Source organism: Myotis yumanensis, unplaced genomic scaffold, assembly GCF_028538775.1.
Source record: "Myotis yumanensis isolate MYYU_CA2020_CCGP unplaced genomic scaffold, mMyoYum1.0.hap1 SCAF_11, whole genome shotgun sequence".
Classification (NCBI taxonomy): Eukaryota; Metazoa; Chordata; class Mammalia; order Chiroptera; family Vespertilionidae; genus Myotis; species Myotis yumanensis.
The window spans coordinates 5,457,795-5,715,237 of NW_027223762.1; the positions used below are offsets into that span (position 1 = coordinate 5,457,795).

General features: G+C 40.7%; 5 protein-coding genes and 1 pseudogene across 17 annotated transcripts; 4 read left to right on the forward strand and 2 right to left on the reverse strand.

Annotated features, from left to right (window-relative positions):
• Positions 1-32,374: 32,374 nt before the first annotated feature.
• Positions 32,375-32,859, forward strand: LOC139019358 (ubiquitin-ribosomal protein eS31 fusion protein-like; annotated as a pseudogene).
• Positions 32,860-38,029: 5,170 nt separating this feature from the next.
• On the reverse strand, positions 38,030-45,653 carry RAD51AP2 (RAD51 associated protein 2). Its single transcript, XM_070428572.1, has 3 exons — positions 42,431-45,653; positions 42,011-42,094; positions 38,030-38,145 (listed from the first exon to the last, which is right to left on the reverse strand). Exons 1-3 carry the CDS (start codon positions 45,651-45,653, stop codon positions 38,030-38,032), a joined length of 3,423 nt encoding a protein of 1,140 aa, XP_070284673.1.
• A 15,874-nt stretch (positions 45,654-61,527) lies between these two features.
• VSNL1 (visinin like 1) lies at positions 61,528-126,867 on the forward strand. Its single transcript, XM_070428707.1, has 4 exons — positions 61,528-61,822; positions 93,560-93,726; positions 124,287-124,502; positions 125,873-126,867. Exons 2-4 carry the CDS (start codon positions 93,565-93,567, stop codon positions 126,068-126,070), a joined length of 576 nt encoding a protein of 191 aa, XP_070284808.1. The 5' UTR covers positions 61,528-61,822; positions 93,560-93,564; the 3' UTR covers positions 126,071-126,867.
• Positions 126,868-128,371: 1,504 nt separating this feature from the next.
• Positions 128,372-182,575, reverse strand: SMC6 (structural maintenance of chromosomes 6). 2 transcript variants are annotated; one of them, XM_070428709.1, is made up of 27 exons: positions 182,395-182,575; positions 173,922-174,064; positions 173,229-173,346; positions 170,613-170,718; positions 166,528-166,664; positions 165,932-165,993; positions 164,940-165,020; positions 163,788-163,889; positions 161,417-161,536; positions 161,234-161,332; positions 158,224-158,370; positions 157,863-157,951; positions 157,521-157,685; positions 156,720-156,898; positions 155,445-155,649; positions 152,853-152,967; positions 151,516-151,676; positions 149,766-149,901; positions 148,827-148,907; positions 147,120-147,290; positions 142,688-142,825; positions 141,522-141,667; positions 138,405-138,530; positions 136,717-136,822; positions 132,875-133,027; positions 130,285-130,382; positions 128,372-128,881 (listed from the first exon to the last, which is right to left on the reverse strand). In XM_070428709.1, exons 2-27 carry the CDS (start codon positions 174,057-174,059, stop codon positions 128,767-128,769), a joined length of 3,294 nt encoding a protein of 1,097 aa, XP_070284810.1. In that variant the 5' UTR covers positions 174,060-174,064; positions 182,395-182,575; the 3' UTR covers positions 128,372-128,766. The 2 variants fall into 2 exon arrangements, with proteins under 2 accessions (XP_070284810.1, XP_070284811.1); XM_070428710.1 differs by lacking the exon at positions 161,417-161,536.
• A 377-nt stretch (positions 182,576-182,952) lies between these two features.
• On the forward strand, positions 182,953-233,797 carry GEN1 (GEN1 Holliday junction 5' flap endonuclease). Of its 8 annotated transcripts, none has more exons than XR_011473138.1 (18): positions 182,953-183,128; positions 191,350-191,525; positions 192,206-192,392; positions 195,652-195,828; positions 196,949-197,059; positions 199,564-199,637; positions 202,165-202,259; positions 203,806-203,956; positions 204,246-204,282; positions 204,372-204,452; positions 205,320-205,450; positions 207,688-207,749; positions 211,531-211,671; positions 212,734-213,972; positions 220,821-221,053; positions 221,652-221,743; positions 223,947-224,007; positions 226,447-226,490. XR_011473138.1 is itself a non-coding variant. In XM_070428711.1 (16 exons), the coding sequence occupies exons 2-16, from the start codon at positions 191,365-191,367 to the stop codon at positions 233,519-233,521; spliced, it is 2,850 nt and encodes a 949-aa protein (XP_070284812.1). In that variant the 5' UTR covers positions 182,953-183,128; positions 191,350-191,364; the 3' UTR covers positions 233,522-233,797. The 8 variants fall into 8 exon arrangements, 3 of the variants coding, with proteins under 3 accessions (XP_070284812.1, XP_070284813.1, XP_070284814.1); XR_011473137.1 differs by having other exon boundaries at positions 220,821-221,030; XR_011473139.1 differs by lacking the exons at positions 223,947-224,007; positions 226,447-226,490 and adding an exon at positions 227,594-228,105 and having other exon boundaries at positions 220,821-221,030.
• MSGN1 (mesogenin 1) lies at positions 233,795-242,134 on the forward strand. Of its 5 annotated transcripts, none has more exons than XM_070428717.1 (5): positions 233,795-234,190; positions 235,491-235,559; positions 237,227-237,266; positions 237,554-237,650; positions 241,049-242,134. In XM_070428717.1, the coding sequence occupies exon 5, from the start codon at positions 241,289-241,291 to the stop codon at positions 241,868-241,870; it is 582 nt and encodes a 193-aa protein (XP_070284818.1). In that variant the 5' UTR covers positions 233,795-234,190; positions 235,491-235,559; positions 237,227-237,266; positions 237,554-237,650; positions 241,049-241,288; the 3' UTR covers positions 241,871-242,134. The 5 variants fall into 5 exon arrangements, with proteins under 5 accessions (XP_070284818.1, XP_070284817.1, XP_070284815.1 ...); XM_070428716.1 differs by lacking the exon at positions 237,227-237,266 and adding an exon at positions 240,626-240,725; XM_070428714.1 differs by lacking the exon at positions 237,227-237,266.
• Positions 242,135-257,443: the final 15,309 nt, after the last annotated feature.

The window sequence follows — 257,443 nt, forward strand, 5'->3', positions numbered from 1 at the left end:
TGCCCGGGTTACGGGGTCAGTCCCCACTAGGGGGCGTTCAGGAGGCAGCCAATCAATGATTCTCTCTCATCATTGATGTTTCTCTCTCTCCCTCTTACTTTCTCTCTGAAATGAATAAAAATATATTTTTTAAAAACCTCTTAAAAAGTAATAATAACAACCACAATCTCCCTGATTCCCACGTTTATAGTTTTTCCACTAACTAGTCCTTTTTACCATTTGTTAGAGAACATGTCAAGTTCAGAGAGAAATATTCCTCAGGTTATCTAGTTATCTTTGTTCTAAAACCATTCATATTCTGTTCACCACTCTCTGATGCTAGCTGGAATCTGGATATGCAATGTAAAGTTTACTGATTTCCTGTTCTATGAGTCAAGCAAAATGCCAGACACATTTGGCAGCACAGGGATAGATAAAGCCTGATTCCTGCCTTCAAGAGATTTATAGCACTGTAGTAGGAGAGGAAACTGATAAAAATTCTTTCTTGTCTATTATCTTTGATCCTCACAATGATCCAGTGAGACAACATAGAAAATATCTATATGATATAATGGTAACGACCATAGATACAGATATAAATATACTAATAGATGTCGATATCTGACATTTCCCATCATTTTAAAAAACAAGGGGAAAATATTTAGATTCTAATCATTGGAGGGTCATTGAAAGTCTCTCATCAGGGAAGAACAGATTCATCAAATTATAAAAAATACACACCGATCTTGTCTTGCATTTTTCTGGTCCACAAGGAGCCCAAAATTCCTTTCAACCTGACTGAAGCCCAAAGCAAAGGTATCTCCAGAATGAGTGGGTGGCAGACACACTTGCCTTGCAGCTATTTTTTAAGAGAGGAATGAAAGAAAAAAGTCAACATGTAGGTCAGATCTTTATTATTCTCTAATGCTCCAACGGGTCGGCTAGAAAACACTTCTTCAAATAAACTGGTGTTGTATAACTCAAAGACAAGAAAGGTTGTGCAAACTTTGTGCATCTTTTTCTTTTTACCAAAACTTTAGAAGTGAACCAATATAAAGTATCTGATCTGAAAGTTAAAATTACAAATTATTTTTTTCTTCTTTTTGATGGGAATAGTTCTATATTTTCCACTCTTAAGAATCCAAGATACATTAACATGGTCTCTATAAAAACTTGTTTATGATATTAATTTTTTTAAAAGCTCTTTTCAAAAATATAAGCAATAATGTAAGCTTCAGTGTAACTTTAATTCTATTTACTTTAGATTTCACACATGGCATCCAAGTATTTTCAAAGTCCAATTCCTGCCACCCTTCATCTTTGTTTTCCTACCACTGTGCTCTCTCACAGTGGTGGTTACAGCCCAAGGATTTCTGCCCCCTGGTGTTCAAGCTATTGAGTAACCTGCTTCCCTGAGTGCAGGCAAGACATGTGACTTGCTTCTAACCAATATATTGTAGCAAAGGAGATTGGATATCATTCCTGTGACAAGGTTACATTATATGACAAAAGTCTTCTGGTTTTACTATAGCTAACCCAGTATATTTTCTCGATCTTTAGGTTTTAGGTGTGACACTTGCAAAAGCATATAGCCTCTTTCCATATTTGTTTTTCAATCTGATACATTTTGCCTTTCAAATGAAGAAATTGGTTCATTTTCATTAATTTTAATTACTGATGATTTGGATACATTTCTGCTATCTTATTTTGTGCTTTCTATTTGTCCCATTTTCTGTCTCTTTCGTTTATTTCCTCCTTTCTTGAAACCAACATTAAACCCTACAGCATCAGACACTCTGCTAGGTTTCTATATATATAAAATATCTGATATAATTTTTATAACTACTAACCTATTTTTCAGATAAATAGTCTCAGGAAAAGAAAATGATTTACCCAGTAGTACACAGCTAGTTAGTGACAGAGTTGGGAATCAAATTTAAATACAACTTCAAATCAATGTTGTTTTCTTCTCTTGGCGTATGCTTCAGGATTTTCATGTGAAAAATTGCATACACACACACACACAAAGGTAGTTAAGTGGAACTATGATCTCTAAATCCCTCACTGCTCTGAGATTCCATGATTCAAAGCATCTATTGAAAACCAGCAACCATGAGACACTCTAGGGAAAGACTACTGACTCTAATCCCACAGATTCCAAAAAGGAAAGCAATTAACAGCAAACAATAATGGAGTGGCTGATATTTTAATTTAAAACAACATTCAACACTGACTTTGAACAGGATTACTTCATAGAAACTATAATAAACTCTTATGACAAACTTTGCAACTACACTGAAAAAGCACTTTATGTCCTAGCCAGTTTGGCTCAGTGGATAGAACATCAGCCTGCAGACTGAAGGGTCCATCCAGGGTTCCATTCCAGTTAAGGGCATATACCTCAGCCCCCGGCCCTGGTTGGGGCGTGTGTGTGAAGGCAACCAACTGTTGTATCTCTCTCACATCGATGTTTCTTTCTGTGTGTGTCTCTCTCCCTTCCACTCTCTCTAAAAATAAATGGAAAAATATCCTCAAGTGAGGATTAAGAAAAAAAAAAAAAGCACTTTATGGCCGAAACTGGTTTGGCTCAGTGGATAGAGCGTCGGCCTGCAGACTGAAAGGTCCCAGGTTCGATTCCGGTCAAGGGCATGTACCTGGGTTGCAGGCACATCCCCAGTAGGAGATGTGCAGGAGGCAGCTGTTCGATGTTTCTCTCTCATCGATGTTTCTAACTCTCTATCTCTCTCCCTTTCTCTCTGTAAAAAATCAATAAAATATATTTTTTAAAAAAAGCACTTTATGTATAGAAGATATATTTTATTGAAAATCTACTGTGCACTAAGGATTTTACCTATATCATCATTTCTAAACCTCCAGAGAACCTCATTTTATAGATGAGTAAACTGAGACATAAAAAGGTTACATAGGTTCCACAACTAGTGACACCCATGCCTGTTTCCAGCTCAACCCCGCCCCCCCCCCCCCCCCCCACAGATATGCAGTCATGAACTCCCCCCATTAGAAATCCACATTCAGTGTAAAACAATTGCCAAGTGAGGTGCTCTCCTTCCAGCAACTTAGCCTTTTATGATATCATCATAAAACAACCTCATTAGCCGAAACCGGTTTGGCTCAGTGGATGGAGCGTCGGCCTGCGGACTGAAAGGTCCCAGGTTCGATTCCGGTCAAGGGCATGTACCTGGGTTGCGGGCACATCCCCAGTAGGAGATGTGCAGGAGGCAGCTGATCGATGTTTCTCTCTCATCGATGTTTCTGACTATCTGTCTCTCTCCCTTCCTCTCTGTAAAAAATCAATAAAATATATTTAAAAAAATAAATAAATAAAACAACCTCATTAGATCTTCAAGATTCAAGAGCTTTACTGAGTTAGCAAAGGGAAAGAATACATATCAGAGAAAGTTACAGGTCTTTTCCAGAATGGAAAGTCTATCAATAGACTGGCTAAACACTTAAGGAAACTTTTAAACTATATTTATTGCTGGATTTTCAAAATAGAACCTATGTTGAAAATGTAAGACTGACACATACTTGTTGAGCAACTAAAAAATCTCTTTCCTTTAAAAAATGGGCTGGAAAATCCATGTTTCCTACTCTCTATTCAAGTTCCTGAACCTCACTTAATATGAATTCTGAGATTCCATGATTCAAAGCATCTATGGAAAGCCAGTAACCATGAAAAATAGAGGATTGCATATTCAGAACATGGTGTCATTTAAAACTCCCTCATAAAGGACTTATCTCTCCTACGGACTTGTGAGCTATTAAAATAGAGTAGTATATGTTCCAGGAAGTAAAAGGTGAAGGGGGGAGCAATAGGTACACCAAGTTTGTGCACAGCATCAATTCCAGAAGAGATTCCAATGAAGACTTTTAAAATTATTCTTTCACTGTGCTTTCAAGGGTGTGATGTGATTGCTAGCTTGTATTGTTTATACTGCCCTAATTTATCATTATATTATAAGATTTTCCTACAACAGATGACTAGATGATATTCTAGATAAGTACCATTGGCTTTGAACATCCCTCCAGGTGAGGTTAGAACAACTACTGTCCTGGGTTTTGCTGCTGATTGCTCAAGTGAATTCAGAATGGTATTTCTCTTCTATTAGGCTATTTTGGAAACTGTCAGAAAAGCATCCTGATTTTACCCTAGGAATCAGTCATAAAGCTTGAGAAGGTTTTGATCCCTTATGACATTTGGTTTTGTGTGACTTTTTCTAGTTCTACTTTTTTCTTTAAAAAAAAAAAAAGGTCTGTTGTGATTCTCCCAAATGCCAAAAGGGAAAAATACTTAAAATGATGTTGCATAACATTTACCTTCAAATATCAAGCTTAGAATATACACAAGGTTGATAGGACATAACGTATCTTTCTATTATGTGTGTGCATGTGTTTAATAGTCTCATAGAAAATGTCACAAAGTTATTTTAATTGCATAGTCAAATACTATTTCCTAAGAAAACATAAACTTCTAAATATAGAAAAGTTGAGCAGCAACAAAAATTCATCTCCCCGAAATCAAATACCTTTCAAAAGACAAAGGACTCACCTCACCCTCAGTCACCATTGAGTCCTCCCTCTTCCTCCTAACCAATATTCACTCCATCACTAAACCCTTGAATTTGCCTCAAAAATATCCAGTGGCCACACTCTCTCTCAACTTTCATTGGCACTATCTATAGCTTCCTTTCTCATCTCCTAACTGCCTGTTTCTCCCACATGAGTCTATTCTCTCTTTATCTCTCTAGCGCTACCAGAGCTCAATAGTTCCCGAGCCCATCTTATCTGCAGTTTCGCTTTCCAGGGTTTTCAGTTACTTTGGTCAACCAAGGCCCAGAAATATTAAATGGGAAATTCCAGAAATAAACAATTATGTGTTTTAAATTGTATGTACACTGTTTCACGGTTCTGAGTAGATGATGAAATCTCCAGCCACCCCCCTCCGCACCATTCGGGACTGGATATAAACCATCGCTCTGTCCTGTGTCTCCACACTGTTTATGCTTCTGCCCCTTAGTTACTTAGTAGCAGTCTGGGTTATCAAATGGACTGTCACTGCCTTGCACTGGTTGTGTTCAAGTAACCCTTATTCTACTTAATAATGGCTCCAAAGTTCAAGAGTAGCGATGCTGGCAAATTCAGATATGTCAGAGACAAGCCATGAAGTGTTTCCTATAGATGAAAAGGTTAGTAAAGTGCAATAATGATGAATTTACATCTCTGCTTGATAACACTTGCTAATTCCCTATTGCCTATAGGATAAAAAATACAAAATTCTTCCTAGAGTGTCTCAAAAAATGTGATTCTCAGAACAACTGCATCAGAATCTTCTGAGCTCCTTACTGGAATAAAATAAAAGGATACTCCTGGCCTTAGCCCAGGCCTACCATATCAGAATCCTTGGATTTGAGTTCAATAATCCACAATTTAACCTTTTACTCAGAAAGAATAAGTCTCCTAGGAAGAAGAAAAGGTATTTAAAAATACATAAATTTTGAAGAATTTCAGTATATGGAAATATTATGAATGAGAAATCCTGAAAATCATGACTGTAAATTCCTAGATGAATGGATGGACTAATATATAAAAAATTACAAGAAATCAATCAAATCTATGGAGGAGGGAAGAAGAACATGGGTCTAAAGAGGTGATACAGAGTAGGAAATTCAATCACAGAGGTTTCATAAAGTCAAACCCAAGTCTCGGTGAACAGAGAAAGGGTGAAAAGCAACAACAAAAAAGTAAATTCAGAAATAGATAGCAAAAATACTTTGGTATTTTAACCTCAGCTCTGGGAAGGAAGAAAACCATTCTTCCAGAGTATTAGCCACTATCTGGTTCCTTAGGTGAGTTGATAGCTTAAATATACACTATTTTTGTGCAAAATTTAAGGGCAAACTCCTTTATTTTATTGTGGACCCAAATCTGTAGCAGCTGCAAAGGCAAATCTTCTTCACAGAAACATACTGTCAATCTAAGCAACAAAGGAGTCACATATGTAAATTTTCAAATATGAGCTACCAAGGAAAAGCTATAGAACACTCAAGGAGACAAAGCATCATGGTGAGAGTTTTCTTTTTTTTTTGAAAAGTTCAGAAAGACTTCAAATGTAGATATAAAGAGATATAGCATATAAAATAAATTTTTATAATTAGCATAAAAAATTATGATCTGCAAATATTATTTCTCACTAAAAGGTACAAGGATTACTTGGAGAACTGGTTGGGAAAGAAAGCATAAGTGTTAATATTAGAATACCTTGTCATATCAGAAAGGAGTGAAGCTATTAAAGACTACTATAGCTATGTCAAAAAGACTTGGAACAAATGAAGAGGCCCCACATTAGCCAAAAATGAAATAATTTGCACACGCACACAAAAAAATAATGGAAATATCAAATAGTTAAAATCCATCAGCTTATAATAATATTTAAACAAAAACTCATAGGCCACCTATGAAGGATTCCAGACAACCAAAACATTATACTAAACACTTAAATAAAAGAAAGCTATGCCCAGCCAGTGTGACTCAGTGGTTGAACATCGACCTCTGAACCAGGAAGTCAGGGTTCAATTCCTGGTCAGAGCACATGCCCAGGTTGTGGGCTTGATCTCAGTAAGGGGTGTGCAGGAGGCAGCCCATCAATGATTCTCTCTCATCATTGATGTTTCTATCTCTCTCTCTCCCTCTACCTTTCTCTCTGAAATCAATGGGGGGGGGGGGGGGCCTATCCACATTTATTCCAAAATTCAAATTGTACATCAAGATAACCAAATAGTTAATAACTTTTTTAAAAGAAATAGTCCATTTAATAATTGAAGATGGAATGATAGACTTAATTAATCAGCATTTTTGCAACCCCTAATGAAATTATGAATCTTTGTGATGACCATTAATGGTTGTTAAATCATTAGATAAAAAGAACATGGAAACTTTAAAATCCAAGGATCAGGCCACATCACCTAAATAGACTGATTAATTTTATCACAAAAGGAGACAAATAGGCATAATGAGCCTCTTGATGAAAATACACAACACCATCTGTGAAGTATTCCTGTCAAAATATTGAATGTGCATTTAATCAAGCTTCTATATCCAACTATTGGTTTATGGGAAATATAGGGTAACAAAACATACTACCATAGAATGCAATCAGCAAAACCTAGGCTGTGGAAGTCTCTACAGGACAAATGACCGACCTTTTTTTTTTCTTCAAATTATAAGAAAATTAAAAAAATTTTAAAAAAACAGGAAAGAGGAATACATAGAATTTGAAAAATATAGTATTTGTTTGCTAGAGCTGACACAGAAAATACCAAAGACTGGATGACTTAAAAAACAGAAATATATTTTCTCAGTTCTGAAGGCTGGCAGTCCAAGAACAAGGTTTGGTTTCTTCTGAGGCTTCTCTCTATGGCTTGCAGGTGGCCACATTCTCACTGGTTCCTGTACCACTGATGTTTCCCTGAGTGTCCAAATTTCCTCTTATAAGGACGCTAGTCAAATTGGAAGGGGGACCACCCTAATTGTCTCATTTTAACTTAATCACCTTGGCAGAATTCCTTTCCAGCTGTGAATCTGTGAAACCTGACAAGCTAGCTGCTTCCAAAATGCAATGATGGGACAGGCAGACATTCCAATTCCAAAAGAAAACAATTGGGGAGGATAAGGCACACAGATCCCAGCAAGTCTAAAACCAAGTGAGTAAACTCCATTAGATTTTAAAACTCCATAATAATCCTTCTTTGGATCCAGGCTATGTCCTCTGGGCTTACCTAGGTGACAGCCCCATCCCTCTGTCCTATCTTGGCCTTTAGCCGCACCCCTGAGGCCTTACCATTCTGAGGTGATGAGGGTTGGGCCTTTAAAATATAAATTGAGGGGGGGGGGAGGAACAGATACAATTTGGCCTGTAACTGAGACCTACTTTATGTAATATTTGGAGCATGTTTGGATCATGATTAAGCAACCTGTTTAAAATTTATAAAACAATCAAGGATTTAAAGTTGATTAAATATCAGATAAAATTAAGAATCATTTTTAAATAATTATATTTTAAAGTTCTTAATATGATAATCCTCATGAATACTTATGGATGAAATTTATGCTATCTAGAGTTGGCTTCAAAAGAACAAAGCAGGGGGATTTGATAAGCTGAAACTGACTTTGATTTGATAACTGTTGAAGCAGAGTGGTGAGTATACGGGAATTTCACATACCATACTCTTTTTTTTTTAAATATATTTTATTGATTTTTTACAGAGAGGAAGGGAGAGAGATAGAGAGTTAGAAACATCGATGAGAGAAAAACATTGATCAGCCGCCTCCTGCACATCTCCTACTGGGGATGTGCCTGCAACCCAGGTACATGCCCTTGACCGGAATCGAACCTGGGACCTTTCAGTCTGCAGGCCGACGCTCTATCCACTGAGCCAAACCGGTTTCAGCCACATACCATACTCTTTACTTGGGCATATATTAAAAAGGTTTTATAAGTTCAAATATAAATGAGTGTATTTAATGTGTGTAAGGGAGTAAAGAAAAAAATCAAAACATGAGCAAGAAGAAATAAAATATAAAAAAATCTTTGAAAAATAGTCTAAAAGTACTTGTAGAATGGAAAATATTCTTGTTGAGCCCTAGCCAGTTTGGCTCAATGGATAGAGCGTCAACCTATGGACTGAAGGGTCCCGGGGTTTGATTCCGGTCAAGGGCATATGCCTGGGTTGCGGGCTCGATCCCTATTAGGGGGTGTGCAGGAGGCAGCTGATCAGTGATTCTCTCTCATCATTGATGTTTCTCTCTCTCTCCCTCTCCCTTCCTCTTTGAGGTCAATAAAAATATATTAACAAAAAATAGAAAAAAATATTCTTGTTGACATTTTAAATGCTCTATGGTAGAGAGCTCACTTCATAAAATGTCATGCTCCTAAAGTGATCTATATATTTAATAAATTATAATCAAACCTCCAATAGGATATTTTATAAAACTTCATACTCTAATATCTATTTATGTTGATAACTAAATAGATAAGAATAGTTGAGAAAATCTTACCAAAAAAAAAAAAAAAGGAATAGGAAGGAGAAGAGGAGAAACTAAAACTTGATTTATCAGATACAAAAACTTATTACAAAGCAAAAATAGTTAAGACTGTGCTACAGTGGTTTCAGAGAAAGACAATAAATCAATGCATTGAACCAGTGAGCACAGAAGGACACCATGCACACATCAAAAGCTATTTTTAAAAAGCTATATATGCACAGATAACATTGAAATTTGTTAGGTGAAGATAGCTAGTTCATTAAATGATATTGGGTCAATTAATTATCAATAGGGGGAAAATGAAAATAGGTACCTACTTTAAACCACACAAAAATGAAAAAAGAACAGTGCTTTAATGTTTAGAAAAGCATATTTTAGAGTAATATGTTTTATTTTTAATTTTAAGCCCCTCAGGAGACACAAAATACTCATCACAAAACAAGACTGATAAATTTAACCATATTAAGATAATTCCATTATACCCTTTATATGGATTTACTAAAGGCCTGGTGCATAAAATTCATGCACTTAGGGGTGGGGGTGGGGGGGGTGGGAGGGGTCCTTCAGCCCCACCTGTGCCTTCTCGTAGTCCTGGAGCCCTCAGGGGATGTCCAACTAATGACCTTAGGCCATTCCCTGTGGCAGTTGGACATCCTTAGCGCTGCCGCAGATGTGGGAGAGGCTCCTGCCACCACTGCTGTGCTCACCAGCCATGAGCCCGGCTTCTGGCTGAGCGGAGCTCCCCTTGTGGGAGCACACTGACCACCACGGGGCAGCTCCTGCATTGAGCATCTGCCCCCTGGTGTTCGGTGCGCATCATAGTGACCAGTCATTCCACCATTATGTCGATTTGCACATCAGCCTTTTATTATATAAGATTTTGTTCATTGCAAAAAGAACTAGTTGTTATTCAGGTAAAGAGCAAGGTAATGTGATTGGAATTAAGTACACAAGTACAAATTGGGAGCTCTTGTAGGTTCTGGTACCTAATGTGTGTTGGGAGTAGCAAGGCTTAGGGGGTGGAGTTTTACCCCACCATGGGAAAATGAATAAAGAAAACTTAATCTAAAACAAACTCCAGAAGTCCTGAAGGAAGAGTTCTCTCTCACTACTACCACTCACCACACTTCAAATTTTCCAGACTCCAACAGAAAGAAGCATACTGTTACATTTCTGTACAGAAGGAAGCTTATTTTACTACTCCAGGAGGAAGATGATTTTCTCCTTGCCTAGCAACAGACCCAATCAATAGCAAACCACCATGATTCAGCCAATGGAAAGCCACTACACTTTAACTCCTTTTGTCATAAGAGCCCCTTTCAATTCCTCCCTTTTCTCTATACAAGAACATGCCTCCCCTTGGTTCTCTGGACTTGCCTAAGGTTTCTGCCATAGCTTGTTTATCTCAAATTGCAATTCTCTGCTATTCCCAAAACTCATTTTGCTGATAAACAACTGGCTATTTTATTTTGTTAAGCATGACACCAAGAAAAAGCAATTATCTGGACACTATCTGGGTTTCCTACAATCTAACTCAATTCTATCACTATCTCCCCAGAGATAGCATCAGATTTCACAGGTGAAGGATTTATTTCTACAAAACTGCTTGAAAGTGCCAACTCTCCAGTCACATGGTTGGTTCTCCTGGCAACCAGCCCACATTCTCAATTGAGGTCCCAAATTTACCTCATTTGCACAATAAGACGCCTTTATTGCTCTCATTGCTTGGGAAATTCCAAGGGTTTTAATAGCTCTGTGCCAAAAACAGGGATGAAAAACAAATATAGAGTCATTGTGTTAAAGATTAAAAACATCATTTAAATATAGTATTTAATATGCCTGTATTATATATACATGTGTGTGTGTATAAATCAAATTATATTAAAGTTAATTTAAAATATTTTGTGTCATAAGGAAAGAAGCTGTGAGTAACTCTGAGAAAATAAAATTGGTCTCTGGCTATCAGTTAATAAATGATAGCAAATGAGTCAGTAAACGTCCTTTTTTGCCTTCTGTGCATGTTTTCAGAAACTGATTTGACTACTTTCTCACTGAAAAATAGATCCTTCCTTGAAAACTGTCACACAATAAAGAGACTAAACAGGAGGCTTAGTCCATTCTTTTTCATCAGTGTAAAAGGATTTATAAATGCTCATAAAACCAAAAGTACCAATGAGTTTCAGTGACTACTCTAATAACTTTTAACTACTGCACTGTTCCATCTGACCTTCTTGGTTTGGTCATTGAGCATCAAATGTAAGAAGAAACTAATTTATTCTAAAGGACTATGTGGTATTTAAATCACACACAAAAGTATATACCTGCACCTGGTTCCTGCAAATGTATTCTTTTCTATGGCAAAGATACAGCAACAAAATGTTCCTAAATGTTGAGTTTGCTCTCCGTGGCACATAGCACTGAAGAGAAATCCCTATGATAACTATGTCTTTCATCTGAGGTGACAGTCTAACATCTGGAGGGGAATATTTCCTTTCCTAAATATTCTGGGCATGAGACTGGTCTTCAAATTAATTAATACTTACAGAATTAGTACTTTTTTACTTAGCTCCAGAGAAAGATGGGAAAACCTGACCTATATTTAGTGACTGTTCTCTCTGAATTTTTGGCAAAGGAATGATGAAATTGTTTTTTGAAAACCAGCATTAACAACTATATTCAATGTTGCACTAAAAATATGCCCCTTGCAGAGTACATCACAACTCTGTCTCTCTATAAAACTTGAAGTTTTAAAAACTATGCAACACTTTAGCACCCAAAGATCCAAACAGGAAAAGTTTCACTCTCCTTGTGAACAGGCTGAAGCAAATGATTTCAGCGTGCAACATATTCGCCCTATGATGTTATCTGCTCTGTTGGCGAGATCAAGAACCCAGCCAACCTTTTAAAACAAAAGAGTAATGCCAGGGCTGCTTCTCTGCACTTTGTCTCCACTGAGAGTGACTTGGCATTGCACCTTATCCTTTAAAGGAGGGATATGTCCACTCCTTATAAGGAACCCTCCAACTGTATTCCTGTCCATTGCAAATGTATCCATGGTCTGTCAAGCCCATTTCAAGTGTATCCGTGGTCTGTCAAGTGCCATATAGAAGGCAGTTGGCCAGTCACACACATTGAAGATAAGAACCTTATTTATATCAGAACCTACTTGTAAGATATTTAGGGGAGACTACATAGTTCCTAATTTAAGATGGAGTATTCATAGGTGAGTGGATTACAAACTGTGTTTACGTACCAATGGAATACTACACAGCTATAAAAAAAAAGAAGAATCTCTTACCCTTTGAGACCTGGAGGGACCTGGAGAGTATTATGATAAGTGAAATAAGCCAGTCAGAAAAAAACAATGATCATATGACCTCACTTATATGTGGAACCTAACGAACAAAATAAACTGAGGAACAAAATAGAACCAAAGACATTGAAGCATGCAACAGACTGACGTATTTCAGAGGGAAAGGTGGGGTGGGGTGGGATAGGTTAATCAAGGAACTTATATGCGTATATGCATAACTCATGGACACAGACAATAGTAGGGAGATGGAGGGGGTCAATGGGGGTAAAAGGGGCACATCTGTAATACTTTCAACAATAAAGATAATTTTTAGCACTTGGAGTGCGAGTGAATTTCCCGCCCAAATATAAGATGGCTCTGTCTTTTGGTTTTGTTCCATCCACCAAAAGGGTGGATTACAAACAAATATTTGGTAATACGCAGTTACAATCGGCCCGAGTTTACACGTTTCCCGCACTCCACCGCAAATCTATATGAACCAAGTTAAAGACGGCTCCCACGGAGTACGCGCAATTCACGCGAGCCGACTTAACTCGTTTCCCGCACTCCAAGTGTTAAAAGGAAGAAAAGAATTGTGAATGGAAAATATTAGATGTCTCAAGGTTTCCTTTGAAAAAATCTCTGTGCCTTTTCCTTTTCATATTTTAAGTTTCTTAGGTCAGCCCTTTCCCCTCTTGGTGCTAAGTAATGATATTATAGTGATATTACAGTGCTAAGATTTAAAATTGCATGTGTTCCTAAATGATGGTGAAAGAATCTCAGAACTATTGGAAGGATAAAATGTTTCCCTCTTCTTACAGCTGCAATACATATAAATCTGCTTTATACAGTGAATTGAGAACATCTACAAAAGTATCGATCTTATATTCCTATGAAATATATGTGAAAAAAAGTAATCTGTTCTGTGTTAGATTATTAAAACTGTCCTTGAAAGTATCATTTATACAAAGGAGTCTTTTGGGGCACCTGGAACTTTGAGATTATTACTCTGCTGTTAGAAATATTACCTGGTAACCCTCCAAGTTTATGATTCTGATTGTCAATATTTCATTATTATTATTTGCCCTGGTAATCTATAATAATAAGATAATAAAAGTGTAATATGCTAATTAGACCAGATGTCCTTCTGGATGATCTTCCAGACAAAACCAGGGCTGCGAGAGAAGCCCAGGTCCCAGGTGCCAGAGGGAAGCCAGTGCCGGCAGCCAGGGGGAGGAAGGCCTACTCTTGCACGAATTTCGTGCATCGGGCCTCTAGTAATATTATAATAGTCATCCTTGTTTCCTGAAATATAAATAGTGTGAGTTTTCTTTTTCATGCCATAGAAGCACTTTTACAATTCCCTATTCTCTTCCTTTATACATAAATGCCACAAAAATACCATGAAGATGATAAATTCTTTATTTGAGCAAGAGTTCAAGACTCTATTATTTCAATTAAATCTAGTATATCCTAGAGCAGTGATGGCGAACCTATGACACGTGTTTCAGAGGTGACACATGAACTCATTTTTTTGGTGGATTATTCTTTGTTAAATGGCATTTAAATATATCAAATAAATATCAAACATATAAATCTTTGTATTACTATGGTTGCAAATATCAAAAAATTTCTATATGTGACACGGCACCAGAGTTAAGTTAGAGTTTTTCAAAATGCTGACACGCCGAGCTCAAAAGGTTCGCCATCACTGTCCTAGAGCATACTGAAAGACAAAAATCCTGAGACTATATACTTTTTAAAATGCAGATGGAAGATAATCACTTTTAACTAATAATATATTTAGGAAAGACATACTTAGCATCTTTCTTAATGCCTGGAGCTTGACTGAAACACTGACTGTATCTTGAATTTCTGTCTCACTTTTACCTTGAATTCCCAACACCTATTTGCAAAAAATATGTTCAACCATAGCATGCCAGCCCTTCATGAGAATCTTCTGATTTACAGATGGAGCAAATTAGAGACATTGGAATTAAGTAAGAATGTCGGAATCACACATAAAAAGAGGAAAGGACTAAGTTTTTAGGCTGCTAAGTACTAATTTCTGGGTTTGTAACCCAGCAACTGCTTCTGAAGAAATATTATTTATTCCATATGAGATTGTATCTAGTTATTAATGCCTCAATTCTAATCGTAGGGGAAAATTTTCTAATATGTGAAATAAATAGAGTTAAATGGAAGAGGAAGCCTGTCCTATATTACTCACAATGAGTCTTTTTAGATCACTAATAATAGCTATCATTTTACTTTGCTTTTCTTATTTCAAATTGTATAAAGGACAGATGTTTAAGTAAATGTCTATGGTTTCATGTTTACGAGAAGAAAAATTAATAGAGTTTCTTTCATATACATCTTCTCTTTCATCTGATTTTAGATTTTACTCTACTCACAGCCATTATGAGCTCTGCTCCCCTGACTGAATATCTTGATTTTAACTAAGCATACCATTTAAAGCATATTGACTTAAAGTAGATTCTGTCATCTCTGTAGTATTTTTGATTCTTTCATAAAATGACTCTTGTAAGGAGAAAATAAAGGAGTATACTGTGGCCAGGCAGGGATAGAGTAGGAAAAGTACTTCAACTCTTAATGAGAAGAAAACTTTTTAAAAAAAGATGAAGTGATTGTTACTTTAATTTCTTCTTTCTCCTTAACTACACTGAGGAAGAATAAGATATAATTAGCTAAGCCAATCCCATATTTCAAGTAATCCAGGAGAGGAATGAGAAGAATCAATTTTCCAGCCAACTAATAAGAGAAATTATGTTTTCAGATTTAAATTGACCTTATTGAGCCAAATCATCCATTCAATAGGAAGGAACACAAAATAAGAAAAGGACACACCTTGTGGGGTGTGTCCAGGAACTGAGGCAAGAGACATATTCAGAAATAACCATGTTACAACTGCTTGTAATGTATGATTGAAGTCAGTACTATGGAAGCATACACGAGGGAGGCATTATTTTTTGTTAGGGATAAGAAAGCAAGGCTGAAAAAAAGACTTCAAGGTGATAATGTCTTCTACCACCCTGTCCATATTAACCTTTGCTATGGTGAACAGATTAATAAAAAATTATTTATAAACCTGTAATACTGCACAAGTAGTAATCTCTTCTCTCATCAATATTTAATACTAGGGGCCCGGTGCACAAAAATTTGTGCACTGGGGAGGGGGTTCCCTCAGCCCAGCTTGCCCCCTATCACATACTGGGAACCCTAGGGGATGTCCTACTACCTGCTCCCTGCTCCCTTGGGGAGCGGACCTAAGCCACAGTCTGGCCTTCCTTTGTGGGAGTCAACCAGGCTGATCAGGGGAAGGCACCAGCTCCATCACCGCACTGTTGCAGCCACTGCCGGTCACGGCAGCCACCAAGGTGTTTTCATCAACACAGACTTTAGTCCCTTTACCATGAAAAAATGACAACTTTCTTTAGGCATTTTCAAGAAGTGTCTTTCATAGGATATGACATTTCTTTCTTTCTTTATCCTCACCTGTGGATATGTTTCCACTGATTTTTAGAGAATGTGGAAGAGAAAGGGAAAGACAGAGAGAAACATCAAAGTGAGAGGAACACTTTGATTGGTTGCCTCCTGCATGAGCCCTGACCTGGGCCAGAGCCAGGGAGGAACCTGAAACCTAGGTACATGCCCTTGGTCAGAACTGAACCCAGAATCTGCGTTGGGCAGGCCGAGGCATTATCCACTGAGCCAAACTGGCTAGGACAGGATATGACATTTCTTAACCCTCCAGCAGCAGACCTTCATTTTTTTCTCTAGGAGTGTGGTAAAAAAAAAACCCTAGATCACTTTTTGGACTCTTATTACCCAAGTTACTAAGAATATTACCAGTGGCATACAGGGAGCTTAACCAATCAGCAGTCAGAAAAGGTGTTTCCTCTGTAGTTCATACCAATTGCTGGTTTGGCCCCTGCCCAGGCCTAATGCCTCTGGCAAGTCATTAGCCCTGGGCCAGGGCACTCCCAGCTCCCAGCTGCCAGTGGCCATCAACAATCACTGGCTGGCTCCTCCCCGGCCCAGGCCTAAAGCCTCAGGCCGGGGCACCCCCAGCTCCCTGCCACCACAGCCATCAACGATCACTGGCTGGCTCCTCCCTGACCCAGGCCTAAAGCCTCTAGCCGAGGCATTAGGCCTGGACCAGGGACCCCCAGCTCCTGCCGCAGCCGATTGCTGGCTGGTTCTGCCCTGGTTTCCGCCTCCGCCGCCATCAACAAACACTGGCTGGCACTTTCCCGGCCCAAGCCTAAAGCCTCAGGCCGAGGCTTTAGACCTGGGCCGGGGCACCGCCAGCTCCCTGCCACCGCAGCCATCAACGATCGCTGGCTGGCTCCTCCCTGACCCAGGCCTAAAGCCTCAGGCAGAGGTTTTAGGCCTGGGCCTGGGCACCCCCAGCTCCCTGCCGCAGCCATCTACAATTGCTTGCTGGCTCCGCCCTGGTTCCCCACCTCCACCACCATCAACAATCGCTGGCTGGCTCCTCCCCAGCCCAGGCCTAAAGCCTCAGGCCGAAGCATTAGGCCTGGGCCGGGGCACCCCCAGCTCCCTGCCGCCGCTGACATGAAGGATTGCTGGCTGGCTCCACCCCGGTTCCCCCGCCAACGCCACCATCAACCATTGCTGGCTCAATGATCTCTGGCTGGCTCCTCCCTTACCCAGGCCTAAAGCCTCAGTCCATGGCTTGGAGCCGACATATGCAAATTAGCCACCATCTTGGCTGGCGATTAATTTGCATATCTCACTGATTAGCCAATGGGAAGGGTAGTGGTTGTATGGCTAATTACCATGTTTCTCTTTTATTAGATAGGATAGTTGGATGGCTGAACTGTACATTCTCTTACAGTTACTGCCTGCTGATTCAAGTGGAAACTCCTTAGTATAATATTCCAACTACCACTACCTGGCTTTAACCTATATTTCTAGTTTTATGCTTCACCAAGTCACATTCTACTTACTACACTCCAGGAAACTATAATATTCTGGAATTTTCTTTCCCTGTATATAATTTGTTTCCTCTGCTGAAATGTTCACTCTTAATCCTATTTTTATCTGTCATAATTATCAATCTCTCATTCCAAACTTAATTCAAATGCAAATGGGGATAGCTGGGAAGGTTTTATATATGTACTAAGCCTTAGATAATATATGAGAATTGTTGTGAATTTTCTAGATGCAATAATAGTATTTTGGCTATGTGAGAGAATACCCTTATTTTTAGAAGACATATGCAGAACTGTGTAGCTGTGCAATTTTCTCTGAAATAATTCTGCAAAGAGGCTAAAATGTTAACAACTGTTGAATCTACAAAGAGGACATATGGGAGTTCACTGTATTCTTTCAACTTTTCTGTGTGTCGGAGAATTTTTACAGTGGAAGTCAAAGTCTTATTAATGTAGCTCACAAAAACTTTCTATTTAGTGCTAAAACCTCAATACAAACAAAATCTGACAAGGAAGCATAGAAAATAAAGCAGACTGATTGGAGCAGGTTGATGAACTTGGAGTCTATCCCTCTGAGCAACCCCCTTGCCCTTCGAAGGCACCCTTGAAGCATTCAAAGAAACACAGTTAAAACCCTCTTGTTTAGTAAACCATTTCTCCAGGTGACAAGAAGAGCTGGGATGGCAGCAGGAAAAGAAAAGAAATGTGCTCAAAGAAAGAGCATAGAAAAGGAAGATGGCAAAACAAAAGGTAATATATATTTCACATTCTTATTAAGGCCACTCCTTCCTTAGGGAATTTTAGAGCATTTAGGTAAATTTTCACTATCAGCATATACCAGCAGTTCTCAACTTGTGGGTCGCAACCCCTGAAAACACATCCTGCATATCAGATATTTACATTACGATTCATAACAGCAGCAAAATTACAGTTATGAAGTAGCAACGAAAATAATTTTATGGTTGGGGGTCACCACAACATGAGGAACTGTATTAAAGGGTGGTGGCATATACAGTTAGAAGCCCAAACCATAGAAAAAAAAAGACCTCCAGTCACTAGGTGGCATTGTCATTAAATCAGTGGAGGATTCAGCATGAAGCATTAGCCCAAGTGTCCATCCATTCAAAACGTTTCATAAATGGATCCAGAGTGAGGTTTTAGCTTCACAAGGTCTTTTAAAAGAAAAGATAGGTTGTTTTAAAATTCAATTGAATGGCACTTTAATTACTAAAAAATAATTAAATTTGGTGCAGTCTAATTTGTAAAAATTTTTATTTACTTCCTATTTGAAACACATTTCACTTTTAGAAAATAGCCTACTAAATGTATGCATGTTTTAATTATGTACTGTTTAAAGCATAATTGGATAGTATGAGTTTTAATTAGGTGCTGAGCTTTTATTTTCATTCCTTAGCATTCTGTTGGGTATGTGCAGGTGTTTATGATTTTAAAGACCTGACTCTTTTTTAATTAGTTTCCACCCATTCTGAGCTTTCTCTGAAATAATAAGCCACATCATCTGCTGTGTACATCTAAATATGTACAATTTTCTAAGAGACAAAAAATGTTTTAGGGATTGAATTTAGAAACTTAGTAAAATAGCACCTTTTCCTAGTTATTTTTTTTTAACTGTAAATAAGTGTTTGCAGTAAAGTTTCATAGATATTCTAAATTACTATGAATGCCTAAGAATTCTATATTTTAAATCATAACTAGTGGAGTTTCTGGAGAACATATTATAGAAATAATATTTTCAGTCCTCTTGATATTTAATAATAGACATTTCTTCTTGTTTGCTTGTTAATCCTCACCCAAAAATATTTTTCCCATTGATTTTTAGAAAGAGTGGGGGGGAGCGGAAGAGGGAAAGAGAGAGAAGCATGTGTCCAGACCCGACCGGGGCCCAGGTATGTGCCCTCAACTAGGAATCAAACCCACACCCTTCAGTGTGTGGACCAACGCTGTATCCACTGAGCCACACTGGTCAGGACAATAATACACATTTCTTGAAGAAAAATTACATCTTTTCAACACTTTCTAAATTGAATCATAGATTTTTAATGCAAATAATCAAGGTTTCCTTATCTAGGGAGCAAAAAATATTGTTTCTATTGGAAATTCAAATTTAGCTAATGTTATCCATTAGGCTTTGAGAGGTAAATAAAGGGAAGGAAGGTAACTAACGTGTAGTGAATGCAAACTGTGTACCAGGTTCTTGTACCAGTCTCATTTAATTCTCAAGCCAGTCCTACATGGTAGATATGATTTTCTCCTCTAAAATTAAAATATACATAAAACCTGTTTGATTCTAAAATGTGTGCTCTTTCTGAAATATCAACTATCATCATTAGAAATCAAAATTTAGAATGTAAAATGGTAATATATCCCATCTGCAAATATCTGCATGTTTGAGTGGATATCATGTGAAGATATTGCTGGTAAGAAATCACAATGAAACAAATTAAAACATCAAAACATATTTTTCAGCCTGCCTTAAATTTTGAAGGGACCAGATAATGTGAAAATACAGAACCATTCTTTTATTCTCTCAAGCCATGAGAAACATTAAGCAGAAATAAAAAGCAGTTATGAGTAGAAAAGAAACATATTTTTATTTTAAAAATATGCATCAAGACTTCCCACTTTGTGTGGTAGTATAGCTGTTAAAGTGTGTATGCATTTTGGGGGGACACCCTGTATATATAAAAGTAGAGAGAATAGAATTCTTTGTAACAATCATCTAGCATTAACAGTTTTCAATACATGAAAGCTATTTTGGTACCTAATACAAAGTAGGTTCTTGAAATGGGTTGAATGGTGGTCACCAAAAAGACATGTCCATGCCCTAACTCCTAGATTCTGTAAATGTTACCTTATTTGGAAAAAAGTCTTTGCAGATTTATGTTGAAATGAAGAGGTCATCCTGGATCATTTCAGTGAGCCCTAAATCCAATGATAGTGTCCTTAGAAGAGGAAAAGGAAGTTGATAGACAGATGTACAAATGGAGGCAGAGATTAGAGTGATGAGGCTACAAACCCAGAATACCAAGGAACTGCTCAAACCACCAGAAGTTGAAAGAAATAAGAAAGGCTTCTACTCTAGAGCCTCCAGAGGGAATGGGGCCCTGTCTATACCTTCAAAACTATGGGGGGGGGAAGGGGGGGCGGGGGGCTGGATTTTAAACAACCCAATTTGTGGTAATTCCTATCATTTGGTATGGAAGTGATAGGAAACTAATATAGTTCTCACATGGTAGTTATTAGTGATTAAGTCAAAGTCATTGCTATGACTTCCTTTTGGTTTAATTCAATGGATCTCAATTTCAATGCACAATAAAATTACCTGGGAAGCTCCTAAAACAGAAATGCCCATGCCCCATCCCGTGAGATTCTAGTTTAATAGGTAGAGGGGCTGGAGGAGTGGCAATGGTTCTCAGTAGTTTTTAAAATCTCCCAGGTAGCCGAACCGGTTTGGCTCAGTGGATAGAGCGTCGGCCTATGGACTGAAGGGTCCCAGGTTCGATTCCGGTCAAGGGCATGTACCTTGGTTGCAGGCGCATCCCCAATGGGGGGCGTGCAGGAGGCAGCTGATCGATGTTTCTTTCTCATCGATGTTTCTAACTCTCTGTCCCTCTCCCTTCCTCTCTGCAAAAAATCAATAAAATATATTTAAAAAATAAATAAATAAAATAAAATCTCCCAGGTAAATATAATTCACTGTTAATGTTGCTAACTCAGAGTCTGTCTTCCCCACTAGATTTTGAGCTCTATCAGTATAAGCGCTATGTTTGAATTATTCCTACCTAACGTAGTACCTGACATATAGTAGTATATTTGTTGAATAAATGAATAAGTATCTAGCCCTCTAACATGTTTATGCAAATGTGAAAAATGAATAAAACATGGCTCCTTACTTCAAGCTGTTATTCATCATGCTAGGAGGGAGAGGAAGACAGGTTTGGGTAGAGAACAGAGGCTGTCTAGGAATAATAAGAATTATATCAAGTAGATTCAGCTTCAAATATAGAAACCCTAAAATAACAGTGGATTAAATAAACAGAAGTTTTTCTCACCATAAAAAAATCTAGTAGTAGACTAGAACTGGTAAGATAGTTTTAAAGTTACCACAGACCTGACCTTCCTCCTCATTCTTGGCCCAATATGGATATTAAAGATGTCAAACACATTGCAGCCAGCAGGAAGGGATGAAAGATAAGCATCCTCCCATTAAGGGCCCCCTGAATGCATGTGACAGGACATTTCCACTTATATCCCAACTAGAGGCCCAGTGCACAGATTCGTGCACAGGTGGGGTCCCTCTGGGTGACTTGCAGGGATCGGGCTGAAACCCGCAGTCCAACACCGCTTGTAGCTCTACCTGCCACTCCCGCTCATCCCGGCCCCACTGTGCCTGCCCCACTGTGCTCACGCCCAATCAGTCCCAATCAGGAGAGGCTTGCACTGCTGCAGCAGCACTTGGCAGCCATGAGCCCTGCATCTGTCGCGCTCCCAAGGGGAGTGGCCTGCAGGATCAGGCTGAAACCAGCTCTCCGACATCCCAAAGGGGTCCCGGATTGCAAGAGGGTGCAGGCCAGGCTGAGGGACCCTACCAGTGCACAATCGGGCTGGGGAGGGACTGCGGGAGGGCTCCAGGGCATGTCTGGCCCATCTCCCTCAGTCCCAATGGGCCGGACCCCAGCAGCAAACTAACCTACCAGTCGGAGCAATGCTCCCTGGCAATCAGTGCACGTCACAGTGACTGGTCGACCAGTTGACTGTCTGTCCCCTGGTGGTAAGTGCGTGTCATAGCGAGCGGTTGAGCAGCCTTAGCATATTATTAGCATACTAGAGGCCTGGTGCACAATAATTTGTGCACTCGGGGGGGAAGGGGGGCCCCTCAGCCCGGCCTGTGCTCTCTCGCAGTCTGGGACCCCTCGGGAGATAACGACCTGCTGGCTTAGGCCCACTCCCGAGTGGCAGAGGGCAGGCCTAATCCCTAGGTGCAGCCCCTGGTCAGGCTAAGAGCAGGGCTGATTGGGGAGTTGGGGCGCCGCCCCCTGTCATGCACAGAGCAGGGCAGATCGGGATGTTGCGATGCCACCCTCAGTCACTCTCAGGGTAGGGCTGATTGGGGGGTTGGGGCACCGCCCCCTGTCACACTCAAGGCAGGGTCGATGGGGAGGTTGCAGTGCCACCCCCTGTCATGCACAGAGCAGGGCCAATCAGGGGGTTGGGGCGCTGCCCCCTGTCACTCACAGAGCAGGGTTGATCAGGGGGTTGGGGAGCTCCCCCCTGTCACGCACAGAGCAGGGCCCATCAGGGGGTTGGGGAGCTCCCCCCTGTCATGCACAGAATAGGGCCGATAGGGGAGTTGGGGCACCGCCCCCTGTCACACTCAGAGCAGGGCCGATGGGGAAGTTATGGCTCTATCCCGTCACACACAGAGCAGGGCCCATGGGGGGGTTGGGGCGCCATATCCTGTCACACACAGAGCAGGGCCAATCAGGGGGTTGGGGCGCCGCACCCTGTCACGCTGATCCCAGTGCCGGGAGGCCTCGCTGATCCCGGTGCTGGGAGACATATTACCCTTTTACTATATAGGATAGAGGCCTGGTGCACGGGTGGGGGCCGGCTGGTTTGCCTTGAAGGGTGTCTTGAATCAGGGTGGGTGTCCCGCTTGGGTGCCTGGCCAGCCTGGGTGAGGGGCTGAGGGCTGTTTGCAGCTGGTCAGGTCACACCCCCTTCAGGGTGGGGGTCCCCACTGGGGTGCCTGGTCAGTCTGGGTGAGGGGCTGAGGGCTGTTTTCAGGCTGGCAGGTGAGTGAAGCTCCCAACCGCTCCTTTTTTTCTTTTTTTTTTTTTTTTATTCTGGGCCAGCTTTAGCTCTGAGGCTTGGCTCCAGCTCTGAGACCTCAGCTGCTGAAAGCAGGTATCTGGTTTGTTTGGGTTCTATAATCGAAACACTGTTTCAATTCAAGCTCTAAGATCCCGGCTGGCTGAAAGCAGGTTTCTGGGGTTTTGTTTAGCTTCTATATTTGTAACAATGTTTCAAACTGCAAGCTCAGAGGCCGCAGCCACAGGCGGGGAATGTTGGCTTCCTCCGTCACTGAAGCAAGCAAGCCTCATGTTCGCTTCAAGCTGCCTGGCTGCCAGCCGCCATCTTGGCTGGCAGTTAATTTGCATATCACCCTGATTAGCCAATGGGAAGGGTAGCGGAGGTATGGCTAATTACCATGTTTCTCTTTTATAAGATAGGATTACACTCTAGTTCAGTTGTTCTGCCATTTGGTCTATTTGCATATTACCCTTTTATTATATAGGATAACCATAACTTAGTCATATGGCCATTTCTATCTACAAGGGTATCTAAGAATATTGCTTTGTTTCAGGCAGTCATGTGGTCAGATAAAAATTGGGAGTTCTATATATTATTAACTAAAATAAGAGAAACAATTACTGTCTCTGCCATAGTAATTAAATTAAATGTGTCAGTGTAAAGGTACACAGCACTTTGGGAGTACAAGGAAAGGAACTAAAATTCTAACTGGAAGCATCATTGAAAATGTTATCATTTAAGCCACAGAAGATAAATAGAATAATAGGCAAGGGAAAAGGTGCTTAAGGCAAAAGGAATATTGTGAACAAAAGCATAGATATGGGAAAGTACAGAGTATGTATCAAAAAAAGTTCATCTAGTAAGAGCACAATAGGAGAAAGCATTCTGTTGTAGAAAGAGAACAAGAGTTTTGAATCACAGAGACCACATTTGAATCACTGCCCACACTACTTAATAGAGGGGTAATAAGAAGTTAAGAGATTTAGATGAGAATATAAAGTGCAATTGGCAAATAATAAAGTTGAAAAATATATGATAAAGATGAAATAGAAACCTCAATCAATGACAGAAGTATAACAATTTTGATTAGAAACTTTGGTGATTTTAATAATTAAAAAAATGTTTGTTACAGTAGAGAAACCTACATATACCACCTTGGAATTCTTTCACACAATTTTATTCCTCCTTACAGCTTTCAAATCATCTAGTAGACACATGTGGAAAAAATCTGTTTGAAAATGACAAGTGAAAGATGTTTTATAAACTCCAGATGGAATTCGGTCTTTACTCAGATCAAATATGAAAAGACATCCAGGCACCAGGGTATATATATAGAAAGTAAATTCTATCTGACTTTGTGAATCAAATTTTTTGGCATTTTACTAACTGAACTTTAATGTGGAAAACCAGCAGTTATGCTGCTATGCAAAGAGGGAAGAAAAACTGGAAGGAATGGTGGAAGGTTAGCATTATTTATTGGGAATTACATGGTACCAGGCACAGTGCCAGATATTTTATATCCAATATCTCATTAAACCCAATAATCTTTGACCTGAATACAACTAAGGTTCAATAAGGTTAAGTGTCTTGCCCAAGTCATTTAATGACCAAGATTCAAAATCCAAAGTCTGACTAACTGAAAAGTATTTGCTTTTTTTTAAAATACAGGTGATATCCACTTTTTTTGCTCAATCACTCACTCATTAATTCCAAATTTACTGTTAATTCTTTAGTGCCAATTTATTTCACCCAATTTTTTAATTTTTCTTAATTTTGTTTTATTGCTTAAAGTATTACAAAGAGTAGTACATATGTCTCCTTTCTTTCCCCCTTGACCTTCCCCCAGCCTCCACTACCCCCCAGTGTCTTGTGTCCATTGGTTATGCTTAATTAAAATCTATCTCTCTTCTATTTGCCTAGATCAGTGGTTCTCAACCTTCCTAATGCCGTGACCCTTTAATAGAGTTCCTCATGTTGTGGTGACCCCCCAATTTCATTGTTACAAATTGAACATAATTAAAGCATAGTGATTCATCACAAAAACAATATGTAATTATATATGTGTTTTCCGATGGTCTTAGGCGACCCCTGTGAAAGGGTCGTTCGACCCCCAAAGGGGTCGTGACCCACAGGTTGAGAACTGCTGGCCTAGATGTTTCTAATATCATTATTCACTGATTTTCTTCTCCATTTCTTTTTGTTGTTGTTGTTAATCCTTGCTGAGGATATTTTTCCATTGATTTTTAGAGAAAGTGGAAGGGAGAGGGAGAGAGAGAGAAATATCGATGTAAGAGAGACACATTGATTGGTTGCCTACTGCATGCCCCTGGCCAGGGCCATGGATCGAGTCTGCAACCAAGATATGTGCCCTTGACCAGAATGGAACCAGGAACCCAAACTGGCTAGAGCTCCATTTCTAAGTTATCTCACTTCCTGATTTATAATGTAAATTAAAAATCCTTAGAAAAGAAGGGTTAACATGTTATTCTTTTAGTGAATTAAGAGAAATTAATAAAAAAAAACTTTAAAAGAAAAATATGGCTGGCAAACAAAATAAAAATGAAAACTTATCTATGAATGGTGAATTAGTTTACAGAAAACAACATCTAAAGATACTTTGCACAAATTCCTGGTTGGCTCTGCAAGTGTTAACTCTGTATGTTTGCATTTCCTTCACTATTCAAGCAGCCACCTTTATTTAGTACGATGACTTGAAGCTCATGCTCACGGTAGAGCCATCCCCATAGACTACAACCTAACTACTATATCTCAGAACCTTTTTATCCATCTGGGAAAACATGGTGGCCCTCCGGGCATATACGTGATGGATCTGAAGTATTAAAGTCTGAGGCAAAACAGATTAAATCACAATATGAGAAGCACTGAAGGAAATCTCATTCAGAAAATGTGCTGACTCCAGCCATTTTCTTTATCTGCATGTCTTTCAAAGAATATTGGAATCAGAAGCCATCCCCTATTTCTTAGAGCTTATTTCAAACAACTTTACTGAGGTACATTTTACAAATCATAAAATTAACCCATTTGACTCTACAAAGTCACACCCTCCACCCTCCCCAGTAAGATCCCTCATTCCTATTTAAACTCTTACCCTCCCCCTAGGTCCAAGCAACCACTAATCTATTTTCTGTCTTTATAAATTTGCCTTTTTTTTTTTTTGGACATGTCACATAAATGGAATCATACAATATATATAGTCTTTTGTGTCTCAATGCTTTCACTTTGCATAACGTTTTTAGAGGTTCATTCATGAAGTAGCATATGTCAGGAGTTTGTTCCTTTTTATTGCTAAAAGTTTTTAATGATGTAAATCCACCACATTTTGTCTACCCACTGACAGCTTGATAGGCACTGAGGTTGTTTCCAGTTTCTGGCTATGGGAAAAATGCCATAAACTTTCACTCACAAGTCTCTTTGACACATATGCTTTTGCTTCTCTTGAGTGAATACCTAGAGTGGGATGGCTGGATTATATGGTAGTCTTAAGTTTAACTTTTTAAGAACCTGCCAAAGTGACTGTACTATTTTACATTCCCACCAGCAATGTTTGAGGGTTCATATTTTCCACACGCTCACTAACATTTATTATTGTCTGTCTTATTTATTATAGCCATTCTACAGGGTGTGAAATGATATATCTTTGTGGTTTGGATTTGCATTTCCCTGATAACTAATGACATTGAGCAGCTCCTAACATTTTGAAGTTGCAAGTTCATTATTTTACAAATTTGGAAACTAACAGCTGGAAGAGTGACTTATCTAAGAATACTCAGAAATGTTGTGACAAAAATAGAATATACATCTCTTGTCTTTTTATTTAAAGCTTATTTTTTATGAAGCAAAAAAGTAAATTCATCCTATAGAGTTTAGACTCCTCTGATAGATTATAACCACTTCTAAAGCGATAATCAAAATTTGTGCTACCACACTCAGTACAGTTTTCATGCAATCGTTATATTTATTTCCTCTTGCTGTAATAGACTCTAGCACATGTTTGATGCTTCATAAATATCTAAGTGAATGCTGACTGACTGACTCAATGAATGAATGAATGCATGAATGCTAATAAGTGTTAAAAGCATAATATGTATCTGAGGAAAAATGAACAATGCAGAAAAGAACTTTTACAAAATAGGTATGTGAAAGTATGTTATATTCCTTCAATCAACAGGTGAAGAAATTTCCTCTTACTCCCAAATTGAATGTGTGCTCACCACTCTCACTTACACTTAAGTGAAATCTTCCATTATCTTGTTATTGTATTATATCAATAGCATTAAAATAGTCTTTCCTGCCAGCAGTTTTTTCTAACTCCTGCTTGTTGGTAAAATAAATACCTGAAGTCATTCTGGGTTTTATTATTGCCTTTGTCTAGCCAGTATTCTTAAGTCCAAGTTATTTAACAAGACACACAAGCCCAGTCTAGCCGTTGTGGCTCAGCAGTTGAGCATCGACCCAAGAACCAAGAGGTCACCGGTTTGATTCCTAGTCAGGGCACATGCCCGGGTTGCAGGCTCCAGCCTCAGTATGGGCATGCAGGAGGTAGCCAATTGATGATGTTTCTCTCTCATCAATGTTTCTATCTCTCTCCCTTCCTCTCTCTCTAAAAAATGTAAAATAATATAAAATAAAAAGACACACAATCCTTTGTCACATACTAAATGGGCCTTAGAGACAAGTAGACTGGAGATAATTGGTGGGCCAGTCCCACCAAGAAAATCTCTTTTTTGAGGCAAGTTTTCATCCCAGCCAATAGTATTGCTTAAGCTTTCCTGAGATGTAATCTTGGATTTGCAAAACCTTTCTACACCTGTTCAAAAAAGAATTAATTGCTTCTTTCGGCAGGAACTGGTTATCCTATGGTCTGTCTGCAAAACTATCTCCTTTTCTCTCAAAACAGAACCACCACTTTGATTTTTTTAAAAAAAGCCCTGATCCAGCACCACTTGAACAAGTCCAATTTTTTCTGAGGTGGGTAAACTATGGCTTAATGCTATGTTTGAGCTCACAGACGCAGAAACCCTGCTATTTTTGTTCTTGGACAAGGTAATCCAGACTCTAGGATGACTCACTCACTGTGTTCACATGCATTTTCACAAATACTAACATGGATTAATGCATCAACTCCCACTTGGCATGAGTTTACAATTCATTAAGAACAATTGCAAACTAGATTGTGACAGATCTTTCTATGCAGAAGAACACCATGCTCTTTCTATCTTCTGGAATATGTATTACTAGACAGGCCAAGGAAATACCACATAAAGTGGCAGTGTATTTCTGCTTATTGTTAATTTGTCATATTTATTATAGATGCCTTAAGAACTACCTCTAAATTTTCTTTTTATAACATGTTTGACCTACAGTTTTGAGCACTATTAGATGTGAATTCAGTTTTCTCAGAGTCAGTGACTATTTCATGTATTAAAATGATCTGCAGATTTTGTGCAATATTGAATAACAGAAATTTGGTGAAAGTTTTTAACAATACTTTTTGTTATGCAAACGTTATAGAGGTACAATTATATGTATAATTACTAGAGGCCCGATTCATGAAATTTGTGCAAGGGCCTTGGCCATACCCCCCCCCCCACCCCACCCCCACCCCCACCACCACCACCACCACCACTGCTGCAGCCAGGGCCTCTGCTATGGCCCCTGCCCACTGTGGCCTTGTCCGGAAGGAAGAATGTCCAAAAGGACATCCAGTCTAATTAGTATATTACCCTTTTAGTATTATAGATATTTAAGGATCGTGTAACCTTGAGATATAATTTTATACTTTTGTAGACATTCCAGATGGTAGAATACATAAAATACTTTAAATAATTTTTTTAACCATGATATAAACAGTTTTTGCTGGCATTCCAGAAACCCACATATTTTATTAGCATATGCCTCCTTGTCATATTTTAACAGTCCCTAATAATAACCAAAATAGCTATCACATAAATAGCATTCATGAGCTGAGCCAAACTATACTGTGGAGAGAAATTATGGTGTGGTGACAGAGGATTGAAAAATGTCAAGACGTTTTGTTCTAGCCTTGGCTTTCATACTGTGTGGCCTTTTTGAACCTCCATTTTCTCATCTTTCTGAGCCTCTATTTTCCTATTCTCTTGGATGAGATGTGTCACTACCAGAATTTTGAAAGCAGAATCTAGGAAAAATGTCTACATTCGAAGTGTATTTGGGAAATGATCGCAGAGAGCAGAAATGAAGGACAAGAGTAATGAAACAGGAAAAGAGAAGAAGTCAATAGAATGATCTGTATGGTGTCCAGTTGGCCACTATTTTGAGCTACTGGTGCTCAGAACCTTCTGGAAGCTTCATGACATGAGCAATGTTAGAGCAGTCCACTGAGGGACAAAAGGCGGAAGGAAGAATGTATTCATCAACTCAGGGCCCTATCAGTCAGGCATGGTTGTACTATTGCATGCGTTCGGCTCAGGGTCCCACAGATGTCCACCCAGAGATGTCAGAGAAGCCTTGGTCAGGAAATGAGAGGTGTGTATGAAAGCCTGAGACAAAGTGATCTCAGGTTGCAGGTAAGTGAAGGAGTTCAAAGCCTGCACAGAAGTATTCCCCTTAGCACAGTGGTTCTCAACCTTCCTAATGCTGCGACCCTTTAATATAGTTCCTCATGTTGTGACCTCCAACCATAAAATTATTTTTGTTGCTACTTCATAACTGTAATTTTGCTACTGTTATGAATTGTAATATAAATATCTGATATGCAGGATGTATTTAGGTGACCCCTGTGAAAGGGTCGTTCGACCCCCAAAGGGGTCGCGATCCACAGGTTGAGAACCGCTGCTTAGCAGTTACTGGAGTAAAGGGAAAGCCAGGTGCATTTGAAATGGGACAGAACAGGTGCATGATACAAGACAGTGGATCAACATGCTCTCGAAAAACTTCCAGCTCCAATATTATTTAATATTAATAACTACCATATATGTAGTTTCTACTAATGGATCACTCTGTTTGTATTGCTATCTAATTTTGGTTGCACAATAATCTCATAAGTAGACATGGTTATTTCCATTTTGTAGATGAAGAAATTAAGTATAGAAAGGTGAAGTCATTTTCCTAAGTCAGGGTTCCTCAACCTTCATATTTCTGAAACTTAGGGTCAGATTCTCTTTTGGGAATGGGGGAGGCTGTCCCACTGTAGGGTGTGTAGCAGCATCTTTGGCTTTTACTCACTAGGTGAATACAGCTCTAGTCATGAGAGTGGAAGACGTCTGCTAAGTGTTCCCCCTGGTAGGCAAAGTCACCACTGATTAAGAAGTATTGACTTCTAAAGTCACGATTGCAATAAGTAACATAAGTGCAATTTTACTCCAAAAGTCATTAGAAGCACAGAAGTATCCTTTTAATGGTCTCAGATTACCCAGCCATCTGTTTTAAGTGAATCAAAGCTTTATAAAAATCAAATGATTAAGAACTAATTACTTCTTAAAGATTATGTTGCAAAATAAATGCAAAGGTGAAGATACAGAGTTCAGAATAAGAATCCTAAAGACAAACATAGACATCCCAGAATACTCCTGACAACATTAGAAATGAGTGGAGTCCAATACAGTGTATTGTGTTCAGACTAGATCAGAATTACTCCCTAGGAAACCCTAGTAACCAATTCATATCAACTTGATAATCAAAAGGAAACGGAAGCAGATGTCAGACCCATTATTATACATTATATATACACATATGTACAAAATGAGTGTTAAATAAGTAAATAATCAGTAGTTTATGCTTTCTCCTTCCTAGGCCAGTAGCCAACATTATGTTTTTAAGATCTTAGACAATCCTTACTGCCTCACCTATAGCAGAAAGTAAAGTGCATTTCTGTTTCAAAGTCTCTTCTGGGAATGTGCAAAGTGGTCCAGAGAAAAGGAGATGGAGGCTGGTGGTATTGAAAAAAGAGTATAATCATTTATTCAACAAATAAAAAAGCACCTGCTCTTTTTTATGATGTCACTCTTTTTTTTCTTAAAAAAAGAAAAAAAAAGAAAAGAAAAACTGAGTGACTGGAGGGAAATGGCAGTGGATTAAGTGGAAGCTATGCTGACATTTTCCCAGGACCAAACTGGAATTACAACTAAAATACAGAAAAATCATCCTGAAAAACCAACTGAAGACCAGCTAGAGAGAACCCTTATAACCAAGGACATACAGAGGAGACCTCATCGAAGAGGAAGAGCAGAGGAGCCAGGCTCCAAAGGCAGCAGCTGAAGCTCCAGAGGATTATCTCAATTGCGGGAGGTTCCCCCTGAGAAGTCTGTGATCTAAACCCCAAACCTGGAGGGCTCCCCAGCCCAAAGCACCAGAACTTGGAAAGGTGCCTACATCACATTTAGCTGTGAAAAGCACCAGGGGTTCTGTCCAGCAGGGACAGACAGCTAGATATGCAGACACCCTCTTATGGAGCCAACGCACTAGATTTTGTTTGCAGCCACTTACCTTGGGCTCCAGCAGTGGGAGGACAGAGTGGACTAGAGCTGAGTGAGGAGAGTCTGGGGTGGGCAGCTTGGTGGGGAGAGAACACAGAGGACAACCATGTTGATCCATGTGCTGAGTCATTCTTCCCTCCATACACGAGAAACCATCTTTCTCAGGCCCAGCTTCCCCATTCATGCAACTTTTGCCTGGGGGGAAGAAATTGCCCCACCCCTTGGAAACCCTTTTTCCCCACCCTGTGGAGTAAACACTCCACTGAGCTCTACAGCCTGTGGCTCATTAAGTGATTGAGACTAACAATCTGCCTGCAGGCAGAGGCAGATCTCTTATTGTTTTGAGTTTTTGTCTGACCTGCCTCTGGGCCCTGAGCAAGAAAAAACAGACCTTGGTGCACAATTTGGTCCTTCCCATTTGCGTCTAGCCCTAGCAGAGGGAGCTACAAGCTATGGGTTGCTGATAGCTCTAAACAGGGCCAGTCACAAACAGCACCAGACATTGGCCTGTACCAGAGACACTCCAAAGAGGCTCAAAACCAATAAACCCAATGGCCAGCTTTAAACAACAGAGCAGGATCCAATAAGCTCCAGAAGTAGTATATACACAGGCGCCAAAATTTGCAGAGAATTCCACTTTGTGTGATAAGTAACTGCACAGCAGACTGCACACTGTGTTGGGGGTTTCACTGGGATGAGCCCACAAAAGAACGAGCCAATAGCAATTGTCTTACCGATCTGCAATCTGCGGGATGCTGATTTTCATGAAAACCCTCACTCTCAAGGTTGAACCCTCGGATACGATAGAAAATATACTAGTAAAAGCCAAGATCCAGGATAAGGAAGGAATTCCTCCTGATCAGCAAAGACTGATCTTTGCTGGCAAGCAATTGGAAGACGGACATACTTTGTCTGACTACAACATTCAAAAGGAGTCCACTCTTCATCTTGTGTTGAGACTTCATGGTGGTGCTAAGAAAAGATAGAAGAAGTCTTACACCACTCCCAAGAAGAATAAGCATCAGAGAAAGAAGGTTAAGCTGGCTGTCCTGAAATACTACAAAGTGGATGAGAATGGCAAAACCAGTCACCTTTTTCGGGAGTGCTTTCAGATGAATGTGGTACTGGAGTGTTTATGGCCAGCCACTTTGACAGACATTATTGTGGCAAATGTTTCAACAAACCAGAAGACAAGTAATTGTATTTGGGTTAATAAAAGACATGAACTAACATTTAATTCTTTAATTTTATTCCGGTGAACATTTTTTAAGCATCAAAAGTTGATGAATCAAATTGATAAACTATACTTTGGCAGAAGAATTCCATTATATTTAATATCAGCTGTCTAGATAATAAACCAGTTTGTGTTTCTGACAAAAAAAAACAAAAGGACTCAATTGTAACGGGAGGGCACACACGAAGTGCACAAGGATAATTATTAGACCTAGGTCTGGTGATCAGGGAGACTGCACCACTGGATCCCACAGGCCATCCACTGCATGACACCCACCAAGGCTGGGAGTCATAGCAGATCTACCTAATACATAGAAACAAACCCAAAGAGTCAGCCAAAAGAAACAAGCCCCAAGTGAAAGAACTATAATACTTTCAACAATAAAGATAAATTTAAACTAAAATAAAACTTTTAAAAAAGGAAAAACTTTATTTAAAATAACATGTTTAGAGCAAAACATGTTATTTTAAATAAAGTGACATTCAAAAGTGCTATATTCAACAGTGTGAATGTACTTAATGCCACTGAACTGTATACCTAAAAACTGTTAAAATGGTAAATTGGTGTTATGTAATAAAATTTGTATACTGTAATGAAAACAGCTGTATCATTTTTAAAAATTATTTATAATAAAAGAACTGCCATTGGACCTGACATAGTACATTATACATGTGAAAATAGATTGACCCAAACATATAATGTTTGAATTATGAATTAATAAAGTGTTCTGAAAAATAAATATTCAAAACATGTAATAGACTTAAAAACATAAAGGTAAACATTTTTCAGCCCATCCTTTGTAGGTAAGATCCCTTAAACAGGAAACTCTATTAGTATATTTTCATATAACCCTAAAAAGGGTGAAAAAGCTCCTTTTTAAAATATTAATAACAGATATTAGTAATTATATGCTTGCTGTATACCAGGAGCTGAGCTAGACATTTCATGGATATTATCTTTAATTTTAGTCCCATGAAAATAGAATGATCTCTACTCCATTCCTCAAGTCCCCAAATTACAAACCTTAATGCTACTGAAACATCTTTTTTCTTTCCGAGATGGGAAAAATAGGTCACATCCATAGGATTGTGTTCATAAACGACTTTAGAAAGTCCAAATAACCATTGTTATGGTTCATTCTTTTTTTTAAAATATATTTTATTGGTTTTTTACAGAGAGGAAGGGAGAGGGATAGAGAGCCAGAAACATCAATGAGAGAGAAACATCGATCAGCTGCCTCCTGCACACTCCCCACTGGGGATGTGCCCTCAACCAAGGTACATGACCTTGACCTGAATCAAATCTGGGACCCTTGAGTCCACAGGCCGACACTCTATCCACTGAGCCAAACCGGTTAGGGCTGGTTCATTCTTTATTATTGATACAGAATGTGAGTAAATTTAATAGAGTTTCTCATAAGTTAAACAGGTCCAAACCATTCAATGGATAGGTTCCTTTAAAACAGCGGTTCTCAACCTGTGGGTTTTGACCCCTTTGGGGGTCGAACCACCCTTTCACAGGGGTCGCCTAAGACCGTTGGAAAACACATATATAATTACATATTGTTTTTGTGATTAATCACTATGCTTTAATTATGTTCAATTTGTAACAATGAAATTGGGGGTCACCACAACATGAGGAACTGTATTAAAGGGTCGTGGCATTAGGAAGGTTGAGAACCACTGCTTTAAAAGGATGTTTGCTATATAGAAAGAATTATGAGTCACTAGATTTTTTTCCCATTTTGCTTAACTAAATAAGATTAAACAGGTAATATTACCTCAGAGGTCTACATACTTAATGTACTGACTATAATATAACTTTTTATTTAGTGTAATATAAGGTTCTGCTTTTCTTCTCGAGCTTACTGTTACACATTCAAAAGCTTGCTATTTTAAACTGAAGTAACACCAAGATTTATTCTAAGGTTGAATAAAAGCAAGTATTTTTTGAAGTGGCTTTTCATTGTCTGAATATTTTTATTCTGATCTGAACACATTCAACTTTTACATTTTAAGAACAAGGATAAAAAGAACAAAATGGAGAGGAGAATGGGTTTCCATTTAAAATGTATTCCACCACAGCCCCCAATGCAACCTCTGCAAACCTGGCTACGGAGACACAAAAACTTAAAAGCTAAAATGTTACCTTCCTCCTATCCTCCAATTTTCCAATTCCAAAAACAAAAACTCACAGAACTAGGCAGGAAGGGGGAGGTGATGTTTCTGTGTGTGTATGTACGTTAAGGAAGAAGGTCCTGGGGGGAGGGGTACTTGAGTAATGACACTAGCCGGAACAAGTTTTGCATTGGGAGAGGTGTAATATTTCCCAAAATTTTTATAAAGAAAGATCAAAGATCAAAAAGACATAGCTATTATGAGCAGGTACAGAAATTTATTCATTCACTCATTCAAATAATATAGCATGGGTATTATAGTAGGGGCAGGTACTATTCAAGGCACTTGGGATATATTGGGGGTAGGAGTGGGTGGTAAAGAATCCTACCTCCAAGGACTTGCATTCTTATAAGGCATAAATTATATAGTGTGTGAAAAACTGAAGAGTTCTGCGAGAAGAATAAGAAATTAGAGCAGGATAATGAAGTTAGAAACTACATGGAAGAGCATGGAAATTAATAAATAGAGCTGAATTTGAGAGAGTTTTTCGTGTGTCTCAGAATCTTGGCTTGAAATAGGATAATCAGACTTACTTTGTTAATCCATTTAGTCTTCCTTCTGTCATTATACACTTTCTGTTTTTTGTGTTTTCTTGCTGCTTCCTTTTTTCCTTAGTTTTTGCTAAGCAGCCCATTTTATTTCTCTGTCTAGTGTTTTCAAAAATATTATTCTACTGATGGTTGTTCTTAAATTATGTATATCTGACATTTCTTTTCCAATCTCAAGTAAGCTCCTTGAGGCAAGGACTTCTGTATTCTATCACTGAGCCTAACACAACAGTAGGAGTATTAAAATACATTTATTCTATGAGTGAGTAACTTAATAGTAGGTATTAACTAAATGATCACAATTCTGCTCTTGGGCCAAAGATAAACTCTGGAGGTGGAAATAGAAAGTGAATGCAGAGAAAGGTGGGAAAGAATGCTATGGAGGAGATTGCCTCTATCCCAGTCCTGACCAACTTTGTGATTTTGAAAAACTCACCAATCCTCTTTGCACCTCTATTTTTTTTTCACTTGAAAAATAAGGGAAATGAATTAAAACAATGATCCATTACCTTTGTTTTCTAACATTATGGGAGTTTTATTTGGAAGTGAACTTTAAACTATTAATACAAATGTCAAGATACTACACAAAGCATCCACAGAAATTTTTTCATCCTTTTAAAAAAATTTACACAAACATTTCCTACATAATCCAACACACAACAACAAAAATGGTACATCCTTTTTCAATTTGCATACAATGGAAAAACATATATGTGTGAGAAATTATCTAGTAATAAATAATCAGAATTTTTTTTTAGTATCAGTCACTACCATAACCAAATATTATTCTGATCAATAAAAATTGCTATCATCAGACTTCTGGTATATACTTATACCATTACTTAATTTTTAGTACTGCTCCACACCTTGGTTCTTCACAATTACTAACATAGAAAACTATTGCAAAGTAGGTACAAGCATTTGAAAAAACAAACAAAATCCCCAGCTTAAAGCATGAATGAGTATGATGGAATTTCTTCCCAACCAATGGACTTTCAAACCATCAAATACCCAGAACCACCCTGGCCTTTGGCTGTGTGGCTTAGTGGGTTGGGGTTCATCCCATGCATCAAAAGGTTGCTGGTTTGATTCTTGGTCAAGACACCTGCCTGTGTTGCAGGCTTGATCCCTGGCAGGGGTTGTGCAAAAGGCAGCTGATGGATGTTTCTCCATTTCTCTCCCTCTCTCTTTAAAAATCAATTAAAAAAAAAAAAAACTTTTTAAAAAATCGCTAGAACTGAACTAAATTTGCCAAGATGGTTTTGCCTAAGTCAAGGAAGAGATACATTTATTTTCAACAGAGGAGCTGAAATTAAAAGACAGTATTAAGTTTAAGACAGGTTGGGGGATTTAGCCATTTGAAAAATAACCATCTTTTTAAAAAATGACCACTAAAAATAAGTTCACTAAATTTATTTTTTATTTATTTATTTTTAAATATATTTTATTGATTTTTTACAGAGAGGAAGGGAGAGAGATAGAGAGTTAGAAACATCGATGAGAGAGAAACATCGATCAGCTGCCTCCTGCACACCTCCTACTGGGGATGTGCCCGCAACCCAGGTACATTCCCTTGACCGGAATCGAACCTGGGACCTTTCAGTCCGCAGGCTGACGCTCTATCCACTGAGCCAAACCGGTTTCGGCACTAAATTTATTTTTTAAATCATAAAACATTTCTTACAAAAGATCATTAAATTGTTCACACTGCTCTGAAGTGATGCCAGGGACATGTGGACTATTGTTACTTTTCCTCCCTGTCCCAACCCCCAAAAATGTTGAAGTGACCACAAAGCAAAGTGTTAACAATAATTTCATAGGGGAGATTTTCCTTTTTACTCACCAGCAGTGAACAAATATTAAAATTCACTCATTCTGTTGCTGTTTCAAAATTTCAGTGTTAACTTTTGCGCGCGTACACACACACACACACACACACACACACACACCTGTTTGTAAGGAATGAAAACATTACATCTATTAAACAGCAAAGATTCCACTACACTTCAAATGCAGAACACCTATGAAGCAGAGGCATGCTGGCTTTTTAAACAGAAGCAAATAAGGTTTGTTACCTTTTTAAGAGTCACAGATCTTTTAGAGAAACCTATAAAGGCTACCAATCTTCTCCACAAAAGCATTTTATATATATGCATATGTTATGAAAAATAAGTTGACATGTTTTATAAGATCACAAAAACTTTTAATTGTATATCGTTAATGCCATAAAACTATCAATAAAATATTATATAATGTTTAAATATAATTCACTCACACACACACACACACACACACACACACACACCCTCTCCATACTTTATAATAAAGAAAGCCCCCAAACCTCAAGATGAAAGAAAAGCATTTAGCCAAAGAAATAAATAAAAGATTGATAGTTGTCATGAAATTTTAAAGTTCAATATCTTCTTTTAAGTCCTCATAACATATTTACTATAAATAGGGATGAAGTTGTTTAAGTTTGGCTTTTCTTGACAAACCAACTCTGATTGGACGACTGCATGTCTTAAGAGGTAGTACTCTTGAAATTCCATGTGAAAAATTACTACCTAAAAATATAAGACAATAAAAGTATTTAAGGGAAAAAATTACTCATAGTTTCTAAGATTAAAAAATTTTGATAACTTTTAATCATACTAGCAACTTTACTGACTCACTGAGTTAAGTGCTTTAAATGAATTAGCTTACTTAATCCTATCTCCATTTTTAAAATGTAGAAACCTCAGCACAAAAGTTAAGTAACTTGGCCAATATAAAATACAAACTAAATAAAATCATCATTCCAGTCAGACAGTCTGACTTAACAAAAAGACTACATAGATTTTTTTTTTAAGTATTGATTTTCAAGTGAGAGAAACATTGATTTATTGTTCCACTTATTTTTGCATTCATTGGTTGATTCTTGTATGTGCCCTGACTGGGGATGGAACCCACAACCTTGGTGTTTCTTGGTGTATCAGGACAACACTCTCACCAGTTCAGCTACCTGGGCCTATATAGATTTTAAAGTTACACCTGATATAGTGCAGTGATGGCGGACCTATGACACACGTGTCAGAGGTGACACGCGAACTCATTTTTTTGGTTGATTTTTCTTTGTTAAATGGCATTTAAATATATAAAATAAATATCAAAAATATAAGTCTTTGTTTTACTATGGTTGCAAATATCAAAAAATTTCTATATGTGACACGGCACCAGAGTTAAGTTAGGGTTTTTCAAAACGCTGACACGCCGAGCTCGAAAGGTTCGCCATCACTGATAGTGGCTCTAAACACCATGTCACTTTTTCTTATTAGAAGCTAAATAACTAAACTATACTATTAATGATTATATTTGATTTCTAATAGAGATTATTATCAATAATAGAATGTAAATGTCATTTTTAAAACAGCTCAAAACATTTCATGAAGATATATCTGTTATTAAATCAGTTAACCAGATAAACAGAATCAACTACCCTTGATAATAAAATACAATACCTCTAAATTTCAGGTGCTTTATTTTTAAAAATAAACAGTAGGATACATATTTAAAGCTAAAAATGTATCTATCAAGCTTTCATCATGCTTTAATGAATTAGTATGATCTTAATATAAAAGCACATTATACTAAAAATAGTGTAATAAACATAACTTCAAATCTGACAAAAGGTAAACAACATAATTTCTACTAAGTTTAACCAAAAAGAATGTGTGTGTACCTATGTAAACAATAATGAAATAAAATGCAAATTTTAATTATATGTAAAAAGGGAGGAAACAACATAATATAGCTAGTTATTCATAAAAAATTTAAAAAAATATTGCTAAATTATTTTTTAAACAAAAAGGAATTGTTTAAATAAACCAAAATTGATGGATCATATCTGATACACTAGATTTGGTTATAAATTAAGTAATGTCAGCAATTTATGCTAAGTGTACTTCTACATTATGAGATTTTTATTTCAGTAAAAGCTATGATTCGTCTATTTGATTACTTTTTCAAAGTATAGCTTTCCCCTTTCATATGCTAATATGACAGATACTTCTGATAATTTTGCAATGGGTGGGAAATCACTAAACCAATTTGTATCAACAGTAGGCCTTTTGCAAAGCATATGCCCTTAAACAGTGATTAAGTTGTGGTTGCAAGGATGTGCTTTTTTATAACCTTGGACTTCCTACCTTTTTATTAAATAAATTATGACCCTTTTTATTATTGCTATATACTGGATTAATGTATTGCGTTGTATCATTTGACAATTCTAAATATTCAAACGTACTACCAGAAATGGTTCATTTTAAAAATTAGTATTTAGAAAATTTATGAAATTTATTAGTCATCTTTTAAAAATAATACTAACTCGATTGTTTTTCTAAATCCTTGCAACTCAAAGTATAGTCCACAGACTAGCAGCATCTGGGCACTTGTTAAAAATCAGAATCATAATGCCTACCCCACAACAGAACCATAATCATTTAGAAAGATACCCAGGTCATCTATATACATAAAAGGCTAATATACAAAGTGTCCCCTCAGGGACGGGGAGTTCGACCGGGAGACTGGAGTTCGATCACGCACTATGACACCGCTGACCACCAGGGGGCAGTGCGGAACAAAGGAAGGCCCCAGCCAGCCCTGATCACCGGCTAGGCCTAGGGACCCTACCCATGCACGAATTTCATGCACCAGGCCTCTAGTTTGTATAGAATTTAAAATTAGGGGAGAATGGATGCTGAATGATATTTAAAGCACCTGGCACACTGGCTGGCTGGCATATAACACATGCTCAAAATAATCCCAAAATACTTGCCTTCTCCACAGATAGGGAAGAAAGACACAAAGAGTTTACAGGATGTTACTGGAGACTTAAGTGGCACAAATTTTAATTGGAGGCATCATGATGACAAGTGAGTAAGTATCAAAAACATTTCAGCACAATCAGGAGTTTCCTAATGCCTCTAAAACCACTCTGTATAAACAGGTCTTATCCCCACTTCCCAGTGTCTCTCAACTATTTCTTGACACTATCGATTTTTAACAAGTCTCGGGAAGATTATCCCACTTGGGGATAATCTTTGTAAGTAAATCCAAGACAACTATCCTAACACAATATTAAATAATTCTGGCTGACCTCACACATATTTTGTAATAATGAGGCACTTTTTCTTGTAAAGACACAGTACAGTAGTATAGGTTCAAATATTTTCAACAAATGTAACATTTCTTTTTTTAATTTGTGCACATAATTTAATCTTTCATTTCATCCATTTCATTATCACAATTATAATGATGAAGAATATGGATGCATGTTCCCTAATCTTCCTCCATTCTATCTCAAAATTAACCCAAGTTCTTCTTTTCTTTCTGTCCTAGAAGAAACAACGCCTATCCTTTCCAGGCTAATTCTGCCCCTGCTTTTAGTTTCATAGAGTATTGCTACCTCAGTTATTCTCTTTATTCATGGGAGAAGAAACTACCTATGGGCTTTTTATCTTACAGGACTTGGATTAATTTTTAAGATTATTTTATTGCAAGCTTAGAAAAAGGAAAAGATGCATTATGGAAGTGACTGAATAAAGGTTCCACGAGCAGCATCCTACTGATGAGAAGCCAGGAAAATGTTTTGAGAAATGATGAATGTTTTGGTAAATATATTTCACCTACATCATTACTCTTTCTAGCTCTGGTCTTGTGTAATACCAGCAGTTTCTGACCAAATAAAGTTTTAGTCATTTAGAAAACAATTACCCAATGTAAATCCTACCCGTGTCTCATTCCACTGGTACTATTATAAGTTAGACTAGACGTTAGACTTGCTGTGTTTTATTCTGATATTGTAAACCTTTTAGGCAAATGATGAGGCTAGTTTAACTTTTCATTAGTTTTGTTTAATAGTAATTGAAATTTAAATTCCATAGTCATAAATCATGTTCCTATATCTAAATGATACTAAATTTTTAATTACTAAATAAAATGTCTACATAAAGAGCCTCATAATAAATAAAGAATAGAGAACATTGATGATAATTATATAACTGTGAGCAACATCTCATCAGTGGAAATTCAACTTAGTTAGATGCCTTTTTTTGTTTTTCCAATTAATGTTACATATATTAGATTGTATATTAGACATGTATTACATCTATCTTATTATGTAGTTATTTCAATGCATCCCGGCAAATAATTAAACAGTTTTGAAGAGCACATTTCCCAATAATATTCTAAAGCTAATATTCTAAAATGGTATTTTAATCTTTAGCCAATTTTTAACTATTAGAATTTGCTCCAGTACATTATTACTATTTACAAAGGTAAATCTTTATATTTATTTTTCTAACAACTTAAGTATATTTTCCTTATACTGAAAAATATAAGAATGCAATAATTATCTTAGAAGGTTTTCTAGAAAATAACCAAAAATCTTACCTCCTTTCACTATATAATTAATTTTTTCTTCCTTAAATTCATCAGAGGAAAAAGCAGGTCTTTTGGGTGAGGGTTTCTCACAATCTGAAAACAAAGATCAATATATTACTGTAAAAAGTAAGTTTTATATAAAATGTTAATTCTAAACAAGTTACTTTTTCAAAAATATTCCTCCCATTGTATCCTAATATTTAGATAAATGCTTCAAAGCTCCTTGAAAAATTTTTATCACTTGTTAATTTCAAGTTCAACATATTTAATGTTGGAATAGTTCTTTATAGAAAATAATGTGCATCAATAAACATTGCTTATACTTTATCTCCCTTTTGCCAAAATTATATATTTGGCCAACACAGCGGGGGGGGGGGGGCTGCAATTTTTTTTCTATCATAAGAAAAAATTTTAAAACTAATTTTATACCTTCCTCAGAAGTCGAATAGAGTACTTCTTCCTCTGATGTTCTTAAACAGGAATGTACATTAGGAACTTCCTGTTCTCTGTTTCTGGGTACTGTTTCCCAGTTAAATAAACTTTGGTGTCTTTTATGCATATTAGGACCTGCTTTAGCATCACAGAGCAAAGAAGATTCACAGATTTTGTTGACTGTACCTATTTTCAAATCTTTTTTTATCTTTGTTTTTACCGCCTCCACAGCATTATTTTCTCTAAAGTAATTTTCTTGCCCATTGTTTGTTTCCACAGTGCTTAGAATTTCATTTTCCTTACTGATTTTGTGAAACATACGAAGTTCTTCAAGAACTAAATCAAATTTACTTTTCATCTCAAAATCTTTGGCTATTGTCATAACTTCTGTTGGTAAACACTTGGCAGTTAAATCCTGAAAACATTCATTGTTCCCTACACTCAGATCAGCTTCAAATTGATGTTTAACATATTCTATAGAGTCATTCTTTGGATAAAAATGCCTTAAATTAGCTAACTCACTTCCTTGCAAAATACTCTCATATTCCTTTTTGTCAGCTAGATTATGTTGATTAACATATTTAGTCTCTTCCACGTTTACTTTCCTACTCATTAAGGAAACTGGTTGCACAGAAAAAATGCCATCCATTGAATAAAAGCTATTTTTCTCTTCCTTTTCAATCTTAATATCTTTATGAACTTGGTGACAGTATGTTAAACTTTGGGCTATGACATTTTCTTCCTCCTTTAAAATTAACTCATATCTTTTTGCTTCAATTTCACATTTTAGCAAGCTCCCAAAATGTTGAACTTGAGTTACAATCATGGGACTGGTTTGTTCAGTACGTTTTGTGCAGTGGCTTGCTGGTATGGCTTGTTGCCTAACATTGAAGATATCTTCAGCAATGCACTTACAATTAAAGCTACTAATCTTACTATGCTCCTGTTTTCTTTCAGTAGCTACATTTTCATTGTACATATTTATTTCATAAAAGTTTTCATTAATATGTTCATAGTTGTTCTGTATGAATTGAGGAAGAGAATTAACATGTATTTTCACAGTGTTTGTACCACACTGAGCCCAATTTTTCACATTCGTTACTTGTTCAGGACAAGTCTTACTCTTGTAACTAATTTCATCCCTGTCATCAAAGTCCATTAAAACGATATTTTTAGTTGTCATGCCAAAGGAATCGATGGGTTTTTTCTTAAACTCTTCAAAAACTTGTTCAGTTTTAAATAGCTTTTTCTCCTCTAACATAGGTTTCATATTATCTCCTAATGGTATTGAAACAGTTAAAGTCCTTCCTGGATATACAATCTGATTTTCCACCATAATATTTCTTGGATAATTCAAACACATTATCCATTTGAAAATGCACCCCTCTTCTAATTTAGAATCATTTTCAGTTCCAGTTAAAGAGTCAAAGTTATTGAGCAAAGAAGCTATGTTGGTTTTCAATATGATATGTAGAGATTTTGAAACACCCGTTTGTAAATATATGCTTAAAATGTTATTCCTTCTATTGACGTTTATATTCCTAATTATTAGATTATGAACATCAGTTTGCTTTAGACACTTCAAAATTTCATGCCAGGCTAAAATACTATTATCTGCTTCTTTTGCTGAAATACTTTTATGGAAGTAAAACCTCTCTGTAATGAAATTCACCAAAATACTGCTTAAATCACAGTCTTTTTGTGAAGTATAATATTGCAACGGCAACTGTAGCCTATTATCGCTTTCTCCTTTACCACTGAACCAAAAAAAATTTATTAAAGCTTTTTGGCTACCCAGTGTCCCTATCATGAGAAGCTGTGGTTGTTCTTCGTGTGTATGCATGGCTTTTACATTAAAACAATCTTCTTTGCTTAAAAGAGCTGTATCCGATAATTGTAGCAAATTCCACTTTTCCCCAGTTTTCTTCATATTTTCACATTTAGTTTGGTAACTATGCATAACCCAGCTGTTTTCCCTATTTTTTCTCAAAATATGTCTAATGCTATAGCTCTCGCTCTGACGTTTTCCTAACCGGGTGGCTATGTGACAGTCCAGGCGTGCTCCTGCTTCCTTCCGAGCTGCATTCTGCAGCGTTAGAGTGAAATTCGCACCGGGATCCCTTCCATCAGACTCGATGCCCCTGTGGTGACCACACCGGAAGCTGATGGCGTCCTCTCCCCTCACACAGACCCTGTGCTCGCTGGCTGAGCGGGCGCCGCTGTCACCACGTTCCGGAAACAGGGCTTCCGCGCCCACCATTTTTGTGTCGTCCAGTAACTTACGCCTCTTAACAGTCGGTCTATTTTGAGGCCAGTCGATGTTTGTGAAACCGGTAACACAGGTCTCGTTTTTGTCGCCCTTTTTCTTTGCTCTTTGCTTCGAAGGGGACAGCGGGCTCTTGAAGTCCGTTGGACCCTCGGGGAGTGGCCCTGCGCTGCTCTCTCTGCAAAACCTGGGCTCGGGGATGCTCGGGCCAGGCTGGTTCTGAGATCGGGGTGTTTTCAGCATGGACGCCGACATGTTATTTTCCTTTTTATTGGACTGTGCGACGCTGCCAGCTTGGCGTCTGTCCTCCACTTCATGAGATGTGGGTTTCGGTTCCTCGTCAAAGGTAAGGCCCCGCGACAGATTTCCTGTCAGTTTCCTGTCACTACTGTCTTCCTGCCCGTTGCCTCCCCCTGGGACTACATAGCGTTTTCCAGTCTCGTTTGCCAGGCCTTGTATGTCGCGCAGGGACGTGTTGGGCCGAAGCTGCCCCCCCTCAGCTTGGGATCCGTCACCGCGGGGCACACTGACAGCCGCCTCGGCACACAGTCCTGCCTCAGAGAACCTTCTGGAAGCCCTCGAACCAGAATGCAAACTTCGTGAGGGGGCAGACTGCAAGCCAGCATTCATCTCGCAGGGGCTATTTTGGCATTCCCCATGTCCCGTCTGCTTCCCGCCGGCTGAGCTCTCCACACGCGGGTCTGCGGAGTTGGCGAAAATCACGTCAGGGGAAAGGAGCAGCGCCCTGAAGGGTCTGGGCGACAGCGCCCATTTTTTCTCCACCTCCGACAGGCGAGGCACCAGAGGCAGCCTCCACCCCGCCTCAGAGGCCCCGCCGGGCTCCCCGAGGCGGGGCCGCTTAGTGGGGGGGTGGGAATCAGGGTCTGGAGGAGGCGGGGGACCGGCGGGCTCCCGGAGCTCCGCAGCCGGCGGCGTGAGGCGCGTGAGCGACATGACAGAGAACTGAGGGCATCTGTCCCAGGTTCCCGCCAAGCTCCAGTCTTTCAGCCCAAGCGAAGAGGCTCCGCCCCATCCCGGGCCCGCCCCGGCCACGCCCCCAACCCGCCCCTTGAGGCCTGGACTCAGTGTCATGTTTACAGAAAGCCCCGCCCCAAACACGCCCCTCCAACGCCCCATCCTATATGCCCCGCCCCCTCTAAGTGCCGCTCCGCCTAGACCACGCCCCCCGGACGCTCTCCTCCACCCGAAACGAGAGCTCCCAGTGTCGCTGCCAGTGTCTCTCCCTCACACCGAGAGCCGCCCTGGCCGTTATGTGGTCTATTTTTAGCGCCTCTTGCTCCAGCCAGGACCGTCGCTGCTCTAAATCGTTTCTTTCCTCTGTCAGAATCTGCATTATTTTTCTAATTTGTGAACAGAGACGGCTTGACGTTTCAACTTCTCAAATTCCATGTTTTCTTCGGGGGCGGCTTCCCGGCGGAGTACCTTTCCAGTCACACCCTGCAGCTGTGTCAGCGCCGGGCCAAGTCTCTCTGCGCCCGGAAAAGCCGCCTTAAAGCTGCTCATCACCCCGGTGGCGCTTGACATCGAATGTCCACTTCACTAGGAAAGTGTGTTAAACAGTATTTCAGGGCAAAGTGTGTGAAAAGCATTACCCAGAACATGCTTGGTCTTCACTTTCAGGCTGTAGAAAAGGTTTTCCCACCTGCCGTGGGGCTCCTTCCCCCAAGATTGCGGGTCAGGTCACCTAAAGAAACAAATTCCATGCTTCAGCTACGCCACTTCTTGTGAGCAGAAGTAGTAGAGCTCTGGCTCATAAGTTTCATAAAGGTTATTTTTCTTTTCCTTCAATAATTTCCTAAAATATTTTATTATTTCCAGTTCATGGCTGAGTTTTGTCAATTCCGTGGCCACAGAGTGATTTTCAAAATGTGTGTTATTATTACACAGGTGTTTAGACCACGGGTTTAGTGCTAACTCTCTATCCCTCTCCCTTCCAAGAGTTAAGAGACATGTCATTACTGTTCAGCAGTCAAAAACCTCAGTCCCCTGGATGGCTGTTCGGAGTCGGGAGGCCTCAGGGGCCCCGGTAAAACAGGAGTAAGAATTACAGTGATGTGAACAGGAACCCCCATTTCAGGACGGGGGGGGGGGGGTGCATGCAGGATGGAGCTGACACGCTGCGCGGGCAGTGCAGCCTCACCGCCTCCCGTCTGATAAACGCTCCCAGCGCGTCACGGTTCCGACTCTGGGCGTTCCGTGTGACGTCAGCTTCTACATTCCTCCCGAGAAACGTTTGCTCGCGTGTGTAGAAAGCCTTGCGGTAGAAGCACTTCATCAACACTCTGACTACCAAGGTGGCGGAGGCTCAGAGGATCCGTCTTTTCCTTTTCTTTACTTTTTTAAAAATATATTTTATTGAGAGGAGGGGAGAGGGATAGAGAGTTAGAAACATCGATCAGCTGCCTCCTGCACGCCTCCTACTGGGGATGTGCCTGCAACCCAGGTACATGCCCTTGACCGGAATCGAACCCGGGACCTTTCAGTCCGCAGGCCGACGCTCTAGCCACTGAGCCAAACCGGTTAGGGCTGGCCTTTGCCTTTTCACTTATTTGAATTGTTTACATACAAAAAAAGACACAACTAAGGTACATGCCCTTGACCGGAATTAAACCTGGGACCTTTCAGTCTGCAAGCCAATGCTCTAACCACTGAGCGAACCGGTTAGGACAGGATCCGTCTTTTTCTTAAACTGGAGGCCCGGTGCATGAAAATCGTGCACTCAGGGGGGGTCCCTCAGCCCAGCCCGCGCCCTCTCGCAGTCCGGGACCCCTCGGGGTCTGTCTGACTGCCTGGGACCCCGCCACCGCCGCTGCGCTCGCCAGCCGTGAGCTGGCTTCTGGCTGAGCGGCGCCTCCCCTGTGGGATCACACTGACCACTAGGGGGCAGCTCCTGCGTTGAGGGTCTGCCCCCTGGTGGCCAGTGCGCGTCATAGTGACCGGTCATTCCGCTGTTTGGTCGATTTGCATATCAGCCTTTTATTATATAAAGGATTCCGCTGCCTTTTTCACCTCGGAGTCTCCACAATTCCGCATTCCATCCCCATGCAATGCAGCCCGTCCTCTGCATCGCGAAGGCAGATGAAACTGGACATTAGGACCGAGCTTTCTATGTCAGTGATGGCGAACCTTTTGAGCTCGGCGTGCCAGCATTTTGAAAAACCCTCACTTAACTCTGGTGCCGTGTCACATACAGAAATTTTTTGATATTTGCAACCATAGGAAAACAAACTTATGTTTTTGATATTTATTTTATATATTTAAATGCCATTTAACAAAGAAAAATCAACCAAAAAAATGAGTTCGCATGTCACCTCTGACACGCGTGTCATAGGTTCGCCATCACTGTTCTATGTGAACACGCCCCAGCTTTGAGGTCCTGGACTGATTTGTATGTAACTTGGTGTTTGAGTGTTTGGCTACACAGCTATTCACAGTTCAGCTCCCAACCATTCTCCAGCTTCTATTCCCACAGCACAACCTGCCTTCCTGCAGCACCGAAATCCTCTCCGCTCCTTAAATACATAAAGCCCTCTCAGGACTTCAGTCTTTGGGTGTGTGCTGGTGCATTTGCCTAAAGCTGAAAAACAGATCTAGGCAGCCTTAGACGACTCGCTTTAAGTGGGAAATAAAAAGTGACCTAAGACCCTGGAAAGTACAGCCCTGCTTCCTCAGAGACTAAGGACGCGCAGAAATGGCTCTAGAATAGGAAGAGCTAGCCAGTCAGGATGCAGACGGAGCGGGTCTGGGAGAAGCAGGGATGGCGATGGTGGAGGTGGGGGGCGGGCACAGGGCGGACAGAGGGGGATGTGGCGATGGACAGAGACTCTGCTTGGCGTGGTGAACACACACCACAGCGTACAGGTGACGTGCTGTGGAATTGGGCACCTGACATCTGTATAATTTTAACCAGTGTCACCCCAATAATTCTAATAAATAAACAACAACAAAAGTTGTTTTAAAAAGTACCCAGTCACCACCTGCAGGACCATCTCCGAGACCAGCCAACACGCCTTTTTTTCTGCCTTAACTCCTTATTACCGAACAACCATGAGCTCCCAAATCCGTCAGAATCGTTCCCCCAGGTGGAGGCTGCGGTCACCACCTGGCCACCTGCCTCTGCGGGCGCCACACCTACCTCTCCCTGGGCTTCCATCTCCAAGGGATGATGTGGCTCTCAGGGCAGGCGGGGGCCACTCCTTCCCGAGTTGATGGAAAAGAAGTTCGAGGGCGCTGAGCGGCTCTTAAAGTTGCAAAACCAGCGTGGCAGCCGCCTTCTCTCCAGGACGTGCAAGAGCCGCCCAGGGTGAGTGGGCAAAGCTCAGGACGCCATGGAGGCCGCCCTGGCCTTGGAGAGGAGCCTGACCCAGCCCTTGGGGAGCTGCAGGCCCTGGGTTCTACTCTGCAGACCCTCATCTCTGTGACTTCCTGGGAAACCACTTCCGGGGGCGAGGAGGTGAAGCTCATCAAGAAGATGGGCGACACCGGCCTCACCTCCGCCAGCTGGGCCCAGGCTGGGCGGGGGGAGTGTCTCTTCGAAAGGCCCCCCCCTCAGCGCCACCAGGAGCCTGTGGGCCCCTCTGCCTCCCCTGGGGCCTGGCTCTTACCTGAGCTTCTCCCCTAAACTACTGGCCGTTCTTTTAACCTCCTGAAGCCCCCTCCCATGCATTAGACCAAATGAAACAATAAAGCTTTTTGCAGAAAAAAACAAAAACAAAAAAACCTGTGAAAAGGCACAGGTTTTCTTGCTTTTTGCTTATAAAATCTCTGGTGGGTGGAAACACAAACACAGAAAAAACATATTTCAGTTCAAACAATATTTAGTACAGAATATATGTCTCATCACTGTGCTGGATGCCATGCTCTTCTGAAAAGCACTGGGTTTGTAGTCAGAAACACTTAAATACATATGTGTCGCTCTGTTGAATAGACTTCTTACATAGTAATGTAATAGCACTATCTTTTTCCACTTTTACTCTCCAAACTCCTCTCTGGTAGAAGGATTAAAAAAAAAGAAGACAAGTTTTTCAACTTCTGCATGCCATTGAAGAAAAGACCTCTTACGCCCTAACTGGTTTGGCTCAGTTGATAGAGTGTTGGCCTGCAGACTGAAGGGTCCTGGGTTCGATTCCTATCAAGGGCACATGCCGGGGTTGTGGGCTCGATCCCCAGTAGGGGGCGTGCAGGAGGCAATCAATCAATGAGTCTCTCTCATCATGGATGTTTCTATTTCTCTCTCCATCTCCCTTCCTTTCTGAAATCAATAAAAATATATTATTAAAAAAGACCTCTTACATTGGGTTTGATTTACAAATGAATTTCCTCAAATGATAATTACCTGTACTTGAAGTACTGATACAACATGAAACTTTGTCAGGAACTTCAACATGAAAATAAAATATGCCAATTTAAACTCCCAAAGGAATAGCTTGTGTGTCTGCAGTATAGTTGTACTGGGGGCTGACAAATGGAAGGCTAGAATCGTGGCATCATTCACCATTTACCCTTTCGGCAGCCCTTGTTTCCTAGTATAAACCTCCAAGGTCATAGGGTTTGCCTATAGTCTGATTTTGAGAGGATTGCAAGCTAGCAGAATTTTCACTGGGCAGTGTCATCATCAAAATGATCTTAAGTAGTAACTCCTTGAAGATTTTTTTTATTGTTTAATATGATTAAGCTTTTATTTCCTGATTTTGGAACTAATTTCACAAAAATTAATTTGAGTAACAAAAATCTTTAAATCAATAGTATGTGGATTTCAGTGTTACCTGCATATAGACAATCACTCAACGTAAGAAAATATTTTACTTTCCCTTAGAAAGTATAAAAGGGAAAACTATTTAAACTTTTACAACGGCCTTGGAAAGCTATGATCTTGTCCATGGTGGCTACCAAATGAATAGTTAGAGAAAATAAATTAAGTCTAGCACAGCCTTCACTTGTCAGTAGGAAAAAAAAAAAAGGACAACTACATAAAGAAGAATATAAGCAGATTTCTTGGCTTGCAAATGATTACATTGGTTGCCAAAAAATGGTTCAGTTCCAGTGTCTAATGTCAATTGTAAAAACTGTTGCCCAGTCAAATAAGCCTGGAAACTCCCTCTGTCAAGTCTAATTTCCTCTTTCATTCATAAATCTAATCACACAGTGTTCATAAAAATTAACCCAAACACTACATCTCTTCTTGTTTAAATACTTTTATAATATATTCCACCATATCCGGCACAAACCTATAGTGAATAATAACAATATAATCATTAGCTGGAAAATGTCAAAATGCATTTTTAAAATCAATATAAGAACACTGCCACTGTTAGGGGTTTTGTAAATGGAGAATTATCTATCACACCCACTATACCAATTATGAAACGGTATCATTATTAAGTTATAAAAATAATCTTCCCAGTTATCAGAACTCCCAACTGAATTTTAATTCTTCTAGATTGCAAAAGCATCAAAAACTAGTCCACTGAGAATAAAAACTAAAGAGAAAGAGGGAATTGGCCAACCAAATAAATACTGAGCTCTATTATAAATCAGGAACTTGGCATTTTGAATGATACAAAGTAAAAGTATAAGACAGATCCTGTACTAAGTAGCTTTACAATATAGTTGGATATTAAAATCTAAAAGAAGCCCTAAATGGTTTGGCTCAGTGGATAGTGTCGGCCGGCAGACTGAAGGGTCCCAGGTTTGATTCCGGTCAAGGGCATGTACCTTGGTTGCGGGCACATCCCCAGTAGGGGGTGTGCAAGAGGCAGCTGCTGATCGATGTTTCTCTCTCATTGATGTTTCTAACTCTCTATCCCTCTCCTTTCCTCTCTGTAAAAAAATCAATAAAATATATTTTATTTTATTTAAAAAAAATAAAAAAATCTAAAAGGAAAACTGTGTGTCACAGTGATATTTCATTTAATTTTCTGCTCATATTAAGTATCTTAAATCTACTGGCAATTGAAAAGAAGGAAATATCACTCTGGAATAGGTAGTCAGGAAAGTCTTCATGGTATTTGAATAAGACCTTGAGTAAGTAGGAAAGGTTACAGCTATCCAAATTCAGCAATATGCTATAACCTGCCTTTTTGGTAAAAATATACCAATCTGTTGTAAAAGTCTTCATTTGGGTGGAATTCTAGGAATACTTCACATTAGAGGTCTAGAGATCACTTTGATCTGGAGATGCCCCTAGTGAGAACAGGAGATCTCTGAGGAAATCTTGTCCTGCTTAGACTCAGTTAAAGAATTCTCTTCTGCTCTAACTTCAGACCTAGGATCTGGTCAGAAATCAGCACCACAGCCTGTACCTGACCCAGCCCTAGTCCATCCCACAGAAGCAGAGCATAACCATCACCACCAAACGGTACAATGCTGCTCTCTCTGAAGGAAAACTATTTTGTCATTAATCAGAAGAGATTTGTCTCTGGCACCTTTCCACTCATTTGTACCATTTCAATAAAATACACTGCTCACACAAAAAAAGTGTGATCCTTCCTACAGGAAGGACCAAAAAGAAATATTCAGACAAGAAACTGAAAAGTGCACTTACCTGACAGCATCAGCAACATTGTGTTTTAACTACCTTAAGGCTCCTGGACAAGGCTTTCTTAATTAGCTGAAGTGACCCTACAAGTTCTTTTACCAGATGCTGGAGAGATACAAACTCACCAGATAAACACGGGTGTTTTCTAAAGACAAGTATTCTTTCCTTTAGACCAAAGTGACAAATTATTCACACAGTACATGTTTTAAATAACATCATTAATGGTCCATCCTCTTAGATTAATAGCTTTATTAGCTCCTAAAGAGAAAGAGCTTCAATCCCTTTAAAAAATCTTTTAGGAAGACCTATTTTTACAAATGCATGTTGAAGCCATAAAGACCAAAGAGTACATTTTAGCTCTTTCAAAACTGACCTTCATCCACTGCTTTCAAATTGCTTTCAAAATGGCCAGGATCTCAAGTTTCAATTATATATTTTTCAAGTAGTACGATGATGTATGGAAATTTTAATGTTTCCAGATAGCAGGATTTTAATAGAATATGGTTTTTATAGATTTAATCTTGGGGCTGTATCTATTTGTGAATGACCCTGGAGGTTATAACGACAGTAATATGTCATTTTGCTAAAGTACAATTGTGAATCTTATATAACTATGAAGCTGGTGCCTGCAATTGAGAATGAAATTAGTATAAGTCTTAGTCAACTGATCACCTATGTACAGCTCAATGTAGCTTTGTTGTTCTTAATTTATTATCTTACTAGAGGCCCAATGCACGAAATTTGTGCAAGGGTAGGCCCTCATAGCTGCCCCAGCTGCCTTGCAGCCCTGCAGCTCCAGCCCCGCCCACTGGTTGTCCAGGTTGTTATACCGTTTGTTCCAATTAGCATATTAGCACTTTATTATATAGGATTTAATACTATAAGTAGGTAGTTATGGTTACACCAACTAAGCAATTTTATTCTACAGTGATATTCGTGTATTGGAGAGTTAGGAAGGTCTTGGGACATATCCCTCATGAATATTAAGGCTATATAATACATTAAAGAAATAATACAATTAATATGTTATTTAGTTTTATTCATCCAATTCACAATCAGAATCAATAAGGTCTATGGTCAATGAGTGTTTCAAAAACATTATATGTGCTGTTATCCTATTTAAAAAAAAACAAACACATTATATTGGCAAAGTGTTATATAAGTCTAATTTCAAAATATTGTCTAACATTAGGGTTATTAATACTCACTTTTATTAGAACATCTATAAACTAGCCTGGGAAATCTTAAACAGAATTTGTATTACTTCTTGCACTGGCACTGTGATCAATGTACCTAATCTGATTTTCATGAGCAACAATATGAAAAGTCTCTAAGGAAATTATTTTAAATGAACTCAAAACCAAAACCATGAATTTAATTTAGTTTTCGATAGGAAGAAAGTGGCTCAATATCATCTTAGATGCAAATTAGCTCTATTAACTTACTCTGCAGAGTTTTGTAGGTGACTAATATCTTGAATTTTTGAGCTACAGAGCCCTACTTTTAGGTAGAGCTTTAATATTTCTCAGTTTATCAATGAGGAAATTAAGTCATGAAGGTAACTTAATTTGCCCAAGACCACAAGTAGCAGAGTTGGTTCATGAATCTATGTCTCTTAATTCAAAGTCCAATCATTTTCATAGAAAAGAAAGGGGGGGAGGGGTCTATTTGTAGAAAAGAAAAATTTATCTTTCTATTATCTTTCTACCAGCATAGTCTTTATTGAAAACCTAAATGTCAATTGCTGTATTTAAGTGCAATTATTCTCTGTATTAATTTCCTAGGCTGTTGTAACAAGATTTCACAGAATGGGTGGCTTAAAACAATAAAAAATATCTTTTCCTACAGTTCTGGAGGCCAGAAGTCTGAAATCCAGGTATCCCTGGGGCTGATTCCTTTGGGGGCTCTAAGGAAGAATTTGCTCCTGCTGCAGGTGGTTGCTGGAAACCCCGGACATAACGCCAGTCTCTGCCGCCATAGTCACCTGTATGTGTCTCTGTCTTTGTGTCTTTATCTTCTCATAAAAACACCAGTTATTCTGGATGTAGGGCCCATTATGAGCTCATCTTAACCTGCAAAGAATCTATTTCCAAATAAGGTCACATTCTTAGGTTCTGCATGGACATGAATTCTTGAGGGCATGCTATTTAACTCAATACTGTACATCTTCTTACCTAATAGTGATAAAGAACAGTTAAGAAACATTTTTTTCTATCCTGAGTTAACTGACTCTCCTTTGGCTTATAGATTTTTTAAAAAAATATTTTAACATTTGCCCTGGCTGGTGTGGCTAAGTTGGTTGAACACTGCCTTGTGCATAGAAAGGTTGCCCGTTCCATTCCTGGTCAGGGCACACGCCCTGGTTGCAGAATCCATCCCTGGCAGGGAGCGTGCAGGAAGCAGCTGATCCATGTTTCACTCTCACATGGATTTCTTTGTTTCCTCTCTCTCTCTCTCCCTCTCCCCTCTCTCTCTAAAAAATATCAATTAAATATTTTAAAAATATATTTTAACATTTTATGGATCATTAATAAGGATTTTGAATTTGAAGTTATTACTGTTCTCTTAATCATTGGCCAGATTCAAATAATTTCAAAATTATGACATGCTTTCCTATGGACTCCAAGTTTATTGTGTTAGATATGATATTTAATTTTTCTGGTGTTTGATTTCCTCAACAGCAAAATTAAGCTACTAGTAATTAAATTACCTACCTCACAGGACTATTATGAAGATTAGGTGGAGAATATAATGAGTATATTGAATATTATAAGAATATTGAAGAGTAGTATGCACTAAGAAAATCAAAGATGTTATTTTTAATTGTAACAACTTTAGCTGTGCTAAATAAGAGTTGCAAAGTTCTTGGTACATGGCATCAACATTTTCCCAACTGAAGCTGTAGATTGAGCTCAGTCATCATCTCCTTTGGGGTTCCTTTCATAATCTAGGTTCTTTCTCTCACAAATATTCTGCCATACCTTTGTGCTTAGAACAGAATTCAGAATTTATTAAACTGTTTTTTAATTATCTATTTACTAATCCATTTCCTGGAACAGACTGAAAGCCTTTTATAGGCAGGGCTATATCTTTTTTTTTTTTTTTTAAATACATTCTTATTGATTTCAGAGAGGAAAGGAAAGGAAGGGAGAGGGAGGGAGAGAGAGAAAGAAACATCAGTGATGAGAGACAATCATTGATCAGCTGCTTCCTGCACGTCCCACACTGGGGATTGAGCCCACAACTGAGGCATGTGCCCTGACCAGGAGTCGAACCATGACCTCCTGGTTCATAGGTCCAATGCTCAATCACTGAGCCACACCTCTGGGCAGGGCTGTGTCTTATTAACCTTGAAGCTTCATCCTCTAGCTTTAGATAGTCAATAAATATTTGCTGGATAAGGACAGTAGTAATAGCTGTCCTTTGGTTCACTTTTATGGTACATTAAAGGGGAATTATTTACCATTAATTCATTTTTTGGTAGACTACCTCTTCCAGATTCACAATAGACTACCTCTTCCAGATTAACTCAGAAACAGGAGAACTATACTTGATATAATGCCCATCAAAATATTAATGAAAATACAGAAAAAGGCAAAAACAGTCCCTAACAATGTAAACTAAAACTAAGAAAATTCAATAGCTAAGTTTGAGGGTAATTTCAACTTGCACTGTAAAATTAGTTATACCATAATAGTACCTATTTCACAGGTAAATAGGGTTGTACAACATTTATCTTGCATTTATCCACTTTTTGGGTGGATAAAAAGGTACTAATTTATAGAGAAGAAATTATAATATTAATTGTAACGGGGTGAAGAAGGAGGAGAAATTGAGGCTAACTGAAGAGTGGCATCTGGAGATATTACTAATATATACATTGCCTCAATTTCCTCCTCATATGTAAAATGGGTTATAATAGTACCCATTTTACACATAAACAGGATTGAACACTGTTTGGTACAAAGTAGGTGTTCAAAAAGTGCTAAATAAATGAATAATGAATGGACCCAAAGGAATTCAACCTCCTCATCCACTACTGAACACCATCATGAGTTACTTGCACAGGGTTGTTGTTGGTTTTTTTCTCTTTTAAAAAATCATGCAATCCACCCTCCTAGAGGCTATGATAACAGGTACTGAAGATACATTCTGAAAAAAATCAAAGATCCTCAATGGTCACCCTTTCTCTTCTTGAACCCCCTTGAGATGGTATAATGAACTTTAAAGGAGGAATATGATAACACTTAAAATGCGGAAGGCCACTATCTCTTTGCTCCTTCTGGAAGTTAGGTGAACATATAAACTCAATTATAAAAATCTTTTGGTGAAGGATGGAGGTTTTGTTTTTGTTGGTTGTCTCAGAGGAAGTGTAGAATTCATTCTTTTTATTTCATCTTAAATTGTATGCTAAGATTCTCTGTTGAGTTTGAGAGTTTCATTAAAAATTCAAAGGAACAATATTAAGGGAAATAGAGATTGAATGGAGAAACAAGGCAGTAAGGTCTGCTTTAGGCAAAAAGGGCTTTTGAAGATTCTTACGGATCAGATGGTCTCCAAAGTACCTAATTCCGGAATTTGAATGCCTGATTCCATTTGCAGTGGCTAATTGCAACAGAACTAAAAACAACTACAGCCTAAGACAGTGATGGCGAACCTATGACATGCGTGTCAGAGGTGGCATGCGAACTCATTTATTTGGTGGATTTTTCTTTGTTAAATGGCATTTAAATATATAAAATAAATATCAAAAATATGTCTTTGTTTTACTATGGTTGCAAATATCAAAAAATTTCTATATGTGACACGGCACCAGAGTTAAGTTAGGGTTTTTCAAAATGCTGGCACGCCGAGCTCAAAAGGTTCGCCATCACTGTAGGCCCTAGAATATAGGACTACCTAAAAAGTCACTGAAGAAAAGAAATAGGCTCATAGATAGTCTAACTCTGCTATCATTATTTCTTTTGTGTTGCCACTAAAAATAGTGGTAAACATTCCCAACTTCAGAGCACTGCTGTGAATCTATAGGTTAGGCCCAAAAGTGAAGGAAAGAATGGAATAAAATATTTTCTGTTCTTAAGGCTGTAGACCATACATTTGTCATAACCATTTCTGAGACTCCAAGAAACTTCTAGGAAACTCAAAGCTTTGACGATAATTCATTCAGCAGGGACTTAAGAAACTTTTATGGTGAATTGTTCAAACTTTAAAGGAAATTGGTGACAGCGTCAAAAGTTATCTTTCAAACCAAATTTAGGTTCAATCATGGATTGCAGAGATAAATCAGGAGTGGGCTGGGAGAACTGATCAACACAGTCCATTAAAACTGGGCCTTTTAATCCTTCCCTGTCCAGAGAGGCATGGAGCTCTCCCTCTAATTGCATGGAAATTACTCCTTCATGGTTTTGCATCTTTTTAATTATTTTAGGAAAAAAACATGTAGAAGAAATACAAAATTACATGATGAAGCAATTTATGTGTCAGTGAAACTACTACTGTAAGGTTTTATTCCAGGTGATAACGTCCTGTTTGAGTTTAGGAACTTACTTTATTTTGTTGGTCTATCCACATATTTTTTAAATGGGATAAAAAAATGAGGATAAATATAATTATCTTACATAATGCATCTCCTCTGTGAGAATTAATACTCTTAGCCTTTTCAAATAAGGGCACTTTACCCATACAAGAAAATTACTATCATTATTCTTTATGAATTTAAATGAGTATAAATCAGTTTTTCCAATTCCTGTCTCTTTGCATTTTAATGACGACTTTCCAACACTTAATCTTTCTTCCAATTTCCTAAATGCCCTCATGTCTTAAGTTCCACCCTCCTTGGCTCATTTATTTTATACACAGCATGTCTAATATATAATATTACCGTGAGCTCACAAGATGACAAGCTTGGACCTGTTATACCGCTGCCATTTTGCACTTTTACTGTGATTCTCAGTTTTCATCTTGGCCATGCTACCATGAAAGTGAATGGGAAAATTAAATGAAGTTGGGTACACCTAAAAAGTCATTCTTTGATTTTATTTTGTTTATTTTTGAATCTGGGAAGGAGTGAGGTGGAAATAAGGCAACTTCAAATAAGAATATAATTTGCAACCAAGGAAAGGAAAAATGGCTCCTCAGTTGTTTCTGGGCAAATGAAGATTCTACAAGGTACTCCAGGAAAATCAAACACCCCCCTCCCTCCCTATAGCACCTTGCTTCCCGCCCTCTCCCATGTCCGGACTCACCCCCTCCGCCCCTAAAAACTCTCCAGCGTGTGAAAGCTGACACTTCGGGGGTCTGCAGCGTGGGGCACCAGGCTTTAAGTCGTGGGACAGCGGCCACAGCTGGTGGCATTCTTCAGTGAACAGGGGCATTACTGCAGCCCCTCTACCCTAGGGCGGGCAGGCGGGCGGGGCAGCACGCCGCTGCTCTTCTTTGATCACCCGTGACACCTGCATGGAAAGAAAGAAAGGCTCCCCTATTTTTCAGCTTCCCACCACATTCCTGCCTTACAGCTCATTCTACCACCCTAAAAAGGGCAGCTGCTTTCTGTAATTAAAAAGATAACATTCCTTCGCTATCTTTTAGAATTGGCTTCCCTTCTGCGATTCCACTGCACACAAAACTCCACCTAAGGGCCTCTCAAAACATTTTTTTAAACAAAAACCAAAATATTAATGCTTCAAAAGATAAGGTTACGCAATAGCTGGAGATTAAAGATTCAGATTAAGATAGCACGTGACCCCAAACAACTCTTCAGTGCAAATAGAACTAAAGAACAAACAACAAAACAAAAAAACCCTGCCTGCCCCATTACACAAAGCTGCGTTACCAAAACGCATGCATCTAAACTCTCCTTACAACAGAGCACGATTTGAAAGTATCCGTGTTCATTTTTTCCTAAACACGAGTTCAAAGTAAGTTACCTAAAACCTCACATTGCCACAAAAAAGAGACCCCAGAGGCGCAATAATTAGATTCAGCTCTCCGAGGCCGAGAAATGGCACCGTGCCCGCTACAGTCCGCACGGATTGCAGTGCGGAGACTCCTTCGGAGGGAAACCGGAGAGTCCCGCACACAAATGCTTTCAGTGGGCAAATCGACCACAGACGGGGAATTACTTGGAAAGCTTTGGAGGCTGTCTCCGCCGCCCACCAAAGCTGCACAATCAGGACTAACTTCGCCCAGACCCCAAGCAGAGAAACAGGATGAATAGGCTGGGCGAGCCGGCTGCGCAGTGCGCACTGCGGCGCGGGAGCGCGGGGCGGGCGCCGCCACCCTCGGAACCCGCGGGGCTGCCGCAGCGCCAGGACCGCGCGCCCCGCTCCCCGCCGCTCCGCGCTCCGGGTTTCCGCGGTCGCCAGCCCCGCGCGGGAGAGCCCGGCCGGTGGGGAACCTGGGCGAGCTGGGTCCCCGGAGCCCCTAGCGTTCTGCCCCTTTGCGCGGTCTCCCCGAGGCGTCTGGCCCCGGGGAGCGCGTTCCTGGCTCTGGGCCGGCCAGGTTGGCATTTTGCAAGAGGCCAGGACGTCACCGCCCGAGGCCCTCACCTAGCTGGCTTTCCATTGCCACAGACTCATGAGGCAGAGATGTTTTTTTTTTTTCTGGTCGCTTAAGTAGCCTCAAGTTCTTCCAAACCTGACACCCCAGCTTGCAGCTAGGAGCATCTCTCTCCTGGAAAGAGATATGTCAGCCTAGAGCTGCGATTTTCCACGGCTATGCCCCGGCCAGTGTGCTTCCAGAATTTTTAAAGCATGCAATATTTATTTATTTAGTCAGGGGCACTGACCTCTCTTCCCTTTGTCAAATTAAAAAAATAAAATAAAATGACAACAGGCCACACAGTAGCTGTCCAGTGTGAATTAATCAAAATTATACCTTGTCTTTTTTTTGCTCATATCGGCAACAAGATATGTTTTTGTTTGTGCCAGAGTTTTAGTAATTAGTTTATGTACGCCACGAGGTGGGAAAAGTTGAACATCGCTGGACTAGAGCCCATTTGCCATGGGAGATGCTCTTGGTGTCCTCAGAACCAAAGGTTAACCCAGCCGCTTTCCTGCCAGTGGTGAGGTGTGTGAAGGCTCTCGGCAAACTGTAAAGCTCTCTGCTTAAGGAGGACATTGATCTTCATTGTGCCCCCAGAAGTTTCCTCTCTTTAAAATAAAATTCCCACCTGAATGTAAACTTCAGGAGGGGTTTTGTTCACTGCATTACTTCCAAAACATAGAACAGTGCTTAATAGTCAGTAGGAAGGTGGCCAGTGATAATTGTTGAATGAATGAAAGTACAAGCATACACACTTGAGGAAACTGATTAGTTTGGAAACAACAGTGAATTCTCCTTGCTTTTCCTGGTAGGGAAGCAACCAAACATTTACTGGGCAGTGCTCTTTGCCAAGTCTTCTAGGCTTTGGCATGCCAGTGGGGAGCAGAGGAGGCTGGCAAACATACATTGTTCAAGGACAGAAAAGGGGGGGGTATATGATCCCTTAGTTCAAGCCCTCAACCCTGAATTCCAAGGGTGAGTCATCCCCACCTTGGCCCCCCTTCCCCCCCCACCACGTCCCACTAAAAGCATATTCAAAAGCACATTCAATAAGCATTTATGAAGTGCATACAGAAGGCACTTATAAACATTTGTTGATGGTTAGCATGATTTGCTCAAGGTCACACAGGGCAAGCCTCGGACCCAGCTCCTTTGAACACACATTTCTCCATCGCCTTTCTGCGCCTGGACCATCTGGGCACTGGGATACCACAGGGCCTGGCTCCCAGTTCTCTAGGATGAAGTGGCCATGCAAAGTCACCCCCGTGAGGGTTCCTTTGGGGAGCCCAGGTGATGGGCTCTCAGATGGCTGGGAACGCTTCCTTCTGAGAAAGGGATTCCTGTAGTTTGCTCCTTCATCTGCAGCCTGACGAAGGCTGGGCTGGGGGCTCTCTAGGGCTGAGAGCGGTGGGAAAAGCAGGATCCACGGGGCACATCTCCGGCCTCAGCCTTCACCGCCGGACTCGGCAACGCGGGGCGAGGGGAACCCGAGTCCCCCTCCCTCACCCCTCTCCAGGTGCCGCTGCTCGGGGAGCCAGGCACCTTTTTCCTACCTACTTTCCTTCGGAGTTTCTGCTAAAATCTGGAGAATGGAATACACCCGCGGCAACTCCGAGCCCCTCCAACTGAGCATGCGCCAATGCCAGGCAGCTTTTGGTCAGCGCCCTACTCCCGAGCATTCCGAGCCGGGGCTGCGGAGCCGGAGGGGCGGGGGGAGGAGAGCCGGGAGGGGTGCCCGGCGAGGCGGCCGCTCGCGCGCCTGCGCAGCCAGCTCCAGCGACCCCAGGTTTTCTATGGGATTCCCAATCTGCAGCAGCGATTTACCCGAGCGTGTAGCTGCGGCCGCCGGGCTTGGAAGGCGCGATTCGAGAGGGATTTAAGCAGCCTAGAGCTCCGGAGGGGGGAAAAGAGCGCGGCTTCGCCTCAGAGACGGCTTAACCTTTTGCTCGAATTAAATATCTCTATAGAAAGACCTGCCGAGTTTTGCCGTTTTCGTTCAGTCACCGTGCGCAGCGCTATAACTGTAAGTGGAAAACGCAGTCTTCGTTGCATTTCTGCATGGGTAGCGCAGCCAGTTGTCTGGGAGGTGCTTTGGCTGTTGTCACACACTTTTTTTGCACACAGATGCGTCTGCATGCGTGGGGACAGTGGCTTTGGTTGATGCTGGCTATCGGGATGCACTGTTAGTCCAAGGGGGGCTATTTGGAATAATGGGGGGGGGGGGATGATTGTTTATACGCGGCGTGTTTTGGAGGGTTGTCTTAGGCTAGATTTAAGAAAGGTGAAATGGAGGTGCTTTCTTAGTTTAAGTCTATAAATAGTAGGATTTCCTTACAGAGATTTAAGTAACTAACTGACCGATGGTGAAGTTTCCCGGTTGCTGATAAAACTACTGAGCGGTTGCAGTCCAGCAGCAACCTGTCATTCGTGGGGTTGGTGCACCATTTTCCTCGCCGTGGGAGAGCAGGGGAGGTGTTTGCTAAGTCAAACTGAGTGGACGCGATGATGTGGAAATCAGGGTTGGTTTCCCAGCGGGATGTAAGTGTTGAGAACCACACAGCGAGACGCTACATAAGCACATTTCTCTCAGTATTTAGACATGAGTGGCTCATTTTTTCCCTTTTGGTTTTTCGTCACGATGGTGAATGGTCAGAAAAAGGAAAGATATTCCGCCGCACAGTCAGCCCTCTATTTTGAACAGAGTCTGAGACAGAATGAATGGGGGAGCCAGACCCAAACTAGTTACCTGCCTTGGCATCCGGTATTCGCCTTGGGGAATGCGGGCATGGGAAGTGGGAACCCAGACGCGTTGCGTTTGGCAGTGTTTCTTTAAAGGAGGAAAGGTCGTTTTGGGTTTTTTGTTAAAACGGATTGTTCCTTCCCAGACACGGGAGAAGTCTTTGCAAGGTCAACCGCGCTGTGGACATCGGAGGTGCTGGTGAACGGAGGGAGGGGGCGGCGGGAGGAAACGGCGATGCTCCGTCCGAGTGCTCAGCGCTGCACTGCGCGGATCCGCGCCCTGGGAGATGCCAGACTGGGAGTCCATTTTTCAGAGTTGCCCTCCTGCCCATATTTTGGAGACTACAGTGAAATGGAAATGCAGTGGGTGTAGAAAACAAGTGTATACTATCTCTGTGTCACGTCCAACTTCAAGACAAGAGGAGCAAGGGAGTTGTATTTCTACATATTCATTAAAAAAAAATTTAAATAAATTTGAGATTGAGACAAATTAAAAAGGAAACTCTTGTGAAAACACATTTTATCTCCACTGCCATCAAAAGTGCCTGCATGTGTGAGTGATGGTGGTGGTGGTGTGGGTGGTGGTGGTGGTGGTGGTGGTGGTGTGTGTGTGTGGAGGGGGGGGCTTCCACATCACTAATCCTGAGCCCAGGAGTGCACCCCCATGAAGCTCGGGTGTATGATAATCCCAGAAAATGCTGCACTGAAGCCGGCAGGCAGAATGGTATGAGGCAGGCAGACAAGAGCAGAGCATGGCCAGTGTGCTGGATTTCCATGGAAAAAGCAGGTTCAATTTCTGGGAAGAAATGAAATAATTTTTTTTTTCCAAAACGGGGCAGATCATTACAGAGCTCTTTAACCATTTGTCAGTCCAACTATTTAGAACCTACTCAAAGGAATTTATAATTTATTTAAGTGTATGAAATTTGAAATAGAAAATTCGAGAATAACCTCTCCTTGGGAACCCAAAGTATAAATGATACTGCCTTCTCTGTGCCTCTCTTCCTTACTTCAGGGTGGAAGGAGCAATCATCTGTCACAATTAAGCCACACTCCTTGTCATCACTGAGGCTGAACCAGCTCCAGGAGTGGTGCAGGTGTGCACTGCATTGATAAGTGACTGGTGGAGGAAGAGGGAGAATTTGGTATTAAAGTTCAGAGACGTTCTGTCTCAGATACTCTGGTTCACAGGCTGACAGTTATAGAGGATCACATCTGGCCCAGACCTTCAAAAGCATCTAGTCCAAATACCTTGTTTGTACAGATGAGGAATTGAGGTGCAGAGCCATGAGCCAGGGAAAATTCAATTAACTTCTGGCCTATGGAATAAACAATTAAAAAGTAATGTTGAATGGGAATGATCCCTTCTCTCTGCACTTTTAACATGCTCGGTGACATGGCTGACATCGTCAAATAAGTACTTATGTGCTCCCCAAACATCTTTCGAAAAGGTCCCAAGGGTTTCTTTTCACACCATTGCACTTCTCTGCCTCTTCTTACTTGTAAGGTCTCTTTTCTATTGCCCCTCACCTCTACTAGATGCATCTCTTTAGATGTTTAGTCTGGCCTCCTGGCCTCCTCTGCACCACAGTCAATTTTTTTTTTTTTGGCATCTTTGGGGGTTTTAGAGAGAACTGGCAAACCAGTTAGATCCTCAGCTCCTGTTTGAGGACAGCCCAGCCCCATCTCCATCCCTGCCCTGCCATGTTTCCAGAATTCTTCAGAGCATCCTGCCTTCAGAGACACTGCAGGCGCATGCTCCTTCTTCTGCCTTCTTGCCTCTTCCTAAACTGCTGCAGCTTCAAGCACTGAGACTCTGAGGAGTGAGGAAGCTGCAGTGCAAACACACCGTGCCCTGCCAGCTCTCCCCTGCCTCCTAGAAGGCAGAACCCAAATCCAAGATGCCTGTCTCTGGCTTCCTTGGCAATGCTCCAGATGCAGCCACCTTCAGAAAAGATGGAGGGTGGGGCAACAGCAGGTCTGAGAGAAGAATGCCTGACTGCTTGGAGCTGACCAGGCCCATAGAGGCCAGCAGTGCGGCTTCTAAAACCTTTCAAGGGCTTGTGCAGCTCTTCCTGCACAGCTTTCTTCTCTGTCCTGCTGGACAAGGGCTGCGGCACCGGCAATTATACCTGCCTATGTGAGCCTTCTTCTCTTTCCTCCTTTTCTTCTCCTTCTCTCTCACTTGCTTTCTCTGTTTCTCCCTTTCTTCCAAAAAATTTTTCCTGAGTGTCTATATAATAAAGTTCTAGTCAGTTTTAAAATAATCCAGGTCTTCCTGTTCCTTCTCCCAAAATGCAATCACTCAGGCACTCAGAAAGATAACCAAAACTAACCAAAATGTCCCCTTGAAGGAAATGCCAGGAATTCTGACCTAGAAAAGCCAGGCCTTCGGGGAGGCTGGTAGAAGACAGAGTCTGAGTCTCTCATTGGAGAGAGTAGCCAATCCTCTTGGAAGTTGTGGGGGAAGTAAGGTGATGCCTTTCTCAACACATTCACCAATTACCAAGCTAATTCCACCCTCCCATCTTGGCAACGCTTTACTGAATCAGAAGGAGCTCTCTCTTGGGTAGTCTGTTCCTACAAAGGCTTTTGAGTCAGATGACACCTGGTCTTGCTATCCCATTCTGAAAACAGGCAGGCCAGGATTTTTCTCAACACCAGGTAGCCTCTGCAGACAGCAGAGACTTGGAGTTGCGAAGTGCCCTGCTTGGTCTCGCGAGGCTATGAATCCCATTCTGTTACAAGGTAACTTGATTAGAAATGCCGCCCTGGGCAAGCTATAGGTTTTCTGTTTGGGTTGCCCATAGTTATGGATTCCAAACATTGCTGAGGAGCTCCGTGGGGAGTTTCACATCCATATCAAATGCCCAGTTTCCTAATTCACAAGAACAATATATTTTAATGTCATTCTAAAGGTATTTATTTTTCTTTATGTTGAGTGATTTCTATGCTCCTAAGATTCGTCATTATTTAGGAAGATAAAGTTCTTTTAGAAGGAATCACATTCAGTTAATCTAACGTTGAAATTGACAATGCCCATTTCAGTTATATTTATTTATTTGTTTTTTAACATATTTTATTGATTTTTTACAGAGAGGAAGGGAGAGGGATAGAGAGTTAGAAACATCAATGAGAGAGAAACATCGATCAGCTGCCTCCTGCACACCCCCTACTGGGGATGTGCCTGCAACCAAGGTACATGCCCTTGACCAGAATCAAACCTGAGACCCTTCAGTTCGCCGGCCGACGCTCTATCCACTGAGTCAAACCAGTTAGGGCCATTTCAGTTATATTTAGTAGACATAAACATTAAATTTCATAAAATATCAAATGATACAGAGATAAATTAATAAATGATTGATATTTCTACTATTCCAGTGGTTAATTCATATAATTAATATAGTATATGAACTGGAAGGGAACCATATAAATTACCTAATCCATCCTTCCAATACATAAAAATACAGTATATTAAGGAACATTTTTATCTTAAAGACATAGCTGCAATATGAAAGCACTGTCCACAAGGGCAGATATTTTAATGACCTTTTTCATATCTCTATAATGGTTTTTATAGTAGATACTCTATAATATTTGTCAATGAAATATTTGTTATAACAAGAATCAGTTGAATGTACCTTGTTAATTATATCAAGAAATTAAATCTTCTACTAAAAGCCTGTGAACAATGAACAATGCTATAAGTATCTTTATGTTACTTAACAGAAAAGAAAAGCTAGACTAAAGAAGATTTTATAATTTACTTCCAGTAGATATAAAGCACCTTTAAGAGTGCTTTTTAATCTACTCATATGAGTATCCTCCCTTTCATCTCTTACTAAGTAAAATCATAATCATTTTTACCTATATTCAAGAATTGTTATTAATAATTTAAAGTGATGTAAACCTAGCCTATGGTAGCTATGTGTACCACTCATTTAGATGATGGGTCTCTTGAGCTGTGGAATTATTTTAACATGTTCACATTGTGAAGGGACCATAACACTGCATTTCTCATTTACAGTTGGTTTCTAAAGATAACTTGTACTCTCTTAAGTGAATCAAAATAGTTTGAGTTGCTCACAGCCTGAATCATTGAGAACTTCACAAATGGGGATCTTGGGGGTGCTTTAGGAACTACTTAATGAATGAAACAGAAATGGAATAGCAAATTACTGAAGAATCCTCAAAGAGGTTTGACACTTTAATAATAAGGTGCCTGTGAATACATTAAAGAGATGTTCTATACTCTGATCAGTTAACTTAAAGCATGCAAGTCAGATAATTTATAATTCTTATGCCTTCTCTGAATATCTCACTGCCTTACTTCACTGTATTTCTAACAAAGATGACCTACTGTATAACCACCAATTGTTTATTTTTTTTAGAAGACAATGCACTGTATTTCTAACCATTTGTTGGATAATTTTTAGGTGAACAATCTATTTCCTTTTGTTCTAAATTACAATTAAAACTTGGAATACTCTCATTCACCAAGTGGCCTTCAAGTTCAATATAGCTAAGAATAATTGGTGAACTTCTTATAGAAAGTAGGTCTCTCTTTTTTTTTTTTTTTAAATATATTTTATTGATTTTTTTACAGAGAGGAAGGGAGAGAGATAGAGAGTTAGAAACATCGATGAGAGAGAAACATCAATCAGCTGCCTCCTGCACATCTCCCACTGGGGATGTGCCCGCAACCCAGGTACATGCCCTTGACCGGAATCGAACCCGGGACTCCTCAGTCCGCAAGCCGACGCTCTATCCACTGAGCCAAACCGGCTTCGGCTGGGTCTCTCTTAATTAACAAAGATTTCATTTTTATGAAGTGTTACTCATTAAAGGGAAAGTGTACACAAATTAGTTAAATTTGCCTACAGTTATTATAGATCTATTAAGTGAATCCTATTTTTTTTCATTCTTACTCATATAGCAACTTTCTGAAAATGGAAATCTGTCACTTTAAATGTACTTTTTAATCCTTTATTTGGATCTTGTTTATTATCTCTTAAGCTCTGAAAGACTATGAACTTTTGAAGAGCTGAATGTAAATAGATTTTTTTGCAAATCATTAACATGTTAAATGTGCTTTGGAGCCTGGATGAATTTTCTCTAATTCACACAAGTAGGCCCTAATATTTCTGCTCTTTCATATTTCAGGATGTTTAGGGCAATTGAAGCTTTCTTAAAATAGTAGACTTTGGTGGTACAGGAATCTGTGGTGTTTTATATTTTGCATTGGTTTTATTAATTTTTGATTAGTGAGTTTATTTCTGAAATGCAATCTTGAATTATTAGTGAAATGCCCCATTGGAGGCCCATTAAGCATTATCAATAAAGTTGACATGCTTATTAATATAATATTTTATTTTTAATGTACCAAAAGACTGCACAAGTCTGACTCAATTTGCAACTTCTGCTTGATGGAATTGTTTGGCATTTGATGCTATGAGTTAATGGAAGACTATCAGTTTTGTTTATTGCAGAAGTTCAAGTGTTTTTTATTTATTTATTTATTTATTATTATTATTATTATTATTATTATTTTTTTTTTTTATATACCAATTCTTTTATTTTTTTTTTATTAAATTTTTATTGTTCAGATTACATTTGTTCCTCTTCCCCCCCCCCCCATAACTCCCCTCCTTCCAGTTCCCGCCCCACCCTCCGCCCTCACTCCCCACCCACTGTCCTCATCCATAGGTGCACGATTTTTGTCCAGTCTCTTCCCGAATCTCCCATTCCCCTTACCCCCCCAAGAATAGTCAGTCCATTCCCTTTCTATGTCCCTGATTCATTATAATCACCAGTTCATTCTGTACATCAGATTATTTATTCACTTCATTCTTAGATTCACTTGTTGATAGATGCATGTTTGTTGTTCACAATTTGTATCTTTACCTTTTTCTTCTTCCTCTTCTTAAAGGATACCTTTCAGTATTTCGTATAATACTGGTTTAGTGGTGATGAACTCCTTTAGCTTTTCCTTGTCTGTGAAGCTCTTTATCTGACCTTCAGTTCTGAATGATAGCTTTGCTGGATAAAGTAATCTTGGTTGTAGGTTCTTGGTATTCAGCACTTTGAATATTTCTTGCCATTCCCTTCTTGCCTGCAAAGTTTCTGTTGAGAAATCAGCTGACAGTCGTATGGGTATTCCCTTGTAGGTAATTGAGTCTCTTTCTCTTGCTGCTTTTAAGATTCTCTCTTTGTCTTTTGCTCTTGGCATTTTAATGATGATGTGTCTTGGTGTGGTCCTCTTTGGATTCCTTTTGATTGGGGTTCTCTGCGCTTCTTGGACCTGTAAGTCCATTTCTTTCACCAGGTGGGGGAAGTTTTCTGCCATTATTTCTTGAAATAGGTTTTCAATATCTTGCTGTCTTTCATCTTCTGGCACCCCTATTATTCTGATGTTGGTACGCTTGAAACTGTCCCAGAGGCTCCTTACACTATCTTCACACTTTCGGATTCTGTTTTCATTTTGCTTTTCCAGTTGGGTGTTTTTTGTCAAATCTTTGGTTTGATTCTTGTGCTCCTCTGGTCTGCTATTGGGTATAATATTCTTTATTTCAGTCCGTGTATGCTTACTTTCTAATTTCTTTATCGTAGCATCGAGGGTCTCATTAGTTTTCGTGAGGCTCTGCACAAGTTTATAGCAAGCCCTCAAAATTGCGATTCTTAGCTCCATATCCTCCATTTCTGTCATGTTTTTTTGTCTCCGCATCTTTTATGCTTTCTTGGTGCACCCCCTTGTGGTCTTTGTGCGCAGTCTTGTTCTAGCCAAGCCTTAATTGTTGTAGTTAACACTAGAGGGATTTGACCACCAGGCCGACTGGCTGTTGGAATCAGCTGTGTGAAAAACTTCAGTCCTCTGGGGAGGCGCTAGTCCAGCCTTTGCCTGAGGCGATCGACAAATGGCTCTGCGCAGGGCCTGGCCGGGGCGGGCTCAACAGGGCGGGGGGAGGGAGCAGCTATGGCTGCTCTCAGTCTGTCTCCAGGGGCTCTGCCTCTCTGTCCCCACAACCGCTGCAAACCTCGGAGGGACCGTAGCCAGACAGTCCCGCTTCTCCCGTTTGAGTCTGGGTCCCTAGAGACTCGCCCGGATCTGTAGCCCAGAGTCTGAGACTCACTCCTGATTGAAAACGACAACCGCGCCCTCAGCCACCAGCCCGCTTTGCGCGCGCACCGCCACACCACCGTACCTTTAAATTTTCCACACTGCGCCTCCTCTGGGCCTCGTAATGCTGTTGTTTTTCCTTCTAGTTGAAGAGTCTCTCCTCAGCCAGCCTTCCTGTGGTTCTGGGTGATGTCCGTTCAGTTTTTTAGTTGTATTTTTAAAGTGGTTGTTCGAGGCAGCAAACTCCGGTGTTTACCTATGCCGCCATCTTGGTTTCTCCTATTATTATTTTTTTAATATATTTTATTGATTTTTTACAGAGAAGAAGGAAGAGGGACAGAGAGTTAGAAACATCGATGAGAGAGATCGATCAGCTGCCTCCTGCACACCCCTCACTGGGGATGTAACCGCAACCCAGGTACATGCCCTTGACCGGAATCGAACCCGGGACCCTTGAGTCCTCAGGCCGACGCTCTATCCACTGAGCCAAACCGGTCCGGCGAGTGTTTTTTAAATGTATACATAAGGTACTTTATTGCTCATGAAATATTTTTTTAAAAATCAGTTTAAATTTTGTAAGTTTAACTACTTATAAAGGTATTTTTCCTCAGAATGAGATGAAAACTATTTAATTTTTCCTCATTTTTCATTTGTAAATGGGAAAATTCCTCAGCCCTCACCAATGTTTCAACTGGCTCAAAAGAAATTAGAGGAAATGTGAACAAGAATTTTCAAGATAGATATCTATATATATAAAAAGCTAAGTGACCGTCCAACCGTCCAACGTCCAGTACATATGACATGCACTGACCACCAGGGAGTAGATGCTCAACGCAGGAGTTGCCGAGCTGCGGTGGCTTGGCAGTGGCAGTTCTCGGGTGATAGATCCCGGAACCAGAGAGGAGGGAGCCCGGTTCCTTGTGGGGGCTGCGTGATTCCACCTTTGGCCTTGGCTTATGTTGTTGCTGGGGTACTGTCTGCCCCGTATCTGGTTTACTGCCAAGTTGTGGTGACGCACTCTGGAATCAGAGAGGTTAATTTCCTTTCAATGTGCACGAATCCATGCACCAGGCCACTAGTACTTAGATAAAAATCGCCAGTTCCACTGTTTATTAGTTCTATGACCTTGAATCATTGTTTAACCTCTCAGCCTCAGTTTCCATTTAAAATAGTAGTTCAGAGAATTCTTGAAAAGTAAAAAGAAGACTATATATATATATATATATATATATATATATATATATATTTATATATATATATATAAAATGTAACATAATGCCTCATTACTAAAAATGCACAATAAATGATAGTTATTATCATCCCTTTCATGAGAAATCAATGGTTCATAAACCACTTTAGTCTCTGAACAGTAGTAATCCCATTCGTGGTGGAACCTCTGAATAAGAAATTAAGCTATTAAAAGCATTGAACAGTTAATAGTGCTTAACCTACAAAATAAATAACTATTGAATAAATGTGCCAAGGACTGTGTAGTCACTGTAGAATCAACATTAAGATACCACTGGAGCCTTCAAGGAATTTATGCCTAATGAGAAAGACAGATAAATGAATTCCAGTAAGTCAAGTGAAGTAAAAAGGTGGTATAGATGCATACAGGAGAGAATTTATAGAAGAAATACCTGAACTATATAGTGGAAAGTACAGAAAACTGGGAGGCATTAGATGTGTTTTAGACATCACACCTGTGCTGTAGTCATCATAGGTGTGAAGTCCTAGAAAAGTTACTTTTCTAAGTTTAGTTTCCTTGTATGAAAACAAATATGAAATTACCTACCTTCTCTAGTTAGCAGTTATGAAATTGAGATGACGTTGAATATATTCTGTAGATTATATAGTGCCATGTAATGGTAACAATTTTTTTTAAATATATATCTTTATTGATTTCAGAGAGAAAGGGAGAGGGAGAGAAAGATAGAAACATCAATGATGAGAGAGAATCATTGATCGGCTGCCTCCTGCACATCCCACACCAGGGATCGAGCCTGCGACTCAGGCATGTGCCCTAACCAGGAATTGAACCTATACCTCCTGGTTCACAGGTCGACGCTCAACCACTGAGGCATGCATCCTGGGTGGTAACAAATTTATTATTATCACAACTTTAGAATTTTAGTTTATCTTTTATAAAAAAATTTAAGACTCAAAATACTGATCTTGTGCAAATTATTGCATCAAGGTTATATCTGCTACTTCATCACTTAGTTCAAAACTGAACTGAGAAGAGAGCGATTGAATTGGATCTAAGTGGAAATATATGTTTAAATTAGACTGAACTTTTTTAATACATAGAAAAAAAAACACTTTTCTGATACCTGAAACTGACCTAATTTATCATCCTGGGATGGGACAGGGAAACACAGTAGAGAATATTTGAAGCAGTAAAGAATAAAGCTATATAGCCAACCCATCAATAAACTGGTTATAACAAGAGCTGTACAAAATGGCATATGTTTTGTTCATAAAACAAGAGGTCTTGGCAAAGGGGAAACTGGAAAAGGATGCCATTCTTCCACAGAGGTGCTCTGGAGATGACCAGCTACACAGGAGTTTTATATCATTCATCTTTGGCTGTTGGCCAATATCAGATTCATCTGAATATTGTAAGTTATCTCTGGCTAAGTCATGAGAGCAAGGAAATGAAAACAGAGATCATTTATTTTTGTAATAATATTAACTAGCAATGTAGTAAAGAACTTAGAATGTATAGGGCACTATGGTGTATATTTACACACAGTACCTCATTGAGTCCACATTGCAGCTCTGCAAGGTAAGGATGCTTCGTTTTGTGACTGTGTCTCAGAAAGTAACTTATTCACGGTCACACTTTTACTAACTGAAAAGGTGTTATTTAAACCCAAGACTTGCCCAGCTGGCATGGGCCCAGTGGTTCAGTGTCAACCTATGAATTAGGAGGTCATGGTTTGATTCCCCGTCAGGGCACATGCCTGTGTTGTGGGCTCAATCCCCAGTGTGGGGTGTGCAGGAGGCAGCCAATCAATGATTCTCTCATCATTGATGTTTCTAGCCCTTTCACCTTCTCCTTTCCTCTCTAAAATCAATAAAGATATATTAAAAAAGTAAATAAAAAAATAAACCCAAGACTTTTTTTTTTACTATGGAAAGCATACACATTCGAAGGAAATAATGTACCAGTAATGAACTCCCACGTACCCATCACTCAGCTATAACTATTATTAAGGTCACTTTTCTTCCCCCTCCAGTAGGTTAGTTTGAACAAATTAAGACATTATATTATTTCATCTACAAATATTTAAGTATATATCTACAAAGACTCTTTAAAACATGTCCACAATACTGTTACACACCAAAAAATAAACAAAAAAATTAATTTCATCAACTATTTGATCAGTGTTCAAATCTCATATGAATTGTTAAAGTTTATTTAAGTCAGGTTCCAAATAAGGTCTTACATATCCCAGTTAGCTAATAGAGAGCAGCCTGTTTTATTCAAGAAGTTTATACAATACCTGTTTCTCTCTAGAGAGAAGTATGGTATGGATAAAAGAGACATGGCTTTAGAGATGAGTGTAGTCACTCTGAGAAAGTTATTTAACTTTTGTAAAATGGAAATTATATCCCTGAGATTAATTGCAAGGACTAATAACATAATGTCTATGAAAGTGCTTAGCACAGTCTCTGGCATGTATAAGGTGTTCAATGAATGTTAATGTTCCTTCCTTAAAAAATTTAAATGGAAAAAAGGGACTAACAGGCCAAGAAGCTTGAGGAAACTTCTTGGAGTACTTTGGCTACTGATCCCTTGAGATCTCTCCCATTTTGTTTCTGGATGGAAATTTGACCACAATTGTGCCAAAGTGGCTAATGACTAATGGCTCTGAATCCTTCCCACTGCATGTTTATACCTCTGTATAGTTTCCCCACATGAAAAGGGGGTGTATTTATGACTTTAAGATGATCTAAAATTCAGAAAAATGACATTATTGTAAAATATTTTTAATTTCATGTCAATTCAAAATAATACAAAAATTAAAGTATGATATGTTATCAGAGGTTAATATAATGTTGCAGAGGTCATAATTTAAAAAATCAACAAATAGAGGCAATTAATCTGATTCAGATTTGAGTTTGTTTTTTTGTTCATATTAACTCGGCAGGTCATTTAATTCCTCATGTCTCAGTTTCTCAGGGTATAAAATAGAACTTCTGAATAAAACAATCTAAATAATCTAAAGACTAGACATCAACAAAATGGGAAAATTTAAATAAAACTGGACTATAAATCAGAACCAAATTTGACTTCTGACTCCACTACTTAATGGCTGTGTGGCCTTAGGCAAATAATTTAATCTTTCTGAGCCTTAGTTTCTTCATTTAAGTGTGAATTTAACCTGTCTCACAAAATTGTTGCAAATCCTAGAGATAATATTTATGAAAGCCCCAGCAGAACCCTCGCATTGAACTGCCACTCAGTTTTTAATAACGAAGTTGTATTTGTTATTCTCAGAGCTTTTAAGTTGAGAAATTAAATGAATTCATAATCAAGAAGTTTACAGCTGAATATAGCTGACGCGCTAGCTCCTAAATTGGGTACATCTAAAACCATTTGTGAAGGTAAATGGGTACTCTTTCTAGAACATGAATGTTTGAATTCAGAACATTGTATTTATAAAGATTCTTAGCACAATGACAGTGGCATAATGTTCTTGTACTGCTTGTGCCTGCTTATTTAAAAAACTAGAGGCCCAGTGCACGAAATTTGTGCAAGGGGCTCGGCCCTCACAGCTCAGGCTGCCTTGCCCAGCCTTTGCAGCCTTGGCCAGCCCGCACAGCCCCTCACAGCCTCTGCTGGCCCTCCCAGCCCCAGCTTCATCCAGAAGGTCATCCAGAAGGTTGTTTGGCTGTTCGGTCTAATTAGCATATTATCTCTTTATTATATAGGATGTAAAGAGACCAGCTTCTTCTATATTACATGGGAACCACTTAATAAAATGGCAACCAGAGGTTGCTGGTAAGAAGTATTTCGATTATAATATGTCTATAAGGTTATACATCTGTGAATGAAAACTCATTGGGAGATGTTATAATAGAAGGAAGGCTAAACGTTTATCCAGTACTCCAGCTAGTTTCTCTGAATTGTAGCTATTGGCTCCTATGGTAGATAACCAAGAATCACATCATTTCTCTAAATTTAGAGCCAGCCTGGACACTGATTGTTTGCATGGTGATTGTCTCATTATAACAGTGATAATATTCCAGTTTTGTAGTTGTCTGGGAGTAGATATAAGGGCAGAATATTTCTTTTTTCATTAAGTGAAGAAGACAGATTACTTTGTGTGTGTTTTTTTCAGAAGATTTTGTGTCTACTTTTGCAAACTCATTTGACATAACTCTAAGAACTAGAACTAAAGAGGGCTGCTGTTGGCATTCCATGCAATTCATTGAACAATAGTCCTTCAAGTCTCTACTCACACAACAGCTCTTAAAAGAGCTTGATTGTGCCCGGCTGGTGTGGCTCAGTGGTTGAGTGCTGACCTATGAGCCAGGAGGTCACAGTTTGATTCCTGGCCAGGAATTGCAGGCTCAATCCCCAGGGCGGGGTGTGCAAGAGGCAGATTCTCTTTCATCATTGATGTTTCTCTCTCATCATTTATTCTCTCTCATCATTGATGTTTGTCTCTCCCTCTCCCTTCCTTTCTGAAATCAGTAAAAATATATTTTTTTTAAAATTAGCTTGATTGAAAGCTGGGAATTTGTTCTTAAGTGCTCAGTGATACCTTCTTCTAAGTAAAAGAATAATACTCACTGCAGAAAATTTGGAAAGCAAAACATAAAAAAAGAATAAGATCACCTACAATCTGTTACTTATAGGCTATATTTTCCTCCTTTGTAAGTATTGTTTCTAGTTGAGACTACTCATTTCTTTAAATTTTATATACTACTTTTTTCCCCCTTAGCATGACCCTTGCAATTAAAACATATCACAAATGTTATCTTAAGACATTATACTCCATTATATGTATGGACAAGGTTTACCTCACTATTCTCTTTTTATTATACATTTTAACTTTTTAAATACCAGTGAGGGAAATATCTTTGTACACGTTACTCACTACCGTTTTAAGGGTAGCCTGAACAATATCCTTGATATAGATTTCTGGACATCTTTCGTAGAATGAATAATCCCCTTGAACCTGGGCTGGCTGCTTAGTGACAGAGGGTGAGATTCTAGAAAATCATAGGCCAGAGGGGTCATAACATTTAGTATTGGGTGGGAAATTTGTCTAAACTATTTAGTAATTTTCAGGGCCGACTTTATGAGCCAAAGACTGCATTCCTTCTGGAAGCTCTGAAAAGTCTCTTCTGACCAAAACCTATCTGCAACTGCCTGATATCCCATCACTTCTGTCACTTTGTTTTGGAACAGGAAATAGGAAAGAAAGCCAAATCTAGGCTGAGCTCCCAGAACACTGGTTCATACCGTTTTAATGGCATGCTTTGCTTTTACTATCATTATTACTACTACTACCACTGTCACCATCATCCTCTTCATATCATTGCTAGTAGCATATTCCTCATCGGTCTGTGAATTCCTAGAAAGCAAACACAGGGTATGATTAATCTTTGGATCTCTCATTGGTCTAAATGAAGTGGGCCAGGTGTTAAATTACTGTTAAAATGATGGTATTTTGACCAAGCAGAATGCTTGACTAGTATCTTTGTCTTTCAAAACCTGTCATCAAGCACACCAGCCAATAAAAATATACCCAGGATCCTATGTGGTTCAATGTCCATGAATTTGACATTGCTGGTCTAAAAAAAGGAAACTCCTGGATTCTGAATTTTGCATTCATTTTAAGTTAGTTTTAAAATATTTCTGTACCACAGGCAAGCAGTGTTCATGTGTCAGAGAAAACCCAGCATTTATGAAAGAATATTTTTACATCAGTAATTATAAGAACCATGTTTACTAAATTGCACAATCTAATAAAAAGTAGAAAATTCTATAATAATGTCAAGTCATCACTTGCTAAATAAATGATACTATTAAAAGTGACTGGCTGGCAGATGCGCTGCTATAAGGAAAATCATGGCTGTAGGGTCACACAGACCTGCATTCCAACCCCAACACTGCCACTCTCTACCTGCAAGGCTGCAGTTTCTTTGCCTAAAAATGAAAACTGTTAGGTCTACCTTTCATAGTCCTTATAAAGATTAAATAAGATTATGAATCAGGAATACCTAGGACAGGGCTGGGATAGAGAGCGTATACAATAACAGATAGTTATTGTTATTGTTTGCAGTGATATGTGACTAAGGCCCCTAGGTCCTTTCAGGAGTTATTCAAATACTAGAGGCCTGGTGCACAACATTTATACACTGGAGGGAGGTCCCTCAGCCTGGCCTGCACCCTCTCGCAGTCTGGACCCCTCAGGGGATGTCAGCCTGCTGCGGAGGCGGGAGAGGCTTTTGCTGCGCTCACCAGCCATGACCCCGGCTTCTGGCTGAGCAGTGCTCCCCCTGTGGGAGCGCACTGACCACCAGGGGGCAGCTCCTGCATTGAGCATCTGCCCCCTGGTGGTCAGTGCGCATCGTAGCAACTGGTTGTTCCACTGTTCGGTTGATTTGCATATTATCCTTTTATTATATAAGATAAACAAAGCTCTTAGACTGAACATCTGTCTAATTGACCAGTGTATTCCCAGAGCCAACCCCAGTGGACAGCATATCATAGATGCTCAATAAATATGCATTGAATAGACCAAAGAACACCAAAAGGTCCCAAATGTTTGTCTAAGATTTGGAATAGGGAAGTGAGAATTTCTGGCCACATGAGGAAGAGATTTCAGGGGCAATAGAGTTTCCTCATGTGAGTAATTTCCACTTTTGACATATTTTTACACCTTATGATGTTCAGGTGTTCCAAACTTCCAAATAATAGTATTTCTACTTTTGGTGATGAAATTGATACAGGGGTTGAGTAATTTGCCTAAAGTAATGACGTTTGTGAGTAATAGTTCCAATATCCAAAACAGATCTGTGCTCTTTCTACTTACTTTACCTTCTTTTTACTATTTATTATGTTACTTTCACATGAGGTATTGCCTCTCTGTCTTATCAAATCATTCTTTTAACAAATACCTATTAAACATCTATCATTTGTCTAGTACTAGATATATAGGGTGATCTAAATCAGCCATAATCCCTGCCCTCATAGAGATCAGAGTCTAGTTAGAGGAACAGATATCAAACAAATAATCATACTATAGCATAAAATTATAAAAAGGATTAAGTACCATGGAAGAAAATTAATCAATGCTACAAAGAAAATTTTAATGAGGAGACCTATTTTGAGCTGTTTGAAATAATAGATTCCAGGGAAATCCACTGAGGTCTAAATTTCCAACTCAACCTCCTGGGATTGCTGCTAAAACCTGTTTACAGCCTCTGGGCCTTGAGAAGGAGAGGGTGGTTGCTGTATTTCTCTTTGAGGAGAATGAGCCTTGCCCACAAGTGTTAGCATCTCCCATTTTTTAAAAATATATTTTATTGATTTTTTACAGAGAGGAAGGGAGAGGGATAGAGAGTTTGAAACATCGATGAGAGAGAAACATCGATCAGCTGCCTCCTGCACAACCCCCCAGTGGGGATGCGCCCACAACCAAGGTACATGCCCTTGACTGGAATCGAACCCGGGACCCTTCAGTCCGCAGGCCAACGCTCTATCCACTGAGCCAAACCGGTCAGGGCAGCATCTCCCATTTTATCCATCACTTGCAAGGCCTCAATAGCGAAGACAACAAAGCCATTTACCACATAGATATCCATTTAATTTTAGCATATCTCCAAGAGAAATCTCCATGATAACCATACCCTGATGCATAGCTCACTGGGACAGTTTCCAGATAGAGAAATCTGCAAGCACCTGAGTGTCAGGTGCTCTTCCAAAACCCTTCATTACTTCCATGTGATACAGACCTGTGGGTCTTTAAACATGTCCAAGTGCCTCCACAATTCCATTAAGTTAAAAGTATTTTATTTATTTATTCAAGTATTTATTTAGTACTTACTATGTACTCTGAAGATAGGAGACATTGTTCATGCCCTCTCAGAACTCACATTCCAGCAGTAGAGACAGGTACTGGTAGTCTGTTAAGAACAATCATGAAAGAAGCATAGAGTGCCGAGGAAGCCCTTCTAGACACATAAACCCAGACCTCCACAGGGTGAGGATTGGAGGAGAGATCATTTGGGGTGTGCCAAGAGTAGGAACTAGCTAGGCAATGGGAAAAGGGGTGCAGGGAGCAAGGACCAAAGCATACAATAATGGCAAGAAAATACTTCCAAATGCATTGTCTGACATAATGTTTTAAAGGATTAAAGAGTCTTGATTGAATAAGATGGAAAGAAGTGTGGATTTTGTAATAAGGCTCTGTCACAAAATATTCTGAGTTACATGAGTTATTTTATCTGTGAAGTTTAGATAATGATACCTGTATGACAGATTATCATGGTGTACATGTTATAAATATTACCACATAGATATCAATTGATGCCTGGACTTTAGAGGTGGTAGTAATGGTTTTAATGATAGGGTCAATAATACTACCATGGTTAATTTATATTGACATACCCTCTAATCTTATTTAAGAATGCTTATTTCAGTTCTTCCCTGAAGTTGGTAATAATTAAGAACTTGACTGACTTTTGCATATCCCTATTGAGCACCTGAGCAGGTAGATAGGGGAACTTAAACTTGACCTTTCTTTCAAACAATTTTGTAGAGACAATCTCTTTGCATTGAGCACAGTCGTATAATAACTCTAACAGCTATCACTATCAAGAAGAGGAGCTAGTATTTAAAAATTATAGAAAGTTAAGGTATTTCTTTTAAAAATATTAATTATTTCTTCAGTACCAGGGGCAAGTCTAGATATAAAGAGTGGTAAACAAAACAGGCCAAGTTCCTGCCCTTTTGGAGCTGACATTCTAGTGAAAGAAGTCAGTAAATGATCATATAAACTAATAACTACATCAGCTAAGTTCAGATATTCCTAAGGCAAAGTAATTGATAGTCATTAGGAGTGTATTGAAAGAGAGACGAGTTTTAAAAATTTAAACAGAAAGATCAAAAAAGTGACATTTGAGCAGTGAATTGAATGTTGAGAAGTCAGCCATGAAAGACCTTAGGAGAAGAGAATTCTAAGGAGAAAGGAAACTAATGCAAAGGACCTAATATGAGAGTAAACTTGATGTGTTAGAGACAAAGCCACAAAGTGAGTGTGGCTGTGGCATAGCATATAAGTGTTATTGATAGGAGAGGAAGTTGGAGAGGTAGAGTGACCATACACCCCAATTTGCTTAGGATAGCCCTGAATAATGCCTGTTGTCCTTGCATAAACAATAGCACCTTCTTTCATTCTCAAAGTGACTTCATTGTTTTTGCAGTAAATAGTTTAATTATAATGACTGTTCAATATTGTATGTCTGCTTTTTCCACTTAGAATATCATAAGTAATTTGCCATGTTTCAACATAGAACTCACAGTTTTATATTCCATGGTGTTAATGTGCCATAATTTACTATACATTTCTGTAATGGGGAATGTTTATAGTTCTAGAGTATTTTTCACCATTATTAAATAATGCTGCTTTAAATATATCCTGTGTATCACTTTTTTTTTCTCTTGGACTATTTCTTTAAGCTAGCTTCCCCTGGAATTAAAAGTGTTGATATATAAAGCTTCTTGATTTCTAGTATTTTTTGGTGGGTTGCAACAATATACAATTTTACTGTGCTTGATTATTTGTAGGATTGAAGTTGGCCAAGATATTTCATCTTTTGTTCATAATCTGTTCATATTTGTTGCCCAGATTTCATACCCTTTCCCCATTTATTTTTAAGCATATTTAGTACTTAGAAGACATTTATGTTTCATATTTCCCCATTTTGATATTTGCTTTATTCTGGTGTTTTTAGACTGCCTAAGCTTTGAATTTTTATGCAACTCTATCTATTTATCTTATCTTTTATAGTTTCTGCCATTGCTTTGAATGTTTAGAAAGCCTAACTTAACCTTAGTAAGTAAGTTAAACATGCTTTTGGGTTTTGTTTTCATTATTTGTGTTTACTCTGGCATGAATTATCTAGCCACACTCCAATCATTTATCTCCTCTGATTCTAATGGTTTCCTTAATAACTGTATTGGTTTTATATTCAAAGCTCTGTGTATACATACACAATAACTATTAACATTTGTCTAGCATATTTCCAGTTTCTAATTGTTATCTTTGACTTAATTTTTGTATTAAACTGTTTGTTCCAACTGTTAATGTTTTTTAAAAGGTGGTATATAGTGTGATTCTATCTGATGTTTTTCATCGAATTGCTGTAAAGTGGTGATGATAGCATCACTTACAAGATTATATTCCCTTTTCCTCTTGTTTGGAAAAATTTCTTTCATCATATATTAAGTAATTATGTATAGCTGGATCTATTTCTAGACTCTGTTCCTTTATGCTAATCCATAAGTCTATTTTTGTGCCAGTAAATCCTTCACTTATTTGAAAAGAGCTCAAATTTCCTCCCTAAAGTCTTTGCTTCTCTTGGCTAAAAATTCTCAGTACCTTCAACTGCTGCTTTTGTACTTAGCATCCAAACCTGTCCCCCACCCCCTAGGAATCAGAAGCTAGCAATTGTGAAATAATGGACCAAGCTGTGGAGTACCCTTAAGTTGCCTTCCTTGGGGAAAAAAATAACATAGATCAGGGCACCATCCAGGCAAGAAGGAGAATGGCGAACTCTTACATTGAAATAATAGTTTTTGTCCTGGAGAATACTTGGTTGTTTCTCATCTCCTTTAAGAAGACAGAAAAGCTATCAGTGAATAAGAGAACTTCCAGGGTTCAAAATCCTAACTCTACTGTTTTCTTGCTGTGTGATCTTGAACAAATGTCTTCAATTCTCTAAATTTTATTTTCCTTGACTGTGAAGTGAAGACATAATGGCATCTACTTCATAAAATTATTGTAAAGGTGGAGTGCATAATCTATGAACACATGGTAAGCACTTGATAAGTTATAATTATTACTGCTAAAAATCATTTATGTGGATTTATTATTTCATTTAACATTTTGAGGTTGTGTGTAATTTAAAGCTGAACGAACAAGGTAGGAAAGGTTCAGTAACTTTCCCAAGGGCACAATCTAATAGAAGTTCTAGAATTGGGATCTCACCTCATATGTCTAACAACAAGGCCCATGCTCCTTCCTGTAGATGACATTACTGCACAGCATGATTAAGGTGCTTACACCTGGTTCTTTGGGTTCTGTGCTGGTTACATAGATGCAGCTGCAAGTTCTTAGGTGAAGACAAATAGAAGGTTCAAGTATATGATTGTCTTGAGATTTCCTATGGTTTCACTATGGGAAAGTGTTATATTAATGGGAAGGAGAGATATGGTTTTATCCTAATCTGCAAATTAGCTGACGAGGAAACATATCCTTTCAAGCTAAGTATTACTAAACGTACTGTTCCAAGTGGCAGGACACAGGCCCGGAAGCATTTGTCATCCCCACAGGGTGGCAGAGGAAGCAACGCTTCCTCTCATTCAGCACACGTTACCTGTGCTCTCAGGAGGCCCAGGGACGGAAGGACGTGGGTAGAGGATGCCATGTTAGCAGCCTGGGCACACAACTGCCAAATCAAACAGAACTGGAAGGTCTAATTTTAGCCCTCTCAGCCTTGGCATTGTCCCTTTCAGTCAATATATTTATCATGTACCACAATAAAGTGCTTTGTTCCAGCCTTGCTGGATCCTTCACAAAGGCCCAGCAAGGACAGGGTGAGCATAAGTCAGAGCTAGAAACACATCAAAGACAGGAACCTTACTAGAGAGGGTCAGCACTCCCTGGCAACCTTTGGTAAATGTGTCTTTTCCACCCATCTTAGTCCCAAAGATCCAAGAAACGGGCACGTGGTTGGCTCTTCTTCCTCCAGCTTCTTCTTTGTGAACCTTCTGTCGGCTGCTCATCAACACGTGTCTTCACCCCTTCCTGCCTGGGATTTGCAATTTACTCCCTCTCCTCATCCCTGCCTCACAAAGCCCACTTCTTTCCATATCTGGGTCTTGTTTTCTTTCCTGAGATGTCCTGGAGAGTGCACTAAATGAAGAGTTACAAACAGTGTTACAATATACAAACTGCCTCCACTGTTTTGTTCCCTACAATGACCTGGTGAGTTGGGTGAGGGAAACTTTCATAGAACTTTCAAAGATGAGAAAACTGAAGCTCTAAGAGGTAGCAGACTTTTCCTAAGGTCATACAGGAAAACATGGCAGAGTTGGGACTGAAACTCAGCTCTGGTGTTTTAGAGAAAGGTGTCCCATGAACCAATCAAAGCACAGAAAGCCCACACAGGCCACTTGGGAGGGCCCTGGAAAACTTTTCCTGAGGATATCAGCTGGCTTCATGGCCAACAGTTCCAGGTTGAGAACTCAGAATGGTGGCCCTTACCTTCAAGTAAATGTCCTTATACTAAAAAGAGAGTAGGGGATTTTGATCTACAGACACATCCAGAGATACTACTGTTTGCAAAGGAGAAAAATACATTTTTCATCTACCAGTCTAGGTTTTTGGCTAAGCTATACCCTGTAATGATAGACAGATTAATAGGACAAAAACAAGCAGAAGTCTAATAACACATAGACCTCTAGTGTACATGGGAGAGAACCAGGAAAACTGAGTAACTCTTCAAAATGGCCCAAGTCACCACCTTAAATACCATCACTAGTAAAAACAAAAAACCAAAACAAAAAAACGTTAGTTGGGAGGAAAGCCAGTGGTGGGAAGCTATCAGGCAAAGCCCAGAAATCCAGGTCAAGGTTGTTATGCAGATTTAAGTCAGCTGCCTTCTCCATTAATAAGAATTTATAGGGATTTGGACATCTGCCTGTACCTGGTACAAAGAGGGAAACAGCCTTACAGATAGAGATTTCCCTTTATAAATGTGTCTTTTTGAAGGGTAACTTTGACTCTGTTTTCAGAGATTCTCCTATGTCTGCTATTTCTTAAAAATAATCATCCTAAAGTAATCCTATGCCAAAGCAGCATATTTTGCGGCGACAAATTCTACTCTCCTTCACCTTTTTGGCTCTTTCCTTTGACCTTTAAATGGATCTCTCTCTGGACCTCATTGAACTATCCTAGATCTGGCCTTAGGCACCCCGAAGTAATAACCCATGGATCATCTTTTCTTTGAATTTTCTATCTTTCAAATTTGAATCTCAATCATTATAATGAACATGGGATAGATTTTTCCTATCTTATATATCATTTAAGCTGTGATAACATTATCACAATACTGTGTGTAACATTATCATACTCCATCTCACAGAAGGCAGCACTGAGCCTCAAAGATGCTTCCTAACATGGCTGTCCTGAATGTCAGAGACTCTGATCCAGGAATTCCCCCACAACACCACCATGTCTCCCTATCAGTGCTTCTCCCGGGTGCCGGGGGAGAGGGGACAGAGTAGTCTTGAGAGCCATGCTGAGGACTGGATTCAGAAGGAGGATATAAAGGCCACTGAGGGGGTTAAGCAGGGCAGTGACATGATTAGACTTTATGCTTTAGAAGGTCATTTCGGCTATAGTTGGATTTAAGGAGGGCAAGACTGTAGATGGGGAAACAAGTTAGAAGATTATTGTGGTAATCAAAGTGAGACATAGAAGATGATGGCCTGATCTAACATAGAGGCAACAGAGAGTGGATGGAATTTGAAAAAGTTAGGAAGTACAATCTACAGACTACTTAACTTGATGATTAATTAGATAAAGGAACGTAAAAGAGAGCAGAATCCTCAATAACTACAGGTTCTGAACCGGTCCCTGGGCAGAGAGTGGGGCCATTACCCAGAGAGTAGCCCAGTAAGATAACATATTGGGTCTGGTAAGTTATAGGATACAAAGGTGGACATGTAAGCAAGCTGATAGATATATTATCTAGTATTCAGGAAAGGCCTGCACTAGAGATCAATATGGGAACCATATTGACATTTGAATTATATGACAATATTGCATGAACATTTGTTGAATAAGTTTAGTATCACATCTCCTTCAAGCAGAACATTTTACTTTTATAAAGCCAACTTTATATGTCAATTTCAACACTCTGTATTTGAGACCTACCCACAAAGTATTTTTTAGAATTACTGTGCAAATCACAGTTTAGGAGGATGGTCAGTGCAAAGGGCTCTCAGAGGGGAAAGAGACTAAGAATCAGAAGACTTGAATGACTCCGCCTTTATCAGTAGACACTTGGACATGTCACTCGCCCCTCAGGATACCCAGGTCCTCACTCTGAGAACAAGGAGAGGATACGCACCACTTATGCTCAAGGCTGCTCCGAGCCCTGTGACTAGGGATGTGCAGGTGACATGGGCCCCAGGTCTGCACTTCTCTCTCACGGCTCCCTGCTGCTGGAGATAAGGGCCACGGTCCTACCCACTGGGACTTGGCAGCACAACCTAGATCGCAATCTGTTGGACAGAAGGCTGTGATTATTAATGAAAGCATTTCCTCTGTTACCTCCCAGAACTAAGGTTCTGATGCTGCCAGGATCAGCCCCTTCCTTTCATAGAAACTGATTCTCAAACACATTGAATAGTCACAGACAAGCACCGGGAAGTAAAAATAAGATGCAGAAAAGTGGGTGGCTGCTTGAAACACTCCCAGATGAAAGGTTACCAGCTATTAATCAGCTCATACTTCTGTTCAGTGGGTGAGAAAGGAATTGAATGGGAACTTCACTCAATAGTTGATGCTTACTCAGGACTGTGGGGTCCTCAGATGACTTGAATATGTCAAGTCAGATATGAAGCATTTTTACTTAAAGGAAGGAGAGTAAATAGGACCATGGTAAATTCTCCATGTCTCCCAATCTGTGTACTTCTCTTTATACCTATCAGACTTGATGTAGGTGTAGGGGTAGGCTGACTCCTAGATGTCTAGACCTGAATCTTGAAATGTCTACCTCTCTGCTAGAGCTGCCCAGTTTGCTGGGTCCTGTGATCAGGGTAATAATAGCCACTGTTTGTTGAACAGTGGAAGGAATTTTATGTCTTATCTCAGTAATTCTCATAACAACCCAATGAGCAATGTCATCATTTCCATTTGACAGATGAGGGAAATGAGGCTCCAATGGGCTGAGTAACTTGTCAGAAGTCATACACCTCATATGCAGCAAAAGCACCATTAAATCCCAGGTCTGACACCAGCACACTTTTTTTCTCCATTAAACTAAGCTTAAGTAAAAAATAAAAGACATTGCGCCCTGATTAAGAAAGAAGGGAACCCACAAGATGGGGTGAAAGGGAATTGAGCCTGAACAGAAACATTTCCAAAGTCATAGCCTAGCACTTGGGCACGATGTAGTCTAAGCTGTGGTTCCCAGGTACTTGGAAAATGTCCTTTGTTCCTGGGAAAGGAGAAAGAAGATGGCAGTTGGGTCTGACCCCTAAGGCTGATCGGTCCACTTGACCCCTTGCAGGTAGAGTCCATGAGCACTTGGCCACCTAATTACTAGGTGATTTTAGTTTGGAACCACCTAGGGAACCACTTAGTCAGAGTCAAGGGCTAAGGTCCACTAGCAGCTTCCATCCTTGGGTCAGGGCTACCCCATCTAGCAAATCTCTAGGGCCCCTTCAGGTTCTCAGCCCTGAGCTGTAGAGGGACAGCCTAGGGAAGGAGGCCACTCTTCATACCCTAGTCACAGGACATGGATTGGCTCTTCCCATTCCCGCAGCGGCTAGGAACTTTGGCCCATCCAAGTGCCCCGGGAGCACTGGCCTCCAAGTCTTATTGCTGAGGCTCAGTAGCCAGGGCACTGCTAGGTTCTGTCACTAACTCCGTGTCCCATGGCATAAGTCCCCTGGCCTCCCTGGGGCTCCTCTATTAAACAAGGGAGTTAGAGCAGATGATTGATCCCTGGGGCTCACTTCTGCTTTCATCTTTCTGTATTTGTTATACTTTCCGGAATGAAACTCTTGTCACTGGCTCTAACACTGCCATCAAAATGTGTTTCCTCCTTTATTACAGATCAAATAAATACTCGTTCATCGTGAGTCCCCAAGAGTGCAGTCTGCGTCCCCACCTGTTTCATGCTTGTGGGCCAGGACCTTGGCTCTAATCTCATTAGGTTCAGGGTCTGAGAAAGTCTCCAGAGAACACCAAGAGAAAGGATTTCTCCCCTTTTCCAAAGCTGCTCAGGTCCACAGAGACCGCGTAAAAGGCCAGCTTGTGATCTCTCCCTGTGCCCTGGGACATGCTGTTGGGGGGCTGTGAGCACTTGGCTTCGGGAGGATGAAGGAGAGAGGAGCCCAAAGGACCAGCGTGTCAGATATTTGCTTTATTGAAGAGACTACCCCACACAATGTGCTGGGCAACTTTGAGTCTGGTTTTCAGGGTGGTTTTAACAGTCTCTGGAAACTAGCAACCTCATGTCATTTGTTTATAGGATCCCAAAGGGTCGGTGATGGGAACTGTTTCAACACTTGGCACAGAAATAAACATGCCTCCTGGCTTATAGACTTTGTTTGGCCTGGAGGCAGCTCGCTTAGCGGGTGGAAGGGTGGGAACACCCAGCCAGGTCAGGAGACAGGGGTTCTCACCCTGGCTCTGTCGTCAGTGACGCATGGGATCTTGGACAACCTCAAATTCTCCAACCTGAAACTAAAGGGCATAAAAGAGAAGAGCCCAGAGGTAAAATTTTTTAAGCTTTGGTCATCCTTAGTTGTGTGATTTCTAAATTCTTACTGCTAGTGTCCCCAATGCAGGATCTCGAAACCATATTAGGGATGTCACATGGAGAGAGGAAGGAACTGGGGTTTATGTCTGTGCTGCCTTGGGTGTTTTCTCCTTGGACTTTGATTTTTATTTATGTTTGTATCAGTGCTTCCCAAATTGACTGAGGATCATATTCACCTGAGTAGCTTATTAAACGTACAGAATTCCCTCAAAGAATGGGTCTCAGGAAGCTGTATTTTTAACAAGACAACCAAGGATGAGTCTTGTACTGGGACATGTTTGGGAAACACTGTTTAAGATTTTTTCACCTGGGAATCAGTCAATGGAGAAGTTGCCAGATCTAGTAAGAATTTGTCTCTCTGTTACTTGTGATCTTTAGCTGTGTGCTGTGAGAATTCATCTCACCATGCTCCATATTCCAGGAGGTTTGAATGTCTCCTGCATTCAGTTCTCAGCCCTTCAAGATTGGAACCATGTCTTCTCCGTATATTTCACCATGCCCAATACAGGGCCTTTCTCATAGAAAATGCCTATAAATGTCTGCTGAACTGACTTACCCAGAGTTAACCAGGCCACAGGTCATATTGATACAAAAAGGACAGTAGAGAGCTTGTAGAGAGTGTCATGGAGAAAACAGCATTGGGACCAAGCCTTGCATAAGGAGTAAGATTTAGATGGGTGGTAAGGAAAAGAGAGGGCAATTTCAGCAGGAGGCTAAGCCTGAGCAAGTCTAGTCTCTTCCAGTTGTTTCCATGTTCAGGTGAGGAACACTTGTTCTATTAAAGGCTAGACCAGGGGTGGGCAAACTTTTTGACTCGAGGGCCACAATGGGTTCTTAAACTGGACCGGAGGGCCGGAACAAAAGCATGGATGGAGTGTTTGTGTGAACTAATATAAATTCAAAGTAAACATCATTACATAAAAGGGTACGGTCTTTTTTTTTTTTTTTTTTTTTAGTTTTACTCATTTCAAACGGGCCGGATCTGGCCCACGGGCCGTAGTTTGCCCACGGCTGGGCTAGACCCAGGTAATCTGACACTAGAACCAGCTCAACTTGCGATCCAGACCCCTGCCAGGTATCCCATAGACCTCCAGTCTGAGCCCCTAAAGCCCTTTCTCTGCTGCTCTGAGTCCTACTTCCAGGGCTGTTTTCCTGTTGATGTGCTCATCTTGCTGTGTATCTGCTCCTGTGCCTGGACTGTCCATCTCAGCCCCGCAGTCTGTACATGGATCTTGGCAGGCTGATGGCCAGATTACATGAGAGAAGCTGGACCTGATGTTCTGTGTGCCTCATTACATGCAGCAGGTCCTGCCGTGTCCTGGGAAGCTGGACTTAGATAGCAGTATGGATCCGGGCCAACTCAGGGCAACACACACACACACACACACACACACACACACACACACACACACACACGATACAAGTGGGTGTTGCTTGGCTCCCCTGCTGGTCCTTTTCCCTCTTCTAGGAAGTCTTCCAGTTTTCTCCTAAGGGCACTCTTACGTGCTCTGCCTCTTCTGCTCTGGAATCCTGTTATCAAGACAAGATAGAAGGTGGATGAGAAGAGGGAAAAACTCTCTTGGCTGCAGAATCCAGACAAGAGATGGCAGAGAGCCTGTATCAGAAACCAGTGGAAGTTCTTTCATTCTGTTCTAAGCTTTTTACGAGCTGGTTGAGCTAAAGTAAATTATTTAATCTCTCCGAGCTTAAAACTTCTCATCAGTAAAGAGGGGATGGTAATTACCTCTTTCTTATAGCATTGTTATATGGGCAAATGTGCACAAAGGCCTTCTGTAAACTGCAGTGTAGAAAAATTTAGTCTTTTCTACAGGTAAGTGGTCCTGGAATTTCACTCCAGGGTCTATCCCTGGTGGGGGCTCTCTTGCTCATCAGAACCCCTCCACCAACCCCACTTTGTGCCTAGCACTGAGTTTCTCTTTATTGTAACTCAAGCAGTGAAAAATTCTTTGGGTTGTGGCTGGGCTGGTTTTTACCTTGTAGCCTGGAACTCAAACTTAAACATAATATACCAGTTCCTGTCCCCTCCCTTCTAAGGTAACAAACACTCAAGTACAGACAGGTTCTCAGGTAAAAAATCCACACATTTGAGACAGCCAATTTGAAGTCTGGGACTCCATTTTCATATTTACAAAACTTATGTTGCAAATCAGTGAATGGAAGGGGTTAGAAGGGCCTTAAAGATCATCTGACCCAAATCACTTATTTTTCAAAGAGGGAAACTGAGCAACAGGGAAGGAAAGGATCTTACCCAAGATCACAGAACCAACTAGAAACAGAGCTGGGATAAATCTCCCTCCCCTTATCACTGGGAACTTGATAAGTTTTACTTTAATTTTTACCCTTTCTGTATTCCTGGTCCCAAGTGAAAGATATTACTTAACCCATATCATTGCTGCCCAGAACAAAAGGAGCGTTAACCCATGGATGCTTTTTCATTCACTTATCAAACATTACTAAGCATCGCCTTTATGCCAGGAACTGAGGGTACTGAGATAAAAAAATGGATCCCACCTTCAAGGTGTTCAAAATTTGATGATGAAGACAGACAAGGAAACAACCTCCAGGAAAACAGACTAGTTTCTATACAGTTCAATGAAACATTCCTGCCACATGCTGCCTGCACTTTATATTTATACTATGGTTACATTGATTCTCTTCAGAATAAGACATACAAAATACCATAAATTGATGAAAATCGGTGACAAGGTCCTTAAGCATCTACTTCATCATGGTCAGTCCCCATCACTCATTCATTCTGTCAAAAAATATTTGTTGAGCACTTAACAGTGATGGCGAACCTTTTGAGCTCGGCGTGTCAGCATTTTGAAAAGCCCTAACTTAACTCTGGTGCCGTGTCACATATAGAAAGTTTTTGATATTTGCAACCATAGTAAAACAAAGACATATTTTTGATATTTATTTTATATATTTAAATGCCATTTAACAAAGAAAAATCCACCAAAAAAATGAGTTCGCGTGTCGCCTCTGACACGCGTGTCACAGGTTCGCCATCACTGACTTAGAATGAGGTACTAAGGATGAAAAGATAAATAAAAGACAGTCCTCTCTCTCAAGAAACTAAATAATAATGATCATGGAAGCTTTTGCAAGGTAAGAGGGATGCCTAGGAGAAAGGATGCCTACGTTGGCCTTGTAAAGTCAATGAAGGTGTCGCGGAGGAGGTGGCCTGTGAGCTGAAGCCACTTGAAGAAGAAAAGGTCTGCTGAGCAAACACAGGGCACGTGATTCTAAGAAAAGAGAGCAGCATGTACAAAGCATGGACCTGTGGAAGCATGTAAGACCTGAGACCTGTAACAGTTGATGGTTGCCAGGCATGTGAAGTGAAAAGACAGATGAGTAGGCAGGACCTGTGCCATGGTACAGCGAGGGGGGCTACATTCTGTAGACAATAGAGAGTTATTGAGAGTTTTAGGGAGAGGATTAGATGGTGAGGTTTATGTTTCAGAAATTCATTCAAGCAGCCATGCAGAAAAAGGTGGCTTGGAGTTAGACAGCCCAGTGAGGAGGGTGGTCATTAATCTAGACAAGTTCTGATGAGGGCATTGTCAATGCCACTTTGAGCCGGTTCAGAACTTGATTTTCTGAATGATTCACTCATTGCCAGACACACCTGCATGATGGTGCTGATCATAAAGTATAACCAAGAAGCATGAAGTTATGCATTTGATTGTTCAGAACTGTGATTCATGGTCCTGCCAATGTTTCCTGCATGTGTAAGAGACAACCCTCTTCCCAGGCAGCTGGAACAGGCTAAGGAATCATAAGTGATCCATGGAAAATCCAAGCTTTCCTGCACAAGAGAGAAGCTGACACTTTGACCTTCAAAAGGCTTTTGGAAGAGGTGGTTTTAAATAACCTTTAATCCATTTTTCCATTATTAATACAAATTCACGTCTGAGCTTGTGGTTTTCCAAAGAAGGCTCTGGCAAAGTGACTGATCTCTCTCTCTCTCTCTCTCTCTCTCTCTCTCTCTCTCTCTGCCAGGAGATGCTGATTCTTCCTGCTTTTGCTCCTTCTGTTCCTTCACTTAACATGCCTCCCATTCACCTGTCTGTGATTGTGCATAGGCGTCTTGCAGATTCAGGTTCAAATTTTAGTTCGGCCACACACTATTTGTATGATCTTGAGAGAGCTGCCCTAATCCTTATTGCTGAGGTGTCATAAGGTCATAGGCAAGTTCATGAAGTGCTCACTCAACACACTGCCTAACCCAGAGCCAGCACTCAGTATTCAGTAGCTCTTATTGTTAGGTGAGATTCTAGTTCAATCATGAAAATTTGTAATTCTCTAAAAAGAACAAAGTGACGTATTGAAAATTTAACATCTTTTGATTATCAGGATAACCATGAATTACAGTTTTCTTACTCCGATTATATAAACCCGACACCTGAGTACTTACTTGATTTCCATACCAGCTGTGGAATCCCACAGTAACTTACAATTAAGAGACAGTTGCTTAATAAGAGACTTGGAACTTGGAATTAAGAGCAAGAGTAAATAGAGAAGCTCCATAACAAAGGGCATGCCTTATCCTCCAGGCATTTTCTCAAACCTAAGAGCCTAGAACACAAATGGCCCTCTTAATGGTATCTTCTCTCTGGGTTGTGTGCTGTTGGGATGGTGCTGAGGGCGAAGCCTTCCCAGAGGGAGTGGCTTTGTGAAAGAATTGTTCAGTGTTAGGGCAGGTTACTGACAATGGGTGTGGAATCTGTTTTAGAAGAAGGTAAAAAATAATAACAAAGTATGTGATGAGATTACCTTTTCTGGTCTATTGCAAGTGTAGACCTGCCTAGAGCCCGGGAGAGAATTTGTCTCAAGAACGTTGAAGCACTAGGTCCACTTGGGTAAATTCTTCAAAACCTTACTCAGTCTCCTCTGAACAACTTTAAAGATCTTGTGACATTTTCCTTATTCTGGTGGTCCCTTAGATTTTCAAGTTTACTTTGACTTTTTAAATCAATCTGTGGCTAATTTGTTTTCACTCTTTTTTATTATAAAACAACACTAAAAGGAAATTTTACATAGTAATTCTTAATTTTCCTGCACTAATGCAACTATTTTAATTTTGGAGTATTTTTATCTTTGTTTACCTATTTCTTTCAGTGAAGCTAAAAGAGTTTTGTTATTATATTTACTTTATTAAGGAAGAAATTAAAGATAAAGCAGTTAACATTGCCATAAGTGACAGACATAGTAAATGGCCAAATCAGGAGTAAAAATCAGGAATGACTTTAAACCTATGATCTGTTCACTGACACTCTACTGTGATAATGGCCACATAACTTGGCACATAATTGATGCAGGTAACATTGGTTCTTTTTCTTTCTTTTTAGGTAACATTATTTAATATACTATTATTTTTACTTACTAACAGTAATAATAGAAGAATGGAATTATGTCAGCTGAAATTCACCAAATAATCTTTTGAAAAAGCCACCAAGAGTTGGTCAGCACTGAAAGCAGTGTTGTTGGAAGTCTCTGTGGATGAGAAGAAAAATAGAGAATCAATGTGACTAATAAACATGAGCTGTTTCCATTTGGGAAAAAAATCTGCAACTTTAGAACTAGAACAACTGAGACTCCCTACCATTGCTGATCAGCTTTCCAAGCCACTTTTTGATCATTTGTGTATAAAGCCTTATTTTTCTTATCAATAATCTCAATATTTCCACAAACTAAATGTAGAATTAGGTACCTGGGTAGCAAATGAAAATAAATTTAATTCATCGAAAGAAAATATAAACAATGCCCATATACTTTACATGAGTAGCATAAAAAGGGACAGGAGCCTTCCCATGTGGTAACCAATGCCATGTGAAAGATGACACGTAATGGACGAGGGTGAACTCTGCAGCCCTTTGAACTGTGAGAAGAGGGGTTTGTGCTAATCTCTTTTCTAGAATACCAAACAGAAGGAAGTAGACTTGGGGAGACTTTTATCAGATGCCCTGGAGGGAGTTCCCACCAAGGAACTGCACAGAACTCCAGCTTGGCTCCTAATCAAGTTTGAAATAATCATAGCTGTGGCACTAATTGCATTAATTTGCTTTTCTTCAGGCAAAATGGGGAAACAGAATAGCAAACTGGCTCCCGAAGTGATGGAGGACCTGGTGAAGAGCACTGAGTTTAACGAGCATGAGCTCAAGCAGTGGTACAAAGGGTTCCTCAAGGACTGTCCGAGCGGGAGGCTGAATCTCGAGGAATTCCAGCAGCTCTATGTGAAGGTAAGTTGTTTGTTCATCAGGCAGAAACATTGTCTTCATGAAATGCAGCTTCATGTGGAATTATAATTCAAATCAGCCAGTTTGTTTCACCCAAATAGAAAAATTGACAATTTAAAAAAAAATGCAAAGGGGTGTGCTTTGTTCCAGAGATAATAATTTCTGAACAAGAAGAGTAATTGTTCAATCAAACCACTGAGTAGAGTTTAGAGGATGACAGGGCTGGTAAAAGAACAGTAAATTTTCAGATAATCGTATGTGCTGATGATTATTGACAAGCTGCTAATTACACTATTGTTTGGCTTGAAAAGGCATCTGTATCTTTCTCAGTTAAAGAGAAAGTACATGGATTTTTTTTTTTTCACCAAGAAAAGGCCTCCTATTTGCAGATTAGAAAAAAATCCCTTCAACATCACATGTAGAAGGGTTAGGGGAGGTCTGGTGTACATCCAGGCATCAATGTCCACACCATGGGCTCTTAACTCAGCATTTTGTACTGTATGGAAGTTCATCTTTCCCTGGACCTGAGAGAAAACTGGTCCATGGAAGGTATAATTCCTACTGCAGTGGTATTGTCTGGGTTTGTCTGAGTTTATCAGCTTGACTCGAGCCACTCTAATTTGTATCTACTTACATAATATTAGGGTTGTGGAAGAAATACATACTTTTTCTTTTAACTTTTTCTGAGTAAAATGACAAATAGCATAGAGTGATTTTATCACTTAAGTGTAGCAACTGTCCATTTGAGCAATCTGAAACATCCACCCGTATGTATGTGTGTAGGATGATTGCATAAAATATTAAGCATTGTCATTATCTCCTGAGGTTGAACATTTCCCATAGCCTGTACTCCAGAATTCCTTCCTTGCACTTGTACAAGAAAGGACATGTATAAGAATGCTCATAGCTGCACTGTTCACAATAGCAAATCTGGGAAACAACCCAAATGCCCATCAGAGGGAGAGTGGAAAATAAACTGTGGTATATTCACGGAAGCAGTCAAAACAGTTGAACTGTAGTGACACTAAAACATTAAGTGCAAAAAAGTAAGTCTCAAAATGTTCCAAATTAAACACAAATAACATTTAAAAATTTTATAAGATTACAAACAAATGCCATAAAGTCATATAAAAAGGAAAGCAAGAGAGTGATAAACACAGGATTCAGACTGATCGTTATATTCAGTGGGGAATCGGCAAGGGATGAGCTGGGGATATAGCCATGTGTTAGATATAAATTGTGTCAAAGTCATACCTATGGTTTTGGGTGGTGAATTTTCAGGAGCTTACCTATAATAATAAAAGCATAATATGCTAATTAGACCTGATGTCCTTCCAGACAGCCTTCTGGACAAAGCCAGGGCTGCAAGGGAAGCCCGGGCCCCAGGTGCCAGAGGGAAGCCAGTGCTGGCAGCCGGGGGAAGGAAGGCCTACTCTTGCACGAATTTCGTGCATTGGGCCTCTAGTGTCATTATTAAAAGCTCACTAAACCTGCATGGGCCACTGATGCATGTCAGGGACCCAGAATTATTATTACTGCAAAGCTGAGCCCCTGAGGACACTATGTCTATAGAAAACTATGTCTATAAGTGTGTGTAGAAAGGTACACATATACTGGCATTGGTACTGTAATAAGACTACTGTGACATTTCTAAAAAGATCTAAGTAATTCATTTTTAGCATGTGAAGACCTTTTATATAAAAGTGTTGAGAAATGCATTTATTATTCAAGTGATCTAAATTGGTTTTGCAGAGAAGTGTGATGGTATGCATGTTCCTAGATTATTATACATACCACTCTGCATAATTTTCAGTCACATCTTCCACTATTTTATCACCAAAGAGTTAGCCAGGGCCTCAGAACTGTCTTCACTATCAGCCCCAAGGAAAGCACAGACAAATGAGATTTGTCAAAGCCACTTCCATGTCACTGAAGGTCATGTAAGCTGTCACTCCGTGTTTAAGAGAGCTCCGTGTGCCATGTTCCTTACTGTTTGTTTGAAATGAGAAGTTTTGCCTTTGAAGACATAGTTGATTTGCAGGAAATTAGGTATTGCATTTATATGCTGGAAATACTCAGCACCAAAAAAGCACCAGCCTCAAGATGGGGAGAGAGGAGGATGTAAACATTAAACACAGCTCAGCGTACACAGTACAACTGACGTATATGTACTGACATCATCTCCCACCCCACCTCCCCAACTCCATGCTGGAGTAGATTTTTTTTGTTCCCTGAAGGGAATATATGGCTTTCTGGATGGAATTTAGACTCTTGGCAGCTTCTTAATAGCCACATTCAAACTTAGCCTGTGCTCTTGTATCAAATAGTCAGAAAGCAGGCAAAGTCTTCCACTGCTTCCAAAATTGTCCAAGGACATAATATAAAGTAGAATCACGTAGGAAATATGCCACATGCACAGAAAAAAAGAACGACAAGTCTGATAAGCTAGAAGGGAGAAGCACAGAAAAATGTGGGTTATATAATGAGGACCAGGAGAAGGGCCGACAAGAAAAAAAAAAACAAAAAAATTTCCTTTAATTCTGCTGAAAAGTGCAAATATTCAGCAAAACACAGTCCTCCTGATGAATAAGCACTTTTCAGGGGTTCCTTCTAGTTCAGTGTGGATGTTGAGACATCCTGGAACACAGCTGGGCCAGCAAAACTGCTATGGCCTCTGCCCTCTTGTCTGTGCGGTCAGCCTGGCTCATCTACTTTCGCCTACCTGACCTGTTTTAGGCTCCCAGAGAGTCACCTCGCTGCTTAGAACAAATGCTGATGAAGTGTAGGGAGGAGCAGGATAATGAGAGACAATGCAAGGCCTGGAGCCACAAACCCTCAGCTTTAGAAGCCTTTGTTACCTAAATATAAAGGAACGCTTTCATTAAGTCTATGTTTAAAAAGGCTTAAAACCAAGGTTCAGAAAAATGAGGCAATTTGCCCACAAAAGAAGGTAGGAGAATGGACAATAAAAATTGTATGCTGACTCGCACCACAGCACAGAACCCTACCTGTCGACTGGATTCCATGGCAGCTCCGCCTGCACCCCTCCATTCCCTACACCATATGCCTGCTGGAGTGAGCCTTGAAAAACACAGATCTGGGCATGACCCTTCCTAGTCTGATACAGGTTTCATTCTTTTGTCATATTGACCACAGTCACCCCATTTCAATTAACATAAGATCCAATGGCTAGCACAGAGCCTACTACAAAGCAAGCATGAATCATATTGTTGAGTGAATCATATTAAATGCTGGCTGTGTACCTCCCTCGCAGAAAGCCTTGTGGTGGAGGCATAGAGAAGTAACTAAAGGACAGTCCTGCCTGCCCTCAGGATCTCACAGGCTACTCTGAAAGACACGGTTAACCACAATACAAGGTGGAATGACATAAGTGCTTCTGGTGGGGCAAAAGTGGAAAGAAGAGCTTAATTTCAAAATGGGATATTAAAGTAAAAAGTTAATTAAGGCAGTGATGGAGGACTTTTAGCTTTTAAGAAGGTAAAGTATCTCTAGGAGATATTTTTACTTTTTCAAGCTTGGTACCTGTGCGCTTCCCCACAAATTCATTTGTGAGAGTTTTAACCGCCAGTACCTCAGAACGTGACTGGATTTGGAGATAGGATCATTAAAAAGGTAATTTTTAATGAAAAGGAGGTCATTAGAGTGGGCCCTAATCCATTATGACTAGGGCCATAAGATCAGGAGATTAGGACACAGGCATGCACAGGGATGACCATGTGAGGACACAGGGAGAAGGTGCCCATCTAGGAACCAAGGGGAGGCCTCAGAAGAAACCAACCTTACCAGCACCTTCATCTTGGACTTCTGCCCGCCCCAAACGTGAGGAAATACATTTTTATTGTTCAAGTCACCCAGTCTGTAGCACTGTGTTATGGTGGCTCCAGCAAACTAATATAGTACCTGTTTCTTCTCTGTTACACACTTCTCATGTGCAAACCCAGATCCCTCTGTATCTGATGTAAGCACCCCCCGGCACACGCAGGAATGTCTGTGTCTCGTGTCCCAGAAGTTGTAGGAGATATTTCATCATCCTTACCACAGCACTGCTGTGAAAGGGTGGGAAGGGAGCTTTTGCATTTTGTCACAAAGAACCAAGTACCTGATTCCCCCCCACCCCCACCCCCCCCTCTCAGGAGCATTTCTTGTTTCCAATAATCATGTGATTGCCAAGTTGAGATCACAAATGAAGATGGAGGGTTTGCGGTTTTAACTATATGTTCAGAGAAGCAGCCACAGTGTCAAAGTAAAACCTACCCTGGGGAAGAGCAAGCAACTGTGTGAGGGAAGATGTGTCCCTCTCCAAGGTCCTCTTCCTTGAAAGAGGATGCCTGTTTACCTTGTTCAGTCACTGTGACATGAAAGCTGAAGAAATCGCATAACAAAGCTGGTGGAGTCTTGGAAAGCCCCAAATGGATTCTGGTTTTGTTTGGAGTTTGCCTGTCAGTCAGGATTGTTTGGGAGGATTCAGGCTGAGCTGAAAAGTCAGTCAGGGGGTAGTTAAAAATGGCCATGGGATTTGGAAACGGGCAGACTTGAGATTCAACCCCAGCTGTGCTACCTTTGCCATATCCCTGCCTCTCTGAATCTCTGTTTCCTCATCTTTGATAGGGAAATAACAAGCCCAGACCTATCACCTCAATGGTGAACCCCAAAGGACAGAAGGGAAGTGAAAATGATTTTACAACCTATAACAAGATGTTTTTGCTCTCATGATTGATGATCTACTCAGTTACTCCAGAGTCAAGATGAAAAATGTGTTTGTTTTACATGCCAAAGCCAATGGCCGCATAAATCGTCTACAGAGGAGGATGTAAGGCTCTATGATGTCTACAGTGTATTCTAAGGTGGGGTAGCAACCATGGCAAGACCTACCACAAGGCTATGCCAGCGTCATTCCCATCACAGAGCCTTAGACATTGAGCTCTGTGTCTTCTCCAGCACAAAGGTGTCCCCCAGACCCCTGTTGCTATACAGGATGAAGTGTGACATTAGTTCATGTTAGAGCCAACCAAAGTGCTTTGTACCCAGGTAAGACAGATGGGTAGCTAGATTAAGGCACCTGGGCATGGGAAGGTTTCCAGATATCAAACAGCCCAGTCCCTGGACTGTGGCATTGTGGCATTGTCCAGGAGAGAGAATTCCCCCTTCTACCCTTGTTGTGTTCTTGCAGCTAAACTACTAATAAAATTGGCACAAGGCCTAATAACACGAGGAAAACCCAAATTATTACATGTACATAGGAGAATTAAAAGAATAATTCTCTAAGAGAGAAGTGGAGCAGGCTGTTTATATATTTTTTATTATATGAAGAAACAATAAATTTGTGGGGACTTTGACAAGACAAAAGAACATAGGTGCTGGGGTCTGTAAGTAGTAAGGAAGTCAAGTAGAATGTGGGCTAAGGGCAGTAAATTAGTAAAACTGACAAGGGTTTATTTATATTCGCTTCTCAGCCCTGGATCCTCTATCTGTTGCGATAAGGCTGTCAGATTCTTTTTAGTCTGACTGCTCTGAATCTTAGCCCTTTTATAGCGGGCGGGGGGGGGGGGGGGGCGGGTACCTTTCACATGGAGGTTTATTTCCTGCATTTATGCATTTATAGAGACAGAGGCGAGTTGGAGAGCTCCTCCTTGCTCTGGCAACCTCTCAAGTGATTTTAATTCAAAATAATCCATATGCCATTGTGGGATTACAATGGCTATTACAACATTCTAGCATCAGATTCAAATGAAATTGGAAAGTAAAAGATTTGGCTCAAAAAAGGTTTTTGGATGATGAGTTTTCAAGGATTCAGATTTTGCATGTTTGTAAAAGGTAATTAGGAGTAGGCCTCATTAAAAATTTTGGGGGCAGAGCTATATGCAGAACCATTTTAATTCTTTTGGGAAATAGACGTTACATAAGACATAAAATGTCATGGAAATTGGGCTGATGAGGATGCTAAGATTTTTAGTGAAAACCTGGGAATTCATTTCCATTTGGAATGTTTCCCAACACGATCAAGTCTGCACTTCAACTTTAATTAACGTGGAAAACAAGAGCTAGGGTCTGAAAATCTTGAGGGAGAGATGACAATGAAGTTCTAGTTCTGGGAAAACAAGGTCACATGTGAGGTTCCAAAGGCATTTGTCATGGGGAAATTTTCTCAGGGAATAGCTAGTTACCAGTGAGTCTTGCATTAGAGAGAGCATTAATCCCAAAGGGGTTGGAGTGATAACCTTCTCCTGTCTTGGATGGTGTGAAATTCCTTTGGATGGCTTCCACACCTTGGGAGTTTGCTTTCCTGTGATACAGCAGGTGTCAGTTAGAGAACTATCAATGGTCCTTGCAGCCATGTTATCCAGAGGAATGCTCTTAGATGATTCCTCGACTTCTCTGTTCTCAGGATAAGGTTGGAAAGAGCTCTTTAGAAGTCTTTCACTCCATCTTCTCCCCCCACCTCGCCGCACCCTGCCAACCTCTTTCCCACTTCCCCCAGCTCACCTCACCTCCAATTTACAAAGGAGGACACAGAAGCCCTTGGGAGGGGGAGGGGCATTCCACAATGGAGCAGTTTCTTAATGGGATCCACTTAACATCCAAAAGGATGGGTCCCAACTCCAGCCTGATTATGGAGGTTTTAAGCCAGGAAGACCAACTCTCCACTTAGCTATTATCTACAGCTAATTGGTAAAGGACAATCCATTTCAAATTGGAAATAGAGCCAAAGAGGAAGAAATAGCCCATGTCTATTATAGGGTTGCACTTAAAGATACACAATCCTGTCTGGATCTCTCATTATAAAGCTGTTTTGCATTACTGGATTTTTATGACCCTTTGAAAGGGTGAATGGGATCTGGATCTGGTACCATTGACCCAACCTGGTGGGAATAATTTCTTTCCTCCCCTCCTGTGGCCTATCGAGCACCTGCCAGAAGAAAACTCTCCACCTTATTGATTATCACTCTTAAATCTCCACTGGAAATGTTCTTGGCTTTTTGACTATTTCTCTCTCAGGGTTGTTATGGAGTCCCATCCTTGTGATTGCCCTTATGATGCTGTGAATTATTCCAGTGTCCTGTCAGCTTCTCTCCTCCCAGATGAAACGCAGTCCTGTCATAACTGGAAATAAATGGGAGAGATCAGGTGTAAAATAGTCCTAAATCCATCTACAAAATGTCCAAGGACTTCATTAGCTCTGTCACAGGAGAATCCCTCTGTAGATAGCAATACAGAAAAGCTACTAGCAATCATTCACCAACACTGCTGAGTGGTATCTATAACAAGCCTGCAGCCAGGAACTATGGGGAATGTGAAGTTTGAGTCAGATTGCCTCACTTGTGTTAAGGGCTTGCGACCTAGTACAACAATCTACATAGGTAACTCAGAGATGGTAGAGGAAATAATATTTGTCCAGAGACCAACAAAAATATTCTAGCCTAGTATATTTCTATATATTTCTACATAAATATCTTTACTGGATATTTCAAGGTACCCTGAAGTATAGTAGGAGTTGCAGCTGCAAGAGTGACATTCCCAAGAGAAAGGACAAATTAAGCAAGGGCATAAGGACAGGGAGATAGGGTGATGGTATGGAGAATAGCAAGTAGCTATGTTGCCTGAAATGTCAGATTACCAAAGAGGTAACAGGGGGAAGTAAGGTTGGAGATTTGAGTGGGACCCAATCACAGAGTCACTGAATGCCAGGAAAGCTCAAAGTCCTGAATATGTTCACAAGTCAAACAGATGGTTTTCTTGCCAGGAGGTGTTAGATGACCATAGAAATTCTGGTGACCTGGTATTGTTCTTCTTAAAATAGCAGAATGACAGTACCAGAAATGATAAGGTGTGTTTTATTTTTTCATTTTCCTTGTAAATGTTCACAGTGACTCAGTGAGTGAAGCAGCTGGAGCTCACAATGTGTCCTCAAGCAAATGCCTTAGAGCCAGAGTTGACTGAGTTATTCATCACGTGTTTATTGTCCATACCTTGTGTGTGCCGCATCAGACTAACCTCTGAGGGGATCACAGGCAGTGCTAGGCAGTCCCATGGAAGTCCTATGCAATCTGGGGCAGGGGCTGGGGTGGGCACAAAGCCATCCAGGCAAACTAGTGCAGGCACAGCACAAGAGCTATGAGGTTTGGGGTCAGTAGGAGCTTTAGGAGCTGAGGGGAGGGGAGGGAAACAGGGGCCATGTTTTTAGCTTCACCTCCTACTTTTTTTCTGGAGACATAGAAATTAGTAGAATATGGTACCAAGGCAGAGATGGGAGTTCCACAACAGAAAGAAGTTTCTCTGACTGAGCAGAGAAGATGAGGGGGTGAAAGATACAAGGTTAGAGGTTGGATGGGGAGGCATGGCCTTAGATTATTTCTCTGTAAAATGAGGGAGAGAACCATAGACTTCTTGGATTCCTTTCCAATACCAAGATTCTAGAAAGCAAGTAGGGCTGACACGAGAGCTCTGCTAGTATGTACTGCAGGTTGCTTGGCATCATGGCACTTTCCTGTCCAGCTCCCCACAGGGGCAGGGACTGTGTCTTTTTTTAAAATACATTTTTAAAATTGATTTCAGAGAGGAAGGGAAAGGGAAAGATAGATAGAAATATCAATGATAAGAGAGAATCATTGGTTGGCTGCCTCCTGCACGCCCCCCACTGGGGACCAAGCCTGCAACCCAGGCAAGTGCCCTGACCTGGAATTGAACTGTTGACCTCCTGGTTCATAGGTCGATGCTCAACCACTGAGCCATGCCGGCTGGGTGGGGACTGTGTCTTATTCATCTCTCTATCCTCAGCTCTCAGTAACAAAAATTAGTTGGTTAATCGAACAAATTAATAAATGAATAAAGGACTCTCTTATAAGCTTAGCTGAAATTCAATTTGAAGAAAAAATGAAAGGAATGAAGCATGTTATAGCATGTTATCCAGAATAATAAATCTATAGAGATTCATAATGAACAACTGTGATATAGGATGAAATAAGCAGGATACATCATAACATAACAGGATGCATAGCATTGCCATTCTCAGAGTCTAGTTAATTTTATTATGAAATATGTGATGCACTTGCCAGCAAAGAGAATAGTCAATGAGCTTCCTTAAATACTACTTTCCCAAGAGGAAAAGAAAGGATAAAATGTAAAACTCGAGATGTCTAATATAAAAAAGCTATCTGAGCCCTAGCCGGTTTGGCTCAGTGGATAGAGCATAAGCCTGTGGAGTGAAAGGTCCCGGGTTTGATTCCCATCAAGGGCACTTACCTTGGTTACAGGCTCCTCCCCAGCCTGGGCCCTGGTTTGGGGCACCTGCAGGAGGCAACCAATCTATGTGTTTCTCTCATATTGATGTTTCTTTCTGTCTTTCCCTCTCTCTTCCACTCTCCCTAAAAATCAATGGAGAAATAGCCTCAGGTGAGGATTAACCAAAAAATTAAAAAATAAAAAAGCTATCTGAAGACTTGAAAATTAGGCTGTTTGTGTTCGTTTGTAGTATGATTATTAGAGAAAAATGTGAAAACTTAAAGGATTTTCTTTTAGAAGAAATGCAAAAGACAGAGATCATCTGCTTTCTAAGTAAATCTCACTGTATAGTCAAGGTAGTACTCGCTTTTATCCATATTATTTTTTAAAATGTGACAAGTGTACCAGGAGCATGAGTAATGATGACATCCTGTTAGAGCTAATATGTTGTGGCTTCACAGCTTGGTCCCAGTCAAATCTCTTGTCGACTCAGAATTTGGTGCCTGGAGATATCTTTCAAGATGACACAGTTGGGTTGCCAGGGTAACTCCCTGGATGAGGATCTAGATGGCTTGGAGAGATTACATAAGACAAGACCAACTGGAAAGAGTCAAGAGATATCCTGGGGTCAAGAGATGAAAATAAGTTAGATGAATATTGTCTATTTAGCTTTCAAGATGAGGATATGATGAGACAGGTAGCATTAGACACCTGGATCAGCCACCTAAATAGAAAAATCCTAGTGGTCAGACTGATGATGAAAGCTCTGGGCAACTAAGGAATCCAGTTGATACAGAATTAATATAATAGTATGTATTAAGCAAGGAACCATTTCCCTAAGAAATCAGTCTATCTCCTTTTAAGATTTCAAATATATTAAAGGTGCTGTTATTCTGTGTTAGGGACATATATCAATATGTATTTTTTGTTCAAATGGAGGAATGACTCTGAAGGACCAAAACTATTGAATTCATAACAGTCAGTGGAGGAGACATGAAGATTTTCCAGAGTGTTTGTGTGTATAATTACACACACACGCACACACAGTCATTTCAGTTAGGACAAAAATTCAGCTGAGTGCAATAGAGACTCATGTGGTTTCAGCATGACTGAAGAATATTTTTCTTTCATGGGAAGTCCAAGCTGACCTGGCATCACTGCTCTGTAAACCTTGAGGGACTCAGTCCCCTTCTATCCTGATGCCCCTTCCAAGGGTGTTGCTCTGATTCACAGGTGGCTCCCTACAGTGCCAGGTTCCAGCCAGTGAGAAGGAGAAGACTGAAGGATGGGAAAATACACCCTTACCTTTAAGGGAAAGAACCAGAAATTGCATACATTACCTCAGCCCATATCCAGAGTTTAGTCTCATGACAACACCTAGCTGCAAGGGACACTGGGAAGGTAGCCTTAATTTTAGGTGGCTATATGCCCAGCTAAACAGTCCGTTACTGTGAAAAGAGAGAATACTAAATAAGGGAGATCACTAGCAATCTCTGCCCAGAGGGAATGTTTTGGGGGGCTCCTTCCTATCATCAACCTCTCTTCTCAAGGTCAGATGCAAGGTGCGCAGCTATGTGCGCCTCCTGGTGGATGGGATTTGAGACCATGACAAGCAGAATTGGACTCATTCTGTGTCTGATTCTGCTTTAATAAGAGTGGGTGGTGCTAAGATACCCTGCTCTACTGCTTGGGCTGAGCCAGACAGCCTCTTCAGGGCTCCACTCTGTCTCACACTGGAGGCTGATAGAAACTGCATCCACATAGAGAGTTAAACTGACCATAAAGGTCCCGATGATTGATTACTTCATTTGCTGAAGTCAGTGGGGTTTATTTTTTAAACACAAGGAACTGTTGTCCATAATTTGCCAATGTAAGACTTTCCTGTCAACCTCTACCCTCTTCCTGCGCCTGCTCCCTGACTCTTTGTCCCCACTGGGGCACTCTGCCGGGTGTACTGCTGGGCTGGTGGACCATGATTAGTGCTTGTGTTTCTCTCCTCGTGTCAATTTGACAGCAGAGGCATTTATTTGCCGGCATGACTTGAATAACGCATGAAGGTGAGGCCTGCGGTGGCATTAGGCAAGTGCAGCGTCACATGAGGAACAGACACCTAACAGTGGGTGAGAGATGCTGAGACATGGGATCTATAATCACACTCATACTAAGATTTACTGATGCAGAATGACTGGTCTTTGTATTTCACCCATCTATCCATCTATCCATCTACCCATTGATCAATCAATTAATCTATATAAACATTTATTTATTCATTAAACATTATTGAGCATCTGCTCACTGAGGATCCTGAAATAAACCAATAGCCATGACTCCTTTCCTCAAGGAGCCCAGCCAATGGGGGAGACCGCCAAGTGAACTGGAGGTGATGATACAATGAAGTAAATGTTGTGCTAGAGGCCATAAAAAATGAAGAGTGCTGGGAAGAGGCTCTAGGGGGGCTTTCCTGAAGAAATAATAATTGAGCTACATCTTAAGTGGACCAGGTGGCAATGAAAAGAAGGATCTCCTGATAGCAGCAAGCATTTGCAATCTTTTTGGGATTTTTTTGCCAATATTTTTTCTTGGTCCTTGTCCACAAAATCATCTTGCAAGGCAAGATCCTAGATATTTCTCAGCCACACTAAAAATACATCCATAATCTAATGGAAACAAACACATTGGTGAAAGTTTCCCCTTCCTGCCCATTAGTCAGCCCTTTATCAAAACAGCCCTGTCGGGGACCGAGAACATGACGATGGATCACAACGTGTGCGTGATGTGGGCCTGGACGCATCCGGATGACAGGGCCTTGGCTCTCCGTCTCCCCTGTGTGTTTCCAAGGAATCTTCCTCTGAACTCGAGCCAGGCAGGGGCTACGGCTCAAGGCCCTGAACTGTGCTCACTTTGATCCAATAGTGCCAGTGTTGGCTTCTTTTCAGCGGGAACATGAAAATCTTTGTTCCATAAAACAAGCAGTCGTGACATTTTTGTTGGCCCTGATGGCAGTTTTCAGAATGACAAAGGGAAGGGAGCTAATATTTACTGAGGCCCTACTATATGTCCAGGAGATACAATGAGAGAAACAGAGGTGATAGGATTCCTTGGAAACAATACTGAGTAGTAATAACAAGAATAATAGTAAACACTTATGTCAGATTTACTATGTGCCAGGCACTGTTCCATGTATTAATTATTTCCATTAAAACAACTGCCTTTTGTGCTAGGTACCATTACTGCCTCCAATTTGTAGAGAAGAGAACTGAGCACAAAGAAAGAAAAGTAACATGTCTAAGGTCACACAGCTAATGAATGGCTGAGTGGTACAGGCTTTAACTCTGGAACCACAGCTCTGACCTTACTGTATGACCTTGGACAAATGACATAAACTCCTGAGCCGCAGTTTCTTCATCCAAACAACGGAGAGAGCAATGCCTCACACACAGCTCTGTCGAGAGAATTTCAGTTGTGGCTGAGACACCAGGCTTGTATGGAGATACTATGAAGGTTGACCCTGCCATATAACACTCATGTCATGTATGGCTGCTTTGAGACAGGCTCCATCCAGGAAGTAGGACTTGAATGGAGCCAAAAGGTACACTGACTCCAGGCTAGAAAGAGGTTTGCATGATTATTCTGAAGAGGACATTGGTGTTTCCCAAATGAGCCAACTCTTGCTCCAACATCCTCACTGCCATTTTTCTGTGCCCTATCGTCTGCTTCAAAGCTTCCCACCCCACACCTACCTACTTTGCTCTTGCCCTCCCTCAGTCAAACCTGCTCCCTCAAATGTTTCTAATCAATTATATCAGCACATCAGTGGCTGCTTAGACCTAATGTGTGTGGCATGCTTAGGGATTTAGAGTGTATCAGGAAAGCCAAAGCAATAATGATGAGATTCCCGGGCCATCACATGGACGAGCAAAGCAAGGCTTTGGCAGTCATCAGGGGTGAGAATTTGACAAACTAGGTCTTATATTCCAGGGTGTGTGTGTGTGTGTGTGTGTGTGTGTGTGTGTGTGTTAGGGGTGGGGAAGGGATTGGTGTTTTGAAAGTGTTTTCCAAATTTTCCCCTTCCTTGACTTTGGCTACTTTGACAAAAGAATCTCTGCTACATGATCCTTTGCTGGGGCTGAAGCTCTCAGTCCGGAGGATGCAGCAGAGAGGGGCCCCAGAGGGTGCTTGACACGTGTGTGATCCCTGTGGCTTGTGTAGGACTGACCAGCAAGGTGCTCCCCTCTCAAAGTGTTCCTCAGTGTAAAGGCCCCCTTCTCCCTCCACAAATATCCCATCAGTTCATCAGAGAACCTGGTACAGGAGTGAGGATTCCTGTAGCTGGGAAAATCCAAGTAGACATGTAGCTCCACCAAACCTTACTGAAAGGATCACCCCAAATATGCCACCAAACAGATACATCTACAACCACTGCAGGGCCATCTCCAGAGGAGGGCAGGGAAACTGGAAGAATCTAAAAGTGCTGAAAAACATGCTTCCTAACATCAGGCGTATGCATTTCTAATTTCTACATGACTGACAGGGCCCGTCCTTCCCTCTTCTGATTCAGTATAAAGGAGGTAAGAGCAACATCTATACTTTACAAAGCTCCATGATGATTCTGAAATGCATTGCAACTTGCCACTGGGCTTTCACACGACTCTAAATGGGGACAGACAACCCTGGATGACAGCAACTGCTTCTTTTTCCAGAAGACGGAGTTGCCCATCCTGCAATTCATTTATACACTCAACTAAGAGTTCCCAGAGTCTTTCTCAAAGCCGGGTCCAGGCCCAGTCCTCTGTGTTGGGGACACAAAGATGAACAAGACACCCAATCCTGACTTGGGACACTCATGGTTCCCCAGCACCCCTTCCCTTGCCTTTCCGCCCTAGGCTACCCCCTTCTTTATTTTCCCCACCAAATCCACCACCTTCACTATTCCCACCTTCTCTCTCTGTAGCAGCATAGGGGAGGAGGGGCACTGAAATTATACTTCCTGTTGTCAGACTTCCCAGTCAGGGGAAACATTGACTTAACAATGTTCAGCAAATTACATATTCACACAGAATCCTGTTGGCAGATCCTCCCAGCCCTGAGCACCAGCACCGGGGAGTGCCTCTGACAGTCTGACAGCATAATTACCCCTCACTATGAGTTCTGCCAGTTGTCATATTCCCAGGAGCTTTGCTGAACCGTCAGCATTGAAACCAGCCTGATGGGCTCCACACGACACTTCCTTTGGCTTTGGTGTCCGATCCCTCTTTTCCTCCAAACCCATGCCAGTGTGTCCCTACCTCCCTGAGTCAGCTCTGGTCAACCCCGAAGGGGGCATTTGTGCCTCAGGATCAGGCCCAGACTTTTTGCTTTCCTAGCAGGCCCCAGGAGGAAGAGGCTCTCTGGGTGCTCACTTTGCACCAGGTCTCCCCATCAAGGCAATTCAAATATTTGCATTTGGCAGCTTGAAACATGGGAGCAGTTATGGAAAATGCAAACCCATTTGTCGGTAAAATAGAGGAACAAGGGATTTGGGTATCAGATAGAACCAGGCTCCAGTTCTGAGGGCACCTCTGTTTCCACATCTGTAAAAGGAGAATGACCTCACAGAGGAGCTGGGCTTAGATGAGAACACCAAACACAATGCCTGCACCCAGGACGTGACCCACACATCTCAGCCTCTCCTTTTGCTTTTCGGAGACAAGGGAGGTTTTATCTATTTTGTTTATGTCCTATTTAGAGATGATTGAATCATATCAGCTTCATCTTCCTTAAGTACAGCTGCCCCAATATCCATGGATCCACCTGGATCCAGGCTGTATTATTAAATGAAAAAAGCCAATTGTAAAACACTATATAGCATAATCCTATGTTTTTGCAAAATATACACACATTTTCCTCTTCATAGTGTGTTCCTTCAAAAAGGGTTGGTGAAAGGGGGGCCCTGTACTCCTTACTTTCTATACTTTTTTATTGTCCAAAATCTTCACAACACGTATCTATTACTTTTTATTTTAAATTAATCTTAAACAACAACAAAAGCCCCCCTTCTCTTTGCCTACAAGGAAAAGTACAAATTCTATTTCCTGTGCTGGACCTCTTAGTTACCTGGCTACAAGGAACCAAAAAATCTAATAAAAGGTGGCTTAAATAGACAAGAGTTTATTTTTCTCACACAAAATGAAGTTTGGAGGTAGAACTTTGTTCGGTATTAAACCATGGCTTCTGATATTTCTTGGCCTTTCCCTCATGGATACAAGCTGATTGCTGAAGTTCTGGGCATCACATCATTACCCAAGTCTGCCAGAGAAGGGGAAGGGCACCAGCGGCATCAGTCTTTTTTTATCAGGAAATTAAAAGATTTCCAAGAAGTGCCCCCTTCCCACCCACCCACCTTCAACAGACTTACTCTTCTGTCTCTTTGGCCTAACCTATATCACATGTCATGTACATATATAATTAAGAAGCAAGAAACAAGATTGTCATTATTACTTTTAGTCCAATCATCATCTGTTACCTAGAGTTGGAAATATTGATGCCTTGAACAAAAGCCAAGTTAACAAAAAATTAGGGAAGAAGGGATAGTACCAGTTGACTTAGACTATCAGCCAAAGAGCCGGATAACTTACTTTCTCACTGCACTAATCCATGCACTCGTTAACCTGGGCAGAGCACAGTCACCAAACATTCTTCAGTGTTGCATCTCCTGGACTCAAGCCATTTTCTTGGCCTGTGACATGCTTCCTTGGGAGGTCATGATGAAGGAAACAGGGTGCTCACATATTGTGAACATCATCACCGAGTGGAGCCCAGAAAGCCGTACGCTGCTTCTTGACTCTGGGAGGCCTTGCAGCCAGCTCTGTGGCTCCTGTCAAGCTCTATAGTTAACTCATGAACTCCAGTTTATTTCATGAAGTGCTATGAAATAGCATAGAGTAGCCTTGCCCCATCTACCCTGCTAGCTCCCTGGACCCTCGCTGCAGCATTGTGGCAAGTCCCATAATGACGGAAGGACAGAGTGGATTTGTCCAAACACCCCTTTGCTGACTGGTGGTGCAGTGGTGGGTGGCAGGAGCTGATGGAGTGAAGTGAATTTGCCTTCTAAACAGGCAGCGTGGCCAAGGTGAGCTTCGTGTAGACCCTGGGTTGCAGTTACCTGTGTATGTGCCTCAGCTTCCCTGCTGGACTATGGCTCTTGAAGGTCAGGAACCAGTTGAGCATCCTTAGAAAAGTTAACTATATATTCAGATTGGTTTGAGGAGTGGCTTCTGTCTTGTGTTATCTGAGCCCCAGAATCCATCGTGGCCAGTGGCGTAGCTGAAGAGCTTTGACGTGGTCCCTGAGGAGGAGGCGTATAGGAAGCAAGACTGCAGAGCCCAGCAGCAGGCGGTCCTCTGATAGATAGGCCTCAGGGGCCTGGACTTCTCGCTCATTCTTCTTCTTCAGTCACTTCCTCTGAGGAAGCTGGCACTATGAACAGCACAGGAGCAGCTTCCTTTGGCTCCTGGCTGCCCCTTGGGGCTTTTCCCTCCAGTGGCAAGGCTGGATTTTAGGAACATGGAGAAATTGCCATCATCCTGGCCATTCTTTAGCTCTATCTTGTACCTCAGTCTGAGTTTATCATCTCCCAATGAACTTAAACTCACTGTTGTTAGAGGGGCTCTCAGGGGCCATCCTAGCTAACTCCCCTGTCCATCACAACAGAGTGGAAGCCAGGCTTGGAGGAGGGAAAGGACCTTAGCAAGGAGATCTTGATTCCAGTACTCTACCCAGTGTAGCTTACAGCCTCTCATCCCTCAGTTCACAAGCCAATTTCCTGGCCTCTGGAATCCATGCAGCTAATTTAGAAAGATGGAAAACAGCAGAAGTGCTCTGGCCTCGAGGCATGCAGACCCTGCCGTGCCGTGGAGCTGCCAAGCAAGGAGTGGTGACTGGATCGCAGAGGCAGAGCTGTGCTAAGAAGGCAGCCGGCAGAGCCAAGGGATGCTGTTTCCATGGCAACTGCCATTCATCCTGGGCTTGCCAGGAGTTGAGCAGGGCTGGATTCCTGCCCCCATCATGTGACATTATTTTCAGTTTTGAAATGCCTTCATCAAGGTACACACGTGCAGACAGGCACACACATATCTCTGCAACTTTTTCCTCTACCTTTGCCCAGGGAAGAAGAGCGGGGGTTCCCAGCAGCACATTTCAGGCCTGGCAGCACCATTTCAGCTCCAGTAGCATCAGTAACCTGGGGAAGGGACGTGGGGGAGGAGCAAGTGGCAGAGGTGTGAGAGGGACTAGCTGTTGTCCTGGTACCCAGGAATCAGAGGAGGAGTTGGGTGGTCATTTTGTTGTCTGTGTTCAAGGATGTAGTTACCTGGTGAATCAGTTTCCTGCTGCTGCTGTAACAAATTACTACAGCTCCTTCACTGCTACATGGACAACACGACCCCCTCCAGGGGCAGAGAGGAGGTGCAAGGAGAAGCTCACATAACGCACCTGCCCTCGCTCCACTCCACTTAAATCAGTGGTTCTCAACCTTCCTAATGCCCTTTAATACAGTTCCTCATGTTGTGGTGACCCCAACCATAAAATCATTTTCGTTGCTACTTCATAACTGTAATGTTGCTACTGTTATGAATCGCAATGTAAATATCTGATATGCAGGATGTATTTTCATTGTTACAAATTGAACATAATTAAAGCATCGTGATTAATCACAAAAACAATATGTAATTATATACGTGTTTTCCGATGGTCTTAGGCCACCCCTGTGAAAGGGTTGTTCGACCCCCAAACGGGTTGCGACCCACAGGTTGAGAACCGCTGACTTAAAAGAACAGAGCAGCTCAAAGCAATCTCTATCAGAATCTCATTGTGTTTTGCTTTGTTTGGCTGTTCTGTGACTTGACTTAATTATTGTGAAATTTCTCTGAGAGAATATATTTTCAATAATAATCCAAAGAAGAAGAGTGGAAGGGATGCTTGCCACATATGCAAATATGTGATAAGCTTGCAGTAATTAAGCCACTATGCTATTGACAGAGGAATAGACTGACTGCCAGCCGAAAAAAGAGAGTAACAAGTTTAAACCCAGGCCCCCAGGGCACAGCGCAAATGTGGTATTTCCAGCCCGTAAGGGAAATTTGGACTTTTCATTAAATCATGCACTGGGTTCAACGCTCCGATGTTGCCATCTCCAAGTTCTTGATAATTTTTAAACAGGGGCTCCACATATTCACTTTGCATGGGCCCCCCCAAATTCGCTAAAGAATCAGCAAGACTAGAGGCGGGCTATGTATTGCAGGTGACTGGGAGAGAGGGCCGCCTGGCTTCCGTCTCTCCCTCTCCCAGCCTTAGCATTTGGGGACTTCTTAGCACTTCACCCAGGGAAGGAGCAGCAATGGCAGCATGTGGCATTGCCCAGCCAGGGAAGTTGCCTACAGTGGGAAAAATGAGGCCAAAGCCAAGACCCACTGGGGCCCTCTTTGCTTCGTCCCAAACAACCGTTTCTCCTGTGCATGGAAACTGGAATCAGGAGCAAGAATGGGGTCCTCAGGGAGGAGCTGGGAGAGGTGTTTTTGTATATTTGCTTCTATTTTCCTGGGAGCACAGCTATGAAAGAGGAGAAAACGGTTACCTTCCTGCTTTGAGTGATGTAACTCTGTCCCACCCCCTCTGTGCTTCAGTCTGTTCTGTTGCAGTCCTGGGGTCCTGCTGCCAGGCAGAGCACTCTCTCTCTCTCTCTCACACACACACACACACACACACACACACACACACACACACGCACGCAGATCTGGGCACAGGAGGGTTTGTTTGTGTCACCATGAGGGTTTCCTTCCACACATCTCAGCGTGCACCAGCTGCTTAGCAACAAGCCGCGGGGCAGAGCTGGGAATGCAATGCCCCTGTGGCTGCTGCAACCACGGGTGCCCCACGGGAGGGCAAGGGTCCACAGGGGGGACTTGAGCTGAAGAGCCTGGTGTGCGGCCGCCAGAAGGACACTCCAGAGATCAGAGTCAGGACTCTGGTGCCGAGCCAGGAATCTCAGGCGCCTGCTGGGCGTGATGCTCCAGAAAATAGAATCCCGACAGAAAGCCGTGGGCGGCGGGGAAGCTGCCGGGATGGCTGATAACAGGTGGCAGGCAACATGTAAAAATTCATAAATGTCTGCCGCTAGGATTGGCCGCCCCAGCAGGATCGGGGTTCAGGTCATCGTGATGGCTGCCCTAAAGCTCCTGCCCTGGTTGATGGCTCTTGTCTTCAGGTCAACTTTCCCCGCCTCCGGGAGCCTCTGGCCTAACAGTGAGACAGCAGAGTAGCACCGGGGCTCTGCAAGTAGATTTCCTAAGTTCACATCTCAGCTCTGCCATGTACTGTGTGACCTTGAGAAAGTGACTTCACCTCTCTGTGCCTCCGTTTCCTCATTTGTGAGCCCTACCTCATAGGAGTGTTGTAAGAATTGAGTTAAAACTGGGAAAAGGACTTAAAACAGTGGGTGTGAATCAGTGTGTGGTCAGTGACACTCCAACAGGACAAGGGTGCCTTTTTTCAGAGATGGCACAAACTGTAGTGTAGACTCCAAAACAGACATCCATGGGCCTGAGGGAGCGAGGAGGAGCAGCAGCTACATTTGTGTGTGTGTGTGTGTGTGTGTGTGTGTGTTTCATGTCTCCTGGCAGTGAACGAAATGCTTAGATAAGCGATGGCATTAACCACTCCTGGGACTGGTCTTTTCACACCCGCTGGAAACTGAGGCACAGGAACAAAGTTCTCAGGCCACATGGCACTTTAGACGTGGAGTCAGGGTTTGACGTGGTGGCGGCGGCTCCAGAACCCTCATTCATTCCCCTAAGCCCGTGGTCGGCAAACCACGGCTCTCGAGCCACATGCGGCTCTTTGGCCCCGTGAGTGTGGCTCTTCCACAAAATACCACGTGCGGGCGCGCATGCACGGTGTGATTGAAACTTCGTGGCCCATGCGCAGAAGTCGGTATTTTGTGGAAGAGCCACACTCAAGGGGCCAAAGAGCCGCATGTGGCTCGTGAGCCGCAGTTTGCCGAGCCGCAGTTTGCCAACCACTGCCCTAAGCCATGCTGTGTCCCCTATTGCTTCTCAGAGAAGGAAAAAAATACTGATTTCTCAGAGGGGTCAGGATTTGCTGGAAAGAACTCCTCTTCAGGAGAACATTTGAGAAATAGTGTTTAAAGAGGGGGAGCACTGTGGCACTCCCTGGTGGCTGGGACCTGAGAAGGGGGAAGACAGACCAGGGTTCAGAGGAAATGGAAGGTGTGGGAGGTGTGAGGACATCAGACGCCCAAATTCGGGACGGACGCCTGGACTGATGCAGCTGTTCCAAGCTCCACACGCAAGCCGAGGCCCAGTCTGCCTGGCCACTCACTTGCCTCAAAGCCTGGTGTGTCCAAGGGTGGGAAGCAGAACCTGTGTCCAGATCTGAGAGGTTGCTGCCTTGCTCCGGCTCACAGCTTTCCTGGTAACGCACAAACCCCTGCTTCCCTGATCAGTGGACGGCCATCATGTGCCCACGCTCTGACGGTCACTCACAGCACTGGCCGATGCTTCTAGAATGTGGGCAGTTAGAACACATTCTTTGCGTTGGACGCACTGTCCGGAGCTGCAGGGTTCCACAGGGAGGCCCGGAGCCGCGAGCCCTCAGAACGTGGCTGGTGGGCATTGAGATGTGTCACCAGGAAGACACACACACTAATTTCAAAGGCATAGTTCACAATAGGTAAAACATTTCATTAATAACTTTAATACTGGTTACCTGTTAAAATGATGTCATGGGATGTGCTTTGACTAGAGTGGGTTAAATGAGATGTCATTAGAATAATGTCACTTGTTTTTACCTACCCCTCTAAGTGCAGTCATTAGAAAATTTCAGATGATTGTGTGGCTTACATTTGTGGCTCACAATGTCTATTAGACAGGGCTCTTCTCGGAGGAGTGCATAACAGGCCTGGCATTTGGAGAGGGCTTCCTGCCGCCATAAAGTGTCTGCCGTTCCTTATGGCAGAACCACAGAAAGGGAGGCCTGGAATGAGGAGCCTTAAGCCATCTTGTTCAGTCTCTTGATTTACGGACGGGGAAACTGAGGCATTGAGAGGAGAAATTCTGGTGCTCGGGTATCACCTGTGACCCCCACTCTGACCCCGGTTGCCTTTCCATGCCACCACCGAGGGCAGGTTGGCCTGTTCTTTTTCACTGTGTCCCTCCCGGTCGTGGCCTCCGCTCCCCTCTGCTCTGGGAGGACCTGGAGGGCCCTCCTAGGGAAGGCTCACATCTTTATTCATGAGCCTGCTGGAAGGAGCTGGGATGTTGTCTGCTTTCCCTGCAGAGCCGGATATGGAAATGTACAGAAGTCCTCCTGTCGGGAGTCAGGACAGCCACCTCACGTAGAGCATAAACCACCAGGCCGAGACTCCCCAGCCCCACTCAGCCCTTCTCCACCCTTCTGTACCGCCATCCCTACCCTACAGGCAGCAACGCCCAGGCAGGCTCAGCAGACCCACCGGGAATCTCCCCAGCTGGCCCATGGCTTCTGTTGGCCACACCACCTCGTGTAGGCTGCCCCCCAACACCCCAGGAAGACACAGTGCCTCTTTACTTCCTGCTCCCTCCTGTTCAAGCCCACTTCCTCCAGCACACTCCCTCCCCCCGACCTCTCCAGGCCTGCCTGGACCTCCTCCTTCCAATCCTAGGTGCCTAGGATCTGCACTGTTGCCTATCATAGTCACCATGACATTGTGCAATGAGTTGGGTGTAGGGTGAAATGGGAAGCGATCTTGGACCACTTTATTCTCAGAGGAGTTGGGTGTGTCTTTAGGCTCCTCCCAGAGAGCCCATGCATGGAAAGCCACGCCCATGTTCCGCTGCGTCTACCTCTGATGCATGACATCTACCTGAGGGCAGGGACCAGGTGTAACATTTACTGTTACTCTGCGTTGCCTCTCCTCGCTACCCTCCTGCCCACACAGAGCTCCGCACAGAGCCTGACACCAACTGGGCTTCTTCGAGTATCTGTTGAATGAACACTTCGGCAGGAAACCGTTTTTTTTTTTGGACTCCCCACTTCTAATTAGGGGAGAGGTCTCTCTCCTCTTTCTAGCCACGAGACCAAGTGCATGCGCTGCTCTGGGGATGATTCATACCCTCATGAATCACCAGCTGACTTAGTGATGGGAATGACAAGTTTTCAGGCCAAACAGTGAGCCTTCTTTAGCATAGTGAGTTATGACAACCGTCAGAACACATGTCAACCCTTTCAGTGGCCGTCGGGTGAATGTGCAGCTGTCTCCTCAGGCTTGAAAAAGACCCGCAATGCTGAGTCACTTTATTGGACAGACAGTTACTTATTGGGCACCTCGGTGGCCTGGCCCTGTTCTGGGCACCAGGGAATACAGTCGGGGGTGAGGGGGCAAACCCTGGCCATTCCCTGCCTCCATTTAGTGTATAGTCCACTGGGGGAGGAAGGCATTAATCAAACCACCCCATGAGCATTTCTTCACGATCATGATGGATGTTTCCAAGGGCAGACTCGGTCGTGTGCCTGTATCTGGCCTGGACTCAGAGAAGGATTTCCTGAGAAGATGAAGACTGAATCAGGATCTAAAGAATGATCAGAGTTAACTGGTTTGGGCAACAAGGAACATTCCCACCAAAGGGAACAACAGGACTGTGGCCAAGAGCACAAGGTCCAAGTGACGAAAGAGGCTGAGGAACAGGGGAGGGGACCAGGTACTGGACACGAAGCAGGACCGACTGGGAGGGCTCTCAGGCCTGGGGGTGATTTTGGTCCTTCTTCTGAGAACAGTTAGACGCAATTGGCTGGTATGGAAGTGGACATGAGCAAATTTGGGTAAGAAATTTCTCTCTGGAGCTGTGTGGGGAACAGATTGGAGAGGCCTGAGAGGGAGGGTAGGGGAGCAGTTAGGAGGCAAAGAATGTGCAACATCAATGGGGCCAGTGAGCCAGCCCAGCAAATGGGGGTCCTATTCCCAGTGAGGCCTCATAGGGTGAAGAGCCTGAAGCCAAAACCGAATACCAAGTTAATCCTCAAGGGCACCAGCTTGGCCAGCAGCCCAGGACATGTGCAGAGACCCTATCAACAACCCCCTGCTCACCCAGGTGCCATCTGCAAGCATCAGGGTATGGATGCCTCTGGGCGGTCTTGAGAGGATGAGGAAAGAGGACGAGGGCCTGCAGCACCCAGGGGCCCAGAGGTCTTCCACATCTGTCATCTTCAGTAAATCCCACAATTCTGTGTACTAGGTATCAGTATGGCCCATTTTGTGGATAAGGAAATTGAGGCTCAGATGGGTCAGCTGACAGCCAACATCACAGCGTGAAATGGAACTGGGTTCTCACCCCACCTCTGCTTCTTGTAGCCTTGGGAGGGGGCCCTGACTTCTTTGAGGGACACCACACTTCTGCAGCCTTGGGGTGCGGGGATCCCAAGTATCAATATCGTGTGGGCCACAGCTAAGGCCCAGGAGGCTGACTCAAATCCTCCGCCTTGGTCTTCGCTGGCACATCTTCCCCAATCACAGAACTTGGGGCACAGCTCCCATTCACCTGCCCTGGGCACAGCCTGCTGCTGGGGGGAGGAGGGGGTGAGTGTGGATTGATGTGAGGGGCAGTAGGTATGCCCTTTTGGTCCCTAGAGGGGGTGCCCGGCTCCCCATGTGCCTGCTGCCTGGCCCAGCCCTGCTGAGGACGGAGACAGGAAGTGCCCACAGGATGAGTGCCATGTGGGGAGGAGGCAGCAGACCAGTGGGCAGAGAGGCAGAGCCTGCTGGACCCTCCCGAGGAGGAGCGGGCATGGAGGAGGTGGATCACAGCTCAGTATCAAAGGCCGGGCAGGCTTGCCAGGAGCAAGACAGGCAGCATTCTGCACACAGAGCTGGGTTTGACCCCAGCCCGCCCACACCCTTCGAGGTACCACTCTATGCCAGTTACTTAACCCAGAAGAACAGCCCTCAAGGTCTGAACTTCTTGAAGAAGCAGCTGAAGAAGTGTATGATGCTGCCACGGGCCTTGCTCCCTGATAGACACTCAGAAACTGTAACTCCTGCCTTCGTGGCAGGGCCTGAGGATGTGGGCTGGACGCCTCTGATGAGTCCCAGCAGAGTGAGGGCCCATGACCTTGAGGCAGAGTAGCCATATTTCAAGGATGCAATAAAGAAGACCCTACCCTTGGGGGGTGGGGAGGGGTTGTGTATGTGGGTTCATGAGCCAGAGAGATAGGCTTCAGACATGAGGAGGATGTTCTAAAAGGGACTGCATTCCATGAGCCACGGGAAGGGAAGGCTCCCCTGAGGCTGAGCAGGGAGGCAGCCCAAGAAGACGTTTCTGTTCTTTGATCCCAGTGTGAACTCTAGTCCAGGCTGATAACGGGCAGAGACCTGTTCTGAGGTCTGCGGGCTGCCCTGCACCAGCCAGGAGTGGGCCGTGGGCAGAGCCCAGGAGAGACCGTCCTCCTCACACTCCTCAGAGGCCTTGCTGCCACCCCTCTGACCCCGCCCATCCGAGGTCACAGTGAGACACGGCCGCCAGGCTTGTGCAAACCTCGTGCCCCTGAAGGGCTGGGGGACCCGCATCCTCCATCAAAGTGCGGCTGGCTCCGGCGCCTGGGAGATGGAGAGATTCTACATGTCGCAATGTCTCCTCTGAAGTTAGAACAGTTTCTGGAAAGATGCGGTATACGGGCAGCAAGGTGGTGCAGAGGGCAGACTGGGTGAGGGGAGGAAGTGCAGTGTTTGAGGCCGTCTCTTTTTTGTTGTTAACCCTCACCTGAGGATAGGATATTTTTCCCATTGATTTTTAGAGAGAGTGGAAGGGAAGGGGAGAGAGAGAGCGAACCATGGATGTGAGAGACACATGGATTGGTTGCCTTCTGCATGGGGCCCAGTGGGGCTGGGGGATTGAGTCAGGGATCAAGCCTGCAACCGAGGTATGTGCCCTTGACCAGAACTGAACCCGGGAACCTTCAGTCTGAGGGCCAACGCTCTTCTCACTGAGCCAAACTGGCGAGGGCTTGAGGCCATTTCTTGATGCAGCCACTGAACAGCCTCTGTGTCACCCAGGTCTGGCGTGCAGCCAATGACACAACACATATTCAGCACAGGTGTCCGGGCTCATTCACCCCCCTTAGAGGAAACAAGCCTTTTAACATTCACAGCTGGATAGATTATGGCAAAGAAGTGCAGGGTTTGGGCCACTGTCTTTGGAGGGAGCTGGATAATTCGTGCAAAGCCTCCTATTGTGGCCTAGGGAGAGACAAAGGCCGCGAGCATTTCCTGGGGTTTTCTTCTGTGCGTTGGTGGGTTCCGAGTGAGGGTGTGGAGCACAGTGGGGAGAAGTCTAGACTTGAGTAAGCCCAGAAAGTCCCAGACTCTGAAACCATTCCTCAGCTACGATGAAGAACAATGAATTGTCAGCAGCCTGCATATTAGGGTGGTGGGAGGAAACGCTACACTACATTTTAGAAGTTTTATACGAATATTATTCCCATCACTCTTGTTTGCAGCTCTATGCACTTGTAACTTATCATAATGTTTTTTATACTCATGTATGTAGTTGATTAATATCTGCTTGCCTCACTGACCTTAATGCTGTGAGTCTTTTTCTATTTTATTCAGCACCTAACACAATGCTTGACACAATTGCTTCTCAATAGTTATTGAGTTAATGTATCATAAAAAAGAATCCTCCTTTTGGTAAATTTCTTGTAGTTCCCACACAATGCCAGAAGGGGGCAATACATACAAAAGGCTGAGATTTCCAGTGTTCTAAGACAATGGAAGTGAAGAATTACATAATGCGACCAATTCTTTTGCTGCACCACATTCTTATGCTTCATCACTTGTGGAATTGGGTTTATTTCCTTAGCTAATGCTCCATGAAGAGAAATAACAATATGCAGCAGAAAAGATCACACCTGTCTGCATTTGCCTCCTGCCTCTGCCACAAACAGACAGGAACCTATAAATACCGTGACCTTTGAAGCTGTTTCTCTGGCCATGGTACGGAGTGCACAGCGGTAGGTATGCTATGAGGACTAAATGAAATCACACACATTACGAGTTTTAGAACTGAGCCCACTCCAGCGCTGTGTGACAATCACGGAAGCTTTCCAACAAATGATGAGGCCGACGAAAACCTTTCCCTCGCTCTCTGCCTCCTCTGTCCTGTGTGTCCTTATTCCCGGCAGGGCAGAGCTGCAGATGGACACAGTGGGGAGAGAACTAACTTAAGAGTTTGCTGGCCCTAGCTGGCTTGGCTCAGTGGATAGGGCGTCGGCCTGTGGACTGAAGGGTCCCAAGGGCACATGCCTGGGTTGCGGGCTCGGTCCCCAGTGGGGGGTGTGCAGGAGGCAGCCAATCAATGATTGTTTCTCATCACTGATGTTTCTATCTTTCTCTCCTTCTCCCTTCCTCTCTGAAATCAATAAAGAAATATATTTTTTTTAAAAAAAGAGTTTGCTGGACCTTTCTGAGTCCATGTTTTCTTTCCCACGCAATGGAGTTGAGGATAAATGCTCAACAGGAATATTGTGAGCGCTAATGACATAGCACAGATCAGAGCAGTCAATGCAGAACCCCAGAGCCACATGTGGCTACCTACATCGATGTGCAAATTAAACAATGTCAAAACATTCAGTTCTTCCATCACACATGTAACATATCAAGGGTTACAACCCCCACTGTCCTCAATGCTCTCTGTGGGTTTTTTATTTTTCTTTTTTTATTCCCAGCACGCAACATAGTGGTTGACACATGGCTAGTGGCTATTATTTTTAACCGTGTGGTTTATGGAATTTTCCATCATCACAAGAAGTGCTGTGGCTCAGAGCTGGCTAGAATGTAATAGATGTGCCGGAAGTGGTAGCCGTTTGCAGCAGCAGCGTTCGTTACCCTCAGGTTGGCCCGGCAAGCGTTCCTTCCATGTGGTCATTCAACAAGATCGTACTCAGCACTTCCGTCTGCCGGCCTCTGCGATGTGCTATGGATACACTGGTGGGCAAATAGGCTTTGCACTCTGGGAATTTTAGTTCAGTAATAGTAAGTAAAGAATCCCCTAAATAAATAGGAATGACAGATGGTGCTAAACCTCTGTCTTAAAAACCCGCTTCTCTGTTACCAAGTAAAAGTGAACAAAAATCAAACCATCCCCCTGGGTTGTCTCGAGGACTCTAGAGACATTGAATGTGTAATTGGTTGCAACTATGTAGGACGATGATTAGGAAGAACAGTTCAAAAAGAAAGCAGTTCACTCATTCCTTCACTACGTAATGAGATGACTGGTGGATCCTCGATGGGAACTGGTCAGGGAAAGACCAAAACATGATTAGAGGGTTGGGACTTTCAACCCCACCCCAGACCTCCAGGCAGGAAAGAGGGGCTGGAGACTGAGTTCCATCACCAATGGCCGATGATTTTATCAACAAAATTTAATGAAATTGCACAAAACCCCTTAAACAATAGAGGTCAGGAGCTCCCTGGTGGTGAACACATAAAGGCACCGGGAAGCAGTGTGCCCAGAGAGGACACGGAAACTCCATGCACCCTCCCCACACCTTGTCCTATGCTCTCTTCTGTTGGACTCTTCCTGAGTTGTGCCCTTTATACCTTTATAAAAAACTGGTAATCCTATATAATAAAAGGCTAATATGCAAATTAACCAAATGGTGGAACTACTGGTCGCTATGATGCACGCTGACCACCAGGGGGCAGACGCTCAATGCAGGGGCTGCCCGCTGGTAGTCAGTGCGCTTTCACAGGGGGAGTGCTGCTCAGCCAGATGCCAGGCTCAGGGCTGGCAAGCACAGCGGCCGTGGCAGGAGCCTCTTCCACCTCCAAGGCAGTGCTAAGGATGTCCAATTGCCGGCTTAGGCCCAACATCCCCAACATCCTGGACTTTGAGAGGGCACAGGATGGGCTGAGGAGACACCCCTCCCCCTACCCCGAGTGCATGAATTTTGTGTACCAGTCCTCTAGTAGTAGGTAAAGCGCCTTCCTGAATTCTGAGTCATTCTAGCAAATTATCAAAGGAGGGAGTTGAGGGAACCCCCACCTTTATAGCAGGTCTATCAGAGGCACAGGTGGCAACCTGGGACTTGTGACTGGTATCTCCAGTGGGGGCAGTCTTGTGGGACTGAGCCCTTGACCTGTGGGGTGTGCCCTAACTCTCGGCAGTTAATATCAGAATTGAATTGACTTCTAGGACACCCACTTGGTGTCCGAAGAGTTGGAGAATTGGTTGTTGTGAGGGGTAAAAATAAAACAAAAACTCCCATGTTTGGTGTCAAAAGTGTGAGTAAAAAGCAGGTCAGAGCACGTAAGGATCCAATTTACCTATTTAGAAATTTTCAAGTTCAAATTGCTTGGTTCAAAACTCAGCACCTGGCAACCTATCCTCAGGCACCTGAGCTCCTGAGAGGCATTGGGGGAGAGGGGTACAGAGGGAAAGAAGGGTGACCACCCGGAGCTTTAGGAAGACTGACTACTTATGGCAGCGGTTCTCAATCTGTGGGTCGCGACCCCTTTGGGGGTCGAACGACCCTTTCACAGGGGTCGCCTAAATACATCCTGCATATCAGATAGTTACATTATGATTCATAACAGTAGCAAAATTACAGTTATGAAGTAGCAACGAAAATAATTTTATGGTTGGGGGTTACCACAACATGAGGAACTGTAAAAGGGTCTCGGCATTAGGAAGGTTGAGACCCACTCACTTATGGGCTCTAGCTCTTACCAAATAACACAACTGTTGTAAATTTCACGTTGGGTTCCCCCATTAATTGCAAGGTCCGGATCTCTGTATTCCCAGCTCCGAAGACAGGGCCTGGCAAGAAAAAGGGCGCAATGGGTTTTGATGAATAATGCAAAATGAAAGACAGCAAAAATATGGCACATTTAGGGAATGAGGGAACAAAGGAGAAAGCTGTCCTTCACAGCCATAGAACCGTACGTTGTTTGATGGGGAAAATAGCTGTCCAATGGTTGTTTTCTGAGATGAATAAAATGATCGCCGTTGTTTTATGCCACTAAGCTTTGGGGTGAGATGGTACAGAGCAGTAGTAACCAGAATGGATCTTGGTGTCTGGGCATGGCTACTACTGAAATTCAAACCTAAGCCAGCTCCCCTCCCCCAGCAAGGCTGGTCCCTTCTCTGGGCCTCAGGTAAGGGGTCCTGATGTGGAAAAGCATCTTTTATCTCTGGAGGGAAATGTTCTGCCTTCCATTGTGCTTCTAGGTGTAGGAAGAGTGGGCAGCAAGTCCCAGGTCAGGATGCACAGCGAGAGAGAGACTGAGGTTCCCCAAGGGAGACAGCCCCGAGTGGGCACCAAGCCAGCCATCTGTCCCGCTGGCAAGTGGCAAAACTTGCAAAACATATCCTCAAGAATGTGCTTTGAATTTGCTGGATTTATTCATCCAGAAATACATATATACCTCGTCTGTTTTTAAATAGCACATGGTTATTGGGGTGGGGGGAGAGTTTGAGGTTCATTGGCCTCTTGTCTTCCCTCCACCTGGAGAATGTCCTTCAGCTTTGCTGGACTAGACAGAGGGTCAGGCGTCAGATTCCCTGCCCATTGTGAGGGCTTAGACTCATGTCTAGGCCGAGGCCACCGCCTGGTTCTGCTGCCTGGCTTCTCTGGGTCTCTGCTTCCTCTCCTCCTTGTACCCATCATCTCCGCGGCACCCTGGCCAGCTGGTGGCTCTGAGAAGAAACCTCTTTCTATCTCTCCAAAGTAAGCCCAGTCATGTTCTATTTTTATTGGCTTTTAAATGTCTGTTCTACAAAAGAAAGGTCCCTGTAAAAGGCGGTCGGACACTGGGGCCTCCAGAGATGACAGCTGGCTGGGGAGGGAGCCAGCGGCTGGAGAGAGCAGGTCCAGGCAACCTTCCTCGGCTCATGGGGCAGGGACCTAGACGTTCTCACGGAGGGGAATGTGGACATCCGTGTAGAAACCCCCCTCCCCCAACCCCCTCCGCTGTGGGGAGAGGAGGCTGCTACCTGCCCAGTCCTTGTCCTTATGGGAGTGACTGGAGAGGCCGCAGCTGAGGGTTCCAGCTACCCCCATTCAGGCTCCACCAGCCTCCTCCACGGGAAACAGGGGGGTGCTTGTGAGTGAAGTCACCCCCGCAGACAGCCTTTTCCTGTGCCAGCGCCCTCGGCCTTGAGCGCGGCGAGCTCCCCCCACCCTCCCCGGTCTGAGACCACCCGTGCGCCGCGGCCTCTCTGTCTGTAGGGGCTCAGACTAAGCCTAGACTGCCTGGTTCTCTCCCTGCGCCCCCTGACCGTGTCCGTTCCGCTTTGCAGTTCTTCCCTTACGGGGACGCCTCCAAGTTCGCCCAGCACGCCTTCCGCACCTTCGACAAGAACGGGGATGGCACCATCGACTTCCGAGAGTTCATCTGCGCCCTGTCCATCACGTCCAGGGGCAGCTTCGAGCAGAAGCTGAACTGGGCCTTCAACATGTACGACCTGGACGGCGACGGCAAGATCACGCGCGTGGAGATGCTGGAGATCATCGAGGTGAGCGCGGGCCCTCGGGCGGCCGCCGGGGCTGTGGGGCACCGGGGCAGACCCGGGTCTGGGCCCTGCTTCCTTGGCAAGGTCTAGGGCGGCTCCTTCCTCCCCGGAGCCCTGCTAGTGACAGGCCAGGCCCTGGATTCTCCTACCCCGCCCCCCACTCCAGCGCAGGGAGGGGAAAAGTCCAGATCCCAGCGGCTGGCCTGCCCACTGAGGTGGCATTGAACCAGCCCCGCACGCTCTGAGCTCTTACACAACGTGGGCCTACTGGGCGCGGAGGATGTTACAGGACTGCTTCCCGCCCGGCTTAGCTCTGCGCTGCTGGACTCGCCCTGTTCCTCCCACCAGCTTCCCCGGGGGGCATGCGATGCCACTGCGGCTCCTCCAATTGGCATTGAAAAAAGACTTTATTGAGTCATAATTTATAGCCCATAACTTCAGCCATTTTAAGGCACAATTTAATGGTTTTTAGTAAACGTAGCGAAGTGGGCAGCCATCACCATAATCCAATTTTACATTGTCATCCTCCCCATCCCATCCAGTAAGGTCTCTGCCCACCTGTTGCCACCTCCAGGCGGCTCAGCAAAATACTGTCCTTCTGCACATGTCATGTCAATGGAACCGAACAATGTACGCATGTGTGTGGCCCTCTGTCTCTGGCTTCCTTTTTATCTCTGTTGTGGGATTTATCACATTCATTTTTCATGCATAAATAGTATCCAATTGTAGTGTAAAATACGTCATATCTGTTCATGTTTACCAATTGCTTCCACTTTTTGGCTCCGACCTGTAAGTCTTTGTATAGATGGGCATTTATTTCTTTTTAAGACACTTTTCTAAGAAAAACATTGTTTCTACTGAGGAAACTGCCACCTTGAGAACTGTGTCTGATGAATGGAACAATTGGAGTCTTGTTGTTGTAGCTCTAATTGACAAATACAGTTCCCAATCCACAGTGCTCCTTACACTGACTTCTTTCAGGGCTAAATGGTAGTGGTCCATGTTGTGTGATTGTCTTAAGCGACTCTAAGTTCCTGATCAGTTGAGACCACATTCCATGTTTTCCCAATTCACCAAGGGCTAGGGCATGCTGACCATCGCCAACACTTCAAACTTGGTGTTTAAAACAGAAGCCATCATTTCCTCCCTGACCAACCCGAACCCATGGTTCTTGATCTCACCACTGAGCTTCTCTTTCTACCCATTTCCTCTAGCCAGAAACCTGGCAACCATCCAAAGTTCTTCTCTACCCAAGAGGTCCTGAGACTCACACATATCTGAGTATATCACTCTCGTATTTAAAGTATTTAAAGAGGTCTTTGAAGTAAACTGGAGTTGTTGATCCTATCATAGAACCTTCTGGTTTTCTGCAGGCTATCTACAAAATGGTGGGCACTGTGATCATGATGAAAATGAATGAGGACGGCCTCACGCCCGAGCAGCGGGTAGACAAGATTTTCAGCAAGATGGATAAGAACAAAGACGACCAGATTACACTGGATGAGTTCAAAGAAGCGGCCAAGAGCGACCCTTCCATTGTACTACTTCTGCAGTGTGACATTCAGAAATGAGCTGAGGCCAACGCTATGGACTGCATAAGTTTCAATGTTCCATTCAATCTGCAGCTATCTCTCTCTCTCTCTCTCTCACACACACACACACACACACACACACACACATTGCTTGGACTACCTATACATGGACTTGCTTCTTGTGTTTGAAACACTTGTGTGCATGAGAATGTCATTTGCTAATGAATTTTAAAAAGCATATATTATAAAACAACCTGCCACAATGTAATATGTGTAATATTATTTCATAACCAACCCTCCTTCTCCAAAGCCTGGCCAGAAACGTGCAACTAATAGTTCTATGACTTCTCATTCATGTTTTGCTAATGCTTGTGTCTCCTTGATTACATAATGTCAGTAGCACTGAGAAACACCCCTCCCAACCCCCTCGCTATGGTAATGTAACTTATTATAAGCTGTGCCACCGTTTTCCTGTAAAATAGTACTGGACAGACACACAGGGTTTCTTGATTCTTCCATGTGGTCCACACACAAGAGCTTGTCTTACCAGTGAATATAAATGTACTACATTTGCATGCCTTTTAGGGTTGCCTTCACTCTTACCTCATTTGCATCCTACCAATCTGGAAAAAGCTGTTTTGGAATTAATGCAGTATAAAACTTAAAAATCCTGATAAATGACTCATTAAGTATATCTATCTATATATATATATACACACAAAGATATTATTTATTGAAAGTGACAAAAAAAGTGTATTGATTTCTGCTTGAGTTTTCAAAGGCTTCCGAAAAGGTGGCGGTAGAGGTCCCAAATAAATTTATAACATTTGACTTTTTCCCTGAATTTTTATTTCATAATTTTAGATGTGAAACAGATGTTTATAATTATCAAGGGTCAGCTAGCTACTACTTACTAATCTAGCCCTTAGACAGACAACTCTGGAATTCGAGGAATTAATGACAACAAAAGGGGAAAAGCAACCTTCCAACTTCATTCTGGCCCTCAAAAGAGGGGCAATTTCATATGTAATGTTTACAGAAAACACAACTTTTTCATCCTTAAAAAAATGCTCATATGAAAATAAAATGTATCTCAATGTGACTCTGGTGCTAACGACACATTATGTTCTACACAAGCTGGAGGGCACAGTCAGCGGGCTGGAATGTCCTCCAAAAGAGGTCTTTCCAAACCAAAAGTACACTCTCTGTTCTTTATCAGGATGGAACACTCTGACCTTCTTAGCGCCAGGAAGGGAGGCAGAAAAGATTCCATCAAGAGCTCTAACGGCTCGCCTGGCTGGTGTGGCTCAGTGTTTGAACATCGACCTACCACCCAAGAGGTTCCAGGTTGGATTCCAGGTCAGGGCACATGCTCGGGTTGTGGGCTAGATCCCCAGTAGGGGCGGGGTGTGCTGGAGGCAGATAATCGATGTCTCTCTCTCATCAATGTTTCTCTCTCTCTCAAATCAATAATTAAAATAGAAAACAAAGGACTCTAAAGGCAGGTTTTCATTTCCAGAACATGTCTAGAGAAGTTCAGTTCCTTCCTACAGTGCCGTCCAACAGGGCTTCCTTGGTGATGGGAACGTGCATGTCCCCACCAGCTACATGTGGCCAGTGTGACTGAGGAACTATTTTTCATTTTAATTATTTAACTTTAATTTGCCACATGTAGGCAGTACAGTATCACAGTGCAGTGCTATATTATTCATTTCTTATTGAGTGCTTTTTTCCTAAACACACTTTTTCTTTGCCGTATGGTTATTAAATAAGAAAGAGACCACTGCCTAATAATTTATTTATCCATTCAACAGAAACTGAGGCAAGCAAACCGTACCACAAACACTGATAAAACCGAACTTCCACCCCAAGTGCTAATAGAATATCCTGGTGTCCTTAACCCCTGAGCTAGGTGGTAAAAAGTGGGGGCAGGGAGAGATGGGAAAGGGTCAGTGAGTGCCTCCCCATGCTCCCTCTCCAGAGTGAGGGTGGGGGTGGGGGTGGGGATGGTTTGAGGAGCTGCGGAGGCTCCTTGGAAGGGCAATTGGTTAAGTCAGGCTCTGGGCAATGCTTTCATAGCAATCTTCATGGACCTACCATGTGTCCAACACTATGACAGACAACACACACACACACACACACACACACACACACACGCAAGCGCGCGCAGGCCTGCAATTGTGAGTCATGAAGCAGCAGCAGAAGGAAGTGGGCCCTGTGGATATTCGGGACACGCACAGAAAACAAATTCTCCAGCAGACTGAGTGGTTCTTTTCATAAATAAAGTAGAAACAAACGATGAGAATGTAATATTCTGGAAAAGAAGCAGGACTAAATATAATCAGGGAATCAAAACGTTTATTTTCATTCTTACAAATTCTATAGAAATGAACCCAAATGAAACAGATATGTACATATACATATGTACAAAATTTTCCTTCTGAAAAAGAATCTATAAAAGTAGATGGTTGAAAATAAAACAAAATGAAACAAATAAACAAACAAATAAACGTAAACGGATTTAAAACCAGTACTATGAAACTGATTTTCTCCAAGTAAAGTAAGAGTAATTTTAAATTGCTGGTTGTGGCTGGTTTTCCAGGTTATTTACATATTTTATTGTGGTCATCTATACAAAGGAATCTCTTTTATTTCAGAATATCTTCAGTTCCATTTTATTACATCAAAGAGTCCAGAATTCTTTTCCCTTTACAGAGCTTTCAGCACGAAGACGATCAACTTCCGTTTTCTTCTTCCTCTTGACCCACGGGTCGGAAAGGCAGTATCATCTGCCCTCTTTCAGGATCAGACATTCGAAGAATTCTAATCAGCTTACTTGATGGAAGTGAGCTAGAGGAAGTAAAATTAATTACTCACATTTCCAAGAAAACGTTTTCACATTACAAGAAAATTCTCCTCCTTCTCATGAAAATATAAATCTAAATGGCTGTTATCTGTCAACATATAGTCACAGCAGGGGGGTATGGCCACTATCTGAAGTTCCAGAAGAAATATGATTTGCAATAAGGAAATAATTTGTTTTCATTTAAAAAAATCAACTTCCTGTTAAATGCTATGGGTTTTCAGTTTGGCAGAAAAATAAAATGAGGGAGGTTTATATACCAACTATTTCTTACTCTTGTTCTTCTTGTCTCGCTGGAAAGGGGTTACCTGATATTTCCAGTCACAAATTTAAATCCCCACCAAAGCGACCACTTTAGAGAGAGAATATGGGCTCCAAGCGACAGGGAGCCTGGTACCCAGCTGGCACTCAGCAGAGGCTGACTGCGGCAGAGGAGCGCTCTCTATTGGGAAGGAGTGTAACTGCACTTGTAACTGACCGGGAAAAGAGCCAAGACCAGGGAATCATGAACGTTCTTTTAGTCTAAATGGAATTACTACAACTACTGCAACACTAGTTCAGTGGTTCTCAACCTTTCTAATGCTGCGACCCTTTAATACAGTTCCTCATGTTGTGGTGACCCCCAGCCATAAAATTATTTTTGTTGCTACTTCATAACTGTAATTTTGTACTGTTATGAATCGTAATGTAAATATCTGATATGCAGGATGTATTTTCATTGTTACAAATTGAACATAATTAAAGCATAGTGATTAATCACAAAAACAATATGTAATTATATATTCAATATGTGTTTTCTGATGGTCTTAGGAGACCCCTGTGAAAGGGTCGTTCGACCCCCAAAGGCGTCGCGACCCACAGGTTGAAAACCGCTGCACTAGTTGGTCATAATAAACACGGAGGAGCAGATTCAAAATAGAAACAGTAACAAGTCAATAATCACATTCAAATCAACCTGCTTCTGTTATGGGAGATGATAAACACAAAATTTTAAATATCTACAAAGAGAAAATTACCTTAAATCTCCAGAACTGGTATAGAGGCTAATTTTTCCTTTTAATGGTCATTTAAGCATTTGCACTTTAAAAATTGAGATTATAGCCCTAGCTGGTTTCGCTCAGTGGATAGAGCCTTGGCCTATGGACTGAAGGGTCCCGGGTTCGATTCTGGTCAGGGGCACATGTCCCAGTTTCGGGCTCGATCCCCAGTGGGGGTGTGCAGGAGGCAGGCGGTCAATGATTCTCTCCATCATTGATGTTTCTATCTCTCTCCCTCTCCCTCCCTCTCTGAAATCAATAAAAATATATTTTTAAAAAATTGAGATTATAAAAGGCTTCTCCCCATTTTATACACTTGACACATATATTCAGAGCAGACTTTTAAAAGTTACCTCATGCTCTGAGGCGTAAGCAAGATGAATTGTCTGAAGCGCTGGGAATCTGCCATCTTGAGTATCATGTCCATTGCGATTCTCCGGTTCACCATGTCCTGGAGAACAAGCAGAAGTCAGGGTCGCGGCATGTCAATCAAATTACTGGGAACACAGTAATCTGCCGGCTACTGCAACCCCCTGGATTTTTATCCACGAATCATCCATTACCTTATCTCTGATGCCAAGTTTAGGGAAGATAATGTCCAAAACTCTCAGGGAAAACAACTGAGTACATCTCTCTTCCATGTAATTTCTGCAGTAAACGTGTTTATAAGCACTTCAAAAGACACAACTAACTATTCCAGAATGAATCTAATTTGTACAGTAACAGTCACTCAGGAGAACAGTATTAAAAGTGACTAGTGCAAACATATTACGTCTCTCAAATTTTCCCTCAATGATTAAGGTGCTTTAAAAACTCTGCCTGCCCCCTTCATCTTCTACAATTTGTACAATGTGAACCAATTTGAATTCACAGACCAATTTCTCAATTAAATCTTTAATATAAACAGTGCATCGGTGTATAGAAAAAGAATGTTTAGTTATAACAGGTTTTGAAATGAAATGAATTAAAAACTGTGCTTACATTTTCTGAGTTAAATAACAGAAAAGAAAAACAATCCAAGCAGCCCTCCCACCCGAGAGCTGGAAGCCGAGACAGATGGAGGTTGCATTTTGAAAGGACTCCTGGAAACCACGTGTGTGGTGCAGCCTGCTGGCTCAGAACATGGGCTTTGGAGGCAGACAGGGGACCCACATCCCGCCTACACTGCTCAGTGGCTCTTATGATATAAACTCTTCCATCAGGAATATCTGCAAAGTAATCTCACATAAAGTGAACAAAAATAACCAGAGCTTGCACAAATGGAACGCTGTCCTTTCCAAACAACGCCCCGGTGTGGCCTGTCAGTTAATAACAAAGCTGTCAACGCACCAAAAGAATATTTGCTTCTTTAGTTTGGTTCTCAGAACCTGGGTGCATTTTTCTGAATAATTTTAATGGGGCAAAATGCCATCCTGATTAAGACCCTCTAAGTTTGTGAAAGAGAAAGAAGTTGTCCTGAGTTAAATATGACATAAGATGGGTCATAGGACTGGACTGCAAAATGGTATTGGGGGGGGCGGTGTCAACTGGGGAAAAAGGAGACATATGTAATACTGCAGAAAAGAAAAAAAATTGTATTTGGGACAAAAACAATGCATAAAAGAATAATTGCCTTCCAAGATTTGTGAATTAGTTTCAATGCCAATTCTCAGAGGAATTTCTAACTAATCATCAACAATGTTTTTTTGGGGGGTGTCACTTGAAAGATTACATAGCACTCACCAAGTATAAATTCTAATTCATGAATAAGCATTTTCTAAATGCTTCCTATGGGCTAGACCAGTGATGGCGAATCTTTTGAGCTCAGCGTGTCAGAATTTTGAAAAATCCTAACTTAACTCTGGTGCTGTGTCACATATAGAAATTTTTTTATATTTGCAACCATAGTAATACAAAGATTTATATTTTTGATATTTATTTTATATACTTAAATTCCACTTAACAAAGAAAAATCAACCAAAAAAATGAGTTCGCGTGTCACAGGTTCGCCATCACTGGGCTAGGCATTAGAAGGTAGAAATATGACCTCAAAAAGATTACAATTTGGTGGGAGATTCAGACATAAGAGGGACAGCAATGGAAAGGAGAATATATACAGTTAAAATACTAGTGTAATGGTACATGCAATAGATAATATAAAATATATAATGAGGCAATGTGAGGGAGGTGGAAACCAGTGAGAAGACACATTCTGAAACACATGGAGGATAGGCCTGTGGTGACAAATACTAAAAGAATTAAAGTACGAATGGAAGTTCGTTTATGATTTGGCTAAACCAGTTTTGCTAGAGTAGTCAGTCTAAACTCAGACTGCAGTGGATTTAGGAAAGAACGGGGCATGAATAAATAAAGAGAATGACTCAGAGATAATTTGGGAGAACTTACTATGTGCACCAAGCAAGACCCCACTGGAGCCTCACTATAACCCTATGAGGCAGGGAAGATTAATAGTTTTATTTTATAGATGAAGACATTGAGGCCTGAAAAGGATAACTACTTGGCCCAAAGTCATTTGGGTAATTGGTCTCAATCTTGGGTTTTTAGACTTCAAAATAAAGTGTTCCCACACCCTGTGTCATATATATATATACTGCTCTTTGAGGGGCTGTGAAGGAAGGAAAGCGTAAGCTAACTGCTTTTGACTTTCTGTTACAATGAAAGATGGAAATACACTAGGGGAGAGGCTACAGGAGGTCCATCTGGTGGAGAGGAGGGAGGTCCCGCTGGGAGAGAGGAGGAGGAAATCAGACGGGTCTCTGGAGCTGCCACATCGTAGCAGGGAGAGAAATGCAGCTCTTTAGTTCCTCCTTCCACTAACACGGACTGCAGTGTCGGGGCCGGAGCTTTCCTAGTTCGGGTAAAACTAAAGAGAGAATCGCTTCCATACAAAACACACGTCCACCACCCCACCCCCAAAATGGAGAATATAAAATGTAACACTACCATGTAGACATCAAACTCATCCAGGCATCTGAAGGGAGACTCGGCAATGGACCACAGAGAAAGAATGAAGCACACGGTGGAGAAGGAGCGCTCGCCTCCGGATAAGGCTCGCATGTCGTTGAAAGCCGCTCTGTTCCCCTCTCCAGGCTGCACCTTGAATGAGTCAACGGGAAAAAAAAGGTGTAGAAAAAGGCATTATTAAATTCTTTATAAAAAGGCTGCCTCACATTAGAAAGAATGGGTTTACAGTTAAAAATAATAAGAGAGACTAAAGTCATTTAGTCAAGTGGAAATGACATCTATTCCATTTAAAATATTTTACAGTAAAACAATGAGCTATGTATAACAGTGGTTTTTGTTTTATTATGAGAAAAAAAAAATTGAAAGCATTTTCTCACTGTAATGAGATCTAACATATCACAATTCCAAAGGCTTGATGATAAAAATGCCAATGTGAGCCAAATGTTAGTAACGAAAATACTGTGAACTAGTCATTCTGGCACTTTCATAGTCCCCTGAAGACCTGAAACCATACAACTTGTAGAAGACAACATAGGGAAGAACCTACTCATCTTGGATGGCCTGGGCCCCGTGACCACCTGTTTCCCCCACGCCCTACACCTGGCACCCACCATTCTACTGCTTCCACGAAGTTTGGCTCTTTTAGATTCTACATAAGTTATACCAGACAGTACTTGTCTTTCTGTGTGTGACTTACTTTAATTAACATAATGCCCTGAGCTTCATCCATGTTGTTGCCTGGATGTCAATTTCCTCTCCTTTTTATGGCTAAATGATATTCCCGTGTGTGTGTGTGTGTGTGTGTGTGTGTGTGTGTGTGAAAGAGAGAGAGAGAGACAGAGAGACAGAGAAAGAGAGAGAGAGAGAATATCACATTTTCTTTACACATTCATCTCTTCGTGGACACTTAGGTTGTATCCATGTCTAGGCTATTTTAGATAATGCTGCAATGAACATGGGGGTGCAGGTATGATTTCATTTCCTTTCCTTTGGATATATACCCAAAGCTTGTGCTTCTGGTGTCAAATCCAAACAATCATTGCTAAGACCAACATCAAGGAGCTTCCTCCCTATGTTTTCTTCTTAGAGAAGATTTCAAACGGTGTGAAAAGTTGTAGTCATCAAGAGGTGTGACTACTTCCAGATTTGTTCTTTTTTCTCAAGATTGCTTTGGCTATTCAGGGTCTTTTACGATTCCACACAAATTTTAGGGTTGTGCTTTCTACTTCTGTAAGCAATGCCATTGGAATCTTGATAGGGACTGAGTTAAATCTAATCAGGCTTTGGAAAGTATGTACATTTTAACGATACTAATTCTTTTGATCCATGAACACCGATATCTTTCCATTTATCTGTGTCTTCTTCAATTTCTTTCATCAATGCATTACAGTTTTCAGTGGACAGATCTTTCACCTCCTCGTTAAATTTTCTCCGAAGTATTTTACTGTTTTTGATGCTATTGTAAATGGGACTGTTCTGTTTATTTCTTTTTTCAAACATTTCTAAGTGACAAGATAACTTTTGTTACTTGAATTCCAGTGACATCTAGTGGTTATGTTGCTTTAAATGTAATTACTGAATGTCAAAAAGAAATAGCACCGACTTAAACAGGCTCAGACCGGCCAAAGAAAGTAACAGCAATGAATTGAAATTCATAAAATCTCTTTTTAAAAAATCCCCCTTTAATAAATAAGGGCTCATGGGAACAATAAACTAGCAATTAATAAATGAACAGCACACTGTCACAATTGCCTGAGAAGATAGTATACTGAACATTAGAAGTCACTCCTTCATTCTGACAGAATTCCACTTGCACAAATATGCTACACAAGGTGAAAAGGCAGCACCAACCAGTTCTACATCATGAAGGTTAATCACACATGGATTCACATATTTTCCAAACTGCTATCTGAAAAATTATGAAGCTCTCAAGTGAGCATGCATTTATTTTTTAATCATCTAAGGGTTATAAAATATTCTGAATTTAAACATACACTGAAATTTTACATATATCATCTGTAAATCTGAATCCTCCATGAAAATCCAAATGAAAAAGCAACATTAACATAGCCAAACCAAATAAACACACAAAAACACACATATGAAAGTAAGAACTAAGTAACAGGGTGTAATCTTTTGTCCAAAACTGCATTTGGTATCAATCTAATGAATGAAGCCCTGAATGAATCATGGAGATCTAAATTTTACTTCTTATCTATTACTAACTTATCATGGGACATTGGTATCAATTTCCCTTTTTTGAAAAATGACTAGATTCCTTTTTTTTTCTTAATACTCACCTAAGGATATGTTTGTTTGTTTATTTATTTATTTATAAGGAGAGAGAAAGGGGGAGAGACAGAGAAACATTGATCAGCTGTCTCCCATATGAGCCCTCACTAGGGATCAAACCCACAACCTAGTTGTGTGCCTTGACTGGGAATCAAACCCGAAACCCTTTGGTGTATAGGATGATGCTCCAACCAACTGAGCAAACCAGCCAGGGCAGATGACTAGATTCTTAAAGCAATAATTTTCTTCTGAATAACAGGGATGACAATGTCAGAAAATTTAGCTGCACTTGTCTTGTATAGTCAGCTCTGGGGATAAATTATCCAAAACACTCCTAACACTTTGCTCTTTTACTCTTTTTTTTTTTTTTATTAGAGTGTAAATTACATACAGTAAGGAACAAAACTCAAGTGTTTAGTGCAAATAATTTTTATACAAACACATATACACACAGAGAGTAACCACCACTCAGATCAAGATGGCATTTCTGGCATCTCTGCAAATTCTCTGCGTTCTCTCCGTCACTAGCAATCCCCCAAAGGTAACCACTATTTTGACTTTAACCACATAAATGAACTTTGCCAGTTTCTGAAGAGTGGAACTGCTTTAACAGACAGTGGCAGACGGGTTTCCAAATTAGTTCTACCAAGTTATAGTCCCACTGGCAGGGAATGAGAGTTCTTAGTCTCTATCCTCACCAACACAAGATATTCATTATCAGTCTTGTTCATGTTAGGCACACTAATGGTGATGTGACAGTAAGTTGTGATATAAATTTGTATTTCTCGGATGACTAATGATACTGGACACTTTTTCATGTGCTTATTTGCCATCTGGACACTTTATGAAGTTCTTGTTTAAGCCTTTTGATCATTTTTACACGTGTTGTCATTCTTTTTTGTAATTATTATTATTATTTAAAATTTTTAGATATGAGTCCTTTGTTTTATATATGTATTGCAAATTATTACTTATTCTAAGTATTAACATGGGCATATAAAATTTATAGCAACTAGAAGTAGTAAATGAGTATTTGAAAGTTTTCTCCCATTATTTGAGTGGATAGCTGCTCTTGCCCTGCACTCCTTCTTTCAACGCATGTGACTATGAGAGAACACATAAAGACAGACTCCACAGAGTTGAATGTGTCAGCTTTCTTCCTCAAGAGAGATCAGATCTAGGTACACCTTCAGAAATAAGTAGTACAAACTATTACATGGGCTAGAACATTCTTTGAGAAATTCTTTCTTGGCTTCCTATAGTGAGACCAGAGAAAATGGACCTTCTATAATGTCCCACATAATTTCAAGAAAGAAACCAATGGAGTAGAAAGAGAAGGTAACTATGTGTCGCTGAAATAAAATTCCTAATTATCATCAGAAGAAAATAATGTAGTTGTCTGGGGGAGATTTTTTTTTTTTTAAATTAAAAAAGCTACAACAGCAGCTTTAGCCAATAAGGTCAATTTACTGTTCAACACTTTGACAAAGCATCTCCTAATAATTAACATGTAAAGTTAAGATACTTACTGATATAGTAAGAGTTTCATTCTTGTGGTCAAAATTCATTTTTCCACAATAGGCCCTCTGAGATAATAAGTTGTCAAAGTACAATTTGCATCGTAAAGTCAAACACCTTGAAATAAAAAATTGGACACATTAAGAAGAATATAAAGATACAGAGTGTATTCAGCATGATCTTTAACCAGCATGTAAGACCAGATAAAAATATGCTAAAATGTTAACACTGGTGGGCCATTTTATAGGTGCAATTTTAGGTGATTTTCTCCCGATCTTTATATTTTGCTTGTCTCTACATTTTTACCACAAACATCTTCAGAATGATATCACCTCACAGTGAATATATCTCCTTAAATGACAACTTATGGAAGAGTAAAAGGGAGAGGGTGAAAAACTAAGTGGAGCTGGAAGTCCTTGGAGGCCTAGGAGCCTCCGGTTCACGGCAGAGTCTGCAAAGGAAAGCACAGCACCGAGAGAACTCGAGAGGACCTGGAGAGGGTGCCTCGGGTCTCCCTGAGCACTCTACTCATCAGGTGTGAGGATACCACTCACTGGGGGAGAAACATTCGAAAGAAGCACAAGTAATTCATGAAGACACCCACAGCCGGAGCAGTTCACATTCCCCCTGGCCCGAGTGGAAACCTTTTAAGTTACAAGATATCAGTACAGTACTCAGAACCTGCTTCACAGGTAGAAAAAAATTAGTACTCTACTAAAGGCTGCTCTGGTCTCACCAAACAAAACTTAAAAGCAGCCTCAAAAGGATAAAAATAAACCGTATTTAAGCCTTAACAACATATGCTAATAAAAGGGAAACAAAGTTTTAGTTTAGTTCAGGAATATGGTCACTCATGTAAAAACCTATTTCTTGTTATGGCTTCATCTGAATTTCCATGTATGTGGTAGAGCTAGATACATTTTTAAAAAATTCTTAAGACTAATAGAGTTTGGGGTATAAAGGCAGGGAAAAGCACGTGACTGAGGGATTGCTTCCGGGGAAAACAGAAGGTTCGTGTAAAGACTAGGGCTGCCTTGGGTCCAAGCACACCTACCTTTAAACTGTCCTCTGCTTTATTTGTTGCTTGTGACTTTCATTGGGGTCAATTTATCCATGCGGGTCTGTACATTTCCGGGTATATTAGTAATATCCAGTTTCCCTAATCCTGTATTAATTCACACAACTAATATATACCAAGTTCCTACTCTGTTTCAGGTACTGCAGTAGGTTCTGGAGATAGCTGTAACAAAGCAGCATCCATCAAGCTACAAGCCACACCATTCTTGTTGATCAGGGTAAATCAACTGAATATTGACTCAGCAGGTCCCGTCAAAAACATGCATCCCTCAACAATGTGCGATGTCCAAGAGTGAAAGAGGCTGCCTCAGGACCAGTGAGCTACCCTTCAAAGGGCACTTTAAGCAGCCAGTGACCAGCCACCTGTGAATGATCTAGAAAGGATGGATACCTGATGGAGTGGAAAAGTTGGACAACTGCTATAAAGGCCCACTCAAATCCATAATTCTCTAATTAAATTATAGGACTGTGAGCACCAGCTGACAAGGTAAGCACTAGCAGCTCTTCACTAACTGAATCATGTAAAGTTCTTTTAATTTAATTTAATATTTATAAGGGATAAGTGGAAACAAAGAAAAATAAAAAAATGCATATGTAATAATATATTTTTTAATGCACTTACCTTCTAAATTGTTGGTATGTTTTGAATCTATGGGTCATTATTTCTTCCAGTAATTTAATAAACCTTTTTAAAGTCTTTACTTTAGTATCCAGATCAAGATAGGTTTCTTTTGCTTCTTGGTACTGCCTATTTTATGAACAAAATATTAAGTAAATAAAGGCCATTCAAAGAAACATAAAAAAAGTAAAATCTCAAATATATTTCATGGGGAAGACCAGGGAGTACAGGGAGTGCTGAGGACCCAGAACTAGCAGATTTCACAGAGTTGTAAACACAATCCACTACCAGGAGGAGCGGGTGCTGCCCTGACCAGGAAGAGTGGTTAGCAGGCTGGGCAGGAACAAAGTCCAGCCCTAGAGAGGCAGAGAAAGCACAGAGGAAAGTGGGGCCCAGAGTGGCAGACCTTAGAGAATATACACCTTCTAAACGTAAAGGGATTACACTGGAAGGCAATAAATATTTCCCTCAGTGACAGACACCAATGTGGGAGCACACTGAGGAACACAGAGAATAGAAAGGAGAAAAGAAAACAAATTGGGGAAAAAACATATAAAATGGTTGGACAAAATATATAGAGAAGACAAAGACTATCTAACATATGTATAAACTAGAGGCCCAGTGCATAACATTCGTGCACTGGGGGGCAGAGGGGGAGGGTCATCCTCAACCCAGCCTGCGCCCTCTTGCAGTATGGGACCCCTAGGGGGATGTCTGACTGCCAGCGTAGGCCCGCTCCCCGAGGGGTCCTTAGTGCTGCTGCAGAGGTGGCAGAGGCTCCTGTCACCACTTCTGGATGAACGGCACTCCCTCATGGGAGTGCACTGACCACCAGGGGGCAGCTCCTGCGCTGAGTGTCTGGCCCCTGGTGGTCAGTGTGAGTCATAGTGATCAGTCGTTCTGCAGTTTGGTCTATTTGCATATTAGCCTTTTATTATATAGGATAAAGACCTCAAAAAGAAAACTGAACAGTACAGAAAATATTTTAAAAAGTAAAACACAAGAAAATGTTTAATAAATTAGACTTGAATCTCCAGACTGAAAAAGCATGCTGTGTACCAAGTGAAAGGATCATGGAGTCTGACATTCTGGACGAGCTACAGGACTTCGTAGACTATCACAGATACTCAAGAGACAGGGGATTTTACATTAGGGTAAACTAGTCTTCAATTCAAAGTTAAGACAAATAATTATGAATATGCAAAAATATCATTCATGTAGCCATTCTTAAGGAAACAATTTGAGGACAAACAACTTTTCAAATGGCTGCAGGGCCATTTGGAAAAAGATAAAATACATTCCTCACCGTACACCCAAATTATCCACAGGACAAATGAAAAAATACATAAAAAGTGCACAGAACAAAAAATAAACAGTTGTTAAGACAAGAAAAAAGTGTTCAATAACACTTAATATAAGTGAAATGCAAATAAAAATTATAACAAGGTTTGTTTTTTTGGGGGGGAAATCTATCCATCAGCAAAAACCATACAAGATGATCACACTGTTTAGGCTATTGGGAACAAGCCCTCTAATACACTGCTGATGGGAATGCAAATTAAATACAATCCCCAGAAAGGGAAATCTGTCAAAATGGAATTTTTTCCTAAAAAAAAAACCACACCAAAAAACCACACACACACATACACACACACACAAAATAAACCTGAATAACATGACACATGTACAAAATTACTTATTATGTACCACTATATATAATAGCAAAAGATTCAATTAAAACTCAACTATCCATCAATAGGTGGTTGAATACTCTAAAACAATAAAAAAAATCCAAAACACTGTATATCATTAAATCAAAGAAAATAATCTGTAAAAGAATTTATATAATGTGCTATCTTTTATATCTGAAAGGATAAAAAGCAGTCACATTACCTTACATTTGCATATAGAAACACTGAGAGCACATTTAATAAGATAAAAGAAAAAAAAGTAAAAAGAGGAAGTAAATTTTTTGGGGGTCTTTTTACATTGTATTTTTTAAAAACTATTTTAAAGAAAAACTTTACTATTTTTGTTTTCCAATGCTTTTGAAAATAGAATTGAGATGGCTCCCATCTCCAGCCTTTTCTTAAATAGGAAAAGTTCTTCAAAAGTGCATAGGTACAATCTTCTACTACAATTTAATCATCATCCTATAGTTGCACATGGTTCTAATTTTTCACTGTTATAAATAATACTGCAATAAACATATCCAAGCAAAAATTATTCTCATTTTGGATTATAACAACAAGATTACTTGGCCAAACAAATTTTTGAGGGCATTTGACATAAACTGCCTTAATGTTGTTCAGAAACACTAATATTTAACATACTATGTATCCTATATATTCTGTCTATTATGAGCTCATTTAATCTTCACAATAACCCTTTAAGGGGAATACTATAATTACACCTATTTTACAGATGAGAAAATTTAAGGTTCAGAGACACTGGATAATCTGCTGAAGCCATAAGATAATAGAAGAGCAATTCAAACTGAGGTACTTTTGCTTCAGAATCTGTGCTCGAACTACATTGGAGCTTCCATTTTTACCTAGTATAAAAACATCCATTTCACTGAGATCTAACTGACATGAAGTTTCTTCCATCTTCATGTATGTGAAAATGGCTTCTAATTATTCTGATTTGCATTTCTTGGACTACTTGTGAAGCTGAATAATTTCATGTCTATATGAACCTTATAGGTATAAAGATAACATTTACACGCAAGTATTCTGTAATAATTCAGAAGAAAAAAGTTAGTTTATATTATTTTTTTTATTGACTTTGAGAGAGAGACAGGAGAGAGAGAGAGAGAGAGAGAGAGAGAGACATCGATGTAAGAAACATTGATTAGTTGCCTCCCATACATGCCCCAACTGGGGATTGAACCCAAAACATTTTTTGGTGTGTGGGATGACGCTCCAACCAATTGAGCAACCCGGCCAAGGCAAAGTTAGTTTATTATTAACATACACACATGAAAGACTAGTTTAGCTATAAACTATATGCTACAGCAATATTTGATCCAAATTTAAGATTTATATTTAAACACTTATTTTTTGTGTTGATAATATATATGGATAACATAATCAAGTAGAAAAGCTACCAACCACTTACCTCATTATTTCCTCTCGATCTCCATGACTAGCATGTTCTGCCTGGATCTTTTGTCTTAATCTATTAATTTCTTTATCTAGAATCGATGCCGACTTTTTCACTTCTATCCGTTCTGGGCAGATTTGTCTTGCTTGTGACATTTTCTCCTAAGACAAAAGATTTTTAACGTCACTAAAACTCTTCTTTGAGATAACAATTCATTGTATTACTAATGCCAAAATAGGCAAAGTAAAATTCTAAACTTATGTTTACAAAATGTATTTTGAATTCATTTGGTATCAATGTTATTTCTCTAAGCTTTATATTGAGAATATAGTACAGTCACTATAAATCTTCAAGAGAAAATTACACTACTGTTCACATCTTTAATAATTTGTAAGACCTCCGTAAGTTCCTAATGAAACAAATTTCAAGTAGCAGCTATGAAAAGTTTGGCATGCAGGGCACTGAGGTCAGACATAGCTTTCTGTGTATTTTAGGATGGACTCTGAACACCAAATAGTATTGAAATGCAAACAAAAAGACCCTCATGTTTATAAAATATTAAAAAACTCAAAGCACTTTCACACATAGTACTTATTTTGTATTTACAACATTTGGTGTAAGTCTTGAATAAGTAAGGCAATGGATTAGAGTCTCAGTCCTTTCCCAAGATACATAAAGGCAAAGTTGAGATCCATCTCTTCTAGTTAGACCGAGGATGCTTTCAACTAATCTCCAAAAACAGGGCTGCTGCTCACAGCTGTCAGCATGGGTGTCCAGCAAGCAGGAGTGGAATTGCAGCCCAGCACAGCCCAGCCCAGCCCAGCCCAGCCCAGCCCAGCCCGGCCCCAACTACTCAGAGGCAGAGCTGGCTTTTCTGACACAAAGCTGCTATCTACTTGCCACACTAGGCCTGTAAGGAGCTAGATTAGCTTGGAGTGCCATTCCCTTTCAGACGCCAGACTGTCGCAGTCCTGCCTGAAGTCTTCTTCGTGTTGGTCTATTTAAGTCCCCACACTCAGAGAGTCCCTAAGCCTCCTTCTCTTGATTCACCAAAACAGCTGTTACTTTATAGGAAACAGATACTCATCCGACAACTTGTGTATGTTTGAAAACAGGATATTAAGAAAAACGCACTTTGTTAGGACTAAGATTGTAAACAAAAACGTAAAATAAAAAATAACCTCTAGTTCTTTTTCTTTCATATCCAGTTCTCGTTTCTTTTTATTTAAAGTATTCAAGTGTTCTTTTTGTTTTTCTTCATAATGCCGCTTCCCTCGTTTTTGGGTATCTACTTCAGAATCAGCAATGTCTAATTCATCCTGTTTGAAGAAAGCCAAAATAATTTCTAAAGCAAACATTGTTTTTTTAAAAAAATTACCAGCGTAGCTATAAAACTAACTGACAACTCCATAAAGTGGATAGGACTATGTTGCTTCAAGACACAAGTGTTAGAGTTCATACCGGATGTGTCTGAGTAGAAATGAGGAGTCACATGATTATATTTAAACTCTTATATGAAGTCTCCATATATATGGTGCTTTCAACTTTATTTTGGTAAACAGCGTAGTTTGGTGGGAAGCCACATTAGCCTGGTGAAAGGCTTGGATGACATATGCATAAAGACATTCATTATGGTGGCTTCTCAAATAATGATCTACATTACCACTGATTTGGATGTTTTTACAAAATATATAGACTTCTAGACTCCACCTCTGGATATTTTATTTTAGGTCTGGAATTCCCGAATCTCAATCTTTTAAATAGCTCTTGATTTAAGAAGCACCAAAATAAGTTTAGAATCTCAGAGGGCTTGTTCTTTTGGTTTGATATACAAACGTTTAGAGCAGCTTTATTTGTAATAGCCCCAACCTGGAAACCCATGTCCATCAATCAGTAAATGAAACAAATTGTGGTATATCAAACATAATGGAATGCTACTTGGCAATAAGAAGAAATGAATTATTGATTCAGGTAAAAATATGGATGATTACAATAATCAGAAAGAGTAACTTGTATTCCATTCACTCACTTTTTCTTTCAAACTATAAACAGTGTATACATTATGTGCTAGACAGTACGTTAGGTTCTGAAAAAGGTCAGATCACAAAAAAGTGAGAGTATATTATGTGTGATTCCATTGCATGTAATTCTAGAAAATGTGCAGGCTACAGTGTAGAAAGCAGACTGATGGCTGTCTGGGGACGGGGGCAGGGCACAGGGAGGGACAGATTACAAAGGGGCAGGAGGAAACTTTGAGTATGAAGGATTGTTCTTTTTTCTGATTGTGAGGTTTTAGAGGTATATACATGTCAAAATTCATGAACTCATACACTTATATGTGTATTTAATGCATGCCACTTATATCTCAATAACACTGTTTTCAAAAGGCTGATTTAAGAACCACCACGTTATATTTTAGTTAGTTTGTTTGCTTGTTTTTTGAGCCTAGCATTGCTCATTGACACTATGATTATCATGTTCAGTCTCAAGAGTTAGTTATAAACAGAGAAAGAAACAAATACAAACCAGAGCAGCAATAACAGCATCACACGGGACAATATATGGAGGTATCCGCAAAAGGAAGAGGTATCTAAACATGGAAAATATTTACCTCACATAATGGAGGAATTGGGCTATTTTCTAACCTAAGAATACAATTTATTGCAGCTTGTTCATATTAATGGAAATATCACCCATGATAGACATCTGATAACATATAGCTCTTATAAAAGAGTTCTATTAAAAATCATTGTTACATGAAGGATGAAGATAAACTGCTCATTTGTATCAAACAATAAAAAAAACTGGGTGCAATGTGTGTAGCAGGAGAGATTACAATTAGGAATGGGAACAGTTTATGAAATAGAATGCTTGTCTTCTAAAAACAGAACTAAGTTTTCTAATCATTTTTGGTAGAAGCTGTCAAAATAAATAGGCCCCATTTGCTTTAGGGAATCAATTCAGTGTTAGGGAACAGAAGGGATAAAACACACAAGGACACATTTGTGCTGGTTAATCTTCCCTCCTAGCAACCTGAGAAAGGGAAAGACCTGCAGCGTAAAATAATAGGAAAAGACCTACAGATGTTAATATCCCTTTCTCAACATTTACCATGGCTGTCTGATTTGTCCTTGTATATTTAATAAATATATGTCCTGGGTGCTATGCGATTAAAGCTAAAAGGAAAGCAAGAGAGCATTTCTTTTAATTTCATGGCGAAATGAAGAACTAGAGATAATAAAAGCAAATTAATACATTCATCTTGGTTTGGGGTGAGGCCTAGGATGCGGTAGGTCTAAAATGATGCAGCCCTTAACCTGTAGAGTAAGCATGTCAAACTCGCGGCCCTTGGGCCGCATGCCTCATTTATTTGGCCCATGTTATTAGCCTTTCAGTTTGACATGCTTGCTGTAGTTTCCACCTGCAAGAAGTTACAGCCTTTAGAAAATAGACTGAGATGCTAGAAAGGACAGAATCATTGAAAAACCTTATTCTCTTGGATGCCAAAACAACGAATTTTATTCAGCACCATCGGAAAGATTGCTTCTTGTTTCATATAAACCTACGTTCATTATGTAAAAAACTATAAAACATGAAATCTTGTGAGAAAAGTATTCCCCATGCCAAGATTTCAACGACTGCATGTTTAAACAGAGTATTCTACTCTTTACCACCCCTGTCACAAAATGAACAAATGTCCTAACAGCAAGCATTATGTCTAGAAGCTGCTAATGTCTAACAAGTGACTGCAGTTTCTCAAGAATTATTTTGTTAGCCAAATCCTTTTGGTCCTCTTGTTACTGACGGCTATGTGATGTGACACTGTGAAGGAAAACCTCTTGGCTACTAGCTGTTTGCATGCAGGTTAACTGAAGGACTCACCTCCTAGCTTTCAGTTATTTGCAGCCAAGGCAAAGAGCTAAGACCAAGAATTCTTACTGCCTTCTGCCCATATTTTTCTGCTCTTGGACTTATTTATGGACTCCCAATTCCAGGAGTTGCTTTAGCTTAGAGGTCCCTAAAAGAACAGAACACAGCTTACTCTTCATCATTTCTTGTTTTTAATTTTAAGTCTTCTGGGATAAATAATTTAGGTGCTTTCTTTCCCTATATCGTTTTACCATATTTCATCATTTTGATTTTGTCACTCTGTTCAATCCTTCACCCATTAAAAAAAATATTTTAACCTTACCTTTGTTGTAATTTTACTGCTCTAATTCCTGAATTTATTTCTCTGAATTCTACCTTGTCTATTCTTGATAATTTTCATATTTATTTTATTCTTTTTCTTCTTTTAAAAAGGAATTTCGTTTTCTTTTTTGTCTTAGGCTTTATCTTCTTAATTCTTATTTCCTGTGGCAACTACTCTCTTATTTGTATTTCTCAGTGTTACCTTTAGTACATTTTCCTTCCTCACAACTTTACAATTTAATATTTAAACTATATATTCTTCTTAGTCTATTTTCCTATTTTCTTTTCTTTTTTCTCATTTTCTCAGTCATAATTTTATTTATTTTTTATTGAATTTATTGGGGTGACATTAGTTCACAAAACCATACAGGTTTCAAGTGTACAACCCAATAAAATATCACCTGCACACTGAATCATGCACCTATCACCCCAAGCAAAGTCTCTTTCCATTCTCAATCCCCACCTTTGCCCATCTCAATTGATCCATCTTAGGTTATAATGGCAGACAGAAATCTTAGCTCCAGGGATAGTAACTACAGAGAAATCTACCACAAATAGGGGGAAGCTATTTCTATGCAGCAAAACCTCTAAATTTCTCTACTATTCTCTCAACTCTTTATTACATCTTTAAAAATTTTCAATAAACAAAATTACAATAAAAACTTTTTATGCATGCAAATTCTTTTAAACTTTAAAAATATCTAAACACATTTTAATGTACAGAGGGCAATTAATTTTCCTGGAAAAAAAAAAGGATATGTTAGAGTGATATCTCAGATACCCCACCCCTCTGAAAATATTCTATTCATTCTTCCCAGTGCCTTATAAATAAAAGTCCTGAAAATAATTGAGCTACTCATAAAAATTATGACAATAAAATATTAATAACTAACCTAATAAACAACTTGGAAAAATTTACCCAATTTAATTGTTGAATAATTGTTTTCCTAAATTTGGTTTTAAAAAGCATGTGTTAAAAAAAAAATAAACTGAATTCAAGCTGGAACGTAACTGGGACATGCCAATAAACAGGAACTGAGTAGCACTTTATTTCAAGTTGGCTTGAGTTATTGAAGGAAAGTGGGACAACAGAACAGAAACAGTGCAGACAGACAAGATGTCCCTGGCTCTAGCTCTAAAAAAAAAAAAAAAAAAAAAAAAATTAAGTCGGAAAATAAAGAGGGCGGGGAGCTATAATCTTCTGAGACAAACAAAAACTTGCCAATTTATTATCATAAAAGCATGAGCAGAAGCATTTTATTCTAATTGATCTAAGGATGAAAATTTGGTTTACATCCTATTTTTATGTGGTTATATTAACGTTTAAACATAAATTATGTTAGGACAATATCTAGTGAGTACACTGTAGATATAAAGTTAACACCTAAGATACATATATCATAGAATAACAATAATACATACCTTAAGTGGATCTGCTAGCTCTGCTAGCTGGTTAACTTTCAGTTTAATCGCATCATACTTGTTTTCTGCTTCTACTTTCAGACTTTTAAGATATTCCATATTTTCTTTTTGTTGTTCCATACTTTTCTCAACCATTTTCATTTTCATTTTATTTTCTTGAGCTTCATCTTCCTGATTACATTTACAGAGCATATGGAGTTAATTAAAATACTTTGTTATCAGATAGAAAAGTAGTACAAACAATTCTAAGAGAGAAGACACTACACGCTATAGGCAAATCAGATAAAAGACAAATTCAAAGACTACTAGGGCATTTTCACACTCTCAAAAGCAAATTAGGAAGAAGGAAACAGGTTCAAAATAGTAAGAGATACTATTTAGGACACAAGTTAAAACTATATTGTGCTTGAGGTCATAATCAAAAGGAATAACTTTTATTCTACCCACTTACTTTTCTTTCACAATATAGTACATACTGGTATAAATATCTACCTTGTGCCAGACAATGTGTTAGATGCTGAGTAAACAAAAATAAACAAGACATATTACACATCTTCAAGAAACTTAGTCTATCACCCTAGCCCGTTTGCTCAGTGGATAGCGCAATGGCCCGTGGACTGAAGGGTCCTGGGTTCGATTCCAATCAAGGGCACATGCTCGGGGTCGCGGGCAAGATCCCCAGTAAGGGGCGTGCAGGAGGCAGCCGATCAATGATTCTCTCTCATTACTGATGTTTCTCTCTCTCTCTCTCTCTCCCTCTCCTCTCTGAAATCAATAATATATATAAAAGAAACTTAATCTATCAATAAAAGGAGTTAAAGCAGACAAATAAAATGTGGAAAACAAGATTACTAATAAAAAATGAAGACAAATTCTCATTCGAGTAGAGTTCCACGTGCTGTATATCCCTCAGCAGTTTATGACGTACAGCACAAACACTAAGTAATACTTCTTTTAACAAGATTCTGCAAGCTATCTAATCCATTGTTTACTGTAACTCAGAGAAGCTAAGCTGAATATCATAAACAGCTGCCTGAAAAAAATACAGAATAACAAATATGTGGTCAATTAAAATGAAAACTAATAACTTGGGAAAAAGAAACAATGCACCGAAACCGGTTTGGCTCAATGGATAGAGCGTCGGCCTGCGGACTGAAAGGTCCCAGGTTCGATTCCGGTCAAGGGCATGTACCTGGGTTGTGGGCGCATCCCCAGTAGGAGATGTGCAGGAGGCAGCTGATCGATGTTTCTCTCTCATCGATGTTTCTAACTCTCTATCCCTCTCCCTTCCTCTCTGTAAAAAAATCAATAAAATATATTAAAAAAAAAAAAAATAAAAAGAAACAATGCAAAGAGAACAAGCGTAACTGACTAAAAGGTACCCATTAATATTGATACTGATTCACTCTGAACTATGCTGGGCAGCATGGTTTAAAGTGCCACTGTTTGATTTTAAGAGCACAATTAAGCTTTGATAAAGTTTTCTTCATGTAGTAGATGACAAAATCAAGTATTATTCATGCAAGTTATACAGACAAAACAATAAGGAACTTGAAGGCTATACATGAGGTAGTTTCTATCTTACCTGTAAATGGAGACAATCATAAAAAGCAGCCTTAAGTAAAAGGATTTTAAAAAAAGCTGAGTAGATACTGTTACACTAAATGATAGTTTTGTCCTTTATAACTCTGAGGAAAAGACTCTTACCAAGGTTGCAATATCTACAGACTGGTGTTCTTCTATATTCTCAAGTTCCTGAATTTCAGAAATACTTTTTCTTATTTTCATCTGAAAGAAAGTATTTTAATTTTAGTAATATAAAAATAAATTAAAAATAAAAATAAAGAAAGGCTATATTAATCCATGATGTTCTACTCTGTGTTACAGAAGGATTCTGTATTTAATAAAAGAGACATATTAGTATTAAATGAACCAAAGTAAGTTACATTACCAAGTCTGCCATATTACCCTCACTGGTTACCCGTTCCCACACAAAAAAAAGATGTAAGTACTCCATCTTTGCATTTAAAATGATGATAATGTTGAATTCATAGAGAAAATATTCTAAAATATCCAGACTCAACTTGTGGAAAGATTATTCTAATCCAGGGGTCTTCAGAGTACAATTCAAGTACTGCCTGGATGCCTCTGAAACTCTTGCAGAGATTCATGAGGTCAAAACTATTCTCATAAAAACACTAAGACATTATTCACCGTTTTTACTATTATTTCTCCTAAGTGCTCAGGAGGTTTATAACTCGGTGACGTGTACTTATTGCAACAGATTGATTGCAGAAGGTGACTTGATAATTCAGTTGAGTTTTATTAAGCCAGAAATACAAATTTACTACAAAAATATAAAAATGTCAATCTTCTCACTAAATAGCTTTGGTATTTGGAAAAGTTATTTTTCATAAAAATGTTAGTACGTTAACAAACAATGAGTTTATAATTTTTAAGTGAGCTAATAAATACAGTTAAATTTTGTTTTAATTTTTAACAATGTAAATACTGATAGGTAAAACCCATATATGTAAAAAGCTCTTTTAAGACTGTAAACGGGCTTAACTAAATAAATGGTAGAATTTTAAAAACAGCTTAGAAGTGACAAGATGAGAAAACAAAATGATGCACATATTTTTTTACCTTTAATTCTTTATGTCGTAGTTGGTACCTTCTAAGAAATTCTTCATTGCGTTTAATATCCTTTTCAAGGGCAGACAAATGTTGCTGAAAATTTAATATCTGGGCCTTCTTATTTTCAACCTCATCCTCCAATTCACTGGATAGAGAAGGATAAAAAACAATTTAAAACTATTTCTGAATATTATAAATACTTTAGATCTTTACAAAGAAAAACTAATTAATAGCTTATTTGTAAAAATCCTAATGATTTCAAAAAAATATCTAAACTGGAGCCAAATTTTACTTATTTCATTAATAGGCATTTGTGATATGATTTCTGTGTGGCGGACTTTGTGCATAGTGATAAGCAGAGGCAGAGGTAGAATTAAGACATGAATAACTCAAACCAAAAAGACTCAGGAAATAAACCATACCATCAAAATAGGAACAGGACACTACACGTCCACAGGACCACGGAAAATCAGACTGTGGGAGACATGGCAATTGCATTCTGTAAAGTTTTCAACGTGGGACCAACTAGAGGAGAGGATGGGAGGAACTGCACAAAGGCATCGAGGGGTGAAAAGATAAAATTGACAGCTCAACGTTCACTGTTGGTGAGTAAGTGCTATAACTGCTATGAATGCGTGAGGAATTAAAGTGAATGAAAGGAGGACAATGAAAAGGGATGGAGAATAAAGCAAGCAAATGCTAAAACCATAAAGATCTGGCCAGCATTCACTGTCTTCAGAAATGACCTTTTCCTGCCTGACCACAGTACTTGTCCCCCAGAGTTGAGTGCCTGGTGGAAGTGAACCACCTTTGCAGTTAAGAAAAACTTCTCTGAGAGAGAGTGTGCCATATTTCAGATGCATATTTCCCACGTTTTCACCTCTCTGAAATAATCTTTCAGTCCATGGTTCTATTAGCAGCTTTTTTCTTCCTTTCTGATATATAAAATAACACAGCAACTTAAATTTGATAAATATTATAAATGTGCTACCTTACTGGAATTCTCAAAATTTAAAAAAAAAAAAAAAAGTCAGCTGAATAAATGATAAATGAATAAAAATGAGGAAAGAAGAATAATTGTGGTATTTCTGATAAAAATGGGGCCTGATGCAAAAATTAAAGATGGCTCCTCAGGATTTAATAAGAAATGTTTATCATATATAAATCTATATGTTTATTAACAAATAGTAATTTTGCTAAAACAATAAAAATTTACCAAGTAAATAAAATTTGAAACTAAGAGCCTAAACCAAAAATAAAACCAATAAACAATATTGTTATTAAACATTTTTCTGAATATTTAGAAAAAATTTAAAGAATCAACATAATTGCCCTAGCCGGTTTGGCTCAGTGGATAGAGTGTCGGCCTGCAGACTCAAGGGTCCCAGGTTCGATTCCGGTTGCGGGCACATCCCCAGTAGGGAGTGTGCAGGAGGCAGCTGATTGATGTTTCTCTCTCATCGATGTTTCTAACTCTCTATCCCTCTCCCTTCCTCTCTGTAAAAAATCAATAAAATATATTTTAAAAAATAATTAAAAAAAAAAGAATCAACATAATTTACATAAACAAAATGGCTAAATTTTACAACTTCCCTTTTTCAGGATAGGACAAATTCTGTTATGTATTTTCATATAGTGTTTCTCCTTAGTTTTTAATTATTTTTTACCTGGAGAAAGAACATGTGCTACCTAATAAAATATGTATGAACCCCAAAGGAAGCAGTAGAAATAATATAGCAAAGCCACACTGGACACCAACCTTATTTCAGAATCCACATCTCTGCTTAGGAATTTAGGTCTTGTATATTCAGATGAGTAATAACGTCCTGCAAAAACTTGATCACCATCAGCAGTAAAAGCTTCCCTGCAATTCTTAGGTGGCTTTTGGGACTGCATAACTGCACGAGCTACAGAATTACTCTAAAAACAACAGAGGAGGAATACATTTCTTAAATTGTGCCAAAGCATTTCTGATGCACACAATTTCAAAATTTCTGCCATTGTTTTAAGATTCAAATATTTTTTATTTAAACATTCAAGTAAAATAATTCCATAAAGTTAAACAAAAAAATTAAAAAAACTTTCAAGATTCAAAGAATTAAAACTATTAAGTCTTCAAATCAGCACAGCAAATAATGCTTTATGACAAACTGATACGTTCTATTTTTAAATTCTAATATTGCTATCCATTTAAAATTAAAAATTTTAAGTAACTCTTCACATGAAAATATTTACTTTTACCAGTTAATACAAATCTTATTTTTTCTAAATGACTTTTACACCCTAGAAATGATGCAACTGAATAATAAATTCCAGTAAACGACAACAACCTTGAAATATTTAACCTTTAGAGGAAATAAAAAGGGGAATCAGGCTTAACCTCTCCAGGCACAGACCTTTACAATAGAATTTCATTGTTTTATTTCATATATCCTTCTAAAATATGATAGAGCCAAGCCCACAAAAATTACAACACTTGCAATATACACACTTGGATTACTAATACCATTACTTCTCATTTCCATTAATAAGAAAAACAGACTCTATTGTGTTTGTCTTGATTACGTATTTCTGTTTTAAGTTTCCTTATTCCTTTCCAGCAAATTTATTCCAATAGGTAAAACACAATATGGTGATCAAATCAAACAAGTATATAAAAATGCATATACAGATAAAGAATACATATTGATTTTACAGCAATCAAATTTTTAAGAAAAGAGATTCATAAAGTATCAAGTCAAGTATTTGTTTAAAAAGTAGAATGACAATAATACATGTATCTGTAAGGGCAAGTAAAAAATAAATTTGGCAGGCAATCAAGAAAGCATAAACAAAAAAATTTATAGCATCATGCATCAAAAAAATATATACATTTGTGAAACTGCTTTACAAAGAATAGCTGAAAGTAATGAAGTTCCTGGGGCAAAAAACACAAACCGCCAGCTCTATATTATTCTATAGATTTTCCTACGAGGTACATGCACAGTGATGAAACATCAACAGCTCCATGATGTAGGAGGGGAACAGGATTTATATAACCTACTTTAGTTCTGAAATTTTTAAAAAAATATAAACACAGCACGCATCTGGTCTTACTTTGATTAGCAGCACTGTTTCTATCCCTCTCATGTCAATCAGGCTATTTGCAACAACTGCGTTATTTATTTCCAAAGCTGTCAGCACCGTTGGGAACTCTGGATGATAAGCAGCTCTAAGAGACAAAAGTACATAAGGATTAGCATCAAACTTTAATTATATGTGAACATCCCTACATATATATTAATGGGTGAGTAGATGATAGGTAATGATAAGATAATGAAAAATATCTGGTAACATTTGAAAATATCTGATTAGGTTTATTTATTTACTTAGCAAACATTTGTATGTGATAGGCACTGTTATAAGAATATTATATGCTCATCTAATCCTAGAGCAACAATGAGATAGATTATACTATTCTCTCCCTTTTTCTTTCCAGAGGAGAAGCTTCAGATTTTAATAAGTTCCTCAATGTCATAGAGCTTGTTAAATGCCTGGGTTAGGATTTAAACCAGGCAGCTCAGCTCTAGAGCCCAGATTCTTCTTCTTCTTTTTTTAATAAAGTAGCGTTGGCACATGATATTATATTAGTCTCAGGTTTACAACACAGTGACTCAACATTTGTAGAGCCCAGATTCTTAAACACTATGCCCTACTGCCTGTTACAGTAATTACACCTTTCTTAAATCTTACATGCTATCATACATAAAAATAAAAGTCAATTAACTAAAAAAGTGAAACAATATTACTACTGAGATAAGAAAAACTGAAGTAAAGATTATTATGAACACAGAGGAAATATGAGAGAAATGATATTCTTAGGAATTATAATTTGGGCTCCCTAAAGAGACATTCACTCTTTCAACTAAAATTTTAAACATCTGTGCTATTAACAGCACTGAAGAATGGATACACCAAGAACAGAAGGTGCAGAAGCAATGAGTATCTAAAGGGGAAATGGTCATGGTAGTCTTAGTACTTCTTAGTCCTACAATTCTAAAACAAAGAAAGTATCTTTGTATATACAGGGTGGGGCAAAAGCAGGCTTACAGTTGTATGTGAAACAGAGTTTATTCTTACATTATTAGTTATTAAATATTGCATTATTTTCCATAGGGACAACTGTAAACCTACTTTTGGCTTAAGCAACTGAAAAATGAAGATGGAGAAGATTCTAGGAAGAGCAGGTTTTAGGGTAGAAATCAGGAGACTGGCTTTTACACAAATTAAATTTGAATGTTTATATTCCCCAACTTCAGTTGCAACTAACCTGTCAGGGGTCATTTTTTACCACAGCAATGTTGTCTGGTAGCACAACTGAAATTTCGCTTTTATGGGGTTTAAGAAACCAGGGATCAAACTAGAAATCAACTTAATGTAAAATTCCCATGCAGAAAAAGAAAACACTTACTCTTAACTCCCAATCCTTATCCTATATAATAAAAGCCTAATATACTAAGTGTCCGACCAGTCACTATGATGTGCACTGACCACCAGGGGCAGACGCTCTGATCGGTAGGTTAGCTTGCTGCTGGGGTATGGCCGATTGGGACTGGGCGAGATGGGCCGGACATGCCCTGGAGCCCTCCTGTGGTCCCTCCCCGAACCCGATCATGCACTGATGGAGTCCCTTGGGCTGGCATATGCCCTCTCACAATCTAGGACTCCTTGGGGGGATGTCAGAGAGCCGGTTTTGGCCTGATCCCTGCAGGCCAGGCCGATGGACCTCGTGCACCGGGCCTCTACTTTTTAGTATAAAAGCCCAAAATCAACAATTCTAATACAGAACTTAACTACTTTTGACAAATCCACTTTTTTTCTTATATTTTTCCTAAATCAATTGTTGGCACATCTGTTAGGTAGTCACTCCAGCCAAAAACCTAGCAGTGATTCTCAATTCTTCTTTCTCTTATATTGAAGTAACATGTGTTATTTTGTCCTAAATATCTTTTAATCTGTTCCTTACTATCTATAATGCAAATGCTATTTTTGCAGAGTAATTTATGATGTAATGCTTCCATGCAATTTGCATATAAAACTCTATTTGCCTAGAAGGCAATTGGTCATCAGTTAGAAGACCAATCATTTTCCTCTCTCCTCTGATTTCTTCACTAACCTACCTCCTAACATTTATTTACTCCCTTACCTCAACCGCAACTATAACTTGTAATCCAATTTTATCAAAGCTGACAAAGAATAAATTAGGGACTGTACATACTTAGAAATACAATGGGCAGCCAGCCAACAGCTAGTAAAGAAGCCAGTTTGGGTATCTTGCCTTGAAAGGTTTGTTAGGGTCATTAAGGAAAACAATCACAGCTCTTTATGGAATCTCCGAAGCACATGAACAATGAGTGCCTAAAGTTTTCCCTTAATGCCTCCCTCTTTATTTGTCTAGGTCTGGCACCATTTCCCCCATCAGCATAATTCCTAGGCCACACTACATCTATTTCACCGTACTGACTCCCACAACAGACCTCAAGGCAGAGCGTATCTCTCTTGTTTATCTACCAGAAGAGAACAAAGTGGCCTGATGCAATTTTATTTATCAGTAGTACAGATATGGTTAACATCAAAATGTTTTCATTCTTTGTGACTTGCACATGATTAAGCAAAACCAGAAACAGTATTTAATTACTGATTCCTTACCTGTGTCGTACATCATACATGTCATTCCGAAACTCAGAAACTATTATCTGTGGCCGTGAGGTCCCTGGTAAATAAAACTTTCTCATCAGTGCCTGAAGTACTCTTTCATCAGAATGATTATGGCAACAATAAGCTTGCAGAAGTCCTTTTAAGCAAGATTCAATAGCCAAAGCAAGTTCAGGATCCCGAAGGTGAATGCAAGCTCCTAAAAGTGAGAAAAAATTATTAAAGGCCCATAAATACTTATTTTTAAATATTAATGTAACTATCTTTTAAAAATAGTTCATAATGATTTTAAAATATTCTCATGTAAAGCAGCTTAAATGATATTACAAATCTTACTTTAACTGAATGGGAAATGCCACATATCCACTCATCACACTGGGAGGAAACCCACTCTACTCTTTGAAAAAAGCTGTCCCACTGGAATGTAAATCAACAGTGGTTTTTCTACGTACATTTATAGATTCCAGCCTTTGAATGGTATTTTGAAAATCAATCAAAAGATTTAGAGATTCTTTATTTTTTTTTTATAAAACTGATTAACATTGGAACTTTAGACTTACAACAGGAAAAAATGCCTTTCACTGAAATAGATCCTGGCATAGAGGTACATATTTAATTAAAGAGACATTACTACAATACTTAATATTGTATATAGCACTGTACTTATACAACAATACAGTACTTTACTAACAAAATAAGTTTATATTTTCACGTAACAAGGTACAGAATTAGAGATAACTCCGTAGGAGAACTCAACTGATTTTCTAAAATCTCAGGTATATATGGAGATATTTAAGTAATCCCAGATTTTACAGTTGGAAGAGGACTTAGAAACAATGTTGTCCATCCTTAATAGAAACTAAGAAACTCAGAAAAACACAAGTCATTTTTTAAAGGTTACACAAAACTCAGGTGGTGAGTATCCTTTCAAATATGTCTTAATGTCACTGGATTTTCTTACTAATCAGTTACATTCAAGTTAGTTCATTTATTTACTCATTCAGGAAAAAAAAAATCAAAATCAGATTATTTACTCTAATTATTTTCATAAGTTCTCTTTTGAGTATTTTATGCTTTAAAGATACAAAAGCAAAGTTACAAACTTTAAGGAAACTCATCACTATTTCTTAAAACATGTACAATTAAAATCCACACATAACTATATAGCTCTTTGATAACAGGTTTAAAATTAGATTCAATAGACCCACTCCTAAAATTAAAACCTTATTTCTAATGTTTATTATATCCTGACTAAATGGTGACAAATACCTAAGGGGCCTACAGGTTTATAGGTAAAGTGCCCACGTCTATAAGCATCGTCTATTGCTTCAAGAAGAGCTGGAACATGAGGGCCAAATCGTTTCAGTCGATCAGTTTTACTATCTTTCAGTTCTTTCAGCTGCCTCTGATTATAGCTCAGTGTATGCTTCACATCTAATTCTTCTCTCCTAAAATATAAAAGTGGAAGAACAGAGCAGACGTGATAAAATTACACAGAAATATTCACCCTTCTCCCCTAACACCTGTATACCAGTAACAGAGCCCGCTACCCTAAAAACTAAAAGCAGATAGATCAGTGGTTCCCAACCTTCTGGCCCTTTAAATACAGTTCCTCATGTTGTGACCCAACCATAAAATTATTTTTGTTGCTATTTCATAACTGTAAAACTGTAATGTTGCTACTGTTATGAATCGTAATGTAAATATCTGATATGCAGGATGGTCTTAGGCGACCCCTGTGAAAGGGTCGTTCGACCGCCAAAGGGGTCGCGACCCACAGGTTGAGAACCACTGAAGATTTCTTTATTTAAAAATAATGGTGCAACTAGAGAAAAATTAGTCAGAAATCCAAAAAAAAAAAAAAAAAAAAAAGATGCAATAATGGGGACTAGAAATCCCAGAAGTTATTCAACTTTAAGAGTGTAAGAAAAGTCTCAAAAAACGATTTTAAAAGGCCCCTAAATTATGTGGAACAAACAAAAACCCCCATATTTTCTTACTTCCTATAAAGAGCAACACTATGATTTTCAAGTAATTGAAAAAAATAAGTGTAAGCATGTTGAAACTTACCTAATTCTAGTATATTCTTCTTTGTCCTTTTCTATGGCTTGCTGAAACTGCTCCATCTCTTGATTGACAGAAATTTCTTGATCCTGTAAGGACTTTACTCTGTCTTTTAACCAAGATATTTTTCTTTGCCTTTCCAACCGCTCAGGTTCCAAAGATTGATCAGCACTAACAGTAAATAATCCAAAGTGGAAAATGTTAAATGAAAAGCCTAACATTAAAAAAACATAAAGCAATGTGATAAAACCCTTTAACAATAATACAGAAAATACAATACTCCATTTCAACTAGACTATTTTATTATAAAATGAGGGAACCATAAAAATGACAAAGTAGCTATTTTACCTTTTTTTTAATTCTTCAATTCTTTTGCAAAGCTGCTCATCATCTTTCTTTAATGCTCTATACTCATCCAGGGAACGGTTATATACAATCTAACGAAAAATTAAACACACTTCAGTAAAATAAAAATAAATATCCCATTCAAGTCCACTTTGCCAAGTCTTCAAATCAGTGGCTGAATATAAGCAGAAATACATTTTTAAAATAAAAAAGTACATAAATGACCAAATGAAAACATTTTTTAAAGTCTTAAAGCAACACAGATTTCAACACAATTACAAAACCTCTACTTCTAAAAATAAACAAAGAGTATTTATATTTGACATGCAGTTTTTAATATTCCAGATTGGACAATTTCTCTCACCTCGGCTTCATGATAGGCTCTTTTCTTAGCAGTAACATCTGCTTTCAATGCCATACATTCAGGTGCTCGTGCATTTGTCTCTTCACTAATCTTTTCCAGTTTATCTTGAATATCCTTGTATTTGTTTTCTGCTTCATTAAGTCTGACCTTTAAAAAAATAACATTGTTGGCATATGTTTTATTTTTCTTCAATAAATAGAAATTTAAAAAATTATATATAGTTCACACCCCAATAATAAATTTAATTTCACTGATTAAATAAACTCAAGATATCAGGCAAGCAAATATAATTATAAAATACTAAAATGTATTAAATTTTAATTCCACACTTCCAACAAATATGTTATCTTCTGGGGATACAATAATGCTGTAGTAACTGTCTTCAAGTAACACAATTAAAGAAAGACAGACACAATTCAGCAGAGAAATAGGCATGCAAATTGGTCATACAGTTTGAATAGATTAATGCTGAAGTCAGGTATGCCTATTTATAATTGTGGAAGCATACAGAGGAAACCCATAGCTTTGCCAGGAAAAAATAAGGCATGTCTTCAAAGCAGGAGTAGCATTTGAGCTGAGGTGGGAAAGATTTAATAAAAATGTACCAGGAGAAAAGCTGGGAAAGGGATTAGAAATATTTCTGGAGATTAAACTGAGAACGTAGTGGCGGAAGATGAGATGACGAAGTACAAGGGTCTTGAATTCCACAGTGATGAGCTTACAGCTTAATCCTAGACAACTGGGAGACAAGATATGACCAAATCTGTACAGTGAGTCACTTTGGAAGCACAAGAAAGGAAGGGTGGAGAGGAAAATAAAAGAAAATGATTTCAGTAAGAAGTTAAGAGAATATTCTGAAGCAAAAATAATTAGGGGCCAGGATGGGGTACTGACAATGGATTAGAAGTGGCAAATATGAGAACAATTTAGATCAGGAATCAGCAACTTTTTCTGCAAAGAGCCAGATAGTGTATGTCTCAGAATTTGTGAGCCATATTGTCTCTCACAGCTAGTCAACCAGACACGCTAAGTTTAAAGTTTCTGGACCAGGTTATATAAAGCTGTGAAGACAGACATTTGAATCAGTGCTCAGGATAAACATTTGAACAGGAAATATAGACTAGGGAACTGTCAGTATTAGGATATTTAGGAAGCATTACAGAGAATGATAACGAAGTTCTATTATTAAAACATTGATAGTAAAATCTGTATGCTTTTTTAATAAAAATTGAAGTTGGTCTATGTGTTATACACAATAAACATCTCATATATTTTCAGTTTTAAATTAGGTTATACAAGTTTAAAGTTTGCTTTAGACCAGTGATGGCGAACCTATGACACGCGTGTCAGAGGTGACATGCAAACTCATTTTTTTGGTTGATTTTTCTTTGTTAAATATATATAAAATAAATATCAAAAATATAAGTCTATGTTTTACTATGGTTGCAAATATCAAAAAATTTCTATATGTGACATGGCACCAGAGTTAAGTTAGGGTTTTTCAAAACGCTGACACGCCAAGCTCAAAAGGTTCACCATCACTGCTTTAGACACTATTCAGAAACCTTCGATTCAATAGCCATTCTATAATCAATAACTGAGCATATATTATGGGAAAGTTTTTACGTAAGACAGAGGGTGAAGGGCATAAATATAAAATTAGATAGTCTTTATCCTCCAGAAATTTACCACTTACTACATAAAGTGCCCAAATAGTTAAAGTGGAGCAAACACCTACAGAAGCAAATTTTACCCAGCCTCCAGATTTTCCTTTTCCAATTTGGAAAAAAGGGGTGAGCACCCAGTACTCAGACTGGATTCTATTTCTAGATTGGTGAATACCTAAAGAGGGAAGTAACTTAAAGTTTTTTCACATGAGAAGCTAAAAAAGGAGGTCGAGAACAATACAGTGAAAATTTCAGAACATTCTCTCCAAAATGAGTATGTGAGGTGAGAGAAGTAGGTGGGATTGAACTTCCATTTATTACCTGAAGAGGGAGTAATAAACTCAGCCCAGAGATCACCAAGAAAATGTACAATCTGTAGCATTTGTTATTTTTCATACTTATCTATTACCTTTAATAGCTTAATGTCAGAACCTTTAAAAGAAAAAGACATATCTGTTTAACTTGGAGGCACAGAAAAAACCAAGGTAGGGAAGATTATATCCTATTACATCTAAGCTAGGGGGCCAACAACTACTAAGTAGAATAAAATACTCAGAGGTAAATCAACCACACTGAATATGGGGGGTGAGTTGTGGGGTGGGGTGTCCTATATAGAAAGAAAAGGCTAGGAACCTTACTTCTGGGATAATACGGTGTGGAATTCCGCAGTGCTAGCTACACACCCTTGTGAACATACTAAAATTCCACTGACCTGTAAATTTTGCAAGGGTGAATTGTATGGTATATGAACTATATCTCAATAAAGCTGTTTAAAAACGAATGGAGCCCGGCTGGCGAGGCTCTGACCTATGAATCACGAGGTCATGGTTCAATTCCTGGTCAGGGCACATGCCTGGGTTGTGGGCTCAACCCCAGTGTGGGGTATGTAGGAGGCAGCTGATCAATGATTCTCTCTCCCTCTCCCTTCCTCTCTGAAATCAATAAAAATATCTTAAAAAAAAAAAACCAACAAAACAAAACAAAAAAAACGAATGGGAAGGCGAGAATAAAGTGTGGATCTGCTATATCTTAAAAAGATCCATGTGGAGGATCCCAACAGAAAATGACTACCTTTATGTACCACTCAACCAACTTCTACCTCTAGGCCCAAGTGGAAGACAGTTTTCTTGAATCTTAGCTGATCACATCCAAATAGTGTCCTCTCTTTAGAAGTATTGCCACAACACTCCTTGAACAAAAGTTTAGGTCAGCTTCACTTGAGTAATAAATTCAAAGTAGGTAAATATATAGGTTGGAACTGCTACTTTTGTAAGTCATAATAGTCTAATATCAGCAATCTCATATGATTCAACATACTAAATCTATATAAAAATAGTAATTACCTGCTGTTCTTCCATTTTCCTTTCAAGTCTAGCAGCACGATCTTCTCCAATTTTGATATTATCTCTGATAGCATTCAATTGTTTTTCAATTTCATTGACCTAAAAAGAAATTATATAGAAAATCACTAACTGTAGCCAAATATACTGATACTATATGTGAATAAATAATTAAGTGAAAATTACCACTGCCCAAGCCATTTCATGTTTCAAGCCTTCTAAGTTAGTCTTCATTGTACTTAAAGCAGCAATAATTTGAAAACGTTCTTCTTTCTCTAAACACTGGCGCTTCAGTTCAACAAGTCGCTTTTAAAAAAAAGATAGATTTCTTACTAACATTGAAAAGACAAGACGTTTCACAAATGTATTTCTTCTGAATACACTGCCTAAACAAGTACTAAAAAGATTTGCTAGGAAATGACTTCTTTAAGACAAAAATAAAAAATATTTTTGATTCTTTGGTATATTTTACTAGGTACAGCAATTTTGTTAATTTCTGCACTATAAAAATGACCACACTACCACATTTGAAGGGATAATGTGGGAAATAAAAATAAATATGGTCACCCCTGCTTTTGGAGTTTTCACTTAGTGAACCATAAAACTATAAACTTAATTTTAATATATAAAAACTTGAAGTAAAAATACCAGTGAAACAACTCATACATTTGACCTGAGTCAGTCATTAGTACAAAAGAACAAGCTGTATAAAACTGACTAAATAACAAAAGAACAAGACCCAGAATCACACAAAAATTGGTTGAACTTAATGTATTGGATGAACAGTTGAAATGTAAGCCTTATGACTTTGAAGTCTCTGATTATCAAACAGAAAGGATGCATCTTCAGGAATCTGAAGAAAGTATAAGAACAAAACATAGCATATGTAAAAACAAATTTAAGTAAGTCCCACTGGCTTGCTTCAAGCAAATTTGCAGCTGCAAAGCTGGGAGTACGGAGGTGACAGCTGCCTCCAACCCATCAGTGCTTGATGAATGTTAACACTGTACTAGGGAAATGAAAGAGTCATGTACCATATATAAGTATAAATGCATATTATGTTTAATACTAGAGGCCCAGTGCACAAATTCGTGCATGGGTGGGGTGTGTCTGGGCCAGTCGTGGGGAGGGGCAGTGGGCGGCTGGCCAGCTGGCCCCGCCCCCGATCGGGGTGTTGGGGGACAATCGGGGACTGGGCTGGCCTGGGGGGAAGTGGGGGCCATCAGGGCCCAGATCAGGCTGGTTGGCTGCCACAGTGCGTGTCACAGACACCAGTCGTTCCGCCATTCCAGTCACTGGGCTTTTATATATATAGATAGAGGAAGTAATACATGTACATACCCATTATTACAAAACAAAAGTAAAGGCTAGTAAATACCCTAAATATATAAAAACCACACTTCATATACTTCATAGGGTACTTTGAAAATATTACTTTTATATAGACAGATAGCTACACTAATAAAACACAAACATGCAAATTGACTGCACCTTCGCTACACCTTAAGCCACGCTCACCAGCCAATCAGAGCAACTATATGCAAATTAATCCAACCAAGATGGTGGCCGGCAGCCACGGAGCTAGAGCAAGCAGGAGGCTTGGTGGCCCCAGTGATGGAGGAAGCCAAGCTTCCCGCCTGCCCTGGCCAGCTCTGAGCTCCACTCAAGGCTACAAAGTTTCAATTATAGAAGGTAAATAAATCCCAGAATTAAAAAAAAAAAAAAAAAAAAAAAAAAAAAAAAAAAGGAGAGGCTGGGAGCTTCCATCACCAGGGTGCTTGGCCAGCCTGAAAACGGCCCTCAGCCCCTCACCCAGACTGGCCAGGCACCCCAGTGAGGACCCCCACCCTGAAGGGGGTGTGACCAGCCTGCAAACACCCATCAGCCCCTCACCCAGGCTGGCCAGGCACCCCAGTGAGTTCCCCACCCTGATCTGGGACACCCTTCAGGGCAAACCAGCCGTCCCCCACCGTGCACCAGGCTTGTATCCTATATAATAAAGGGGTAATATGCAAATTGACCCTAATAGCATAACGACTGGGAATGACTAGTCACTATGACACACATTGACCACCAGAGGGCAGATGCTCAATGCAGGAGCTGTCCCCTCCTGGTGGTCAGTGTGCTCATACAGGGGGAGCTCTGCTCAGCCACAAGCCAGGCTGATGGCTGCCAGCACAGTGGTGGTGGCGGGAGCCTATCCCACCTCCTCAGCAGCCCTAAGGATGTCCGACTGCAGCTTAGGTCTGCTCCCTGCTGGTAAGTGAACATCCCCTGAGGGCTGCCGGGCTGCCAGAGGGATGTATGACTGCCAGTTTAGGCCTGATCCCCCAGGGAGTGGGCCTAAGCCAGCAGGTGGACATCCTCCGAGGGGTCCCAGACTTCAAGAGGGCATAGGCCGGGCTGAGGGACGCCCCCCCCCCCCCCCCCGAGTGCACAAATTTTTGTGCACCGGGCCTCTAGTATACACATATAAACATAAATGATTTTATAATAACATTTATACCTATAGAATTTTGACTGATCTCAAAAATAACTACATTAAATGTTTACAAACCTCTTCTCCTTGACTTATCTGCTCCTTTGTTCTTTCTTTTGTTTCCATTATGTATGAATAATCTTCTTTCATTTGTTCTAGTTGGGTTGCTTTCATGAAAAACTATCAACAACAAGGAAAACACAATTAAGAATTTGAAAATTTCCATGGAACTCTAAAAATAAAAAATTGGGTCTTCAAAACTTTTAGACCAATTATGTAAACAAGACATGAAAAACATACGTAAGCACACATAGACACAAAAGAATATGTCTCATTTCAGACCCAAAATTTACTTAATCTACTATGTTCGTATCTACATGTTCATTTGCAAAAGTTCTTAAAACTCCATGAAAGAAAACACTTTTGCTGTGATAGTAATACCATTTTGAAAGCTTATTTTTACTGATTCCCATTCTTTAAGCAAAAATGGAAACAGAGAAAACATCTGTATGCTTGATCTTAGTACACTGCAATTTTTAGAAAAGGAAATACTTAAACCCATTCAAAAGTTACACTGTAAATTTTAGTAGCATTTTGAGATTTAAACAATTTAAGGTATAAAAAGTATTATTCAGACAAAGCTAAGAAACATGATTTCTTATGTTTGGGATTTCAACCTGAAATTCATAGACACAGACAACAAACAGTATGATGCTCACCAGGGGGAAGAGGGTGGCAGCTAGTAAAGAGTAAAGGGGAGGCAAACATATGATGCTAGAAGATGATTTAACTTTGGGTGGGTGGTGGGCACACAATGAAATATACATATCATGTATCATAGAAATATAAACTTGAAACCTATATGGTACTACTAACCAATGTTACCCCAATGAATTTAATAAAAACTTTTTAAAAAGTTATATATGTGTGGCTAATCATTCCTTTGTATTTTCTTAAAGATTAATTTTAGAAAATAATAGCTCATTCTCCCTCAGAATTAAAAGCCAAAATGTGAACCAAGAATTTACCAAAAGATTAACATTTTTGGTAGTGTTAATTTATCATCTTACTTAACAATTTCCTAAATTAGTCCCTATAATAATTACTTTAAATAGGTGGCTCATTAAAAAACCCTCAATATTTACTGTGGAAACAAGAATTATGTTCAGAATATATGCTTAAACTATGAATGTGTTCTTTTATTAAGTTCATTTACTTAGTGTTCCTTACTTTGTACTTGTCTCCCTCATTTTTAGACTGTAAAAACTGCTTGCTCATCTCTTGTGTTAAAACAGAAACCGGATTATCCACCTGAAAAAAGCAAACAAGCAAAAAAACAAAAGGTTATTTTTGAATACGTCAATTTAATGCCTTAAAGATAAACAAACTGAATATATACAATACAACTGACCTATGGTACAATCAAGCAGGCTAAGTATTAGCCAGTGGTTAGAGCATTAGGGCAAATATATAAAGAAAAATGTTATAATAGAGAAAATGTTTCAATATTTCATGAGACTAAAATATATACTATAGTCAAAATTAAATATTCTGCTATTACATGAGGGCACAGCTACAAGAATTCTCTGAAGAAGTGTTTTTACTGGAAAGTTTTCATTTCTTTTATCTCTTTTATAGAATATCACTCCTAGCTACTCTTAACCATTGGACAAGAGGCGGGAAAGCCCAAGCATGGGATTCAGCTGCCTTGAGACCTAGTTTGGGCTCTGTTTCTACCCTCCTATGTAGCCTTGGGCAACTTAGTTTAAATACAAAAAGTCCAACTCAGTTTCTTTTTAATCAGAATTATGATAAGTATCGTTTCTGTTTCTTATAGCAGTTTTTCAGAGTTCTCACTTGTTATATCTTCATGAAGACATAAAAGAAATGGAAATGCTGGAGTCATTTCTATCTTTTGGAGCGGGGAGGCATTTTAAATAAGCCATTGCTTGGATTCGACCACCTTTGGCTAACAAGTTAAAGTACAGTTAAGGTAATCGTAAAGTATACTAACAGTTCAAATTATAGTTGAAAAAACTTAAAAAAATATTACTTGTTTCAAAAAGATTTATACTTTATATACCTGGTGTTAGTAACAAAGCAATTGGTATGTTAGAAAATAATCCTGTTCCTAAGTGATAGAATATGTAGGGCCAGTATAAACGAGGAAAGTTTTAAACTCCTTCATTTTACCATCTGTAAAATACCAACTTAGCAATTACCTGTATATTAAAATGATCAAGAATTGCAATCAGCTCTTCTTTCCTAGTAGAAACCACGGTGCCTAGTTTCAGGAAAGACAAAATAACCAGACTGTTTCTAGGGCAATAATACAGAAAAAAACTGAGCAGTTAATCAGGTACCCACAGAGGGAGAGGCACAGATGCAGTGACTGTGCTTCTCCTCTTCCCGCAGCTCAACATGTTCTGTTCCTTCTCATCTCTGGCTCCCATAACTCTTAACACTCACTTCCTTTTTATGTCCTTTCCCACCTTTTGCTAACCATCTCTTTCCACATGTGATAGAAACTATGGGGGTGAAAGAAGGTTTGCAGATGAGAACAAAATGGCATAGCCTATTTCAAACAAATCCAAATTCTGCCAATCGTGGTTTTGTAGAATGTCTGGTGGTACAACTATGTATAATATTTGTATGCATATATACACATATGAATACATACATGCAACCAAGGAACCATCTTACAAGAGATTTCAAGAGCTTAGTGCCCTTCCAATAAATACCAGCACAATCACTTAACTCTTTTAAACTAGACATTTACTAATATTTTATATGAAATGAAAAGAACTTCATAACAAACCTGTTTCACTTTTAAGTTTATAAGATCGACTTCCATCCATGCTGATGTGTTGCTGCACCACTATAGAGTTTCCATACACATTTCCTCTATAGGCATCATCTCCTCTGTTCCTTAATGTTATTGAGATGTCTGCTGAGCTAAAGCAATAAGGTTAAGTACATGAAGATACCAGTGCAATTACAGTACTAGGTCACTAAATTTTCAAAACTTCCAAGTAATTTGGCTAATTCATTTGAAAAGTTACTGTACACCAGATATCACATCTAACAAAAAAATTAAAATTGAGACTAAGGGAAGCTTTATAAAAAAGAACTGACTATTCTATCTAATATAGAAACGATTTGTTAAATAACAAGAGCACACATGCTTCAGAAACAATGAGAGACACTCATTTCCCCACACACTTTTTGTTGTCAGGAGAAAGGGGTGTATACAGGCAATTAGGTGAGGAGGATGGGGGAGTGGCATAGAGGGAAAGAGCAGCAAAGGCACTACCTGCCTAGAGGCAAAGGCACAGAGAAAACCAGAGACAGGAGACACTTGGTTCTGAGGTCTCTCATTTCTGGTCACTCATGAGACCCAATTCTACTTCCTCTTGGAAGCTTGCAAGATATATATCCCTGCATCTTTACAATAAATCTCCTTTTCAAAAGCTTCCCTGAATGGGTTGGTGTATGTGTTTTCTTTTATTCAGAAATACCTAATGAAGACAGATATGCTCCTGCCAAATTGTAATTACCAGGATTGTTACAAGCTCTCTGAGTTGATTCTAATGAAGACTCAAGGCTGAAAATCAATAAGTAAAGTATGATTGGAAAGGGCAGCTGAACTACAATACGGTGCAAAAAAAAGTCTCATTAACTAATATGATTACCTCATATTAAGTGAATGTATCTCATGAAAACACTGATTGATTGATTGATTGATTGATTGATTGATGTTTTACAGAGAGGAAGGGAGGACAGAAAGTCAGAAACATAGATGAGAAACACCAATCAGCTGCCTCCTGTATGCACCCCCACCGGGGATTAAGCCCCCAACCAAGGAACATGCCCTTGACTGGAATCAAACCTGAGACCCCCTAGCCCATGGGCAGACGCTCTATCCACTGAGCCAAATGGGTCAGGGCCTCATGAAAACATTTTACAATAAAGTGATTGTACATGCTGTCTGAATGATCAAAATCTCTCAATTAGCAAACATCTACTTTATTATTCTCATTCCTAGCTTACAGCTTGTATTTCAAAGCTACCTTTAGTATTGTGAGAACTTTGGGGGCACTGACACCCTGTTGCTATATGAATTTAATATAAGAAAGCCAAGTTATTAAAAAAATTCAGAGTTAAGAAAAAAGTCTCATAGTACTTCAAAACACCTGTAAAAGGGGAGAAAGATAACCGAGCTGGGCCCTAACTGCTTCCTCCCAACCACACTGACGTGGCTGAAACTGAATTTGGGTCAAGGGCCACAGTGTCTGTAAATTCGGGAGATGCATATGTGAAGAGAGACAACTATCAATGAGATATGACAACACAAACAAGCAGTGCCAGGTAAGCATGTGGCTTCTTTCTCAGCTCCGGATGAAACAACCTCACAAAGGTAACTGGCAGCACACACCAATTGTACTGAGGACCAAGGAAAAAACCATGTAAAAATACAACCCATCTGTCCCTTCTCTGGGTAGCCAGCTCTTCCGCAGTAAGTTCTGTAACCTTGAGTTTTAGTCCTTCCATCCCCCACTCCCAATGCCACAGCTGATGGCAAAACAAGACAGGTACGAAGATCCCAACACCACCAGGGCTGGATCCGGAAGGCTGAGGGAGGAAACGGTGAACTGTCATGTTTAAGAGAAACCTAACTAGTCAGATCCATGAGAGCTGAGCTCACTGTGAGAGGTTTCCAAGGGCGGAGATGTATCAGAGGATAGTGGAATCATTGTCCCTGTATAACTGAAAAAAGGGCTGGTGGATGGATGGGCTGAACCCCAGGTAAAGGGTCTTAAGGCACAGTTCTCTGGTTTCTCCTAACCATGCTGGGCAAGCATCTCTAAGACAGTTAACAGCCCGGGTGTCACAAATGAAGGGTGAAATGTTTGACATGGAGGAAGGAGAGCCCTGAGGCCACCTCACACCTGTGCCCGACAAGGCCATTCCTCAGACACACCGGGATAGCCACATAGACTTTAGGCACAGAACAGACTACAAATAGAACTGGAAAGCTCAATGAGCTGATTCCGTAAAAACCTGATGACAGAATCAGACACTATAAATTAAGGGGAATTTTACAGATACCAAATGTTTTAAATGAGGAAACGAATGACAGGAATAATAATGGGTCTGGAAAAGCTGTTTATAGCTACTTTTTCAGACAAGGTCAGTAAAAAGGAGCCTGAGCCCACATTAAAGCTTTTAACTGTTATTAACTCTGTTTAAAATATATTGATGTTCCTATCTACAGACAGCTGTGTCCTCAAAAGCTGGTGATTGTGTAAGCTAGCCCTTTTCTTCCTTTCTTCCTTTTAATGGTTTTCCAAGGGCAAGTCTCAGAACAAGTTTCTGCTTTGGTTCAGGTACCTCCAAAATGGGAAAAAAATTAATTAATTAATTGAGTCATAAATCATTTAGTGATACCAAAAAAAGTAATTTCTTCCTGAAGCTTCCATTTGAAAGATCAATGCATTATCTGGCTAGGTGGATGAGGTGATTATTTGGACAACTAAGAAATGTATAGTTATATAATGAATTAAAACTGAGACCAAACTATTAACTAAAAAGTGTTAAGATAACTAATTTTTTATTTCAGACATAATTTTGTTTGGGGACTATGGAGAAGAAGAGCTTGCTGGGCTAAGGCCCAAATAAGATAAGTAGTGACAAAAAAATATGCTGGAAAATTCTTACCAAATAGTTCTTTTCCAAGGCCACACAGCATGGGAAATCGTTTACTGTGTATCTTTCCCCTGCTTCTCCTGAGTCAGCTTGGAACCCTGGCTCGGGGTTCAGATTCCTAAGGTTTCTGAGAGATACATCAGAAACTGCAATCCTGATTCACATCCCTCCCCGTTCTATTGTTTAGTAATAAAATGGGGGGAGTTAAATGGATATGACACTGAGCAGAGGAAAGTTTGTTATACAAGAAAAAGGCTTCACTATTAATTATCCAAGTGCCTGATGTTTTGGGCGTCGGACGTGTGAGAGGAACGAGTACTGGAAGCAGCCCCACTCTGGGAGCTATGACAGTCTGGGACATCTAGTTGTCAGGAGAAACAAGGTCCCTACTGAGCCATCTGAGGCACTATTTTTTTAAATTTTTTTATTGATTAAGTTATTACATATGTGTCCTTATCCCCACGTTACCCCCATCTGAGGCACTATTAAAAAAAAGTAAGGACATCATCCTGAAGAGAGCTCCTAATAGGCAAAAGGCCATGAGTCTATGATGATGTAAACTAGGCAATTACTATAAAGTTATGTGAAGGCAAGCTGCAACAAAAAAATATAAACTTGAAGCCAAAGGAGTAGTTATAAGACCATTCACCAAGGGTCAAGATGGACCACAAATAGATTCGTGACTGAGGCCCTCAAATCAAACTCATTGGTGAATCACCTGAGTAAAGGATATAAAAATTAGAGACAGAGAGTAGAATACTCTTTTGGAATTCTTAAAGCGCTGGAGGCAGAAATTTTGTGCAGGGACACCTTGGCTGGTCACAGACTCTGCCTTCACCTGTGTCATACCAACGTGGACTTGCCAAAGCTGGGTTTGGAACAAGAGTCAAAGTTCAGTGTTTATAAATATTGCTTTAAACACAAGCACATAGATTTATCACTGCTCATTCTTCCAGAAAGGTAACAGAAACAGGCACATGGCAATAATCTGCACAAGCTTTCTGTCTGGAGATGGATAACAGGCAACAGTGGGCCATGCTGGGAACAGGGGTAAGAGAAAGGAATGGAAAGCTGTGATTCCTGTGCTCCAGTTCTGGGAAGCCACTTCATTTCCTAAAACGCCTACATGAACTGTGAATCTAAAGTAGCTGCTAGTACGAAAAAACTGAAAAATGCATGTAGAAAGCAAACACTTACTTCTGTCCATCTTTCACAAAACCTTTTAAAGAAGATCCTCTATTAGTAGCGATTGCTTTTCCACCAAGACCGACTATGAGAGCTGTGAGTACTGCACTCTTCCCACCTAAAGAAACAGGAGTTGAAGAAATCACATTCATTAGAGAGCGAGAAAAGGAAGGGCTGACACCTATAATTCGATGTGAAAATTTCAGAATAAAAATGTGAATTAGCCTAACCCTGAAAGTATTACACTTCAATTATAATTTTTTTCCAGTGCCACAGCAGCAAATGTTAAAAAAAAAAAGTTGTATATATAATGAAATATTTAGCTAATGCTATTAGAATAAATCAATACATTTCAGGAATTAAATTTTTGCCACTGATAAGGAAATGGGAAAAAATGGTTGCTGCATTTTCAACCTAAAAATCCCATTGTACTTTGGACCACAGCCTATTCACTGAACTCCCTAACTATACATACATACATACATACATACGTACATATTTAACTCATCTAATTTTTATGACATTCTAATTAAAATTTACTTTTTCCATAAATTCTTAAAAGCCAGAAACTATTTTTAAAAACCCTTAAAGTTCCATTGAGACAGGAATGTTGTCTACTTTATTCAATGCTGTGTCTCCAATATCTGCCCATAACAGCACTCCCATGAATGAACTTTTTGAAAAATTTATCAATCATATAAATATTTGGACAATTATTGCTCCTAATTTGAATATTATTCATCAGTTAGCACTTTAAAAATGTATTTCTTTTTAACCTGCATAAAATATCACAAGTTGCCCTGACTGGTTTGGCTCAGTGGATAGAGCGTCGGCCTGCGGACTGAAGAGTCCCAGGTTCGATTCCGGTCAAGAGTATGTACCATGGTTGCGGGCACATCCCCAGTAGGACGTGTGTAGGAGGCAACTGATCAATGTTTCTCATTGATGTTTCTAACTCTCTATCCCTCTCCCTTTCTCTCTGTAAAAAATCAATAAAATATATTAAAAAATATATATATCACAAGCTGAAATTCCAAAACCTACAACAATTATCCAGAATATGATAACCATTTTATGAATTCCATGATCAACCAATTCAATCAACTCTTATTGGTCCATTATCTTCCACAATACAGTCCAAATTAACCAAAATATACCATTGGTTGCCCAGCTGGCATGGCTCAGTGGTTGAGCATCGACTTATGAACCAGGAGGTCACGGTTCGATTCCCGGTTAGGGCACAGGCCTGGGTTGTGGGCTTGATCCCCAATATTGAGTGAGCAGGAGGCAGCCAATCAGTGATTCTCTCTTATCATTGATGTTTCTTTCTCTCCCTCTCCCTTCCTTTCTGAAATCAATAAAAATATATTAAAAACAAACAAAAAAACAACAAAATATACCACTGGTTAACCCATTTAGTTCCTGGGATGCCTTTCAAGTCCCTATTCTAACTCTCTTCTTTTCCTTCACTTCTAAATTCACTGCCTCCACTACTTTGCGTTATTTCTTCCTAAGTTTTATTAATAAAATCAGTTTCAAGAGTTAAAAATAAGAGGACCTAACGGCCCAACCCACTAGTCTTTCTTCACTTACTGCCCTATGTGACCTGCACGTAGCACTGATCCCTCTGTCCATTCTCTCCTTCTGAAAACACTTCCCTCTTGGCTGAGTGCAGAGTAGGGAAAACAAAGAACTAAACAGGCTGTGGAACTACAGGTACCTAGTTTCATGTCCTAGCAGTATTACCATTGTAGACTTTGGCAAGCCTCCTTTCCTTGTGTACTGGCTCCATCAAGCTGGCAACACCTCATGCCTGGCTGGTCTATCACAAAAGTTACATCACTGTTCTTTCTAACTCCTGTGTCTTCCCCTTCTCATCGATTCTCCACAGAGTGGCCTGTTTGTTTCACAAATCTTGCTCAGGTCATCACTTATTCACAAACTTTAATTAGTTCTCCGCTGACTTCTGAATAAAACCCCCACTTCTTTACCATGGCATCCAAGATCTTTAGCAGTATCACCTACAACATGACTTTCCAGTGTCAGCTTTCGCCCCTCCCTACCACGTACGATATGATAAAGTCATATAAGGTTGTTGCCTCTCTCCACATGCATCTACTTCTACCCCCACATACCTTAACCTTAGCTGATGAGCAATCTTTGCCTGGAGTATCTCAGCTTCTTCCCCAATGAGACAAAGTACCAGCACAAATACCAGCTCTCACAACACTTTCTTTTGTCACAAGAGTGAGAAGTTCCTTCCTTCACCTTTGGATGCCCATGGCCCTTTATTTATGCTCTGTTACAACATTTAATAGAAGTAGATATAGGGCTGCCCCAATTACAATAAGGACAGCTTGTCCACTCTTCTATGGTGTGAATTCCAAGGTAAATAGATTCAAAAGAATAAATAGGAAACGTTTATCTCTGTTGCATAAATCATGAACCCAGAGTTAACATTATTTCTTAATGTGTAGAATGGCAGCAAACACTGAAACTATTCATGACCACTGTTACAGACCTAAAGCTCAGATTTATCAGCACTAACAGTCACCTATTTTGAAAAGTTAATGCATTCTAATGTCAACGCAGTGCTCAGAGCGCACAAAGGATAGCGAAAGCACTTACTTCCATTGTTGCCAACGACAAAGTTAACATTAGAACCAAATTTGAAGGGTCCAAGCATTGAATGACACATGAAGTTTTTTAGCTGAATACTCTCAATTATTCCAACTTCTGCTGCAGTCTATTAAAAAACAATGGAAGAAGACAATCAATTGGTCCAATTCACTCATTATAACTATCCAAACGTCTACAGCAGGAGTAAGATCAGCAGTGTCACCCATGAAAAAAGTTACAGAAAGTGAATAACGTTAACTTCAAACAATGAGTGAAATGAAATGAAATGGGAGCCTTATATGGGAACTACTCATTCTAAATTCCTTAAAAAATCTAATAAATCACAAGGTTTCTTAATAGAAATAATACTAATATTTTGAGTCAGATAATTTTCTGTTAGAGGAGGGCTGTCTTGCATTGTAGGAAACTGTTTCCCAGAGTAGCTATAGCACTTTATATTCCCCTTTTCAGTCTTACAGGTTTGTCAATTTTATTGCTCTTTCCAAAGAACCAACTCTTTGTATCATTGTTCTTCTCTACCAACTTTTTCTAATTAAACAAGAACTTCATAATTAGTTGGGTTATTTTACCTCAGTTTTTTAAAGGTCATATTGCTTTTCCTGATATTGAATTATCAAAAATATGTCATATGAACCAGACATGAGAAACATGCCAATAAAAAACCCACAGTTTGGTACTTACCAAAGTAGAGGTACCATTAGTGAAGGTATCTGTACATTCATCTTCATCACCATCTTTATCAGAATCCTCCACCTCTTCTTGTCTTGGTCTTTTAGCATTTTCAGGAGAGCAGAAATTCTCTTCCTTTCTTTTGGCCATCAGGTCTGAACAAATTTTAACATATTATTGTAACAATGAAATAAATCAAGTATAGTATCCATATGATTATTCCACATACATTAAATTTAACAAAATTAAACCAGACGAGGCTTACATTTTAAGTACCATGCTCATTCATTTTGTCTTTAAAAAGATCACAATGTCATCTGCATGGAGAAAGGGGTCTATGAGCAGAAGAATGCAGGTGTCACCAGAGGCTAGAAAGGCAAGGACACGGATTCTTCCCTGGAGCCCCCAGGAAGGAACACAGACCCACTCCCGCCCTGATTTTAGCCCAGCGAGACAGGTCAGACTTTTCACCCAGAGAAGTATAAGATAATGCATTTGTTTGTGTGCTTCTAAATCATCTGCATATGAAATACTAGTTGATTTTACTTCCATTGTTTATGGCCACCATTTTACTGATATGGACCTACCTAAATAGTTTGACTCCTAAATTCACAAAAGGTAAAAGATTTTGTGCAACCGTGGTTTCTAGTTTCCCAGATGTTTTAGAGATGGCATAATGCCTTCTGAGATTATTCCAGAGCAATCACCCAACTTTTACAAGTTATAGAGTAACAGTCAATCAGATAAAACTTTTAATTTTAAATTATTTTCCCAAGGAAGTATATTCTGAAGCAGTGTTGCCTAGCACCAGTAATTTCCCTTAACTGTTCCCTAAAGAAAGTGCATGCTGATTGACTATTTTTTACCAACAGGCTATAAAATTTATACCTGGAAAATGAATATATTTAAAATTACACAAGATTTTCTAAACATATGAAAACTGCACTTTAAGTCACAGCTGATAGTCTGTGACTAAAATTAAATGTTATGACTATTCTGATTGCTGCTTTCATTTTTCTCTTTAAAATACATTTAAGACCTCAAAAGATAGTACCTAATAAATGTCTGCTGAATAAAGAGAAAAATCCTTGGCACAGGTAATCAAAAGTTTCTAAGATACAAGAAAAGAAGATGAGAAAAGTTTTTGGCTCAATCAATTTCAGTCTCTCAAGTACTACATACACCATAGCAACCCTGTTTATGCCCGGTGCCGGGGTGGCAGTACATTATTTCCTCTTTTATGAATTTGGACTGAAAGGCTCTAGTCAGTCCTCCCTAGAAGAGATGACATGAACACAGGTCAAGAAAGCCAGTCCTAAGTGCATGTGTGTGCTGGGAAAGGGGGAGCTAGTGCAGCCGTGTTACAGAGCATGAAGGAGCTGTGCAGAAACAGGACAGGGACTCTACAGCAGCGGTTCTCAACCTGTGGGTCGCAACCCCTTTGGGGGTCGAAAGACCCTTTCACAGGGGTCACCTAAGACCATTGGAAAACACATATATAATTACATATTGTTTTTGTGATTAATCACTATGCTTTAATTATGTTCAATTTGTAACAATGAAAATACATCCTACATCTCAGATATTTACATTACGATTCATAACAGTAGCAAAATTACAGTTATGAAGTAGCAATGACAATAATTTCATGGTTGGGTGTCACCACAACATGAGGAACTGTATTAAAGGGTCACGGCATTAGGAAGGTTGAGAACCACTGCTCTAGAGGAAGGATGTGGAAAAGGAGGGCGAGGGAAAGACACTCATGCAGTGATGCCTTTTTTAAAAAAAAAAACCACTGCTTTCCAAACTTATACCAACAGAACCAATTTCAGAAGTATCAAATGCCTGTACTTATTTTGGAGGAACTATTCTGGAGAACAATAGTTGCCAAGTCTGTTATTATGACAATTCATTAAGTGAAATGAGTAGTTCTCCCATCTTCCTAATGCTCTGAAATCACCTCTATAACATGACATTTAAATGTGCTTGGAAAATGAAAAAGAACTAGACTTAAAGCTAACTAGATAGTGGAGATTGTTTTAAGTTAATTTTTTATGAAATCATCTCAATTTCTATCTTCTATATTGGGTTTTACAGGTTCACTATATCTTCCTGAATTGGAAAATAAAAATTTTCCATAATTTTTATTTTCCAAAATATTGATAATTTAAAGCCCCAAATATACTACACAAAATCACCTTATATTTTATAAATCTTCAAGTATAGTCATAACTCCTTTCATGCAAATTCTATTTCATTAAATTTTAAACCTTTCTCCCCAAAATTAGTTCTTTGCCCCACCAAAACTAGCTTTTCTTCAATGGGAATATTTTAATATTTATTCATATATTTTATACAATCAAATATAAGGGATATGCAGGGGGAGTAGATCTCCCACAGCGCAAGTTTAAAAAAGGACAGAGACTTCCGCTTCCATGAAGGTGGAACAGGTGTATTTTTCCTGATCCCTCCTGCTTAGTAAAGCTAAAAACCTTGAAAATTACATATAAAAGAAACATAAGACTCTGAAGGAGGAGGCAGATTGGCTAGGGACCTCAGCAACCAAGGAATGACACCCTGGTGATGTCCCTGAGTTTTTGCTTTGCTTCAAATTTCTCAGATTTGGAGAAGACAGCAACTGTGGAAACACCAACAGGTGTAGGTGCAGGGGAGGTGGAAGACAGGGTGGAGCTAAGGAAAGCTGTCCTCTCTAGCCAAAGGATCAGGAAAAGGGCCCAAGAAAGAGAACTTTCAGGCAAGAATTGCTCTACTCCAGCCAAATACCATTGAAAAAACTGTGCCCCACGCCCCCACGCCAGCGAAGGCCAAGTGGGTAGCCTGGTCTTCCACTCTGGTGAGGCTAAAAGGAGTCATCTCAACATCCCAACTAGGCTGGTGTTAGAGAAGGCTATGTAGGCCAAGGAGAGAACCATGACAATGACTTCAGTGGAGATCACCTAGAGAGCTGAGACAGTTACCCCCACAGGCAGCAATAGGGTGCCACTTACTCCCACTCCCCCTTGCATGGTGTCAGAGGAGGCCTTTTACTACTGCCGGAGAGGGGACCATGCGGGGAGCTGAAACTTCCATTCTGGCTCAGCTGTCACTGTGGCTAAGGAAAGAGCTCTGGTAAGTTCTAGATCAGAGCCTCTATGTCCATGGTCCAATACCGTAGGGCAGCAGTTCTCAAAGCTTATGGTCTCTCAAAAGATACTACAGTACTTAAAGAGCTTTTGTTTATATCTATCAATATTCACCATATTAGAAATTAAAAGTGTTAAACTTTTAAACAACACCAAGTACACATTCTATCAGTCGTGAGAGCAATGGCATCATCACATGTCTTACAACCTCTGGAAAGCTCCACTGTACATTCAAAAGTGAAAGAAAGTGAAAAGGGGAAATAACATCTTACTATTATTACAAAACAGTTTTTACCTTGTAGACCCTGTGAAAGTCTCACAGATGCTTGGACCACACTTTGCAAACTGCTGCTGTAGGAGATACTGTAAGCAAATCCATGACACAGTGCCATTATTTACAAGGCATAACCAGCAAAGAAGAAAATTAGAACAGCAGAAAAGCTGACCACAGAATGACTTGCAGACTTGATATTCAAAGTGTAGCCCAAGGACCAGCAAGCAGCCTCTATATCTCCTTGGAATGTGTTAGACTGCCAGAATCTCAGGCCACGCCCTAACCCAAATGAATCTGAATCTTCATTTTAGGAAGACCTCAGATGATTCATAAGCATATAAAGTTTGAGAAGAACTATTGTAAACAACATTAAAGGACTTGGACTTTATCCTATCCTGAAGGCAATGACCAACCTAATTTATCATGATAAATTATGTATCACTCAAAAGGTATATTAATTAACATCCAAAGGACATTTAATCTCAACAAATGTCTTTAGAAACATTACCATTACAGTCACAATTACATAGTACTCAAAAATCTTTATTTTACATATAATTTAATGTTTATTTTGAATCTCTTACACAACTCAAAACTTGAAAATCAAATATATTCCTCAAATTATTTAATAACAAGAATCAATGTACACATATTTAAATATATTTTTATTGATTTCAGAGAGGGAGGGAGAGGGAGATATAGAAACATCAATGATGAGAGAATAATTGATCAGCTGCCTCCTGCATGCCCCACACTGAGGATCGAGCTCACAACTTGGGCATGTGCCCTGACTGAGAATCAAACCATGATCTCCCGGTTCATAGGTCAACACTTAACCACTGAGCCAAGCCCGCTGGGCTCAATGTATATTAGTTTCAACTTGTTGCTAATTTAAATTCCCTAGAATACCACCAAGCCATTTCCCTCCCCCAACATTTTCTTCTCTCCCACCCATCCTCTATTCATTTCTCAATTACTGAGCAATAATTCATTTATTATAGAAGAGCAAAAAAGAAACATTACTTTTTGGTTTGCACAACAGTAAATGCCCTTTTAGACACTGTTTTTATTAATGCTTAATAACATGATCTTAGCAGGCACTCAGAGAGCAGCTGATTGATTTTTAGAATTTTACCATTCATAGAAAACGGCAGTTTTCAAATAAAATTGGGGGGAGGGAAATGAACAAAGGTAAGTGTGATAAGCTTCTTACAATGAATGTGAGATTCTACACTACACAGAAGATAATGCGCTACATGAAGACGATGTTTTTTATTTGCTGTGCTTAGTCTGGGATTTGCAGTTTGCTACTAGGTTGCCATGGTAACTTGCACCTAACAGACATGAAGGATCCTACCTTTTATAATAGGAATCACTTTGTGATTTAATGATAATGGATTTTTAAAATCACATATAAATGTCTCAAGAGGTAGATACAGGTTAAAACAGAAAAACTGTTTCCAATAGGTTAAAGAGACATATATACAGAAGATCCCCTCCCCCAAAAATACTTTTAAATATTCTGGAATACACAAAAAGGGGAGAAAAAAGCTCCTCTGGGGTTATCAAGACATCTACAAATCTCTTCATAGTTTTAATATTTGTTTATTTACAATAAAAATATTAGAATTAAAGAACATATCATTTCTCTCTCATAGGAACCAAACTCTATCAGAGCAGAAACAGTAACAAATATGCGCTTTCAATAAAAAATAAGTTCAAGATCAATAACCACAGGTTCATTACAGCAGTATGTGCATAGGAAATGTGATAGACATCAAATGCATTTTTAAAATATATTTAATGTTGATAGCATTAGATATCTCCCATTTCCTCCCTCTTTACCTACCTCCTCCCAGCCCCTATCGCCCCCCCCCCCCAGGTCTTCACTACCCTATCGCCCATGTATGGGCTATGCATAAAAGTATGTAAGTTCTTTGGTTTATCTCTTCTCATGCCCCCAAACCCACATCAAGGTATGTCAGTCTGTTCCATGCCTACATGCGTTGGGTCTTATTTTGTTGGTCAATTCATGAAAGTATGTGCGTAGGAAATTTGATAGACATCAAATGCATTTTAACAGGATTATAAATTTCTAGATTTTAGATTTTATTGTGAGCACCTAATAATTCATACTTCCCATTTAACTAAGCTGGAACTAACAGCAGTGAGAGCAGACATAACAGAATTGGAATTATCAAAAAACAAATCATGGTTATAAAAAGGCAAATTGCTACTACTTCTGAATCTGCTGTGGACTGTTTACTTCATGCCCAATTCTACTCCTCCCACCACCATGGATACATTCATTCTTCATTAAACAACCTGATTTTTAATGCATTCAATTAATTAAGCACACTGCTTGGAATATATCATTCCTAGGTGCTCCTAGGACACCAAGATGAAATCATATGAGATACAATAGATAATATAAATATTTAAGTTAAAAAATCTAATTAAGTCCACCCATTAAACAATCCCAGATAAGCGAAACTGGAAAGTACTAGGCACAGAATGTCAGTTAATAAATTTGAACAGTCAGATTTATGTTTTAAAAACATCCCTGTGGCCTAAATGTAGAGGACAGATGAAACAGAGAGGCTGAGAATATGGGCAAGAGAACAGTCTCTAAAGAATGAGGGGCACTGAACAGAAAAAACAACAGCAACATCAGGAGATGATGGGAAGAGATGAAACCAAGAGATTTAAAAGATTGGGTCACTTGGGGGTGTAGAATTAATATTTGTTGAATAACCACTTGCTAGACTATGTGCTTAGCTGTTGAGATAAACATTCTATGTATTTCCCTTAACGCGTTAAGCGCCCAGCCTGTTTTGTCTTCCGAACGGAAAGTATAGTGTCAGTCACTGGTGACTGACAGGGCGCTTAACATGTTAATCCTCAACATCCCTATAAACTGTCCTTATTTTATAAAAGGGGGTACTGAGGCTGAAGAGGACATTTGCCCAGGTTTATGTAGCCCAGATCCAAACCCAGGTTTGTGAAAACCTACATTCAAACCTCTTTAATGCCCAAGTTCCTCCAGGCATGAACTGAATTTAACAGTTTAACTGTTTATGGCCTGTAAACTGGCTATTAATCTGTTCATCTTCTTGTCTACCCTCTGTTAATGTATAACACTACATAAGAGATTCTATTGTGATGTGTCCCTCCAATGTTACTATGCTTTGTAAAATTTTACTTTGCATTTAATTTTCAGAAACAATCTACACATTTTATGCTAAAATGCCATTATAATCAGATGAAGCAGGTTTGGCAAGGAGGGAGGATATAGAATACATTTATTTTGTTTGAAAACACTGAGTTTGAAGTGCTCCTAGGACACCGAGATGGAGAGGCCAACAGGAAGTAAAACATACTCTGCTGTAGAGGTGGATTGGGGAGCGGAGCTAAGGAAGCCACAGAAATTATTTTGAATTTGGTCACCAGCGAAAGTATGTTGAGTGAGGAAAGATGTATTTCATTAATTAGTAAAGCAAAAATGCTACCGTTAATATAAGTGACTGTACTTGACTACTTGACTCTCAGTCATCTGGACTTCTGAGTAGATAGAACAGTAGCATTTAAATATGCCTTAAATATAATGCATACTATTATGGTAATTTGTGTTGTGTATTAATTCCTGAAAAGTAGACCAAGTACAACTTTGATTAATTTTCCTAACTGAAGTCTAAAAGTGATAGTTAGGATTTAGGCAGGTTTTACATAAAATTCTACATCTAAGCACTCGGTAAAATAAACCTTTGAGTAAAACCTGTTTTTCCGCTGTAACAACCCTAATATGTCAACTGTACTTACTTTTTGTCAGGTTCAATAAGTGCCCTATACAAATTATCGATAAACGTAGAGATATAACGGTAAATATCTCGCTCACTCTTCCCACCCCGATCTATTTAAGAATCCCGTGAGTAGGGTATTATACGTTAATTTACGCAACTACAGAAAGGAAATGAGACTTAAGGTGGTACCCACTTGCCCAGGGTCATACACCACCGGTTCTGCCTTAGACAAAAACATGCTTTTTAAACAACAACCGAGGGATCTCAACATTTTCTTGTAGTTACACCCATTCAGGAAAAAGAAATTCTGAATGCACATTCCAAAATGAATGAAGTACTCTGCATACTTCACGCACCGACAGAATGAGAGAGAGTAAACCTCCGGAGGCCTGGAGGCTCCCACCCCAGCTCCACACCCGGGAGTACCTGCAGGCCAGCGCACAGGCTGCCGAGGGCTTTAAAGGGCTACACAGCAGCCTTCTCAAAGCCAGGGATTTGGACTTTTCTTTCTTTCTTTTGAACATACATTCCAGAATAGCTTGTCCTCAAAACACTCGCTTTCCATCTCCTATTCGTGAAAGATAACTTGTCCGCACACATCACCGCTTTTTCTAGGAATGATCACAAGCCCTCTGGGTCCAACACCCCTTTCTCCACCCCGCAGTCCCGTGCTCCGCAGTTCCCAGCTGGGATTCTTCTCCAGCTCGTTTCCGCACGAACACAGGGGAAAGGGACGCTCTCATAAAAGATCCACACATCACAATTCAATTTTTTCTAGAAAATGCCGTTCGCATGTTCATGGGGCTGGGTTTCACCACCAATGCAACTGAAGTGGTAGTTGTATCTATCTCTTAAACAAACATTCTTAAGTTGCTTCTGGCGAGGTTACCATCAGATTCCTGATAAGCGCCCAATTCCCAAGTGTAACCTCACCCTTTAACCCCGAGGCCCCTCCAGCCGCTTCGCAAAGCCAACCGGCCTTTAGGGGACGGGCAGGGCGTCCCACCGCCCGCGCCGGCATCTGCCCGGAGGGGCCCAGCGCAGTCGGGCAAGTTTCCCGCGGCAGAGGCGACCTGTGCCGCCTGCAGAGAGGGCGCGAAACACCCGCCGGCCGGCCCGCCCAGGCCCACGGGGACCATGCTGGACACGGGGGCAGCTCCGGGGACCCGGGCGCCACCAGACGGTTGGGGGAGGCAAGCGACGGGGGCAGCGACAGGGACACGATCCGGAGCCAAGGAGAGCGAAGGCGCGCACCCTCACCCTACCTCCAACAAGTCCAAGTCTCCCCAAGGAACCCGATGGCGGGACTGTCGCGCCGGAACGGGGCGCTCCAGGCCACTCGTTGGGACGTCTCGGCCGCGGCTGGCAACCGTTGGCCCGCCGGGAACCGCGCGCCTGCGGCAGCAGAAGGCAGGAGCCCGGCCGCCCCGGCGCCCACCCCGGGACGGTCCGCGCCTGCGCCCCGCCCCCCCCGCCCGCGGGGACTCCGCCCGCGCGTGCGCGGTCTGGCGTTTTCGCGCCACTGTTGTCTACAGGAGGGGCCGGAAGTGCCCCTGGGCGGACCGTGAAGCTGGGAACAGCTGGGGCTGCACAGCGGCCGGACGCGGGGTGGTGTACAGGGGGGTGTTGATTTGCCTCAGTGAAAGGGAAGATTGCTCGGAGGCCCAGCAACAGCTCCACGCATGCGTACAGCGGAGCGGCTGGGAGCTAGCGGTCGGGTCGGGACGGGGGGCTGCCACTTCCCGGAAGGGGCGGGACCTTGCGTGCGGAGGCGCCGGATTTGAAGTGCTCCCGGGAGGTTTCCGCGTCGGGGTGCTACGACCTATACGCAGGGCTTTGCGTGGGAAAGGCAAGAGGACGTTTTTCATTTTCTTTTTACGTTATCTTTCTTTTGGAGAACATTAAATTCAGAAACTTGGAAGCAGCTAGTTAGGATTCAGGCCAAACTGGTAAATGACGGAGGGGCGCCTTCCCAAGCCGAGGAGAAAGGGTTGTCTGGGTAAGTCCCACGGGCCGTGGAGAGGCGGCCCCAGGGGCCCGGGACTTCCCGTCCGTCCTTTGGCGTGTGGGTTAGGGAGGGGCTCTGTGTTCGCGCCCCTGTCCCGCCCGCCCCTTCAAACGCGCCGTCGGTGGCCCCCGTTTGCGCACCGTGGGAGCGCGGCCCGCCACCCCCTGCCCGGCTTCCAGCCCCTGCGCCGCTCCGCCCCCGAGCTGACCCGCGGGCCAGAACTCGGTGTCCCCGCCACTCCGGGCTCTCCCTTCTCTGCCAAGGCCTATGCGTCCTGAACGTCCTTGCCCTGGGCACCCGGTCGGGCCCACGCCCACGCCTGCTCAAGGCCCTCCGGGCGAGTCTACCGATCCCCGCAGGTATACTTGGGTGTTCCCCTTTGCCAGTTGTCAACGTGGTGCTTGGAAAATAACTTGCATTATAGCAATTGCCTTAAGGCATGATGGTTAACTACAGCCATTCTTCCCCCATCCCCACCCCGCCCTACCTCACCCCACCCCCACCCGCATCTCAGTAAATATCGGGACCAGTAAAAGTTAAGGCCTTGACTTGGCTTTCCTGCACCCGACCTTAACCTACTTCTGATGTTTTTGCGCAACTCTTCACGTGGCCTGCTGATCTAGACAAGTAATCTTTCCATCTTCCTTTCCAGATGGGAACAAAGTGGCATGTACCGCTACCCCAGTCCACCCCCAAATAAATTCAAGTTAAACGTCTGGTAGTGAAATTCCTTGCATCAAAGTCACCTTTTTACTTCTAAAGATAATCAGATATATATATATTATATTCCTATTATGGTCCTTGCCTTGATACAATAAGTATGACATAGTCTGAACAGTCAAAAACGCTGTAACATCTAGGCTAAGGGGTCCTGTTGGTAAACAAGGAGAAACTTTGGGAGGTGTCTGTTTGGATGTCACTTTCTTTAGGAAGCCTTCCTGGAGTTGGGGAGGTACCCCTTCTTTATATGCTCCTGTAGTTCACTCTCCTTATCTCTGTACCTGTACTTGTCACATTGTTATAATTCGTTTTATCTCTAGTCTCACTCTACTAAGTTCCTCAAATTCAAGGCTTAATCTTTTATTATTGCGTGTCCAACACTTAGAAGAACTTCCGATAAATAGTAGGCATTTAATGTTAATTGATAGCAAAGTTAAGCCCAGCTTATATTATATTATGCTTTAAAGTTAGAACTAAATTCATATGAAAATAAAACTGATGGAATAATAAACATGAGTGACGTTATGTGGGAAATCCCATACAGTACCATTTTGTACTGAAGTAAACTTTACATCGTTTACTAGTCCATTATAGTCATCTAAATGGGAATAAGGTAATTTAAAGTATTTCCCACATTATTGTTAAAATAAGTTTTCTAATGTTTTTGCTTAAAACTGAAGTAAAATTGCAAAACTGAATAAAATGTATTTTTGCAAGAACCAGACCACTGACCTTTTTTTATGTTTTTTTAAAATTTGATTCATTAGTGGAATTAGCAAGGTTCTGTGCTTTTCTCACCTCATTCAGTTTTATAATCAACCAATAAAAACTTATTAGCTTTTAAGGAAGTTTTAGGAGCATAAATTGATTTATGGGCACCATATGGTTACATCAAAGGATTTGTTTTTGTCTTAACCTAAAGTGAATTTTAAGCACTTTCTTTAAACTAGAAATTCATGTTCTTTCGACCAAGTAATAATATCTGAAATAGAGTGATTGGATTTTCTTTTCTTTTTTTTGGTACCAAGCTACTAAAATTGGTCATGAGATTCAAAGGACGTCAGAATCTTGTAATTCATTTTGTTAATATCCTTCATTTTGGAGATCAGTTAAATGCCTTCCCAAGGGTATACAGCAAGTCAGTGTTACATCCAAAACCAAAATCCTAGGTTTCTTATCCCAAGTACAGTGCAGTTTTACTAAACTAAATAAAATGAAGCCACTAATAGGTTATAATTTATTTGTTAAGGGTTATTCTGACTGTTGACTCACATAAGTAATCATGTATTACTCTAATTCGTAAGAATTGTGAATATGTTAGATTTTTTTATATGTAATATATATAGACTGCATGATCAGATGGACATCAATAAAATTACATTATAAAAGTAGAAACTAACCAAATCTCACACCACAAAAATTTCAGATTTCACCACATTAAAAAAAAAAAAAAGTAAGACAAAATTATACCTAGTTTTGGGTGAGTTTGATATGTATAATATTTTTAAATTTTGATGATGAGTTATATTCAAGTAACCTCATCAGATTGATCATGACCTCATGCAAGAACCATTTGTTCTATCTTTGAGTGTAGTTGTACTTGAATATCTTAAGAGCTGTTGCATTCTGTCCCTTTTTGGAACTTTATTTGCTTTTACATTCTTGCTACTTAATGTCACTTTGGAGGAAGGACTGGTGCAAAGAAAGTAACAAGAAAGCAATAGATCATGGAAATACATATTTTGTATTAACTGCTATTTTAAAATATGTTCTGTTGTTATTTTTCATAAAATAGACATTTCACATAATTTTATCCTTTCAGAACTATTGAGGTATTCTTTTAATATTCTGCTTTTATTAATGATTTTCACAAGGAACATAAATGCTTTTCAAAAGAAAATTAGAAAAAAAAAGAAAATTAGACAACTAGATCTACTGAAGATAATCCTAAAATAGTATTTTAAGAGTCTTCTAAATTTCATTTAAATTACATACTAAATTACATTTTGAACACTTATGTAATTTTACATAATTTTTTTTTTTTGCATTTTACAACTGTCTCTAAGGTAGCACCATATTTAAAGAAGTAAATTAACTTGTGACAAAGGTTATGTCACCTTTAAGGAAAGTCACTATCCATTACCAAAGAGGTGATGATTTTAATATTTTAGGTTATTAAACAAGATCACTCTGGCGTCATTAGGAGAATGATTACCTGGGGTGGAGAGTAGAACAAGGTTAGAAGCAGGGGGCCAGTTGGGAGACTATTACAGTCATATACAGGCAACGCTAGGGGAGTGTCATTAGAAATGGGGATTTTTAAACTTTATTTTTTATATATTTTTTTATTGATTTTTTACAGAGATGAAAGGAGAGAGATAGAGAGTCAGAAACATCGATGAGAGAGAAACATCTATCAGCTGCCTCCTGCACATCTACTGGGGATGTGCCCGCAACCTAGACACATGCCCCTGACCGGAATCGAACCTGGGACCCTTCAGTCTGCAGGCTGACGCTCTATTCACTGAGTCAAACCGGTTTCGGCAGAAATGGGGATTTGGTATAGATTTTGGAAATAGAGAACTTGCTGATCAAGGTGCTATTAGAGAGGGAAGTAAAGAATCAAAAATGCCTAGGTTTTTGGCCTAAGCTCCTGCATATTTAGGGAAAGACTAAGGGTAGAACAGTTTGAGAAGAAGTGTTGGAATCATGATTTAGATGCATATTATGTATCCATGTGAAGATAAAGTAGGGATTGAATGTTCTAGTCCAGAGGTGAGAGGAGTTAAGAGATGATGTGGGATACATTATATTAGAGGTGGGAGTGAAGAAAAGTTCCTTCATTGTAGAATATTCAAGGGGGACTCAGCAGTAATGTCTTTTTCAGTGTAGTCCAACTCTAAAAATATCCTTCCTGTAAGTCTGCTCACTCTCCAGTTCCCATGTCTACCCCCATCCTTTAGGTATTGTTGCTTTGCATGACTCTAATCCATTATTTCTGGTTAAAAGTTGTAAAGGCTATAAAAGGTCTTGCAGTAATTTAAGAAGATTTAATAGAAATTCATGAATGGCAAATTACCTAAAAAAAAAATATTTACTGAGGAATGTCATAGAAAGATACTAGCTCCTATAAAAATGGCCCCTTGATTCCCATCATTTAGACTTTAGAGGAGGAAAATGGGGAGGGGGAGTTAGCAGCAATTCTTTCATGCTTATGAAGAAATATAGAGAATTACTATATAGGAGAGTGCTTGGGGAGCACAAAAGATGTTCTCAGCTTTTTTCAAATCCATTTTGGTAGATATATAGGAACCATAGGTTAAGATACCAGAGTGGTTTAAAAGTCTTTGAGGAAGATTTAAAAATACAGTGACCAGAAGGATTGGCAGTGAAAGACATTTTTCCAGCACTGTCACTTAACTAAGGGAAAGTGAAGAAGAGAACACTTCAGTTCTGAGATAATAACTCAAATTTTACTTTCTGAGAACTAACAGATAATTCTGTTATAGACTTTTTTCTTTTTGCCTACATTATTTATACCAGTTGTGTTTAAGTAGCCATTGTTACAGCTTTGTAGTCTTTTGCTCACCTATATATATAAAAGTCTAAGCGACTGTTCAACCGTTTGACCAGTAGCTATGATGCACACTGACCACCAGGGGGCAGACAGTCAATGCACAGGCATGGAAACATGGAGCAGACCGATGAATCTGTTCCATGAGGTAAGGGGGAAGGTGGGAAGAGATTAACCAAAGCTCTTATATGCATACTAGAGGCCCAGTGCACGGATTCATTCAACAGTGGGGTCCCTCGTCTTGGCCCACGGGGATTGGGCTGAAACTGGCAGTCCGACATCCCCCAAGGGGTCCCAGATTGCAAGGGGGCACAGGCCAGGCCTAGTATTATAAAAGAACAGCCAAAATAAATCTTAGGTAGACATGGCTGATACCTGTTCAATTACCTGTGCTAGTTCTGTACCATAACCACGGATGTTCATTCTTTAAACCAGGTTTATTTCTGACAAAATAAACTAAAGTAATATGAATAATTAAGTTTTACGTGTAATTAATGTTACATTAAACATATTTTTTGGGGTCTACTTAAAAGCACAGTTAAAAAGCAACTTTTGTCTTGCTTAAGGGATCCAACCTGTGGAAATGTTAATACATTATAGAATCAGTTCTGGGCTTATTTTTTCCCAGGCATGGCTGCCCCAGTGAAATATAACATGTATAGTCATTTTGTGTAAACTAGCATTAGAATCATGATAAGAAGGATTGAACTTTAGGGCTGGAAGGGCCAGAAGAGATATACATTGTCTGAGATCACATGATTCATTCCTAGGCATTTGAAGGAAACCAGAAAATGTAAATCTCTCCTTAAAAAGCTATACTGAAGTCATATTTGATGTTCAGGTACTCATAAATTTGAGGAACATTGCTTTTTAATTCAACCCATGAACTATATTCTGTTTGGTCATATAATATTTAGGCAAGAAGTAACCCATCTAAAGACTTCTAGTTTATTTTCCAACCCTTTATAGATAAGACCACATTTTTAAAATAGTTTTTTAATTTGAAAAGTAATGCATGCATATGTTTATCTATCTATATAAAAGCCTAAGCGACCGTTATGACCGGCCAACCAGCTGGTAACTGTAATGCACTGACCACCAGGGGGCAGATGCTCAACACAGGAGCTGCACCCTGGTGGTCAGTGCACTCCCATAGCCAACCTCTAGCAGCCGGCCAACCTCCCATGGCCCCTTCCTACCCCCCCCTCCCCGCCTGACTGGCCAATCGCTTGCCAGGCCGAGGGACCCCACCCATGCACCAATTCGTGCACCGGGTCTCTAGTTTAATATAATAAAAAACACAAAGGAATATACTTTGAAGAGTAATTCTTATAACTCATCTCCAGTCATTCCTAATATGTAATCTCTTTTATACCTGTTTTCATTTTAAAACTTAGAGACTTTTTGGTCAATACATATATATATTTTTTTCTCCCATTAATTTTAGAGAGGGAGAGAGAAACATCGATTTGTTATTCCACTTATTTATGCATTCATTGGTTGATTCTTGTATGTGCCCTGACCAGGGATCGAACCCACAACCTTGACATATGGGAAGAAACCAACTGCTTTACCCGGCCAGGACCAGTATGTATAGATCTATACCATTTTTATTTGCTGCACCATCTATTCCATTGTTGGAATATATCAAAGATGTATCGTTTATTCATGGACATTTGTTTTTCCCCACTGTCTTACTATTATAAATACTAGAGGCCCGTTGCACGAAGAGATTCATGCAATAGGCCTTCCCTTCCCCTGGCTGCCGGCACCGGTTTTCCTCCGGGGCCCAGGCCTTCGCTCTGGCCTGGAGCCTTCCATCTTTGTGGCTCCGGCCCGGAGCTTTCCGTCTTCGCTGGGCTCCGCCACTTTGCGCCTACGTATGCAAATTAACTGCCATCTTTGTTGGGTTAATTTGCATACTCCTGATTGGCTGGTGTGCATAGTGGAGAGACGGTCAATTTACATGTTTGTCTATTAGGTAAGATGCTTCAGTTGCCCTGGTCAGGTGGCTCAGTCAGCTGGTCATGGGTTCAATTCCTGGTCAGGGCACATATCTAGGTGGCGGTTCGATCCTTGATTAGGCACACGTGGGAGGCAACTGATCAGTGTTTCTCCCTTCTTTCTTTAAAATCAGTAAAAACATCCTTGGGTAAGGATTTAAAAAAAAAATGCCAGTGACTATCTTTGTAGATACATCTTGCACACACCTAAGTGCATCTTAAAATAAATTCCTAGGAGAGCTATGTAAGTCAGAAGATACTGGCATTTAAAATTTGACAGCTAGAGTCAGGGTCACATATAATAAAATAAGATCAATCATGATCATTGTCCTCCGGAGAGAAGAATTGCGTAATTTCCTTCAATAATAAGCCATTCCAGTAAACAGCCTGCTTCACAAATAAAAGGAAAGCAAAACTATTAAAAAGAACTCCCCCTCAAACTTCGTTGTTGTTTTTTTAATTTTTATGTGTTCTGATGGTTAATATTTGTCTCGTTTCTGTTCATAATAATGCCTTAGAAAATGTATGTGCCTCACTCTTTTTCCAGAAGTAAGTGCAATTTTTCACATGAACAAAGGGATGAAATCTTATCTCTGCATCTATGCTATAGTGTGCATTCTAACCAGTGGGGCTTCTTGTTGTGAAATAGACAATGTTAGTACTGAGCCACCATTAACTATCTAATTCTGTGCATTCAAATCTGAATGTTTTTCTTTGTATGTTGAGATATCAGCAAATATTTGTGCAAGTTCTTCATAAAAATGAGTGCACAAAATAATACTTAGATTAAAGGAACAGACAATATAGTATTTTTATTTAGAATGGTTTTGCATTATGGAGATAGCCTTTTGACTTAATTTTTGTTGTTGTTGTTATCCAACCTTGTGTTTTTGGAATGAAGGATGATAATCTGGGTTATTTGTATGTATGTATGTGTAGTCAGACTGAATCATTGCAAATGCTGCATAACATTTTTATCAAATAATAACAAAGGGAAAGAAAAACAGATATAGATATTTAATAAGGAAAAACTGGCCTATAGAAAATACCAAAGAGGTTATTACAATAGCAGAATTTAAGCAAATTTTGTTTTTAAAATTTCATGGACATAGAAAAGAGTTTAACAATAGTTTTATTTGGATCGTGTAAGTATGGGTGATTTAAAAATTTGTTTTTTTAAAGTTGTTTATTTTTCCACAATATACACGTGAGACCTTGTAATTAAAAAGCCCGTCAGTGCTCTTTGAAAAGATAATTCCATATTCCTCCAGTTCCCATTTTCTGTCTTCAGTGTTTTCCTTCATTAACCTCTTATTTTTTTTCTTTGGTTTATTTGCTTTGTTTGCATGGTTCCTTGCTTATGTTTTTTTGTTTTTCCTGATCATGATAGAGGCTGGTGTGAAAAATCAAGGAATGAATTTTCAATAAGATAAATATGATTTACAGCACCTCTGTTTTTCTACCTGTCTTGCATTTGTTAGTTCTTGTTATTAGCTGGAACAAAGCCAATTATCAATAAGGTAAACAATTGAAAAATGTTATTCTCGGCTGCTGCTAAAGAAGACGTAGAAAAGAAGAGGGAAGAATGAGAAAGGACAAAGGCGACCATTAATATTTGAGTTATGTTAAATTTAAAAATAACTGTTTTTAAGTACTGTAAAGAAACCCAGATTTGGTGACATGTAAATTACTTATCATCCATTCGTAGCATCAGCATTTTGTAACCAGTATGTCATTTACCACCATTTTTAATGGCTTAGGTATTCTTGGTTGATTCCAAAAAGCTGACTAGTGAAAGAAATAAGTAGAATCCTCTATGAATTATTCTTATGTAGGTCATAATATATTGCTTGAATTCCTGTTCTAAGCTTCTGTGTTTATTAACAATTTTTGAAAAGTGCGTTTCTAATAACAGCCGATAATAACCAGAATGGGAGTGAGTGACTTGTGGCAGATTTTGGAGCCCGTTAAGCAACACATCCACTTGAGTAGTCTTGGTGGGAAAACCATTGCAGTTGATCTGAGCCTCTGGGTATGTGAATCACAGACAGTCAAAAAAATGATTGGAACTGTCACGAAGCCCCACCTCAGGTACAGTAAAGTTCTTAGAATATAAATGTATGATTACATAAATAGTTGATGTCTTGGTTTTGAGATTTTAAAAGATATTAATGTGTCTAGATCTGCCATCTCTGTATTGATGACTCACAAATTTGTACCTCTTACCTTCTGAAGTCCAGACCCACATGCTTAGTTGCCTATTTAACATATCTACTTGTATGTTGCCATGACTGTAAGCCAGAAATTTGGGAGCCATTCTCTCCCTGTTTACCTGGCCCAATGTCCAGTTCCTCAGAAGTCTTGCCAGTTCTACTTTCAAAAGAAACTTTTGTGTTTGTTCATAAACGTTACTTGATGTCCAGAGGCACCACCTCAGTGTATGCCAACATCATCTCTCATCTATACTGCTGAATGACTTCTTCACTGGCTTCCCTCCCTCAGTTCTTAGCGTCCTCTTCTTCATCCTCCTCCTCCAGACCATTTTCCATATAGCAATTAAAATAATCATAAATCTCTCTTGCTTAAAAACATTCAAAAAACAAACAAAAAAACATTCAGTAGTTTCTCAGTCCCGTGAAAATAAAATAAATGTTATTGACTATAACCTTTTCGGTACTAGTCTAATGTTCTTGCCATTAACGTCATGCTGCTATGTTGACTTTTGCTATCAATATATGAGGATTAATATATGACTAATTTTTGTATTTCAGGAACTTGTTTTTTCGTATCTCACATTTAACACTTATGGATGTAAAACTGGTATTTGTTATGGAAGGGGAACCCCCAAAGCTGAAAGCTGATGTCATAAACAAGAGGAATCAAATTCGGTATGGGCCTTCTGCAAAAACATGGTCTCAGAAAACAGGGAGATCACATTTTAAATCAGTGTTAAGAGAGGTGAGCATTTGGATCTGATTTAATAATTCTTATTGTATTGTATATAGAAGGCCAGTGTGGGTGGAGAAGAGTTTATATTTTGGAGTGAAACTGACCTAAGTTCAAGGCCTGGCTCTCGCATCTTGAAACTCTAAGGTGTTCTGCACGTTTTTAATTTATTTAAAATAAAAATTTCCTATTCTGTGAATGAGAATAGTAATACTTTGCAGGGATGTGCTGAAAATGAGAGAAAATCTACAAATATCTAATATGTAATCAACTAGTACATAGTAGAGACTTGATACATGTTACCTTTTATGACATCTTTACCACTTAAAGGATTCCCAGAACAGAGATCTCATTAATTCATACTTCACTCATTCAGAATTGATAATAGTTCATGCATTGAACATGCATATTTGACTTTCATTAGGGCTTTGTAATTTTTAAAAGTACTTATTATATTTTAATATATTTACATATTACTTATAAAATATTATATATTTTTATAAAAGTTAAAAAATTATCCATAAAATAAAATATATTATTGAAACAATAGGAAGCTACTATTATTTTGTCTTTTTAAAAATGTATATATTTTTAAAACTTGCCATAATAGTGCATAAATAATTTTTATCTTGGACTTTTCACTTAATATGTCATATCCATATTTCCCTGTTGTTATAATGGTTGTGCAACATTTATGAGGCTATGAAATCATTACCCAGGATTGTATATATTGTTTATTTATCAGCTCTTCCATTATATGTGAAATTATGATGAACATTTTTTGTGTATGTAGTTTTTTCTTGTGATTTGGGATTTTTAAGATAAAATTACCCAAAGTGAGATGGATAGACCAAAGCTTAGGTATGATTTTATAGCTACTACCAATTACTTTCCACCAGTATAGATATGAGATAAGCAATTTCAGTGCACCCACAAGAACACTGAAGATAGGAGATTTATCTTTGTATTACTTAGTATTCAAAATCAAAGATGTTTCTTTGTTTATGTAATACATATAAGTACATATTTAATATGTATTAGTCTTTTAATGGTGAGGTTAAACATTTAACCTAGTTTTAGTCCCTCTGTGGATAATGGTCTTTGCCCCACTTATCTCTTGAAGTTTTAATTTTTTTGTTGTTTAAGTTCTTTATATATTAAGGATATAAACTTGTTATATTTGCTTTTAATTCATATTCCTGTTTTTCTTTTTAAGTTTGGTTAAAAATTTTATTTCTTTAAAAGGTATTGCATAAGTTAATAATCATTTTCTCCTGAAATTCTGTTTTTATTCTTAAGTGATATTTAAAAAAATAGTTTTTAATTAGTGGCTATTCCACTTTAATGACTATCAATAGTTGAAGAAAATATATGTACTGGATTCTAATTATTTCCTCCATAAACAATTACTGGAAATAACCATGGTATACATACTTAGAGCATTAAATACCCAGAATAAAGCAAAAAAGATGTCCATCTCTTTTTTTTTTTTTTTTTGAGAAAATTGCTCCATTCTTATTTCTTTATTACAGTAATTGGTGTTCTTAGACATTTTGCTCAGTATTACCTGCCCATTATTTTCATATTTCTATACCCTCAGTTACTAGGCCCTACTTCCTCCTACTTCACTGCCAACTTTTAGTTATAAGCATGAAAGGCACAAATTAGTCTTCTTCCAACACCACGTCCACCCTCAATGTGACAGGGACTTAGGGTAGGAAAATTTACAACCAGCCTCATCACAAATTCTCTGCTGGTTTTTGAAGAGCTGAAATGACAAATGGCACTGGAATCTAAGATAAATTTCAAACTCTTGTTTATACTGAAAGGATATTTCTTATCTAGAGGAAGGTCAAAGCAACTATAGTGTTGCCATAAAATAATACCTGTAACAAAACTTGTCTTCTGAAAAGTACCCTTCTTGTCAACATAGTACTTTGTATTTTTGGACCTTGTCTACGTTGGGCAACATCTGGCAGAGGTTTTTCTTATGTAATATGGCATGTAAGCAATTGATCAGTTAAAGCAAAAAGAGATGATATTTACTCTGTCGGTCTCTCCAAACTACAGTGCCCTTGTTTCTTCACCTTACCCAGTATTCCCCAATAATAGAATTTGAGAATTATACATGACAAGAAAGAATACACTGGGATATAAGAGTACACTCTATGCTGCTCAGTTGGGTTAAATTCATAATCCAAAGAAAACTCGGGATTATTTATGCATCAGCAAACCGATAGGAACATTCTGCACAGACATTTGACTTCCTAGGAAGACATCAACAGCTGACCCCTCTGTGGTTTCCCACCATTTGTTTCATTATAGGGAAGAGATGATATAAGGAAAAGAAGAGAACTTTAAAGCCTCAAGCCAAATTGCATAATCACCTCATATTACATTGTCAACATCATGTGAGAATTTTTGTAATTTTACAGATGTAAATATTAATGTGATTAATTATTAATCTTTTAAAAGATATTTCCAGAATCTTGAGATACTATTAAGCAAGTATTATAATTTGTAAGACACGTAAATAGCACTGTTAATATCTATAATAATCCTATATAATAAAGCGGTAATATGCAAATTGACCCTCATGCCATCACAAGGTGTCCGCCCCCATGTGGTCAAAGATGGCCACCACAAGATGGCTGGCAGGGGAGGGCAGTTGGGGGCGACCGGGCCTGCAGGGGAGGGAAGTTGGGGGCGACTGGACCGGTAGGGGAGGGCAGTTGGGGGCGACTGGGCTGGCAGGGGAGGGCAGTTGCGGGCAATTGGGCCAGCAGGGGAGCAGTTAGGCATCAATCAGGCTGGCAGGGGACTGTTTAGGGGATGATCAGGCTGGCAGGCAGGTGAGCAGTTGGGAGCCAGCAGTCCCGGATTGTGAGAGGGCTATCCGACTGCCAACAGTCAGACGTCAGACATCCCCAAGGGGTCCCAGATTGGAGAGGGTGCAGGCTGGACTGACGGACAACACCACCACCACCCCCCCACCACCCCCCAGTGCACGAATTTCGTGCACCGGGCCTCTAGTCTATAATAATAAAAGCATAATGTGCTAATTAGACCAGACAGCTGAACAACCTTCCAGATGACATTCCGGATGAAGTCAGGGCTGCGAGGGCTGAGGCAAGCCACTGCGGCTGTGAGGACTGCGCCCCTTGCTCAAATTTTGTGCATCAGGCCTCTAGTTTGTAATATAGGAAAGTAAGTGAAAAAAATTAGCAATAACAATGTTCTTAGATTTCTTGCATCTGCTTTTTCTTTGCAGTGTCTTGAATTGCTGGAATGCTTAGGAATTCCCTGGGTCCAAGCTGCTGGGGAAGCAGAAGCCATGTGCGCTTACCTCGATGCCAGTGGTTATGTAGACGGCTGCCTCACCAATGATGGGGATGCTTTCCTTTATGGGGCCCGGACTGTTTATAGGAATTTCACTATGAATACCAAGGTATTTTTTTCTTTCTCTTTGTCAGCATTTGTTTTGCAAACTAAATTTTTAAAGGGATTACTAAATCATTAAATGGAAAAAATGCTTATTACTGTTATTAAATATCATTGCCACATAGTTCATTCTCTTTGAAATGTAGAGTTCTCTCCCAAGGGTTTGACTTGTTTCACATACTTTAATTCTAAATTAGTTTTAAAAGTATATTATAAAATTGCATATGAAATTTATTGCTTTTACTCAGAATTTCTACTTTTAGTAATGTATCCTCAAAAACACCTCCAAATATGCATGGAGAGGTATGCAAGGATATTATTTCCAGCATTGTCAGTAATTACAAAAATTTGATAAGCAACCCAGATGTCTATGAGAGGGAATAGTTAAATATAGCCATGGTTCTCAGCCTGGGAGATGCTGCTAGGAGACATTTTGGTTGTAACTATTCAAGGTTGGGAAAGGGAGACTATAGACATTCGGTGGATTGGAGCCAGGAAAGCTAAATCTCTTGCCAGACAATTCTGTTATCTCTCTGAAAATGCTTATAGTATCCCCGTTGAGAAACACTGCTTCAGAATTGATATAATGTAAGAGTAAGCAGTTATTAAAATGGTATGTAGTATTAATATTAAAGATACATAGATATATTAGCAGGTAAGAAATGTTGCAAAATATTTCTTTTATATAATCCTGTTTTTCCTTAAAATATGCTTACTAACAAATATTTGTATATGTGTGTAAAAGAAAAGGTATTTTGGAAGAATATGTACCACACTGTTAATAATGTTAACTTTAGAAATTGCAATTACAGGGAATGTTTTCTTTCAGTAATATACATTGTAAAGTGTTTAATTTTGTAAGATGAAAATCTGCTTTTGAAAACAGAAAGCAATAAAGAGGGAAAAAATGAATACTGAAATGTTTAGCCATTTTTGAAACTATGACTTTATTTCCAGATATTAAAGTGTTAGATTCTACGAAGATTCTGGTTATTAGGATAATTTTCCTATTTAAACATCTGGGAATAATTAAATATTTAGAGACACCTTTGACACATTTTTGTAATGCTGTTTAATGTATAAACATTTACATTTTGAAGATTAAGCAAATTTGTGCTTTCTTTTAGGACCCCCACGTTGACTGTTACACAATGTCATCTATCAAGAGTAAACTAGGTTTGGATAGAGATGCTCTAGTTGGACTGGCAATACTGCTTGGCTGTGATTATCTTCCAAAGGTACACTGAAATTCACTATTCATAGTGTGGGTTTTTTTTTATTCCTTATGATTTACATAAATATTAATACAGTATTGTTATATGATTAAGAACCTAATTTAGAGTATAATTTTAGGCATAATAAAATATTCAATAACTAAAATAATCAGCATTTCAAATGGCATTAAAAAGCTGGTTCATTGTGACACTGAAGCTTCTAAATAAGAATAGAATAATAATTATTATCACAGTTTGAATCTCATAAACCATTACTCTAGCTTAAGAATTCACATTCAAGTTTCAACTACCCTTTTAAAGAAATAAAGGAATTATTCTTTTCTTGTGTCATGCTAATGTTAGTTTCTATCACTATTTTATCTATTTTTTGGTTTTCAGTCTTTAGCTTTCCAGCTGTGCAGATGCTTGGTGTTATTATTATTGTTGCTAGGCTACATGATTATTGGGATAAGCCATCATCCTTTTGTGCCGCATTCAATGTTGTTCAGAAAACCTTTGATTTATATCTTATAAGTTTATATCGTAACAAATAGGTATATTAAGTGAGTGATTAAGAATTATGAGGATAACCCCATTCTTAAATACTATATTTAAAAATACAAAATTACTTGTATTATAGCTCTTATTATGTAGTCCCATTATTATGTCCCTACTGATCATCTCTTCTTACCGAATCCCTCATTATACTATACTGTATACTCTATCCCCAAGAGACATCTAGAGAAGGAGGACATATAATTTTTTTTAGCCAGAGCTTAGGAGATAGGAAAAATAGCAGGGAAGTCAAATTATTAACTCTAATTTCTAATTTATGTCATCAGTGACCAGATGGTGAAATCAACTTTTTTTTTAAACTAATAAGTAAAGGAAGAAGGAGGAATGAAACTTTTAAATAACACACAAAAAAATTATTTTATTGTAATTGTAATTCTGAAATAGAAAATTTCTATTTCCCTTATGTAATTATTAAATCTTAAAACTAGAAGCAATCCAATGTTGAATGTAAGAAACCAACTTTATCTACAGTGGTGTTACATTATGCATTAGCCTTAGCTATTTTGAACATTTGTATTCTTCGTAACCCAAACTGCCATCTATTTATATTGTTCTTAAAGTTAAAGATTGTTAAGACTATATACTAATACTAGAGGGGTCCCTCCTGCCATTGCCGCTGCACTCACCATCACCAGTGGTGAGCCTTGCTCAGGGCTTCTGGCTGAGTGACCTGACCACTAGGGGGCAGCTCCTGCATAATCAGTGCACGTCATAGCGACCGGTAGTTCTGCTGTTTGGTCGATTTGCATATTGGCCTTTTATAATATAGAAAGATTAGAGGCCCAGTGCACGACATTCATGCACTGAGGGGGAAGAGGGTCCCTCAGCCCGCCCTGGGCCCTCTCACAGTCCAGGACCCCTTGGGGGATGTCCACCTGCCGGCTTAGGCCCGCTCCCCGCTGACAGTCAGATATTCCCCCAGGGGTCCTTATCGCTGCACTTGCCAGCCATGAGTCTGGCTTCTGGTTGAAAGGCGCTCCCCTTGTGGGAGCGCACTAACCACCAGGGCACAGCTCTTGCGTTGAGCGTCTGCACCTAGTGGTCAGTGCATGTTATAGCGACTGGTTGTTCTGCCGTTTGGTCGATTTACATATTAGCCTTTTATTATATAGGATGATTTGTCTTCAAAAAATTTAAGATGTCACTAAGTGCCGATACAAGAAGGGTGATACACAAAATATTTGGCAACTGGTATGCTGAGGACATAGGCTTGTGGTTGCCATCTGTTGTGCCATGTGCTACCATTTTAGTAGCAGGATCCTGGTGGGTTGGGAAGGGTATTCAGGTTAGAGGGTTTGCCAGCAGGCACTCAGGATGCTTGAGGAGTATTGTAAAACTGGTATAGCTATTCTAGTGTATATTGGCTAACCAACAGCCTTGCTTATAAAGACATATTCATCAACTTGTATAGGAACTGGAAGCCTCAACTTAAATCAGAAATTGTCATGTGAATTTATGCTTAATGGGTATTAAATTATTTTAATTTTCTTAACTTAGAACTCTTTTTTGTTCTCTTTTGACATCTGGGTCTTTAAATACTAAATTTCATATCATTAAATGAACATGCTTTTTCCCGATCATAAATATAACATAAAGTTAGCTCAAATAAAAATATTATCCAAATAATTAACAAAGAAAGCTATCGCCCTCTAAAATTCTGTTCTTCCTTCCCCTAAAACAAACACTATCAGTGGTTTGGTATGTAATCCTCTGACTTTCTTCCTTTGAATAGATTAACAATATAATTGTTACTTCACTTACATATCTAGATCACACCATAGGCTATTCTGTGGTTTTCATCTTACACACAGCAATGTATTTTGCACATCTTTTTCCATCATTATATAGTTACCACATTCGTTCAGCTGCATGATCAACTTTTGAATGGACTTAATGTACTTTATTCATTTTCTAATGATTAACATTTGAATTTCTTTCCCCCTTTCTGAAAGGGTGTCCCTGGAGTTGGAAAAGAGCAAGCATTAAAACTTATACAGATTTTGAAAGGGCAAAGTTTACTTCAGAGGTAACTAAAAATTAAGTTTTCTTGTGACATCAGACTTTTATTCTTGTTGAATTTTATAGTGAATGCTAGAGGACCAGTGCATGACATTCGTGCACTGGGGAGGGGGGGAGGGATGGGCGTGGGGATGGGGAGTCCCTCAGCCCAGCCTGTGCCCTCTCATAGTCCAGGACCCCTCGAGGTATGTCCGCCTAGGAGTCCTTGGCACTGCTGCAGAGGCAGGAAAATCACTTATTTTTATTCTGAAATTTTTCAAAGAAAGGGTTGGCAAAAGTAGGTTTACAGTTGTTCATATGGAAAATAATACAATAGTTAATAAATAATAATGCAAGAATAAATTCCTGTGTTTCACATATAACTGTAAACCCACCCCTGTATACCCTAAGCCATACTATATATTTTTCTCAATATGACTAGCTCACTGTAAACACAAGTAGATGTCAAATGTGTTTATTTATAACCATGGGCATTTGCTATGGGCTATTTTAGACTATTTTACTACCAAGTAAAGATAATGTAACATTAAAATAATTTTATTCTTAAAAATATTTTATTTTATCCTTAAAATCATTTTTAATATAAAATACTTTGATATTGAATTTATTTTTGTAAATGAAATGCCTAACCTGTTACAAATATTTAATAAGTAACACTTGATCAAAACTTTTACTTGACTTCCTTTGTTCTATTAACCATACATTTAAGAATATATGTATTCAAATTAATTTAGACTGAACAATTTAAGGGTTCGAACCAGTTAAGGAATATATTGAAATTTACAAACTATGCTATTTAGTTTTACAAACATGTGAACTAGATTTACTTGATGAAAGCAGTGGTTTATAAAAATTAATATTAAGGGTGATAAAATAGAGTGAATAAAGGAAAGAATGAGAACACTGGAGACTGAAACCAGTCTTGGCCTCCAGTTAGGTTTGAGATGGTGAGAGCATGAAAGGAAACACAAGTTGTAGAAATCAAGAAGGAATGATGATGAAAACAATTTCAAATTACTGTGCTTTTTCCTACAATACTTCTCTTTCAGCTGAAAAGCTATTGATAGATCTAAGCCTTCAATAAATTCATTATTGAGATCAGTGATTACTTTGCCAAAGCAGGAAAAAAGGGTATTCTTTGGCATGGAGGTGAGTTAAGGAATTATTTGGGAATTGTGAAAACTAATACAAAAAGGGAAAAACAAGCAAATGTGGCCTTTGGCCAGCTACAAGGCATTCTTATTGAAACAGTTTCAGCAAATTTGTACTTTTGGCAACATTTTATTAAATGTTGGTCTTGATATTTGAAAGTAATGAAATTGCATTTTTTTGTTATAATTATGTTTTAATTTTGATTAGCTTACACTGACTTCCCCTGTTTATTTTTAACATTTGAATCTCTATTATTTATCCAGCAGCCAGCATCAATTAATGCTAATTTTTATTAAGTGTGAAGTTGGTCTTTGTAGTATGTGAGTTAGAAGTTCCAAAAGCTAAATAATAATTCTTAGTGCCAGTTACTAGATTGCAAACTGAAGGTATAATTTAGTTTTTTATTAGAACTTTAATTTCTGTAAGTAGAGGAACAATTCAGAACTTATATTTTATGGTAATGTTTATCTTCTTCGTGGTTTTAAGTTGACATGAAACTTGTATTGAAAAATTAACTATTATGCCCTAGCCGGTTTGGCTCAGTGGGTAGAGTGTTGGCCTGTGGATTGAAGGGTCCCAGGTTCGGTTCCAGTCAAGGGCACATGCCTAGGTTGTGGGCTTAATCCCCAGTGGGGGGTATGCAGGGGGCAGCTAATCAATGATTCCCTCTCATCATTGATGTTTGTATCTCTCCCTCTCCCTTCCTCTCTGAAATCAATAAAAAGCATTTTTTTAAAAAAACTATTATTTAATAGACCTTTTAACAGTAATATACATTTTCTTAAAATCTTTCATTAAACAAGTAATGTTTTTGCTGTTTGGATAGGAGAATAAGAAAATGACAATTTCAAATGATCTGGATTTTTTAAACAGTTCTTACCCAGAAACTCCATGTTTTATTTAGTGTTATACTTTGCCCTTAACCCTTATTTTGATATACAGAAGTGTTCATGTACATGATTCTCTTTGTTTTATACTCTGGCACTTAGAAAAGATATAAAAAACAAATTTATATGAATCATTCTCCCTACATGTATGCTTAAGTGAAGATACTTTTTTTAAAAAAATAAAGGCTGAATGAATATATCAATATACACACACACATTCTTTCTCTCTCTCCCTCTCCCCTGCTCTGACACTCTTTCTCCTCTCCTGTTGGAATTCTTCTGTCTTTGGGGAACACATCTAAAAATTGAGGTACGTTAATTGAGGGCGGGTTTTTTTAATTTGGACAGTAACTTTATCTACCACCAAAGGGAAAATAAGTTGGTAGGTTGGAAGGGAACAGAATAACCTGATATTTGAGAACATGGCACTTTGGTGACCTTGGGGGTGTTTTTGTGTGTGTTTGTTTTTCTTTTTAAAGCCATTTTCTTTTAAAGGTTTATTCAGTGGAGTGAAGAAAAACCTTGTAACTCTAATCAACAACCACTAGTTATTAAAAAACTGGCTCATTGCTCTGTGTGTTCCCATCCAGGTAAGCAGACATAGGGAATGATATCTTGGAGTATTAGTGTCAGATACCCACATTTTTACCCCTGTTCTTATAGGTACATTTTATATTATCTTTCCCGCTAGATTGGGAATCCTCAGAGTCAGGAGTTGTCATATATACATAATAGGCACTCAGTAAATGTTAGTTGAATGACATGAAGTGACATAAATGATAAATATAGAACAAGTACAATTTTAAACTATGAATCCAAATTACTTAGATCTTAAAATTATGTTTTTAATGTAGAAATCTATTTTAAGGGGAAAAATACACTAATAGTATTGGGGAAAATGGAATTGAAACTATTTGTTTCTTTAACAGTGATTTACACTTATATATTTAAATGTTTCTTAATTGTCCTATAGTGCGTTTTAATTGTGTGAAGATAGTGCCTGGAAACTAATTTCTAAAACATGTTCATTATTTTTGAAAATAGCTTGGTTTCTCTTTATTAGTTTTGGAAGAAAAAAAAAGATGTCACTGATACATAGTAGATTAGAAAGGTCTTCCACTTTCAGCAGAGATTGAGGTCATGTTAGCTCATCTTTTAGAAGAAATTCTGCTTTATGTATTTGTCTTTTTTTTTAAATTCTTACCTGAGGGTATGTTCCCATTGATTTTAGAGCGAGAGGAAGAGGGAGAGACAGAAAGAGAGAGTCTTTCTCGATGTGAGAGAGAAGAACATCAATTAGTTGCCTCTCATACCCACCATGACTCCGGGATCAAACCCCCTTTGGTGCAAGGGATGACACTCCAACCAACCAAGGCACACTAGCCACGGCATTTATCTATTTGTCTTACCATGTTTTCATTAACATTATTACATTATAGATGAAATCATGGAAGAAAAAATTTTTTATGGATAAGATTCTCCATTCTATATTTTCTTGATAACTTATAAATGGTAATTTTAGGTCATATGAATTATGTATGCTCTTCCGTATTCTCAAAACAATGTTGAAGATGGTCATGTTTTCCTTTTAAAGGGAACTAGGATCCCACACCTTTGTCACTCATAGTTTGTTCATGTTCCAAGCATAATTTAAAAATAGTAATACAGGTAACTTAGAGCTAGACACTAAAAGAGGTAATTAATTGCTGTATTCTTTTAATATTTTAATTAAGGACAACACTTTATGAATTATTCTATAAAGTAAATAATCTTTTTTAATACTAATAATTATAGCCTACTTTTCTTGAATTTAGCTATCAAATTAACCACAAACTTTTCCATTGTTGATTATTATGAATGTATAATTTCAAGTTACAAATTAACACTTTCAGATAATGGAATTTACAGAAACAAAGTGTCATGTGATAGTAATAGCTTAGGATCTACTACACCTTAAAGATTACTATAGTGTGCATTATTCTCTTTAACCTAAATATATTGAAACCCTTCTATAAGCCAGGCACTGTGGTAGGCAGTATTCATTTTTGAAAATGTGGGTAAGTGCAAGAAAAAAAGTATAATAGAAGATAATTCTAAAAAGCAATGAAAATCATACTTTCTTATACCTCCCTAAAGGTTCACCTAAGGATCATGAACATAATGGATGCAAATTATGTCAAACTGATCGATATTGTGAACCACATGATTATGAATACTGTTGTCCCTGTGAGTGGCACCGAACAGAGCAGGACAGGCAACTGATTACAATAGAGAACAATATTAAGAAGTAAGTTTTGTTTTTAACTCATTCTTTTCTGGCATGACCTATTTTATATACCTGTGGTTGAATTATTTCCATATAGCCTTCCCCCATGTCTAAATTAATAATATTTCACAAAATCCTTTTCTTGAATTTACTAAAAATATAGGCCATTTCAGGAGATGGTAATATAATAGTTATTCAAAGTGAAACTTGATGACTGAGATACTATACAGACATTTTTCATTAAATGAGATTAGATGACATATGGTTTTAGTCTGATTGTATTAACAACATGTATATAATCTGTTTTCAGAAAAGCTTGCAGTTGTGAAGGATTCCCATTCCATGAGGTAATAACTAATAAATCAAGTGTGTTTATTTCAGAAGTTTTTTTTTTTAAGTTTTAAGTCTCAATTCCTATTTTCTTTTCTCTTGTTAGGTTACTCAAGAATTCCTTTTGAACAAGGATAAATTGGTAAAGGCAATCAGGTACCAAAGACCTGATTTATTATTGTTTCAGGTATCTGAAAATAAATTTTTTACAGATGAAGTTGAATAGTAGGAAGATAGAAGGGATAATCACTTTGAATGGTCTGCTATTGGCACCCATGCTTTTTTCAGCATTTATTTCTAGTCTTCATTTCTTTGCTACATAGTAACTGTACTTTGCAGACCATAAGGCAAATTATAATTATGCTGTTTGTTAGAAAACACCTTAAATACCATGTACAGATATATTGTATTCAGCGATATATTGGGGGAGAGGGGCTGATAACCAAAGAATGTCAGGATCAAGTACTGGTATATTAATTTGCACGGACATTGTGATTTGTAATCAGTTACATAAATTTAAATTTGGATAGTCTATCACTCACTGTGTGACACTGGATATGTGTTATCATCAAAATAGAAATAATATTACCTTACGAAGTCACTATGAGGATTAAATGAGATTATTTATATTAACTCCTAATAGAGTGGCTAGGGAAACAGTGGCTCAGTAAATTATAACTACTACTTGCTTATTCCTATCAACAACAAAAATAATAATGGTAACAAACAATTATTGAACATTTAAAATTTGCTTTTTTAAAAAACACATTACATATAATGTGACTTAATCTTCATAATCTGTGAGCTGGGTTGTATTTTACCTGAGGCTGAGAGAAGTTAAGTAACTTACCCAACATCTAGGAAATACCATGCTGACATACAAATGGAGAACCCTCACACTTAATTACTATGTACTATTGACTCTTTAGGAGGCTCATTGTTCTGTCGGTGATACTACTTTAATGTTCATTCTGAAGGAAAAAATAATATCATCAGAGTGCTCTTTGTCTCCAAGAGATAAGAAAACCTTATTTTATTTTTGTTATATTTACAGAGATTTACTCTTGAAAAAATGGATTGGCCCAGTCACTATGCATGTGAGAAATTGTTGGTACTTTTGACCCACTATGACATGATAGAAAGAAAACTTGGTAGAAGACACTCTAATCAACTACAGCCAATTCGGTATGAATTATGTGTGTTTGCATTTGAATGTCTTATGATCTAAAATTTTCTTCTTAATCAATACTAATAATAAAGGAATATTCAAACTGTCCAAGACGCTGTCACAGTAACAGTAACAACCAAACAGCAGACTGGCAGGCTGCGTGGGGCGACAAGGCCAGCAGGGGGGTTAGTGAGGGATGACCAAACAACTGAACAGCAGGCTACGTGGGGCAACCAGCGGGGGAGTAGTTGGAGGTGACCAGGCTAGCAGGGGGGGCAATTGGGGGTGACCAGGCTGGCAGGCAGAGGCAGTTAGGAGTGATTAGGCTGGCGGTGGGGACAGTTAGGGGTGATCAGGCAGGCAGGCAATTGAGCAGGTAGGAGCCAGCGGTCCTGGATTGTGAGAGGGATGTCTGACTGCCTGTTATAGGCCCGAGCCCTGGGATTGGGCCTAAACTGGCAGTCGGACATCCCCCGAGAGGTCCCAGAATGGAGAGGGTGCAGGCTGGGCTGAGGGGACACACCCCCTACACCGTGCACGAATTTCGTGCCCCGGGCCTCTAGTATCTTTATAAAGATGGAGGAAAGGTCTCCTGGAATAATTAAAAGCTTAGTCAGGGGTGGGCGAGCTTCCAGACCTTGTGTGTCCACCCTTCTCTGTAGAAGTAAAGATATTTGCCTTGCTAAAAAAAAAAAAAAAAAAAAAAAGCTTAGTTAGGGCTTACAGCCAAGATAACATAAAAACTTCACACTCTGACATACTTTCCTGCTTCGAATACATAGTTATAATAGATTAAAAGAAATCAATAGTATAATAAGATATAGCCAGGCTTAACCAGGTAACTATTTCAGTGACCAAAAAAGGAACAAAAGTGTAAAGTGAATAGAGGGACCTCAGTGAAGGGTATGTCAGTGATCTTTGCACTATTCTTGCAAGCTTTCTAAAGGTTTGAAACTTTCAAAATAAAACGTTTGCAGGAAAGTATCAAAGAAAAAAGATAAACAACAAAGAAAAGACAATGAGATAGCACACATCTTTCATAATAATAATAGATGTCAAGAGATGACAGGATAATATTTTAAAACTTTGAGTAAAAATAATTGGCAGCCTAAACATTATTAAAATATTATTCACTGGCTGGTAAGGCCTTTCCAGACATATGAAGACTAAGAGTTTACCATTCACAGGTCCTCATTAAAAGCACTATTAAAGGATGTACTTCATTCAGCAAGAAGAAAACTGAACCCAGAGGGAAAATGTAGATAACAAGAAATAGTGGTCAGCACAAAATTGATAAAACATAGCCAAATTAATAAACTGACTGGAAAAAATATGTATATAAATATCTACATAATGCTTGATGGTTAAAATATGATCATAAACTTCCGAAGTGTATGTGTAGACATATAAGGGTAACCACTAAAACATTAGAAATCCAGTATCTTCCAAACCAATTCGTAAAATAATACTATCAAACCAAGCCCTGGCCTGGTGGTTCACTTGGTTGGAGCACTGTCCCCTACACCAAAAGGTTATGGTTCGATTCTGGGCAGGGCACATACAGGAGGTAACCAATTGGTATTTCGCACATCGATGTTTCTCCCTCTCTCCTTCTCCCTTCTCTTTCTAAAATCAATACACATATCCTCAGTAAGAATTTTAAAAAAAAGCACACACAAAATTACCAAGCCAAAAAAGTATAAGAAGGAGGAAGGGAGAAGTAGTGAACAAAAAGCTTGGTAACAGAAAACACAAAATAAGAAATAAGAATGAGTTCCACTATGTTAGTAATCACAATAAATGTAAGTAGATTAATATCATTTATTAAAAGACATTTTATTGGATGAGTAAACAAAATTCAGCAATATTCTTATAGGGCATGTACAGAATATACATTAAGTTAGAAAATAAAGAGACTTAAAAGATTTTCCAGGCAAATATTTACCAAAGTGATGTAGAAAAATTAACAAACAGAATAGACTTTAAGACAAAAATTATTATGGAAAAGTGGTACACTGAATAATAATGAGAGGAACAATCTACTCATACACTCTAATAATTATAAGCCCTATACCCCTAACAATAAAATCTTTTGTATAAGTTAGTTGAATAACAATGTGGTTATTCCTCACAATATTTTTAATATTATAAAAATAGAATAAGAATCAATGGATATTGAATTATTCAATCTATAAGTTGAAAACTTACAAGTTACTCATGCAATTGAACTTCATTAGATGAATTTGTTTTTCAGAATTGTTAAAAACCGGATCAGAAATGGAGTTCATTGCTTTGAAATAGAGTGGGAAAAGCCTGGTATGTATCATTTTAAGCAGTTTAAGCAGCTTTTATAACATTAAACCATATGTGTTTAGCAAATATTGTACACATCTGTAAAATATATGTATGTATGTAAAAAATAGAGAAGAAATATGTACCCAGGGTTAATTTCATAGTTTCCCTGTGCTATTTAAATAGGCTTTGACTAATAGTAAAGATTAAAAACTTCAAATAATTTTATTTTAATGTCTTAAATTGGCATTTCTTTTGTACCTAATGTTTAAAAAATAATATGAAGATAGTTTGGATTGGTATTTTTCAAGAAAATACTGCTACAAATGGTCTGCTCATTGGATTTCACTGTGGGGAACTCTTCCTCTCATTTTCTTACTCTTTAGTTTTCATGGGAATTTTTAGTTGTCTTACTCTTATTTTTGTTATAGACAGAAATACAGTAAATTCAAATTAGCACCAAAACCAAAGGCAAGAAAAGCACAGATTATTTAAATGGAAAATAATCCCAGTTTCATTTCTGTTCGGCATTGAGATTATATTGTGTGATTATGGGTGAATGAGTGAGAGAGTAGATTTATCAATGAAGGTTTAAGTTACAGGTAACTTGAAGAATGAAATTAATAAAGAATTTGATAAACTGTTCTAAGCAATAAGAAGAAGATAGAAAGCTGAAGAATTTTGAAAACTGCTTGGAAGCAGTCCCACAAACCTTAGTCTATTTTCAGGAAGGAAAGTGGCATTAACCCAGTTTGGCCGTGCAGATCTGTCTAGAACTGAGGATTGGATGCCTGCTTTCACTTATCTTTGTGGGAGCTGTCCTTTAAGGGGAAAATGTACCCCAAGCTAGTTTAATTGAGAAACACCTTAAATTCACCGATTTCTATTATTTCTACTTTATTATACTCATCAACTAATATTTTCATTAGAGTTTGGCCTCTCTTGAGCTATTTTCCCTCATGTAGGATAAATGCAAAAATTTACTTATATATCTTATTGTGAATTTACATATAAACCCTCTCGTTTTCATTTATCACTAAGCCTGGGTATATCTTCAAGAGTTGATAACATCTGGAAAATAGTCCAGTATAAACCCCTTATCAGGGGTTACATTTAACATGGTTTTAGTTACCAGCAGTCAGTCACAGTTCAAAAATATTAACTGGGAAATTCCAGAAATAAACAATTCATAAGTTTTAAATTATGTGCCTTTCTGATAAATTCTTGTGATTTCGTGCTCTGTCCTGCCTGAGATATGAAACATCCCTTTGTCTAGCATATTTAGGCTGTATATGCAGCCCACCCATGAGTCACATAGTAGCCATCTCAGTCATCAGATTGACTGTCACAGTATTGCAATGATTGTGTTCATGTAACCCTTATTTTACTTAATAATGGCTCCAAAGTTCAAGAGTAGTGATGCATTTGGACATACCGAAGAGAAGCTTTAGAGTGCTTCCTTGAGTTGACAGGTGAGTACACTACAATAAGATATTTTGAGAGAGAGACCACATTCACATAACTTTAATGATAGTATATTGCTATAATCATTCTATTTTATTATTGTTGCTGTTAATCTCTTACTGTGCCTATTTATAAATTAAACTTTACCATAAGTATATGTGTATAGAAAAAAACATAGTATGTATGGGGTTCGATACTATTGGTGGTTTCAGGTATCCACTAGAGATCTCGGTTTATAACCCCATGGATAAAGGGGACTACTGAAATATTTTTGATGACCCTTTCAATCCTGTTCTTTTCATTAGACACCACTAAAGAAAGTTAATATTGAAGTTTTAGTCAACTGTCTATTCCCATTCTTTATCTGGGTCTTAAACACTTATTATACTAAACTAAACCATTTAACCTTACCTACACAAAGACTTATCCTCTATGCTGCTCCTTCTGCCTCTGAAACAAGAGACTTTAAAGTTCTAATTTAAAAGTAATCTCCTTCTAAAAGAACAAAGTTCGAGGGATCACGATACCAGATATCAAGCTATATTACAAAGCCACTGTTCTCAAAGCTGCCTGGTACTAGCACAAGAACAGACTTATAGACCAATGGAACAGAAGAGAGAACCCAGAAATCAACCCAAGCCATTATGCTCAATTAATATTTGACAAAGGAGGCAAGAACATACAATGGAGTCAAGACAGTCTCTTGGGGGCGACCAGGCCGGCGGCAGTTGGCAACCAGGCCAGCAGGGGCGGCAGTAAGGGGCGACCTGGCTGGCGGGGCGGGGGAGGGGGGGGCAGTTAGGGGCAACCAGGCTGGCAGATGTGGGCAGTTGGGGGCAACCAGGCCGGCAGCGGGGGAGGGCAGTTAGGGGTGACCAGGCTGGCAGGGGGAGCAAATGGGGGTGACCAGGCTGGCAGGCAGAAATATACAAAAATAAACTCAAAATGGATAAAGGACTTAAACGTAAGACAGGAAACCATAAAAATCTTAGAAGAATCCATAGGCAGCAAAATATCAGAAATATGTCATAGCAATATCTTTACCGATACAGCTCCTAGGACAATGGAAACTAAGGAGAAAATAAACAAATGGGACTACATCAAAATAAAACCTTCTGCACAGCAAAAGAAACCATCAATGAAACAACAAGAAAGCCCACTGCATGGGAGAATATATTTGCCAATGTTGATATCTGACAAGGGTTTAATCTTAAAAATTTATAGGGAACTCATACAACTTAACAAAATGAAGATAAACAATCCAATAAAAAAAATGGGCAAAGGACCTAAATAGACAGTTTTTGAAAGTGGACATACAGAAGGCCAAGAGACATATGAAAACATGCTCAAAGTCACCAATCATCTGAGAGATGCAAATCAAAACAATGAGGTACCATCTCACACCCGTCAGAATGGCTATCATCAACAAACGACAAGTGCTGGAGATGATGTGGAGAAAAAGGAACCCTCGTGCACTGCTGATGGGAATGCAGACTGATACGGCCAATATGGAATTTACTCAAAAAATTAAAAATGGAACTCCCATTTGACCCAGTGATCCCACTTCTAGGAAATATCCCAAGGAATCAGAAATACCAATCAGAAAGGATATATGCACCCCTGTGCTCATAGCAGCACAATTTACAATAGCTAAGATTTGGAAACAGCCTAAGTGCTCATCAGCAGATAAGTGGATTAGAAAACTGTGGTACATCTACACAATGGAATACTAGCTGCTATAAAGAAGAAGAAACTTTTACCATTTGCAACAGCATGGATGGACCTGAAGAGCATTATGCTAAGTGAAATAAGCCAGTCGGAGAAAGATAAATATCAAACAATCTCACTTATTTGTGGAATATAATGAACAACATAAACTGATGAACAAAAATAGATCCAGAGACATAGAAGCATCGAACAGACTGTCCAACCTCAAAGGGAAGGTGGGGGTGGGGAGTGGGGAGTATGAGCAACCAAAAGACTTGTATGCATGCATATAAACATAACCCATAGATACAGACAGTAGCGGGTGAGGGCATGTGCTGGGGGGTGGGAATGACCAGGGAGAGGTCAATGGGAGAAAAAGGAGACATATGTAATACTTTAAACAATGAAGAATATAAAAAAATAAAGTAATCTCCTTCCAACTCTTGTTAGGCAGAAGAAAATCAATTCTATACTAGAATCAGCAGATTATTAGAATAGAGATATTATAAAGCAATATTTGTAATAAATCATCCATTGTGGATGACTTAGTTTACCTGGTAAACTTTGTTACCTGGAAAATTGAATTTTTCATATCTGTAATTAAGGCTGTTTTACTGTATTTTTAATCTTTTAGAACATTATGCTATAGAAGATAAACATGGAGAATTAGTTCTACAAACAATAGAAGAAGAATCATTATTTGAAGCAGCTTTTCCAGAGATTGTTGCTGTTTACCACAAACAAAAGATAGAAATTAAAGAGAAGAAAAAGAAAAGTAAGTATCTCATTTGATAGCCACACACAGCTGTTGTAGAGGAGCTATCTGTTCTACACGAGTCAATATTGTCTAAATTTTGCTGAAAGTTATATATAAGAACTTGCTTCTTTGTCTTGATACACTATTAAAGCTGAAAAGCCGAGAGTAAACCATTTTCATATGTGTCTGATAAGTTAATCAAGTGTTAATAATAGTAATTACACCAACCACTTATTGAGCAAGTAGTATATGTAATATATTTTGGATTATAAATACATTTTCTTTATTTCCCAGAAAAACTAAGGAAGAAAATTCAATCAGACATTGTTTCTGGAAGAAAATATTTTATAATATGTTGTCATTAATTATTTTGTTTGTTTTTTAATTTTGTTTTATTGCTTAAAATATTGTAAAGAGTATTACATATGTCTCTTTTTTATTTTTCCCCCTTGACATTCCCCGGCCTCCCCTACCTCCCAGTGTCTTGTGTCCATTGGTTATGCTTATATGCATGCATACAAGTCCTTCGGTTGATCTCTTATCGCCCCCTCCAGCCCCCCAACCCTCCCCAGCCTTCCCACTGTAGTTTGACAGTCTGTTCGATGCTGCTCTGCCTCTGTATCTATTTTTGTTCATCAGATTATAATGGTCTTTATTATCCATAAATGAGTGAGATCATGTGGTATTTTTCTTTCATTGACTGGCTTATTTCACTTAGCATAATGCTCTCCAGTTCCATCCATGCTGTTGCAAATGGTAAGAATTACTTCTTTTTTACAACAGCATAGTATTCCATCGTGTAGATGTACCACAGTTTTCTAATCCATTCATCTGCTGATGGGCACTTAGGCTGTTTCCAGATCTTCCCAATGGTAAATTGTGCTGCTATGAACATAAGGATGCATATATCCTTTTTAATTATTTTTTTATAATTACTTACAACACAGTTTCTAGGAATGCACTGGGACAAAAATGCAAAAATTGCTTATATAGTTTTCAATCTGAACTGTTTAGTTTATTTGTTTATCCAAGTTAAGTCAAATAAAACAGGTTTTAATTATATTGTATTTTTCTTTTCAGGCGTGAAAACTAAGCCTAAAGAAAATAATTTGCCACAAACAGATGAGATGAGTTTTCAGTCACTCATAACTTTAAAACCCACATGTGAAATCTCTTCTAAACAGAATTCCCAGTTAAATTTGGAAATTTTCCCTGACTCGGCATTACCCCAGGAATCTATTTCTGCGTCATTGAAGAGCTTGCTTTTATCTGAAGATGCTCTCTATGTGAATACTCAAGAACAGTTAATGTCTTCTTCAAAACCTTTGGCTTCACAGCAAATTACAGCTGTCAGTAAATCTCTAATTTCAGAATCTAGTCAACCAAATATCTCATCCCATAATGTGTCGACGATTGCTGATCTACACTTGAGCAGCATTGATTGGGAGGGAACTTCTTTTAGTAATTCTCCAGCTATTCCAAGGAATACTTGCTCTCATGGCTTAAAATCAGGACTTGAAACAGCCATCCCTCATAGCTTTAAACATATCCCAGGACAATTGTCATGTGACTCAGAATGGTGTACCACAAATAAAGTGTTCAGTTGGGATCTTCAAAAGACTAATCCTGAAGAGCATCTGTGTTCTGGCATTACTGACTTACATAGTCAGGATCTGCCTTTAAAGGAACGAATACTTATAAAATCATTACATCCTCTGGGTAAAGTACAGCCAGACCTGAAAACTTTATCCATACGCACAGTAAAAGAATCTTGTAAGGCTAGCAGTAGTTCTGATTGTCCATCACATCTTTCAGAGGATCTAGGAATTTATTTGCAAAAGGAATCTAGGAACTCTAAAGTTCTAAAAGGAGACCAGCTGTTTCCAGAAAACTATAAAGTGAATACTTCTATACCCTATTCTGTCAAAAACATGATAGTAAAGGCCTCTGATGCTAGAGTCGAGCCACCAAATACTTCTTTAGATCATAGTAGAAATGTTGACTTGCAAACCACTCAGAAAATTGTAATGAAGAAAAGTGTTTGCCTTGACAGATATTCCTCTGATGAAGAAAGTGCCCCAGTGTTTGGGAAAGCTATGAATGCAACTGAGAAAATGAAGCAGAGTTTTCAGAAGCACAAACCAGCCCAATTCAAGAAAAATGATGCTAACAAATTGAGTAACCCTAAGATACATATTAAAGAAACGGAACAGTATGTCCAGACTTCTAAAACAGCTGTAAATGAAGAAAACTATTTCCCAGATGCAGCCAAAGTTTCTCTGAGTTCCCTACAGTGTCATAAGGAAAAAGATGACTCTGGTACTTATTTGGATAGTCCTCTTCCTTTATGTCAGAGATTAAAACTGAGGTTCCAAAACACTTGAAATTAAAAATGTTTAAGTGTTAGTTAATATTCTGGTATCATCAGCATTAGCAGAGGCAGAAGGAAGGTGTCTAATTAATGTTTGGCAGAAAAATGTAATGTAGTTTATATGTCAGGAGATACTTTTGCCATTTTAATCAAAATTATAATTTTTAAAAGTTACCTAAAACTTTTATTTTAAAAGATAATCTTTGTGGTAAAACTAGATAATGTATATTTTTAAAACTTACTCTTGCCATATTTTATATCTTTATTGACTGTGCTTTAGTCATAGCTTTAAAGTGTTAATACAGTACTAGGCAGAGTAAAGGCTTCATCTTTTTGCTCATTTATACCCATGTCTTGCACAAACCTCTATAGTGTTTATATTTCAGCTTGTTCTCAAGAAGATAATTCTTTATAATTGCCTAAAATCTCTCAATGTCTTCTATTGTGCCTTTTTGGAGAGTTATATTTCTCTCCATGTGAAGATACTCTTAGTATGCTCTTTTGCTTTGGTAACTTTTTTCTCTTTTCTGAGGAGAAAATGGAAAAGGAGGAAGATGATTGATATATATAGAGAAAAAATAATGGTTGTAATGCTCAATAAACTAAGGAAAGCTACTCTTTATATATCCCCAGAAGTTAACAGGTTTGCCAAATGGAGAAAAGATTTGAAAAATAGAATATATAATCAGAAGAGAATTAGAAACTTGCTGAGGATCACACAGCTAATTAATAATGATGTGGGGATTAGATTTCTTGCCTCCTAGTTTGGTGGCATTTTTTCTGTTTTCTTTTTCTTCTATAGCACTTTTTTCTTTTCCTTACTTTTATTTTAAAAATGAATCTATATAATATTGAGTTCAACTTCTCCAAATAATAAGTTGTTTATTCATTTATTACTCAAAAAGTCAAGAGCAAGCATGTCAAACTTTCTACCACTGGGCCATATGCCTCGTTTAAATAAGGCATATGGCCCACCAGCTGCGAGTTTGACATGCTTGGTCTAGAGTAGTGGTTCTCAACCTGTGGGTCGAGACCCCTTTGAGGGTTGAACGACCCTTTCACAGGGGTCATCTAAGACCATCGGAAAACACATATATAATTACATATTGTTTTTATGATTAATCACTATGCTTTAATTATGTTCAATTTGTAACAATGAAATTGGGGGTCACCACAACATGAGGAATTGTATTAAAGGGTCTCGGCATCAGGAAGGTTGAGAACCACTGGTCTAGAGGCAATTAGATTGGACAGGAAAAAGTAAAACTGTCAATATTTGCAGATGACGAAATTTTGCGTGTACAAGATCTTAAGGAATCCACTAAAAACTACTAGAACTGATAAATGAGTTCACCAAGGTTGCAGGATTTAAGATCAATATACAAACATCAATTGTGGGCCTATATATCTTCAGTGAATAATACTAAATGAAGTTAAGAAAATTCTGTGTACAACAACACTAAAAGCAATAAAGTGCTTTGTAATAAATTTAGCAAAAGTAAAGAATTTATACTCTAAAAACGCAAAAGTATTGTTGAATGGAAAATTTTAGAAACTTAAATAAATGGAAAGACATTCCATGTTATGATTAGAAGACTTGATATTAAGATGGCAAACTAATTTACAGATTTAGTGCAGTCCCCATCAATTCCAGCTGATTTCTTTGCAGAAACTGACAAGCTGATTCTAAAATTCATATGGAAATTTATGGGACACAGAATAGGCAAAGCTATCTTTAAAAAGAGAAATGGGAGGAATTGCCCTTCTTAAATCTGATTTGAAAATTTACTACAAAGCTACAGTAATGAAGAATTTGTTGTCATCGCATAAAGGTAGACATATATATTAATCAGTGGGATAGAATTGAGGGTCCAGAAATATACTCTCACATTTATGTTCAATTGATTTTCAACCAGAGTGCCAAGACAACTCAGGGGGAAACGAGTAATTCAGCCAACACTACTGGTACAACTGGGTAGCCACATGCAAAAGAATGAAGTTTGACCCCTACCTCTTAGAGTATACAACTAGAGGCCCGGTGCATGAAATTCATGAACAGGTGGGGTCCCTAGGCCTGGCTGGAGATCACGTCCAATCAGGTTCCCCGCCTCCTTACCTCCCTGCCTCTTCCTTCCCTCGCCACCCACCCCGGGTTCCCTGTCCCAGCCTAGGCCCTGGCCCTGATCAGATGATCAGGACCTGCCGGGGGTGGGGGCAGGGGTGGGGTGGGCAAGAGTTTGGCTGGTAGGTCCCATCAGCGATTGGCGCCTGTGGGCTGGGGGCAGCTCCTGTGTTGAGCATCTGCCCCCTGGTGGTCAGTGTGCATCATAGCGATCAGTTGTTCAGGTCTCTTGGGCTTATATATACATACTAGAGGCCTGGTGCACAAAAATTTGTGCACTCGGGGGTCAGCCCGGCCTGTGCCCTCTCGCAGTCTGGGACCTCTCGGGGGATGACCACCTGCTGGCTTAGGCCTGCTCCCCGGGGGATTGGGCCTAAGCTGGCAATCAGACATTCCTCTGGCAGCCCGGCAGCCCTTGGGGGATGTCCACTTGCCAGCGGGGAGCAGACCTAAGCTGCAGTCGGACATCGTTAGCACTGCTGAGGAACCAGGAAAGGCTCCCACCACCACTGCTGTACTGGCAGCCATTAGCCTGGCTCGTGGCTGAGCAGAGCTCCCCCATATGGGAGCGCACTGACCGCCAGAGGGCAGCTCCTGCATTGAGCATCTGTCCCCTGGTGGTCAGTGTGTGTCATAGTGACCGGTCATTCCCAGTCTTTCTGCTGTTAGGGTCAGTTTGCATATTACCCTTTTACTATATAGGATAGAGGCCTGGTGCACAGGTGGGGGCCGGCTGGTTTGCCCTGAAGGGTGTCCCGGATCAGGGTGGGGGTCCTGCTTGGGTTCCTGGCCAGCCTGGGTGAGGGGCTGATGGCTGTTTGCAGCTGGTCACACCCCCTTCAGGGTGGGGGTCCCCACTGGGGTGCCTGGCCAGCCTGGATGAGGGGCTGATGGCTGTTTTCAGGGTGGCGTTCCCCACTGGGATGCCTGGCCAGTCTGGGTGAGGGGCTGAGGGCCATTTACAGGCTGGCCTGCGACTGAAGCTCCCAGCCTCTCCTTCTTTTTCTTTTTTTATTCTGGGATTTATTTACCTTCTATAATTGAAACTCTGTTGCTTCACTGGTGCTCCCAGCTCTGAGGCTGCGGCTGGCTGAAAGCAGGTATCTGGGGTTTGTTTGGCTTTTATAATTGAAACTTTGTTGCTTTTGGAGCTGTTGCTTTTGGAGCTTAGAACAGGCTGTGGCAGGCAGGGTACCTTGGCTTCTTCCATCACTGGAGCAAGCAAGCCTCCTGCTCTCTTCAGCTGCGTGGCTGCTGGCCGCCATCTTTGTTGGCAGTTAATTTGCATATCGCCCTGATTAGCCCATGGGAAGCGTAGTGGAGGTATGGTTAATTACCCTTTTTGTCTTTTATTAAATAGGATAGATAACTCAAATGGATCAAAAACTAAATATGAAAGCTAAAGCTGTAATTTGATGAAAACAAACATAAATCTTTGTGACTTTGAATTAGGAAATGATTTCTTTGATATGGCACCAAAATCTCAGACCAGGAAAAATAAACTTCATAAAAACTTTGTGTTTCAGAGGGCACCATTAAGAAAAGGAAGAGATAGGCCTGGCTGTGTTGCTCAATGGTTAGGGCATCAGCCTAAGCACCAAAGGGTCTCAGGTTCCATTCTCAGTGCCGGTCAGGGTGCGTGCAGGAGGCACCCAATCCCTCTCTCTTTCTCTCTCTCTCTCTCTCTCTCTCCCTCCCCTTCTCCCCCTCACTTTCTCCACCCGCCTCCCTTCATTCTCTCTAAAAAAGTCAGTGGGAAAAATATCCTCAGGTGGGGACTAACAACAACAAAAGAAAAGAGAACCCACAAAATAGAAAATATTTGCAAATCATAAATATGATAAAGGGTTTATATTAAGAGGGGCTTGTATAAAGAACTCTTAGCTCAATAATAATAAGACAACTCAAAAGCTGGTAAAATATCTGCATAGACATTTCTCCAAAGAAAATATATAAATGGCCAATAAACACATGAAAAAATTCTCATCATTATCAGAAAAAAATCAAAACCACAATGAGATTCCACTTCCCACCTGATAGGATGGCTAAATAAAAAAGACAGATAATAACAAGTATTGGTGAGGATGTGGAGGATTTGGAACCCTTTTAACCTTCTGGTAGGGATATAAAATTGGGTAGCCACTTTGGAAAAAGTCTGGTGGTTCCTCAAATGGTTAAACATAGTTACCACATTATGCATTATATCCACTCCCCAAGTATATACCTAAGACATGAAGGCATATATCCACACAAAAACTTGTACACAGATGTCCATAGAAACATTCATAATAGCCAAAAATGTAAACAACCAGAATGCCCATCAACTGATGAGTGGATAACAAAATGTGGTCTCTTCATGCAATCCTATATAATAAAGAGCTAATATGCTAGTTAGACCGGATGGCAGAACAACCTTCCAGAACGACCTTCCGGAATGACCAGTGGGCAGGTGGCAGGGCTGCGAGGGCCAAGGCAGTGGGGCTGTGAGGGCCTACCCTTGTGTGAATTTCATGCATTGGGCTTCTAGTTGTCAATAAAATGAAATGAAGTACTAATAAATGTTACAATGTGATGAACCTTGAAAACATGCTAAGTGAAAGAGGCCAGTCACAAAAGACCACATGTATGATTCAATTTATATAAAATGTTCCAAATAGGCAAATCTATATAGAAACAAGTTACACTCTTCATAGACTTAAATACTCATGCTCCTTAAATACTTGTGTTTCTTAAATTATCTCTCTTTTCTTACTCTATTCACTATTTCTACATATTTTCTGCTCTCATGATTCAGATACAGATATTTAGCGGAGGCTTTTCTTCTAATGTATAGATCTGCTTATTTAACCAATTCCTGACATCACTGGGGATAAAAGTATAGTAATAGAGATGGCAGAAGCTCTGAGTTGCCTGTTACATCTAACCTGGATGTACTTCCAAGCCTCGCTGTAACTGGTTCCTGTGTTCTAAGTGGTCACGCACATTCATTTATCCTGGAGACATTTACTTGCAGTAATAAGTGCACATGAAATGCCAAGGGCCAATAGGAAATACAAAGTAACATAAAACCCAATTCTTATTTTCAAGAAATTGAAAAGAGCAAGATAAAGAAATATGGCATATTTACATACAAGGATCAATTATTTAAAAAACAGTAAATTATGTTGGTTAGCATAGAATTGGGTGTTTAATGAATGGAATAGACAATCACTGCCACCTGGATCAGAGGAGGGACCGTTCTTTTGGCAGATTTGACTGGGCTTTGAAGTATAGGCAAAAAATTGGCAGAATTGTAGCTGTGTTACAACAGCACATTTCAGTGGATGAGGGATTGATTAGCTTGAGGTGACGACATAGAATAAAGACGGTTGGCATGCTTAGAGAATGTTGGAGTCTTATTTGGAACTTCAGTCTCCAGGGAACAAATCGCTCTGCAGACAAGGAATGGTCAGGGATTGAGAAGTGAAGAATCGAGCAGAAAGCAGACTAGGGTATCTTTGGGCAACGGGGAAAAGAAATAAGACAAAGTGTAGCAAAGAACGTGACCAATATGCTAAAAGATTCTGACCATATAAGCCATATATAAAGGTTTATTTTAAATATCCAGAAGGAAAAATAATCCTAATTAAAACATATTCTCTGGGGATCTGATGGTCATGATTTGTTCAATCTGGGCACCACAATTGGCTCTGATAGTTCCATCCAGTCCAGGTAAATACTTACAATATAGAGATGTCCTTTTTTTATTTTTTAAATATTAGAAGTGTTCTGGGGATTTTATGAGATGAGAACAATGTGCTTGTTCCGATATAATTTGCAGCCCAGTCGGTGTGACTCAGTGGTTGAGGTCAACCTATGAACCAGGAGGTCACGGTTAGATTCCTGGTCAGAGCATATGCCCAGATTGTGGGCTCGATCCCCAGTGTGGGGTGTGCAGGAGGCAGCCGATCAATAATTCTTTTTCATCATTGATGTTTCTTTCTCCCTCTCCCTTTCTCTCTGAAATCAATAAAAATATATTTTCAATAAACCAAATGTTATTTGCAGCTGATATATTACTCATTTAGCCACCTAATATATTTATTGAACAACTACTTTGTAAAAGAGCCCTATGTTTTTCTGTGTATCACAGCCAGCTGGAGGTCCATGGAATTTAAAATAATTTTTTCAAATCACCCAGCTGGAAAAAGCTTCAGTTGGGGCTAGAAGTCAGGTCTCCTAATCCCTTTAGTGAAGGACCTTCCCTAATATTTATGTTTCCATAATTCATTCAATTCCATTAGTTGTTCTCTTTGTGGTCCTGAAGAAATTGTGCATACTTCCATGATAGTATTTATCACATTTAATTCATACACTCAAAATATTAGTTGAGTGTCTATTATATAGCAGGTACATTCTTTTTTTAAAAAAAAAATGTACTTATCTTTCTCTAAGATAAGACAGAATTCTGAACACAGGGATTAACTCGTATTTATTTTTGTATCCCCCAGCACTATGCTCAGAGTTTAATTCTCTGCTTCAACAACTCTTATTTATCCATCAAGACTCAGAATAAACCTGGTCTTTTCTAAGAGGGGTTTATATAGCTTCTCAAGAACCCCTCCTCTTTCCTATAGACTTTTAAAATATTATCTGCAAATAGCTTTATTTTGAGTGGTTTGCATTTTGTCTCAGGTACCAGGCTGTGAGCATCTTGTATTCCTGAATCTAACCCCTAGCAGAGGGGCTGCCACAGAAAGCCATCAGGGAATGGGTGCTGATTGCCCGGTGGTGAATTTGGGGTCTTCGTTCTTCCATTCTCCATCAAGAAAGATCAGATCCAGTTGGATGGTTCCCTCCGTCAGCTTGATCACGTGTCCCCCTTTGTCATGTGAAGATGCCAGGGTGAGATGCCTTGCTTTCTGAAGGTGAATGGGCTAACTCAACCGCTCACTATTCCTGTCATGCTGGTAGCACTTAGGGTGAAACAGCTTAAATAATATTACCAAAGGCAGCCTCCTTTCATCTGCAGATTAACGTGGCAACATTTATCACCTTCTTAGCCAGGAAAACCGTTTATCAGCCCCTTAAAGGACTCGCCACATTGCCTTTAAAATGACAAGCTGCAGAGTCAGGCCCAGGACAGTCCAAAAAAGTGGGACCTTTGCTGATGATTGGACAATGTACTTATTCCCAGGCCAGATAAATTCAATAAATTGCCTGTTTGGCACTGCAGGAAAGGGTCATCAGGAAATCAGGCTGAGTCTTCTGTGCTGAGAATGACTGAGTATTCTGCTAATGTTTGGAAGAATTCCTTGGTAAGCACCAAACAGAACTTCCTTCATAGGGATTAAGTGCCTGAGCTTCCTCAGCATTATTCTGTGCCAAGACCCAAAAAACAAAATGTTGACCTCCCCAAAATGGCAAAATCTGCCTGCGTATTTAGAATTCTCTGATCAAAAACCGAATGGGAGAATTCTATACTGTTTGCATCATCGTAACTCCTACTCATCTACCACTCAACAGATACCCACCTTCCTGCTGTGAGTGAAGTCTCCAAGTGCTGTCCTTTGAATCTGAAAATGAAAATGAGTGATTTATTCAACGTTCATGTAAAGGTAGATTACAGATTCTTTGCCTTTTTTGTTTGTTTGTTTGTTTTATTTGAAAGCAATGTGGATTCAGTGATTGCTCCAAAGTAATATTGCTAAAGTCATTTACATTTTTATTAAACTGAGAATGCCAACCCTGTGAATGCCAGATGCCAGAAGGCTTATTTTAACAGGTCTGTCCAAACGCAGACGGCTCAAGTCCAGGCCCTGTGAAGGCCCCATGACTTCACAGCTGGGATAGTGCTAGGAGAGGTGTCAAGGACTCCATACAACCCGGTCTACATCCTGTGAAACAGACCAAAGGACATTTTCTTTAATGTGGGAGGCAATGGTCTGAGTAATTGTCCGATTTCTGATAGAGACTGGCTACCTTGGGCAAATGTTCCCAGCTTCTGCATGCTTCTCCTACATAGGTGGGAATGATATTTCCTTCCCCCCTTCACTCTCATTTACATGTTGAGAATAAACAGCTTTTGGAGAAACAGACATTAATGTATACATTTAACATCACTGATTTTGATTTGTCAAATCTATTGATGAATAAGCGATGTTCTTAAAATGTGTTGTATTATAACCTGTGTAATTTTTTGAGAAGGTAATTTGTCTCTAATATGAAGAAAAAAGACAAAACATATTGGATAGTATAAACAGTAGTGAATCTTGGGAGAAGAGAAATGACACTATTAAATGTTTACTATTACATCCACGCATTTTTCTACTTTTTCAAAATCCTCACATTTGCTCCACAGAAACTCTGAAAGGCAGGCACGTCTAATCCCCTGTTTATATATGAGGCTAAGAGAAGTGAAGGAACTTATCCAAGGTCAACATATAGTAAAAAGCAGGGCCAGGATTTGAACCCAGAGCTAGTAGTCTAACTGCACAGTTTCTCTGGCAAAAATTAAGACTTCTGTATACTCCACATTTATCTAAGTGTATGACACTTTTAAAGAAACAACCTGTCAGAGAGATGCATTGACTTCTACTGATTTGATTTCTGGAAAACTGGCCACTAAATCAGAGTAGTTGAGCCCCAGAAAAGCAAGAAATGATCACAGAAGTTACAGTGGGAAAGCTGGGAGATTTGGGTGTAAGGGAGGACTGGGAGGTGCGGGACATCCAGGGCACAAAATCTCCTAGAAGTTTCATCCCCTTCCTTTGATGCTCTAACCACCAGGGCCAGATGTCCCCAGGATGAGGTCATCTGCGAGTTCTCAGTGGAGTGTCCATTAAGAGCGGCTCCTTTTTGGCATTCATTTCTGACTTGAGTCACCTTTGCACAGTGACTGCAAGGGGCTGGGCCTGTTGTAATCGGCTAAGTGCATTTTTTACTAATCTTGAAAGCAACCCAGAGAAGTAAAGCAACATGCCTGTGGCCACACAGTTGGTATGCTCATCTCCTCCCAGTTGCATTGCTCCCTCCAAAGGGGACAGGGACTCTGAGGGACTACTCTGGCAGGGACTACTAAAAGCGCCTCCTAACTGACCTCCCTGCTTCAAAGCACTCACGCCCTTTGTAGTGCACACATCAGCCAGACAAATCTATAGAAAGTGCAAACCACATTCTGACACCGGCACCGCCTTCACCCTTTTCCTCCATGCAAAAGCTTCCCATCGTGCTTGGTGTCAATTCCAAATTCCTTGACAGTCTGTCAGGTCCTCCGTGGCTGAGCCCTGCCTGTTTCCCTGACCTCATCTCTGGACTCTTCCCCTCGATCAACTTGCTCAGCGTGGGCAAACTACGGCCCGCGGGCCGGATCCGGCCCGTTTGAAATGAATAAAACTAAAAAAAAAAGACCGTACCCTTTTATGTAATGATGTTTACTTTGAATTTATATTAGTTCACACAAACACTCCATCCATGCTTTTGTTCCGGCCCTCCGGTCCAGTTTAAGAACTCATTGTGGCCCTCGAGTCAAAAAGTTTGCCCACCCCTGACTTGCTCCAGTGCTGCTGGCTTTACTTCATTTCCTTAAACACACCAAGCTCATTCCACATTCTGGCTCTTGAACTTACTGTGCCATATGCCTGAACTTCACACGTTTTTGGATAGTAAGCTCCTACTCACCATTCAGCTAGTACTTTTGTGACGATGCTAAGTCGCCACCTCCCCACTCTGACTCCCACTCCTCTACTCTTGCTTCTTAACCCTGAGTTATTTTCTTCACAAATTATTGGAGTTCGTTTTGTTTGTCTCCTATCACTACAGTAACAACATGAGAAGAAACTTCATCTTGTTTTCTGTCATATCCCTTGAGCTACTTTTAACCGTGAGTAACATGTAGCACACATTTAATACAACCTTATTGGATGAATGAATGAATGAATGAATGAAGTTAAGCTTTAAACCCAAATCCACATTTTGACTACCAACATGCCACAAGTTGTAATTGAATTCTTAAGATGGATCCAGCACCTGGTTAGACATGGTGCGGAGTACAAGGGAATAATATCTAGTCTCTCCTTTCAAGATCTTTATAACTAATTTGTGACACCAGACTCATTTGAACTTGAGATAACAAGTAACACACCAAAGTGCTGGGTGAAGGGAGTGGCATCAGAGGGCATCAGCATGCAGATGAGAGTGGTCAGTGAGCACCCAGGTGGTCCTCAGAGACTTGCTAGTTGAGTTGATTGGCGGCTTGAATGGTAGATACAGTTTACAGGGGGGAGTGAAGACCATCAGGTTCTTGGGTAAGACTTAAAATCGGGTGAATTTACCCAAGAATGAGTAACAAATGACAAGTATTTGAGGGCATTCCAGGCTGGCGACATTTGTTAGACCCTTTTGTCTAGAAAGTAACTCACTCACTCATTACACACAAGTATAATTTTGTGAGAAAACAAGGCCAATAAGGCAAAAGAAGAGGAGGAAATGGGTGAGTGAGGTTTCTAGTTTTTGACTTATGGTTGTGGTTGGGGAGGGGTGGACCAGGACCTGGCACACAGTGAATGTCAGGTATTGGGCATTATATATACTCTGGTACAGAATCTCTAAGAGTTTCTCAGAGAGCCATAGCTGCCCCCTATGAGGACTGCCCCTCAGAGGGGACCCCAATAAAGTGTAGAGCAAGGAGATTCCTGAGAACTAGGTCACTAGCTAATGAAGATGACTTCCTATGCTCAAAATGAAGAAGTATCCGTCCATTCATTTGTCCATACATGTATTCCAAAAGTAGGTTCTCTACACCAAGTATCATGCAAATTGCAGGGGCTATAGTAAGGGTTCATTTTAAGAAATTCACGGTCTATCCACAAAGAAAACCACATGCTATTAAGACTTTATGACACAATATGCCCCTTAGTGTCTTAACTCTCTACTCATGCTTCCAGATCTGGGTTGAATGAAAATATTTATCACATATTCAGGCTTGGCCACAAAAATCACACCAAACCAAACCAAAACATTCCATGAATAGAAAGACTATGCTAATCTTTCTTTCTCTTCTCAGAAAGGTGATAACAGAAGATTTGGTCCCAACAGGGACACAGGCAAGGGATTTGCATTTTAAAGTTTGACAGATATTTATAGGCCTTTTGATCTCTTTTCTCCCCTCTACCCACCCACCCCCAGCCTTGAGGCCTCCCCCTCCCCCACCCATCAGATCTCTACATTGTACCAGGTACACATTTGAGAAAGGGTGGTTCCAGGTCCAGAAGACCTGGGGCCCCTAGTGTGGTGTGTTCAGAGTCATGTAGCTCTTATTTATTGAATACCAAAATACATCAAGTTATTTTTAACATTCCCAACAGCCACAATCATCTTGAAAGTTTCCTTTATTATTTACCTTTTTGGTCATTGTTGTTGGTCAGGAAAGAGGAAAATGAGGCTCAGAGAGGTTAAATAACCTGCCCAGAAACACTGATAAGTAGTGGAGACAGAATTAAAACTCAGGTCTGAGTGTCCCCCAACCTATGACCTTTTCCTTAAGCCAGGCTGACTCTAGTCCACAAGCCTGGTTATTATAGGCAGCTCCGCTAAGATCCTTCCTGGCAAAGCATATCCTGCATTCCAGTTTTCTTGCTGGTGTTATTCTGGAAATAGCCCAATAAACGTCACACTTTGATTTACTCAGGACAGACTTGCAGCTGTCTTTTCCTTTGCAGCTCTTCTCAGGTTCTGAGGCTTTCCTCTCCTGGTCTTGCACCCTGGCCGCCACAGCTCGCAGCTGCATGCCTTAGTTTGGCACCATCATCTGCAGCCCCATAGGATTTGCTGAACAGAGCTTCTCTCTGACTCACAGAAACTCCGTGGGGAACTAGCTCAGAATCGCAGACTCTCACATTTTTGCAACTAGAGGGGATCCTAAAAACCATCTAGGAAACAGGTTCAGAGAATGTCTCATGCAAAAGTAGCTGACATCAGATTTATCAGAATACTACATATTTGCTAGGTTACACGTGATAGATAAAGGATACAAGTCACATTAACAACTCTGTGTGCTAGGTGCTTTGTCTTGTTTAATTTCACTACAAGCCAGTGAGGTACAATTAATTATTATCCACATGTTACAGCGGAACTGGCTCAGAGAAATAGCTGACTGAAGGTTCTACAGCAAGCGTGTCCAACTCGTGGCCCGTGGGCCACCTGCCTCGTTTATTTGGCCCGTGTTAGCTTTTGAGTTTGACATGCTTGCTCTACAGTAACTGTGGGACCGGGATCTGAACTCACTGGACTGTGGAGAGCTCAGCTCCTTCCTTTCCCACAGCCTGCGGTGGGGTGTGATGAAGAGTGCAAACATACCCTGGCTGAAGGGACTGGCCTGTGAAATTTGCTTCTGAGCCAAAGAGCCAAGGACCAACAGAATGAGGAGATGAATACCATCATTTGTGGGCTCACTGAGGTCAGGTCTGTAATCTAAAACCATCTGGCATTCACCAACAGCCTGAGTGGTACTTTGACCACGAGGGCTTCCGCTGGGAAACAAGAACTGCTTGTCTACCTGCAGCCTCCTCCCAAACTTAGACTGTCTATTACAAACTAGAAGATTCTGCAAGTTCCCTCTATCCTTGGAAAATCCATCCCCCACCCTCAAAGAGGGGGTCTTCAGAGTGCCAAATTGGGAGCCGTAAGAAAGTTGTTGCTGGTACAGTCTTCCTGTTGAGGTTGAGAGATCAGGTTCAAAGCTCAAGCCACAGCTTCCCCACCTCCACTCCCTGTCCCATCTCCAATCCCTAGAGGGAATGCTCCTGCCCTACCCCCCCCCCCCCGCCCCCCCCGCAGAGGTTTTCTGTAAAAGCCTCTAGATTGTGTTGAGCTGGGGGTCAGGTTGGGAGTTGGAGGCGTCTTTTCTGCTCTCCAGATAGACTTCTGGGAAGGTGCCTCTCCAGAAAGAATGGCTATGGAAACAGGCATCTTCCCTCCTGAGCACACAGGGTAGATATTGGTGTGGGCTGGGCAATTCCTAAGAAAGCTCTTTTCTTAATGATTACCTCCTATCAACCATGTAGCTGTGATCCCATGTGTTCAGAATAACAAGGGTAAGAGATTATCCTGGTCCAGTGACTTCAATCTTACCCAGCAAGCCCTGGCCCAACCACAGTTGCTCTTGGGGTGCAACTCACAACCCATTTCTACCAAAACATTTTTCCTGACCATCTGTCCATACTAACATCTTTCTCCTCAGAAATTATATGTACCCACACATAACTATCAGGAGGACATCAGCTGTGCCTGGAGGGATGCCTTTGATCACAGAACCTACATAGACTTTTCTGCATCTTGATATTATCCATTCTGGAGCAAATAGTGGACCTGCTAATGACAGTGTTACTAAAGATCCCAACTTGGCCTCATTTTGCTAGCTTGCAGGTGATGACATTTTCTCTTTTTAAATATATTTTTATTTATTTCAGAGAGTAAGGAAGAGGAAGAGAGAGATAGAAGTATCAATGATGAGAGAGAATCATGGATTGGCACTGTCCCCCACTGAGGATAGAGCCTGCAACCTGGGTGTGTGCCCTTGACCGGAATTGAACTCGGAACCCTTAAGTCTGCAGACTCTATCCACTGAGCCACACCGGTTAGGGCAACATTTTCTCTTTTTAGAAAGCACTCCTCATTGGTAGCAATCCATCCAGCAGTTCTTAGCCATACTTTGAATGATAAAAACCTTTAAAACTTTATGAAATCTGTACATCTCCTTACCAGTAAAATATACCTGGGCAATAAGTGTTACTGTCATGTGCTATATTGGACACTCGGGAATCCCATCCCTGACCTCTCTCACACTTCAGACCACTGTTCTAGAGTGAACACCCTGATCCAGGGACCTCATCGGATTCCCTGTACATCTCCAGAATGCAGTGGAGTTTCTGGTAGATAGCAGATACAGTACTTGGGAAATGTGTGTTGCAAGTTGAATGAATAAATTAATCTGGAAGCGAGTTTGTGAGAGCAAAGCTGGCTTGGTGATACCCTGGCCCCTGGTAAGAATGTCATTGAGTTACACTGTGCGTGGTCAGGTGGGCTTTGGATCCCACTTAGAGCAACACTGCTGTAGATCAGAGAGGGGTGTGGGGGCTGAAGAAAGAAAATAAGGAAAATAATGGTATTTGGGGGCACAGATCCATTAATCAGAACATGGGCAGGATAACCTCTCTCTTTCTCTCTCTCCTCACTCCATTCTCTCTCGCACTCTTATTCTATCTTCCTTCTTCTAATCTGCTATGGTTATCAAGAGCTTTTGAAAGTACAAAGAGCTTTTGATCACTCTTCAGAATGATCAAAGATTAGCTAGTTGTCACACTGGCCAGAGCCACTGAACAAGTACCTTTGGTGGTCACTGAGATGAGTCTGAGCCCACAGAGCCCTCCTGTTTTGCTCCCGCAGATGGGAGACCCACAGAGCAGCCCAGGACCTGAGCTGTTTCCCCGAGTCTGTATTTCAAGTGCTTCGCCCCAAAGGACATATAAAAGAACGGAAGATGCCAAGGCTGTCTCTGGCCATGGATGATTGGAGAGCCCACCGAGGCTGCCTTTCAGAGGCACAGGCATGACCATTTGCAGCTGGCATTGTCAAACAGTTTCCTGGGCTGGGGCCCATGAGCAGAGGGACCACCATTCATGGAGCTGTGTGTATCATGGATGTCTGGACCTCATACCCATAGATCTTGTCTCAGAAGGCTTAGGGTGAGCCCAGAAACCTATACTCTTTTAGAACTACCAGGAAATTCTGATGGGGAATCAGATTTGGAAACTCTAGGAGGACTGTAGCACCACATTATCTGTTCAGTCCTCCAACTGGCTGACCTCACAAATTCCCTAAGATCTGGGTGTGGATGCCTCCAGGCCTTATCCCTCTAATTTTATTTTAAGACCTAGTTTGTTGTCATTTTTCCAGGAAGTCTTCCTGGGTCATCCAACAGAAATTTATCTCTCTCTTCTCTCTCCTCCCATGGCACATTTCCAGTGTCTTTATAGCAGTTTATATATTGGCCCCTCTACTCATGACATTTTCCGTCTGCACTATGCAATGGAAATATAATGCCAGTCACATATACAACTGTTAATTTTCAAGTAACCATGTTTTTTTTTAATTACAGTTTACCAGTTTACATTCAATATTATTCCATATTAGTTTCATAGGCAATCATGTACTTTATAGAGTAGTCCCTCCAATATTTCAAATATCCTCCTGGCTTCATACATAGTTATTACAATATTATTGAACATATTTCCTATGCTGTACTTTACAGCTCTGTGACTATTCTGTAATTACCAATTTGTACTTTTGAATCCCTTCACCATTTTCACCCAGCCCCATAATCCCCCTTTCTTCTGTCAACCGTCTGTCTATGACTGGTTCTATTTTGTTTGTTTATTTTGTTCTTGAGATTCCACATATAAGTGAAATTATATAGTATTTGTCTTTCACTGTCTGACTTATTTCACTTATCATAATACCCTCTAGGTCCATCCATGCTGTTGCAAAAGGTAAGATTTCATTCTTTTTTTATAACCGAATAGTATCCCATTTTGTACATGTACCACAGCTATCTTATCCACTCATCTATTAATGGGCACTTGGGCTGCTTCCAAATCTTGACTATTGTAAATAACGGTGCAATGAGCATGGGTGCATATATTCTTTCAAATTAGTGTTTTGGGTTTCTTTGGATATGTTCCCAGAAGTGGAATGGCTGGGTCATAGTCTAGTAGCCATATTTATCGAATGGAGTTAGGTAAAATAATTGTACTAACATTTTTGTTAATGTTTGATTTGTAAACATTGTAAAAGAATGTTTGATTCAACATATCCAAAAGGTTACTGCAACATGTGCCCAATATAAAATCATCTGTGAGATAGTTTACAGATGTAAATTTTCTGTATTTTACACTGACTGCACATCTCAGCTTTGGCCACATGTCACGGGCTGACAGCCGCATGTGGTCCTGGAGGCCATATTAGCACAGTTCTGGCTCTTTGAGTTCAAGTCTGTGACTTTTGCTTTAAGTTCTTTAGAACTTTAAGGTCCACTTCCTGGGCCCACTTTAGGTGCTTAGAAAATATTTGAGTCAATTCAAATGTGAATTCCTCTTGGAGAGTATCCTTTGATGTTTTTTGTTTGTTTGTTGTCTGTTTGAAGGCACAGTCTCTTTGGAAAAGATATAGTATCTGTTTTAAGGAAGGGGAAGCAATCCAGAGCAGGTTTTATTTGAGAGGAGTGGGGGTTGGGAGAACCCCAGGGGCACAGTGCATTAAGAGAGCAGGAGGTAGTGCAGCCCAAGGGGTGGATGTCAGAGTAACTTCTCCATTGTGCACTGTGGGATCGGGCGCCGAACACGTACACGGGAGGCCCTGGTGGCTCTGCACCGTGCTCAGCCTTCTCTGCGCAGGTTCCCTTGGGCTGCCTGGAAAACATCGTCTGCCAGAAGATTTGTTTGGAATGTAATGTGATCACTCGAGTCCCCTACAGGAAGAACATGTTCTCAGCAAAGATTTTTTTCCAAAAACGGGTTGAACCAGTTTATACCGTTCATGACCACAGGCTTCCATGAGAATTGCCTGGCTTACCTCATAATTCACCCATAGTTGAGTTTGTCAAAAAAGAATTGTCTCCAAGAGAGTGCCCTCAGGTACAAGATCATGGCTTTCCAGGGAAGAGAGAGCTCTTAAAGAAATCACAGTTCTTTCCCGAGGTCCTCTGAGGTCAGGTAATCAGTGTATAGAAGTAGAGGGACTGAAGTTTGGAACTCCCCAGGCTGATTGTCACTCACAGGGTAATACGTTTGCTCCATACATAAAAAGGAGCAGACTGTGGGCTGGATCACATCATTCCCAGATGAGGCTCAGGATGTGGTGACAAGGACCCACTTTGGAGAGAAACACCCCTATCTTCCAATGTCAACTCACCCATTATCTGGAACACCCAGATATTACAGATCTTAATTTGTACACTTCCTAGTAGGGACTTTTGGTGGTTTATGCAAAGCACTGTAACAAGTGGTTAAGGCCTTCGCCCACTAGCATGTGAACTTAAGGGAGTTACTTTGCCTCTTTTAGCCACGGGTTCTTCACCGTGAAATATGGGTAGTAACAGTCCCCACTTCCTAGGGTTGTGTGTTGATAAAACTGTGAGATAAAGGACTAATCAATGCACGAAAAGTGCTCCATAAAAGTTCATAATGATTTGAAAATTAAGCCCAACATAAACCAGGATAATTTAAAGTAGAAAAGTGAGTTCTGAAAGAGTAAAGAAATCGATATTTTTCAAGTAAGAGGATGCTTGAAAAACCATTGCACACCATTGCACAGTAAGTGATGGGCAGCTGAGGGTAATGAGAAGGAAGGAAGCCTCTCATCTTAGTCCCCGGCTCTTAGTCTAGTTGAGTGGACTAAACTGTAGGAGGAAAACCTGTGTTAGCCTGTGAGGCTCCCACTATAAGAACACTGGAGGCCACATGAAGTTGCCTGGTTGTCAGAATAGACCAGAAAGAACAATTACGATTTGGTTAGGCAGAAACCTATATGCTAACCAAGGTATAGCAATGGGATGAGCTGCCTGTCTTCCAAGGAGAATGATGGAGGAAGGGGAAGGGTGAGGATGAAATAGGAAGCTTTAGTGACAAGTAAGATGGGTAATAAGATCAAAAGAGAAAACAGAACAAGGGCTCATCAGCAGGCATAGGCCCTACAATATTGGGGAAAAGATGCTGAGATCCATAAAATGGCAACAGCTTATATTGTGGAGAAGAGATGGGAAGGAAATGGAGGGGAGCAGGGAATTCATCTCCAATCCCATTGTCTGTTCCATGGCACAGACACCCCGAGGGCTCCCCAGCTCTGCCAGGAACACTCTCCCGCAGTGCCTGTCACGAACGCCGGTGACTGACAGGATTGTGCCCCCTCGAAGACTCTGCTTCCCTTTCTTAGGAATACCTAGGAAAAGGCTCATCTAAGGCACGTACCTTCTCTCTGCCTGGCTTTCTCACCTGTCCTTGCCAAACCTGGCCTTCCTATAAGGAATAATTAGGTAACATCTTCAGAACATTTTGAGCTACAAGAAGGGAGGACATTGTGCACACACGTACAGGCACGGTTATTTTCGCAGGATTCCGTTTCCTCTCTTTTCTTTGAATCCATCTCCTGGTAACAGCTGTCTGGCTCCCTAACGCCAGCAACAGCTGCAATAATGAGCCCACCATTTGAGCCAGGGATGACACAGGCTCAGCCCTGAGGTGCAGCTGTTCTTTAAAGCCTAGTGTCTCGACCCTCCCCCTGGCCTGGAGAACAAAGAGGGCCATTCATTAACCCCCCCACATTTCCAGTTTTCACATGGGGGGATCCCCTATTCCTTTTACCAGTGGTGCAGTCTCGTAATTCTGCCACTTATGCATAGTTTTGCCATAAGAACACTCGAGATGCCTCTCTGAACTTTAGTTTCCAGTTCCAGTGGAGATGACACCATTATCCACATCTTGAGGGGGTTATGAAGTTCCCAAGATGTAATAGATATGAAAATCTTCTACAAACTATAAGGCACTGCTCCCAAAGTAGTTTTTATTAAGGTCCTTGTTCCTGAGTTTAACAAGTGAAAAAAAATTACTGAACAATATAGGACAGTGAAATAAACTGTCTGAATTGGACTGTCCACATAAGTGGTCACAGGAGTGAGGAGGCACAGAGGGTTTCTGGAGAAGACACTTGGCTGGACTTAGGGACTGGTAGAACCTGAAGGGTTAAGGGAGAGGAAGGGACATTTTGGGGAGGGACATAGCCCAGGTAAAAGGCAAGCAAAAAAAATGTGTTCAAGGGACAGTGCAGAGCCTTCCTGGAATGGGGCAGAGAATGGGCACATAAAGTTGAAGGGTCGTGATGGGTCGGACCTGGGGTATCCTTACATGACAGGCAGGGATGTTGTCAGGAGAGGCTTGAGTGGCATGAAAAAGTCAGGGAGTTATAGAGATCATCCTGCTCCCTGAGTCCTGTGGCTTATCCCTATTTAACAGTCAAGACAAAGGGGCCTGTACGGGACATGCTCTTGGCTTCCAGGGGCCAGGCTCAGTAGCTTTTGGACCCCTGCAGGTCTTCATCTGTCCAAGCCAGCGGCTCCCCACTTCTCTGCTTATTCAAAAAAGAGATTATCCAGCTCCAGCCTAGACTTACCAAATCAGAATTCTGGGAGAGGGGCCCAGGAATCCTTCTGAAAATAAGCTTTCCTCTCTCCCCAGGTGTTCTTGTCCTCGTGGAATTGTGGGAATGCTGTGCATGTGACCTTGATGACTCTCTGCGCCAGGAGCCTCATCCATGGGCGGGCTTCCTATGCTGATGAAGGAGGGTGACTGCTCAGTCTGCAGAGGGCTGGGTAGAGTCACCCAGTGCTCTGTGCCCGACCCAACTGTGACTGAGAAGACTGGCACTTTCTTCAGGAACACCTTTCTCTCTTTCATCTTTCTTGTTGCCCTACCCTGAACCTCCTTCCCATTTCTTTCTCCCCCATGCAAGCTAAATGCAGAGCTCTATCAAGGACTTAGTAATCCTCATGTCCTATTTATCAATGTTCTGTTCTCTTTACAAGAGTATTCCCCCCATCACCTTCCTCCCTCCCTCCCTCCCTCCCTCCCTCCCTCCCTCCCTCCCTCCCTCCCTCCCTCCCTTCCTTCCTTCCTTCCTTCCTTCCTTCCTTCCTTCCTTCCTTCCTTCCATCTTCCCTTATTTCCTATCTTTGTCTTTTCTTTATTTTTCAATAAATGTAGTACCCAGATGCTTTGATTCAACTTGAGGGCAACTGTGATTTTTGAGTCTTTTTCCTCTATTCATGAACCTACTCAGGTCAGCTTTGCCTAGTCACTGCTTCTAAAATTTTAAATTATTATCCTTTTAAAATTTAGAAAATATTGACAACCATAAAGAATAAGAGCAGCTACCAATGACTGAATGCTTACTATGTCTGAAGACAGTTAATCGAGAAATTTCTTTACATGTATGAATCTTCACAAAAATCCTGTCAGGTAGGTACTGTTTTTATCCCCATATTATAAATAGAGAAACTGAGGCACAGAGAAACACCTTGGAGGACCGTCTTAGTGCAAATTGCTTTCAACTTTTTTTGACACAGGTATTAAAATGCCACCCCAAATACCAGTACGTTACCTTCTTACTATCACATAATTAATGAAAGCAGAGGGATCCAGGTTTGAACAGGAACCCTATGCTTCTAACCATGACACAGACTACCCCTCAAGAATAAAGTCAGATGAATAAAGAAAAAAAGTGACCTTCAGTTCCTATGACCAGAAATAACCAATATTTTTTAAAATTTTTCTTTATTGATTAAGGTATTACATATGTATCCTTATCACCCCTTCCCTCCCCTCCCCCATCATGCCTTCACCCCCTGGTGTCTGTGTCCATTGGAAATAACCATTCTTAAATACTTCATCATTTTTTCTATGGAAAAAAATGTAATTGGATCAAAATATTAAGTTTGCAATCTTGATTATAAATTCTCAGATTATATTTCCTATGTTATATGTTCTCCATAAATATGATTTTCATTGACTAATAGTATTCCATCACATGGAGGGGACATAATTTATGACATCATTCCTTCGTTGTTAAGTCTTGAGGTTGTTTCTAATTTATTACTATCATAATACTATGACAAATGTTTTAGTTCATAAATTTTGACTGTAACTAGTTCTGTAGAATAAAGGCCGTGTGTCAAAGCTATTTTTAAATCTAAAGTGCATTCTAGAGACTTTAGAATATTTAAGAAATCTCACCAGTTGACCCACAGCAGTGTGTGTGAGGGACCATTTCCTCACCCTCTTGCCAACGTTGCCAATTTGGGAGGTGAAAAATGACTTCTCCTTGTAGTTTCCATTTACATGTCTTTGATTACTAGCGAGATGGGACACTTTTTTAACATTTACTACCACTTGCACTTCTTTTGTGAGCTGTCTATTCATGCCCTTGTTCATTTTCCCAGTGGTGGGCCCCTGTTTCTCTTATCCCTGTGAGATCTTCATAGCCACAACCTTTCGACTCAGATTTGTGAGAAATATTTTCCCTGGTTTGGTCTTTGCCTTGTATCTCTGCTTTCTAGGTGCTAATTAGCTTACAAATATGGAGATCTGAATTTAAAATGATCTAATGTAGAGGCCAGCATTTCTGAAAATAAGCAGCCTTTTTATGCAGATATCTGACTAAAAACATTTGTAGTATTCATTTTACTACCAGGAGTTTCCACATCTTAATTACTGGCCTTGGAGGGGACTAAAGAAGTAACGTTGCGTTTCTGCTTTTCAGGCAGATAAAAACAGGGAACTCCTTGGAGGACCGCCTCAGTGCAAATTGCTTTCAACTTTTTTGACACAGGTATTAAAACACCACCCCAAATACCAGTGGTAATAAAGAACCCAACTTAAAAGGGGGAGTAGGTGTAAATGTAACACATGAGATTTTTTTTGAATCTTCCTAGCCAGTTGCTGAAGAATTAGGGGTGAAGCACTCAGAGCTGCTTCCCCTCCTGAGCCTGTGGGGGAAAACCAGGCTATTTGGGGCTAAATGTTGACATGAGATTTTTTGAACCAAGAGGAAATGCTCATATTCTCTTGCGACAAGAATCATCCCCACATCCTGCCCTGTTGTTCTCAAGGGAGAATTAGCTGCCACTTCCTCTGTTTTTCACCCTGGTCCATGCTCTCATGTTCCTCTGCCCTACACAATGCATTCTCTTCTCTATCACCCTCCTGTGGTCCACAGAACAGCCCATTTTGTGCAGATGTGATGACTGTCCCTTCCCCCCCCCCCGAAAACATTTTTATTGATTTTTATATAGAGAGAAACATCAATATGAGGTTAGCTACCTCCTGCATGTCCCCCTCACCCCCACCTTGGGATGGAGCCCACATCCTGGGCAAGTACCTTGACGAGGAATTGAACTGGTTCAGGTGACCCTTGGGTGCACTGGATGATGCTCCAACCATTTGAGCCACAGAGGCCAGGGTATTTAGTCACATTTTCCAAATAGAAGGAGGCTTATATTCTGATCAGGAACCACAGGGGTCCCACAGGGATGTGGTTACCTGTAAGTGGATTATTTTAAGGGAAAGCCACACTGACTTGGTTTCCATCTACATTCATTCAGCAAAGAAAATGCACACAGTGCTTGGCTGTGGAATGGGTGGACGAGTTGGGATCTTGAGCTCAGGTTGTCAGCGTGTTTGAGGGGAAAGGAAGCCATACAGATGTCTGGGACAAGAAGGATGCTCTTCCTCCCCACGTTGCTTAGTTAAGGGGATGGAGATAAACATGATTTCAGGTCGGGGAACCCTCCTCAGGAATGGCTTGAGAAGTCCACAGGGTTTTCTCTTTGTGTTCAAAAGGGCTTCTACAGTTCAGCATAGTTATCTTCGGTCTCTTGTGTGTCCTATGAAGTAAGCCACTTTATTTCATTTCATTTTTTTTTTTTTTTTGGTCCGTATTTTGTCCTGGTAGAATACTTAGCCTGTGAAAATCATCTATTTGCTCATTGCATGATGCTTCACAATGGATTTGTAAGAGGACTAAAACCAAAATATTACATTTTGCCTTTCCAATGAACCTCAGACTCAAGTCAGGAGAGCCAAAAACTTTCACAGTTTCCCGGGTTAGTCAGGAGAGTAATGGCAGTGACCTTGAAAGGAACGCAGGCACTGGCCTTGCTAAAACTCTCACAGCTCAACAACACAGGAGTTCTATGCCAGTAACCAAGTAGGGAATTGCTACTTTTATTTCTCTTGACTAGCTCAAGGACACAGGGAGACATCACATTGCAATTAGGAGTTTTCTTCTCTCTCTCTCTCTCTCTCTCTCTCTCTCTCTCTCTCTCACACACACACACACACACACACACACACACACACACTCCCTTTGCCCCAAAAGCATTATCTGTTTTTTGGTTGTGTGTTAGTTGGGTGCCAAGATTCTGTGATGGCGTGAAGAGTGCATGTTTTTACCTTAGTCCTAACTGTGTTCAAACACCGTCTCTATCTCTTTCCCAGCAGGAAGTTCCAGGGACTAGACAGGCCGGAGGCTGGCATGGTCAGTGGGGTCCTGTGGCTGAGGCTGAGGGACTGTGGAGTATACAAAGGTTGGGGAGTAGACCCTAAGGGCCAAAGACAGCTACTGACACCTGGCTGCACTGAGTGTCTGCGTGATGAGCTCAGGGTTGGAGGCAGTGAGGACAGGACGTGGCTGCATTACTGCAGCGGATTCTGGGCGTGTCAACCGCAAGGTGTTGGGTGAGGCTGTGGCCTTTAAGGAGAGGCTGTTTCCATTGACCTTGGGCAAGCTCCTTAGCTTCTGAGTTTCATTTCCTCTCTTGTAAGGTGAAGACGAGGCCTACCATACCAAATTATATGGAGGATGACATGAGATCCTGTATACAAGGCTCTCATTTCTGGCACCTAGCACAGAGGAAGTGCTGTAAGTACTCAAACAAGGAAAGTGTTCTTACTTATTAACATTAACACATAAAATTATTTGTGAAAGAATGAGATTTTTTTTTCTAACATTTTCAGTTATAGGAAAATATGCGTAAATGTCAACTTACCTGCTGTTTAGTCAAGATGGTTGCCTGGCTGTGGGCCAGGGAAAGCACTAGAAGGTGGTCGGGGAGACAGATGCCTTCTGTTCTGGAGCTGCGGACCCAAAGTTGTAAAACAGCCTTAGGATACGAACAAGGGCCCTTTCAGAGCCCACCCTCCCCTGCTCCTCCCTCATGATGTGGAAGCGCTCGCTGGAGCCTGGCCCTCCAGTCCGACCACCTGGGTCTAGCGTGTCTCCTCCACTTTTTAATCATGACCGTGCACAACTTTTTCTACTTCTCTAAGCCTCCATTCTTTTCTTATATAAAATGGGAACAAAAATAGTACTTTCTTTAAAGGATTTTTATAAGATCCCAATGGAATAAATCATACAAAGCCCTTAACACTAAATAAGCTTATTGGGGTAATTGTGGGTATGGCCAAGACAGGGGGTGTCTCTGCGATTGTACACACAGCACTCCCTTCAGACTGTCAGAATCAGCACTCCCTTCAGACTGTCAGAATCAGGCCTGTCCACGAGTCGTGGCAGAGAAGTATGTGGGTGCTCATCTGTCTCACCATCTAATTCAGGAACGAGGACAGAAGTCTAAACCTACTGTATCCTTTTAGCCCCTTCAGTGCTAGCACACAGGCCAATCTCGGGTGCTCTGTACACACTGACCATATGATTGAATGGCACCAATCAGTCTTCCCGATTTTTAATTGTGTTGCTGCTATAGCTTGAGTTCAGGCATCAAGAGCACTACAGGGACCATCGTGCCGATGCCTCTGACTGTCCTCAGGTGTTCCAGCCAGGGGTTAAAGCCTGGCCCAAGGCAGCCTGCCAAGATTTGAATCCTGGGCTACCAGTTATGAGGTGTTAGGGGTGGGGTCTCCGGTGAGTTACTTAACCACTCTGTGCCTCAGTTTCCTATTAGTACAACAGGACTGGTGGTGATAATAGCTTCTACTTCCTAGGGTTATTGCGAGGATTTTGTGAGTTAATCTCTGTTACACACTGGAGTGCTATCTGGAGCAGCCTCAGCCTCCAGGCCTGCCCTGCTCAGCAGCTGGAGCCGTGGCCCCGGCTCTGCTGTCCTGAACCCCATGTCCACAGAATGAGCTCAGAGAGCTGCAGGGAGACAAGCAGGTCCATGCACATCTGGTTCTGGTTTATCTCTTACTAGAGAAAGAGTGGGTACATTGGCAAGCAAGGATCCCAGGCAGTTTCCTTGTTCCCAAAACAGGTTTGGGGGACCAGCAATGCTGGTTGCCTGAGGTCAGCAGAGGGGAGTGAGAGCACGGGAAGTCATTCTGATACCAGCGACAAGAGCAAAGCCAACGCTTATTAAGTGCTGACAGTGTACCGAGGATTTGGCAGATGTCTCATTTAGAAAACGAAATTTCGGAAAGTAGAAGTTTAAGGAATTAGCAATTTTAGAAAGAAGCTATAGAAAAAAAAAGAGAGAGAGTTAGGGAGTCTGAGAGCAGAGGTGATATTATGAGGAAAACTAGGAGGTTTAGAATGAGGATTGAAAGCCGGCTGACAGTGGCAACCCCAGCGCCTCGGGTCAACTGAGAGTCCCTTCTTTTTGAGTCGCATTCAGGTCACCTGCCTCTACCACAACCAACTGAAATAGAAAAAATCGTATTTTTTAAAGGTGGTCTTACAGGGATCTTGGCTTGACCACTTTCTGCCAGGGAAATCTTAACTGAGTCTTTTAACCTCATAGAGCAGTGGTTCTCAACCTTCTGGCCCTTTAAATACAGTTCCTCATGTTGTGACCCAACCATAAAATTATTTTCGTTGCTACTTCATAACTGTAATGTTGCTACTGTTATGAATCGTCATGTAAATATCTGATATGCAGGATGGTCTTAGGCGACCCCTGTGAAAGTGTCATTTGACCGCCAAAGGGGTCGCAACCCACAGGTTGAGAACCACTGTCATAGAGCCTTAATACTTTCATCTGTAAAATGTTGGTTTATTTTTCTTAAAGGTTAATTAGAATATGTGTAAGTGTCCTTAAATAGTAGCAGCAGATTCCTGGCTTCCCAATAAGAGCTGAAGGAAAAGAAAGGGGAAGGGAGAGGAGAGGCAATCACTTGTTACATTTATTATGTTTTATTAATGTTATTCTGCCAGATAGGGCTAAGGGTCCTTTAGTAAGTAGCAAAATTAAGAGCATTCCTCCACAGATTGCCCAAGTGAGCGTTTTCTTCCCCGAGCCTACTTAATTAAAAAAGACCATCCATGTTTTAATTAGACCATTGACATTTCGCTTCAATAACTGCAAAGGGGCCTTAACTAACCACGTTAGAGGACACGCTGATATTACTCTGAAATGTAAGTCACTGTGCTTCTGATATTCATACTCCCTTGTAGAATTAGTTCCGTGGAGAAAAAGGAACGCTCATGGGACAAATGGGGACTCGGAGACACCCTTTTTCGAAGCCCAGGTCTGTCTCTCAGAGCATGTAGGAAGTGAAGCAAACTAGCGGGACCATCCAACCTCACACATCCCGGGACCATCCAACCTCACACATCCCGGGGCATTTGGAGCTGGGGTGGGGAAAGCAGGCAGGCTCCCTAGTTAATTTCACACTTCCCCTATCCATTTCAAAAACAAGGTGTGACTCTGCAGCCAGATTTCAAAACAAAACAAAACACAAAGCACCCTCAGAAGGCTGACTGCCAGGTACCCTACCCCCTGTCCTGCCTTAAGGATCGTCCTCTATCCTGGTGTCTGTTTGCTGTGACAAATCCCAACCTGCTCAGTGAAAGCAAGGGCTTTCAGCTTCTTGGAGGGTATTTCCTGCTCCTTAAGGCTCTGAGTTTACTGGAGCTGCTGGCCTTTGTCATTCTGCCTGTAGGCTTCCTGCACTCTACAAAACCCTGGGGGAATTGCCTGAAGAGGGAGAAAAGGAGGAAGCTGGCATCCACCATGTCTTCTCCTCCCAACAGCCCTGTGAAGTAAGGGTTTATTGTCTGCGTTTGGCATAGGAAGGCATCCAAGCTCAGAGGGGGTACCTCCTCCCTAGACCTGTTTCTCCAACAGCACACCCCACAGGCTCTGAACCTCTAGGTGGGCTGAGGGGGGAGGGGGGAGGAGGCCCTCTGGGGCACTCTGCTCCTCTCCTCCGGCCCCTGGCCCCTGCCTCCTGGCTGCAGGCTGCCCCAGGTTTGTTTTCTTTGGCTCCCCCTTTAATGAGTTCCACAGGACAATGCTAAGTCTAGTTATGCAGCCTTAATTGGTTTAGTTACCACAAGATAATTCCTTTTTTCTTCTCTTGGAGGCCTTTTTGTTTAGAGCCGTTTTAGCTGGAAGATGCTAATTATCAATGAGGAGAAAGTGACACCTGAGGAGTTCATCTTCCATCTTGGTCCTCGCTCTCTCCTTTGAACTCCCTCTCCGGCCTCTTTCCCACTTCATCACTCGTCCCCCAGCATCATAAAAGCCCGCTCTGCCCAGGCAGGCGCAGAACCTTCTTTCTCACTTGCCAGGGAGCCCTTCTCTCTGCAGCTGCCTCGCAGGCATGGACAACCTGCGCGAGACCTTCCTGGGCCTGGAGGATGGCTTGGGCTCCTCCGGCAGCCCCGGCCTGCTGTCCGCCTGGGACTGGAAAAGCAGGGCAGGGCCCTTTGAGCTGAGCCAGGCCTCGCCCACTCAGAGCCTCTCCCCGGCCCCCTCGCTGGAGTCTTACACCTCTTCTCCCTGTCCGGCTGCGGCTGGGCTGCCCTGTGGGCATGGGGGTGCCAGCAACGAGAGCAGCGATGGCTGCAGCGGCCGAGACCCTGGGGGCCTGGTAGAGGTGGACTACAACATGCTAGCTTTCCAGCCTGCCTGCCTGCAGGGCGCTGGGGGCCCCAAGGCCCAGAAGGGCACCAAAGTCAGGATGTCTGTGCAGCGGAGACGGAAGGCCAGCGAGAGGGAGAAGCTCAGGATGAGGACCTTGGCCGATGCCCTGCACACCCTCCGGAACTACCTGCCACCTGTCTACAGCCAGAGGGGCCAGCCGCTCACCAAGATCCAGACGCTGAAGTACACCATCAAGTACATCGGGGAGCTCACGGACTTGCTCAACAGCGGGAGGGAGCCTCGGCCCCAGAGCGCCTGAGCCCCCCACCCCCACCCCGGGGCTCCCTGAACCAGCAGCACACGGTCATGTTTGCATGGTCAGTGTGTGACCTTGTTGTCAGGAGAGTTTTAAGGGAATTCCCACTGGACTTGGTGGAACTGCCGGATAAGCAGGTACTTTGCTTCCAGCTTCCCCACGATTTCTCAGGAGTCTCACCCGTTGCAAAGACACGGATTCGTTTGCCTTTCTCTGTCTGTTCAAGTTACTTTCAAGGTTCAATGATTTTTAAATGCAGTTTTTTAAAGTAATGTGAAATTATTACAATTCATCTTCTCTTGTCATGTTGGCGTTGGGAGCTTTCTTTCCGTGGCCAATGAAACCTGTATTTTGTACAGGATCCAGTGTGACACCTGGATTCTTATTTAGAAAGTTCTGTGTCAAAGGGCACAGTGTGCCTGTGTGTGTGTGTGTGTGTGTGTGTGTGTGTGTGTGTGTGAAACCCTGCCTTTACCTGCACAGGGACCCACAATCCCTTAAATGCAGCAGAAGTGAGTGTCATGGTAAACAGACAGTCACAGGCAGACAGGCTGTGTTAAGACAGAGTGACAAACCTAGAGGCCAGCATCCTGTCTTAAGGGAAGGAAAAGAAGGCTGCGAGCGAGGCAGTGCAGGGAATGGGAGGGGGTAGGACAGAGGAGGAGGAGGAGAGACAGGACTCAGCACTGCGGGGTGGGCCTGGGCTGGGAGGGCATAAGGGCCCGGTGCCAGGCCTCCTGTGAATATGACCTTGCTGGATCCCATCACTTACTCATTTCTCAAGTGAAGAGAATGACTCAAAAAGAAAACCAGACTATTTTAATTCTATAGAAAAGTGCCAGGGGCAGGATTAGAACCCTAGTCTACCTCGAATCCCTGCAAAGATATTTATTTCTTCACCCAGAGCATCAACCCCTCCACCCCACCCCCTAAATCACCCCACATGCATCCATACACCCCCTTCACTGTGCCTCATCTGAGGGGTTGACTATAGCGCCCTCAGCTTGGCTAGTTGGATGGCACATGGCATCAACAAGGGAGTTTTGAATGAAGGAGGCTCTCAGAAACCAGTAGGCTTTAAGGCTGAATATTTCCCCCCTCTGATTAGTAAGCATTTGTATTTGTTTCTCAATGTTTATGGCTCCTGTATTTTTTTCTTTTGGTGATTTTTTCTTCTTTTTAGCGACAAACTACAAAGGGAGTAGAGGTATTCACAATTTAATGTAGAGTCTCTCCACTTTTTCCTTTTCATAAAGCATGCAAATAAATGTAGGTGTACATACATTTTTAAAGACTCCCTTTAATTCTGCTAATTGCTTTTTTTTTAAAAAAAAAACAAAACTTGGGACATATAGTAAAAGCCCTTCCAAGTTAACACAAATAAATCTGTAACGTAAGTGCCATTATTACCTTCATCTTACAGATGAGGAAATGGAAGCATAGACTTGCCCTGCGACCCACATGTGCACAAGTAGAGGATGCAGAAGTTCGACAATGTGCCATAGCATCATTTGTTGAATAATATTTAGGTTGTTTTCAGTTCTTTTTTTAATTACAAAAAGTGATTTAACAGACATCACAGACAACTAACTAGCTTTATACACTGATATTTTAATTAGCCCGAACAATTTGCAGAAATGGGATTCCTGGATCAGAGTGTGTGTACATTTTAAAGTTGAATAAATGTTGTTAGATGACTTTTATGAAGTTTGTAATTATTCACACTTGTCCTATCATTATGGGACAGAGCCAGCCCCTAGATCCCAAAAGATATTACCAACCTTTTGAACAGTTTTAATGGATAGAAAATTGTTATGTCGTTGTGTTCGTTTTAATTTCCCTGAGTACTGTTCGAGATGGTGCGGCTTTTAAAATTTTGTTACCGTTGTTTATTTTGGTTCTTTTTTATAACTTGCCAGTTTATGTTCTTTGTCATTTCTCTATTGGTTATTTATCATCTTGTTAATAATTTGGGAGAGTTCTTAGTACATTATATGTGATACAAATATTTCCTTCCAATCTATCATTTTGTTACCATCCTTATGATATTTTATATATGACTTTGAGTATGATATCTTTTCCTCTTTTAAGCTTTGCATTTTATATGATCAAATATCTCCTTTTTTATGGCTTATATATTTCTTCACTTTGCTTAATTTTTCCCTGTTCCAAGGTTATCTAAATGTTTAGATTTAAATATATATGTTTCTGTAATTATTTATCTATAGTTCTTTAACATACCTGCAATTTATTTTTTTATATTTTTGTGCATAGAAGGAATCTAACATTATTTCTGATTAGTGTTTTTATAACTGAAGAATATTTTGCCATTGGCAGGTGGCAGGTGGTAGGCACAGTTGCTAAAACGTTATCTTGTATGTACAACCTTCATCAACCTCTCTACATTTGTCGGTGGTGTTTTTGAGAAGAAATTGGAAAATGTTGGACAATATCAAGGCTTTCCGTAAGGGCCTCTACCCTGTGTATGTATAGTTGTTCATGTGAGTGTATGTGTGTACGTGTGTGTGTGTATGTGTGTGTGTGTGTGTGTTATTCCATTTATTGGGGGAGGGAGGAGGGTTAGAAAGGAGAGTGTAATATGGGGAAGCGTGTGTCCAGCCTTTGATCAGCTTTTAGATTCATTGTCATTTTCCTTGCCATGCTCTTGACTTTTGATTTTTTTTCAAGTTCAAGCATTGAGAATGGGTTATAAACAGCTTGGGCAATTTTGGTTGCCCTGAGGACTGAATTCTGTGAATGGGTTAGGAGATCCTGTCCTCACTTTCAGACAACCCTGAAAGCCACAGACTCCCTACTAGCTGGGCTCCTAAGGGGCCAGCCGAGGGGAACCTCTGGAAAGGCAGGAGAAGGTGACAGCTTCCTGGCAGGAGGCCTCTGGCGCAGGCCTGGCTGCACTCCGCACAGCTGCAGGCCTCCCCACATTGCATGGGCATCCCCAGCCCGCCTGGGGAGGAGGCAGCTGCCCATCAGCATCTGACTGCAGTAGTCCATGATAAAGTCACCTCCCTGGGGGGGAGGGGGGACCTGGAGCAGGTCCCTGATTCCTCTAGGGAGCATTGAAAAGCAGCAGCCGGCTGGGCCAAGCTCAAGGATGGGAATAAGTCACTTTTGGTGCTTAGATAGGAACCGCAATCTGTGTGTGTCCAGTGTGCTGTGGTGGGGATTTTCATATTTTTAATTTCACATTATCCTCCTAACAGCCCCAGGCCGTGGGCATTATCAGTCCCATTCTGAGGATGAGGAAACTTAGGTCTAGGATAGCGAAGCAGTGCAACGCCACACGATCAGGAGTGGCACGTGGTGGAAGAGTTGGCTAGTGAGTTAGGCTCTCATTCCAAAGCTCAGGCCCCTCCCATGGACTCCTGCTGCCTTCTCTTCCAGGGGCTCCCAGGGCGCCAGCCCCTGCGCTGGGCAGCAGGAGAGTAAATCCTCACTCCCCATCTCCACCTTTTCTCTGCGCCTCCATCTCTGGGGCCCTCGCTCCTTTCACCACCTGAGGCAGTTCAGAAGGGGCTCTTCATCTTGTCACTTAAATTATTTCCCTTTGAACTTCCACCTCCACCCCAAACATTTCCAGAAATTCCCTTCCCTTCCTTCCTGGCGCCCAGAGTCCTTCCTAATCCACAGAGGAAACCTGACGTCTGTTCATTTGTGTTCAATAAAGTTTCCCCAATTCACACCGGGCTGAGGTTTCTTTGTTCTTGCAGCTCCTGCCACATTAGCTGAATGGGAGAGAGGCCCAAGCAGGGGTGGGGAGATGCTTTGCAATCTAACAAGCCAACAGAATCACCTTTAAAGTTGTTCCTTAAGATCATTTTTTTAAAAACAACAGCAGAAGAAGATGCCTATGTAGGTGAGTTTTGGTGTTGCTGCCTGTGAGGTCCTATTACAATGGTTCCGTAGGTTCTGTGCCTGCACCGATTCCCATATGTGCTCCAGGCTGCGGGAAGGAGCTGGGCCTGGCCCTGACCCCTGTGGGCTCGGCCCCCGCAGGCTCCACTACGACCAGCTGGCACACGCCTCTTGTCCTCCTGTGTTGCCAGTGAAGTATTGAAGCTAACGCAGTGCCTCTTAGAACACTCAGATCTTGCTCCTTGGGTTCCAGAAAGGCCCTTGAACTCTGAGGAGGAAGAAAGCAAAAAGCATTTGAGGAGGCTGGGGAAAGGACAATTCTTTGTCCGCCTCCTGGGTTGGAAAACGATGGACTTCCCTCCCTCAGCAGTCTCCCCTGAAGTTATGAATGAACTCTGTGACTTCTGTTTGTCTTCATTAAGTTAAGTGGGGAGGCAGGCAGGGCTGGAGGTCGGGGCCCTGTAGGAGGGAGGAGAGTTTGGGAAGCAAGCGGTGCCCTGGGCTATTCCCAGCCCAGTCAGCAACAGATGTGGATGGATTCATCATCCCAAGTGTCAGGCTCAGGGCCAAGGGCTCGCTACACTTTTTCTCCTTTAATCTTGACCGCTAACAATAGGAGATGGCTATTATTAGCCCATTTTGTAAATAAACAGGCCAAGGTCACCTAACTGGGGTAGGCCCAGGAGTCTAACCAGGTCTGCTTGACTCATCTTCCCACAAGACTGAGGTCTCTGAGCCAGAAGGCAGCCGTGACTAAGCCAAGGACAGAGAGGTCTCTGCATTCCAGCCTCGCCCACTAGTGTGTGCTCTTGCTCTGCCTTTGCGTTGTCCAAACAATGTATTGGCATTGCTGTAGATCAGGGCAGGTGTTAACTGGTGACACCCTTCCTACTCCTGTCGCGTGAGGATTGGAACATGACCCCTTTTTCTCTCTCTCTCTCTCTCTTTCTCAAAATAGAATTAAAAAAAAAAACTGTGGAAGTTTTGTAACAACTTTGGGGCATTTGTATGGCTCCAAAGACATACAAATATGACTTCAGAAGCACCTGTTCTCAGGGACTACAGCTACATACCTTTTTCTTCAGTTTCTTTTAGGTACAAAGTGACAAAATTAAAATGGCAATCATTGTAATAATAGCAACTAATATTTATTGTGTGCTTGCTCTGGGTGAGATACTGTTCTAAGTAAATTACATAAAATATTTTAACCTGTATGAAGTAATAAATAACTAACAACCCTCTGAAGGATTAGAAGGTCTAAAGTTTTCCCCATTTTACAGATGGGGAAACTGAGGCCCGGAGAGGTGAAAACTTGATTTAAACCCCAGCCTGGTGTGGCGCACCAGGTATGTTGCTATGTTGTGTTACTGATTACAAAGCATTTTACATAGATTATCTTGTTTAATTCTTACTTGTACCTCAGTATATGTGAGGAATTATGTCTACTTACAGATGAGGACATTAAGGCTCATAATGGCAAAATATTATAACTGTTCATAAATGACAGAGCTGGCACAAGAATCCAGAATTTTAAACTCCTAATCTGGTTCCTTCTGGGTAAACTATGCTGTCTCCTAGGAACTCCAGCCCTGCCCTAAACCCCGCCCCCAAAGGCATCCTCACAAAGACAGAACAACAACAATGAGCTCCGGGGCACATTTCCGCAAGGTGGGTTTTGCACGCAGCCTCTCTGAATTTTAAACCTAGTCCACGTGCCCACACAAAACAGTCAGCGTCCGCATGCTGCGGAGGGTGGTGAAAACCTAAACCCTTGAACACGTTTATTCCCCTTCATAATTCGGGAATTAGCGCCCCCAAGAGACCCCTGTCACTGTTTTTACTGCCTGTCTACTGACTTCCTAGCAGAGGGAGGCACGGCATTTAAGTCATTTCAGTTCCTGGATGCTAAGGAACATCACCAAGCCTGATGCACCCCGGGGGCAGCTGAGAGCAGAAGGTGCCACGATGGCACCCAGAACAGCACAGCGGCAGCTGTGGATGGGAGTCCCTGTCAGCCTGGCCCGTCCACTGGATGAAGGGGACGCAGCAAGGAGATGCCCACAACCCAGCGAGCGAGAAAGGCGAGTGAAGAGATGAAGGGAACCACTGCTCTTTGCGGGACTTGGGGAGGGTGCCACATAGGCGGTGGCCCTTGAAGTTGTCCTCTGGGAATTGGAGGGAGTCACATCCTAGACAGAGGAATGGCATCTGCAAAAGCAGGCAGGTCTGGGATTGGGGACCTGAAGTGGCTGGTTTGGCTGAAGCACAGGCTGAGTGTGGAGGAGCAGGGAAGGGACAAGGGACAGGCAAGAGGGAGCAGGAGGCAGGGGGCCTGAATGTCCTCCGTCCTTCGTGCTGCGCTGCGTGGGAAGCTGACAACCTGAGAAGCAGTCTGTAGAGCGGGGGTGGGGAACCTTTTTCTGCCAAGGGCTGCGGCTAACTCAGGTGGTTCCCTGCCTGGGTTTCAATCACAGCCCCAGCCCAGAGCAGGGCACATGGATAAAGAGCAACTGACATTGTGGTCCAGGTGGCTCAATCACTAACTACGCAAGTTTTTCTCACTTCACTTTTATGATACTTCTTTACATACCAATGAAGGGGAAATCCAATGAAGGGGAAATCCAGTCTTTAACAAACTTAAACACAAGTTCTTTTTTTTAATTTTTTTAAAAAGTGATTGATTTTAGAGAGAGAGGAAAGGGGGGGGGGGGGGGAGAGATGTCAATTTGTTGTTTCACTTATTTATGCATTCATTGGTTGACTCTTGTATGTGGCCTGAACCCACAGCCTTGGAGTATTGGGACAACATTCTAAGCAACTGAGCTATCCGGCCAGGGTAACACTGTGTCCTTTATAAACAGATGTTATCTTGTTTAATAACCATCTGAGGGCAAATGCAGCCTCTGTGCTCAAGAAGTTTGAATGGAGCTGAGGGAGATAGGCCTGTACCTAAATCAGCGTAACACAGGCAAAAAAGAAAGAGGTAAGACATTTTGAAAGGTGTCCAAAATCAGTGGGAAAAAGGGAGGGAGAGAAGGAGTTCTGCTTGGTGGAGCACCTGGCTTTGTAGGTGAGCTAGCCCTACACTTGAACCCAGATGGATAAGTGGGATCTTGGTACAGAGGCAGGAATCGGTGAGAGGCACGAGGGTGGAAGAGTAAGTTTGGTACATCTAGATCGTAAAGGGCTCGAATGCCAAGCCAAGGGGTTGGACTTAGCAAACACCTTTATTTTCCGTTTGACCCATCCCGTAAGGCTATGTGAGATGCAGAATTTATTCACTAAACAACACTGTATGAGCTGAGGACATGTTTCTTAGCCTATGCTTGGTTCTCAGGAGAACCAAGGGTCCCTGAGACAGGGTCCCTGTCCATTGGGAGTTCATGCTCTAGTGGTGGAGGTTTAAGGTTCCATGATTGATTAGAAGGACTGTAGCTCAGACAGCGAGTCTGGGCGGGGACTTTGGGGGATGGAGGGACATTGTCTAGGGGTTGGAAATGCAGTAGGGAGGGGTTACAAAATGTGAGAGCCCAGGCGGGAGGCGTGGGAAGGGAGAACAGCATTCCTAGCGGAACTGGAGACTAGGATGAATGAGGGGCCAGGACCGGTGATGAGAAGAAAAAGGTGGTCCCAGCTTTGGAAAGCTCTGGAAAAGTTGGTGCAAAAGACATCCCTTCTAAATCTTGCCCAGTCCCTGAGCATTCTTGTTCTTGAACATTCATTCACTTCAATGCATAACTGCCTCGACAGCAGAGGTGGGGGATGTTCGGCCCGAGGGCCATAGAAGGCCCGAGAAATCATTTGGTCTGGCCCTACCAAGGTAACTGCAGGCGGGACTCAAAATTCAATAAACCTGGGAGCTTTTTTTCATAGTAACATAAATTTATATTAAGTAAATGATGTTATAAATATCCAAATGGCCCTTGGCAGAATAAAGGTTCCCCACCCCTGCTCTACAGACTGCTTACCCCCTGCCTTCACCTCCCAACATCTCCAGGAAGGCTGTGAAGTAGCTGTCACTCTCCCCATTTGACGGATGAGAAAACGAGGCTCCAGAGAGGTGAAGCAAGTCTCCTGGGGCGCAGGGCTAGTAAAGGGCTGTGAGGTCACAGAGCTTCCCAGCCCCTCAGCTGAAATACCCTCATTCAGTTTCTTGGGAATCCTCAGCATTTGCCAGCTTATTAAAAAAAAGTGGGGAAAAAAGAGACATTATAAGCTCAGTGTGCGAGAGGGCATCAGTTAAGCTTTGTAACTAAAGTCTAGATTTCAATCCAAAGAGCACAGCCTTCAATGTTTCTCACTGTCCGAAGTGCTCACAAAACAAACCTCACCATGTTACAGAATTTACCAGGTGACTGAAAAATACGCAGGAGTACCCGGAGATACAGGAAAAAACCCATTGATTTTCAGATGTTTCACATGTACTAGTGCAGTGACTCAGGAGGTCACTTCTCCAAATCCTGAGTAAACCAACATGGAGGAAGCTTTCTCTTCATACCCTTTGGTTTCTCTGTCCCCCATATATGGATCAGACTTCTGGACCTTTCGGGGGCTTTGCAAAAAGCCCTGTGTGTTGGGATGGGGGCCGTGAGACCACACCTCAAGGCCTGGCCTGGCACCAGCACTGATAACCCCTTCCGGGAGTTGTGCATTGTTCATGGTTTATGGCCTCTGTAAAATGGGAGTTTTTAGGTAAACAGGTCTTGCAAGACCAGATAATTAAGGAAGGGGCAGTGACTAGACTATAGGCTAATAGGAATGTGCAGTAGGGATACATAGTCAGGCTGCTAGCACCTCCCCACCCCCCAAATGTCTTATTTTCCTCATCAGCCACCCAGATATTGGATCTGTGGATGTTTCAGGAATAGGATGCTATCAACATCTTAGTTCTTCTGTGGAAGTGAACTTGGAGGGTCAACTTTATGCACTGTCTTTATGCTGAATTTAAAATTTTGCCTATGCCAAATATTGACAAGACAAGCTAAATAAAAAGGCTGTTGAAGTCATAAAAGAAATGTGAAAGGTATTGAGAGGGGTGGGGGGTGTCAGGGGAATAGTTTAAGTCCCAGTAAATGAAATGTTCACTTCTGAGCCTACCTAACAGCCTGGGCAGGAAGAGGAACAGCGTCATGGACTCACTGAAGACAAAAGGGTTCATGGCATTAAGTGCTAAAAAGAACAGGCCTTACAAGGGCCGATCCATTTTACTGCTCCATCTTCAAAAATACTTTCCTAGAAGATGAAAAGATGTGATGATTTTACATTGATTCTCAAAATGAGCCAAAAACATGATGTAATTTGCTCTCAGGGAGAACTACTGCTCTAGGGAATGAGTTCAGTTGGCCAAATTTCTGATTTCTAGGCGGAAACATCTTCATCGATTAATCCCCTGGGTGTGTGAAATGGTCAGCCCCGATTCTTTGTGATTAGCCTCATTGTCAGGTCTCTGCCCAAATGTCACCTCCTCAGAGAGTGTAACTATCCCATCCAACAAAGGATGCCCCAGTTCCTGCAACCCTTTTCTCCGCTTCATGCTCTTCAGAGCATTAGATGACCACCGTGCTTGTCTTCCTCTAATGAATATAGGCTCTGGGGGTGGGAACTTTGTTTTGTTCAAAGCCCTATTCCTGGTGTCTACCTGGAGCACCAAAACCCTCACCAGCCGCACAGACAATCTGCCCCCCGGAGGCCATCCCAGAAGTTGCCCGACTCAAGATCATATGGAACGTCTTCCTCGTGAGACTCCCAAACCCCATCGGACCATGCCCTTTTGTGGCGCCCCAGTCTCCCATCCCAGCTGGGGGTGAGATCCAGAAACTCTGTGGAAGGATCTCACGAGTTTTCCCACGACACACTGACGCCAGGGAAGGCTGGGCCCCACCCTCTGGCTCATCCTGGGGCAGGCCCATTGGGATTCAGGTTGAGAAGAAGGCTGTTAATGTGCGCACACTTTAGGCCCCCTCATCGTGGTAGACAAGATCTTCTCTTATCCTCAGGTCAATGCGACGATTATCCCACTAATCTACCTCCTCAAGCATTCAGAAGCTGCCATCCAGTTCTAACAGGTAATGGAGCTTCGTATTACGAACATCAGAATGCCTACGATGGAGGCCCAGGGTAATTCCAGAGTATGTTGTGTGTGTGCAAGAGGAGAGACTGTGGAAGACACGCCGCAGAGAGCTGCCCCACAGGATTGACCGATGTCGATAGCCATGTTAATACAGCAGAAGCCTGAGTTAAGCTAAGTCAGAGTGGAAATAACTGACTCAGTCAGAAACAATTGCCATATTGCGCAGTCTACGTAGGTTTCAGTGCTTATATTTACCCAGAAATAGCTTCTGCTTGGTAAACAGTTTAACAGAACTTTAGCTAGTTTTGTGCAGAATAGAGCAAAAAACATGAAATCACAGTGCTTTTACCTCAACTTTGTGGATTGTGACCTGACTTTTTGCTTCCAGAAAGATTTTTTTTTTTTTTCTGGTAAAATATAAGAGTAATTCTCACTTGTGAGAATTGGAAGTAGCCATGTCACATGTCCATGCCTCTCTCTGGCTCTTGCAGATGAGTAGGCTTTAGGGGAAGAACCTAGTAGCTTTGGAACTCTTGCTTTAAACTCTGGTTCTACTGCTTTCTTTATAAGATTTATTTTCTTGGCTTTTAAGCTCCGTTTCCTCATTTGTGCAGTGGGGATGGGGATAACAGCTCACAGGGCTGCTGAGAGGTTCAGTGAGCTGATGCATGTGATGCTCTTAAAGTTCAGGACATGTGTTACAGGCTCAGTAAATGGCAGCTCTAACTGATCACGCTAGTTGTTGGGACTGAGTCATGCGGCAGCCACATGAGAGACAACACTGAAGAATTCCAACAGGGAATGAAGAGCTCAAGGGGACAGACAGGCCATTTGCCTCATTGTATCTAGAAAAACTGCCAAAAACCACAAGTTCCAGGTGAATACAACCGTGAACTTCTCCTACTAGACCAAGATCCTTGAAGGCACTTGGAATTGACCTTCACAGCCTCCCAGGGCACTTCATCCTGGGTCTAATACGTCTTATATTTGTTGGAACATTTAAAAGTCCTCTTTCACTGAAGTAGATGAGGGGGAGAGTAGCTACAAAGTTGATATGGACATTGATGTGGCAATGCAACTAGTTTATGAGTGTGTGAAACTAGATGACTACTTTGCATAGTGAAGCAAGTGGGTGGGAATAGCTCTAGCAGAGGAAGCCCGAATCTCAGTGCCCACAACAGTGCCCGATGCCTAATAGGCACAAAGCAAACACTTTGATGCCTAATAGGCACAAAGAAACTTAACCACGTGGCCTCAACCCACTTACATATAAGCACAAGACACCATCTTCCCAGGTACCCCTCACAAACCCACACTCGGGTGCACTCTAAGAATAACTTATCTTCTATGACTAAAACTTTGATGGGGCCTTCGGGATGGCTGGAGGGGCCTGAACGTCTCAGAAAAATCAGTGCAACGGATCTTGACCTCCTTGGGTAGATGCCAAATATTAGTTTCACTGCGGCCAAACTAATTCCGTTCAACCAAACAAAGCTAAACCACCATCATCTCCACACGGCCACTTCTCCATGAACTCCACATCCTGTGCAGTGGGTGTGCTCATGGCTGAGATGCAATGTCAGAGGCCTCGGGGACACTGCAGCTGAGGCCTGGATCTGACTTGTTGAAGGTGCCTCTGTCGGACTCAGCGGATGTCTATTCCACAAGAAGGGGTTCGAGAAGTTAAGGGTGAGAGTCTCAATATATCAATAGCCCAGGGCAGATCCCAAACTCCATGCTCCAAGTCACTTCTGAGGCTGATGCACCCTCTGAACCAGCCATCCCGGAGGCCTGGGGCACGCACCTGCATACAGGTGTGGCAGCCGAGAAAAGAGGCCTACAGTTCCACATCCCCCAGTGGTTCAAGAGGATGGTATAGCCACCCGCAGAGTCAGGGCCTCATCTACCTTTCTTCCTGAGCCCAACTGGTCTGTGCAGAGCCCCAGACAGCGTCTTACCAAATGCCCCCCTCCCCTCTCAGCTGCAGGTGCCAGTCCACTGGCCCCCACTTTACAGATAAAAAAAGTTTTGCTGAAGGTCATGTAGCTGAGAAGAGCTGGAGCCATGATTTGAATCCAGGCAATTGGCCGAGGGCCTGCATTCGCAGGCTTTAAAATGTTTTATTATATTTTAAAAACAAAAGTAGAAATGTTGGTAGTTTGTCTGAGTGACTCCACATCCCTCGGCCTCCAAGAAGTGCCTGGTACACTGTAGGTGCCAAATGATGACTGTTAAAGAATAAGTTTCTATATGTGGCCGGGGCCACGCTGGGCACTTGATAAATATCCATTCATTCATTCATTCATTCATCCATCCCACCCCTCTACAAAAACACATGGCATTGTTCCCAACTTATGTGGAAACTGATGGTCAAAAGGGTAAGCACCCTTCAAGGTCACACTGCTAGTGAAGAGCAGAGGTAAACTCCAGTTCAAGTCCAAGCTCTCCCCATAATCCTCCGTGGTTTCCTTAAGATGCATGGCTACGTTCTGAAGCAGCCACCCCCAAGTAGCTGTTTCTTATGGGGAATAGTCAGTTATGTACCTACATGCATTTACCTGTCTGTGAAATCTACCAGTTATGCCATGGCCAGAAGTCTAGGTCCCAGTGAAGTAATACCGACAGATGGCAAATGGGTGTGTTAATGCTAAGAAAGCCAGAAGGTACCAGGAATTTATGGGGAACATGTGGCCTTCGTGAGCTCTAGTTGCAAAATATGCAATCCTTTGACATGGTTTAAGCCAAGGAGAGATAAATGACCCTCCACACCCCATGAGAATGGAGAGCAGTCAAAGCTGTGCTCCCAAATTAGGTGGCTCTCACCGACTGTCGAGATACCTGTCCTCATGTGGGTGGCCGCCAGGGTCATTTGCATGGGACTTCCCACACTCCAGGGTCATGATGTCCATCTGAAGATGTGTGTGTGTGTGTGTGTGTGTGTGTGCGCGCGCGCGTGCGCAGAGAGAAGGGGGGTAATGAGCCACTGAATGCCACTGCAGCCCCTCCAGGCCCAGGTGGGCAAGAAATCCTTGTCACCTACTGCAGGAGGGGCTCTGTGTCTGAAAACCAAAGCTCCTAGAAGAATGAACCTTCAGCAAGAGAAAGAACCAACTCCACCATTGAGTCTGCACAGGAATGCCTTTCCCTGCCCCGCTTTGAGAGGTATTGAGAGAAGTTTACCCAACAGCCTGAGGAGAGGGGTGGGGTAGCAGGGAGAGACAGACAGACACACGGAGACACACACACACGAGTGGGCAAAAGTAGGGTCACAGTTGCAATACAAATAAATAATACAATAATCGATAAATAATACAAGAATAAACTCTGGGCTTTGTGTACTCACGACTGTAAACCTACTTTTGTCCACCTCTGTACAGATACACATAGAGACAGACACACAGACACAAAAACAGACACACACAGACACAGAAAAAGACACCTCCCCTCCCCTGAACCCTGAGGCCCTGTGGCCTCGTTTAGACCTATGGTAAGAGCCGGGCAGTATCCCTCACCTCACAGCAGGATGCAGAGCCATGACCAGCTGGAAGCCCAGCAGCCCTCTGGCCTTTTACTTCTGCAGATGGGCTCTGCTCTCGGCTTGGCCTGTCAGCATGGACAGGTCCTCAGAGGGGCTGGCAATCACCAGGAGACCCTACTAGCTGCCCTTCCTCCCTCAGGCAAGGAGGCAGGATCCAAGACAGCTGCCCTGAAAGGAGCCCTCCCCCCAACATCCGCTGCTTCCTTCCTACAGCTTCCCTTTCCAGCGCACTCAGGAATGTTCTACAAACACTCCAAGAGAGGCCCCGAAGCAGGGCAGCCGATGAAATATAGGACCCCTTGTAAAATTCTAATTTTAGCTCATACTTGGAATATTGCCATGTTGGACATAGCTGCAATATTTAAGACATACTTATAGTAAAAAAATATTCATTGTTTATCTGAAATCCAAATTTAACAGGCATCCTGAATTTTTTATTTGCTAGATTTGGCAACCCCTACTCCAAAGTTTTGTTGAGCAGAAAAGGGAATCTTTAGGATGAGCAAGAGAGAGACTTTCTGGGATCCACAATTAGCTAAGAGCTTGCTCTGGCCCTAACCTGCTGAAGGCCTCCCTCTCCTCTCTGGGCTTCCATGTACTTTTAAGTCAAATCAGAGAGTTGGGCAAGGTGATCTCTGAGGGCAGTGCCAGCTGGGGCGCTCCCTGATTTCTTATGAAAAGAATTTTGCTCCTATGAGGCCATGGTCACTGAACTGTGGCTTTGGAGCTGGGCTGGGCTGGGATTCGGGGTAGGGGGGTGGAGGGGTGCGGAGAGTGGTCTGGCTGCCAGCAGAACAGGGGTCTCTCTGGGTGGATGATTGCTGTGAGCATTTCCTCATTCAGTTTAGGACCTGCTGCTGGTCACATCTGCTGGGACAGAAGCTAAAGTATGACTGTGGGGGGAATCTCCAGGGTCCGGAACATCCCTGCATCAGCCAAGGAGCCTGGGAGCAGGAGAAAGCAGACCCAGGAATGACTCCTGGAGGGCAACGTGAGTGCCATCTGGGGCGGGAGTGGGGACTGTGGGGGAGCTGGGGCCATTCTGGTTGAATGTGTAAAATTAACTTAAAAAAACCCCAACAACTTTAGAAGCTGTCCTAACAGATGTCAATGGATGCACCACTGCCCGGGTTGGAAGAAGCTCTAGTTTGGCAGCTTTAGTATCTCAGAAGATAATAGGGCTTTTGGGGGTTAACAAAGTGTACTTGGTTCCTGGCCTTGATACTCACCAGCTGTGTAACGTTGGGAAAGTTACTTACCTCTTCTGAACTGAGGGTCTTTATCTGTGAAGTAGGGATTTGCTGTGTCTCAAGGTTCTCATCTAAAAAGCCCTGGTGAATTATGGACACACACTCAGGAAGCAGGTAAGCAACTCCCTTCTCCTTCCACCTGGACCCCAACTCCTACCTGGAAGAATAAAGAACCCCTAAAAGTGTGTGTGTGTGTGTGTGTGTGTGTGTGTGTAAGAGAGAGGGGGAAGTGAGGGGGAGGGGGAGGGAAAGGAGGAGGAAGGGAAAGAAAGAAGAAAGGGAGGGGCTGGGGAGGGAGGGAACTACTGAGTGTAACCTACATTATTCTCAGTTTTGTGTGATTCATCGTTTTATGCAATATTTTTTTATATTAAAAATCCCCAAGAGTAGCAACATTAAATTGTCTAGGGTTGTTAAGTGAAAAAAAGAAGGATAAAGATCTGTATTCTTTCTGTGCTCATGGAAGGCTTACTGGAAGCAAAAGTAACACCTGTGAGTTATTTAAATATTCGGTTGCTGCAATCTTGCGCCGGTGCAATGGTAGGAGCCCGCCACACGGGGGAGCCGGTGCCCGTCTAATGGATTTAGGAGGCGCAGCTGCTGAACAACCTGAGTCCTGGAAGCCAGGGAGCCTTGGACAGTTCTAGCCCCTGAGAGGCATCCTCCCGAGTGAAGCCTGCGCCAGCCCTCCTTCCTAACACAGCTCGCCCCGACTAGGGAGGCGGAGTGCCCACGGGAGGCTGGCGTTGAGAAAGCCATCCTGGTCTGCAGGCCCGGACACAGGCCTCCCCACGCTTTCTCAGGTGTGTGCGGCCTTTCCCCGGGCTGCTCTGGGTCACTAGGTA

Coding starts and splice junctions, on each gene's coding strand:
- RAD51AP2 (XM_070428572.1), bottom strand. CDS start 45,653: ATGTCGCTCACGCGCCTCACGCCGCCGGCTGCGGAGCTCCGGGAGCCC. Junction 42,095..42,430: donor CTATTCGACTTCTGAGGAAG/GTATAAAATTAG, acceptor CTTTGTTTTCAG/ATTGTGAGAAACCCTCACCC. Junction 38,146..42,010: donor TAATTATATAGTGAAAGGAG/GTAAGATTTTTG, acceptor TTATATTTTTAG/GTAGTAATTTTTCACATGGA.
- VSNL1 (XM_070428707.1), top strand. CDS start 93,565: ATGGGGAAACAGAATAGCAAACTGGCTCCCGAAGTGATGGAGGACCTG. Junction 93,727..124,286: donor TCCAGCAGCTCTATGTGAAG/GTAAGTTGTTTG, acceptor TCCGCTTTGCAG/TTCTTCCCTTACGGGGACGC. Junction 124,503..125,872: donor AGATGCTGGAGATCATCGAG/GTGAGCGCGGGC, acceptor GGTTTTCTGCAG/GCTATCTACAAAATGGTGGG.
- SMC6 (XM_070428709.1), bottom strand. CDS start 174,059: ATGGCCAAAAGAAAGGAAGAGAATTTCTGCTCTCCTGAAAATGCTAAA. Junction 170,719..173,228: donor TGTCGTTGGCAACAATGGAA/GTAAGTGCTTTC, acceptor CTGTTTCTTTAG/GTGGGAAGAGTGCAGTACTC. Junction 136,823..138,404: donor ACATACCAACAATTTAGAAG/GTAAGTGCATTA, acceptor TTTTATTTCAAG/GTGTTTGACTTTACGATGCA.
- GEN1 (XM_070428711.1), top strand. CDS start 191,365: ATGGGAGTGAGTGACTTGTGGCAGATTTTGGAGCCCGTTAAGCAACAC. Junction 204,453..205,319: donor CTGATTTATTATTGTTTCAG/GTATCTGAAAAT, acceptor TTATATTTACAG/AGATTTACTCTTGAAAAAAT. Junction 221,744..233,410: donor TATTCAACGTTCATGTAAAG/GTAGATTACAGA, acceptor CTCTCTCCCCAG/GTGTTCTTGTCCTCGTGGAA.
- MSGN1 (XM_070428717.1), top strand. CDS start 241,289: ATGGACAACCTGCGCGAGACCTTCCTGGGCCTGGAGGATGGCTTGGGC.